The following is a 281,269-nucleotide window of genomic DNA, read 5'->3' as shown; positions in this document are numbered from 1 at the left end:
GAACTCCAAGATGAAGTCACGGGAGGGGAAGGAGGGTCCGTCCCAGGTACTGCCCAAGCGCGTGCGGAGCGCGGCAGCCCCGTACCCCGTGGGCGCGGCCGCGAGCAAGCAGGGGCCCAGAGCACGCTGCGACTTCTACCCTGGCCCTCGGGGACGCAGGCGGCTGCGCTGCCTGGGGAGGACAGCGGGGAGCGGCCTAGGGGCGACAAGCCTGGTGCCTCAGCAAGGCACTGAGTGATGCAGTGGGCGGGACACGGGACACATCAGCTGCCTCTCTCTCTCTCTCTCTCTCTCTCTCTCTCTCTTTTTTTTCCCATCAACTGCCTTTCGAAGCTTCGTTTTTGTCATCTCTAAGAAATGACCTTGACAACTTCTTGGAAATTATTAGAGAAACTCAGAATCTGTGATACTAACTTTTTTTTTTTTTTTTCCAGCCTGACTTTTCTGTAACCAGGATGTTTAAATTGACTGGAGTCACTCAACATAGACTACTTAGCCAACTCATCTCAACAGAGGCACCTCCACTCTGCTGAAAGAAAAGTCTTAGTTGTGGCTTGTCCACCATGAGCCTGTCACTGTGCTAGGTGCTTTCAGATGTATGACAGCATGGGAGTCTCAGAACAATCCCGCCGAGTGCGTAGATCTCCATTGCTAAGCCTGCAGACACGAATGTTCTGAATAAAGAGGCGTCCTGGTATAGTGGAAAGTGAGTAGGTTCTATCACCTCCCCTTATTATATCAGCAATTCCACTTTTTTTTCTTAGATTTTATTTATTTATTAATGAGAGAGAGAGAGAGGCAAAGACATCAGCAGAGGGAGAAGCAAGCTCCCTGCAGGGAGCCTGATGCAGGACTCCATCCCAGGACCCTGGGATCCTGCCCTGAGCGAAAGGCAGACACTCAAACACTGAGCCACCCAGGCGTCCCAGCAATCCCACTTATTAACTAGGTGGTTCTAGGAATGTTACTGTCTACTTGTCCGTAAAATGGGGAGATCAAAATATATATGTCTTGCAAGCTGCTCAATGTGTATAAAGCACCTAAAAAATGTTACTGCATATAGTAGATGCTCAACAAATGAAAGCTGTTAATGTTATTGTCAGATTCACACAACAGTTATGGGGATAAATAGGAAAAGTAATTCCAGTCTTATTCCCCTACGCTGAGCTGCCTCTCTGCTTGTCAAGACATAGCTATTGCTCAGTGATTTTAGACATGTTTAGATTCTACTCATATCGGGATCCCTGGGTGGCGCAGTGGTTTGGCGCCTGCCTTTGTTTGGCCCAGGGCGCGATCCTGGAGACCCGGGATCGAATCCCACATCGGGCTTCTGGTGCATGGAGCCTGCTTCTCCCTCTGCCTGTGTCTCTGCCTCTCTCTCTCTCTGTGACTATCATAAATAAATAAAAATTAAAAAAAAAGATTCTACTCATATGTATAACAGCATTTTTCTTTTATTTTCATTTTAACCCTGAAAAAGTGAAAAACAGGCTGTGAAAGTCCAGAGCAGCTAGACCATGGTGCTCCCAAGTAGAACATAAACAATTTCACAAAACATCAATATCAGCCAAGGTCACTGCAACCGCATTTGAACACAGAAAACAAACATGAACATGTACAAACCACAAAAAATGAAAAAAACAGTTCCCATCCTGGCTAATACAACTGTCACTTCTTTACCCATCTGCTTTAACCTCACCTCATTTTTCTTGTATTTCAACCAAGAATTAAGATGCCCTGTCATAGAATTATCACCACTTCCTGCCAGCATCCAATCCAGAGTAATGTTCTGCTTCTTTGAACCTTCTCCAAATCATGTAACACAAGCCCAAACCCTATGTCATTTCTAACACTTTCTTACTGAGGCACTTCACAGTTCCATATGTTGTTTATCCTTGTTCCAACAAATCGATAAACCCAAATTTATCCAACTATAGGTGAATTCCTGTGGTCTTCAGCTAGAAAGCACTGACATCCCTAAAAGATACAAAGAAAATAAATGGAATTCTGATTTTAGGGGAAGATACAACTCTAAGCCAGATTCTAAGCCACTTGTTATATGTATCCACACAAACAAAAGCAGTGAGATTCTAGCTTAATTAAAACACCAAAATCTGGGGGATCCCTGGGTGACTAAACCAGGCCCTGGTTTAGCACCTGCCTTTGGCCCAGGGTGTGATCCTGGAGTCCCAGGATGGAGTCCCGCATCGGGGTCCCTGCATGGAGGCTGCTTTTCCCTTTGCCTGTGTCTGTGCCTGTCTCTCTGTCTCTCTCTCTCTCTGTGTCTATCATGAATAAATAAATACAATTTTAAACAAACACCAAAATCTGGGCAGTCTCCTTCAAAAATTTCTCAGTGACCTTTTCTAAAATTGGCCTGTTGTGGATACTAATCTGGAATCAATCTCTACAGCTTGAAACTCAGTTAAATTGTCAGGATTCAGAAAGACAGTGGGGATAGAACGCAAAAAGTGAGGGTTTGTTTTATGCTTTTTACTTACTCTTTTTTAGATCAGCTCCGCCCAATGTGGGGCTTGAACTCACAACTCTGAGATGAAGAATGACACGCTCTACCAACTTTGCCAGCCAGGCACCCCATGAAATAAATTCAATGGAGAAATGTTGGCAAACTTCACTTTGTGACTTTCCCTTTTAAACTGACTGCTTTCTGAAACTTTTGAAGTATCCTAAGTAAGGCTTCTCAAAGAATTATCTGTAGACCACCACTACTACACTGGAAGAGTTTTTTCTAGATTCTAGGCTTTACCACAGCCCTACTGAATCACAGTCTCTAGGATCCTGGAATTCATATATATTTTTTAAAGATTTTATTTATTTATTCATGGAACACAGAGAGACAGAGACAGAGAGAGAGGCAGAGACACAGACAGAGGGAGAAGCAGGCTCCATGCAGGGTGCCTGATGTGGGACTCATGGAGTCCCGGGATCATGCCCTGGGTGGAAGGCAGGCGCTCAACCTCTGAGCCACCTAGGCATCACTCTGGAATCCATATTTTTAAGTTCCTTCACATAATGTTAATGCAACCTAATTGTAAAGAATCATCAACCTGGAACAGAGAAGAGTAAACTCTGCATGCCAGTCTGGAGCTATTGCTCAAACTGGCTCTTACAGGAGTAAAAACTCAAGTATTGTCATTTTTTTAAGTCATGCAAATTTTGTTATTCCTTTTTTAATATAATTTTTAAATTCCCAAATAAATTACCTTTCCCATCCCCACACTGTCTTCAATTAAAATTAAAGCTCTAGTAATTTATCATATTTATCTTGAAGTCTCAAGAACCTACAAAGCTTGGAGTTAGGAGTAATTCAACTGTTAACTTTGAAAGGACCATTTGTGTTTGCTTCTTCATATGCCTAGGGTCTAGTGGAGTCATTGCCACATAGTAGTCATATGTGTCTATTTATTAGATGAAGGATTATATATTACTTGCTGGGCTATTTTCTTATGGTGACAATGGTTTTATCCAGCCCAATTCCATTTGACTAATCTCAAATCCTATGATTCCTAGAACTCACAGATTCCTTAGGTAATACAGACTTGGATCATGGATTGTAACCAGTTTTCTAAGTCAAAAGAGGAGAGATGTAGAAGCAATGAGAACTAGGCAAAAGTACGAATGTCAAATCAACATATTTCAGAACTGGAAGGATACTTAATAGAACATCTAATCCTGCTTCATGGTGAAATAAGAGAATAAGAATTATATTGAGTCTTTTATGGAACCTAAATTTATTCAATTTAAGTAACTGATCTTTATTCTGAGACTAGGTCTTTCAGTACTAACTTGGATTTTTAAAAATTTCTTTTCTTTTATGAAGATTATGGTAGTAGAAAAAAATTTTAACAGCCTCACTTGTCAAGACTAAAAGCAAACCATTCTATCTTGCCCCGATCTACTTTTTTCCTTTAACCTATTGCTCCACAAAATCTCAAAGTTATACAATCATTGATAGAATATATAATACTATCTAACACTAAGCACTTCCTATGGGTTAAGTTCCTTACATCAATTATTCGATATACATTTTTTTAAATGTTAGAGATTCCCCCCAAAAATGTGTGAGAGCTATTATCTCCTCTTACAGATAAAGTGAAATTAGTGTGAGTGCTAGGGGATGGTTTAAAGCCCAGGCAATATAACTCTACAGACAACAGAAGTACTGCTCCCACTATCTTGCTGAAGCCAAACTCATTAGACCTGCCATTTAGCCTTTCAAAGTCAGATTCTCCATATATAAAATGGGTAATGTCCTAACCTTCATTGGGTTACTGGAGATATTTTGACCAAGTTCTATTCTCCCATTATATAAAGTGACTCAACCTATAAAGTATAGGTTCATAAAGTATTATTAAAAGTATTATTACTGTTCATTAGCCGTCATTAAGAGGCTTTGACCTTGTTTTCCTAGGTAAATTTGTTAGATGCCTCCTTTGTCTCATCAGGAACTGTGATTCTGTACTAAGTGGCACTGTATCACTGGCAATTGTGCATCCCTATAAACAAAAGCTAGACCTCCTGAGAATGCTCTTGCTCCTTAGGAATCCCCCTGGTATAAAATCCAACATGTACAGTAACTTATATGGTAATCCAACAGGAATCACATTTTGTTTCAAAATATTAATCCTCCTGGTATAAAACATTGGTAGCTACTAAAGAAATGTTTCTTCCTAGTCTGCATTTTCAACTCCCGTTATTGCTCCTTCTGGAAAATTACATACTATGTGCCCCACTCCTCTGCCCTTAGTCTCAGAGAAAAGCCAGCTCAATTAAATAATTCCACTGAATATGAACTACTAAAAATTTAATATTTTAAGGTATAAATTATAACACGTATTTATTGTACTATTTTATAGCCATTAAAAAGAATGTGACCTTTATTTACTGATAGGAAAAATTCTCAAGACAATTTACTGACCACACTCAATCCTGGTTTCTTGGGAAAAAACCTCTGGACGATACTAAAACTAAAAAGTAATGATTCACAAGTGAAATTACTAAAAGTGAGGTGGGAATTCAATTACCATGACCTACTGCACAGTAGGACCTAAAGAGGCAGCTCCATAGAAAGAATGGAATGGGAAACAGTTGGTTAGGATGAGACTCTCATACAAGCTGGGCTCCTCCTAGGTAAATGGGTCACAGGTTGCCTTTGGCTGTACATGGCCAAGGGCTTTGATTTTTCAATGACTGAACAGGATGATCTGTTGCAAGCGGAATAAATGGAAAATTACCCTCCTAGTCTAATAAGATTTGGTGCTAATTTAGGGCCTTGTTTCAGTAACTTCTGAGTACTTACTAGTACACCAGCCTCTTTTCTAGCCAATGGGTAGTATTACTGAAGATGAAAAACAGGCAAGGTAATTTCAGATAAGAACTATAAATAAAGGCAAAATAAGTGATGAGAAGGAATACAGGAGGACTTGAGACCCAAATCACAAGGGTTAGCCATCCAAATACCTAGGTAAGAGTGGACCAAGTAGGAGACATAGCAAGCCAAGTGAAAAGGCCTTGAGGTTGAAATGAAGCCACCATGACTACAGCAATGTAAGCAAGCAAAGGAAAAATGAAAAGGTCACAGAAGACAGAAGTCTGATCATAATAAGAAATTGCTAGAATAGGAAGCCACTATGGATTTAAATAAGGCAATCCCCTGGCCTCTTCAAATCCTAAAGCAATCAGCTTTCCTGCCATGTAGAGGATGGGATGGATGGATGGGGACAGGGTAGAGGGAACAGGCACAAGAAGAGTACTCAGCAAGGCATGGTAATAAGAGTAGTCAGAGAGGCATGGTAATGATGTCAAGTGACAAATAGAAAGCCTGGCCTGGGGGGGTAACAATGAAGGAAGAGGCAAGTTAGATTCAGAAGCACCCGCAGGACTTGTGTATAAACTAGAAATGGGGTAAGAATGGACTCAAGGACTTTTTTTTTTAATATTTTTTATTTATTTATTCATGAGAGACACAGAAAGATAGAGAGAGAGAGGCTGAGACACAGGCAGAGGAAGAAGCAGGTCCATGCAGGGAGCCGGATATGGGACTTGATCCCAGGTCTCCAGGATCATGCCCTGGGCCAGAGGTGGTGCTAAACCGCTGAGCCACCAAGGGATCCCCTCAGGGACTTAAAAAAAAAAAAAAACTATTTTAGAGAGAGGGAGAGAGTAAAAGCAGGAGAGTCAGAGAGAGAAAAATCTGAAGTCAACTCCACACTGAGCACAGAGCCCGACACAGGGCTCAATCCCAAGACCTTGAGATCATGAACTGAGCCAAGACAGAGTCGGCTGCTTAACAGACTGAGCCACCCGGGCAACCCAAGGACTTCTCTTTTAGTTTGTATTAAGTATTAGGAAGTGCTGGTTACTGGAATAAGTGATAAGATAAGAGAAATTGATTTGGTTGAAAAATTAAGATATTTTAAATAATTAAGTCTGAGATACTTATAAAGGTTAAGGTGCAACACACAACTATACCATTAAACTCTGGTGCTCAGAGAGACTGGATATACAAATTTAGAAGATATCAGAAAATACTGAGTGCCATAACAATGGATATTTTTTTCCCCTTTGGAGAGAAGGAACTAGGAAGTACGGCCCAGGCCTGAAGTCAAGCAGAAAAAGAAATGGCAAATATAGGAGGAGTTAGAAAAGTATAAGGAAAACCAGGCATGTGGTTTCACAGCAATGAAAATATATTTCAGAAACAAGTTAAGAGACAACTACTGAGTGCTGCTGAACTTTGAGTAAGACAAGAACATTGATTAGGTTAGAAACACAAAGAATGCTAGAGACTTTGACAAGTGCAACTATAGTAGATACTTGAACTTTTTATGAAAGTTAATTCTATTAGAAGATTCTCCCATTACATAATGTGGTAGGCAGACTAATGGCCTACAAAAGATGTCCATGTCTTAATTCCTGGAACCTGCAAATATGACCTTACACACCAAAAGAGTTTGTAGATATCATTAAGAAACTTGAACTGGGGAAATTATCCAGGTCCACTATAGTCACACATGTCCTTTTAAGTGAAGGAGGGTGGCAGGAGAGTCCAAGATTTGAAGATATTAGCGGGCACCGAAGACAGAGGAAAGGACCATGAGCCAAGGAAGGTCAGCGTCTTCTAGAAGATATAAGGAAACAGATGCTCTTCTAGAGTCCTTCAGAAGAAATGCAATCCTGTCAATAAAAACCTTTATTTTTAGTTTAGTGACACTTACTTTGGATTTTTGACCTCCTTAACTGTTAGACAAATTTGTGTTGTTTTAAGTCACAAATTTATGGTAATTTGTTACAACAGCAATAGAAAATCAATACACAAAGGATACCAAAACAGTTATTTCCATAACCTGCTAGTGGTCAAAATGCCCAGTATATACCACCACTACAAAGGGAAACTATTAGCCTTAAAAGCTTAATACTAGGGGTGCCTGATGTGGCTCAGTTGGTTAAGTATCCAACTCTTGGTTTTGGCTCAGGTCATGATCTCAGGGTTGTAGGATGGAGCCCCACAAGCTCCAAGCTCAGTTCAGCGTCTGCTTGAGACTTTTTCTCCCTCTCCCTCTGCCCCCACATGCTCTCTAAAATAAATCAATCTTCAAAAATAAAAAAAAAGTTAAATAGGTAAAATCTCTGAAAACATGCCCTCTGTTATTAAAAACAAAAGTAGCAGGGTACCTGGCTGACCCAGACTGTGGCACATGTGACTCTTTGGGGTTGTAGGTTTGAGCCCCACATTGGATGTATAGATTACTTACAAATTAAAAAAAAAAAAATCTTAAAAAAATAAGTAAGAACAAAAGTAGCTAACAATCAAAAACAACTCTATTAATCTGGCAAAAGCTAAAAATTGAGATGAAAGAACTTGAGTAACCAGAACCTAATAATGGGTTAAAAGCTTAAGAACCTGATAGTTCACATCAACACAGAGATGTGAACAACATGAACATTCTAGTCACAAAAGAAATACAAGGCCTAGTAGGACTTCATGGCCTGAAATTTTTCAGCCTACAAACTTAAAAAACTCAAACAACTTTTTACAGATTCCAAGCTATCTGCCACCCAGTGATGTGTAAACACGTATCTGTGCATAGTCTTTAGATTTTTATAAAAACCAAGTAGGAGAAATCCTCTTGAACCATAAATTTCATAAATATCCAGCAATTTCATTAGTCCAATCTGGTGCATATAAATCTCAACTTTAAGGTAAGTCAGACTCTGACTAGAGTCTAAGCAACCCATGGTATACTGACAATATTGCTACAGCAAAGTAGAGGACCAGGCATGGAGCAAGACGACACAAAACTACCATTCTATGAGACCTTGTGTGGATTTTCAGTGGCTCTCCCCATGACATAACCGCTCTTGGGCTTTAGAGACAGTCACACCCCACAGTGCTTTTCTTCGGATTACCACAAATCTCCAAAAACTTACTCTTTGCCTGTATTTTTTCTTTTTTTTTTTAAGGAGTTATCAAGGGCCATTCACAAGATGAATGAGGAGACAAGAAGCGATTTGACAGAGATGTTATTCATTGGTCTAAAATATTTCCAAATTACTAGTTTAATATACGTCTTGTATTTTAAAAAATAAGTACAGTCTAAACCCAGTTGACCCATTTTATTAGGAGACTGGTAAAAAGGTTTTTTGAATGCCATCTGAACTCAAAGGATAAAGTAAAATAAACATTGCAGATCTACAATTATCCCACGTTTATAAAATATTTTATAACTGTATACACACATACAGGTACACAAAATTAATGTTAATTTTTAACAGATTTTGGGGATGGTGGGATTTTAAGTGATTCTCCTGCTTTCTGCCAATTCTGATTTACCTCATTTTTTCCCCTTATAACAAGCACGTGTCATTTAAGTAAGACATTATTCTGATACTTTTTTAAAAAGCAAATCAAGTATTTCTAGCCAACCTAGGAGGAAGGTAAATGCAACTCCAGCAAAAAACATGGAAATTTTAAAAACCCAGTACAAGTAATTGCATTTCAAAATTAGGAACCAATGTTTACTAAAGATTCTTTAACGACATTGTCTTTTGATATAGTTGATGTAGAAAAACTTTCTGGCAATTTCCATCTATAAACTCAAATCAGTATTTTTCCCAGGAAACAAACATTGTTTTGTTTTAGAGGCATTTTATTTAGACAACTAAAACAATTAGATGTTCAGAAGCAGTGTACAATGAAAGAGAAATCAAACCAATTACTTTATCATGTATTCCCTCTTCTTTACAACTAAAGCAAAAAAAAAAAAAAAAAGGCTTTCTGCTTTAAGGGAAAAGTCAGAAAAATAGGCCAATATATTTTTCTTCTTCATAATAACATAAACAGCTACAAGAAATCTAATTGTAATAAGAGAAATTGGATGTTGGCTTGCACATATTCATTAAAAAGACAACAGGCCATCATACGACAAGAGCCTAATTCCACCTGCCTTCATCTGATATTCTTGCCTTTCACATACAGGTAACACCAAGTTAGTTCCAGGACTGGAGCTAATTCATATTCCCCATTATTTACTGCTCATGTTTGCCTTAAGCAGAGAGTCACTTTGGGAGGCTGATGCTTTTCTCTGCTTGCTTGTTTTAGTCCATAAGTTGTACATTATCTGTGGCATGTGCCCAGTGCTCAGGCCTTCACTTCAGGAGTTGAACTATAGATGGAATCTGAATTCTCTGAAGTAATTTCTTCTGTAATGAAAAAAAATAACAATTAAAAAAAAAACCCACATTAGTCAACTTAATAAAGAAAATTTCTATGTTGACCTCATTTCCTGTGAAATGAATGAATAAAGATTTTTTGAAAGTGTGCTGATGAGGAGAGGCAACAGAGAACAAGGGCACATGCTGTTATAATGACTAGACTCAGGCCACTGACAATGCAGTGAAAAGTAAGTTCATAGATTTCACCCACCAAACTTTTTTACACCATATCTTAACTTCCCAGGGGTTCTGCTTCTGGGCTAAACTTTCAGTGACTCCCAACTATCTAGTAAACAATGAATTACAAGTTGTATCTTGAAAGATTTGGTTCCCTCCTTTATTTATTCAAGTTTCAAACAAGATTATATGAATGGTGTATCTTACAATCTGTAATTCTAGATTTGGGAAATAGCACTTGGTAAGTAGTAAGTGCCTAATAAATAACTGCAACTATAACAATTTTTTTTAATTTTAGCAACTGCCTCCTTACGTTAGACTCCAAGTACTGTAAGAGTAACGACCTCAGATCCATACTACATCTCCATGCCTGCTACTATGCAGTAGGCACTTAACTATTTATATTATGAAATATATGCTCATATTAAATAAATTTCCTTTGTCAATGAGTAAAACTCACCTAACACTTCAATTTTAAATCCCCCAGGACCCCTCAAAAGTTAATTCATTAGTATTTACCTAGCTCCTCTTCTGTTGTCTCTGGAAAACTGATCTTTGGCTTTGCCAGCTCACCACTATCTTCTTCTATGAAAAAAAAAAAAAAAAAAAAAAGCAATCATGATTATGTGAACCACAATATTACCAATAACTTCCAGTATTTAATAAGTAAGAAGAGTACACTAAAACTATTCTAAGCAATGAGCTACAGAACATAATGGGAACCTCTTCTTTTTTAATAACTGTGATTCTAAAATAGTTTGTCATTCCTCAAAATTCATTTTTAAGTTCTTATTACAACTACTTTGGGATCAGTAAGTATTTTTATTAAAAACATGTCTACCTTCTAAGAATCAGTAAGTACTAACCATTCAGAGATTAAATACATTTACTTATAAATTCTTTATATTGCCCTCTAGCAAATTCTAAATTAGATTCATGTCATTCACCAAATGATCTAGTGTAAAAAATTCAGGAACAAAATAGAAAACACACACATACACACATAAAAGAAGACAAAACAAAAAACTTAACCAAACAAAATAACACAATAGCCAATTTATAGTTATGGGTCTCTGCTTAAACTATATTAAATAATTTAAAATCTACAGAAGACAGAAAAATAGAAACAAAGTTAAAGATGAAAAATGACACAAAATCATGAAGCTTAAGTTGACAACTTTGTCATTTTTAAGTGAACTCTACCAACGTGGGGCTTAAACACCTGACCCTGAGATCAAGAGTTACATGCTCCACTGACTGAGCTAGCCAGGTACCCCTTTAGCTTGATAACTTTAGATACAAATCCTTACCAGGAAGCACACATTTCCAAAGGCCGTATGTTTTTCCTACCACAGTTTGCCATAGTCTCAATGTTCCATCTTCAGAACCACTGGCATAGAGTTCTCCATCAGGACTAAATCTCACACAGTGAATAGGACCAAAGTGTCCCTTGTAGGATTCTGAAAAAGAAGAGAAGAGCTATTAGATAACTTAAGACTTAAATGTTGGTTAAGTGTTGACACACTAAGGAAAATACTATCTGTATTATTGGAAAGATATGAAATTCTTAAGTGCAAATTCAAAGAACTAAACCTCATTAAAAAATAAAGTGATTCTTACTGCAAAGTGGTACATAATGTCTACCATTTCTCTGTAAAATTACCCCCTTCTAATTCTAGCACACATTATGGTTTCATACTGTCCCTCTTTAAAAAAAAAAAAAAAAACATGGCTTCAATCCCAGTAAGGGTGAAGGAAGGAGTAAATTCTACAGAGAGCAAATCTAAAGTAAGTCAATTCAACCCCAATTTCCACATCATAAACTCACTGCCTGTTTACCAGGGAACCAATTCTTCTTATGACCACAGAGAGCCACCAGATGGAGCTCTTTTACACAATCTGCCTCTTAATTTCCTGCCAGACTATATCTAAGAGTCTACTAGTCATTCTGTCACACAGAACATGAAGATACAAGATCAATGGCAATCCTTAAATATTTTAGTCTGGGGAATTTAATGAGAAAATATACAGATCAGTAGTAGTGTTGCTCTGTTTAAGTCCTATACTTATTTACAAATTTTTGATGATAATGCCTCATCACCTTAGTAGTTTCAAAGTCTCTAGACCAATGCTTCTATTCTGTCTCTGCGTCAACTCAAGGACCCTCATCTTCCCCATCTCTGTACAACCAGAGAATACCAAGAGAGTTTTATCATGAGAGTAAAATTTTCATGAAAGTAGAAAGAATATGAGAGGTTTGTAATGAGAATAAGCTGGGTCCAAGGTCTGGTGTTCACTAACTGTGATCTCAGATCTCAGGCAAATAATTTACTTCTTTTTCAAAAAATAAAAAACATGGCCAAAACATTCTGAAACTTTGAAAACTGACATTAAATAAAAATAATAAAAAAGAGTCTCTCATTTAAAAGTCACCTATATTCAAACAATATAGGGTGAACTATAAACAATTATAATAGATTCTATGTTTCATTCACCAAACTTCCATTTATCCAACCCAAATCTATCAGTTTTCCTAAAGAAACAAAACATAAAGTTGTCTTTTGTTCTTTGTATATAATTCTAACAAGCTTAATTTCATTGGATGGTAAAGCAAGGCAGCTAGAAACAAGTAGCAGCTTACAGAAAAAGACTAAATATACTAGTTCAAAAAAAAATTCTGTGAAGGCTAAAAGTAGATACTGAGAACCATGATTATAAAATAGCTAGTCAATAAAATAAATGTAAAGTTAGGATGTAGATTAACTTCAAATTAATCTTACCTGCCCTTCCCCTTCCTTTATGAAGGACTACTATGAAAACGGAAGCAAAAGTCAGACTCCAAACAAAAAAAAAAAAACCCACCAAACAAAAATCCCCTCCAATTCAGATGCCTAAGGTATCCCTATAATACACCATAGCTGTTTTTTGTCTACACTATTCTCTAGAGAGCTTAGAGATTTTTACATTGGCAAAAAGGGGAGCCAGGTAGATGAGCTACATATTAGCACTATACTTCAGAAAGAACAAATACTCTTACATCTGTTTAACATGATTTTGACGTAAGACTGCCTGCCTCCTCCTACCCTCAAATAAACACACTGCACTACTGTATAGAATATCTGAATACGATGAACTTAAGTTAAAAGGAAAAGGTAAAATTGAGAGTTTAGCATGCTTTGTTTATAGCTCTATAAATACTTCTATCCAGAGTGGGAAAAAAACCTTTTTCACTTGAAAATAGAAAGTTTTAGTTAGCTGAAAAATTTGTTAACTGAGGTATTACTGAAATCCAGCATTGATAAATGTAACCACATCATTTTAAGGGAGGAAAAAGAGAACAACCCACCTAATTCTTCTCCACTATTATAATCATACTTATAAAGTTTAAAGTCTTCACCACCTGCAACAAGAAATTCTTTCTCAGGATGAAGAGATGCAGAATTGATGGTTGCAGGAGCTTCAAAAGATTTAATTGGGTCCAAACTGAAAAATGATTTAAATAATATTTATAAATTTTGAATATTGCGTAAACAATACCAGGAAAGAGTACTTTTAAACTGTTCCTAATTCCTGAAACCCAAGAAATAATTATATTTTCATTTAGTCAAACATAGTGATGTTAAAACAACAACAACAACAAAAACCTCTAAATAATATTAGCAAAAGTCCAGAAGGATACTCTGCCCAAGTGGAGTTCATTCCAGGAATACAAATACACTTTGTACAATGAACGCTTCCCTAGAAATGACTGTGGTGGCTAATTCACAACAGTATGGTTAATATATCTGGATTTTTGCCCTGAAAGAAATTTAATTCTGTATTGTTTGATTTTTCCATGACAACTACACATTATCTTTAAGAGAAAATGTTTTATAGTAATTAACATAAAGCACTATTTGTACATTATTCTCAACTGCTGAGAGTTTATAAGCTTCTGAAACAAAACCTTCAATATCACAAAAATGTAAAACTGCTAAAGATGGTTCCATCTTTGCTATCAAGCTTGAAAGAAAAACCAAATTTGAAACTATAGCTATATAATAAAAATCAATGCATACCAATAGTTTCACATGAATATCAGTGAGTTTTCACATCAGCTTTTTCAGAGAAACTGATACATAATTTAGCAAAACCTAAATATTTTCAAACAATTTTGAATAGCTAAGAACAGTTTAAAATAAAAAATCAAAATTACACTTATAGGGCCCTAGTAATTAAAAAAAAATACCCACACAAATACATGCATATATAATGTCACACATGTATAATCAAGAAAAAATGTGTAACCAAGAAAAAAAACTAATGGAAGATACAACTACCATTAACATTCTGGCATCTACGGTGAAGAACAGTGGGTAAATTTTTAAAAATTATATTTCCCAAATTTTCAACAAGGGCATTTACTATATTTACAGTCACAAAAAAATTACGTCTTTTTTTTTTTTTTAAAGATTTTATTTATTTATTCATGAGAGAGAGAGAAAGAGAGAGAGGCAGAGACACAGGCAGAGGGAGAAGTAGGCTCCATGCAGGGAGCCCGACATGGGACTTAATCCCAGGACTCCAGGATCATGCCCTGGGCCAAAGGCAGGCACTAAATCTCTGAGCCACCCAGGGATCCCCTACGTCTGTTTTTAAAAAACATTATTAGGTCTATACAAACTTTGGAATAGAAGAAAAAAATCACTATTTCTCTAAAATGTTAAAGGGAAAATTAATAAGAGAATCAAGATCACAGTAGCTTTATACAGTAATGAACATTAATTATAATACCAGTCTAGAGATCCTTTTAAGAAAAATATAATCAAAAAGAAAGAAAATTTAAAAGTTACTAAATTTTACCAATAAATCTCCCCTAAACACTGGAAATAATTAGGTTAATTCCCTAGTGTATCAAATTCTTAAAATACACATTATTAGTGGTATGGAAACATTTTCCCCACATAATATGGTATAGGTCAAGATTTGTCTTATTAAAGAGTTATATATCTTTCACTTCTGCCTTCCAATTTTTAAGTTACCAAAAAAAAAAGGGAAGGTATTTCTTGGACATACCTTACTGCACTATGAAAAGCAATAGATCGTCCATAAGTTATTACCAAGATCTCTCCCTCAGGAATATATTCCATACTGCTAACAGACATATTAAAATTTAGAGATTTCACTTCTGTCATGGTAGCATGATCCCAAAGGCTGCAAAAGAAGAGGAAAATAAGGTGACGATTAGCTTATTTAAGAAAAAAGCTTAATTCCCAATTACATCTACAGATTAACCAATGAAAGAATAATCACAATTGTAGTAAAACCTCCTCCATTCCAACTCATAAATTATAGATGATATGGAGAAATTTGGGGTTCCTATACAATGTTAAATTACTTGATATCTTGTTGGTAAAGTTAACTTATACTTAAAAATACCTCTCTTGGCAAAACTATGCTATTAAGACATGTAAGGTTTTAATCTTAGCAATTTTAGTGTCACTCTAAATAACAGTTCTTAAATTCTGTATTTATAAATCCTGATGGGGGGGGGTTTTTTCTCCACAGAAAAAAACATCAGGTGTCAGCACACAAAATTTCATAGAATTTTTAGAGTTTCATGGACCTCCTGTAGCCAGTGTGTCCACTACTTCAGGTCAAAAGCACATGCTTATAAAGATGTCAATAATTTTAATTCAGTGTCTTGTAGATTATGCTCTATGTTTATAACAGTAAATGGATAGCTCCAAGAAAATGTGACCTATGTACAACTTAACTTTCAATGTATAGAGATAATTCTTCCTACATACAGTTATGAGAAATATTTAAAATATAAGCACTAAGGTCAAATGTTTCAAACTTTAAATTACTAAAGAAAAATTACTTACCGGACAGTTTTATCATCAGCTGAAAGAATCTGTTTATCCTCACTGCACCATAGAGCTTTCTTAATACCAGAGGTGTGACCACTGATTTCCTTAGGTTCTTAAAATGAAACAATGTAGAATATATTTGTTAATATTTGGTTTTTTAAACTGAGCAATACTGGAACAATTAACTATGTGAAGAGAAAAGAAGTACATTTTAAATTAAGCTGCAACTTTTCAAAGCCCAACACAATGAAAACTTATGGTTTCCACAGAATACATTTAGTTTTTCTACACTGGATTAAAAATTTATCTGCATGACAAAGAACCCAAGAACAATGCTGCTATATGTATCTGGGAGTGAATGCATTGCTCCCTCCAGGCTGTTTCTGCTTTCAGTAGCATAACTGTACCACATTGAAATAAAAGAAGCTCATCCAACATTATCACTAACACTGGGACCCTCCTCCAAGCCTGTTGGTAGAAACAGGAAAAAAGAGGGAAGTAGAGGCTGACAGGAGAAAAGGAGAATAAAAAGCAATGCAGTAATTCCCAAAAATATTTCTACAGTGAGAACAAAGCATCAAAAAAAAAAAAAAAAAGAATCTGTCTCTGCTGGGGACTTCCCTGCAAAAGATTAACAAGAAAAAAAAAAAAAACCTACTCTTATCTTTGGGCAAAAGCAGATGCTGGAGGCAAAGCCATTCAACACAATTTTAAGCAAGTCATTTAACCTGTTGAAATAAACCTGTTGAAATAAAGGTTACTTAACCCTTTCATTTCTTCATCTGCAAAATGGGATAATGATAGTTACCATATACCTCATAGCTTGAGAATGAGGATCAAATGAGAATATACATCTAAGGTTTCTAACCTGGAGTCTGACATACAGTAAAAGCAGTTAACTGCTATTATTTCTATTGACAATAAAGAGGCACTTTCAAAAAACAGCTTTGAGAAAGGTAAAAGATGAAAAATGTCTGCCTAAGACCTGAACCACCTTGCTGAGTCTGAAAGATACATGATGAAATGAGGTCCAAATGCTGTATGTTTTGGCATAACGTTATTAAAGAAAATGAAGAGAAATACCACTGGGTCTATGAAGAATAATCTATAAATGTAGTCAGTTTGCTCGCCTTAGAAATGCTTTTAGAAAAGAGTATCTTGAGAATAACTGCTTAGTATCCAATGTAACTTTGACTTTCATACAAACTTCTGACGTTCATAGATTTATTACGAATAAATACCCATGATACAATATATAAGATACCAACTTATATAAAATAAATACAACCCTGTTTATCATAATCTGCTGATTTTTGAAATATATATACTATGTGGCTAGAAAAGCATTAAGAAACTACAAGAGACGAATATCTGGACCAGGGAGTTTTGAAAAAGCATCTTTTACAGCTTCTGTGCAATAAGAGAATTCATAAAGGTAATGATAAATTCCACCACCAGAGCCTTTACAATGCGTATACCATAAACTTTATTAACAAAATTTAAAAGCAAAAGACAAATTAGAAGAACCTTAAAACCACTAATAAAAAGATGAACATCCTAACAGATAAATTGGCAAAGGGCATGAACAGACTATTAGTTCACAAAAGAATACATTAACATGGTATTCGACAGTATTTTAATCTCATGAATAATTTTTTCAAGTTCACATTATGATCACAGAATCACTTTTCTTCTATTAATTGGGAAAGGCAAAATTAGTTATCGGTCCTTGTCAGAACAGGTCAGCTATATATTTTTAGATTTCATTGGAGCACACTTTGGTAATACCTACCAATGGCTTCCAAGTGTACCTCTTTTCTGTACCAACAATTCTATTTCTGTGTAGTTATTCTATAGAAATAACTGCGGAAATATTTGCAACTATAAGGATGTTCAGCATAACACTACTTATATTTAAGATTTCTAAATAGCCCAAATGGACCAGAATAAGAGACGGGTTAATCCACCTATTCATAGGATGAAAATGATATAGCCATTAAAAACAGTGGATAGAATAAAGACATGAAAAAATGTTAATTTTTTAATTTTAAAAATTCTTCTGAAAAAAAGAAAAAAGAAAAAAAAATTCTTCTGATTAGCTAATATATTCACATGGTTTAAAAATCTGAATATATACACACAAAAAAAATCTTACCCTTCTTACTTTCTATAGACAACCATTCTTTCCTCCCAAAAGGTAGTAACACTGCTCTGTACCTTTTTAAACTTAATATGATAAAAATTTAGCAAGATAAACTGGTAAGTGTTTAATTTGCAAGAAAACTACACAAGCACAATGTAGCAAATAAACAGACATTAAAAACTCATTTAAATTAAAAGAAAATATAATCCAAAGACATATAAATTATGCTCACCTGCTTCAGGTTTGTTCAAATCATATATGCGTAGCAGTTTATCCTGTCCTCCAGTTAACAAGTAATTACTATCCTGAAAACACACACAAGCAAAATGTTAACAGATTAGCCATTTTAATAGCTGTATCTCTTTAAAACTTTAACACCAACTAAAATCCAAATAAAGTTCAGACTTCATAAACAGATGCAATACATGCCAATTACTTCTAGAAAACATTTATCTTTCTCATAATTGCCAAAACCCTTTAAGCTCTCCAGTTCAAATGTATTATACCACCTACCACATTAATGTTCTCCCTCTGCCCTGATCCTGCACCTCTCCCTCCTAAGAAACACCTTTTTGATGACCTCAAATTTTTCCTCTCCCTTCTGAAAGTACTGAGGAAACATTATTTGCACATTTTAGATATCTGCTGCTACTGATGGAAGAACTGACCCAAGAGTTCCACAGTACCTTAGGATTAATCAAATAAATAAATCTGTATAGCTTAATCTGTAATTAAATCAAATATAAACAAATTGTATCCCCCCAAATATACAATAAATATACAAACCAAATACACAACCATTATTACAGCATATAATAACAGCAATCTAAACCTCCTAAAATAAATTCTATTTTCTGATACCTGTGTAAAATCCACAGTCTTGACAATGTGTTTATGAGCCAGGGTCATCAATTCATCTCCTGAGACAGCATCCCACACTTTGCTAAAAGTAAAAAAAAAAAAAAATTAAAAGATAAATATAATGGTAATTTTGGTGATTACCAAATATGTTAGATATGTGAAATGTTATATAAATGTATTAGAAGTCTCCCATTATCTCTAATATCCCTCACTGTTAAGATTTAAATATTTGATTAAATATTTAAACAATTCTAAAGGAAAAGAAATTTACCTGTAGTAGCCATATAATCAGTCTAATTTTGACAATGGAAAAGATCTACAAATTTAAGTAAATGAGATCCATGAACCAGCCCATCCTTACTTTTAGTCTATAGCCATAATATCCTTTTAGCAAGACTGCAAAACATTTTAACCAATTTTAAATTTCATTTCTCCAATTTGTTTCTCTATTCTTTATTATGTAACATGCAAAACATAAAAAAGAAAAACAAGAAATCCTGAAAAGAATTTACAGGAGAATGAAAGGCCCTGATACAGGTTACATAAAATTTTAAATTGAGACTACTGAGAAGAAAATATTCTCCCTATCTCTTCCTCAAAGTTGACTCTTAAAATTCTCCAATTCTTTTTTTTTTTTTTAAAGATTTTATTTATTTATTCATGAGAGACACACAGAGAGGCAGAGACATAGGCAGAGGGAGAGATAGGCTCCCTGTGAGGAGCCCGATGTGAGAATCGATCCCTGGACCCCAGGATCACAACCTGACCCAAAGGCAGACACTCAATCACTGAGCCACCCAGGTGCCCCATAATTCTCAAATTCTAATCAAATTAACTCTCCAACAAAGTATCAGTCTTGATTATACAATGCTCAACAGGATTTTTAACCTCTCAACTGTTACGCTGACCCCATCCAACCCAAAATATATGTGTGGTTCTACGTCTACACACACACACACACACACACAGACACCTGATGAATCACAGGATAATGGCTAAATAATACATTAGAAAAATACTGTACAGGGTTCTCCCAATAAAAAAGATTAAAGAAGAAAAAAAAGTTCATTTTTATATCAGAAGAGGTGACTGAAAAATAAACAAGAAAACTTTGCTTACTGGGAAAATAACTGTTAAGACTGAACAAGCTAAAAAAAAAATTTAAAAAAAAAGACTGAACAAGCTATGCTCTATAAAGATTTTCATTTACATATAATTGACATTTATTTTTAAAAACAAAGGAAACAATAAGCAGAGGTGGTGGTGGCGCTGACCAAAGTCGTATCATACAGGACAGGCCAACATATCTATAGTCTTTTCTCTTCTGTTTAGAAACTACTAAAATTGAAGATGACACTCTCTGACAGAAGCATGCTCTAATCACTTGTACTAACTTTGGCATATTTCATTATTCAGAGTAAGAGTCCTAAAAGTCCTAAAAAGGGCTTACAGCCCTAAAAATATTCTGGAATAACTTAAATGTTTTTTAATGTATTTTTCCATCTCCAGGCATGAAACTGATTATTACCAGGCTGGCTGCAGGGCTAACATTAAGGCACTGAAACATCATTAACAATATCTTTTTATCAGCTAACCCTCTAACATTTATTTCCTGCACAACTCATGAAGAACTTGTCACCTCCCTAAACTACTCTCCCTAAACTACTGACCTACCTTATATCCCCGTTTCATGCACATAATTAATGCTATCTGTTCAATGCTTTTCATATCCTGAGAACATACTTCCAAGTCTCAAAAAAGGGGCTGCTTAACTTCTTTAAAGCCTTAACAAAAAAATTAAGCTGTTCTGGGTGAAAAACATTGCCTAACATGACCAAGTCATCAAAAAGGAGGTAATACCACCTTCAATTTATCGACAACCTATTCAGAGAGAAATTGATCTATTTTCTTTTACAAGAGAGAAAAGTGATCATATACTTTGGTTACTTATAGAGTGCTGGGCCCAAATCCAGGTCTATTTAATCATCCTCTGGAACAGAGTACAATAATCTTCTCCATTTTTGGCACTCTCTCCAGATGATTTTAATGAGAGGAAAGTGGAGACGCTAAGAAGAGGATCATGGGAAGTAAAGCTTATATTTGCTTCATGAATTAAAAGATAATAAGAGGAAGGAATTTAAGGGAATAGTGTACTCCTCACCTGACTCAAATGCCCAAATTACCTCAAGGTAACATTCCCAACTGACCCACAGACCCATCTCTGCTGAATATATTTTCTCCACAAGAACAAAATTCACCTCCACATTAACATGACTTTAATGATTTTCTTTTTTTTTTAAGAAAAATGGGAGTTGGGGGAGAGACCTTCCTAAAAATGATCTATATCGACTATAATCAGGTAGGTTGCGGAAGCTATTCTTTAGCTGGATCAAGTTCCTTAACAGCAAGCTCCAGACAAATCATTAAAAGAGAATATATACAACATTCTCACACCTCAAAAACAGACACTGAACAAATAAGGGTTAAGACTCAATTACTATTTATTGAGAACCTACTATGCAATAGATATTATTGCTAGATTCCAAGAACGTAAGTGGAGAAAGATCTCTCAAATCCTCCTAATATCCATGTGGTCTTCCCATCTTACAGATATGAAAACCGAACTTTTAAAAAGCAACCCATGATCAAACTGGAAATATAAAGCATAGCTAGCACATGAACTCAGGCCTAAGCAAAGTGAATGCTTACATCTTTCTTGCCATGATATAATAGGAAACAGGGCGGGTGGAAGGGGGACCCAAAAGCATTTCTTCTTAATATTTAAATCTACTCAAGCCTGTCTTGCACAAAAGCAAAAAGTTTCATGGCCTCAGCCCAGAAAGTCCAAAATATCCTAATGCCTTTATCAGTTTAAAGGATTTTGGTCCAGTGGTAATGGTAGCTATCATTGTTAACTTACACATGTAACACTTATATACCCATTAGATTTTAGGCAATGTTCTGAATATTAGAAATATGTAATATTGATATTAAAATATTTTAAAATATTAAATATTTTAGTTCATTTAATATTCACAACCGTCATATGAGATAAGCACTATTACTATTCTCATGTTTATAGACAATGACAGGGAAGAGGTTAAATAAATTCCCAAGGCCATAGGATTCGAGTACAGGGTTCATGCTTTTAATGCCACTTGTAAACATAGACACCGAGACATGAAATGTTAAGCACAAAACAACGCTGAATACTTATCCAGGGACATGTCCTGGAATGTGGGGCATAGTTATTAATGGTCCATAAGTGACCTAAATAAAGATAACTGGCAGCAAGATACAATCCTGACTGCTCTTTCCAAGACTCTATTAAAGTGCCATATTTTTTCACGCTTGTTTCTCTCTCCATTTCAGAGGGGTTATCATGTCAATCAAATGCAGTAATTTCTATCTAGTTCTTTATCTTCCCAAGGACTGGTATTATATCATTTGATCAAATGCACAAACTGAGAATCTTCACAGATTTTAAAGAGACAGGCATCCTTCCCAACAAGCTTTTGTACAGGTCTCTTAAACATCAGGGCAAAACCATCAGGTAGGAGGTGACAGCATTTTCCTCACATAATAAACATTGATAGGGCCCAGAACTTAAGTTAATAAAAAGGTATCCCGTCAGAATTGCAATTCAAAAGCTTATCTTTCTTTAATGCTAATGTCTGTAGGGTCTATCATCTAACATCTAATGACATTTCTAAAATCCACTTACCAAACCTCTGAAGTCTAGAGTTGGGAATCCCAATTTCTACCTCTATTGTAAAATCAATGACATTCATTCCCAATGAGAATATTCCTACTAAAGTGAGCAAAAAACAAACTTTGGAGGAGTTAAAGTGGGGGGAAAAAAAAGCTAAACTCATGGCAATTAGACACAAGTGTTCCAGAAGCAAAACCAAGATCTATAATTCACCCATTCTTTACCCTCTACTTTAGAAAATTTCTTCTACTTATTTACTCAACATTAAGGTATTAAATAAGCCTAGCATATAAAAAATACAACCTGACCTCAAGAAGCAACAACACACAAACAATTTAGTATAAAAGTACCAGAAGTTTTAACACAGGTAACAATGTGAGAACAAGGAATGAACACCTTCACCTTACAGCACTCCATTAAGTCTTCCATCTGTCAATCACTTTTACCAAATTAACAAAAGAAAATGAGAGATTACAAGTATGCATGCTGACATCTAAAGCAACATTTGACCTGAAGCTGCTGACATTAAAGAATTTAAATAAAATCAAGCCGCTCATTTCAGCAGTAGAACATACAATCACAACAGGGCACAGTGCAAAGCCTTACAATGGTTATGCAGAAAGACATAATAGAAATCTATTCATTAAAGGCACAGAAAAAAGTTCAGGCTGACATTTATAACTTTTCTTGTTGATCTCTCATCATCTCAAATTTAATTCCAGGTAAGCACTGTATCGCCCTCTCCTTATTTAAAAAAAAAAAAATTGCAACTTATTTTTTAATCTTACCTATGGTAAAATCCATTCTGTGATATAGAAATCTACATGTTTCAACAAATGCGTAGTCATAAATCCATTACTACCATCAATCTACCTTCATTTTTTATAATACACTTTGTATATTTGATTTGCTTAGAACAAAGAAGCAACACATTAACAATTGCTCCCGTTTGGAATTCTGAGAGAAGAGAGGAAAACAAAGCTATTCTGACTTTCCAGACTGGAGTCTAACAAGGTTTACTATCTCACAATAGCTCTTGACATTGCCTTTATCAGTTTAAACCTCTCAGGGTTAAGTCATAAACACAATTAGGAACTAGAATACCAAGATTATATAAAATATGAAAGTGCCCTGAAGGGGAAAGTGGGTCATTGCAAGTCACTCTAACATATGCAAAAGCCAAAAACCAAAATGGTAAGGTGTATTCTGGCAAACAGTAAGTTTAATATAACCAGACTGTAGGGCATATGCTGTGCAGTGTCAGACGATGCTGATAAATTAGGATGAAGTCAAGTTTCAAACTGGCAACAACTGAAATTCAATCTTTAGGCCAGTGATTCTAAGGCCTGACATCAGAACCAACCAGAAGAACTTTAGGGAAGGAAAAAACTGATGTTGGGATTCCATCCCCAGATCAATTCAGAATTTCTCGGACACATGCATATGAATATTTTAAAGCTTCTCGGGTTATTTTTGGGTTCACTCAAGGTCACGAACCACTGAAACTGCACAGGAAAGACAGGAAGATCACTGGAGAAATGACATGATAAAATTTGTTTTTAGGAAGCTGGGAAGATGCAGAGACAGAAAGATAGTGGTAGAGGCATAAAAACCATCATACTAGACACTCCGTTGGTAAACAACATAGACATGGGGGGGGAATCAAGAATATTTAAATTTCAGCCTTAAAAAACTTAAAAATGAAGAGTATTTGAGTTTTAAATAGGTACAAAGCTGGTTAACAAAAATGGAGTGAGACAGGGCTAAAAATCTGGGCCATCAGCAGTAGGGCATCACAGAAATGGTATTACTCAGGAAGCACATGTTGAGCATTTTTAAGCACAACAACCAAGATTCGTTATCTAGAGTGCTTATCAACAATACAGACTCCTGGTTCCCAACTGAGACATACAGAATAAGTCATTTAAAGTCTCTGAAAATTGATGAGAACCACTGAAGAGAAAAAAGCAGGAAGAACCAGAGTGGAGTTTTTAGAAAAGATCAAACATCATGCGCTCTATATGGCAGGCACGGAGTCAAAATTTTATGAACTGAAGCTGAAGTTTTGAGTACTTCACAACACAATCCAGGGGGATCTCCAACACCCGCCAATTTGGCTATACTTACGCAGTGAAATCTGCAGCTGCTGTAGCTGCTTTGGTGGCATCCTTATTCAATGTCGCGCCCCAAACAGCACCCTTATGACCCAAAAATGTGCCAATCCAGTCTCCTGTATCTCCCTGGCGTAGCATAGGTTTCCCGTCTAAAACACATTTAAAAAGACATGTGACTTAGGAGTTCGGATTACTTAAAATCAAAGACCCAAACATAAAGTGACCGTGATAAACACCAAAGTGTGAAACGGCCTTTGTTGTGTAACTATCGTTATTCGCTGGGGTCACGAAGAAAAGTCCAGAAATAAACTGAAGCGCTGAGCCAGACATTCTCCCTGAAGCATTTATAATTCGGGGGGACTAATGCTGATCCGTATCAAAATAATCTAAATTTGGGCCTAATTGTGGACAAACTTAACCTAAACCTCGGTTTCCAATTGCAAAGTGGGGCTAATGCCATAAAGGGATGTCCAGTAAACTAACAGCAAGGACAAGTCTCTAAAATAAGGAAGGGTATTACTTAGCTTGGCATATTTTCTCCATCCCCCACATCCTTCAAAGACTTATTTAGAGAATATGATGGCCGGGGTGTCTAGGCAAGTGTACAGTCCCGCTTCTCCAGAAATACCAATTTCTGGAAAGTGATGAAAGGAGAGGCCTGAGTTGGGGGCAGTACTTATACAGTTTTCCCCATCAGACCACTGCTGGCCCCAGCCTCAAAGACTGAGATCCCCGCTTTGTCACTGGGGAGTACCGGCCACACTACCTTCTGGCCCAGTCCTAGCCGTGAGGGACCCGCACCCAGGGGCCCTGCTCACCTTTGCAAGCGCTGATTAAGAAATAGCCATAGGGCGTGATGCCACTGAAGGCCAGATCGACCACGGGCCTCGTGTGGCCCGAGCAGGTGAGCGGCGTCTGCCTCATTGCCATGGCGGCGGCGAACCGAGCGAGGCGGCGGAGGCGTCGAGGGTCGTCGTTTGGGCTCTTTCTTTCGTCTGCCGCAGAGCCTCCGGCTCAAGGCCCCCGCCCTGACACTGGGGGCTGGGGCTGGGCCGAGAAACAGGAAAAAGAGGCCAATCGGGTAGCACCGAGGTCAGGAAAGGGTTGGGGATGGGTCAGGGAGCCTGCGCCCGGCGACCGACAGCCGCCAAGGGAGGGAGAGGGAGGGAGGGAGGAGAGTAGGGGAGGGGGAGAACCGGAGAGCCGGCGGCCGCGACCCGCACCGTCCACACCGGTACTGGCAGGAAGTGATGACACCAGTGACGCCAGCGTCCGTCGGAAGTGACGATCTAGCAGGAGGGCTAGTTTGCCCGGCAGCAGAGCGAAGAGCACGGCAGCGCGCAGGCGCGAGGTCGGCGCACGCTGGGCACGTGACGCTGGCCCCACGCCGGAGACGTACGCGCGGAGGAGCTCTCGTCTGCGGCGGAGCCCGCGGGGCGCGGGGCGCGGGGCGCGGGGCGCGGGTCTGGCCCGCCGGCGCCGTCTGTCGGTCCCCGGGCGGGGTTTGGTGAGTGCGAGAGCTGTGGCTGCTCGTCTCCGCCGGCGGCCCCGGCGGCCCCTGGGGATTACGCGCCGAGCAGTCCCCCGGCCGGACTGGGTCTGTCGGAACATCTAGGCAGAGAAAGCGGAGCTGCTCCCAGCGGCCGCGCAAACCGGCAAACATCGTCTAAAAACGTTTTTTTTTTTTTTTTTTTCAGTTCTTATCAAACAACTACAAAGGAGGATCCTCTGGTGTTGTCTGCAAGTTAAGGGCCGTGAGAAAAGTGATGTCTCCAGGCACTCCTATGTAAAAATCCCCGTACCGTTAGCGTTTTCGTCCTGGGTGTTCCGTGACTTCAGATTCAGTTACATTCAAGTGACTTGTCCTGGGCACCCGGTGGCTCAGGGTGTGACCCCGGGGCCCTGGGATCGAGTCCCGCAAGGGGCTCTACACACGGAGCCCGTTTCTCCCGCTACCTGGGTCGCTGCCTCTCTCCCTGTATCCCTCATGAATAAATAAATAAAGTCTTAAAAAAAAATAAATGACTCAACCTTTTAAGGGCTTCAGAGGACTCTGGAGCAGTGGCCCCCAAACTTTTTTTTTTTTTAAGATTTTTATTTATTTGTTCATAAGAGACACACAAGAGTGAGAGAGGCAGAGACACAGGCAGAGGGAGAAGCAGGCTCCACGCAGGGAGCCCGACGTGGGACTCGATCCTGGGTCTCCAGGACCAGGCCCGAGGCTGAAGGCGGCGCTAAACCGCTGAGCCACTGGGGCTGTAAAACTTGAGTCTGCGCTCTCTTTGTGCGGATAATGATGTGGATGTTACATACCTGTACATTATAATTAGGCATAAACATACTAGAAGGATCTGAAAACTCAATAACTCTGGGGGCCTGGGGGCTCATGTTCGAGCATCTGCCTTTGCCTCAGGGTGTGATCCCGGGATACTGGGATCAAGTCTCCCATCAAGCTTGATGCAGGGAGGCTGCTTTTCCCTCTGCCTAAGTCTCTGCTTCTCTCTCTGTGCATGTCTCATGAATAAATAAATAAAATCTTTAAGAAAAAAAAAAAGAAACTCTGGTATATCTTCCTGCAGGGAGCCTGCGTAGGGTATGGGTATTGCTGTTTGGTGTAACAACTGGAATGTCGGTCGACTTCTCATACAAAACCTTTGTAGGAAAGAAACATCCTTTCTGGGGCAAGTTGTTTCCTTTGATGTTACAAGGTAAACCGAAGGCAGATTTTTGTGACATTCACTACTTTACCCCCAAGATTGTAATACCTAAGCATATACCAATAAAGGAGCACAAATGACTGAATGTTCCCTTCTCTGTCATGTTTTTTTAAATAAACATATGGTAGTTCAAAGTTCAAGTCTTGAATGGGGGCTGGAAGTACTCCCACAAATAACTTAGCATTTTGTTCATTCATTTATAGTACAGACTTGCTGTATGTGTTTTCTATTATCTTTGTTTCTACTTCCTCTGTTCCAACCTTATCCCATGGCTCAACACACGCACAGAGACTCCATTCACACACTTAAATTATGAGCTTCTTAATGGCAGTGGTTATTGCTCTAGCATCTTCGTACTCTAGCCCTGGAAGAGTGAATGCCATTTAGTGGGTGCTCAACAAATGATTGTTTACTGATTAAATAAATCACTGCATTACCGATAGATGTAAATAAAAGACAACTCAAGTGAGAACAAGTGTCAGTAAACTATTGATATAGATCCATTTGTTGCTCATTGTGTGTAGGTAAGCATATAACTGACAACTACCTTGTCTCTAAAGAATATATATAACTACATAGTGACAAGTCACTATTCCTGTGGTGGTGAGCATTGTGTAATGTATAAAATTGTCATATCACTGTTGTACACCTGAAGCTAATAGAACATTGCATGTCAACAATACTTCAATTATTTATTTATTTAAGATTTTATTTATTCATGAGAAACACATAGAGAGAGGCAGAGGGAGAAACAGCCTCTCCACGGGGAGCCTGATGCAAGATTCAATCCCAGGACCCCGGGATCACAACCCGAGCCAAAGGCAGATGCTCAACCACTGAGCCATCCAGACACCCCATACTTCAATTTTTTAAATAAAAGGAAACAGGGAAAAATTGGTGTTTTGAAAGTGTACTTCCTCCTCATTTGGATTTTAAGCTTTGAGAGTATTATGTATCCTGATCAATGGTGTGGATTTCAAGGGTAGTTTAATATTAGAAGACAGATTAATGCAATTAAAATAATACCATTCCAACACAGCATTCTATTAGATGTTTAGGTAACACAAAAAGGCGTAAGTGTTGCAAAGAAAGTTACAAGTCTGTAAGGACTTTAAAGAGTATTTATGGAGACTATATATAAAGAAAAATGTTTTAAAGATCTAATATAAATTATTGGAAGTAATGAAAGTTCACCAAGGTTGCTGGATTTTTTTAAAAAAGGTATTGCAAAACTAATTGCAATTCTATAACTAACAACAAACAAAATGTAATTTTAAATGTACTGTATAAAATAGCATCAAGACCTGAAAAGTACTTGAGATTAAATCTGACCAAGTATGTTCCCCAGCAGAAAAAATCTGGAACACTGAAATGTAGAAATTGAGGAGAGTTTAATGAATGGATCATTTATTAAGATGTAGTCAGAATCAAAAGTAACCAATAAGGGGGCACCTGGGTAACTCTGTCAGTTAAGCCCTTGACTCTATTTCAGCTCAAAACATGACCTCGGGGTCTTGGGATCAAGTCCAGTGTGGGGTTCCACACTGGGTGTGTGGAACTTACTATTCTCTATTCCTCCTCTTCTTCCTCCCTTATGCATTCACGCACTCTCTCTTTCTCTAAAAAAAAAAAAAAAAAAAAAAAAAAGGAAAGAAAAGGTAACCAATAAGGAATGGTGAAGAAACCCAGGGAGATGATGGGCTTCTAACCATAAATCTGAGTGGACAATTGAAAGGAAGCAGTTATCTAACCTGAATTCCCAGAGCTACAGCTACAAGAGAAGGCTAGAACAGCAAGACTCAGGAGAGGAACATATCTACAGCCAATCATCATGTGCCCAGTAGTGGACAAGCAGTGAGGAAATAAATACTGAGATCTCCTGCCCATGCTTCCCTCTAGCTAAACCTATTCAGAGGTCAGGAGGCAAGGAAGCCTTTCGATGGAGCTGATAAATGTCAACCCTCTAAGACATGAACCATAATGCAGAAGTGAGGATCTGATGAAGTACATTGAGAATATTCAACATAATTTTTAAGACCTCTATGGAGAATGATAAATTTTATTGAGAGGCATTGAATATAAAAATAAATAGATGGATATATTGTATTTATAGATTGGAAGATTCAATATTGGAAAAATGTTAGTGCTTCTCGAGTACAAGCTAAACTATACCTTTCCCACCAAATTCGTTCCTCCAAGTCTAACCACCAAATTGTGACTGTATTTAGAGATTTGGAGGTAGGGCCTTTAAAGGGGTAATGAAGGTAAAATGAGATCATATGAGTGGACTCTAATCCAATATAATGGGGGGCTATCAGAAGAGTATAGAGATGATGCGGACCAATGGATGACCACAGGCAGCTATCTGCAAGCCAAGGAGAGAGACCCAGAAGAAATCAAACTTGCAACATCTTGATCTTGGACTTCTAGCCTCCAGAACTGTGAAAAAAAATAAATTTCTGTTGTTTAAGCCACCCAGTCTGTCGTATTTGGTTATAGCAACCCTTGCAAACTAGTACATTTCGTAATTTATACACAGATTCAACACAATTCCAAGTAAGAGTCCCAATTGTTTAAAATAAGACTTTACAAACTAATGTTAATATACAGAATGGGAAAAGACCAAAACTCGCTGACACATTCTAAAAGAAGAAAAGCAGGCACCTGCGTGGCTCAGTTGGTTAAGCATCTGACTCTTAGTTTCAACTCAGGTCATGATCTCAGGCTCATGACATGGGGCCTGTTTGAGATTCTCTCCTTCCTCTGCCCCTCCTCCCTCTCTTGCACACTAACCTCCCCCCCCTCTAAAATAAGTAAGTAAAACCTTAAAAAAAAGAATAAAAACAAGAGAAGACTTCTTTAACTAGAAATCATGATTTGTTTTTCAATTTCAAGTGTGATAAACATTATGGCAATGTCAGAGGATTAAAATAGAAGAAAGGAACAAAATAATAGTCCATATACAAAAAAATCTAATTAATGACAGAGCTATACTGTGGATTATGGGAAAAATAATAATAATAAAGTTCTTAAGCGAGTTGGAAGCAGATATTTCCCCAGTTGAGCTTCCCAATAAGGGTTCAGTAGGTCCACACCTTGATTTCAGCCTTTAAAATAGTGAGAGCAGAAGTCCCAGTTAAAACACGCTGGACACCTAATACACAGAAACTGTAGGATAGCAAATTTGTGATATTTCAAGCTGTTAATTTTTAGTAATTGACATATAACAGTTTCAGGTGTACAACATAATGATTCAATATTTGTGTATATTGCAAAATGATCACAGCTTTCAAATATGCAATACAGTATTATCAACTATAGCTGCCCTGCTATGCATCACATTCCCATGGCTTATTTATTTTAGAACTGGAATTTTGTATCTTTTGACCTCCTTCACCCATTTTGCCCCTTCTCCTTTCCCCCCACTTCTCTGGACACCACTAATCTGTTCTCATTATCAATCAGCTTGTTTTGTTTTTTAAATTTAGATTCCACATATAAGTGAGATTATAGAGTATCTTTCTCTGCCTGACTTAATTCACTTAGCATAATATCCTCAAGGTCTATCCATGCTGTTACCAATTGCAAGATTTCATTTTTTACAGCTGAATAATATTCCATTGCATATATAATATATATAAAACACATTACATATATATCATATTTTGTTTACTCTTTGATCCATGGATGGACACTTTGGTTGTTTCCATATTTTGGCCATTGTAAATAATGCTGCCATGAATATGGGAGTACAGATATCTCTTCAAAATACTGATTTCATTTTCTTTGAATATATACTCAGAAGTGGGCTTACTGGATCATACTAGCTCAATTTGTTCTTTTTTCTTTTAGAGAACTCCATACTGTTTTCCATAATGGTTATACCAATTTTCATTTCCACTAACAAGGCACAAATGTTCCATTTTCTCCACATCCACTCCACACCAACACTTGTTATCTCTTTTTGAAGATAGTCATTCTAACAGATTTTATTCTGAGATTTTATTTATTTATTCAACAGAGAGAGAGAGAAATCACAAACAGGGGGAGCAGCAGAGAGAGAGGGAGAAGCAGGCTCTCTGCTGAGCAAGGAGCCTGATGTGAGGCTCGATTCCAGGACTGTGGGATCATAAACTGAACTGAAGGCAGACGCTTAACTGACTGAGCCACCCAAGTGCCCTGATTCTAATAGATTTGAAATGATATCTTATTGTGGTTTTGATTTTCATTTTCTTGATGATCAGTGATGTACCTGTTGGTGATTTTCATGTATGCCTTCTTTGAAAAAATGTTATTCAGTTCCTCTGCCCATTTGTATTTTATTTTTAAAGTCAATTAGCTAACATATAGTACATCACTAGTTTCAGATGTAGTGTTCAGTAATTTATCAGGTGGGTATAACAGCCCATGCTCATCACATCACATGCCCTCCTTAATGCCCATCACCCAAATAACTCATCTCCCCACCCACCTCCCCTTTAGCAGCCCTCAGTTTGTTTCCTATACTTAAGAGTCTCTCATAGTTTTTCTCTGTCATGATGACTTCCCATTCAGTTTTCCCTCCCTTTCCCTGTGATCCTCTGAACTGTTTCTTATATTCCATATGTGAGTGGAATCATATAATAATTGTCTTTCTCTGATTGACTTATTTTGCTCAGCATAACCTCCAGTTCCATCCATGGTGATATAAATGGTAAGCATTCATCCTTTCTGATGGTTGAATAATATTCCATTGTGTATATATACCATGTCTTCTTTATCCATTCATCTGTTGATGGACATCTGGCCTCTTTCCTCAGTTTAGCTATTGTGGACATTGCTGCTATGAACATTGAAGTGCAGGCGCCCCTTTTGATCACTATATTTGTATCTTTGGGATAAATACCTAGTAGTGCAATTGCTGGGTTGTAGGATAGCTCTAAATTCTAACTTCTTGAGGAAACTCCACACTGTTTTCCAGAGTGGCTGTACCAGATTGCATTCCCACTAACATTGTAAGAGGGTTCCCCTTTCTTTGCACCCTTTCCAACATTTGTTGTTTCCTGTCTTGTTAATTTTAGCCATTCTAACTTGTGTGAGATGGTATCTCATTGTGGTTTTTATTTGTATTTCTCTGATGCCAAGTGATGTGGAGCATTTTTTCATGTGTCTGTTGGCCACTTATATGTCTTCTTTGGAGAAATGTCTGTTCATGTCTTCTGCTCATTTCTTGACTGGATTGTTTGTTTTTTGGGTGTTGAGTTTGATAAGTTCTTTATAAATCTTGGATGCTAGCCCTTTATCTGATACAACATTTGCAAATATCTTCTCCCATTCTGTAGATTGCCTTTCAGTTTTGTTGGCTGTTTCCTTTGTTATGCAGAAGCTTTTTTATCTTGACGAAGTCCCAAAAGTTCACTTTTGCTTTTGTTTCCTTTGCCTTTGAAGACGTGTCCAGCAAGAAGTTGTTGTGACTGAGGTCACAGAAGTTACTGCCTGTGTTCTCCTCTAGGATATTGATGGATTGTCTCATCAACTCTATGGCCAACTAGTCTTCAACAAAGCAGGAAAGAATATCCAATGGAAAAAGGGCAGTCTATTCAATAAGCGGTGCTGGAAAAATTGTACATTCATGTACAGCTACATGAGGAAGAATGAAACTGGACCATTATCTTACACCATATATTTGTGTATGAGCAGATATCCTCTGCTCATTTTTAAACTGGATTGATATTTTTTTTTTTGCTTTTGAATTGTATGAGTTCTTTATATATTTAGAGTATTAACTCCTTATCTGATATACGGTTTGCAAATATTTCTTCCAGTCCATAGGTTCCTTTTTAATTTTGTTACTTCTTTTGCTGTACAGATGTATTTTATTTTGATGTAGTCTCATGTATTAATTTTTGCTTTTGTTGCGTATGCTGTTGGTGTCATATCCAAAAACTCATTGCCAAGACCAAAGTCAAGGAGTTTTGTCCTGTTGTTTTTTTTCCCCTGGTTTTATCACTTTAGTTCTTATGTTTAAACCTTTAAACCACCTCAAATTAATTTCATTATTCTGCATGTGATTATTCAGTTTTCCAACATCATTTATTGAATAGTCTGTCCTTTTCCAATTGTCTATTCTCAGCTTCCTCATCAATTATTAGTTGATTCTATATACAAAGGTTTATTTCTGGGCTCTTGATTTTGTTCCATTGATCTATATGCTTGTTTTTATGCTAGTGCCATACTGTTTTTATTGCTATAGCTTTGTAGTGTAGTTTGAAATCAGGAAGTTCAATGCCTCCAGCTTTGTTCTTATTTCTCAGGATTGTTACCTCTATTTGGGGTCTTTTGTGATTACATACAAATTTTAGGATTTTTTTCTATTTCTGTGAAAAAGGCTATTGGAAATTTGATAGAGAGTGCATTGAATCTGTAGATAGCTTTGGGTATGGACATTTTAACCATATTAATTTTTCCAATCTGTGCATTTTTCCAATGCAATATCTTTTCACTGGTTTGTGTTTTCTGCAACTTCTTTAATCAGAGTCTTTAGTATATATATCATTACCTTCTTAGTTAAATAAATACTTAATTCTGAAGTATTTTACTGTTTTTGATGCAGGTGTAAATGGGATTATTTCCTTTATTTCTTTTTCAGATTTTTTATTGTTCTTGTATAGAAATGCAACTGATTTCTTTTTTTTTAATGAGAGATTTTATTTTAAAAAGTCTTTAATTTGCTCTTAGATATGCTACAGGCATTGACGGTCATAAAGTTCATAAAGTGATCATACATATATATATTTTTTTCAGGCCTTAAATTTAACCCCACAAACACTGTGCTTGCAGCACTGCAAGTTTGAGCTCTATTTAATCAAATCACAGGTTCATAAATTAGGGAGGCAACACCATTTCTTATCTACTATCAGAAATGCGTATAAAAAGTTCCAAGTCAGCCCTACTTTTTTTTAGAGATTACTGGGAAAAATATTTAAAATTTCCCTCCAAAATAGAATGTCTTCATTTATGACAGTTCACATAAATACTGCTTGGTTGCTTCAATTATATCCAGCCAATGAAATTTTAACTATCACCAAGAAATAAAAAATTCCCAGAAATCACTTATCTGAATCATTTCTAAGATTTTCTAAGATACTCAGGAGGTCTTGCATTCAATAGCTACCATACCTTAAGATGACTAGAATTGAAATAGCCATGGCTTAAGATGAGCAAATTACTTAAACCCAACGTGTTTCATATACAATCTGCCTATAGACTAGTCACAGGCTGTTCAGAGGGCTATTTCTGTCATGCAACTGATTTCTGTATGTTGTTTTTGTATCTTACAACTCTACTGAATTTATTGATTAGTCTTATCAGTTTTTTGGTGGAATCTTTAGGGTTTTCTATATATGAAATCATATCATCTTCAACAAAGATGATTTTATTTTTTCCTTTCTGTTTTGAATGCCTTTTGTTTCTTCTTATCTGATTGCTCTGGCTGGGACTTCTAGTACTATGTTGAATAGGAATAGTAAGAATGCACACCATAGCTTTGTTCCTGATCTTAGAGGAAAAGCTTTCAACCTTTCATCATTGGGTATGATGTTAGCTGTGGGCTTGTTATTTGAAGACTTTGTTATGTTGAAGTACATTCCTTTTATACAAAAATTGAACATTTTTGTCACAAAAGAATATTGTATTTTGTTAAATGCTTTTCCTGCCTTTACTAAGATGATCACATGATTTTATCCTTCATTCTATTAATGTAATATTATCACAGTTATTGATTTGCATATGTTGAACTATCCGTGTATCCCAGGGATAATCCCACTTGATCATGATGTATAATCCTTTTAATATGCTATTGAATATGACTTGTTAATATTTTGTTAAGAATTTTACATATATATTCATCAGGGATATTTGTATGTAGTTTTCTTGTAGTGTCCTTATCTGCTTTCATCATCAAGGTAATGCTGGTCTTATAAAATGACTTTGCAAGTGTTTCCTTCTCTACAATTTTTGGATAATGTTGAAAGGGATTAGTGTTAATTCTTCCTTAAGTATTTGGTATAACCCACCAGTGAAGTCATCTGGCATGGCTTTTGTTGGGTGGTTTTTGATTACTGATTCAATTTCCTTACTCCTAATTGGTTCATCACAATTTTATATTTCTTCATGATTTAGTTTTGGTAGGTATATTTTAGAAATTTACCTATTTCTTCTAGGCTATCCAATTTGTTGGCATATAAATGTTCTTTTATGATCTTTATTTCTGTGGTATATTATAGTGTCTCCTCTTCTATTTCTGATTTTATTTATTTGAGACTTCTCTCTTTTAGTCTACTTAAGGTTTGACAATTTTGTTTATCTTTCAAAAAACCCAGTTCTTAATTTCATTGGTCTTTTCAGTTCTATTTCTGGTCTTCTTTTCCTTTCTTTTCTTCTTTCTCTTTTTTGTTATTTCTTTTCTTCTGCTAACTTTAGACTTACTTTGTCTTTTTTTTTAAGTTCCTTGAGGTACAAAGTTAGGTTTTTTTACTTAGTATTTTTTTCCTTTTTCTTTCAGAGATTTTATTTATTTATTTAGGGAGAGAGTATACAAGCAGTGGGGAGGAGCAGTAGGAGAGAGAGAGAAAATCTCATGTAGACTCTGCACTAAGTGTGGAACCCAATGTGGGGCATGATCTCACAGCCCTGAGATCATGACCTAAGCTAAAATCAAGAGTTGGAGGCCTGACTGAGCCACTCAGGTGCCCCAGAGAAACATTTTTTTTTAAGATTTTTAAAAAATTTTTAAGTAATCTCTGCACCAGTATAGGGCTTAAACTCACAACCCTGAGATTAAGAGTCATATTATACTGACTAAGCCAGCCAGGTACCCATATATATTTCTTTTTTCTTAATATTTCTGTAAACTTCCCTCATGGAACTGCTTTTGCTGCATACCATAAATTTTGGTATGTCTCATTTCCATTTTCATTTGTTTCAAGATATTTTTTAAATTTCCTTTTGATTTCTTCTTTGAACTATTGGTTACTCAGGAGTATGTTGTTTAATTTGCATTAATTTTCCAGCTTTTCTCCTATTATTTATTTCTAGTTTCATACAGTTGTGGTTGGAAAATATACCTGGCACAATTTTAATCTTCTTTAATTTGCTATGACTTGTTTTGTATGATTTATCATGTGATCACTCCTAGAGAATGTTCCATGTGCTTTCTGAGAAGATTGCATTTTGTTGCAGTTGGATAAAATGTCTGTATATATTTGTTAAGTCCATTTGCTTTAAAATATGGGCTGAGTCCAATGATTCTTTGTTGATTTTCTGTCTGGATGATCTATCATTTGTTGGTATTTGCTTAATGTATTTAGGTGCTTTAATGTGAGTGCATATATATTTATAGCTTTATATCCTCTTGATGAATTTACCCCTTTATTATTATATAAATGACCTTCTTTGTCTCTCATTATTATTCTTGGCTTAGAGTCTATTTGATGTAAGGTTAGCTACCCTTGCCTCTTTTGATTTTTTCTTGCATGGGGCATATTTTTTTTACACCTTCACTGAGCTGTTCTGTAAGTCCCTTGTTCTTTTCTACCTCTCTTGCTGCTTTCTTTTGTAAATTGATGATTTTCCATATGATAGTCTTTGACTTTTTTCTCTTTATATTTGGTGAATCTACTATATAGCTTTTTCCTTTGTCATTACCACGGGGCTTACATAAAATATCTTATAAATATAACAGTCTATTTGAAGCTAATAACAATTTAACTTCAATTGCATACAAAAACTCTTCCATTTTATGTTTTTAATGTCACAGTTTACCTCACCTTTGTAATATGTATCCATTAATAAATTATTATAGCTATACATATTTTTTAATACTCTGATACTTTAACCTTTATTCCATGGTTAAGTGGTAAACACTCCATCATATTCCTGACTAAGGTACTAACACATCTTTACCAGTGTCTTGTATGTATTTATGTGACTAATTAGCATATTTTCATTTCAGCTTGAAGAGCTCTTTTAAGCCTCCTTTGTAAGGCAGGTCTAGTGGACATAGGTATAGTCCTGAAGGAACAAAGAAAAAAACTTAGAAACTTAGAGAAGGGATCCTGGGGTGCTGAAACCTAGACATCTGAGGAGCAGATACCAGCCACTTAGTTCTGGTGTCTGTGGGGGGTGGCGATGAGGCTGTTTCTGCAAGTGTTGAAAAAAATTGTGAACTGGATTCAGCTGCTACTACAGAAAAGCATGACTGCTACAGGGGTGGACAAGTGCAGCCAGAGTGATTTTCAGTAGAATGAGTAGCAGATAGGAAACCACCAAGAATCAAACAGGAAAGCAAAAATCCCTTTTTCTCCTCCTATTGTAGATTTCCTTTCTTGCCCCTCCTGGAAGAGCCTAACATGTGATTTGCAGAGTCCAGGTATCCCCTAGTACATAGGAGATAATTAAAGGGTGGGTGAAGCTAAGAGAAATTATCTGGCCCAAGAATTTATAATAGGGTAAACAGAAAATATATATCTGTATGTTTGTGTCACTGGTGATGAATCTAAAGAAAGATGCTAGCTTCTTAACATGGTCCCCACTTCCCACATACATTCCTAATTGGCTGTATTTCCTGCCAACACCACCATTTACCAAGGCACCATCAGAGAATAATCTTTGATTCCTTCTGTGTAATTATCAGCTTTTGTCAATTAAATAACTTTCTCGTGTATGCTGTTACTCACCTCATTTGGCACACATCATTTTTCACATGATCTAGTATAACACTCTTCTAAGTGGTAATTCTATATCGAGTTCCATTTCTCTTTAGTCTAGAGAGTCTCACACCATGCTATCTAACAATATCATATGGTATTATTTTTTATATTTATAAAAAATCTTGTTCCCAAGCATCCTGTTTTAATTGGTTTGGACTGGAGTCTGCAGATCAATATTTTTATTTTTTATTTTTTTTACTTTATTTTATTTATTTTTTATTGGTGTTCGATTTGCCAACATATAGAATAACACCCAGTGCTCATCCCATCAAGTGCCCCCCTCAGTGCCTATCACGCAGTCACCCCCACCCCCTGCCCACCTCCCTTTCTACCACCCCTTATTCGTTTCCCAGAGTTAGGAGTCTCTCATGTTCTGTCTCCTTTCTGATATTTCCCACTCATTTTTTCTCCTTTCCCCTTTATTCCCTTTCACTATTTTTTATATTCCCCAAATGAATGAGACCATATAATGTTTGTCCTTCTCCGATTGACTTACTTCACTCAGCATAATACCCTCCAGTACCATCCACGTCGAAGCAAATGGTGGGTATTTGTCATTTCTGATGGCTGAGTAATATTCCATTGTATACATAGACCACATCTTCTTTCGATGGACACCGATGCTCCTTCCACAGTTTGGCTATTGTGGACATTGCTGCTAGAAACATCGGGGTGCAGGTGTCCCGGTGTTTCATTGCATCTGAATCTTTGGGGTAAATCCCCAACAGTGCAATTGTTGGGTCGTAGGGCAGGTTTATTTTTAACTCTTTGAGGACCCTCCACACAGTTTTCCAGAGTGGCTGCACCAGTTCACATTCTCACCAACAGTGCAGGAGGGTTCCCTTTCTCCGCATCCTCTCCAACATTTGTGGTTTCCTGCCTTGTTGATTTTCCCCATTCTCACTGGTGTGAGGTGGTATCTCATTGTGGTTTTGATTTGTATTTCCCTGATGGCAAGTGATGCGGAGCATTTTCTCATGTGCTTGTTGGCCATGTCTATGTCTTCCTCTGTGAGATTTTTGTTCATGTCTTTTGCCCATTTCATGATTGGATTGTTTGTTTCTTTGCTGGTGAGTTTAATAAGTTCTTCATAGATCTTGGACACTAGTCCTTTATCTGATATGTCATTTGCAAATATCTTCTCCCATTTTGTAGGTTGTCTTTTAGTTTTGTTGACTGTTTCTTTTGCTGTGCAAAAGCTTCTTATCTTGATGAAGTCCCAATAGTTCATTTTTGCTTTTGTTTCTCTTGCCTTAATGGATGTATCTTGCAAGAAGTTACTGTGGCCAAGTTCAAAAAAGGTGTTGCCTGTGTTCTCCTCTAGGATTTTGATGGAATCTTGTCTCACATTTAGATCTTTCATCCATTTTGAGTTTATCTTTGTGTATGGTGTAAGAGAATGGTCTAGTTTCATTCTTCTGCATATGGATGTCCAATTTTCCCAGCACCATTTATTGAAGAGACTGTCTTTCTTCCAGTGGATAGTCTTTCCTCCTTTGTCAAATATTAGTTGACCATAAAGTTGAGGGTCCACTTCTGGATTCTCTATTCTGTTCCATTGATGTATGTGTCTGTTTTTGTGCAAGTACGACACTGTCTTGATGACCACAGCTTTGTAGTACAACCTGAAATCTGGCATTGTGATGCCCCCAGCTATGGTTTTCTTTTTTAATATTCCCCTGGCTATTTGGGGTCTTTTCTGATTCCACACAAATCTTAAAATAATTTGTTCTAAGTCTCTGAAGAAAGCCCAAGGTATTTTGATAGGGATTGCATTAAACGTGTAAATTGCCCTGGGTAACATTGACATTTTAACAATATTAATTCTTCCATTCCATGAGCATGGAATATTTTTCCATCTCTTTGTGTCTTCCTCCATTTCTTTCAGAAGTGTTCTGTAATTTTTAGGGTATAGATCCTTTACCTCTTTGGTTAGGTTTATTACTAGGTATCTTATGCTTTTGGGTGCAATGGGATTGACGCCTTAATTTCTCTTTCTTCAGTCTCATTGTTAGTGTATAGAAATGCCACTGACTTCTGGGCATTGACTTTGTATCCTGCCATGCTGCCAAATTGCTGTATGAGTTCTAGCGATCTTGGGGTCTTATGGGTTTTCTATGTATAGTATCATGTCATGCAGATCAACACTTTTAAAGCTTCCTAGGTAGTTCTAAAGTGCAGCCAGTCTCAAGAACCATTATTTCAGTCTCCCCGCTCCCCCATGTTAGTATCAAGTTATTTTATTATTATTGTGTGGCCCGTGAATCCAATAATGTCAGTCCACTACCCAAAATTCCTCAGTGGTTATCCAAATTAACAGACAATGTATCTAACTGGCATGCCCATGGTACTTGGTCTGGTTTCTACACACCTCCCCAACTTCAGTTAGTTCTTCCTAACACTCTCACTGAACTGTAAACTTTATTCTCACTTTATTTTCCAACAGTGTTGAGCCATTTGCAATTTCTAACATAAGACATCCTCCCACTTATCCATGCATGTGCATATTTTATTCCCTCCAGGAAAAGAACCTCCCTCAAAACACAGCAAGTTTTAATCACATGGTTAAAAACACATAATGTGACTTTAATGTTTTAAAGTATCCCTCAAAACAGATTACTTTCTGTGATGTCGATTATATATATGTGTGATAAAAATTGTGAATGCGTAGAAAGAGTTGAACAAAATTGATTAAAATGTTAACTATGGTTGCATCTATGTGGCAGAGTTGTAGACTTTTCTTTCTTTTCTGTAATTTTCTGTAGTTTAGAAATTTTCTACAATAACATGTTGTAAAACGGAAAAAATAATATAATTTATCAGAAAAAATAATTTATATATCTAAAAACACAAGATGTGTCTATTTATCTGAACCTCTTTTATTATTCCTAAATAAAGATAAAATGTTTGATTAGTAAAACAGGATAATGGAGAATACTAATACTTGCTTAAAGTTTTTACCCCCATCCTACGCAAAATATATTTTTTCTTTAGCCACTAGATGGCAGTCCCTTCACATGTGTTGCCCCATTTATAACCTTGAAGCGCCTTTGTAGAAATTGGTGCATGGTTTACAAAAGATTTTTATTTTTCAACCAACAAATTATAATATATTTATATTTATAAGATATTTCAATACATGCTAAGAAAATTGTGGTTTTTGATTATCTAAAATGTAAGTCCATTTCCTTATGAACACCTCACATTTATTGTCATTATACCTTTTTTTAAATAATAAATTTATTTTATTGGTGTTCAATTTACCAACATACAGAACAACACCCAGTGCTCATCCCGTCAAGTGCCCCCCTCAGTGCCCGCCACCCAGTCACCCCCACCCCCCGCCCTCCTCCCCTTCCACCACACCTAGTTCATTTCCCAGAATTAGGAGTCTTCCATGTTCCGTCTCCCTTTCTGATATTTCCTAGCTATTTCTTCTCTCTTCCCCTCTATTCCCTTTCACTATTATTTATATTCCCCAAATGAATGAGACCATATAATGTTTGGCATTATTGGCATTATTCCTATCAATGGTATTCTAATAGCCCCATTTCACTATTTAAAAGGTGGCTGGAATTCCTTTCACGCTTAAATTTACTTTTGCTTTTATTCTTGATTTAGACCTTTAGGCTTAAAGATGATACTCCCAGGAATTAATCTAGCAAATGTTATTCAAGGCTAGGAGACTGCCACCCTTTTTCTATGTATACCAACTCCATGTTGGCAGAAAGCTAAGAATTGGATCAAGCTTCCCAAAGTCAGAGAGTAGTAGGAAAAAGGATACTTCTGTGAAGAATGTTATAATGGCATATATCTATGGCAGAATGATTTAAAGTCTTTCCTGAAATAATACATTCAGGGATATTGATAATATTAATTTCCATGATTTTAGAGGATACCAGATCTTTAGGTATGATTTTTTAAATTAATTATTGCCCATTTCTCACTGCTGTATGCATATAGGATATTCAGGAATCAAAGAAATCCCAAATCCTCTCCAGTTGTTTTATCTTACTCTACCCATTTCTTTGCAAGTCCAATTGCTTGTCACAAATGATTCCTCTCTGTTTCACTTTAGTTAGATGATGACTTATCTGCCTGGCATTACATTTTTTTATTTAAAATAAACAGTATTCGGTGAATAAGTCAAATTTGGAAGACTTGGAGCTCTTATTCAGATCAACTGGGCCTTTTGCTTTTCAACATGTGAAGTGCATTTTTATTTTTTAATTTTTTAAAATTTTTTTTTAAATTTATTTATGATAGTCACAGAGAGAGAGAGAGAGAGAGAGAGAGAGAGAGAGAGGCAGAGACACAGGCAGAGGGAGGAGCAGCTCCATGCAGGGAGCCTGATGTGGGACTCGATCCAGGGTCTCCAGGATCATACCCTGGACTGAAGGTGGTGCTAAACCGCCGAGCCACAAGGGCTGCCCTCTATAAAATTTTTGACTCTAAAAGCTCAAAGAAAAATTAAAATCATTCCTATTTTCCCCATCCAGGGAAAGTATCCCAAAATATATATCCAATTATAAGGGTTTGTATTTAGAGAAGTAAATCTGTATCTCTGCATTCTCATTTTCCCCAGTGAAATTTTCTTATTTGGATTTCTATTGCTGTTGTCAATGATTTTAAAGACTGTAGCAAAAAATATAGTGCATTTTGGTCTTAAGGTAGATGTCAACTTATATTTAAGGACAAATCAGTTTGTAAATTATTAATAGTTTATTTTCTTTGCATTATAAGGTTAAATATTTTTCTTAATTTATGTTAACACTTCGGGCTACTATAAACCCTGTGATGTGAACCATAGCTATTCGATGGAATTTTCCATAGGATAACAGAAACTCTGAATGCTTTTCTTGCTATTCCATGATTTTCTGTGGGGCCTCAGCAAGTTAATTATCTTCTTTGTGTGTTTAATCCTCTTACAGAGCAGCCCTCATCTCTTCTGCATGCTATGCCACTCTATGAGGATGAATGTTTCTCTTTATCCTCTGCATATAGAAATGGAAAAAAAAGGAGAATTAAAATAAAAGAACGGAGAGCCTAAGTTTTGCATCAACCTAAGAAATATGGCCTCAGTGTCTAGAGAATTAAAAGTGTCTGCTTCAGTCCTTCTGTGTATTACAGAGCATAATTTGAATTTTAAAATAAGAAGATTAGAAGTCAATATTCAAAATGAATATGGGTTGCTTTTCAATTATTTTTCTCATCTTTTCAAACAAACAAACTTAAAAATAACACCATCTGTGCCTATTAATTGCTATTTGGTGTGAATGTAAAGTGATATTTTGAAATAAGTGGCACTGTAGAGTTCTATTAAAAACCTTTTGTATTAATTCATCCAAAGAACACCATAGCTCACTGAGATAGATGAATAAGACATAGCCTTTACAAAGCCTAGTGAAGGAGTCAGAAAAATGAAGAATTATCATGTAAGAAAAATATTTATTTACAGTACTACTGTGTTCCAGGCAAGATCTTAAAGACTAGGCCAGAGCAGTGAGCAAAACACACAAACATCCTGCTTTCTTTTGTTTTCTTTACTTTTGTTTTGTTTTGTTTTGTTTTCTGTTAAAGTAATTTCTATGTCCAACGTGGGGCTTGAACTCATGACCCTGAGATCAAGAGTCACATGCTCTATGGACTGAACCTGCCAGGCACTCCCATTATGCTTTCATGGAGCTTATATTTTAATGGGGACAGAAAGAGTAGATAAATAATCAAATAATATACATGGTGTGGCATATAGTGATGAGAGCTGTGCAGAAAAAGAATGGGCTCTAGAGAATGTCACTGATAAAGTAGTCACATTTTATCAAAGTCCTGAAGGAAATAAAAAAACCATTTAGATACCTGCATGAAGAACATTTTAGGGAAGAGAGGAGCCAGGAGGCCACCAAGGTTTGAGTGTAGTCATCAAGTTGGAGGTTGGTAGGAGATGAAGTGAGAGAGATGGAGGCAGGCACAGGGGGAAGTCATGTGGGTCTTTGAGGACATTGTAAAGATTTTGGCTATTAGAGTGAAGTAGGAAGCTAACTGCAAAGTTTTGACAAAAAAAGTGAGATGATCTGAGGTTAACAAAAGTTGACAAAGGATATTACAATATTCTAACAAAATTAGGATATTGCAATAATCCCCTAGAGAGATGATGGAAACTTGTACAACTGTGGTACAGTGGAGGTGATACACAGTGGTCAGGTGCTAGAATGTTTTGAAGGAAAAGCTGACAAAATATGCTGATGGGCTGGGTGGAGGCTGTGAGAGAGAATCAAGGTTTGTTTGTTTTAGTGAAAACACTCACATTTATTAAATGCCTATATTATGTTGTATAAAATATGGCTTCTATTCTGGTTTGACTACTGTTTATTCCAGCAACTTCCTAAGATTGGTTTTTATTTTTATTTTATAGTTTTAAGTGGGTATTTCTTTTGTCACCTGTTTTATCACTTATTTGTCTAGCTGATGATTTGTCTTCATCCTACATCAAAACTTTGCAACCCCAATAGAATACAATTGATAATATGGAGATGTAACTTTTGTCAGAAAAGGCAATATAGTTCAAAATCCTTACTAAATTATTTCTGGAAAGCAATTAAACAAATTATATTCTCATCTTATATCCAGTATTACATTATAAATCCTAACAGGCCTTCTTTTCATCTTTCTTTTCTTTCTTTCTTTCTTTCTTTCTTTCTTTCTTTCTTTCTTTCTTTCTTCTTTCTTTCCTTTTCTTTCAATTGAACAAAGTTAAAACAGTTTTCTTTATGACAGATTATGACAGAGCCTGTGATATTCTAATTCACACATAATAAAAGACCAATACAATATGTGTGTTTTCCACCACATATGTTTGCTCATGGACTTTCCTTTCTTTTCACAACCTTCTTATAGAACTAATGTTTGCAAAACATACTTAGAAAAATTTTAATTTCTGGAAAGCCACCGTGATTTCCCAATTTCCAGTATCATTTTCAATGTACTAATTCTGAACCTGTAATTTAAACCTTAGCTACAGTGTTGGTTAAAAGTGCAAATGAAAGCAGAGACAAAATTAAAGATATTTTTTCTACTGTTATTAAAAATTCAAAGTAAATTACAGTTAAATAGTTCACATTTTTAATACCCTTTAAAAGTTTGTATTTAAATTTGAGTTAGTAAACATACTAACTTACAATCAATTACAATTACAGTGTAATATTGATTTCAGAAGTAGAATTTAGTGACTCACCATTTACATATAGCATCCAGTGCTCATTATAACAAGTGCCCTCCTTAACACCCATCTGGCCCATCTCCCCCCACCTCCCTCCAGCAACCCTCAGTTTGCTCTCTATAGTTAAGAGTCTCTTATGGTTGGCCTCCCTCTCTTTTTTTTCCCCTTCCACTACGTTCAACTGTTTTGGTCTTTTTTTAATTCCACATATGAGTAAAATCGTATGGTATTTGTCTTTCTCTGACTCACTTATTTTGCTTAGCATAATACACTCTGGCTCCATCCACGTCTTTGCAAATGGCAAAATTTCATGCTTATTTCTATAAGGTTCACAGAGAAGAACATGCTCCAATGCACCTTTCTTTAATCTTATTGCAGTAATTTATCACAACTGAAAATGCATTGAATTCTTCAATGAGACAACCGGGCCACTACAATAAATTCTCCAAGAATCAAACGACTTTTGTACTCTTTTCCTATGAAATGAATGCTGTGCTCAGAGGAAAATTTTGTTACCATGTGAGTGATTTATAAATGGGGGTGGCAGCACATAGAGGAACCAGCATTAGTTTCTTTGGGCTGCATAACAAAGTACCACAAACTAGGTGGCTTACAACAATAGAAATTACCCTTGCACAGTTCTGGATGCTGAAATATAAAAATCAAGGAGTTATCAGAGCTGTGCTCTTTCTGAAATTTCTAGGGAAGAATCTGTTTCATGCCTTTTTCTTAGCTCCTGGTGTTGCCAGCAATCCTTGGTGTGCCTCGGCTGTAAATGCATCGCTTCAATCTCTGCCTCTTTTAGTGTGGTGTTCTCTCTGTGTGTCTTGGGTTTTAAATTGCTGGTTGATTACCGAAGCAGGAACAGCCAGATGGAAGAGGTACTTAGGGCAAGGTGCGTGAGATGATGGAGCTTCCACACCCTCTCTGGGTGTGTTGCTCTCCCAGCACCTCCACATGTTCACCAACTTGGAGACTCCAGAGTCAAGATTTGTGGTCCAAGTAAGAACATTTTTAGTTAATGAGAAACTGCATCAAAAATTTTATACTATGATATAGCCCATGTAATTTCTTTAACACTAAGGTCATAATTTCTGCCAAAAAAATTATTTCTTTTCCATGCCCTGATATACACCATACTGTATATAATTGGTTAGGAGTCCAGTAATCTTCAATCAGAAAAAGAATAAGAAACGCTTGTTCCATAATGATCTATGAGGCTTCGACATTCTTTCTACCCAAATCCTGCCAGATCTTTTAGATCTGTTCTCAAGGCACCAGGTTATTGACCAGACCTTGGGAATGAGCCAAGTGGAAGGCCATCTCCATTCCCTACCTTTAATAATAGTGACTTGAAACTTGGCATCATTTAAATGGTGTGAAGTCCTTGCTCTTCTAGTGAACCAGAGTCTTTCATTACCTATGGTAAGAGGCAGTCCTTGCTGGGGAATATGATTTCATAGATCCTCCCAGATAAGCAAACTGTATCTAAGCCATTCAGGTATAACTCAGGCATTACGAACTCTGTTTCAACCATGGCCCAGCAGCTGCTTAGGGCTTTCCTTCTTCGTGCTGAGATTAGTTTGAGAATTCATTTGAATTTAAGCTTGTGAGCAGAAGTAGCTGGGGATGACAAAGGCAAAGGGAGTGAAGCAAGAAATCAACTAATTCACAGTTGTTCCTGAGTATCACCTTTTTAATAATCAAAAGTCATCACCAACTTTGCTAGTTATTTAAATAAGGGTCACTGGGACACATCACTTCTGCTGCCACTGTCATACCTGGGCCCTAGAATGTATAACGATTCATTTAAGAAATACTTCTTGAGGACTTCAATTCATGCTTATGTTCTGGTGCTAAGGATTCAGTGGTAATTAAGGTGTCCACTGCTATAGTGCTTATATCTTATCATGCGAGATAAGTATGTATGTTAATTAAATAATTTCCCAAAATGATAAAAATAAACAGGGTAATGTAATAGAGTGACTTTGGTAGGGGGTGGGTGGGATCATGAGGCTTCTTTAAAATAAGTGAACAGAGAAGTGATATTTGACATGAGACCTGAAGGATGAAAAGCAACCTGTTATCTTAATAAACATTCATTTAAAGCCTAAGATATAGGGGTGCCTGGGTGGCTCAGTCTGTTAAGCATCCAACTCTTGATTTTGGCTCAGGTCACAATCTCAGGGTTGAGGGATGGAGCCCTGTATCAGGCTCTGTGCTGAGTGGGGCGTCTGCTTGAGATTCTCTCTCTCCTTCCCCCTCTGCCCCTCCCTGCACCCCTCATGTATGTGCACCTGTGCACAGCATGCTCTTGCTAAAATAAATAAATGAATCTTTAAAAAAATCTTTAAAAAAATCTTTTTTAAAAAGTCTAAAGAGGGGAGATCCCTGGGTGGCTCAGCAGTTGAGCGCCTGCCTTCAGCCCAGGGTGTGATCCTGGAGTCCTGGGATCGAGTCCCACATCAGGCTCCCTGCATGGAGCCTGCTTCTCCCTCTGCCTGTGTCTCTGCCTCTCTCTCTTTCTCTTCTGTCTCTCGTGAATAAATAAATAAAATCTTAAAAAAAAAGAAAGTTATATATATACCTGGCATCAGGTATTGGAAAAGGTGCACTGAGAGAAAAATATAAAGATGAAGAAGACATGATCCTTGTCCTTTAGAATGTGATATCTAATGAGGAAGACAAACATATATATTAATAGATGCAGTAGAAGGAAGTATAAGAGAGATGTAAGCAAAATGCCAAAGGAATACAGAAGGAGAGGAATAGTTCGCATTAAAGTATTTGGGAAAATGTGAGAGATGAGCTTCACAGATGAAGTGACAGCTGAGCTTGGCAACAATCATAATGGTTTGAATCACCAAGTCCCATCTCTGTGTCAGCCGCTATGCTAATAGGATTTACAGGAAATTTCTCATTTAATCCTGCTAACCCTAAAAGGCAGAGACTATTAATCATTCTCATTTCACGATAAATATATGAACCTCGCTTTGAACCCGGTTAATCTAAATACAGAACTAATTCTTATACAGATACTATGCAACTAAATAAGAATCATTTGTTTTGCTATGTTTTTCTCTTTTTAGCTTATTCTTTTGGTGTTGTGTTGTTTCTAAACAACTCCTACCACATAATTCTGATTCATAGTATCATTCCTAAAATCTATTTACATAACAAAAACATTTAAAACTATAAGGAAGATGTTATAGCTCCCATACTTAAGAACACATACATTATTAAGATAAAGTGCATCCTATGTTGTCTTGGTTTGTTGTTTCTAAAAGAAATTTTACTTATTTCACATAAAATTGATAACATAAAATAATTCTTTCCCTTGACCATCAAGCTGAAAACAGCAAGTTCTTTAAACCCATAAAGCCAACAAAAGATCCATAATCTGCATAGGGTGTTAATGATCAGAATTGAGACTTTTCCTGGAAACCTAAGATGTGAGCTTTAGGCTCAGGCATGTGTTTTCTTTGAAAAACAAGATATTAGCTTGTATAATTTGAATTTGTAAGGAAATAAAGTAAAACTGGCAAATATTATCTCTCTCTCCTTTTTTTTTTGGTCTTTTATGAAAGAGTAATATTTTGGTGACCCTTAAATGTAAGAATGTCACATGTTGATTTGTTATTTTCCACCTGTGATAGATGATAGATGACCCTAAAAGTTACACTCAGCTATACTGTAGGTAGTGAAGCTGAGTTAAATATAAGACTATAGCAAATTTTAAAAATGAGACATTTAGCATTAAGTTTGAAGGTCTCTGGTTTAACTTCACGTATTTGCTGACTATAATTTTTTTCAACCATTTAAAAATTATGTTCCAGGACAAATAAATTGAGGAGCACAGTTAGTATTTTGGAAAATTAATGCTCCTTCTAAAAATTGGCCACCTCAACAGAAATGACATAAATTAAACAAGATTGTCTGTTTTACTATCTAATTTTTGTAAGACTTTCTTTGAAGACATGTTCAAAGGGGGAGTTTTTATTTGCTTGTTTTACTTTCTTCACTCTTCAAAACTGGGGGGAAGAAAAGATGACACATGACAGCAGTATGGATTTGATTATCAATCAACATTTAACCTAGATAATAATGTGGAATCTAATTTGATATTGTAATTCATGAAGATATTTACATGATATGCATTACTGTATTATGTAATCATTACATAATCCATGTATGTTATGCAGTACATATATAATATACAATACATATATAATGTATATTATATATTATATGGATAGAATATATCATTAATACATGATATAATGTATAATGATTTGACAACATAATGCATGAAAGAAATTTCCTACTATCTTTAAACACTTGGAGAGAGATGGACAAAAAGTTGCTTTGATTAGAATTGGAGAGGCATATGGGTTACCATTTGAATTATGTGTATAATCCAGAAGTAAACTACAGATAATGACTTGGCACTTTAGTCACTGTAGCAGACTATGATTTTATTTTTTTAATTTAAATTTTTTTATTTTTAAATTTTATTTTATTTAAATTAAATTAACATATGGTATATTATTAGTTTCAGAGGTAGAGTTCAGTGACTCATCAGTTGCATATAAATCCCAGTTACTACATCATTATATCATGTGCCCGCCTTAATGCCCATCACCTCAGACTGTGATTTTAAAAAACAGTTGCAATTGTGTCTCCTATTCATGTGCTCTTCAATACCCTTGCCACTACCCAAAAACTGAAGTCTAAGTCTCTTCCCTTTGAACCTGGGAAGGCCACTGTGACTGCTTTAAGTTAAAGTAAGATCATGTCATCCATATCTACTTGTTTTCTGGGGACACTCACCATCACAACAATAACTATGCTATGAAGAAACCCAAGAAGGCTATGGAAGGACCAATGTAAAGAGAAAATGAGGCCCCTGACCAAAGCTACAGCTGAGCTCCCAGCTGACAGCCTGCACCAACTTGCTAGGCATTTGAAATTGGATCCTCCAACCCCCCCAGGCAAGCCATTCCAGCAGGCTAAGCACTATGCAGAGCAGAGATGAGCCACCCAACTGAGCCCTTTGGATCTGTAAGCAAAAGAATTGACTTATTTTAAGCCACTATTTTTTGATGTACTTTGTTATGAGGCAATAGATAACATGTAGTGACCTGAAAGTTGCATTTGCAGCCATATTTTAAAGTCTTCACATTCATGGGGAACACAATGGAAACCACTGAAGAAGAGAAATCATCTAAAGTGATAGGAATTAATAAGAAAAGTAGACCTAGAAAAGTCACAATCAGCTTTGATATTCGAGGGCTGAGCAGAGGAGAAAGAGTTGGCAAAGTTGGCAGAAAAGAAGCTGTCTGGGGAGTGAGCAGATGAGCAGTGTTTGTGGTAACTAAGAAGCCAAAGGGAGAGTATTTTAAGGTGAAGCATCTGTCCATGTTTATCATGTTTTATTTTTAGAAGTGAGAATTAAAAAAATAGAGATGTTGCAAAGAAATATTATATACTACTAGGATCGAGATAAAATCAAATTTTATGTATGAGAGATATAAAAAAGCATATATATCTGTCTTATAAAAGTTTATAAGTATAGTTGAGAGATAAACTATACATATAATGGCACAGAAGTAAGAGGAGAATATAACTAGATTTGGGGATATATGATAGTTCCAAGACAATTAATAATTATCTTAGTAAGTTTGGTTGGAGATGGGACTTGAGATGTTTTAGTTAGAATGCCAGAGAGCAAGATAGGGATAGAAGGATGGATATAGGTATGAAATGCATGTAGACAAGTAGCAGTTGGAGCCCAGGGAGTTAATATCTCCACGGACAAAGACAATAGTACAAGGAATAAAGATTTGCAGTGGATTGAAGCTCCTGTAGGAGATCACCTAATGGAAAAATTGAGGACAATCCTGGGTGGCGCAGCGGTTTGGCGCCTGCCTTTGGCCCAGGGCGCGATCCTAGAGACCCGGGATCGAATCCCACGTCGGGCACCCGGTGCATGGAGCCTGCTTCTCCCTCTGCCTGTGTCTCTGCCTCTCTCTCTTTCTCTCTCTCTCTCTCTCTGTGTGTGTGTGACTATCATAAATAAATAAAAATTAAAAAAAAATTGAGGACAAGGTTGTCTGCTGGGTGGTAGTCTATTGAGTAACTAAAGGATTAAAAAAAAAAACCTAGAAAGAATCGAAACCTGAAATTTTACAAAGAAGTAACCAGCAATATCCAAAGGTAGTCTGCGCTAGTGATGCCTTATTTCTAGATACTGTTATTTTAAGCATTTCAATATTGAATATGTTTACTAATAATTCTATTGCTAATGAACCATCAAGATTGAGCTGTACAAGACCAAATGTTTGTTTTTTTTTAATCGTGGTTTTATTATATGTTCCAAATTTTCCGTGTAACCATTCAATCCTTTAATTGTGCATATATAAGTGTTTACAACTTTTCTAGCTAGCACCAATATTAACTTTCCATTTATTTTAACTGAGAAAAAAAATCAACAATATTAATTTTTCTAAGTCTAGCATTTTCCCATGTGTTCCATTCTTTTTTCTAGATGTCAGAACTGATCTTATTGTCCTTAAGTTTAGTTCAGTACTGGGCTGTGATCCCACGATTTGTCCGGCTAGGGAAACTCCAAATTCATTGGCTACTTTTCAAAAGATCAACAGATGTTCCTGCTAAGATTGTTTGTTAGTCTCCTGAGTCAAAAGGCATCCAATAGAGACAGAATTAACAACATACTAGATTTCTAAACCACAGCTTAATGCAAAAGAGAAAGTAAACAATTCCTAAGAATGTAAAGAAAACACAAGTCCTTTGAGTAAAGGCTTATCCATACAATGCTTTCCTTAGAGTTAAATTCTGGCATCTAGAGAGATACACTACCCTATCGGTAGCAACCAAAGTCACAACTCTCAATTTACATTGGCCTTTGGAATACTCATATCAATAATACTGAAAATCATAATAGTGTAAGTGATTCAGATGCAAGCCTAATTATTATATTGATTAAGCCGTCTTGATTTGATTGATTCTAACCATACCTTTTTAGGGAGCATGAATTTTCTTTTGAAATAATGGTGTAAGAGAAGCCTTAAGATTATTTACTGCTTGCAATAAAAAAGACCTCCAGTGTCTGCTAAACTTATTGCAATATGCTATAGTGAATGATTAGATAACTTTTAATGTATTTACTCATCTTATTCATGAAATAATATGTTACCAGAATTTATTTTTTAATATTGGAAGCAGTAATGTTGCTCAAACATTTTAAAAAGTAGCAGAAGGGTCCTGAAGAACAACATGAACAGATCTACATCTTTCTGAGTATCTGGAAAACAAAACAAAACAAAACAAACAAACAAACAATATATATATATTACTTACCTAAAGTCTTGCATTGCTCAAAGGTCATTCTTATCTATGATTTCAATTCAATAATTCATAACTTGGGAATATTTGTTGAGGGTTAATATATCCACCAACCAGAATTTTTGTAATGATTCCACCTTTCCATTTAAAATAATCTTTTATTATTTTTCTGCCTGTTTCTCTGCCTCTCTATCTCTCAGTACCTCTCATGAATAAATAAATTAAAAAATCTTTTAAAGAAATAAAATAATCTTTTAAAATATAAAGGCAGAACATCCTCACTTAAAGATAAAATCTACTAAATATAATTTTATAGCTTCTGAGTTAAATTTAATAATTTAACATTGCTTTAATGATTCAAGATTTTAGAAAATTTTAGCATCAGTATTTGGAACATTAATTCTAATTATGAAAAGCGACATATGGAATATTTATCATTTCTTGTCAAATAACTGTTGTGTTAATCTAGGTGCTCTGAGAAGCAAATGCCAAGAGAGCATTATTTTTTTCAAGATTATTTATTTACTTATTCATGAGAGACAGAGAGAGAGAGACAGAGACATAGGCAGAGGGAAAAGCAGGCTCCCAGTGAGGAGCCTGTTGTGGGATTTGATCCTAGGACCCAAGATTATAACATGAAAAAAAAAAGATTATGACATGAGCCAAAGGCAGACAGACACTCAACCACTGAGCCACCCAGGTGCCCCTCCGAGACAGCATTAAGTGGAGAGTTTATGTTGGTGTGAAATGGAAGAGTCTAGGGCAGCCTGGGTGGCTCAGTGGTTTAGTGCCATCTTCTGCCCAGGACATGATCCTGGAGACCGGTATCGAGTCCCACGTCGGGCTCCCTGTATGGAGCCTACTTCTCCCTCTGCCTGTGTCTCTGCCTCTCTCTCTCTGTATCTCTCATAAATAAATAAATAAATAAAATCTTTAAAAAAAATGGAAGAGTCTAGAAAGATTGAGAGACAGGTCAGACCCTAATGCAAATCTGATCCTAAGTAAAGGAGAGAGAAAGAGAAGATTGGGAAGAAGGAAATTTGGGTAGGAGCCCTATCGATTGTATCACAGTGGATAGAAGGCTCTGAAAAGCTGTTGGTGAATCCTTGAGCTCAAGGTGGTTGACAAATAAACACTTTGTCTTCTTAGGCTAATCTGCCTTAATATTATTCCCCCGCACCTGTTCATTGGCTGGAAGCCACCTGTAATATGCATGGCCTTGGCTCAAACTGGAGTCTAGGTGAATTTAAAATCCAATAGCTGGAGCCGTCAGTTAGCTACTTTGCCTAAGGTAGGAAGTTTGTCAGGTGCATTCACATGCACTACCACAACCACTGAATCAGCACCTCCAAATATGGCCTTCTGCATGATTTCTGCTTCTAACTTGTAAACTGCCTACTGGAAAGCTCAATTCAAATGATCTGGTGACATCTGACATTCAGTGATTCAGTGCTTTCCCAAATGAATACATCAGTTCTGTCCTAAGTCATACCACCATTCCCCTAAGGACCAAAGGCAATCTTTGTCTCTTCTCTCCTTTGCCTTCCAGATTCAAATAACTAATGAATCGAATTAATTGAATCTCTACCCCTGCCTTTTTTTTTTCTGTCCCTTCTGTAGGCTCCATGTTACTGCTAGAGTTTAGACTCTCATTACTTTTATGCTATATCATCTGCACTGTAGGCCTCTCTACAGGTGTCCTCCACTTCCCAGCTCTCCATCCTAGTACTCTCTTTTTTTTAAAAAAAGATTTTATTTATTTATTCATGAGAGATACACAGAGAAAGGCAGAGACCTAGGCAGAGGCAGAAGCAGGCTCCCTGCCGGGAGCCCGATGCAGGACTCTATCCTGGGACCCGGGATCATGACCTGATCCAAAGGCAGATGCTCAACATCTGAGCCATCCAGGCACCCCCATTGTAGTACTTTTAAAATGCTGCAACCTTCCCTGCATTATTACTATACTTAAAAAAAAAAAAAACAAAGAAAGAAACAAAGACCTTCAGTGGCGCCCAACTTCTTAAAACATGAACATTTATACCCATATCCTGTCATTCAGGGGCTGCCATGATCTGGCTCCAATCTAACTTTTCAATTTTACCTCTTAAATTCCTTTTATTACATCAGTTGTAGTCTTCTTGAGTTACAGCAATACCACACTTAGGCTCTGAACTTTCCTATCTTACTGAAATTTCCTCATAGACTTGCTTTCATTTTCTGTCAGTATTGTCTGTGTTGCTTCCAAATCATCTATCTCAGCTCTGCTTAAATGTTATTTCCTCCACAGATCCTTCCCCAAATCCCTTAACTGGAAATATTCTAACTGTTGACGTTTTCTGCTAGGTAAAACATACTACCAGTTTATAAAATTTGTGTTATGGGAGGTGGTGATGAGTGAACACTAGCAAACATATTTTGAAATTGGTTTTGTGAGGAAACATGTATTTTTTGGTTTATGTAAATACTAAATCCTGCAGGAAGGCATAAATTCTGGGTAGGCAGAACTTCTAAGCTTTAGTCCTGAAAAATGGAAATCATTGATTTCAAAAGAAATGTTTTGGTGTCATGGAATGCTGGCGTGTAGCAGGCAGGTACACAGTAAATGTACTGACCGTTGGAAATCACATAATACAGTAAAGCAAAGCTACTACAGTATTTCACTGAGCATTTTAACTAAATATGCATCCACAGTAAACATAATTTGGCTGAATTATTGTATAGATAGCTGAAGTATGTGCAGGAAAAAATATTTTATTAAGAACCAGAACAAAGGGACGCCTGGGTGGCTCAGCAGTTTAGCACCTGCCTTTGGCCCAGGGTATGATCCTGGGGTCCCAGGATTGAGTCCTACATCAAGCTCCCTGCATGGAGCCTGCTTCTCCCTCTGCCTGTGTCTCTGCCTCTCTCTCTCTCTCTGTCTCTCATGAATAAATGAATAAAATCTTAAAAAAAAAAAAAGAACCAGAACAAAATATAAAGCACAATAACAAACTTAAACAAATTTCTATGTCATGTCTGTAAATAAAGCAAATATTTGTTGGGGACCCTTGGTGACTCAGTCGTAGGAGTGTGGGACTCTTGATTTCAGCTCAGGCCATGATCTTGGGGTAGTGAGATCACCAGAGTTGGGAATCTGTGCTCAGCAGGGGGTCTGCTTTGTCCTTCTCCCTCTACTCCTCCCCTGGCTTATGCTGTTATTCTCACTCAAAGACATAAATAAATAAATAAATAAATAAATAAATAAATAAATAAATGATAGATAGATAGATAGATAAATAACACCTTAAATAAATAAATGAAATGAGTATTTGTTGAATATTAGCCCCTAATGAAAATCAGTAAAAAGAATTAGGTAAATATATCAGCTTATATGTAAGGGTACAGCAATGCCTTTTTTGAATTTAGTTATGATTCATGTTGACAGTATCTTTAAATATGAAATGTTTGAGGAATAAATGAAACACTACATTGGATCAACCTGTGGTCTGTAGGTTTGCCCCAGGGCAAAGCACTTTATGATTTTGAGATGAAGGACAGAGACCAGGACAAGACTGTCTGACCTTCACCAAGGACGAGATCCTGTTTTTTTTTTTCAGAAGCACTGAGCTTTATTTCTGGAAGCGACACTAGAACAGACTGCTTGCCTCCCAGGCTGGTGCCTCAGGGTCCCACCTGATCCAGGCTGCATTCGCTAAAGAGAGGCGGTGGCGGTGGTGACCATGACCGCTTCCAGCTGCTGCAAGAGCTCCTCTGGATGTGTAGTGAACATGCTAGTGTCCAGTCTCTGGAAGTCGGGGTGGGCCACCGCAGATGCCAGCACCTCTGCAATCCGGCTGACATCAAAAGCAGCCTGCTGGCGGCCCAGCCCAGGGTCCTGACTGTCCTCCACTTCACCATGGTCTGTTTGTATTTTTGCTATGAAAGATGCCAAAAGGATGCAAATGCAAAAACTGCAATTTTATTTCCATTCTCTGAACACTCACTGTCCCAAACATCTTGCTGCTTGTACACACATCACCCTAATATAGCTCCACTGAACTCCACTGGACAAGATTCTTGAAAGTGGGCTATAAGTTAATTCAACTTTGTAGCTTCATAATTATTTGCACATGGATGAATGAAGGAAATGAAATCAACTGAATAGACAACCAGACAAATAGAAGGAAAAGTAAAGGCTGATCATATGGACCAGGGAGAAAAGGGAATAGATTGTAGGCTGAGAGAAGAGCATTGAGAAAGGAATCATAGTGTAAGAAGCACATTCTGTGTTTGGAGAAACTGAGAAAAGAAGTTGAACTAGTCAAAGCCAAATCATGAAAAACCCACATGTCATGTTAAAGAGTTTGAACTTGATTCTTTAGGGAATGGGAAATCATTCAAGAAAGTGAAAAGACAAGACTTATATTTTTGAAAGATCATTCTGGCGCCATAGAAGTTGGCTCAGGGTGTGAGGGAGGGGTAGCTATGTGACAGCGAAAGCAGGAAGACCAATTATAAGGAGGCTGTTAACAATGTTGCAGACGAGACATGACCGGGGTTTGTCCTAATGCCAAAGCAATGGGAATGAAGCAGAGGGAGGGATCTGATATCTCGAAGTTTTAAGCAACAGGAGCTGGTAATTGTACACAGGCAATAAAAGAGAGAATGTCTAGGACAACTCTTAGATATTTCACTGGTAGTGCCATCCATGACAGTGGTGCTTTAGGAAAGATAATGAATTATGTTTGGGTACCTGCGAGGTGAGGAAAATAATGGGGCTCATAAAGCAAATAGAAAAATTTGATTCAAGAGATAGCTGGAGAACCAAGAGACTTGTATATAATAGTGTGCTTTATATTTTTATAGCTAGGGCCATCATTCTTCTAATCATTTGCTCAGGCTTTCAGAACCTGTTAATATTCATACAATATGTGGAAGAGCCCTAACAGGATCCCCTATTTTCCTTTGATCCAGTGTATGGATATTCCTTATGTATCACTGATCCTATAAAACCCTCCCCATCCTTACTACTCCAGGGGTAAAATTTAGGAAGAGCCTTAGTAGACCACTAGGTCATTCTAACAGGAAATTACTTTTCAGCATATAGTAGGAACATCTTGGACATTCCAGAACCCTCAAAGAATAACATTTCATATATATATATATATATATATATATATATATATATATATAGTATCAAATTGTGAATAAGACTTTTTGGTGAGCAGAAATATAAAACCTTGTAAGATTGAATCTATAAATTCTTAAACACTAATCAGAATCCCTGAAGATAATATTTTCATAGGCAAAACATGTCAGGCTCCTTAAAAAATGAATCTCTACTTTTCCACAGCAGTACATTGCCCTTTAAAACAGAATTATGTCTAACGGCAGGACTGCAAGTTTGAGTAGCAAAGGTAGCTGATGTTTAAAAGTTGAAAAAGGAGAGAGAGGAGAAAACATTCTTGTTTAGCTGAATATCAAATTGTTTCTCCATTCAAAAGCAAAAGTGCCTGCTTTAAAAAATAAAATAAATATGACAAACTCACAATCAACATAAACAGCGCATTGTCTCAAATAATTTACTTGAGCTTATTAAGGATAAATTGACATCCATGGGGGCCATAAGTAAATTTTTTACATAAGTAAAAATTTGGGGCCATCTCATCCCATACCTCCCCTTACCAGCACAAACTCGGAAAAGTAACTTTATTCATTGTTCAAATGTGTTTTTTAACAAAAAGAGCTCTATTCTTAATAAGGTACCTTCCTGTAATGCTCAAATGTCAATTGTAACCTTGCTGAGATCAACATGTTACATGCTGACTCTTCACTGTTAAAGAGTAACTCTTAAATGCACTCATTTCAATAATACTTGGGATCTTAAAATGGTCAGGATCACGTACAAATATCAAAACACAGTGGGTTAACAGACATATATGTGAGAATCATTTATTTTTACCAGTGAGATGAAACCACCTCTGGGGCCACCCAAAGCATCTCAAATTGTACCGACTTGATGCATAACATTTTTTAAAGCAGAAAGTGAAAAGCTTTAAACTGTTGGAGAATTGCTAAATTTCAGAAAACACATATTTACACTGGAATCTATCCCCAAACCCTGGAACTGATACTCAAATTATCTATGACACATAGGCCAGAATTTAAGCATTTGAATTCTCAGCACAGAGATCTTTTTACACAGATGACAAACAAATTCACAGCAGCCAAGTTTTATGATTCAGTCAAGAGACAACTTGATGAAATTTTTTCCATGATCTCAACATCCTCAGACTTTAGAAAGCGAATGGTTGCAAGTTGGAGAAATAATAAGTAACGGTATAACTAACATATGAAACACCAAAAGTATACCTTTTAAGAGCCAAGACAGTAACTTACATTATTTTTCCTCCAATTCTGAGATGTGCAGGTAAAGTCTACTGACTTTTATTTTCTTTGTTTCAGTTCCTGAGTAATTATAGATGTTCACAGGATAGTTTGGCTGTAATGCCTATAGTATTTTTCACTTATTCTTCACAGTGAACATTTTTCCTCGCAAATGTTACTTATCACTCCGACAAAAAAAGGAAAGAATTTTGTATTTCAGAGGCTCACTAGGAAAAATGTCACACAAATATTTAGCATCTTCTATATTCCAGGCACTGCATTGGGTAGTTTCACTTTTACTTACTTGAAATGACTCAATTTATGTCAATTCCAAATATGAGCAGTGTATTCGTTTTCTACTGGTATGTAACAAATTAAACAAATTACCACAAATTAGCAGTTTGAAACACCAGACATGTATTAGTTCACTGTTCTGTATGTCAGAAGTTTGGCCATGGTGTGACCGGATTTTTTTGTTCAGAGTCTTAATAAGCTAAAATGAAGGTGTACACCAGGCTACATTGTCATCTGGACCTCAAGGTCCTTTTCCAAGCGGAATTCTGTTCCTGTGACTATAGAAATGAGGCTTACATTTCCTTGCTGGCTGCCAGCAGGGAGCTACTCTCAATTCCTGGAGACCTCCTGCATTCTTTGCCGTATGGCCCCCTCCATCTTCAAAGCCAGCAATGGAGAATCAACCTTGGGTTGGACACTCCCCACACTTCAGATCTCTCAAGGAAGGTCCTAGTCCTTTCATAGACTCACCTGATTAGGTTAGGATATCTAGGATAATCTAGGATATCTAGGTCCCTGCTGAGCAGAAACCCTGATGTGAGTCTCCATCCCAAGACCCCAGGATGATGACTTCAGCTGAAGGCAGACATTTAACTCACTGAACAACTCAGATGCCCTGCAAGCTATCGTTTTTATCCAACACTCAAGGAAAGGAAATTATGCAGGGGTGTGACTTGCTGAGAGTCATCTTATGATGTGTCTTCCAGGAAGAGTACACTCAGAGTGACTGTGGAAGAAGTTCAAATCAAACTGGTTTTCAGGTTTTTAAAAATTCAGTGCACAGGGCCTGGGGGGAAGGAGCAAATTTAGCTATGTTGAGCGCAGTAGTTGCCACTAGAACGTCGATCCAAATGGATAAAAGTATGTCTTATCTTCAGACCCTAGACCTTATGTTAAATTGTGTGGTTTAGAATCCCAGCTCTGTCATGGATTAACTATGCAACATTACCTCTATGCCTCAGTTTTCTCCTCTGAAAAATTAAGATGATAGTGCCCCCAACTTCTGGGTCATTATGAGGATGAAGAAGACACCATTTAAATGGAGCCTGAGATTCAGTAAGTATTAGACATTACTTTATCTTCCTTCACATATTATGGTGCCGATTACAGTTTAACAAACATTTTTCATTTCCAAGCTATTAATAAGTCTCTTGAAGGAAGGAAATATTAATGTAAATTTTATGTAACATATTTTAATTATATGTTTTGCATTCTTTAGTTGAGGTTGAGTGGTAGACCACAGGTAAAAGCTGATAAGATCTGGTGAGTGTTGGTACTTAAAAAAAGAAAATATACATATTTTGTATACATAGTTTGTAGTGTAGGTAAAGATCTGTATGTGGGGATGCTCACACACAGAGCCAAACATCTTGGGAATTTATACAATCTGTATGTTGGGGGGAATCTGTCTAAAATTTACAGAATTAAACTGAGTAGCACCAATTCTGTGCTCAACTCTACACCAAACTCTGTACAGGAACAAAAATGAGATAAGCCTCATTTCTTATTCTGGGGCTTATAGTGTTGCTAAGGAACAAAGCTCATACATATTAGACAGACATAATATAGATTGCATGGGATTGCATTAAAATTAGATAAATGAGTATATGGGTTAAAGAGATATAGGATCTCAAGGAGAGAGGATGGATCGGGGGGGTTTCCTACAGAGGCTTGAGATAGGTTTGAATTGCAAGTAGAATTTGGATACTGAAATGAGAGGTTATGCTCTCGTTTTGTCAGAGTAGAGGGTTTAAAATATCCATTTGAAACATGGAAAACAAAATGCCACAATATGAAGTGACATGATCAATGTCATACTGTGAAGTGTTAACATAGGATCCTGTTGTCTAGTTTTTTTGTTTGTCTGAAATAGAAAACTCTATCATTAACTTTTCAATATTTCACAACTTAGAAAAATATGAGTAGCCTTACATGAAATTGCATATGAGTATCAGAGACAACAAAACAGGCTATTAATTTCTCATCTAATTGAAAGATCTCACAAAGTATGAAATGCCCTATCTTGTCTTACAGTTAGGTAAGTTGAAAAAGTACTTTCGGGTCCACTCTTTCTTTAGATTCCCACAACAAATCTTTGAATAGAAAGCATGATTTTTAGCGACCTACATTCTATGTAATAGAAGAGATTCTATGTAATATCTTCAATGTTATATTTCACTATGTGTAATGGGAGAATGTATTTTAAATGGCTATTTATAAATTGCATTAAATCATACAGGCAGTATTATTAGTTGAGGAAGCTAGTAATTGAATGTTATTATCCAATTGTTTATGACCTTATCATTTTTCAGAGTCTCTCAGAAACCAATTTTCTATGGTGAGCTATTGGAGTAAGTAGAAAGATAGCTAGAAATTCTTATGAGCTGAAGTCTACTTCTCCCAGCCATAAATTCTTTGTCTAGTAAATACAAGTTCATCTTGTGCTCGTAAAGCAGGGCACTACACTTCTTTTCAGCTGTTTTAGTACATCTTGGATGTGCTTCCTTTTTAACTAAATAAAGAATTGTGCTCATAAATTCTCCCTGAACTCCTGAAAGTCACAGTGAGCACTGCCTACAGAGAATCCCCTCCAGTAGAGAGCCCTGGGATCAATATCGTGACACTGAATTGAATAAATGGGTTGAATCTTCCCTTTTAAGCACTCAAGGCTACAAGTAATGCAACCTCAAGGAAACAGATGAGGAAAAATAGATGTTGGGGTGAGGAATCCAGGCTTATGTCTTACTGCACCAGAAAATAAATTAATTGTCATTTGAAACCTTGATCTATTTTCAAGTCAGACAGGAAAGAGAAATGGGGCCTCCCACATTCAATTTAAAATAGCTAGAACCTGAAGATTGCCTATTTCTTGTTTGTTTCTTTTACTTCAGGGTGTGTGCTACCCAAGGACATCTGGCTATAGGGACGAGTGGGATTAAATTCAGTTCTCACTTAGCTCGCCGATCTATGTGCCCATATGAGAATATATCTGCTTGGATGAAGTTGGCATCCTTCTAGTAGGTAGACCTACTGAAGGCCACCCACCCTATTGGTACCCAAGCACATGTACTAATTGTACCTGGAGAACTTGAACCACTGTGATAAGTGTCTTCACTCTGCTTTTTCTAGTTAAAAGTATGTACTTTCCATTCTCTGTGTGAAGACCATGTGAAGAGGAAGAAAACTTTCAACTCGTAAAGATTACTTTCAACTCTCCTCAGTCGAGAAGAGAAAGATATTTCAGCTTCATAAAAGGCTCTTGTGTGTTCATTCTACCTTTCTGTTGTGACATTTAAAGGAAAATATTTGGGTCCGAGATAAAATATAATGTCACTAGTCCTTCACACGAATTCTTGACACTTGCTGAACAGTTCTATGGTGTGACTCCCAATACACATTGTAATTCTATAGTTGACATTCTACTGCAGACTCACAAAACTCTCCTTTATCTTCTCTGCCATTCAAAATTCCCCTCCCCCCATGTTTCAAAGCTCGGGACAAGTTCTACCTTTTCCAAAAACTTTTTCACTTTTCTCTCTCTATGCTAGAGTATTCCTCTAACATATCTGTGCATTTCCATAACATATAATTGGTTTGACACAGCTCAGAGTTCAGGTTATAGCAAACGACCTTATGACTCCTGAGCAGAATGGCTTGGGTTTAGTGGGAGTGGAGTGGCAGCCTCAGTAGGAAGACAGATTTGTAGTGGAGGTGAAGTTGGTGGCAGTAATGACATTGGGCAAAGCCATCAAGGTGAGGAGAGGAGGGATCCATCATAAAGAACAGCACCACTTCAATCTTTAGACTCCCAGCAGAGACTACTGTCATTAGCATGCTCATGGGCCAACGTGGACAGCTCTCGATCCCTTGGATACTGACTGGGAAGAGAAAAGAAATCTGGGTAGTTAGGACAGCTTTCACCTAGTGGATACTCATCCAGAGACTCTGTAGAGTATCTACTACTTTAAAATTCTGTTATTCAAAACCTCTTGACTGTCTTGCTTTAGACTAGTGAATGGGGAAATCATAGTATGCACAACCACCAACATGCCCAAATTGCTTTTGTGCAACTCTGATACCCCATTGAGCTATTTCCCACTCTATTTTACTGTGTATTTACTTTCTTCCCCATCTTCATACTGCCTTTTTTCTAGCATCATTAGTTCTTTTCTCTAATATCAAGATTAGTCTTTGAGTTTGAGGATAACGTGGTCAAATAGTCCTTGTGAGTAGAGGAGTAAGTTAAGTAGCTGGGAACCTGAGAGACTGAAGCACACCAAATTAACCTATTCACTCTTTCTGAAATATGCCCTTGGGTTTTTTTCTGGTGTCTTTGCTCATAGTAGTCCCTCTACCTTGGTTAATTTTCTCACTCTCAACCTATTAAAATTAAACCTATCTTTTAATATTTAAGTCAAATGCTAATTCTTAAAGTATGTCCTGAAATACATTTTTTTCCCCACTTCTTCTTGACATACATCATACAGATTTAGAAGCATCCTGAGACAGGATGAGAGCATAGAAGGCCAAATGGATGAGAGTCAGGGTGCCAATATTCCTAGATAGCAAGTAGGGGTTTAGAGATTGGAGAGATAACATAAACCATTTCTAGCATGTTAAGGATAAGAATATGTAGTAAGTGGGAAAGCTGATCAAGATCCAAAAATTGTAGCCAAAACTTTGGATATAATTATAACATTGATGTCAATGTAAAGAATCAGTGAATGATCTGGGGGTAAACATGGAGCAAAGCATGTTGGATAATATTTGAAGTTCACATCTAGCTTTAGATGAATTTTTTAAATTCTATCTATCTATCTATCTAAGTGCAAGCAGAGGAGGGGCAGAGGAAGAGGGAGAGAATCTCAAAGAGACTCTGTGCTGAGTGCAGAGCCCATCCTAGGGCTCAATCTCATGACTCTGAGATGGTGACTTAAACCCAAATCGAGAGTTGACCACTTAACTGATGGGGCCATCCTGGTGCCCCCTAGATGAATCTTTCTTGCTTCCCAAAGAGTTAGTGGTTATGAGGTAGTTCCAGAATGTTCAGTCCTTAGTTTGTACTTCTCTTGTAATAGTTATGACGCTACACTTTGAAATGCTCATCCCCGTTACTAACCTGTGAGCTTCTAGAAGGTAGACATTGTGATTTACTCTTATTCATTTCACCTGCATTGTCTAGTGCAGTGACCTTTACACAAGGATGTCAGAAATAACTTTTGAATTGTAGTTTTGAAGATGAGTTGAATTAATGGAAACTATTAAGAATTTTACATATGTTGAGATTACAGACCTCCAGGGCATCTGGTGAGAAATACCCAGCAATCAGTTGGAGTTGAAAGAGCCAATGGTCAGAGGGAATGGATGGATGAACAGATATACTTGGATGATTTCCATATATGGGTGAAAGCCAAAGAAGTATCTATAGAGATATATAAACCTCTAAGTTAGGGACTAAATAAATATAAGAGGATACATATTCATTTATTCAGTCAACATTTATTAATTCTTTAGAATGTTCTAAACATGTAACTATGCATAACTATATAAATATACTTAAAGGAATAAGAAATAGTCTTTTCAATCAAAGATCTTCAGTCCTCCAGTGATGGTGACAGACCTAGTAAGGAGATGGTTGTAATATATATTAAATGGAGAAAGAATATTCAAGAAGGTAGATGTGACTTACCAATCTCTTCAAAAAAATGAAGACAAAGAGGAGTACCTGAGTGGTTCAGTTGTTTAAGCAGCTGCCTTTGGCTCAGGTCACAATCCCAGTGTCCTGGGATCTAGCCCAGCATCAGGCTTTCTGCTCATCAGGGAGCCTGCCTCTCCCTCTTCCTCTGCACCCCCCTACTCTTGTGGGAGGGGTGAGGGAGAGGTGCCTGTGTTCATGTTCTCTTTCTCTCTCTCTCAAATAAATAAAATCTTTTTTTAAAAAATGAAGACAAAGGGAAAACAATTTTATTTGCCTATAACAAGATCACTGATCATCTTTGAAAAATCTGTTTCTGGGCAGATGTGAGGCAAATCTGTTTAATGTTTGTCATATTGGTGATGTGATGACATAGAGAATACATATACATTTTACAAAGTCTTGCATTATTATTTGGTACAACACCTGCTAGAACAATTCACATATCTCCATGTTTCTTTTTCTTCCAGTTTTTTCTTTTTCAGCCAAATGTGATACTCTGAATAATCTAAATGGTTTTTTTGACATTTATTCATAAATACGGGATTTTAATGGTTGTGTTAGTCCAATTCTTAGGGTTCCAGAATCCTATATAAGTGAATTGTTTAGAGAAAGATCTGTGGCAAAAAAAAAAAAAAGTAATGAGGTTATCTACAAAGACCGATTTGATTCTTTATAATAAAGTACTTTTCATCTCCAATATAGCTTTAGACATCTAGAGAAGATTGTGCAGTAAGATTATTTCAAGGCAATCACCATATTTAAAGATTTGGATTAAATATTTATGATCCATTTTGCACTTTGAAATTGTGTTCTAATGTTACTTGTGCCACTGCTGGTGTCTTGCCAGGAAGTTCTTTTCAGCTAAAACAAATTCTACAACATCTCACCAGGAAAAAAAAAAAAAAGTTGCCTTTCCCATAAGTTACCAAGTATTGAGAAAGGTTTGGAGCCCACATGCAAAAGGATTGCAACATATTGAGGAAAATACAACAAACCTGTTTTAGAGACTTAATATTGGCTGTGTGTTGCAAAGAGATTATGCATCACCGTGGATATGAAAGGACATAACAAAGAGACCAGTACACAACACGAGCCCTGCAAATGTTAGTTCAAGTCTAAGCCATTTTATTCTCTAGTATGTAAGAGGATAAAGATTCCATTGAAAGGTATCATTAATCAATGGTTATTCATTTTATTGACAAATCAATTATAGACACAAGTGAGAGGATTATCCCTGAGGCCTTAACGGAAATAGCCTCAGAGAATCTGAGAACAAAGTCTTCCTGGAGTGAAGGGGAAAATTATGTTGTTTATTTTTCCAAAGCTTCCTATTCTGGATTCTGGTCTGGCTACAATGAAAAATTGATGGTGAGAGATTTTTTTTTTCATTCCTTTATTAACTGGCACTCACTATCTTAATAAAATGCAGTTTTATATTTAACACATGAATTTAAAATATGATAATTTAAGATTTTGATGCCTTTTCTCAAATATTTGTGGTAACTGATTAGCATGATTTGACAAATATTCGGAAATTATTGGCAGCATTTCTTTGTCTCTCTTTCCCTGTCTTTCTTTTTCTCTTTCTTTCTTTCATTCCAATGTAGTTAATATACGGGATTATATTAATTTCAGGTGTACAATATAGTGATTCAACAGTTCCATGTATTACTCAGTGCTCATCAAGATAAGTGTACTCTTAAACTCTTTCAACTATTTCACCCATTCCCCTACTTATCTCTCTCTGGTAACCATCTTTGTTCTCTATAGTTAAGAATCTGTTTTTTGGTTTGTTCCTTTTTTCCCCCCTTTTCTCACTTTTTTGTTCCTTAAATCCCACATATGAGTGAAATTATATGGTATTTGTCTTTCTCTGACAGGCTTATTTCACTTAGCATTATACTCTCTAGATCCATCTATATTTTTGCAAAAGGCAAGATTTCATTCTATTTTATGGCTGAATAATATTCCATTGTACATATATACCATATCTTCTTTATCCATTCATCTATCTATGGACACTTGGTCTGCTTCCAAAGTTTGGCTATTGTAAACAATGCCACAATAAACATAGCGGTGTATATATTCCTTCTAATTAGTGTTTTTGTGTTCTTTGGGTAAATATTCAGTAGTGCATTAACTGGACCTTAGAGTAATTCTGTTTTTACCTTTTTGAGAAATCTCCATACTGTTTTCCACAATGGCTGCACCAGTTTGCATTCCCCCTAACAGTGCACAAGGACTCATCTTTCTCCACAAACACTTGTTTCTATAAACACTTTTTAATCATTCTGACAGGTGTGAGGTGATATCTCATTGTGGTTTTGATTTGCATTTTCTTGATGATGAGTGATGGTGAGCTTCTTTTCATATGTCTGTTGGTCATTTGGATGTCTTCTTTGGAGAAATATCTGCTCAGGTCTTCTGCCTATTTTTAAATTGAATTATTTGTTTTTTGGGTATTGATAAGTTCTTTACATATTTCGGATACTGACCATTTATTGAATGTCATTTGCAAATGCCTTCTTTCATTCAGTAGGTTGTCTTTTAGCTTTGTTGGCTGTTTGCTTTGCAGAAGATTTTTATTTTTGATGTAGTCCCAATAATTTATTTTTGCCTTTATTTCCCATGCCTTAGGAGGTCTATCTAGAAAGATGCCGCCATGGCCAATGTCGGATAAATTACTACTTATGCTCTATTTTAGGATTTTTGTGGTTTCAGGTGTCCATTTAGGTCCTTAATCCATTTCAGTGTATTTTTGTGTATGGTGTAAGAAAATGGTCCAGTTTCATTCTTTTGCATGCAACTGTCCAGTGTTCCCAGAACCATTTGTCAAAGAGACTGTCTTTTCCCCATTGCATATTCTTGCTTCTTTTATTGAAGATTTACTATATAATTATGGGTTTATTTCTAGGCTTTCTATTCTGTTACATTCATCTATGCATCTTTTTTTTTAAAGATTTGTTTTATTTATTTATTCATTCAGAGAGAGCAAAGAGAGAGAGGCAGAGACACAGGCAGAGGGAGAAGCAGGCTCCATGCAGGAAGCCCGATGTGGGACTCGATCCTAGGTCTCCAGGATCACACCCCGGGCTGCAGGCGGCGCTAAACTGCTGCACCACCGGGGCTGCCCTATGCATCTTTTTTTTTGTGCCAATACTGTACTGTTTTGATTACTGCAGCTTTGTAATATAACTTGACGTCTAGAACTGTGATGCCTCCAGTTTTGTTTTTCTTTTTCAAGATTGCTTTGGCTGTTTGGGGTCTTTTGTGGTTCCACACAAATTTTAGGATTGTTTGTTCTAGTTCCGTGAGAAATACTGTTGGCATTTTGATAGGGATTGCATTTAATCTGTAAATTGCTTTGTGTAGTATTGACATTTTAACAGTATTTGTTCTTCCAATCCATGAACATGTAATGTCTTTCCATTTCTTTGTGTCATCTTCAATTTCTTTTATCAAAGTTTTATAGCTTTCAGACTACAGGTCTTTCACCTTCCTGGTTAAGTTTATTCAGGTAATATATTATTTTTGGTGCAATTGTAAATGGTATTATTTTCTTAATTTATCTTTCTGCTGCTTCATTACTAGTGTATAGGAATCATTAGCAGCATTTCTTAATAGAAGTTCCACTAATTTCATTTAGTTTGAATCTGAGCAGTGAACATCTAGCATGATCTTTTAACCAGGAATAAATTATACTGTCATGTGATTTCACAAGAATATATTGACTAATTTAGTGCTCATGAAGTTAATAGTGAAATAACAAAATTCAAATATTTATTAAGTAAACCACTCATTTAACAAATGGATTGACCCTTCTTTGCTGGATATTATTCCGGGTGCTGGGACTAGAGCTAAAAAGAACTGTGAAGGGTCTGGCACTTTACTGTCAAGGTAGTAAGTAGTCTGTTACTGTGTCATGATGCTGGCAAAAGATAGAGACTCTTGAGTTGGAGACACAGGATTTTATTGCTGATGGCACAGTAGGCAGAATAAGCTTCACATTTACTTGTGTTAGTTGCCACTGGCTGACACATGGGGAAATATGTGGGTGCCAACACACTCATTGGAATGCATCGCAGGGGAAGAACATTGTGCTTGAGAATCTATCAATTTTAGAATGAATGGTAACAAACCTGTTCTTTGGGAGATGTTACTTCTTCTCTTCAAAGTTTCTTGATACTACTGTAACCCTGAAAAATGGCCAAGTAAAGACCACTGAGGGTCTTGTATTCTTGTCATATCTAGTAAGACTGTATAGAGATTCTCAGGGCCCATGAGCAGATTGCCTCTTTCAACAAAAGACCTAGATCCTTGCCCTTACAGAGCTTATGTTCTGAGGTTAGGATTCTCACTGGTTTAAGGGATTTAATCTTCGGCTATTTTACTCCTGAATTACTGTAAATATTACCTTGAAGCTTTCACCAATTTCTTCCTTGTTTTTAGTTTTTATACTCCCTGTTGCTCCACCGTCTGTTATTATTTACATCTTAAGTCTCAGGCGTTTGTCAGATTTTGCCTGTACCTATGTCCCAAGAGCCAACTGCTGTCATCAAGACTGGATTGAAGTCCTTGAGATATTCCCAGGCAATTTCCTTGATGCCTCACTACCCATTCAAAGTATCTCTCTTGCCTAAAGTAATTGTCCCATTTAGCCCTGAGGACTCAGGTCAGTGAGAATTTTGATCAGGCCATTATTTAATCTGGGTCACCCTGAGCTTGGCCTCAAGATTGTGGGCCTCTGTACCTGGTATGTCCAGCTAGCTGTTACATATTTGTGGTTAGAGAGGGCTGCCTCTTCTTTGCACTTTCTTCTTATTCTCAGCTCCAGTTCAGTTTTTGTTTTTTAAATTTTAATTTATTTTCTATTTATTTTTAAATATTTATTTATTTATTCATGAGAGACACACACAGAGAGAGGTAGAGACACAGGCAGAAGGAGAAGCAGGCCCTATGCCAGGAGCCCAATGTGGGATTCGATCCTGAACCCAGGATCATGCACTGAGCCAAAGGCAGACACTCAACTACTGAACCACCCAGACATCCCTTGTTTGTTTGTTTGTTGTTGTTGTTGTTAAATTTTATTTATTTATTCATGAGAGATAGAGATAGAGAGAGAGAGAGAGAGAGAGAGAGGCAGAGGTAGAAGCAGGCTCCTATAGGAAGCCTGATGCAGGACTTGATCCCAGGACCCTGGGATTACGCCATGAGCCAAAGACAGATGCTCAACCACTGAGCTACCCAGGCGTTCCAGCTCCAGTTCTTCATAGCATAACTGTGCACCAAATTTTGTTTTAAATAATAACCAGCATTAGAAAGACAAGAGTTTGTGTTATCATTGCTCTGCTCTGTAGAATCTGGAGAATTTGAAATACCTAAGTCTTCTTCTTCTTCTTCTTCTTTTTTTTTTAGATTTTATTTATTGATTTATTCAGAAAGAGTCTGTGTGAGTTGGGGGAGGGACACACAGAGAGAGAATCAAAAGCAGACTCTGTGCTGAGTGCAGAGCCTGACACAGGGCTTGACCTCACGATTCTGAGGCCATGACCTGAGCTGAAATCAAGAGTCGGATGCTTGAACCAACTGAACCACCCAGGTGGTTCCTAATCTACTTTTCAAAAGGACTGTAAAGAGTCATAAATTCATCTTTGTTCTCCCAAGATAGAGACAGTTTTATGAGGAAGCAGGAATGATGGTAAGAAATAGAAAAGAAATGTAGTTTCATAGAAGAAAGGGTAACTTGACGATGCCCATAGGAAGTTTATTCTCAAATATCCTCAAATAAGATGATGTGATATAAAAATAAAGATATATTTTGCACTATCCTGTAAAATCCAGTTATGTTATTCTGGCAAAGTACTTCATCTGAATGCTCTTCTGAATAGTTTTGGGCACAATAGTCAAGTTACCTATCAGTACACCATGGTCCTGGTGGTTACAAATATGGTAAAGGAGAAAATAGAAGTACAAGAGATTATGGCTAAATGGATAGGCCTATGTTGTAAGTCTAAAACAGCAACAGTTAATATATATGTATGACTATGTATGTGAAATGAGTCTGTACGTGACATCATTTAAAGGTGATTAATGACGTCATTTAAAGGTGTGTATATATATACTTATATACATATGTTATGTATACATATATATATACATACACACATATGCATGACTGAACTAACTAGTTCATAGTATGTTAGGTACAAGATATTATGGTTTTAGAAAACTGAAGTAGTCATCTCTTTACTAGATTCATTATGTTGTATAGAAATACATGTTCTGTGTAGGAAAGAAAAAAACGTTGTATAGGTAAGAGAATTTGTATGAAAAAGATACAGAATGTTTAAGAGACTTAAAATCTGTGACTAATTGAGAGAAGGAAATGACGTTTTGAATAAATTCCCTGTCCTGATATACTAAAGAAAATTTATGTCATTGACAAGCCAAAGAGGCATTTGGATGCTACCAACCATTGGTATAATACGTATGCGGAAATGAAGTTAATTGTGGGGGAAAAAAAGGAATGAGAAAACTGAAAGAGAACATACTATAGAGAACACCAGTAAAAATAATAAAATGTTCAGCCATGTGTAATGACTTTAAATATCATCACGTTAGATTCTCAGTGATGGATCTGTGCTGACATGGCGTCTAGGATTTCCAAGCAAGTGCTCTATTCACTTTGGATTAAAATCATTACCCCAGACTTGAGCCAAGGGTTTTCCTCTGTCACCACAGCTCAGCTGTTAGTGCAGTGGAGTACAGGAGTGTAAGTTGATGAGGCAAAAGTCTTTCTGGTTTCAGAATAAAATGACAAAGTTGTGGCACCCCCATGGAGATGATGCTATATTCGGAATTGCAAATATTGGCTTAGGGTGGTTTCAACACAGACTTTCAAGCAAAGAACCTAAGTGCTATTATGAGTTAGCTAAGGAAATCTAAAAATGTTTCATAAAGTTGCAGGATAGGAATACGTTTATTATATGACCTTCCACAGATCCCCAGTTTCTTAAGAGATTGCCCTTCGTTTTGGAAAATGAGCCGCCTTTTGGATTCGTTCAAGCCACTGCCTTGCCCACTGGCTGCAGCTGAGTGTTTTGGGAATGCCTGTGACTCTATCTTGCCATGAAGTAGGCTTTGGACCACAAGTAGGAAGAACTCCCTTCCAGAAACCAGAGAAACTCGAGAGGGATCTGAGAATTATGAGTCATGTTTGGCACATACCAAAAAGTACTGTTAAAAGGGTGGGCTTTGGAGGCCAAGAAATGAAGGAGATTAAGTAAGAGTTTATATAGTCCAGCATTGGGGATTATTTGAATAACATACACTGAGCTCCAGTGAGCTTTTGATATATACATGATTAATGAACTCATTGATTAAATCTTCTCTAAGTATTTCCTCTCCCTCATGAATTGTGGAGGCTAAAACGGGATTTGGTGTGTTGGTGTCATTATCATATATGTATTCCAACATCGAGCAAACAAGGAAGTAACTTTTGTTGGTAAAACATAAAACTTTTCCTAGGTGGTGGGAATAAAAAGAAATATCAGAAATGACCCTGTTATTAAGGGCTTATACCTTGGGAGACAAGACATATCCATAAAAAGAGAACTAATAACACAAGATTGCACCCGATTATCTCTGAACATATGTGTTTCCTCACTCTCCAGAAACTTCAGAGGCAGAGCTTTACCCCTTTTGAAGTAGTTTCTCTTTTTTCCTTTATTCCTCTTCAATCATCCTTTCACCATCATTCTCAATCCTGAGGAGCTGGAAAATTTAGATCATATATAGATTCTTATCATAACTTAATTTGAGAAACACAGCGTAGGTAGTAATTGTGGAGGAGGAATAAATGTGGCAGTTAACTGTGAGGGGTGGTAGTTGCTGGGCCTCTTACAGAAGGAGCAGGGCCCAGAGAACTATGTATATGGGGAACAGATATTGCAGAAAGGTGAAGAACCCAGGCAGCCCATGTTTGAAGAATTAATGAGTAGATGTGTTTTGCTAAAGTAGGTAGGATAAGATACTCTGGGGGAAAAATAATGTTGGAGAGATATGGGGCAGTAGGCAAATTGTGAAAAATCTTTTTTTTAAATAAAGATTTTATTTATCTATCTATCTATTTATGAGAGAGAGAGAGCGTGAGTAGGGGGAGAGGAGAAAGGAAGGAGAGTGAGAGGCAGAATTTTTATTGAGCAGGGAGCTTGACGTGGGGCTTGATCCCAGGACCCTGAGATCATGACCCTAGCAGAAGGCAGACGCTTAACTGACTGAGCCCCCAGGGACCCTTGTGAAAGATCTTTAATAGGGACTTATTTAACCTATAAGCAATGAAAAGCCAATGCAAGTTGACATAAGTGTGCAATATATTCAAAGTGTGTAATATATTCAAAGCAGGTTTTAAGAATTCTGAATTGATATCTGAGACGGGTTAAAGATATGAGGAGCTAAGAGGTAGACTATACAGTGGCCCTAACAAGAGCTAGAAATGAATTAAATAATCATCTTATTCAACTTCCTCTTTTTCTGATAAGGTGAATGTGGGGTGTGTGTGTGTGTGTGTGTGTGTGTGTGCGCGCGTGCACGCGTTAGGGTGGAGGATGAGAAAGTTTGGAACAAAGGTTTTCTCAGGTCACAAGCTAATCAACAACAGAGACAAACTGGGACTTAAGTATCTTCACTCACAACTTAGGACTATTTCCCCTATATCATGGTTAGGAATCTACTGCTACATCCGGAGGTAACAAATGAAGGCCTGAACTAGATACTGCCATTTGAAATTGAGATGAAAAAGACATTTGAGAGGAAGGGAAGTGTAAGGTAAGAACCAATGGAGGTGTGATTGGTGACTGGATAGCATATTCATTTCTTATTACTGCTCTAGCAAATTACCACAAACTTGATGGTTGGTCTAGAACAACACAAATTTATTATCTTATCATTCTGAAAGGTCAGAGGTTCAAAAGGGGTTCCACCAAGATTTAATCAAGGTATTGGCAAAGCTGAAGGGAAGGTCTGTTTCCTTGTCTTTTTCCAGCTTCTAGAGGTTGCCCGCCTCTCTTGGCTTGCAGCTCCCTTCCACCTTCAAAGCCAGAAATGGCCTGTTGAATCTTCCTGAAACCAAGTCACTCTAACACTGACTCTTCCATCTCCCTCATCAACATTTAAAAGATTCTTGTGATTACATTTGGGCTCATCCATACAAGTAGGATGATTTCCTTATTTTAAGGTCAGCTTATTAGCAACATTAATTCCATTTGCAACCTTAATTCCCCCTTACTGTGTAACACAACATATTCAGATTCCAGGGATTCGTACATGAACTTCTTTTTAGAGGAGGGAAGTGTCATTATTCTGCCTACTATGTATAGATTATATGGAGGTGAAATAAATCAAGGATATTTCCATGGTTTTGGACCTGGAAAAATGTAAAGAAAATGATACCAATGTCAGAAATAAGGCAGTTGAGAAAGGAAACTGACATGTGGGCAAATCATCTTGAGAATTGTTGAGTTTAGAAAAAAAAAAAAGTGAAGCCTGGGTGGCTCAGCGGTTGAGCGTCTGCCTCTGGCTCAGGGTATGGTCCGAGAGTCATGGGATCAAGTCCCACATGGGGGTCCCCGCATGGAGCCTGCTTCTCCCCTGCCTGTGTCTCTGCCTCTCTCTCTCTCTCTCTCTCTCTCTCTCTCTCTGTGTCTCTCATGAATAAATTGATAAAATCTTAAAAAAAAAAGAAATGTTGAGTTTTAATTAGTATTATACTCAGATGAAATTTCCTAACAGACTTTATTGAGAATTTTTATCAGTATTAGAAAAGTTGCTATTTGACTACTGCCAATTACTACTATGGTAAGATCTTTTCCATGTTCTTAATTGTTCTATTTGTATATTTCAGTATATTCAATAATCCTTACATTAATACTTCAATATAAAGTATATATGGATGTTTGTAATACACCATAAAAATTTATATTATGATTAATACATCTTACTATTCCAGAATTTAGTTATTTTGCTTTTAAAATCATTTTCCCACGCACAGTTTTATATTATATATGAAAAACTGAAAACAAGGCTCTAATGTATTTCTCATAGGTCCAATGTTTTAATAGAGTTCTATGCAGCTTCAGGTGAAAATTGTTTGCCATAGTAGATACAATGTTCAAAATCCAGAGGCAGTTGGCCATGATTCAAAACATTTTCAGATAGTTGCTCATATCACTAACAGGCACCACTGTGAATTATTCCAAACAACATTCCAGAATCAATGCCAACATCTTATCATTTTGGGAAATTTATTTCCCCAAATATTTTGCTCTACAAGTTTGTAAGTTTATTATGTGATTGGTCAAAGCAATGCTTATAGGGTTCAAGAAAAGATAGCCAACCAGCAAGACTTATATGGTATAGTAATTAAAAAGGCATTGTAGGGGATCCCTGGGTGGCTCAGTGGTTTAGCACCTGCCATTGGCTCAGGGCCTTTTCCTGGAGTCCCAGGATCGGGTCCCACTTCGGGCTCCCTGCATGGAGCCTGTTTCTCCCACTGCCTGTGTCTCTGCCTCTTTCTCTCTCTGTGTGTGTCTCTCATGAATAAATAAAATCTAAAAAAAAAAAAAGCATTGTATTAACACAAGAAAAGAAAAATAGACCAAGTGGAAATAATCAATAATCAGAAATACATAAAAATCTATCTAGGGAACTTGGTGTATAACAGTTATTAATCAGCAAGAAAAGGGCTCTAGGATAAGTGGTCTTTAAAGAAAAGAAGAAAAGTATCTTTCTACTTAATGCAGTACAAAAAATAAATTTCAGGGGGATTAAGATTCATACATGACAAGTGAAATCCGAAAATATTTAGAAAAAATATAGCAGAGTACATTTATGTCACTAAAGGCATAGGCCATAATAAGGAAATGGCTTATTGCATTTAATGACGTAAAAATTTAAAAACTGTATTTGACAAAGACATTACTTAAAAACTTGAAATGCAAACCAAAATTGAGAAAATTGTTTAAAGTAGATCTAATAATTACAATCCAGAATACATGAAGAGTCACTGCAAGTCAGTAAGAATAACATAAATAACTCAATAAGAAAATAAGCAATGGTTAGGGAAAAAATATAGAAACAACATCCAAAAAGTAATAAAGACAGAAATGTTCAATCAAACCCAAATTCAAGAAAAAAAATACAATGATATATACATATATATGTATCTATGTATAGATACATATATATATTTAAAGATTTATTTGTTTATTTTAGAAAAAGAGAGAGAGTGCGTGCACATGTGCACACAAGCCAGCAGTGGGGAAAGACAAGGAGAAGGGCAGAGAGCATCTCCAGCAGACTCCCCACTGAGCTCAGGGCCTGACCCAGGGCTGGATCTCAAAACCACTAGATCATGACTTGAGCTGAAACCAACAGTAGGAAGCTCAACTGACTGAGCCACCTAGGCACCCTAAAATAGGATATATTATTTTACCACCATCACACTGGCAAAACTTTGAAATGATTGGTAATACCAAGTGATGGCGAGGGTGGGAGGAATTCATATTCTCAAATTCTGTCAGCAAGGATGAAAATTGGTACAAAACCTTTGGAAATTAACCTAGACTTTGTTTAAAGTGATCATAACCTCTATCCCAGAAACTTGTGAAATTAAATATATACTTTTAGATAAATATTTGTAAACACACCATAGAAATATGTTCAAGGAATGTTTGTTCTAATATTTTTTATAATAGTAAAAGTTTGGAAACAATTTAAATTTTTATCGCTGGAACAATGGATAAATTAATTGTGCTATTTTAACATACTGGAAAACTATATAGATTTTAAATAGATGAACTACATATGTATACATGGACACAGTTTTACATTTTATTTTATATTTTGTAAAGATTTTATTTATTTGTTCATGAGAGACACACAGAGAGAGGCAGAGATATAGGCAGAGGGAGAAGCAGGCTCCCCATGGGGAAGCTGATGCAGGACTCAATCCCGGGACCCCGGGATCACAACCTGAGCCGAAGGCAGATGCTCAATGATTGAGCCACCCAGATGCCCCCAGTTTTACATTTTAACACCATGCTAAATATTTTAAAAAGAGGCTTTGAAAGCTATTTTTATATCATGTATGTAAAATGTCCAAAACATTCAAAACAGATACATATTTTATTTATATGTATACACATAAGTAGAAAAGGATAGGCTATGTATAGGAACGATGCTTACCAACTTTATGACAGTGGTTATTTCTCTGCAAGCTGGCAAATGTGAAGGCCAGGGATTTCAACTTATTTTGTAGCCTTTCATTTCTTAAAAAAAAAATTTGGAGCAAAAATGGCCAAACAACATATTTTAAAATCTTGAAGATAGTTTATGGGTCTACTACATATTGTAATGTAATGTGTGTAATATGTGTGTAATATGCAGGGGTTTTTTCATTCTATGTATTTTCCAACAGCTTTACTGAAATATAATTTGGAAATCATATATATTCACCAATTCAAAGTATACAATTCAACGATTTTTTAGTGTATTCACAGAGTTGCACAACTATAACTATAATCAGTTCTAGAATATTTTCATCACTCCAAAATGAAACTGTGTACCCATTAGCAGTCACTTTTCACTTTTTCCAAACCCCCCATTACCCAAGGTAAATGCTAATCTCCGTCCTGCTCTGTAGATAATTTTCCTATTCTGTACATTGCACATAAATGAAATTATACAATATGTGTTCTTTTATGATTAGTTTGTTTCACTTAGCATACTGTTTTCAAGGTTTATCTATGTTGTAACATGTATCAGTACTTAATTTATTTTTATGGCCAAATATTCTATTATTTGGGCATATCATATTTTGTTTGTGGACATTTGCAATATTTCCATTTTCCAACCATTGTGAGTAATGCTGCTATGAACATTTGTGTACAAGTTCTTATGTTGACATATGTTCACATTATCTAGGAATGGAATGGCTGTGTCATTTGTTAACTCTGTATGCCACATTTTGAGGACCTGCGAAACTATTTTCCGGAAAGCTGCATCATATACATTCTCATGAGTAACGTGTGAGGATTCCAATTTCTTTACATCCTCAACAACATTTGCTATTGTCTTTAGTTTTGATTATAGCCATTTTATGGAGTGTGAAGTGGATCCTCACTGCATGTGTTTATCTTTTCCCTGCCGTTTTGAATGTATGAAATATTTTATAACTAAAAAGAGTTGATGATAAGCCTTGCAGATTAAATCTTGATAGGGAGGCTGAGGACATATGAAGCCTGTTAACATTGATTTGGATGAGTGTTGAAAAAGAATAATGCTTTAAATATTTTTTCAGATACATATTTGTGACAAAACCTCACAGAACATAAAGCAAGAGCGATATTCAATCAATGGTAGAGAGAAAAGCTGTTAGTCGAATATTAATGTAATTATATAAAAAGTATAAAACCTTCATTTCACAATTAAAAGAAAGGAGTGTAACAACATGTCAACAATATTGATAAGTCATTATCTGTATCCATTTTTATGCAATAAACTACTAACAAAATAGAATTGGAACACAGAGGGTGAGACAGAGAGGGTAGTGGGTGCTGTCCCTTGGTAATTTGAAATAGAGAGATCATAAGATCTGGGACAGAAACTTCTAGAGAAAAAAATCTGTTCAGTAAAAATATATTAAGTTAAAAAGCAATGAAATAGTTGACCTCTGTTATAGACTGTTGTAAATCAAATTTGTTTAAAAGTTTGGTGAAATTGTTGTTGTTGTTGTTTTTATTTTAAAAGATTTTATTTATTTATTCATGAGAGACAGAGAGGGAGAGGCGGAGACATAGGCAGAGGGAGAAGCAGGCTCCATGCAGGGAGCCTGATGTGGGACTAGATCCTGGGTCTGCAGGATCAGGCCCTGGACTAAAGGTGGCGCAAAAACGCTGAGCCACCCAGGCTGCCCTGAAATTTGATTATTAGGTCAAGGATCAGAGCAACACATTCTCCTACTCCATGAATAAGATGACAGTGCCTGAGAATGACAGGATAGTGAAAAACTTATTTACAAACAGCTGTGAAATCATGGTTCGTATGGATTGGGAAAATTAATCAAATCTTTGTTCACTGAAGTACTCTCATTCATTTCGAATACTGCACCTTGCTTAAGGGAAAAGTAATCATTATCATTATTATTATTATTATTATATGTATGAGAAAGGAGCATTAGATAGTGTTCATTGTGAGAAAATCTACTTAGTGAGCACATAAAAAGATAGACCACCTTCAGCAGCCATGTTGGAAACAGTAAGTATTATATCTATGTTTTAAACATTTGGTCATGTTCTAAGTATTTTCAATTTAATTCATGTAGTACATGAAAAAAATCAGTAATAACTTCAGGGACGATAACTAAGGAAGGAAAATAAAATGTGTCGACTTTTTCTTAACTCCTGCTTTCCTCACTAATTTCAATCTTGGTCAAATTTATTTGCAAATTAAAGGAAGAACCAGCCTCCAGCTTACATAACTTTCCAAGAGGAAAGGGCACATGCAAATCTCCCAGGACCAGAGCAGTGACTATACAGGACCAAGAGGATTATTGGCCATTCATTTGCTCAACAAATATTACTGCATCCTACTTACATAGGCCAGGCTCTCTGGGAGCATGTGGCGTAAAAAGGAAGCAGTTAAGTAAACATCATAATGATGCAGGGTGAAAAAGACTAATATAAGGCTCTCTAGGGCTTGAATGGGGAATAGAGTAAGCTAGGTACCTAAGCTGAATTCTAGTCATGAAAGACTTCTTAGAAAAGGCAATTCTTGTGCTGCACCCCAAAGAATGAGTTTCAGAGACGCAACCAGGTGAAGGGTTTGGGAAAGTGAATTACACGTGGAGACAGCATCATGTGTCCATGTAAAAGAGAACAGCATCCTTGGAGAAATGCTCATAATTCAGTATATTTGAGTTTGAGGGCCTGTTGTGTAGAGGCAGAAGGCTGGTAGGATAGGACTTAAGCGATAGGGCTATTCATGAATTGCCTTGTTGGTGCCATGCTAAGGAACCTGAGCTTCCTTTTGAAGAGGGCAGGAGGTAGTAATGGTCCTAAAGCGGCACTTTAATATGATTAATGTAATTTAGAGGTCTAGGCCTTCACAGCTTATGGCTAAAAATAAAATCATACTTACTTTCAGTGACCGAATTATGTTGATCATAATGACAAACGTTTATATACTGTTGTCTGTGTAGCAGCTGCTATTCTTGGTACACATCGCTGTTTATTTATTTGCTCAACCCAGTTTTCTCTATTTTGAATCCACAGGTCTGCTCCTGTTACCCCTGACCCTCAAGAAATATCCACCTTCTGGGCACAGCTGCCTTCTGTTCACTGCTTTTGCATCTCTTAAGAACTAAATGCAACTTCTGCACAAATCCCTCTTCTTGTCCCCCTCCTCTGATCATGCAGACACCTTGACTAAGTCTATGTGCCGGGGGCAGCTCATCGGTGTCCATCAAAACCATTTCACAGGGATCCCTGGGTGGCGCAGTGGTTTGGCCCTGCCTTTGGCCCAGGGCCGCGATCCTGGAGACCCGGGATCGAATCCCACGTCAGGCTCCCGGTGTATGGAGCCTGCTTCTCCCTCTGCCTGTGTCTCTGCCTCTCTCTCTCTCACTGTGTGCCTATCATAAATTTAAAAAAAAAAAACCATTTCACATTATTTCCTTTGTTGAGAGACAGAAGCATCTGCTTTCTAGTCTAAGGAATAGGAAACTTTTTTCCCATCTCAAACAATCACCTACTGTCTGATTTTCAGATATGCACACGGATTGACTTAGTGAGTAGGTGATTGATGTGGCAAATATATATCCCCTGTAGAGAAAACACCATTCTCAACTGTTGCTCTCATCATCCCAAGACCATGATCACAAAATGTAGTCTAATCCAGCTACTGCAATTCAAAGGAAGTTTTGATCTGATGTGATTCCTAATGTCTTCCCACTCTGGGACTAGAGAAACATGGTCAAAACATGGGTAAAGAATTCTCTCTATTTTAGTGTAGTAAATAAGAACTTGGCTTTCAAGTCAGATTTTAAGGACTGACTCTGTCACTACACTACGTGACTTTGATAATTTAAGTTTCTTAACCCTTGTAAGACGGAGGTTCTTTATCTGTAAGATGGCAAAAATAGTAATATCTATATCAAAGATGGTTGCGTGGATAAAATGAGATAATATATACAAAGTTCTAGCATAGTGCTTGGCAATATAAGTAGAGATTAGAGATAAGCAATAATTAGTAGAGATTATTATTATGATTTATAATTTTCCTTTATAATTCTTCTTTTCCTACTGATTGTGTTTCACATTGTTCTTCATTATTATTTTCCTAATATCAAAGTGTTTATACTACAGTAAATAATTTTCAGTCCTTTCTGCCTCTGCCATTGTTTTGGTATATCAATTTTTTTCATTTGCATTCTTTTTAATCATGTCTGCTTCTAAATTCTGACTTTGTTACATAGAAAAGCATCTGATACTACTTATTAAAACCTGACTGATTTTTTTGTTGTTGTTGTGACTGGATTTCAAAGTGTTAATTCTTCTGGATATTTGATCTTTTTCTTAAATAAGAATTTTATTTATTTATTCATGAGACACACACACACACACACACGCACGAGGCAGAGACACAGGCAGAGGGAGAAGCAGTCTCCATGCACCGGGAGCCCTACATGGGACTCGATCCTGCATCTCCAGGATCAAGCCCTGGGCTGAAGGATCACCCCCTGGGCTGAAGGCGGCGCTAAACCACTGACCCACCAGGGCTGCCCTGGATATTTGATTTTCATGCTGTTTATCTCTTACAGTAGAATGTGATTCTCACTCCCTCCACATAATTTCAGGAATTAGTAAGGATTTCACATTTAGTGCAGTTTATCTTTACATTTTTTTCATTCATACTTTGCAGTTTACTGGATAGATTTTGTGGAGGGTCCTGCAACCAGATGCTGTTGGTAAAAAGCCATGGTTCCTACTCTTTAAGAACTTATGCTTTTCTACAGAAGATGGACATGCAAAAGATAATGGAAATACAACATTGTAAGTGTAATAATAGAAGTTATGTTTCATTTAGGCAAAATTGGTAACACAATGCATTTAGTAATAAACCACCTGCAGCAGAGAAGGAGGGGTGAGGGAAAGCTTCAAAGAGAAGGCCATGTTTACACTGGATCTTGGCAAACAAAGATACTCTCTATATTTATGAAAAGAGGGAAGGCATTCTTAGGAGGTGTGTGTGTGTGTGTGTGTGTGTGTGTGTGTGCGTGCGCGCATACGCGCACGCACACACAAAGGCATGAAGGCATGAAAGAACATGATGGCTTTTTCAGGAAACTGGATCAGTCTGGGAAATCAGTAGAGGAAGAAGATAACAGAGAAGACAGGGCCGTATCATGGAGGCTTTATTGTATTTGATGTCAGAGACTGGACTGTACTCCATAAGCAATGAAGGAAGATATTTTAAGTCACATGTTATTTGTATTTTGGGGACAGTCAGTCTGGCAGCAGTTTGTAGGATGGCTTGGTGAAACTGGGGGTAGTTTGACCTACCCTTGTAATCACCTAGGAAAGAAATGAGGGCCTGAAATATGTTGGTAATATAACCTTTTCATCTGGCAAAGGTGAATGTGTTTTAAGAAGAAATTGACCTAAGATCCTATTGAGCTAATGGATGTGGGAGAAGGGGAGAAACTCTCAATTATTTAGGGAGAAGGATGGTGATTCTAATTTGGGACTGATGAGTTGAGATTCCTGTAAAATGTACAAATAGGAGTGTTGGCTTACAAGTGTGGAATTCAGTAGAGAAGCTTGGGCTGGAGATATAAATACTGGGATCTGTGAACAGGAAATGTAGAATCATAACAGAAGAGGACCAGGAGCAACACTCTGCAGATACCAACACTCTTCATTTAGAGAGAGGACACAAGACTGTCAGAGACTGAGAAGAAGCAATACGGCTATGAGTAGAGTGGGAGCACTATCATCAAAATGTTCAAGGAAGAAGTGATCATCTGACTGATGGTAGTAGAAACTCTGAATAGATGGTCCTTGGAAGGAAAGACATTACCAGTGCAAATACCTACTCTTCTTTTTAAGTCTCTCATTTTATTACTTTGACTGCTCATGCTTAACCTTGCACACTGTCGTTGAACAATAACTGACAAGCAATATTAATGATGCCTGTAAAACTAGAGAACATAGAGTTTTCTTTCAAATCCAAAAGAGGCGTTCTCTTCAGCAGCAAAATAATAAATAGAAGAAAAACCTGTAAGATTTGTCATTTGCTATATCATGAAATCTTTCAATTTCTATAAAATCCAATGATATCATCCTTATAAAAATAAAAAGTTAATAGAAAACTACCTCAGTGTGCCTTAGATGGAGTTAATACTATACTTTCATTATAAAATAATATTTTTCATTTATTTACTATCAAAAGTTATCTTCTTTGTTTCACATAACTCCATATAAACTTCCTACTCTAGTTCACTTTCTTATAACTATATATGAAAATACAATTTTAGAATATTTAATAGATTATATCATTAGAATATTGCTTTTTAAAAGAAAAAATACCTTACCCAATTGATTATTTAATTAAACAAAGAAGTATAAGCAAGGAACATTTTTAAAACTATGATTACCATATTAAATATTGCTTCATGGTTAAAATTTGGCCAATTTTCTAGTAGGGTAGAAAAGCATTGGTTATTTTATTATTATTTTTTTTGAAAAGCATTGGTTAGATACTAGAATTGAGTACTGATTCTGTTGTTAATATTTTTGATAATCTTGAAAAAATTAATTAACATAGGCAGGCTTTGATTTCGTTGTCTAAAAAGCGTGATAAACATAACTTTCCCAGTATATGTTGTAAGAGTAAAGATATCACAAAAAAAGACTTAGAAAAAAATCGAGGTGCCGTAATCAGAAATTGTTATTAATATCAGTTCTGAATGAGCAAATATTTCCAAATACTCAAAACCCAAGGTGGGGCACCTGGGTGGCTCAGTGGTTAAACGTCTGCCTTTGGCTCAGGGCATGATCCTGGGGTCATGGGACTGAATCCAGCATCAAGCTCCCCACAGGGAGCCTACCTCTCCCTCTGCCTATGTCTCTGCCTCTCTCTCTCTCTCTCTCTCTGTGTGTCTCTTATGAAAAAATAAATAAAAAATTTTAAAAACCAAGGTAATTATCTAAAATCATACATAGCATTGATTCCTACTGGGTGCTCATAATCTTTCTTCACTCTGAAATGTCAAATTATTTTGTCCCCCCCCCCTTTTTTTTTACTATGATCATATGTGCTTTAAATTTGAATCATTTGTGTACATGTTTTATATTGTCTACCGGATTGCAATCTCCTTTGTACCATCGATAGCCTTATATTGAGTAGATATTCAAAAACTATTTGTATTGAATGTGTTAGTAATTAAGTCAATGTATTTAAATTGCATACATACAAAAAAAAAAAGCAAGTATCTTAATTTCCAAGGAAAACTGTACCTTTGAGGTGTGTGTGTGTATGTAATTTAACGAAGTAACACAATAGTGACTGAACTTCCTGTTGGTTTATTTTTGTTTTCACTTTCGGACCTTATCATTGAATATAATTTTAATCTTGACTTTAAGATGGGAATTACATTAGAAAATTTAAAGCCATTTGTATATTTCAAGTAGGACTCTTCTCAGGGAATAAGAGGGTCGGTCAGCCTAATTTCCCAAAGTTTTGCTGGAGGTGGAAACCAGGTTCCCTGGTTGCCCTAAACTTTTATTCAGTCCAATTTAAGTTCATTTCTTTTAATAACAACGAATGCAGTGACATTTTGTTCATAAAATCATTACCAGGTAATTCTGGACACTTCTAGCTTTCAATGTTAGGGAGGAATAAGCTACCTAATGAGTAAGTTTTCAACCTCAAAATTTCAAGTATTATGAAGCAATGAGATACAAGATTTGATGAAGGGTAACCAGATGTTAGTACGGCTGAAGATAGCTAGGGAAACAGATCAAGGCACGTAGGCTCACAATGACTGAGGGAATGTCCACAGTAGAAGTTTTTTGGGATTGGCTGGGATGGATAAATCAAAAGATTTGGGCACCAAAACTTAGGTCTTGAGGGGCAAGAAAAGAATTGAATATTGATTCTGTTTCTGAACTTTTCCTTAGGATCAGCCACAGTAGAGAGAAATGGGAAAGAAAGGAATTTGTACGGGTCTTGTTTATCTTTTTTGTTATTAAAAGAGACTGTCTTTGGAACTTAATAATTTGCAACTTCCTACCTGCGTAAACTTGATAAATTACTTCCCTCCTTTCCTGAGTTTCTGTTTCTTTGATTGTAAAAAGAAGATAATAATGCCTCTTTTGCAGTGTTTTGAGAAAATTACATGAAATACATATGGGGTGTGTATTTTTATGTATATATTTAAAATTACTTAGCATAGTGCCTTAGACATAATACCTGCCCCAACTTCCCTCCAGAAATGTTGGACTTATTTAGCTGATGGTAATTTCCGTGCCTACCAGCTGTTCTGCTTTAGGCGCTGGTCATACAAAGGTGAACAAGATGAAGCTTACATCTAGGGGATGAATTTTAAAACTGTTAAATAGAAATGACTGATTATGTTTAGTGTTTGAAAGATACCCAAAGCAGATTCTTGATGTTTGGAAACTTACGCATAACATGAAATAAACACATAAAAGGTTGACAAATATTTATAAAGGAAAATGCATATTGAATTTTAATACACAATAGTTTGTACTGTTTTATTTATAATTTTCTTTTAAAATCTTTGCAGTTCAAGACTGTAATAAACATGAGGGTGTTATCTCCTGGAGGACTTTGTAAAGAAGGAAGGGGGCAAGTGGAGTAGAACACAGAAATGAAACTGAAACATAGAGGATTTGGATTCAAATAAGGCTAGGGAAAATAGCACAGAGTGAAGTCAATAGGTATAATAGGCAGAAAAAAGAAGTATTGTTTGACAGATGATCATAGAAGAATACGATAAAAATAGTCTAAATTATGCAAATATTAAACAAACAAATAACACTAAAACATTGTTGGAAGCTAACTAACTAGAAAGAAATGGCCACCGTGGAAGCTGAAGTAGGCTGAATAGTATATAATATAAAATACTTTTCACACATTTTAGGAGCCCTTAAAGAAAGGCACATCAAATATGTGCTGGGCATACTCCTATCTTATCAGGACATCATTTACTCAAAGTCAACAAAAAAGTTGGGGAAATGACAAAGAAGCACAGTCTAGCCGTAACAACTAGTTGCATTGAAAAAAATGGGAAGAATTTTCTACATACAACGTAATCCCTTCCAAAAGGTTATATGTATAAATGCCTGTATATATGTCTTAGGGGGAAAAAATCTACAGAATGCCATTAATCTAAGCCCATATCTAAAATATTTGGGTTTTATGGAGTGGTTAGGAGAAATATTTTTGTTTTCCTTTATGTCACAGACCCACACGTTTTCCTAGTAAATCAATTTTTGGACCAGAGCAGATCAAAAAGTCTGCAGTTGTTTAGAGTTTTTAAAACATCTGGAAAGTTATTCTGGCAAGCAGAGTCAAATCCATGAGCAAAACAGATGTTTTCCACTGTGGCGGGAAAACACAACTTTCTTATACGTATTGCATATGGTCCAAATCCATTTCAAAAATAAGATTCTATCTCTTAGAGAGTCTTGGTACCATAGTACTCTCCTAGACTCTGCCAATAAAAGCATGGCCAAGGCCATTTTGTTGTTTGAAAGTCACTATTTTATGATAATCTTTTAATCTCATGTTTTATAAAATAAGAGAAACAAGTTATAAAAATCGAAGTTGCCTTTCCAAGCCTGCAGTTAAAAAGTTGGAACTGGATTACAAACAATTGGCAGAACCCCTGGGAGCTAAGAGCCGGGAAGGACAGTAGGTCCCTAGAGAAGAGCAGAGGGGAATTGTGTTGGCCTTTTCTCCTAGAGAAAGTGAAGAGAAGCTTCTTCCCACTGACCATTAGGACAGAATATCAGAAGCTCTAGAACATGGGTCTTGTCAAAAAGTCAGAAACTGTTGTGTCCCAGGAATAGAGGAAATGGATCCACGCAGAAACTCATATGGGGGAAATTGTTCCTTTCACAGATGAATCTCACATACAGTTGAATTCTCAGTATTGGAGGGCATAAAGCACATATTACAGAGGATTTTTTTTAGCTTTTTAAATATAAATATAACATTTTAATAGACAGAAAGCATCTGCATGGGTTATTTGCCACTTAATTGTTTTAACCTAAGAAGTTCCATATTCCTAGCCAATGTAACATTTTCCTGGTTTAACAATCCATCTTTGGCTTTTTAAAATTATTTTTTATTATTTTTATTTGTTTGAAAGATTTTATTCATTTATTCATGAGACACACACACAGAGAGAGGCAGAGACACAGGCAGAGGGAGAAGCAGGCTCCACGCAGGAAGCCCGACATGGGACTCGATCCTAGGTCTCCAGGATCACACCCTGGGCTGAGGGTGGCGCTAAACCACTGAGCCACCAGGGCTGCCCAGCTTTTTTTTTTTTTTAATCAAGAAAAATTAGAAATAAGGAAAAATAGAATGAAAGCATTATTTTTTATTGTTTCAAATAATGTGAAAATAAATTTTACTAGGAGAAAAATGAAAGAACACTTGCCCTATTAAGCCGATTAAATTGATTTAGAATCATCAGGATTGTTAATATTTGATAATGTTGCTTATTGTTTAAATATACTTGGGTTGCTCCAGATCATTGCTGACTATTTGAAAATCTTTTATAGTTACAAAAGCACAGCCTGTAAAGATAAAGAGTGCAAATGATTATTTGGATTCAGAGCTAGGAAGATTTCTGCTATATCTAGGAAAGTGTTGCCTACTGTCACAGAATGCTTTAAGTCTCTTTATAATGAGGTGCTACCATGGGACAGGCTACAGTTCTGACAGAGATTCTTTATCTGCACTCCGTTCATCTTTGCTAGGTGCATAAGCCTGCCAAAATAACTACTACTATGAATGATGGGATTTGGATTCACAAGTGTCAGGGAAAATGCGAATAGAGTCAATCACTGATACTAGACAGACACTTTCTTATTTTCAACTTCTTATTAACATTATAACCTGATTCATTTATGATATCATTGCTGTCTCTGTTTACCCTCGGTCCTGTGTGAAGCTAGCTCGTCAGGAATTTTACAGAGAATGCCTTTGAACCTGAAACACTTTAATTATCACTTTGCTCCGGGGAATTGTGAGCTAGAAAGATACCATGTTTAAGGGAGGAAAAGGAAGATCGCTCTATGAAGATTATTTGCATTTGTCTGGGAGATAATGCTATTCATCCATTGTATGGAGGGGTGCCCAGAACAGAAATGAGGAAGGAGCAAAGATTTGCTAAGTGGACAGCTTTCTAATTCCTTTCGAGACATGTCTTCCAAGGATAGCTTTACTTTGTTTGAAGTGTTGTGATTTTTCCAAAAGTGGGTATATACCAATTTTGGTAAGTGTGAAAACACATCAGAGAGCCAGAAAAGAAATGAGCTCTCTATTTTTTACAGCCAATCTCTCCCCCATCTTACAGCTCTAATGGAAGATAATTGAAAAACTGACTTTGTGTGGATAGGAAAGCTGGAAAGGTTGGAGCTAGAAAGGTTGTGCACAGGTATGAAGAGGACAGGAATATGTGTAACTGAAGGATGTGGGCCAGGAAAGGGCTTTGTGCAAATGAGGGTAGAGACAAAATGAAGTGCTAGTATAATTTCTGGAATTGGCACGTGTCTACTGCTGTCACTTACAGGACGAGAAGGAGAGAAGTTTAGCATAAGAGAAAGATAGGAGGTTGGGAGAAGAGCTGAGGTGTTTCAAGGGATTTAGTGGAGAGAGAATGGCAGGAAATCACACTAATGATTACACGAGGACAGACTGTAAAAGAAACAATATGGCTTTCTTATAACTTCCTGGACTTTAATTTTTTCCTGTGGAAGGAAGGGCACATCACAAAAATGAAAGGCAATGGAGGAAAAGAATATGAATCCAGATGACCTTGACTCCTTTTTTCCTAAGCTTTGAAAAGAAAGCAAAAAATATATCAACAGGCCAAAGACAGCAAAAACTTCAGGGCTCTCTTGTGAGGACAAGAAGTGTCACACAGACCAGGATGAGGAAAAATATTAAAAGCTCATGACGTATAAGGAAACAAGAATAAATAGACACTTGGGTTTCTAGTTAGATCCCTCTTTAGAAGTGTATGAAATTATTTTTCCAACTAATTTTATTGAGTGAAATCTTCCATCTGGCTGCACTGAGGGAGAATTTCAAAGTTGTGGAATCGTAGAATCAGAGCTGGAAGTAACCTGCACGTCTTTTCATCCAACCCCCTCATTTTTCTTCTAGCAATTCTAGAGTGTGATGTAAACAGAATCTATCAAGTCCACATGCTCCAGACTTGCTCATTAAGCACGGAACAGCTTCTGCCACTCTTGTGCTCCCTTCCAGCTATTACTCCAACCCTCTTCCTAGCTAAGCGGCTTGCAAACAGCAGTCTGTCTACATTTGCACTCTCCACTGTCTCACCTTCCTTTCACCTCCCCAGGCCACAAAGCTGCCACTGTATCGAAACTGGCCTCATGGAGCCAGCCATAAAGTGCCCTCCTCCTCCATCTGTGCAAACGTGGGCTTTGGAGCAGGATGGCTGAACTTTAAATCTTGCCTCTGTTGCTTGTTTTCCTGTGTAACCCTGGGCAGCAAGTTCACCTCTCTCTGCTTAATTTTCTCATCTATAAAGTAGGAATACTAATAATAATCTCTACTTCACAAGGGTGTTGTGAGAATGGAATGCATCAAGCCGTGCCAGCTGCTAAAAATGGTCCCTGGCATGTTATAATCCCTTAATAAAATGAATCTGAGTTCTTAGCTATCATTATCTTTCTTGAACCTTTTGGAGTCTTCCTGCTAACCGAGTCTCTCTTTCCAAGCTTCCTGCCACCCCTCCCTCTTTCCTAACTTGCCATGCGCTCATCCCCTAATTGTCCTCTTCCACCCTATTACCTTGTTTCTCTATTTTCAGCAGAGACTCCTTTGCCTTTCTCTGCCTCTTGACCTCTTAAATTGTTCTTAAAATTTGTCTTCTTACTCTATACATCTTCCTGAAGATGAAGGCATCCATGCTATTCCAAACCTGTCTTCTGCTTTGCCTTCACTCATAGCTCTATACTTGCAACTGCAGATTAGCTGTCTCCACTTATTACCAAGATACTTCAATCCCAAGATGTCTAATGCAGAATGGACTATCTCCCTAGTGCAGTCTCCTTTCATCTAAACTGGTTTTACCTTGTAGTCAATGGTACCACCACCCATCTGGACACCCACATCAGCATCTTCTTCCTTCACTGGCCTCTTCTATATTCGATCATATGACAATTCTACTCGTGTCTCAAGTGCAGTCTCTCTCCTCTATTCCCACTTTTTAGTTTAGGCCTTCATTATTTTTCTCTCTTCAGAAGCTCGGCCTTCTAACTCGTCTCTACTTCCTACCTTCTATTCCACCAACAAATGCTCATATATTTTCCAAGATAAAAACCTGATCATTAATTCAATCATGTAGTTACTCGCTCACTCATTTACTTACTTACTTATTTACTTAATAACATGTAATGAAAATCTACTGTGTGCCAAGTCCAGATCATTGTACCCCACAACACATGCGTCAGTGTATGTAAATGCAGACACACACGCACACTGTTTCTCTCTTAATCTCCCTTACGATAGCCTCACACAGCCTTTTATTCATAGCATTTAACACAGTCTGAAATAATCTAGTTCAAATCTTTATTGTCTATTTCCCTTATGTAAATTCCGTGAAAGAAGGGATGTAAGTTGTATTTATTACTGCATCCCCAGTGCCTGAACAGAACTGAATGAATTAATGAGAAAAAATTGAGCAGAGTTATGAAGAACATGCAGCAGTTTGTCAAAAAAACTTGGAGTGGGGAACTCGGGGTTTGGACACAGAATGTACATGGGCACAAGGTTAATAGCAAGGAGTCAAGGCACTTTGAGGAAATAAAATTTATTTTATTTAGAGGGAAAATAAAATAATCTGTACTTGGCACACAGTATGTTTTCATTACATGTTATTGAGTAAGACTAAGTGAGTGAGTGAATGCATGATTGAATTAAGGACAGGTTTTCATCTTAGAGAATATGTGAGCATTGATTGGTGGAATAGAAGATAGGAAGAGGAGACAAGTTAGGAGGTCTTGAATAGGGTAATTGGTCAGAGAAATCTTTTTTGGTGAGGTAACTTTTGAGCTGAGAGCCCTGAATGAGGTGAAAGAGTGAGCCATGTAGATATCTGGAAGGAGAGCATTCCAGGGCATGGGAATAGCAAGCACTAAGATGCTGTGATGGAAGTGTGTCAGAGTGCTCGAGCAAGGAAGTTGGAAGGTGGTCAGTGAAATGCCTTAGAGCAAATCTCTATGATGCTAGCCTGATTTTTGCAGAGCAGAATCCATTTCTCTGTGTTCACACAATGCTTGGTATCACATTGTGCTGTCATGACATGGCATATGGTTGTCACTATTTGTTTCTAGTTGTTTAATTGCTAACACTGCAAGCCCTCAAGGGTGGAGACAATTTTGTACTCCTTGCTGTATCCCCAGGGCCTATCTAGGTGTTTGAACCTTTGCTGAAAAGATGAATCAGAGGCCTCTAAGATGCTTTCTCATGTTTGAGTCACCTGCCTGGGTTTCTGGTTCCCACTGTTTTCAACACTCTTCTTTTCATCACCTCATTCTCTTAGCATCTGGTATTAATCTTCTACCAGCTTTGGCTACTTCTGTCCTGGCACCTTGCGTCATGGACATTGCTGTATTGATTTCCAGTCACGACCCTCTACTCTTCACCAGGTTTCCAATGTATCGCAGTGATCAATGGGGCCTGTGTGGTTAAAGGGCTCTGATGATTGGAGCTGTTGGAAGGCTCACCAGGGCACTAATAAATGAGGATAAATGGGTAGGGTGGGGTCAGAAAATGGAAGAATTTGCAAGTTGAGCAAAGACAGGCAACTGACTATGATTATTTAGAAATGTCATCTTGCAATTATACTTTAAGGTTTTATGAATACTTTGATGTTGATTGCCATAACCCATTTTTTTTTGGTGCAAGAATGAATAAGCACTAGACCTTACCTTACTTTGATATGACCAAACAGACATGTTTGCATATATTAGAATAACATGGCTTCACAAGATATCAGTTCCTGTAAATAGGTGACATCTATAAAATGAAACTTTTTTTAGAGCAAGAAGTTGGAGTCAATTTTTAAAGGATAACAATCTAAAAGATTGTGAATACAATAATCATTAGCAAAAAAAAAAGCCTCTAAATCTTGATATAAGGTTTGTCAAGAAGGTGAGCAAAATTTGTTCATCTTATCATGAAGTAACTTTTGAGTTCCCGATGTCAAACCTACTTACTCTTTAATTTCATACACGACTATAATAATTTGGTTGCCTATGTTTGAAGCCACAGCAGATTGAAAGTAATAAATCATCAGGGAGGAAGATGGTAGAGAAAGTCATAGCAACAGAGTGGATGGAGGGATGCCCAACTGCATAGAAAGGACAGAAAGACTTTTTTTTATTTTTTTATTTTTATTTATTTATGACAGTCACACAGATAGAGAGAGAGAGGCAGAGACACAGGCAGAGGGAGAAGCAGGCTCCATGCACCGGGAGCCCGACGTGGGATTCGATCCCAGGTCTCCAGGATCGTGCCCTGGGCCAAAGGCAGGTGCCAAACCGCTGCACCACCCAGGGATCCCAACAGAAAGACTTAAAGAAGCAAACATCAAGTACTCAAAGTAATAACAATGAATAACAATGCAGTTACTCTTTGTGGCACCACCATTCAGGTACATTAGGACTTATTTTGCAATGTGGAGTTGAAAGACTCGAATTTTAAAAATAATTATTTATTTGTCTTACAGATTTCATGCGCTGACAAAGCCTTACTTGACTTGCATTTGTTTGGCAGCAAATCTGTTCTAAACTGGCATAAGGTTACTTACAAAGTTTATGAATATATGGCATGAGCACCACGCAAGATCCTGTAAAGCTTACTTGTATCTTTAGAGTATCTTCACAAGATTTAAACATCTTAGTTGCAAGAGCTTTGCGTAAGGGCGGTTATGCCTCTGTGTAGTAAAGTCATGAATGCACACAATGCTACCTATGGTTAATAAGATCAGAAATGCTCTGCTGAATATGGTAAAAATGTGTGGGAAATGCTTTGAAAGCTTTGTATTTGCAAGCGTTCATTAGAGGAAAGGAAAGTTGCAGTGTATTTGGAAAGTCAATAAGCCTTTAATCGTACACTTTAGAGGTTTTCCTCTGTGTGTGTGTCTGTTTCCAAGTCCTTTAAGATGGAATTAGACATGGAATCTGGGGGATATATTTGCTCTTGTCCTGCTAAAACTTGGATTTATACATTGATATCAGAAAAATTATCTCTAAGGTAGTTGGAGTTTTCTTGAGCACAGGGATATCTGAATGAATTTGCTTTTTAAAACCTTTCAAATTTGTAATAGGAGTTTTCTTTTATTTTGTTTTATCCCCTCCCTCACCCCCCCGGATTCTGCTGCCAATGAAGAACAAATTTTGGGTGCCAACTTAAGGAAACCGAGTCTGTGTTCGCAATGCCAATGAGTGTACCCAAAGGGAATTGTTAAATAGCTTGAGGGTTATCATAGCTCAGTAACCTAAAGACATAAAAATGTAATTTCAGACATTAGGGCTGAAAATTTAAAAAATCTAGCTGAGTTGTAGAAGGAGTAAAGAATTTAGAAACATCCCAAATTCACAATAAAGTATTACTGTGTTATTTTCTCTGCCCCCTAATAATATAGGTCCACGGTTAGAAATTCAAATATTATAGAAATATATTAACCGAAAGAATGTAAGTAACTCCTAACTATACTGTCATCTGTCTCCCCATAAAAATGCTGTTAAAATGTTGGCTTGTATTTTTCTTAGTCTTTTTTATATGCATTAATTCATACTGTATAGTGCATTATAACTTGCCTCCTCCCTTAATAAGTATATATATCTTTTTAAAAATATTTATTTATTTGAAAGAGAGAGAGAGCCCAAGCAAGGGGAGGGGCAGAAGGAGAGGGAGAGAGAATCTCGAGCTTATTCCATGTTGAGTGCGGAGCCAGAGGTGGGGGTTGATCCCAGGACTCTGGGATCATGACCTGAGCCAAAACCAAGAGATGGATGCTCAATAGACTGAACCACTGAGGCACCCCAACAACTATATATCTTGATGTACATTCAAATTAGTAGATAATTACCACTTCCTTCTTTTCAATTGTAAGATAGGATTCCATTTAATGCCTATACTGTAATTTAAAATCGGTGATTATTTACTTTTTCTCAGGGTTATTTATTTTTTCTCTTTTCAATCTCTTCTGCTTAGACACAGAAAAATAAAAAGCTTAGTTTTGCCAAAAAAAAAAAAAAGTTGCAAATACTGAAACAAGTGCAATTTTTGAATGGCAAATTTCCAGTTCTGTGGAATAAGCAGTACAATGTTCTCAAAAAGATAAAACAAATGATGTCTGTTTTGCATTTATATAATATTCAGAAAAAAATAAAAATAAATAAAAATAAAAAATATTCAGATGTTACTAGTAAATGGATCAATCAATATCCCTCCAGATTCAAAATTAAATTTCCCTCAATTGTAGAAGCAGAGGAATTTCTGAGGGAAATAAATTGTGCTGTAAAAATAAACTTTCACATTTAAAATTAGGAACAGAATATCTGTGGTCCTGCTCAGAAAGCAGTGTTTTTATCTACAGAGCTCATCAGTCATTGAAAGATCAGGGATAATAAACAATGAGGCATTCTTATGACTTGTGTCCAGGTAAATAAAAGAATAGTAACCGGATCACTTGCATCACAAATCAACAATTGCCTTGTCCTCCTTCTGTCATTTTGCCTCCTCTCTTTTAGACTCTCTGTAGCTAGAGCTATCTTCCTGCATTAATGTTCTCCTTGCTGTATGCAATTCAACAATCGTTTCCTCCTGCAGGAGCGGGGACAGTACGTAAGCTGAACACCTATGACTCACTATTACAATTTATCTATGTTAGCCTTGCTGTTCTGTTTCCCTTCTTGTCCCTCAGACGTAATCACTGTACTGAATTTCATGATTCACATTCTTTTGTTTACACACTTGTTTTAAACAAAGGTATATGTGTTCCTAGATAATAACATACCACTTAGTTTTGCGTGTGTCCAAGTTTTGTAAAAGGGCAACTTGTACATAATCTGCGAACTTCACTCAGTGTTATGTTTTTAAGAGTTATCTAGGCTGCTGAACATACCTGTAATTTCCTCATGTTCCTCACTATAGAATATTTCATGATCTGGATATATCAAAATTTATTTCTCTTTCATTCAATTTTAAGTACTTTTAAATTTTCATTCATCATTTCCTCTTTGACCCATGAGTTATTTGGAAGTCTATTTTAAAATCCCATTAATTTAAGTTAATCTTTAGAAATTAAAATGTACTGTTATTTAAATTTTAAATTAAATTTAAATCTTTAAAAAATTAGTCTATTAATTTCTAAATGTATCAGGAGATTTTAGTAGAGATTACCAGGTCTAAATCAGCGATCAACAACCCCAGCCTGCCACCTGTTTTTCTATACTCTATACTAGTGAACCAAGAATGGTTGGCACATTTTAATAGGTTGAAAAACACAAAAGGATAATACTTTGAGACATGTGAAAATGATATAAAATTCAAATTCAGGGGCACCGGGTGGCTCAGTTGGTTAAGCTGCCAACTTGATTTTGGCTCAGGATGATTTCCCTGTCATGGGACTGAGCCCCTATTCTGGTTCTGTGCTAGGCTCAGTCTGATCCCCCTTTGCTCCCCCAACCCAGCTCACGCATGTGCTCTCTTTCTCTCAAATAGATAAAGAAAAATCTTAAAAAAACTTCAAATTCAATGTACCTAAATAAAGTTTTATTGGAAAACAGTCATGGGCATTAACTTAATTACTGACCTTGCTCCTGCAGGAAAAGATAGTTGAACTGCATAAGCATATTTTCTATGTATGGTAGCTTTCGTGCTGCAATAGGAGAGTTGAGTAGTTGCAAGAAACCTGCAAAGCAAATGTACTTACTATCTGGCCCTTCACAGGAAAAGTTTTTCAACACCTGGTCTAGATAATAAACGTTCTTTGAAATGTATTGAGTATGCTAGTCAGTTTATGTAAATGTTTCTTTTTTTTTTAAGGTTTTTTTTTTTTTATTTGAGAGTGTGCATCTGCATGTGGGTAAGTGGGGGAGGAGCAGAAGAAGGAGAAAAAGAGAATCCCAAGTGGACTCCCTGCTGAGCAGAGCCCAAGAGGGGGTTCCATATCATGACCCTGAGACTACCCCTGCAGAAACCAAGTGTCAGAAGCTTAACCGACTGAACCACCCAGGTGCTCCAATTTATAAAAATATTTCTTATGGGTTTGATGAGAATGCACATTCTCTAAATGTTGTATATCTATAATTCTACATCTATATATCTATATCTATCTATGTACATGGAATTGTGAAAAATTTATCAATAGGTGAGAGGGTGTTGAAATATTCCCCCATAATGGTGGATTTATAAATTTCTCCTTACAGATTTATCATTAAGTAGTAACCCTGTCCATCTCTCATAATATTTTTTATCTTAAGTCTACTGTATGATTTTAATATAGCTACCTCAGTCGTCTCATTGCTTTATACTTGATATATCATATGTTTTTAGTTTGTGCAGCCTCAAAACAATAACAATAGTAACATCAAAGATCACTGATTACAGATTCCCATGCCAAATATAAGTTTTATAAAAAGTTTTACATCTTGCAAGAATTACCAAAATGACACACAGAGACATGAAGTAATCAAATGCTGTTGGAATAAAGGTGCTGTTAGACTTGGTGGATGCAGGGTTGCCACAAACCCTCAATTTGTAAAAAACAAAAACAAAAACAAAAACAAACCAAAAAAAAAAAAAAACCTACCTAGTCTCTTTGAAGGGCAAATAAAGTGAGGTGCAATAAAACAAGTATTGCCTGTATACCTTTTCTAATTTATCTACAGAGATGTTTTGCATTATTTGCTCTTAAGACTGCCTATAAAGCTATATACAGCAGTCCCTAAATGATATTCAAGCATTAGTTTGGCAGGATTGGAATGGGGAGGGGTATTTGAAGAGTATATTTAACTCCTCAGTAGTTTAGATAAAGCTCCTAGTTTTCAGATTACATATATTCCACCACTATAATTTTTCACATTTTCTGTATCTAACTTTTACACCCAGTGTAGATTTAATCTGTTCCCCAAATTTTGCAACTTTGCTCCACACCTGAAAGCCCCTATTCACTCCATATATCTTCATTCTGTCCTACATTATGTTCATCCCCATACCAACATTAACAAATACATTTTTAAAAAGAGGAAACTTGAATATGGTGGCACTATAAACAGGCAAGTTGGACCAATTCTCAGCAAAAGTATAAAAGAGACTATTAACATTGGTTCTAAGCACTTTGAGAAGGTAATGAGGATCATTGATACCAAAAGGTTAATTTGAAAATGGATCCTGTTTAACTAGCTTTTTTTTTTCTTTCTTTCTCCTTTAATAGATACTTGGACTGGTGTATTTAGGTACGCTAGAGGCAGTGAATTTTCATTTCAGTAACACATTTAGAAACCCATTCATGAAATCCTTGTTGGTTATAGTATGATTGCATAAACTCGAAAAGTGTTGGTTCATAAATTATTATCTTGGAGATTATTTTTGGTGGTGGGCTACAAGGCTCTATTCTAAGCCTGTTTTATTAACTTTATTCGACTTAAGTGGAAACAAAGAAGCACGTTCATTAACTTCACAGATACTATAAGTTAAAAGTAATCACTAATAAGTTCTTTTTTTTTTCTTTAAAGATTTATTTGTTCATGAGAGACAGAGAGAGGCGGAGGCACAGGAAGAGGGAGAAGCAGGCTCCCTGCAGGGAGCCTGATGTGGTACTGGATTCCAGGACCTTGGAATCACGCCTTGAGCCAAAGGCAGATGCTCAACCACTAAGCCACCCAGACATTCCACTAATAAGACTTCAAAACCTGAAATTATGTCTTAAAACACACAAAATGAAATTTAATATGGATTAAAGGCAAAAATTGGGTTTAAACATATAGAATTAAAGAAACAGACTATATAAGGTGGAAGCTATGGTTTAATTGCAGTCCGTGTAAAATAGACTTGGATGTTTTATTCAACTGTAGGTAATACCTTTGCTAAAAGTAAAGCCTAACACAAGTTTGGGATGCCTTATTGACAGGGCATGCTTGGATCAAAGGGGCTACTGATCACTTTTCTAGCAAAGTTCTTGGTCCACCATATTTGAATGTTCTGTTTTCTTTTGAGTGCACAATCTAAGAAGGAAAAGGAAAAGTCAAAGGACATTCAAAGCAGGGTATATAGTGTGGTTATGAGGGCTCACCATTCTTTTTGACAAATAATGAAAGGATCTAAAATCTTTGAAAAATAGAAAAATATTAGATATTCTGATAGCTACTTAGTACTTGCTTCAAATATTTCAAGGCTTGCTATGTTTATAAAGAGGGAGATTAATCAATTCCTAGGGGTCATATTCAGCACCAATGGTGTAAGTTAAGGGAAAGTGAGTTGATGTTCACAAATCAAATGATTATTGATCTTCTAAGCAGAACGGAATTTTAATTCTGGTACCAGCACTGGCTGTGGTAAAAAGGGATGATACTTCTGAGCTTTATTTCCCTATCGAATAGGTATAATAAGGCGTATCTCATGTTAAGGATTAGAAGCAATATTTAAAAATTGCTTAGTTCCTGGTACTGGTAAAAATTGAATAAACAACCACGATTAGACATAATACTAATAAGAATAGAGGTTTCCAACATTGTAAAAGTTTAAGTGGACGAAGGTACGACGGAAATACTGAAGAGGAGGTTTCTGCTGAAGATGGGGGACTGGACTTAAGATCTACGTGAACTTTCAGCCTAATGGATTTCACGTGCACCTTGGTGCGAAGCCTTCCTTTCTCCCGTCTGCGCTGTCCTTCCCCTTGTTTCACGAAGCAAGCAGGTCCCCTGGGCTTTAACCAAGATGATCTTGGTTGATTTCTGAGAGTCAATTGGCTTTAAAGAAGTTAGAGCAGGAAGGGGGCGTAGCTAGGGCAAAGGAGGGCTTTAAGAGCAAGAGAGTCCAGGGCGGGAGACTGGGGGCTTCCCATGGAGTGGCCCAGGGAGCTAGTGGCGGAGGAGTAACCTCCAGGACGACCAGGGTTGGTTAAGTTACGAGAGGGATTAGCGGACCAAGTCTCTACCACTTCAAACCACATCAGGCTCTTGGCAAGAGCTACGTGAAGAACGGGATCCAAGGCGGGCTCGCCAAGCGGGTCTGGGCTTGCCTGGCTGCAGCTAAGGACCCAACGGAGGCCCTTGGTTGTCACCGGATGATGGCATGCATCGAAACAAAAAAAACAAGAGAGTGACAAAAGGGGGGAAACTAGGTGGCAGGGCCGCGGGAAGGAAGACGCAGTGTGGCGGGTCGAGCTGTCGGCCCACGCGGTGTGCGGTCACGGGGCGCCCCCCCCGGCCCGGGGGCGTCCAGCCTCGCCCGGGGGCGCCCCCTGCACGCGCGCCGCTCGCCCTCCCGCGTCTCCCCGGGGCTCGTCGGTCCTGCTGGGGCACTTCTGCAGACCTGTCCGCAGCTAGGAACCTTGGCCCGACTTTGATGGCGTCGATAACTTAGCGCGGCACCCGGACCTCTTCCCTCCCGCCCCTCTCCCGCCCACCCGGGGCCCCACAGCCCAGCTCGCCCGCAGCGCTGGGGTCGACCAGCTACTCCGCGGCTCGGCCGCCCGCAAGACCCGGAGAGCGGAGCCCGCTCCGGCCGCGCCAGGCGCGCACACGCGCGCGCGCCCTGGCCCGCGCCTCGCCGGGGTACTGGGCATGCGCGGCGCGCGGCTGGCTTTGGCGGCGAGCGGGCGAGCGAGCGGGCGGGCGGGCGGCTCCAGACTTCGCAGGCGGCGGCGGGCGCGGCGGTCCTGCCCGGCGCGGGGTCCGCGCTGAGCTCGCCCGGAGGTCGCGGCTCCGCAGCGGGGCGCGCACGGCGGCTTCGCGGCTCGGGGAGGAGTGGAAGGGCGTGGCCCGGGTCGGGTCGGGTCGGGTCCGGGGCTTCCTCCCGCCGCCTCCTGCCGGGTCCCGGCTCCAGGCGCCGCCGCCGGGGGGTGGAAAGCCACGGCCCCCGAGGGCGGATCCGAGGTAAGAGCCGCGCGGGCGGACGGCGCGGGCCGGGGGTCCAGCTGCTTGAACTCAGCCTCGATCTTAAAAATCCGCCTTTGTGTGCCTGGATGGAGCGGTGCCAGGCGCCGCGTCCGCTCTCATTCACTTTGACTGCTTTCAACTGGTGTCGGGAGCCAGGTGTGCGGGGCGCTGCGGGCGGAGCGCGTCCGGGAGCCGGGGGAGCCGGGGGAGCCCGGGAGCGGGCGGGTGCAGACCCCCGGCCGCCGCGCCGCCCGCCCACGCGGGGCCCGGGAGCCGTGGGCCCCCGCGCGTGCCGGTGCCCTTGCCATATTTCCTGGTAACCCGAGCTTCCGCACAGACACCTGCGCCTGTGAGGTCCGTGGGGCGACTGCAGGGCAGGTCTCCTCACGGCCGGCCCTAGGCTGGGGGTGTCTCGGGAGCGACCCTCCCCGCGCTCCCGGGGACGGTGTCTCCTCGGACGCCTAGTGCCCTAGTGCGGGGCGAGGTCCCACCACCGCAGCTCCCGTCCAATTAGGATAGCGCCTTGCTCGGGAAGACTTGTCACTCCCGATCGCTGTCGTCGACTTTTCCGTCCGTAGTTCCACTTTACTCACCGTTTTACTTTGGGAGGATGGCCTTTCTGGTGTTGTCTGTGGAGCCACGCCTTTGGAGGGGGTCTCCCCACGCTGAAGACCAGGCTCGCTTCCCCGACGGTCACTCTGCCTACTTCCCTTTCAAGGACAATCTGTGTGCGGAAATCACTGCACGGATTGTCCTCCTCCTCTGCATGGTTTCTCAGACCCCCCCCCCCCTCCTAAGTGCCCCTCGAACTGCCGGAATTTCTTTGGGGGAGGACGCCTGTGGAATTAGGATTCGAACTCCGTAGACGTCTAGGGCGGTAGAGCTTTTAACGATTGGAATTCTCTCCTGCAAAATATATTTCAGTGGGATGCATGAATGCTTTTCTTTGGAAGGTTTCAGTTTTTGTCTCATAATAAGAGGAGTAGGTGATGTCTTAAGAGTTCGCATAAAACTTTGTTTAAGATGCATATGAACAGCTTAATTTTGGTTTTGTTATTCTTTTGGGAGATAGGAGAATTAGGATTCCCGGAAGACTTCATATTATATATATATGAAACTATATATGAAATGTATATAGATATGTTCATATATCTATATTCATATAGTCACATACACGTATGTATATGTACATGTATCTATATGTACCCATATACACACACCTGTATGGATCTACACAGGTAACAACAAAGTAGCTGTGTTGTGTGTTGCTTCCTATTTATTTCTCCTGAGAGGATACCATTCTAAAGGGACTAGGGTTTTGCAAAGTGGGTACTGAATGTAAATCCTGTCTGTGGTCATTGAAATTAAAGTCAGTGTCATTGCCTCGCACCTAGTATAGATTTTCTGTTTGGAATTGGAGTTTTTTGGACAGATTGTTATAGTTCTTAAGGTGCTAGTGTGAAAAATTTGGGGGCATGTGTTCACACTTTGGCTTACGAATAGAAAAATAATGAGCTTTATAGAATTGCCACTAAAGGGTGTCACAAATATAATAACATTTTATAGAGAGCCTTTAGTGCAGAATTCATAGATTAAGACTTTAAAATTCCACAGGTCATTCACTACACAGCAGGAAAAAAAAAAGATGAAAACTTTTAATTCCACTATTCTGAAATAACCACTGTTCACAATATTTGGTACATTCTCTTTGTAATCTGTTCTCTTTCCACTTTCCAGTGTCATTGAATATCAATCATTAGATAATGATTTTCAGTCTTTTATTAATGATGGGAGAATACTTGAAGTTGTATTGAGGGTGATTCTTCAGCATGGTTTATTCTGGTTTGTTCTCTGTCGGTAGTCCAATGTCTAATTTCCAACACTTTGCTTGTTTCTGATCGAATGAAAATACTTCATTTTGTTTTCATTTCTAATTTTTCCTATTTTCAATTTTTTTGGGACTTTTCAGTTATCAGTCCTTTTCTCTGCTATAACAGGCTTTTTATTTTTTACTTTGAGTTTTTATTTGATAGACTTTTAAGTTCTAGACCCTTTTCTTATGCTATACTCACTGCCCCCTTTTTTTTTCTGCTGACCTGTTTTCTTCATTTACCTATTTTAATTCTGCAACAGATCACTTAAACCATGGTTTTTATAAGAGAATATAATATCCACAGTACAAGATGATAGTTTTTCTCAAGATCTTTTTTTAGATCCTTGAAGTTTTGTTGGGTGAGTGTTTTAGCACTGATTTCATTCATATACAATTTAGGTTAGCTTTGGTGAGTTGTATTAAACAGATTCGTATCATCATGAAACAACATAAGTTAATGATAGGTTACAAACTTTCAGACATCTGCAATGGTATGTAAGGGGAAGAGTGGAATTTTAGTTAAAGTACTTTAGCTATAGTACAGCCCTGCTGGGAATTACTGCATGAAATTGTTTGCAGCTGTTAGTGATTGGAAATATTTTCTTAAGGAAAATTCTGTAACAACATAGTTGTCAACATTTAAACTTTAATGTATGCAGGGAAGGTGTTCAGTGCTTCACGACAGCCTCTTTAGCGTTTTCTAGATACATTCTTAGATGGTATTTTAAAAAAAATATGTTTTATTTTTCGATGAGTTTTAGGTTTACAGGAAAAGTGTGTAGATGGTACAGTACTTCTTATATACACTGTTACCCAATTTCCTCTCTTATTACATCGTACATTAGTATTTGTGCTGATTAATGAAGCAGTATTACCAACTGAAATCCATACTTTATTTAGCTTTCCTCAGTTTTTATTTGATGTCCTTTTTCTGTTTTAGAACCCTACCGTCTTAGATACCACTGAGTTGTCATGTCTCCTTATGGTCCTTTTGGCTGTGACAGTTTGTTAGACCTTGTGTTTGATGACCTTCACAGTTGTGAGGAGTATTTGTCAGGTATTGTGTAGAATACCCTTCCATTGGAGTGAGTGTGACTTTCATTCTCATGATCAGACTGGGCTTTTAGTTTTTTGTAAGAAAGATCACAGAAGTAAAATGCCATTTTTATTGCATTATGTAAAGGGTACATGCTGTCAGCAGGACTTATCGCTATTGATACCGATCTTCATCACCTGGCCGAGTTAGTGTTTGTTAGGTGTCTGCCCTGAAAAGTTCCTCCTCTTCTTTCCATGCGATACTCTTAGAAGAAAGTCACTGTGCACAGAACACATTCAAGGAGTGGATAATCTTACTTCTTTCTGAGGGTGGGGCATCTTAGATAAATTATTTAGAATTCTTCTGCATGGCAGATTTTTTTTGTCCCCATTATGTATTTACTCAATGATTTGCTTATATTGGTCTGTACTCATGGATATACATTATATACTTTGGGTTATAGTCCAGTACTACTTTATTTTTTTTGCTCAAATTGTTTCAGCTTTGGCCACGGGGAGCTCTTTCAGTCATCTCCTGTGCCCCTTTGACATGTCTCCATCAATGTGAGAGGTCTTTTTTTTTTAAGGTCATTTGTTACTTTCTGGCATTAAACGATGTTCCAGGTTCATCTTTTATATTTCCATTTCCTGTCCTAGAATCAGGGAGAAAGAACCTGTTTGATTTTCTTGGGAAATAGTATTAGAGGCCAAGATTTGGGTGCTGGGTTCTTCTTGCTACTGGGGTGTCATTGCCTCTTTACCTATCTAGAGAGCAGGAAATATATGCTTGTATACAAACCCATGTGTATACACCTGTCTATACATAGTTCTCCATGTAATCATATGTATCCATGTAAGCAGAATATGAATTCATATGGGTGTCTACAACCCTACCTATTATGTGACGACTTGTATCTTTTGGCCTTCTCTTCTTGCTTATATGTAAATTCATTCCAACCATGAGAAGAAACCTGGCTCCCACCATCTGTCATCCATTTACTTAATTGTTCAATCCTATTGTATACATACAGTACTATTGAAATTGTTAACTTATATTCTCTTTGCAGAGAGTGGTAAACAACTTTATCAACCAGAGTACAGTTCCTGTTTGGAGTTCCTTTTGCTTTTACTTTGTGGATTTCATTCCTTTTTCTCCTATCTCACGTAGTGAGGTAGTTGTATACATTAATAACAGTGTCAGATCCTGTTGTCACAATCTTCATTCTGTCCTGGAATCCTTTTGACCTCAATAATTTTTTAAAAGTTTGCATACATTAAAGTTCTCTTTGTCCTGTAAAGTTTGCTGGGTTTTGACAAATGCATAATTTCGTGTATCCATTATTATAGTGTCAAATAGTAAAAAAAAAACCCATTTATGTGCTTCATTTATTACTCCTCCTATAATCCCCACCCCCTGACAACCACTGATTCTTTTTTTTTATTGTCCTTATAGTTTTGCCTTTTCTAGGCATCATATAATTGGAAATATACAGCCTTGTCAGATTGGCTTCTGTCACTTACGAATATGTGTTTAAGGTTCATTTATATCTTCTTGTGATTTGATAGCTCATTTCTTTTTTTTCTCATTTCTTTTTATCACTTAATAATATTGCATTGTGTGAGTGTATCACAGTTTGTCTATCTATACATTTATTGATGGACATCTTGGTTGCTTCCAGTTTTTGGCAACTATGAATAAAGCTGTTACAAGTTCTTGTGGGCAAGGTTTTGTGTAGACACAAAATTTCACATCATTTGGCTAAATACCTGAGAACACGATTGCTGGATCATATAAGATTATTGTTAGCTTTGTAAGGTATTTCCACACTGTTTTTTAGTGTGGCTCTGTCATTTTGCATCCCCATCAGCAATTAATGCAAGCTCCTGTTGCTTCTCATCCTTGTCAATTTTTTGATATTGTCAGTTTTTTGAATTTTATGCATTGTAAGTAATATTTCATTGTTGCTATTTTGCCATTCCCTAATGACATTTAATGTTAAGTATCTTTTCATATGCTAATATCTTCTGTGTATTTTCTTTGAGGAGATATCTGTTCCAAACTTTTGCCCATTTTTAAATAGGGTTGTCTGTTTTTTAGTTAAGAATTCCTTATATCTTTTTCATACAGGGCACTTTATCATTTATGTATTTTGCAGATATTTTTTTCCAGTCTGGCTTTTCTTTTTATTCTCTTAACAGTGTTTTTTCAGAGCAAATGTTTTTATTTATTGTTTTTTAAAGATTTTATTTATTTATTCATGAGAGACACAGAGAAAGAGAGAGGCAGAAACATAGGCAGAGGGAGAAGCAGGCTCCCCATGGGAAGCCTGATGCAGGACTTGATTTCAGGACCCTGGGATCAGGACCTGAGCCAAAGGCAGATGCTTAGTCACTGAGCCACCCAGGTGCCCCAAATGTTTTTAATTGTAATGAAACCCAACTTGTCAGTTTCATGGATAGATTTTTGGTGTTGTATTTCAAAAACTCATTGCTAAACCCAAGGCCGCTTAGATTTTATACTTCTTTTTTATTTTCTAGAAGTTTTGTAATTTTACATTTAGATCTCTCATCCATTTTGAGTTTATTTTTATGAAAGGTGTAAAGTCTGTGTCTAGACTCACTTTTTTGCCCGTGGATTTTCTGTTGTACCAGTACCAAGTAAACGAAATTTTTAAGTCAAGTAGATTATAAATTGGGTTTAGGATAGAAAGGAAAGTGTTTCTGATTTTTAAAAACCTTATGTGAATTTGCTTAAAGGAAACAGTTGAGAAATGACTTGGAAATGAAAATGTAATAATACATAGACTCTATGTTGAGATTAGTTCCTGGACTTTTGTGGACAATGGGATTGTTAATACAGAGTAATATCTAACAATTCTTTCAGATCTAACCATAAGAAATAATAAAGTTTTCTTTTTCACAAAGAGGATCTGAAATAAGGGATTTGTAAAGTGTGTCCTGAGAAGAGGTAGATGGTGTATGTAATGTCTAGAGACTTGAGACTTAACACTAGGGTCTTGAATCTTATCCCATGCCACTCTTCTTACCAGAAAGAAGTAGTTTTTTTTTTAAGTACCTTTCTTTTGATAAACACTTTGTGTTATTGACCTTGGGGCCAGAATTTTTATATTGTTATGCTACATATAGAATCATAAACTTCCGAAAAGCATCTAGTGAGGTCTGATTTAGGAAAAGTAGCAGCTATGGTGTGGCAGGTGTTATATACATTGTCTTTTTAAACTCTTACAAAAGCTCTTTAGGGCAGTTCTCCATATATCCATTTTAAAGGAAAGAAATATGTTCAGAAAGGTAAAATGGCTTGTCTATGATCCATATGGGGAGAAAGGGACAGAGTTTGGATGGGAACTTTGATCGTTTTGACTCCAAAACTTTCCAGTTGGCTATGTGATCTGTCATAAGAGAAAAAGTGCAAGGATAGTTAGTATCAGGTGTCCTTTATTTTATTATTTTCTTTAAAATTGTACATTATTTAAATGAGTACTGAGCTAAATAAGAATAAACATTATTTAAGTGACTACTGAGCTAAATAAGAAAAATACAATTTTTGAGATACATGGAGATTCTTTTTTTCTTTTCCCCTTTTGACTGATCTGTATCTTACTGCCCGGAGGGGTGAGTTATGAGAACATGGTTATAAAAAATGAGGTTCCTTTAAAGAGAGGAACTTGTAGGGATTAGAAAAAATAAAACCTGTAGCAGTAGAATTAGCTAACTGTTTATACCTTTCCCCCACTGAATTGTAAGTTTCTTGAGGACAAGGAACTAAACTCAATTATCTTTAAGCACAGCATATCACATACTATACACACTCACAAAATGTTTGCTGAATGAAATAAGCACTTACTAGCATACTCTTTACAAAATAATATTTAGGAGGGGATAAATTTTCCTCCCAGAAGAAATTGAACATTGTTACATTTTATTTATTCGTTCATTCATCATTTATTGAGCATTTGTGGAATATCTGTTCTGTGCCAGACACTGGAAATACAAAGATGAATGAAACAGAATCTCTGCCTTCTGTCTTCAGAGAACACAGAGAATGGGACAACCATTTTAGTAGAGTATGGAACTAATGAAAGAGTATACACACACATATTAATATATATATGTTAAAGATTTTATTTATTTATTCATGAGAGACACAGAGAGAGAGAGGCAGAAACACAGGTAGAGGGAGAAGTAGGCTCCATGCAGGGAGCCTGATGTGGGACTGGACCCCGGTACTCTGGGATCACACCCTGAGCTGAAGGCAGACACTCAACCACTGAACCAGGCGTCCCTAATGAGAGTATATATTAAATTAGACAAGCAAACAAGCAATGGACTTTGAAATCAGAAAGACCTTACCAGCCTTAGTTTTCTTATCTAGGAAGTGGAAATTATTTGTCACAGTTGTTGGTAGGTTAAATGAAAAAAAAAAAGCTTATGTTTATATCTTATCATATAGAGAGGCTCACTGTGGCTAAGCAATCACAAAACTATTTATTGAAGATTATGACATTTGAATTTTATAGGATGAATTTGTGAGGTCAAGAATAAGAGTATGAGATGGGACTCTAGGGCATTCCAGATAGAAAGATGAATGTGTTTGACGTACAGAATGGGTGGACATGACAGGAGTAGTAGGAAATTCTGTACATTCTCACAGAGCCTATAGGGATATTAGAACTGAATAACCAGTTATTTTTCATTTTTTAAGTAACAATACAGTATTCATTGCATCATAGTAGGAGAGGATAAAGATCCCAAACCTGTTTTAAGAATTGCATGAATCTCCTCTTCTAATCCTATGACTTTCTAAATATAGTCCTTTATCTAGTGAATAAATTCTTGTGTTTTTTTTTTTTTTCCAGTCCTGTGATGCTCAAGTGATTTTATTAAGAAAGAGGACTTGTGTGTTTTGGGGTGAAATCAGAGGTTCTGTCTTTAACCATGCTTATATTTAGTAGCATAGCAACATTAGAACGTAACATCCTGTAAAGGCACTATCTAGTCCTGCTTGAGCCAATCCAGGATTCTAAGAGCCACGATTGGTTTCTGAATGGAACCTGAACATAATACTTACCAGTGTGCTAAAATAATTTGTTAAGTGTATGAATTATGTGCTTGTTGGGGTTAGAGTTCTGCAACTGAAAAACTGCTTTTAATATGAGGGGAGAACTAAAAAAAGGAAAGACAAAATAGAAAAAAATTAACATCACTTGAGGGAAGAGAAGTTTATATTTAAAAGAAGGACAAAAGTCCAGAACCAGACTAGTTCACAGTTGCATTTTACCAAACATTTAAAGTAGAGTTAATATCTATCCCGTCTCAAGCTGTTTCAAAAAATTGAAGAAGCGTTTCCAAATCCATTCTCTAAGTTCAGCATTAGTCTCATACCAGAACCTGATAAAGACACTACAAGAAAAAAAAAAAAAGGAAAGAAAGAAAAAGAAAATTACAGTCCAGTATCCCTGATGAACATAAATGCAGACATTCTCAACAAAATCTTAGCAAACTGAATTCAATAATACATTGGAAGGATCCTATACCAGGATAAAGTGGGATTTATTATAGGGATACAAAGATATTTCAATATCTGCAAATTATTCAGTGTGATACACCACATTAACTAAATGAAGAGTAAAAATTGTATTATCAACTCAGTAGATGTAGTAAAAGCATTTGACAGAATTTAACATTCATTTATGATAAATACTTTATTGGGGGGAACATACCCCAACCTAATAAAGGCTGTAAGTGACAGACCCACAGCTAGTCTATCTCCCTTACAAGTAAATAAATAAATTCTTAAAAAAAATACAGCTCAACACCAAAATCCCCAAACAATCCAATTAAATGGACAGACATTTTTCCAAAGAAGACATACAGATGGCCAATAGACACATGAGATAATGCTGTACATCACTACTAATTATCAGGGAAATGCAAATCAAACCCATAATGAGATATCCCCTCACACCTGTCAGAATGTCTATTCTCCAAATGACAAGAAATAATAAATGTTGGCGAGAATGTGGAGAAAAGGGAATCCTTGTGCACTATTGGATGGAATGTGGAATGTAAAATGGTTCAGCCAACTAGGAAAACAGTGTGGAGCTTCCTAAAATAATTAAAAATAGAAATACCATATGATCCAGCAATTCTACTTTTGGGTATTTATTTGAAGAAAATGAAAATATGAATTTGAAAATATATATGTACTCATATGTTCATTGCAGCATTGCTTACAGTGGCCAAGATATGGAAGCAAACTAAGTGTCCATCAATAGATAAATGAATAAAGGTATTGTGTGTGTGTGTAACACACACACATACACACACTCACAATGGAATTATTCAGCCATAAAAAGAATGAAATCTTGACATTTGTGACATTGTGGATAGACCTAAAGGGTACTTATTTTTATCACTAAGTGAAAAAATCAAAGTGAGAAAGACAAAGTATGGTTTCCATTAAATGTGGAATCTAAAAAACGAACAAACAAAACAATTCATAAATATGGAAAACAAACTGGTGGTTGCTAGAGGGGAGGGGGATGGGAGGATGGGCAAAATAGAGGAAGAGGATTGAGAGATACAAATTTCCAGCTATAAAATAAATAAGCCAGGAGAATATAAGATACAGCATAGGAAATATAATCAATAATATTGTAATAACTGTATATGGTAACAGGAGATAACTAGGCTTATTGTGGTAATTATTTCATAATATATGTAAATGTTGAATCACTGTATTGTATGCCTGAAACTAATAGGATATTGTATGTCAGCTATTCTTCAACAACAATAACAAAAAACTTAAAAAAAGAGGGAATACATATTTTTAAATTTCTATTAAAGGCTATTGATACGAATTTTATTTTATTTAGAAAGTCATTTATTAGCACCATAAAATATTTTAGAATATCACCATTAGAATATTATTCTTTATTTTAGAAATACATGTGTATTGTTGATATATTTATTTGCTTAGTGCAGTAATAGAATGTTTCCAGTGTCTAAAATAAAGTTTATGATCATTAAACAATCTGTAATTTTTTTTTGCTAATTCTAGTTTTTGTAATGTTTTGTAATATTGTAATTGTTTCTATTTTCACTAGAAAATAAAATATTTTAAAAAGCACAAGTAGCATAACAAGTCCCTAAAGAAAAATATGTGTGAAATCTGTCACTTTTGAAAATACATTGTATACAATTTGTTTAATCTTCTGTAATAATTTTGACATTTGAAGTTAATGGTATTTTTAGACATGAACATACATTAAGATGATTTTAAAAATGTTGACTCTTTTTTTTTCAAATTTATTTATTTATTTATTTACGATAGTCATACAGAGAGAGAGAGAGAGGCAGAGACACAGGCAGAGGGAGAAGCAGGCAGAGGGAGAAGCAGGCTCCATGCACCGGGAGCCTGACGTGGGATTCGATCCCGGGTCTCCAGGATCGTGCCCTGGGCCAAAGGCAGGCGCCAAACCGCTGCGCCACCCAGGGATCCCAAATATGTTGACTCTTAAATTTGAAGATATACTTGTGATGATAGAGAAGATGTATTTAACTTTGATAAATGGAAGAAAATAGAACATTACTACATCTTTGTATAAATTCTCCCACCCACCTAATAGCATGCTCAACTTGTTTGTATTTGTATGTAAGTGTGTAAGTAATTTCCAATTTCCCTTTCCAGTGTGTTTTCAAAACCTTAACTGTTTTATGTTAAACCATATATTAGAATTTTAAAATATTTTAATACAGAAAAAATATTGATTAGAAACCCTATCTTTAGGTTGAGTTGTCTTATTTTAGCATGTTTATCCTCATTATTAAAACTTGTGATGTATAATCTATTTTCAGTGCTATATACTACAGCTAGTGTTATTTATTTGATTTTTTTTTACATCTCAGGATCATTTTAGTCAAGGGTAAACATTAATTTTATTGGTAGTTCTTTTATTTAGTTCTTTTGTGGGGCCTTGTTAGGTTCTGAATGATTTAAAAGCAATGGAATTCTTTCTGTGATAAAAATCTTGTCATTGGGCCAAATCTTGTAGCATTATTCACATGATACTTATGCATGTCAAGATGTGGAATTAATATGTATATCTAAAGAATTTATATTAAAGACGGTGTTTTTAATTATGGAGGAAAGTAGCCCTCCAAAGATTTTAACTAGATTTACATTAATTCACAGATTTAATGTCTCCTTTTTTTCTATTTTTAATTTTACTTTTGAAGACTTTATTTATTTTACAGAGGGAGAGAGAGTACGAGGGCAAATGGGGGAAGGAAGAGGGACAAGCAGACACCACACTGAGCATGGACCCCCATATGGGGCTTGGTCCCATGACCCTGAGATCATGACCTGAGTGGAAGAGAAGGGTTGGATGTTTAAATGACCGAGCCACCCAGGTGCCCCTCATCTCTTCTATTTTTAAATCACTAATCCATGATAGCCAAGCTTGAATAACAATGTGTAAAGAATAATAAAACAAAATAATATAAAAAATTGTAACCTCATTTAAATTTAGGAATGTACAGTTCTTTATTTTTTATATACTCGTATACTTGCTGTCTTTGTAGAATACAATGTTGAAAACTTCATCTTTTATATTAATTTTTTTTATGTTTCTTATCCAAACAATTGGAACAAAAAGTTTCAGCACCATTCACTATAAGATCTATGCACTTGGCCCTATTGCACACTTTTCAAAACTGTCTTAAGACTTGCTACCTCTATTGTCTCATAAAGAAAATATTCATAAAAATCCTGAAACAGATAAATGATCTTGTGGATTTTCCCTTGAACACCTTCTCCGTTTTGCTTCCCTTATCCTTGTTTTACCCCATCCTCTAGCCCTGGTATCTGACTGCTTTTTTCAGTCCTCCAATGACTTAGTTGAAACATGTATCTTTCATTACTTTGCTATCTTTCCAGTTACTGTTCTAACTTTTTCTCACTGCCTGGTGAGATCTCAGTCATGGAGAGCAAAGTCTGAATAAAGGGGGCATTCATGGTGGTTATGACAGTGAAGGTTAAGTTTAGGCTGCTAGAGGGTTTGAAACAAAGGAGTGATTGAAGCCCTCATCACCTTCATCTTATTTGAGTAGTAAATAAATTATTTTAGAAGTACTAAGTCTCATTATGAAGATAATGAAATCCTGTTCAGACTGAATACATTAACAGTGATTAACTTGAGCTGGAATACCTTTTAACACCAGTTTTTATACTAATTAGGAAAGATCCACTATGGCTTTGTTTGTATATTAGAATCTATGCTACTGGCTTTCGCCTCCCCTCCCTCCCTCCCTCCCTCCCTCCCTCCCTCCCTCCTTCCCTCCCTTCCTCCCTTCCTTTCTCCCTCCCTTCCTCCCTCTCTCGCACTTTCCCTCTTTCCTTCCCTCCCTCCTTCCCTCCCTCTTTCCTTTCCTTTCCCTTCCTTCCTTCCTTCCTTCCTTCCTTCCTTCCTTCCTTCCTTCCTTCCTTCCTTTTTTTCCTTTTCTCTTTCCTTTTTACATTTTGTTTTACAGGAGCCCCTTAACACTCTAGGGAATTTTAGAATTTGAGTTCAAATACATCTCAAGTGAAGTCATATAAAAAATAATTTTACTTGGAGGAGTACTCCGTGGCCTTCTAACTGGTCTTCAAACCGGAATAAAAGTCTCTTTATCTTACCTCCAAGACTTTCTGCCCTCCATCTATATCTGTTACCAGTAGTTATTTTCATTTTCTCCCTCTGCCATGTAGGTAATGGAATATTTGAAGTGTGAATTTGTGAGCTATTACTTTATTACAGAATAGAAGACCTGAGAATAGGGGATAATTTAACCTAATGGCTACCAGTTATATTTTGTTTTATATTTGTGGTTTAAAAGGGATTCATATGATCACACTAAGAGATTCCAAACTAATGGATAAAGTAGTAAAATGATTGGGAAAACTAGTAGTATCTGACAGACCATAGAAATAGTTGGGAGTGACAAAAGTAGAAACACTAAAATTTCACAGAAACCAATAAGCCATTTTTACCATCACTGTGCTGTTCTTGGGCTACATCTGGAGAACTTGGATTATGCATACTGTAAAGAGCAATGTATTATGTGATAGAAATGTATATTAAATATTTTTTCAAATAAACACAAAAAAAGACTTTCAGTTCCGAACATGGATAGTCTTAATATTTAAGATTTAACAGCCAGATCTTTCTAGCTAACATTGATTCTATTAGGCTAATGTGGACATTAATTGGATTTTAGATATTAGGTGTAACAAATGCTTTCTATATATGGAGGCTGATATAGTTACATGTTCTTGAGATAGTAGACATGATTTTTTGGGGAAAACTTTTTAGATTAGGTAGCTGATCCAAGCCTGCTGAGTTTTCTTCTCTTCCAAAGGAAGACAAGGGATTTTTGCAAGGGATTGATTTTAGAACATAGCTTAATTTTTAAGGCCAAAGAAACTAATTCAGCTAAGAGTGTTTTTTTTTCCTGAAATCTTATAAAAACTTATAGCTATAATCTGTCAGCTTCCTATTCCTCCTTCTCTACTATTAGCAAGGTTTTGTTAGTGCTGTCAGCTCTGTGGGTCACTGGGAAGGAAAATACTTGGGCAAAATCTCTTTTAAAAGAAAATTGTACAAGAGGGACATGTACACAAATGCATACTGAATACAATAAAATGCACCTGGAACTGTCTTTCATATATGAGGGTGAATATTGTTTGTTGTAATGGTGATGGAGCTTGTTTGATCATTTCAACTTTCTTTAGTCATTGTTCTTATAATATGCATATATGAGATAGTTATGTAAGATTAGGGATTTGGCTGTACTATTAGTAAAGTCATTGGCTTAATTCAACCCAATATAATTTCTTGATATCATAGTCTTGGACATATATAGTTTTATTTAATAGAGATAGTTTTGTTTCAGTTAGTGGAATTTATGTCAATTAAGAAATACTAAAAAAACCCTAAATATTAAGTGCTAGACATATTACTAAATATTAAAGATACTGCAATTGAGACAGATAAGATTTCTATCCTTACTGAATTTGCAAATATCAGAAGCCTAAATTAAAAGAAGCATAAAAAAAAATAAAAGCATAAAAATGTAAGCATTAGATTCTAGGTAAATGGTCAAAAATGTGGAAAATAAAGAATAACCTTTCTACCCTTCTCTCCCTCCTCCCTTCTCTCTAGCTTCTAAGAGAGTGAAGATATTCACATTTTGTATTATAATTTTTACATCTACTCATACTGTACTTCAAAATTATGTGTGACTTTACAATAATTCCACTAAAGGTCGATTTATTTATGGAGAGTTTTGGGAAAAATTGTAATATGCCAGTACTCCCTTTGAAAGCTATCCAGCAGTTAAGGTTAATTTAAGATCAGCTCGGACAAGCATGGTTTGTGTTATTTTTATAGACCCTATTCAATATTCTTTTCTTGGAAACTTTTAGGAATGAAGACGCCATTATTCATAAAATGAAGTCATGCTGAAGACTTAAGACTGGTTGTAAAGTGTTAATCTTTAGAGATGGGGAAATAGTTCTTATCTTGAATTTGGAATGTGGGTAACTTTAAGACTGCTGTATGAAGCAACATTGCCTTTGCATTTTACTTACAAGAGAGAAAAATGTGGACTCCTTTAGTGGAGCAAAGCACTTACTGACACACCTCTCAAATTACACACCATTGAAGCGATCCCCGCAATGTGTTTGGCTCATGTGTTTCTAGTTAGCTACTAAGAATGAAAGATTCATAACTATCTATTTCAAAAAACATCTTTATTTGCATTGCAAAGACTTTAATTGTTTGGAAACCGGATCAAGAATTGCTTTCAAGCTGTAAGTCAGCAAGTACGGATTGGGCCATTATTGGCATTGAACTTTAAAAAACAAAATTTCTGTGCAAAGAAGGTTCTCAATAATATTTATCAAAGTACTGATTACTATGTTGACTGTAGAAGGATAAAAGTGCCTAAGTTTTCCCACATTGTTAGTGATGTGTACCAAATATTTTTGTAGCTATTATAGAAAATTCTGATAACCTTTCCCTTATCTTGCCTTTGGGGCAGTGTATAACAGGATCATAGGGAGGAGGAAGTCATACAAACTTACCAGACAGATGATTGGAGTCCCTGTGGCAAGCTTGTGACCTAATTTTCCAAGCACTGTCTACCCAACTGTAGAGTTGGAGCTATAAGCTATTAGCTTAAGTAACACTAGGCTTGTATAGAAATTTGGGGGTTGGGGAGAAAAAAAAGGAGGAATAGATATATGAATCTCTCTCTAATCTTGCCAGATCCATAACATTAAAGCACTTTGTTAAAAAAGAAAACTTAATACAATATTTCCTCATTTCTTCTCACCATTACTGGAGGATCTTATGTATTTTTTAAAGATGGATGGCAGACTCAGTTATTTTTGAAGTGTGTTTTGAAGACTTTTTTTTTTTTTGAAATAAAGAAAAAGGTAGTATGAGAATGTGTTGGTTAAAGATGGAATTGTTTCCATGCTTTTCTTGTGCAGTAGATTAGTCTGTGTATTTCTGGTAGCAGTTCCTTATGATCCCAGGATGATGAGACTGTTTTCCTCTCATTAAACAAATATTAATGAGTACATGTAGTTGATTATGTTTTGTAAAGTTACATAAGATTTCTAGCGTTTGTTATAAGTTTTAGAAATTGCTACTGCAAAAATGAGAATTTTAGGTACTGTTGTGAGGCAGTTTTGTTAGGTCATACACTGACTTCTACTTGCCATCTTGCCTCTAATGTTAGCTAGATGTGGATAAGAACTTACTTGTTCTTCTTATGGTATGTATATAGTTCATGTCATATGCTATATGTTGAACCAGCTGGGATTATAAAACTGATACAGACTTATATCCATTGGACTTACATAAATCACACTATTTTTTCTAGTAAGTACTTAGAATATTTACTTGCTTTCTAGTATGTCATTGTTTCTCTCCACCCCTAACACTTTCTGATTCCTCTCCAGCATCTCTTGAAAGGGCCAGAAAGCCCAATTCTAAAAGATTTCATGCATCTTCCTTTACCAGGTAGTTGGTCCCGTGCATATCTTTAATATTCAACTGCATTTAGGTATCTCATTCATTTTCCTTCTTCCTCTGGGAATGTGACTGAATTTCTTTGGCCTCAGGATCGCCTTCTAATTTTCAACTTGACTTAAGCCACATTGTAGTAAGAGAATCATTATGAATCAAAATTAATAACAGTAGAATGTAATTTTAATGTAGGCCTCTGTCTCTTATAGAATGTATTATGGAATCAATTTAAAATGTTATTCTTTGTCTTATTTGTATGGGTCTATGTCAGATTGTTTGTATTGTAAACTCCTAGAGTCCATGTGTCTCTTAATTCTCTTGATGTGGTGTTATGCGTATCTGGAAACTATTTTCTTAATGTTCTTTTTCTGCTGCCTTATTTCTGTCTTGTTCCCAGCTGAGATTCTGGAGGAGAACCTTATTACCAGTTGTTTCCTCTTCTCACTTTTCCTACAGTAGAGTCCACCCACTGTAGTCTAGTGTCTGAGCTCATGATGCCTCTAGGTCATTTGTCGTCTTGTAAAAGCCACGCCAAAAGGCAAATGTTTTGTTTTTGTCTTGGTTTTGCTGTGGCATTTACTGCAGGCTCTTAGAGGACACGGACTGTGTTTAGTTCACTATTGAATTTTTTATTGCTTAGAATTTGTAGTACTTTGTAGATTGTCCATTTACTGAAGGAATGCATGCTTGTAATGATCTTTTTTTTTTTTTCTTGTAAAGAATGTACCTAAAAGTTACCTTTTAGTTACTTTACCTCTAAGGATATCTCGGAGGAGAGCTAAAATATTTCTGACTCAAGGTTAGGGAAAATGAAGATTTGTTTTATATATATTTTTTGAGAATTATTTGAAAGAATCAAAAGGAAAATCAAGTAGAATAGACCTATGTAGAATTGAAATTTAAATGTTGATTAATTAACATACCGGAAAGCAAATATGTAGAGGGACCATTTAATGCACTAAAATGAGCCAAATTAAGTAGATAGGATGAAAAGTTAATGTGTCTCCTCTAACAAATGGGCTTTGTAAAGAAGAATGGGTTAGTTATAGATCTAATAGCGAAACTACTACTTCTCTGTATATCTGAGATAAATTTGTGATCCCCTCTGTATTATTGTTAATGAATATGTGCTCACTGTTGAAAAATCTGGAAAATAAAAATGGGCAAAAAGGAAAGACTGACAAACATCTGTAGTCCCACCACTTCCCCTTTTATCTTAATAAATATCTCTCCAGTCATGAAAATAAAAAGAATGTTCTCTTCCTTTGGCTTCCATGGTGTTTGTTATTCTTTCCTGGTTTACACCCTACCTATTTTCCTTATTTATTTGCACTTAGATGTTCATTCAGAAGCTCTGCTCCTAGGAGTTCAATATGTATCCAAAAGTTGTTCCAAAGTGGTAAATTGTAGCTCTATCTGTTGGTATCAGAGAAGCCAGTGGGTTTTTGTTTTTCTTTCTTTTCTTTCTTTTCTTTTCTTTTTTTCTTTTTTGGCTTAGTTCATGGTTTTGTTCATAATCTGAACACTCACAAGTTGAGAAGTTTCTGAGTTTTCCAGAATTCTTTTCTTAGCTCTCATCTCATTTCATGTTTTATTGTTTTCCAAGATGACTTCAGCACTTCACATTGTTTTCATTATAACAGTGACTTTCTTTTTCTTTTATAACAATTTTTTTCTCCTGCTGGTAGCATTCTCTGAAGCTCTATTCCTTTATCTCTGAGTATACCTAAAGGTTGCACAGGCCTCTTAGACTTTACGCTTACCAAAATATATTTTTTGCATTTTTCCTAAACCTGCACCCCTCTCTTCTTTTCCTATTCTTTGAATAGAGCCACTGTTATGAAATGGTAACATTAGTGATCTGTGAATCTTTCTGGACTCTTTGCCTTACCCACCACTCTGTCCCACTTTTAAGTAATCAGTCACCAAATCTTGATTCCAATTACAGAATGGCTGACAGAGCATTCCCCTCTTCTCTGTCCCCACTGATAATCATATTATTACCTTGCTTAAAATTCTACAGTGCCTTCCATATGCTCTCTGTAAAGTCCAGTTCCTCTTTGTAGTGGCACACAACGAAGGGCCCTCTGTGATACAGTCTCCCTCCTTTACTTTCAGGTCTCATTCTTTGACTCTTGTACTCCACAAATGCTATAATAATTGCAGTAATTGAATACACTTAGCTTCATGCTTCCATGACTTTGCACAAGCTGTTCCCTTTGCCTGGAGTTTGTTCTTTCTGTCAGCCTCATCATTTTGTCTATATTATTTTACATGTGGCTTAAAGGTTACTTTCCTGGAAAAAATTAGTTCCTTTTTTGTGTCCAAGTGGTGCCTTATACTTTAAAGTAGTAATTAAGTTGCATTGTATGGTTTATTTACTTTTTTTCCCCTTTAACAAGTATGAACTCTTGCCAGTAGAAAATGTGTCTGAGTAAACTTTGTCTTTCTTGGCCTTAGCACAATGCTAAGTGTACAGTATGTACTCAGTTTTTGTTGTAATACATATTGAAGGAATAAATGCTTAAAATGCTTTTTGATGTTAGTGAGATTCCAGTATATGTTCTACATGTAAACAAAGTATGATAGAAAAAGTGAACAGGGTTTATTTGTTCCGTTTGACTGTTTTACCTAATCTCTCATCCAGAGTATTCTGGAGGTGAAATTGTAAGGTAGACACAGTTTATCTGAAATATCATTCTATTTCTTTATCTGTCATTTTTCCATATTTTGCACCATGGATGTCACAAGGTTGTCCTCCAGCTGCCCAAGATATGTCACTGTTGCCATCCCTCTATTTTTATGTGTTTAGCATTCAAGTTATATCAAGTTATATCTAGCATTCAAGTTAATCACAGGAGAGCCTGTGATTTATAGGTAAAATGCTGAGATTGGGCCAGTATGGGAAACTTTGGAATTGAACCAGTTGCTTTCTGCCACCACTCTTCATAACTCTCCTTTCCATTAAAAATAGACCTACAGTATTTGCCAGTAGATCAGTATTCAATCAAAACACCTCTTTGGAGTAATTATCTTAATTACTTAAGAAAAAAAGATTATGAGTAATGAAAACATATGATAAATCTTAAAATATATGATATATGATATATGTAAAGACTGTGTAGTCTAGTTTTCATATTTTTATAATGAAGAAAGTAAAACCAAGACAGGTCAAATGATTTGTCCTGCGTCATACAACTAGTTCATCACAGAGTTAGTCTTAAAATCTAAGCATCCTGGGACTCCTGGATGACTCAGTAGTTTAGTGCCTGCCTTCGGCCCAGGGTATGATCCTGGGGTTCCAGGATCTAGTCCCGCGTCAGGCTGTCCATGGGGAGCCTGCTTCTCCCTCTGCCTATGTCTCTGCCTCTCATGAATAAATAAATAAAATCTTAAAAAAATATCTAAGCAGTAGAGATGGTAATAATGTAGCCTTCCCTGGCTGGGAGTAAATCTCGGTGTGAGGGAGGGGTAAATAAATTATTAAAATGATATAAATGGTAGTTCATCAACTCAAACCACAGGTATAATACTTAGGCTTTTGTTCAAAATCTCTTTATTAAAATTTTAGAACTAACTTGCTCAGCTTATTTCCAATCCCAGAAGAATAAAACAATAGAAGTTGATGATGTGGTTCTGAAGAGGTATATAAACAACAAGGGGAAGGGGCACCTGACAGGCTGGTAAGAGAGAGGGGGAAAAATGACTGCACACATTATATACTATATATTTTATATGCCATATATATTAAGTAAAAGAACCAAAATCATTATAGACTAAGTCCATTTAATGAAGGAGAAAAATTATGTTTTACACCTCAGTACACTGTGAGAATGTTGTAACATATTATGCTACTTGATAGTAAAAGTGTCCAACCATAAAATGACCATTAAGAAATGATTATAGGCCACAACCAGGGCAGAATGTTGGTGGGTGAATACCCCTTGTGCTACTGAAAACTGATGTTTTCATTATGGTGGAATAAGAAGTGTTTTTGCTTTGTTTTGTTTTGTTTTTCTTTACCATTTTTCCCTCTCCGTCCTGCAAAGAACACCAGTTTTGACACGTATGGACAGTAGTGCCCTTATGGAAGCCTAGGAATCCAGCAGATAAGTTCCAACACATTATTGGAGAAAAAAAAAAGGAAAATAAATCCAAGATTGGACACAGGAATGATTTCACTTTACCTGTGTTGCTCTTCCCCCAAGGCAGAACTCAGTGTCAAGAAAGACCTTCTTGGCCAGGATTTATCCTGTGGGGGAAAGTGAGCATCCGTGAGAGAATGTTCAGCTTCTCCAGTATGTGGAGTATCACCAAAGAGACCTATTTCTTTTCTGCCCCATCTGAAATATCAAGTAATGAATTGCATGACTGGGAAAACAGCATTTAGGGCTCAAGGTGGAATGTGTAAAAGGGCTGCAGATCCTACTAATAGCTTTGCAGACTATATCAGGAAGCCGATCCATGAGCTGCTGGAGATGCCTCCCCTGTGGATCTCTACAACTGATCCAACACTCCATGTACCTTACCTTGCTCCTCCCTCTTCCATAGTGGCGGCTCCTGGGTATACTCCTGAAGCAGTGAGGATGAACCTTTGCAGATAGTTAGCGAGCACTTGCAGAAAGCCAGCCTGACTGCAGAATTGGGAGAAACTACACAAACTTGAGCATTCAGTATTGCCCTAAGGAAAGCAAAGGGAGGTTATCAGCATTTGACCTGACTTGCAGGATCCACAGAAGGTATACAATCTTACGAATTCCCCCAGAACAGGGAATAAGAACTATGCAGCAGGAATATCCAGAGAAAAGATCTGAGAAAGCCCCAGAATCTTCAACAGGATTGAAGGAAGGTTTTCTCTCCTGAAACCAGTTAGTAAAGACTGGAGAAGATGACTGTTTCTCCAAATGCAAAGATAGCAATACAGAACTTGAGGAACCTAAAAAAAAAAAAAAAAAAAAAAAAAAAAAAAAAAAAAAAATCAAAGAAAAATGACACCACTAAGGAAGACAGTTTTCCAGTAGCTGACATCCTCTCCACTCTCATGGATATTTTCAATTTTCCTGATTAAAGAATTCAAAATAGTTATTTTAAGGAATCTTGGAGAACTGCAAACAACCAAATGACAAAACACTGAAAGGACAATTCAATGAAATCAGGAAAACAATACATAAACAAAATGAGAAGTTTAACAGAGATAGTAATTATAAAAAATAACTAAAAGAATTTTGAAGCTGAGGAATACAATGAATGAAATGAAAAATGCAGTAGAAGGCATTGGTATCAAACTGGATCAAGCAGAAGAAAGAATCTGTAAAGTAGATTACAGATTATTTCAAATTATCTGGTTTAGAGAACAATAACAGAAGGAGTGAAAATGAGTGAAGAAAGCCTACTTGAACCATAGAATACCATTAAAAGGAGCAATTGACAAATTTCCGAAATCCCAGAAGGAAAAGAGAGGGAGAAAGGGGCACTAAACTTATTTAAAAAAAAATAATGGAGCTGAGCATTTATCAAATATTGGGAAAGAATTAGACATCTAAATTCATGAAACTCAATCTCCCCAAGATTTCCACACAAAGTGATCTGTTCCAAGACACATACTAAAATGATCTAAAATCAAAGACAGAAAGCAAGACGGGTGCCTGGGTGGCTCAGTCAGTTAAGCATCTGACTCTTGAGTTTGGCTTAGGTCATAATCTCAGTTGGTGAGATTGAGTCCTGTGTCAGGCTTTACATTGAGTTTGGAGCCTGCTTAAGATACCCTCTCTCTCCATTCCCCACTGCACCCTGCTCACATGTGCTCCCCGCCAGAAAAAAGAAAAAGAGAAAAAGGCAACAAGAGAAAAATGTCTGACATACAAGGTAACCCCCATTAAACTATTAGTGGCATTCTCAGCAGAAACCTTGCAGGCCAGGAGAGAGTGGGATGGTATATTTAAAGTGCTGAAACAAACAAACAAACAAACAAACACCCAACTGCTAACCCAAGATTTTATCTAGCAAAGTTGTTCTTCAGAAATATTTTCCCAAACAGAAGTTAAAGGAATTCATCACCAGTATACTTGCTTTATAAGAAATATTGAAAGTAGTTCTTCAAACTGAAATGAAAGGATGCTAATTAGTAAGAGGAAAACATATGAGAATATAAAACTCACTGGTGAAGCTAAGTATTTACCCATATTCAGAATGCTCTAATACTAAAATGTAGTGGTACATTAATTTATTCACTCTAGTATAAGATTAAAGAACAAAAAATTCAAAATAACTATAGTCATAATTTGTTGATGGATATATATTACAAAAAGAGGTAAATTGTGATATTAGAAACCTAAAATGTGTGTATGGGGGTGGGGAAGTAAAAGTGTAGTTTTTGTCTATGATCAAAGTTACCACTTTAAAATACACTGTTCTATTTATAAGATATTTTGTAAGCCTTGTGGTAACCATAAACAAAAATTTACAGTAGGCACACAAAAGATAGAGAAGGGAATCAAAGAATAGCATTAACAAAAATAATCAATTCATAAAGGAAAACAGCGGAGGAAAGAAACAAGGTAACTACTAAGCAGCCAAACAGATGAGTAGCCTAACTCATTAGTAAGTCCTTACCTATCAGTAATTCTTTTAAATGTAAATGGATTAAATTCTCCAATCAAAAGACTTAGTTGGATGAATAGATTAAAACAAAACAAGGGCAGTCCCAGTGGTTTAGCAGTTTAGCAGTGCCTTCAGCCCGGGACATGATCCTGGAGACCTGGGATGGAATCCCATGTCAGGCTCCCTGCATGGAGCCTGCTTCTCCCTCTGCCTGTATCTCTGCCTCTCTCTTTCTGTGTCTCTTGTGAATAAATAAATAAAATCTTAAAAAACAAAAACAAAACAAGAGCTAACTATATGCTGCCTATGAGAGACTCACTTCAGCTTTAACAAGATACATAGGCTCAAACTGGAGAGTTGGAAAATATATTCTATATATTCTATATAAATGGAAACCAAAAGAGAGCAGAGGCAGCTATACTTATATCAGACAAAATAGACTTTAAGTAAAAAACTATAACAAGAAATAAAGAAGGTCATTATGTAATGATAATGAGTGAATTTATCAAGAGGATATAAAAATATATATTAAATATAAATAAATATTTATGTATAAATATATTTATATAATGTATTTATATATTATATTTAATATATATATATATATATATATATATATATATATATCAAATACTAACAAATCTGTAAGGAGAAATAGAAAACAATACAATATTAGTGGAGAACTTTAATACCCTACTTTCAATAAAAGATAGATAATCCATAACTGAAAATCAGTAAGGAACCATTGGGTTTAAACAATACTTTAGATCAAATGGACCTAACAGACCGTGTAGAACATTCCATCCAAAAACAGCAAAATAGTCTCCTCAAGAGAACATGGAATACTTTTAGGATAGATTGCATGATAGGTCACAAAACAAGTCTTAGTAAATTTAAGGTTAAAATTGTACCAAATATCTCTTTTGATGCAAAACACAAGCGATAACAAGTGTTGGTGAGGATGAAAAGGGAGAAGAGGGAACCCTTGTAAGCTGTTGTTGAGGATGTAAATTGGTACAGTCATTATGGAAGACAGTGTGGGGGTTCCTTAATAAATTAAAACCAGAACTACCATATGATACAGAAATCCCAACACTGATTAACTGAAGGATGGGAGGTTAGGATCTCAAAGAGTTATCTACAACCCCATGTTCACTGTAACATTATTCACATTAAGAAAGACTTGGAAACCACTTAAGAATCCCTCCACAGATGAATTGCTACAGAAAATGTGTGTTAATTAATTAATTAATTAATTATGGAATATTATTCAGCCAGTGGAAGAAAATCCTGCCATTTGTGATAATGTAAATAGACTGAGGGCATTATGCTAAGTGAAATAAGTTAGGGAAAGAAATACTCTTTGATCCTACTTATATGTGGAATCTAAAAATGTTGGACTTACAGAAACAGAATAGTGGTTGTTGCCTTGTCTGATTGTGTGGCAAATGGGGAGATGTTAGCCAAAGAGTACAAACTTCCAGTTATAAGGTGAATAAGTTGTAGGGATCTTATATAAGTACTTCATTGTGACTATAGGTAATAGTATGGTATTATATCCTTGAATGTGGCTAAGAGAGGTGATCTTAAATGTTCTCACCATACACACAAAAATGGTAATTACTTGAGATTATAGAGTTATTAACTAAAATTAATGTAATCATTTTGCAATATACAATATGCATATCAAATTATCACATTGCACATCTTAAGCTTACATAATGTTACATGTTAATTATATCTCTATAAAGCTGAAAGAGAAGTGGCTGTAATATTCAGAATTTTCTGTGGAAAGATTGACAAATAGAAGCATTAAGAAGATTGTTTAAATGATTAAGTAAGAAATATCTTATAAAATGCTATAAAATATAGAAATTGTTACAATAAACTATTTTAAATTTATATCAAATGGAAATAAAGGGAATTAAAATAATTTAAAAATTACTTTAAGAGGTACTTTATTATCTAGAAAAGTATGTGTGTGGAAAAGCTGCATGTTATAATTGAAATGAATTGAAGACTGATCTATTATATCATTCATGATACTGAGAGGCTATTATTTATTCATTTATATGTATACCTGAGGTATACATATAACTTTATGAAGGTAGTAACTTTAAAAAAATTTTTTTTTGTCCAGTGCCGAAGTTAAGGGTCTGGTTTATTGCAGAGATTATAAATGTGTTGGCTGAATACTGAAATAAAGCCTCATGCTTGAAATTATTCTCCCAAGACATTCTGAAAAAATATTATGTCCTCAGGTGAGTTAGCAAAAGTTTATTTAATCCACAGTAGAGCTGATTTATAGGGACTAAAGTTTTCTGTTTTCATAATAGGAACAAGAATCATAAAATCCATCTGGGAACCTGAGAAACATATCCTACCTTTATTGTTGCCAAAACCTCTTCAGTAATATTCTCTCTAGCCTTTCTCATGTGTTTAACCAGTCTGTTCCACTCTATACCCCTCAGTCACCCACCTATTCTCCCCATGAGAGAGGTTTTCACCTCTCCTTTCCCTTTGCTGATCCAGGGGTAGAAGAACTCCTTTTGTCAAATGAAGATACTATTTTCTGTATGATAAAGTAGTTAAGTTGGTTTATCTCATTTCAGCTCTCTTGATCTTAAATTATGTTTATACTATTTAAGTTCTTGTTTTGTAGATACTGTTGATTCTTGAACAACATGAATTTGAACTTCACTTTACTCATACGTGGACTTATTTTAATAAATACAGTAGAGTACTGTAAATGCATTTTTGCTTCCTTATGGTTTTCTTAATATTTTCTTTCTGTAGCATACTTTATTGTAAGAAAAAGGTATATATTTTATATTTATATAGCTTTGGGCCAACAGTAGGTTTTCAGTAGTTAAGTTTTGGGGGAGTCAAAATAAAACATGACTATGCATGTGTGGGTGCTTCTAACTCCCACATTGTTCAGGGTTCAACTGTATTTTGTTTAGCCTATAAACTATTCCCCAAAAGTCTCTAATATCCTGATAAATTGGCTTTTTTTTTAAACATCACAAATACATTTTTATTTGTCACCATTAAATGTCGGAATTTTAAACAGATTCTTGGACTGGTGGTTCATATCCATCAGCTTGTTCAACTTTAGCACCCGTCTCATCCCCCGTAGCTTTTCCAGAACTACTACCTTCACCATGAAGCTCCATGAGTTTTCCCAATTCAAACTTGGGCTTCTTCAGCATTTTTACTTTTCTAATGAAGACATCATGGAGTGGATAAATAGACTGACAAGCTTTTTCTGTATCTTTTCCGATGCTGTCTGGAATCAGTTTATTGACCACTTCTTTCAACTCATTTGTCTGCACCTCTCGGGTCATGATTTCCATCATCTTTTTCCGGATTTGGCAGACCTGTTGTTGCTAAGTGTAAGAGGTCTTCCAAATCTGATAATTGCATTTTTTAGTAAAACCAACACAAAATAGACAAAGCAAATAACTATCTGTAGTCTTTACATCAACATGAGCTTCAATCATGGTCTGCCATTTTTTGACCATGGAGCACATTTTGTCATGGGTAAGATCCATGCCATGGAAATTAGGTAGTTTTTGCCCTGCATATCCTCAGTAATTAACTTGAATTTCCTAAATGCAGCTTCATCATTCTGCAGATCAGCAAGGCTAACTTCAAAAATGCGACCGTTGAGACCATCAGATGTGATTTTGTTTCCTTGAGTTCTTGTGGCTAGTGTTTTTCCAATATTTCTTATATTGAACATAGCTGGCACTTTCACATCATACCAATCTTTCTTAGAAAATGGATCAACCACTTTCTTCTTGGCTCCCTTTTTGCCACCTTTCATAAGGCACTTGTTCTTGCCAACTGCCATGGAGCTGCTCTAAATTGACTTTTTTTTTTTTTAAAGATCTACTTGAGTGATATGGCTGAAATTAAACTGAGTTAGAGACTGGTGGTAAAATATTCCACAATTAACGCATGAAGGTAAAAAGCTTGAAGGACAAAAATTTACTGTTTCATGGGATAATTTTGCTCTGTCTGGTGACATTGTGTTATTTTGGGTTGCTTGGGCTAGGACTTGTCTTTTGGTTGATATCTAAAAGTTAAGCTCTCTTGTTTTGGTGGAGAGTGGATCGAACTCCACAACTTTCTAGAAAACAAAACTTTTCCACTCCAATGCTAATCTGTGTTGTTCCAGCCTCACCTGGTGGTTAGGCAAAGCTTATTTTTCTATTCAGTGGCTTATTGCCTGGAGTTTGAAAAGAAAGTTATAATTGAATAACACTTGAGTTTCGTGTTTTCTTTGTCACTCGAATGACTTGTATATGATGAGTATGCTTTCTCTAATTCATTTCCAAAGGTATAAAAATAAGAGTGAAGCAAATGTAGATAACAATGTTTTTACGATATCTCATCTGAATTCATGATGAAATTGTACAAAATAAGTTTTTCCCCCCTTTCTTTTGTATTTTGAAATTAGCTCTCAGTACTGGTACAAATAATCCTTACATGAGTAAACTCCAGAAATAGTTCAATTCTAGGGAGAATTTCTAGCCCACTTGAAGAACATATCTTTGACAACTTCTCCTTTTCTTGCCATATACACTTGGTTGCCAAGTACTGCTACTTTCAAACTGAAGTTTACCCTTGCTTTTGCCTTATCTGGCCTATTTTCACTATTTTAAGACCATATGACTGTTTTCTTAAACTATTACCTTCCAAGTGGTCTCTACATCTGCCTCCATCCTACTTCAGTTTATCCTTAATTACTACTTCTAGATCAGTTTTGCTAAAACCAACCTTAAATCTTATCAGTCTGTTACGTAAAACACTGCCAAGGGAAGCAAATTCAATTTAGGCCCTCCATAAGCTGGTGACTTCCCTTCATTTTAAGTTTAGCCCTGCTACTCTCTTTCCTATGTGCTGATTAGCCAAGGTGAAGTACTGCCCACTTCTCTCTGCCTACCTCTGTCTTTCTGGTTTCTCTGCCTTTAATGTCTCTACCTCTTTTTTACCTGGAATATGTTTGACTTCATCTTCATGTGCAAATTCTAATCTGTCATTTGGCAAATTTATTCTATGCCATCATGGAATAATCTATGTTCTCTGATAAATGTTCTCCCCATATGTTTTCTCAGGATCCTTTGGTACTGGAATTTATATAGATGTGTGTATATATATATATATATATATATATATATATATATATATATATATATATAAATGTCTTATGTTTCAACAGGTATTAAGTTTCCCCAAGGTAGGCTCTATATCTAGTTTCTACTTTTAGACAAGTTGCAAGGCCTAGAATGGTGGTTTTGTGTGTGATAGGAGCTCAATATACATGTATTAAATGATAAAATAAATGAACTTTTGTATGTTCCATTGTGAGTTTCGTACCAGTAACACCTTAACTCTCTGTCTGAAAAGGAAAAAAAATGTAACAGTGGCCACAACTTTTACTGAGTGTAAGTTGAAATCCTCTGAAAAAAGTTTAATCATGGAGACAATCAGGATGTACTCTGTTATTTAGAATAAAACCTCTGGCAAACATGCCTGTTTTTCAAGTTCTTAGTCTTTCAAATGTAGGCTATGATTATTCCCTTTAAACATTTCACAGATTTAATAAGTTGAACCATTGTCTTGAAGCAGTTTATAACTTACTCCATGAAGAAACTTGAACTCCTGAAATAAAAGGCCAAGAAAGGTGAGAGTATTTCAATTTTACACCTTCTTTTTCTACCCATTCCTGTCATTAGAGTACAGTTTTCAAGGTTTGTGTAAAATAGCAACCTATGAGTAAGACAATGAGATCTTTCTGATATTTTCACTTAAAAAAAAAACCACTCATGAAAAGGGCCTCAAAAGCCATGCATCAGCACATTGATTTTATCAAATTCCATGGTAATTATGAATATTTTTAATAGTATGAATAATGCTATCCATTCTTTTCCTGCTTATTTCTAATTCATTTTGCACAATTTTCTGTGGTAAAGTGAATTAGATTCACTGTTGCTTGTGAGGATATTATTGAGTCTTAATCCAGGTTTTTATAATGAATCAAATCCAATTAAAAATATGAAAATTATAAATAATTATGACTGGAACCATTTTGGATATTATTCAGCTGCTGAGAGTAAAACAAAACTGAAAAAACATTGGAAAAATAATGAAACATGGCTTTGGTCCGAATGCTCAGGAAATTTCTGTGCTGTGTTCAGTTCATTTTGCTGTGTACTCAGATTCTGGAGAATGCTAGCATTAGACAAAGGACTGAAAATATGGTTACTATTTAGAGATGTTCATTGTTTGAGGAGAAACTCAACAGAATCTTGAATATTCTCATGACATGTATGGAATAATTTTATAGAGACTATTTTAAATCAGAAGTGCATTTTATATGTCAATGTCTTAAAATGTGTTTTGCTTTCAAGATATGATATTTAAGGTATTTCTGTGGGAATGTTTTGTTCTAACAGTAATATACCATATTTGTTTGAACTTTTGAAAGTTGATTGATAACCATAATGTTAATTTATTTAACTGAAAAAAATTTTTCGTTTTTTTAGAGAGGGAGAGAGAGCACAAGTAGGGAGGTGGGGTCAGGGTGCAGAGGGAGAGAGAGAATCTTAAGCAGGCTTCATGCCCAGCACAGAGCCAGACAAAGGGCTTGGTCTCACCACCCTGAGATCATAACCTGAGCTGAAATCAGGAAGGTGCTTAACGGACAAAGCCACCCAAGTGCCACTTTTAGCTGAAATTTTGAATGATTCCTTAAATATTTCCATAGAAATACATTTTTCATTTATTTCTGCCTTGTTATATGTATTTTTTAAATGATTTTATTTATTTACTCATGAGAGACTAGAGAGAGGCAGAGACATAGGCATAGGTAGATGCAGACTCCATGCAGGGAGTCCGATGTGGGACTTGATCCCGGGACTCCAGGATCTTGCCTTGAACCGAAAGGTAGATGCTTAACGGCTGAGCCACCCAGATGTTCCTTGTTATATGTATTTTAATGAGAATCTCCTGATAAAAGTTGCATAAGTAGAATTGCTATTTTGTCTTAATACTGATTATATCTCTTATTTTGTGTGCCTTTTGATGAGTTGATGAGTACACACCAATTTATTTTACCAACATTATTCTATAGAAAGATAACTCCTCTTTTTGAGGTTATTTTATGCAGTCTTGGTTAATGGAACATAAAGTGGGACCTTATGAGGTGACAGAGAATGTTTGATTTAACTTGGGGTCATATGGGAAAGAAAATTGGCTATTTTTTTCACAAAGAATTTAAGAATCTTGCAGAGAACTGTTTGCCACTACAATTATGAAAACCGTAACTGTGCTTAATTTTTATTTTCTATTTTAAATGCTCAGGTGATTTTAATTTTATCTGTAAAATGTTAGAAGTATATTGTGATTAAAATAGCATGTGTCTAAGAAATAGTTTTGGTCCATCTCATTTCTTTTCCCTTTATCTTTTTCAAAAGATATGTAAACCTAGGAAACCTGCAGAGAGGGCCAGACCTTTCTCTTTCTGTCTTTTCTCCTATTGTTTCATATTTTACCTGGTATCATTCTTAAGATTACTTCAAGAGACAACTGTCAATATCGCTTAATGTTAACTCTCCACCTAAAGGGATAGGAAAAAAGTTTTTCAATATGGGTGTGTGTGGATAGACAAACCACTGCTATGATAGAAAGAGATTATATTTGCTTGATATTAACATTAAGATTTTTTTCTCCCCTTTAAAAAAATTGGCTTCTGAGAATTTTGTGTCTTAAAGTATCAAGGACCCAACTTTTAAAGTGGTATTTTTTTTAAAAGATTCTACTTATTTATTCTTGAGAAACACAGGGTGAGAGGCAGAGACATAGGTAGAGGGAGACGCAGGCTCCCGATGGGGAGCCCAATGGAGGACTTGATCCCAGGACTCTGGGATCATGCCCTCAGCCAAAGGCAGACAGGTGCTCAATCACTGAGCCACCCAGGTATCCCTAAAGTGGTATTCTTTAATTAATATTTGGTAAATGTTATACAACCGACCTTGTGTATTTTGCTGGGAAACTGCTATTGTCTATCTTAAAATTCACAGATCCCAATCTTCACCCATTCCTCCAGGATTATTCAATAATTAATTGTGTAACTCAGAACAATCTTAAAAAGTTAGATATCTCCAAGATTCCTTCCCAGCTCTAATATTCTAGAAGTCCTTGATTTTAATCTATATTACTTCTCAACTACAGTGGAAAAATAGCAACATTCTGATTTTTAGGATAATGTTGATTATTTCTTTACATTATTCTAAGTCAAATGGAAAACCTTGTTTATAAATAATAACCCCAAAATATCTAGCTTTTATTCTCTGAAGAAAGATAATCTATAATATATTTTTCTACTTGATATGTTTTTACTTTGGGAAACCCTATGGGGAAAATACATTTTCAGACAGCTTGAAACTGACAAATGGGCATTTTGACAGGTATTCCTGGAAGGAGAGCTGTAGACACCAATCATGTCAATTTCCTTATTACAACAACTATTTTTAGTAGAGACTAAGACAGTTCACAGTTTGAAACAAGTATTTAGTGTTGAGGGGGATGGGTGAATATTAAACTTTATTAATGTCTTGGAAAAATAGAACTAAATTTAGTTTGCTCTTCATAGGAAGAAACTCACAATATTGGCATAAAGTACTTTTTAGTGGATCAAGCCTGACTTGTTTTTGTGAATTTTCGTGTATCCCATTCAGTAGATGTTCCTAGAGGAGGGTTTCATTTGTACCACTCTTCTCTGTCATTTATTGGTTTTGTTCTGTGTATAACCCGTGGCATTAGAACAGGAAGCTTCCCAGAAAATTTTATAGCAGAAACAAATTTGTGGGTTTTTTTTTCTTCATAAAATACCACTGGTAAGCAGTATTCTCCAGACCTCCGTGGAATTTTTATAAAATTAATTTGGGCAAAAGGTGACCTGAACTCTTTGTTCTATTTATATCTCCTTCTCTTTCCATTTTGTAAACTCGTTAGCATGAATGTCTATTTCAAATAATATTCTTTAGATGCTCCTTAACTATCTATATAAACACACTGTTATTTTTTGAGTGGAATACAAGAAGTCATCATGCCATCTCTTGTTCACTTTACGTTGAACGTTAGCAGCTGCCATTGTATTTGTCCACTACTATCACTGTCCCCTTTGTCGAAAACCAGAGATTGCTGTTTGATTGATCTGTAGAATTTGTGAAAAGTATAAATTTGAGAATCTTAAAATGTGACCTGGTGTTTGAAGTTAGAGGAAATGTATGAATAGCTACAACTTAAGACAAATTCTTTTTGGTTATAATGATTGAATGATTTTGCCTATTTCAGAGGATCAAGTTTGATCCTGGATGAAAATCAATTTCATTTAGCTTTTAACTGGGACAGGGGTCTCATGGTATCTTCTTTAAACACTAAACAAATCACAGAAGAGTATTCATTTCTCTGTTAAAACTTTAGGTATAGACATGTATCTAAAACAAAAATGTTATTCCTTATATGAGACTTTTGTAATTCCTTTAACTCCCTGTAGACATTTTGAAAAGCATCTGTTTGTAATACTGATGATCACACTTCTTTTTTAAAAAATTAATTTATTTTCAGAGAGCGAAAGAGTGAGAGTGTGGAGGGCAGGCGGAGAGGGAGGGGGAGAGAGCGATTTCCCAAGACTCCGTGGAAAGTCTGATGCTGGGCTCGATATCATGACCCCGTGGTCAGGACCTGAGCTGAAATGAAGAGTTGGATGTTTAACCAACTGTGCCACCCAGGCACTTATTTCTTTTCTGAAGAAATTTGTATCTCCAGTTTTTGTTTTTGTTGGCCCCTTTTGCTCATTTCTCCCTCTCCCATTCCCAATAATCAATCTCTCGTACTTTTTTCCTAGTTTGTCTAGTTGGAGCTTTGCCAAGCCCAGAAAATACAACTTTTATGACTTACAGTGCATCACACACTTGAGAGAGAATAGATCTTCAAAGGCCTGTTCATTTTAGTTTTTTATAAAATCAATCCTTGGTCCTGATAGCTTTTGTTTGACATTTGTCCTCTCTCCTACTGATTCTGGAAGGCTTCTTAATTTGCTTTTCCTAGAAATATGTTGATTTGAATAGATTATCTCTTGACCTCTTATCTAGCTACTGCTCACTTTTATGATAAAATACCTTTTATACTCTGGCTTTGTACAAATACTGTGCTATATTATGTATAAAAAATGAGTAAGTCATGGTTTGTTTCACAGTAGCAGGGAAATTACTTGGAAGATAAATAATATATGCTTTAAGAAAAAAATTATGGAAACATAAATTAGTGGAGGAGGCATGGGACAAGTATGTCCTGAGTGTGAAATGTGACTGGAATTTGTGACTCTAAAGTCTAAACTAGAACAGTGGCAATATGGTATGGAAGAGCCACACTAAAATTTTATGCCAGGCTAAAATGGGACAGAGAAAGGAGGTTGCCTTGTAGCATATGCCTGTGTAGCTTTGTGAATTTATCTTTTTTTAGTTTTAGCATCTAGTGAAGAGGAACATAATTACCTTTACAAAGCCATTTAGAGTTTAGAATCTTTGAGTATTTTCCATTAAGGAACAGAGGCCCCTTGTTGTAAATCCAGCACAGTCACTGTGGTGCAAGATAGTAGGTTGCCTTGCATGTCAAGTCTGTTCCTGTCTCTTATTCTCATGCCCTAAGGATCCATTGTTGGAAGAGTAAGGCAACTGTCAGGCTATTTCTGTATTCTCTAATAGGCACAGGCTCTCCATTTAGTTTGGAACTGATCCAGATGTGCCATCCTTGAGGACTGTTAAATATTATATTCCACATTTATTGCCTTCCATGTTTTTGTAACCAACTTGGAAAGTTGGGTGTGTGAACCAGTCAGATGTCATTATCTGGTATCAGTAGCATACATACCTATTATTATTACCCAGCTATGCTTAAGACATTATGATTTCTTCCTAAAAAAAAATCTCTATTTTAAAATATGTCTATATCAGAAACATCTAATTATAATTTTATAATGAAAACACAACCTGAAATTTAAAAGAGCTTGAGATTTTTTTAGTATGTGGAGATTGAATTTGCTGATGCTTGTATCTTTATATATTTTTCATTTCAATATAATTCTATTTTTATATATTTAATTGATTCATAGTAAACACTTTAGGCCTTTGGTATTTTATTTATTATGTAAAATCATTTCTGTGTTGAATCAGATCATCATTCTGAAAGTACAGCTAAACTCCTAGATTAAAAGCATGATATTAGTAGGATTTTAAATAGACTTAATGTGACCATTTTGCAACATACACAAATACCTAATCATAAAGTCATACACCTGAAACTAATATAATATTATATGTCAACTATACCTCAATAAAAATATCTGGAAGTAGTAAAAAAAATTTTTTTAAACCATGATATAATTTTATTTGGCAAGGAGTAATTCTGCTTCCCAGTTGAATTAACAAATGTTCCTTTTTCATTTTTTTTTTAGTAGTCTCTGCACCCAATATGGGGCTCAGATTTACAACTCTGTGATCAAAGACTTGCATGCTTTACCTACTGAGCCAGCTAAGTTCCCCCCTACAGATGTTCTTTTTTAAACTTAATGAGTTAATCAAAACATAAATATTTTTAAAGAAAACATTTATTTATTTTAGTGAGAGAGAGCATGTGTGCACACATGAGCAAGCAGGGGCAGAGGTAGAGAGAGAATATCTTTTTTTTTTAATTTAATTATGATAGTCACAGAGAGAGAGAGAGAGAGAGAGAGAGAGAGAGGCAGAGACACAGGCAGAGGGAGAAGCAGGCTCCATGCACTGGGAGCCTGACGTGGGATTCGATTCCGGGTCTCCAGGATTGCGCCCTGGCCCAAAGGCAGGCGCCAAATCGCTGTGCCACCCAGGGATCCCAGAGAGAGAATATCTTAAGCAGACTTCTCACTGAGCATGGAGCCTGACATGAGGCTCGATCCCAGCTCCCTGAGAGCATAACCTGAGTTGAAACCAAGAGTTGGATGCTTTACTGACTGAGCCACCCAGGAACTCCTCAAAACATTCATTGGGACAATTTTGGTGTATCATAGCACTCTTTTGGTTACTATTGAAATCCATTGAAAATGTAGGAGTAGTTATACAGTACCAAGTCATAAAGCATAAAACCATACCTAATTTTGATAATATAGTTTATGTAAGAAGTATAATAGGTATTAGAGAAGAAAGAAAATTTAATTTCCCCACATCGTTCTATTAAAATTTTTTTAAACTTATGGAAAAGTTGAATGAATAGTACAGTAAGCACCCATATATTCTTCATCTGAATTTCCCAATTGTCAGCATTTTCGTACATTTGAATTCATTTTTCCTCCCCCAATATATATTTTGTGTCTTTCTGTATATAGAGATATATACACATGTGCTTCTTTTTTCCCCCCTAATCATTTCATTGTAAGTTGTCAACAATAAGGTGCTTTATCAGTGACTATATTACTTCCAAAGAGTAAGGATATTCTCCTGCATAACCACTATCTCACTTTTATAATAAAAAATTTTTAACACTTGGTTCAGGACTATCTTCAGTTGTATAGTCCGTTTTCCGATTTCTCTAGTTGTACTAAAATTGCCTTTCATAGATTTTCCTTTTTTGTTTGAGCTAGGATTTATCAAGACAGATTCATTATATTTTCTTATCCTGTCTCTTCAGGACAGGCCTCTTCTGATCTATACCTATGCCATCCAATAAGGTAGCTGCTTTGCAGTATGTGACTAAATTTAAATAGATTAAAATTTAATAAAATATAAAAAAATTAGTTTCTTAGTCACACTAGGTCCGTTTCAAGTGCTGAGTAGCCATATGTGGCTAGCGGCCACTCTATTCAACAGCAAAAATACAGAATATTTCCAAGATCACAGAAAGTTGTATTGGACAGATCTAGGACATGCCCCACCCCATTTGTCTTTCATGAAATGTACTTCTTGAAGCAATCAGACAGGTTGTCTTTTTTTTTTTATTTATGAGAGAGAGAGAGAGAGAGAGAGAGAGAGAGAGAGAGAGAGAGAGAGGCAGAGACACAGGCAGAGGGAGAAGTAGGCTCCATGCACCGGGAGCCCGACATGGGATTCGATCCTGGGTTTCCAGGATCGCACCCTGGGCCAAAGGCAGGCGCCAAACCGCTGCGCCACCCAGGGATCCCCAGACAGGTTGTCTTGTTGAATATTACACATTATGAATTTGTCTTGTCTTAGTGATTAGATTCTGGTTGTAGCAGATTATTTCTTTCAGAGGTAGCTGCATTAATATATTTAGCCCATCTCACATTCTCCTCCTCCTCCTCCTCCTCCTCTTCCTCCTCCTTCTTCAAGAAAGAGCGAGAGATAGAGAGAGTGCATACACATGGGGTGGGGTGGATGGGCAGAGGTAGAGAGAGAATCTTTTTTTTTTTTAAATTTTAAATTTTTATTTATTTATGATACTCACAGAGAAAGAGAGAGAGAGAGAGAGAGAGAGAGAGAGAGAGAGAGAGAGGCAGAGACACAGGCAGAGGGAGAAGCAGGCTCCATGCACCGGGAACCCGATGTGGGATTCGATCCTGGGTCTCCAGGATCGCGCCCTGGGCCAAAGGCAGGCGCCAAACCGCTGCGCCACCCAGGGATCCCTAGAGAGAGAATCTTAAGCAGACTCCACACCCAGTGCAGAGCCTGACAGGGGGTTCAGTCTCACGACCCTGAGATCATGACCTGAGCTGAAACCATGATTCAGACAGTTAATCATGTCTGAATGATTGAGCCACCAGGTGCTCCTCATGTCCTTTTCTTAAAATGTGACTGACACTTTTTCACCTGAGAGGTGGAGTCTTTGTTCCTTCTCCTTGGGTGGACAAGGATTTGTGAGAGCTGACCATTGCAGTGAGGCAGAAGTCATGCTATACGCCTTAGGACTCATTTACTCACTCTTGGGATGCTTATTACCTTTGGAACTCAGCACATTGTGAGGAAACCTAGGTCCTATGAAGATGTTACACAGTTACAGTTAAGGTCTCAGCTGACAAGCTGATATGTGAGTGAATGGGCCTTCAAATAATTTAATTCTTCTGGCTGAGGTCCTAGATGTAATAGAGTAGAAATATGCAGTCTCAGTTGGGGTCTGTATGAATAACTGATGCACAGAAAGAGAGAGAACTAATAAATTATTGTTATTTTTTCAAGTTGCTAAGTTTTGGGGGGGAATTTTCCCACAGCAGTAGATAACTTACACAGGCTAAACAATTTGGGAAGAGTACTGCATTAGTGATATTGTGAATTTCCTATTGCATCACATCAGGAGGTATGGGATGTCAGTGGGACTTATTGGTGATGTTTGATCATTTGGTTAAGGTGGTGGTCCATCATACCTCTTCATCATAAATACAGTTTTCCTTTTGTAAGTAGTGAGTAACCTGAGAAAAAGTTTAACCTTGCAAATAATAATAAGCATCCACAAATTCCTTGTCAAAATTTCACTCTACGCTGTTGTTTTGAGGGGATTTAAAAACGGAAACAATCTTAGAAGTTATTTTACTCTTGTCATTTTGCAGCCTAATAAACATTATTAGGTTTCCATTGGAGATACTGCCTTGAAACTAGGGATATAGAAATACAAGATTTGATTTAACTGCCTTGAAGCAAATGGATGAAAACTAACATGAGTGGAATTCAGAAGGGTTGACTGGGTGGTACACTTGGTGTTCCAAGATGATTCGACTAAGGCAATTTATTTTCCAAAAGAGTAAAATGACATTATGGTAACTGCATACTGTAGTTTAAGACTAGGGGTGCCTGTGTGACTCAGTTGGTTAAGCTTCCAACTCTTGAAACTTAATTTTGGCTCAGATCATGATCTCAGGGTGGTGAGATTCAGCCCCCTGTCAGGCTCTGCACTGGGTGTGGAGTCTGTTTAAGATTCTTTCTTTCCTTCTCCCTCTGCCCCTCCTGCTTATGTGCGCTCTCTCTCTCTCATTCAAATAAATAAATAAATACATAAATACATAAATAAATAAATAAATCTTAAAGAGACTGTTGAGTGGTGCTGTCTGAATTATACTTTTATTGGACACAATTGAAATTAAAAACAGGCTTTTTGGTTTGTGTTTTTTTGAGTGAGCATGTGGTGGTGGTGGTGGTGATGGTGGCAGGGGCAGAGAGAGGAAAGAGAGAGAATCTTAAGCAGCTGCATGCCCAGCATAGAGCCAGACAGGAAGCTCCATCTCATGACCCTGAGCTCATGACCTGAGCCAAGATCAAGAGTTGGGTGCTCAACTGATGGAGCCACCTAGGTGTTCCTAAAAGCTTTTTTTTAAGTGCACTTTTGTGTTAGATGGTCTGTGAGTCCTGTATTTTAAGGATTTGTGTGTATCTTTTTCTAAATATAGAAATGTATGTGTTTTAAGATATAAGTCTGTCATGACCAAATTTCATATTATTAAATACTTAGTAAATAATGTTTATTAAAGACTGTAAGGATACTATATATGATATTTAAAAATACGGGATATAATGGATTCAGGAGCCATGGTAGTAGCATCTAATATAGTGCCCCAAATAGTTGTAGAGTAAGTTCTATACAGATGAACCATGGTTTACAATCCCTTTTACTTGATTATGAATAGAGTACATATAAATTAACTCTATAGGGATTTGAAAGTTCTGCCAATAAGAACCCATCATTTTCTTATAGTTGTTTGTTTTGTTCTGGGACACAAGGATGATAGAAGCACTTTTTGTTTTGGTTTGATCATGGCAAATTTGCAGATTTCTGTGTTCTGAGTTCTATTTAAAGCTCTTGGTAGGACATATAATTTAATACAAATAAGAAGGAATAAATCCCACATCTTAAGATCCTGTAATCATAACTGGGTTTCTGATAGATAAATAATGTGAAAAAGTACCAAATGTGCCAAATAATGTATTGTGTATCAAACAGTTTCGCATGTGGTTATTTTTCGAAATGGTGTTAGCTTTTCCAAAAGAATGACTTCATCCCTATATATTTGAGAACAGAGTCAAAGTTTTAAAACCTTTTTAAGCAAAATCTCATTGTGGATTTGAGATGTTGAGATTTCCTTGGTCTAAAAACACTCTTTGAAGTCCTGCAATAAGTATTGATTTCTGCTATTAATTGCTTTAATCATCTTCATGTATCATTATAAGTGCACTTTAGAGTATTTCATTGTTGTCTTTTTCTGGTGAAACTTTGTTGGCCAAACTACATTGCTAATGTCATTAAGTTCACGATATTTATTTCCTCTTTGGGGTATATAGTTTCACTTGTTACTTGCTTTCAGACTGAATATTTAACAATATTTTTTCCATGTAACTTTGGTTACAGGAAAAATTCCGTGAGAGTGAGATGGTCAATCAACAATTTAGAGAAGGATGTCAGAGTACAGCTCTTGCTAAGTAAAAATGGTGTATCTTTATATAGAGGGGAAATGTGATTGGAGTTGTTTCAGAATCATATAAAATATATGAGTAATGGTATTTAGCTGGGGAAAGAGCAATCAAAAGCAATACTGCCTGACTGTATAAAATTCTGAGAGGCATGTGGTGATAGGAAGGCCTCTTCTGGGAGGATGAGATAAATGTCCAAGAGAATATGGGATTATTTAAGAAATGGAGCAAAACTTCAAAGTAAAGAATGGAGGGACAGGGAGAGATCATTGGGGTAGGTGTGATTCTTGGCAGACAGGAAAGGAGAGGGGAGAGTAAGCTTGTTAAATTTTGAAGTAGAGGTGTATGTTTGGGTGCTTAGGAAACAGACACTAATTTAATTATTTACTGAGCAGGAAACCTGCAGAATGAGACAGACACCACTGCTTCAGGTGGTAGCAGGATGAATACTTTTAAGTGTCTAGGAAGAAGGGCTGGTTTCCCAAAATCTTGAGACAGGCATTGGCTGATATACTTTGAAAGGCTTTGAAAGTGTGCCTGCATGTGAGTGATGTCCTCTGCATGGACCTTTGGTAGACGTCATCCGTATACAGTTATTCTTCTGACATCTTTAACCAGTAGGATCAAGCCAACTCGATGTCAGACACACCCTTTCTGGTATGTGCACATCAGGCCAGTGAGGTATTTTGGTAGAGAGGGTGGTAAAGTGAGGAAGTTTGGTCTCAAGAGCTTAGGCTTTAGAGAGGGAGCACTTTTCCCTTCAGGTAGAGAAGTAGAGAAGAGAGTGAGTGATAGGGAATGCCCAGGAAGCCTAATGATTGCCCTGGCCCTTCACATTGCAGCTTCACATTACATGCTGCTCAGCCAGCCTGCATCCTTGTCTCTAACACACAGGGAGAAAATAAAGCTAATAACTTGCTTATAGAGATTTTTTTGGGGGGTTGGTTCTTTCACATATTTCATATACATTTTTAGCTAAATCTTATGAACTAGAAATACCAAGGTTTCCATTAGTTTGCTTGGAATACATGGAGTTGTTGGGGACAGAAATCATTGTTTCCAGTTGTGGAAAAAGAGTTTGAGAGTTATTTGGAGATGTCTTTGTCTCTGTTAGCAGACATGACTATTACTCTGTTCACCCAGGACCTAAAGCTGAACACTTACGTATTCACTTATTCTTCATTTACTACTAAGCCAACCACCATATCGTCAGATGAGCTATTAAATAAAATAGGAATATATATATATATTTTAAAGATTTTATTTATTTATTCATGAGAGATACATAGAGGCAGAGACATAGGCAGAGGGAGAGGCAGAGAGAGAGAGAAGCAGGCTCTATGCAGGGAGCCTGACGTGGGACTTGATCCCGGGTCTCCAGGATCACGCCCTGGACCCAAGGCAGGCGCCAAACTGCTGACACCCGGGATGCCCAGGAATATATTATTATATGACTCATCCTTCTGTTTTTGCCCTGTATTTCAGATTTATGATGGTATGGTGTGAAGAGATTCAGGATTTCCATTCCTGTTTTTCCCTTTCCTGCCAAGCTCGTGACCCTTGCCAACTTCATCCTTTCTTTCATTTGCCTGCAACTTTGGTTTGGCTTTTGGATTCTTTGGGAGTTTATAGAACAAGAGCCATTTAAACTACTTTTTTTCCAAATGGGACAACTATCTTAATTGAGGTCAGGCCAACACTGACTCTGTCAGAATCTTCTCCTCATCCGCCTGGCACAGGGGGAGAATTCATATAGTAGAAGAATGGCATGTAACTGTGCCTCCTAACAGTGTCCATTGGGATAAACCTAATGCCCAGTTGGAGACACAACACAGTGACTTCTTTTGCCAGGCTGGATTGTTCTGCTTGGGCCCAAGCCAGGTGCAACCTGGTGGGTGAACCATTGGCTCTGGCCTTTCCCCAACCCCCCTCAATGTCTTAAGATAAAATGTTCAGCTGTCCCTTTGCAGGACTTACCTTGTGGAAACAGTAATTGCCCTCACTGTTACTTGATGTTTACATAATTTTGTTTAATTTTGTAACTATAGTACTACCAGTATGGCTTTATTAGTAGTATGAAAGCTTCAAATTGCTTGCCAGAATTCAAGAATGGAATCCATTTAACACCAGGCTGTTTAAGTATTAAAAGAGCTTCTGGAGTGAGCGTGGGAGAGGAAGTGTGAAGATTTGAATTACGGAACTAGTGCAGTTCATGTGCTATATATAGTTATTTGGTTCACTAGAACTACTTATACCAAGGTTTCCATTAGTTTTAGTACCTTTTATCTTTTTGTCACTCTCTGATATATGTAAGACAAATGAGCATCCGGAGTCTCCCTCAAGTGGATATATGTGTTCTGAATCTGATGGTACTTATGCTTTTGTGCCTGGATTATAGTATAATATTAAGTATGTATTATTTGAATAATGGCATTAGATGTGTATCTGTTATGATTTATTTTCAAGTCTCAAATAGAGTTAGAGTTATATGAAAAAATCAAGAGAGAATCCTGAAAAAGAAACAAAGACCTGGTCATTTCACAGAGCTTCATTTTTCTAAGTCTTCTATTTTAACACTAGCTTTGCATTCTCTGCTGATGATGCATTAATAATAGCATTCTTACAATTACATTTTATTTAAGCAGAAAAAAATCTTTTTGAAAGTGACAGAGAAAGCCCAAGAACTTTATTGAGATATATTTGAAACGTATAAATTTTCTAAATAAGGCTAAATTCCTGTTAGCTGACACTTGAGGTCTCTTGTTCGCCACTGGATTTGCTGCTCTAGGAAATATCCTGATTTCTTAAGGATCCAGTTATAGCCTGAAGAACATTTCTGTAAGACGTGCCATCAATAAATGATGCTTATCCTACAAATGCTTTCAGTGACGTTGTGATGCAACTAATATTGTTATGTCATTAGAAAAGTAATGATTGCCTTGCATTCCTCATAGAATCTTATGAAACAAGATAGTAGATTCAGATGTATTTTTTAGGATTTTAGGTGATCAATAAAAATATAAAGAAACATTTTTATTGTTACTACAATTTAACTTTTCTACTATTAACTTTTTTCACAACCAACATCACTGTTAATGTCTCCACCATTGGAGTGTAATTTCTCTGACCCATCTTCTCTATTCACTGACTAAATTTATGAGGAAAGAGAGGTTACATCATGCTTTTTAGTTATCTGTAATTTCTAGTTAGAGACTTTGTTACTGTTTTTCTTGGAGAATCTGAGGCCTCATTGTAATAAAAATTGTGATTCTGAACTCCTAAATTCCCCCCCCCCGTTTTTTTCAAAGATTTTATTTATCTATTCATGAGAGAGAGACAGAGACAGACAGAGAGAGAATGAGAGAGAGAGACAGACACAGGCAGAGGGAAAAGCAGGTTCTATGCAGGGAGCCTGATGTGGGACTTGATCTTGGGTCTCCAGGATCAGGCCCTGGGCTGAAGGTGGCGCTAAACTGCTGAGCCACCTGGGCTGCCTCTTCCCTGGGTTTTATTGAGGTATAATTGTAAATAAAAAATCATATGTATTTAACACATCCATCACCTCACATAGTTAACCTTTTGTTATGTTTGTTTCGGTGTGGCAAGAACAGGTCTATTCCCATAGCAAATTTCAAGTACACAAAACAGTATTACTAATTCTAGTCTCTATGCCATACATTGGATCCCCAGAACTTACTCATCTTCTAACTGGAAGTTTATATCCTTTGACCCAACATCTCCCCTTTACCCATCACTCTCCAAGCCTCTGGCAACCACCTTTCTACTTGCTGGTTCTATGAGTTTGCCTTTTTTTGATTTCACATATTAAGTGAGATCATACAATATGTGGCTTGCTCTGCCTGGCTTATTTCACTTGGTATAACATTCTCCAAGTTCATTCATGTTGTTGTAAATGGCGAGATTTCCTTCTTTCCATTGGCTGAATAATGTTGAATGGCTGAATATATGTAACACATTCTATATCCATTCATCCCTTGATGGACACTTAGGTTGTTTCCATATGTTGGCTATTGCTAATAATGCTACAATGAAGATGAGAGTGTATCTCTTTGAGATACCGGTTTTATTTCCTTTGTATATATATACCCAGGAGAGAGTGCTTCTGGAATAAGATTGCTAGATTATGTGGTGTTTCCATTTTTAATTTTTTGAGGAACCTCCATACTGTTTTCCATAATGGCTGTAACAATTTACATTCCCACCAACAGTGAATAAGGGCTCTCTTTTTTCTATCCACTTGCCAGCACTTGTTATCTCTTGTTGATGATAGCTGTCCTAACAGGTGTGAGGTGATATCGCATTGTGGTTTTGATTTACAGTTCCCTGATGATTAGTGATGTTAAGTATCTTTTATGCATTTGTTTGCCATTTGTATGTCTTATTGAGCAAAATGCTTATTCAGGTCCTTTGCTCATTTAAAAAAATCAGATTAGGGATCCCTGGGTGGCGCAGCAGTTTGGTGCCTGCCTTTGGCCCAGGGCGCGATCCTGGAGACCCAGGATCGAGTCCCACGTCGGGCTCCCGGTGCATGGAGCCTGCTTCTCCCTCTGCCTGTGTCTCTGCCTCTCTCTCTCTTTCTGTGACTATCATAAAAAAAAAAAATCAGATTATTTTTTGCTCTTAAGTTGTATGTGTTCCTTATATATTTTGGACATTAACCTCTTATCACATATATGGTTTGCAAAGATACATTCCTTTTAATTTAATTGCTGAGAGTATTTGATTTCTGCTTAAACGTTCAGCCCAGTCCTGAAGGGCCAGTTCTGTCCTTTGGAGAATTTTAAGGACCCTGACTCATTAGCTTCTTACTTGATATCAAATACTGTTGCTGTTGATTCTGTGTTAACTTTGTGCCTCAGTCTGGTAATTGGGTTTCTGTTTTGCTTGTATGGTAATTATCCCAGGCCTAGTCACAGATTTCTTGTATTGACTGTTTGTCTTGGCTTTAAAATCCTGCCCACAATCCTTTAACACACTCTCTTTTTAAACATTTTATTTATTCATTTGAGAGGGAGCGAGCAAGTGAGCATGAGGGGGAGAAGTGCAGATTATCTGCTGAGCAGGGAGCCCTACCCTATGCTTAATCCCAGGACCCAGAGATCATGACCTAAGCTGAAGGCAGATGCTTAACCCTCTGAGCCACCCAGGCACCCCCCTCTCCAATTCTCTTTAATTTCCTAAATTTAGCTGGCTACTGCCCCATACCATCCAGGTTTAAGTCTTGCTTTAGTCTCTGTTTATTCACCAGCAATCCAGTTAACATGTTATCTGAACTGTGGTATAAATGGAGTAGGACTGGTACTAAGGAGAAAGGAAGATGTCCAGAGATACAGAGGAGGAGGGGGAATTGACATGAACATAGCAGAAAAGTACCTGAAAAGACAGGTACATTTCCTCATTCGCAAGGTTGTGAACTTTGTGAAGGAAAGAAATCTTACCGCATTGTTTACTGCTGTCTCTTTATAGGAGTGTCTTAAACTGTGCCCAGCATTTAACCTATCCAGTCAATATTTGCTGAATGAGTGTTTTCGACACACTGATTGACTAGTTTGCCTGGAGGGCACTTTAGTGGGAACTTTTAGGGATTGGGATCATTTTAGCCTTGTTTATTGCTAGAGCTTCATATATTTTTGTTGATTGAATGAATAATGGGATTACTGGAGTAGAGGCTAGAATGCTGAAATTTATAATGCAGAATCTTGAATGTCATGCCAAGGATCTGGTCCTCATGACAAGAAAAGCAGCGGAGTTCAGGATCTTATTATCAACATCTACTGTCTAATATAACAAGAGTTTTATTCTCTAATTATACTCTTATTTGAGCTGAAGGATTCAGAAAGAGAATCCTTTTGATGCTGAAGAAAGGAGGACTATTGTTATATAAGATACTCCTTTTTGAGTTAAGCCTAATATCTAAATAGGTAGATATGTTTCTAAAACATGCTTTTAAAAATTGCTTATACAAATAGTCAACACTTCAATGTGCATCAACTCCAGAAATCTGTTTTTTTTAATGTCGTGAATAAAGCTGTGCTTTCAGGTACTCAACAAAGCAATGAAAGGGATCCCTATTTTTCATTCTTGCTGGTCTATTTTGGCATCCTGTCGTGTTAAGCAAGTAGTCACTGGTTCAGGCTTCTTGAATCTGGGTGCTAGAGTGAGTATCTCTAGGTGTTGAATACACCTTTTCATCTGCTCTTATATCTGGACTCTGGCATGGGCCATTTTAGGCCATGATGATGTATACTTTCCAAATACTGTTTCTCTGGGGAAGTGAAACCTATCCAGAGCACAAACCAAATGATTCTATTGAAGAGGAAAGCTTATCTTGATAGATGCACTTAAAGGAATTTCTTCTCAATGTATTATCTTCATTGAGTACTTAGATTGCTTAGGGGATCAAATCATTCCTGATTGTGATAAACTTTAGTTTCATGTATAAATAGGAATATTCTCTCTCTCTCTCTCTCTCTCTTTCTCTCTCTCTCTCTTTCTTTTTGTGCATTGGGTGTCTGGCATAGGGTACTGTGTAAAGCTAGGCTTGCTAATCAAGAATAATTGTTTCTGCCAGGTAAAACCTAAAACTGGAGTTGGAATTAGGGCAGGGCCATGGCAAATGCACACTGAGCACCAGAATGGCAGGTGTGTCCTCTCCAGGAGGAGATCACTGTCATTCTTGGCTCCCTGCTTTCTCTTTATCTTCATCCAAGCACCCAGCAGGTTCAGAAAGATAGAGTCCAATTCTTCAAGCAGTCATCCTCAGCAGGAGGAAACCAAGGAAAGTTATCCTCTGAAATCATGGACATAGGGGGCAAAAGGCAGAAGCTTGAGGTTTTTGTAATGTAGATATTCTATGGCGGTGATTAATTTTTCTTAGATGAATTACTATAGCCAGTTTAGATTCTTGAGGAACTGAATTTTTTTAGGCTTACTGGTGTAGGAGAGCATAAGTAAAATCTCCTAACCAATGTTGGAGAACTTAGAAAAAAGGAAAATAATGGATCTGTAATTTTAATATACAAAGATGATTGCTTACTATTTTTGTATTTGATTTTAATGAATAACAAAGTGCTTGTTCTCTGTTGTTTGGATGAGGATAATTTGTTTTTCCACCACCACTACTGACATCATTGTTGTCATGGTCATCTTCATCATCAGGTATTTATTAATTCCTCTATTAGTTCTAAGAAGAATGGAGAAGATAAATGAAGATATGGCTTCTTTTTTTTTTTAAAGGAGATTATTTTGTATTTAGGACTGAACATATGTACTAAGAAAATAAAATTGAAGTATATGATTAATCATTATATAAATGATCATTAAGCTCCCTTATGTGTTAGGCACTGCCCTCAGTATTTGAGAAATAGTATTGAATAAGATATAGTTTCTGCCCTTACATTTAATGTCGAGGGGAGATGATAGACAAGCAAATACGAATTTCAATAAATTGTAACTTGTGAATTGTCAGTGAAGTGCCACAGACAGAGAGTGCTTGCTATAGGAAGATATCTTACTAAAAGATGTATGAAATAACATATTGGACAGTTTGGAAGCCAGAATAAAAACATTCTTTTAAGAATCTCTTATGTTGTCCCTCAGTGAGAGCCTAAGGCATAACCATAAATAGTTAAGTAATAAAAACATCCTGGTAACAATGAAAGTACTATATTTCGGGAATGTTACACTCAGCTCTTCCAAGAGAATTCAGGGATGGATCTTGTGAAATTTGGCTAAATGAACTTTAATTTTATTTTTTAGTATCAATTGTCTTAATATTTGGTTTTGTGAGGAGTTTAATGTTAACATTTGACAAGTGTATGGAGTTCTGATGTTGTGTGATATGGATTGAAAAGAAGACCTTGTTTTATATTCTAGGTTGGTAGGTGTCATGCTTAGTGTTCCATTATGAAATTTAAGAAAACTTGATCTGCATCGTATCTTTTGTTTAGGCAACGTATGTTTCCACTTCTGCAAGTAGAAATTTGATGAAAGAGAAAAAGCTTAGGTCCATTATACCTTGGATATTTTGTCTCTGCCATAAAACTTGTTGTATAATAGATTTTTTATAGCCAGTTATTCTGTTTTATACCAACTTGGTGTATTTTATTTTCTTTATATCAGATGAAAAAAATTGGAACTTTTTTATACTTGATTTGAGTTGTTCAGTTCCAGAGGGAAAAATACCAAGAGAGCTGTGGAATTTCTCTCCCTAGAGATCTTTCAGAAAAGGTGTTCAGACACTTAACTGCCTAAAATTGTTTGCGTAGAGTTTTGTGTGTCCTACTTTAAAGAGCAAGATGTATAAAAACCCAGACTTAGAAAATTGGTATCATTAAGGATGATTCTTCTCTAGTCATTTTACTTTTCCTACTAGGTAAATTTATTTGATAATAAATACTTAAAATTGGTGAGTGAGGGAATTATGAATATTGTTTACATAATAATTTGTATTGTGAAGCATTTTTGCACTTACCAGAACACTTTTACATAATTAAGTTATTTGAGCCTCAGAGGTCTTATGTAGTAAGCAGGGCTGGTATTATGATGATCCCCCATTTTGCTGATGAGAAATCTGAGAAATTGAGTTTATGAGACTTTGCTGTGGCTATGAGTTAATAAGTGGTAGAGTTTGGCACAAACCTTCTGATAGCACATTCTTTGCTCTTTTTAGTATGTTATGGGGCACTGATTTTTTTCTGTAAATGAGTATTTGTTCTGTTGTATGTAAAAATCAGGTCTGTATGATATCTCTGGGTCATTGATTTCTCCGTTCTGCAAGCGGAATGACCACTGGGGGAATGGAGAATGGGTTGCACTTTCCTCCCTGGTTATTATTTCATCAACTGACACTTTCTTATCAGTGCAGTATTGAAGATGGTAATTGGGGAAGTTATCAGATCAGCTCACAAAAATAATTTAACTTATAAAACTGAATTGATATTATTGGAACAAACTTGCTCATAAAATAATTTGGTTTGATTTTTAAAAATTGGTTGAGTTTCTAGGAAACAGGGAGTGAATTTACTGATATACTAAGATTAGGTACTTTCACTAACTACATTAGCTAGATATGATATCCACTTCAGCTGAGCACTGATAAATTAGACTGTGCACTTAAGAGAACCAAAATAAAATCAGTTCATTAACTATTGAGTCCTTTCATTGGAGCCATAGCTTACATAGGTTAAATTTTAGTGTTAACAGGGCCAGGTGTGTACAATGAATAAAATCTCTAGGAAAAAAAAGTATGTATTATTGATGATTACTAGGTTAGGCTTTGTATGTCGAGTTAATTTAACCTTCTAGCTCTGGTTTAGGGTTTTTTTTTTTTTTTCACTGAGCATTTAGTACATACATAACACAGAGTGACTGTAAAGAATTTGCAAATGTCAGAAAAGGACAAAAAAAAGAATATAATTCCTCGTTTAAAACCTTGTATAAAAAATTCCTTGTGGGGGCACCTGGGTGGCTCAGTGGTTGAGCATCTGCCTTTGGCTCAGGTTGTGATCCTGGGGTTCTGGGATTGAGTACTGCATCAGGCTCCCCAGAGGGAGCCTGCTTCTCCCTCTGCCTGTGTCTCTGCTTCTCTCTGTCTCTCTCTTGAATAAATAAATAAAATCTTTAAAAAAAATCCTTGTATAATTCCTGTTTGTTTTTGATAAGAGAAGGGTGAAGTCATTTTAGAGAAGGAATTAGTACAATATAAGCATAACTGACATACTTGGGAGCATGCAGAGAGTAGCTGGATCAGAGAATACTTGCTGGGGGATAGTTGTAGATCAGATTGATTAGCTCAGGTATTCCTGGAATTAGATCATGGATTCCAAAACGAGATTTGTTGCTCTCAAGGTAAGAGATTGCAGAGCTCTTAGAGCCTAGGACTCATGTTTTCTAGATAAGGAAACCAAAATGAATCATTCAGATTAATTAATGGAGAAATTGGGGCTGGAGCCCAGGCTTCTTTATTATTATTATTATTATTTTTAAAAAATATTTTATTTATTTATGAGAGACAGAGAGAGAGAGAGAGAGAGAGAGAGAGAGAGGCAGAGACACAGAGGGAGAAGCAGGCTCCATTCAGGGAGCTCGATGTGGGACTCGATCCCGGGTCTCCAGGATCAGGTCCCAGGCTGAAGGTGGCGCTAAACCGCTGAGCCACCCAGGCTACCCCGGCTTCTTGATTATTAAACCTAATTTTGCTTCTATTATATGATCTTCTGTGTTGCCATTGTTGGTTCTGGGACAGAGGAAAGCAAAGTAAAAGTGTTGCTTTTTAAGAGTAAATTTTCACAGTCTTAGAAAAAGGGTAAGTTAGTTGAAATAGGAAGACCAGTTAAACTTATTTTGATAATCCTGGTATGAGGAGATCCAGAGTGAAAGAGATGGGGAAGTCAGTAACAACTAGAGTTTCAAGCTGAGTGATGTGCAGAAAGGAAGTTACATTAAAATAAATGAGTAAATTTGGAGAGTAAACTTGTTTTGTGGGGAAGATCAAGTTCAGTTTTGAATAAATTAGGAAACCAAGGAGAAGGTTTTATTAGGTAGACAAGAATATGGGACTGATGTAAATATTAAATTATGCTTCCAGATAATGAGGATTGACTAGTAGGATAGCATGTATTATAGGACTAATCTCTTTACATGGTAGAACTGAGGGCAGTTTAATTCCAGAAAGTCTCCTTAAGACTGTTGCTTCAAGAAAAAAAAACGTATCTATTAAATGTGTCACTGAATGAAACATCTGGTTAATTAACTGGTGTGGGCAGGCTCACCTCAAAAAGACCTTTACTGGCCTGATTGTGTGATGCTGCTTCTTCTCTAATAAAAGTATTAGTTAGATGTGTAACCTCATGGAAAACCTGTGTGTTACAGGAAATGGCCTTACCTTTCAGCCATTCATTCATTCCTGGAGTGGCTTCGTGATATTTTATGATGTGATCACAGTTTTTGTTATGATTGTAATTTAGTTTAATAATGCTAACTGGTTTCATTTGGGCAGTGTATTGCCCTAATCACTCACTATGTACTGTTTTTAAACTTCTTTGAATGAGCGAAACCAAATGTAACAACTGTTGACGTTTCTGCAAGAGAGAGTGAACCTGAGCTGTTACCTGTATGGTCCATGAAAATTTTAAAGATGAGGCCTGTCTTTGTTTACTTTCTTTTTGTGTATTTCTAAGGATTTCTAAGACTTTAAAACATATTTATTTGTTCATTTTAAAGATTTTATTTGTTTATTCATGAGAGGCAGAGAGGCAGAGACAGAGGCAGAGGGAGAAGCAGGCTCCATGCAGGGAGCCGGATGTGGACTCGATCCCGGGTCTCCAGGATCACGCTCTGGGCTGAAGGCGGCGCTAAACCGCTGAGACCACCCCGGGCTGCCCTTTTCATTTTAAAGATTTTTATTTATTTGAGAGAGAGAGAGAGAGAGAGAGCGCGAGCAAGTGGGGGAGGAACAGAGGGAGAGGGCAGAGTCTGCCGTGGGGCTCCATCTCATGACCCTAAGATCTTGACCTGACCCAGAATCAGAAGTTAGATGCTTAACCCACTGAGCCGCCCAGATGCTGCTAAAACGTATTTATTAACTTCATCCAGTTTACTTAAATTCTGAGGCCAGGATGTTCCCATAACTGGCGTTCCAGCATTTATCACACTAGTTATCTGCCTGGATTTGAGTCCAACTTCACTGCTTTAGTGGCTGAATAGATTTGCAAGTTATTACAGTTCTCCATGTTTCTGTTTTTTTTTCCAACATACAGAATAACACCCAGTGCTCATCCCTTCAAGTGCCCCCCTCAGTGCCCGTCACCCATTCACCCCCACCCCCTGCCCTCCTCCCCTTCCACCACCCCTAGTTTGTTTCCCAGAGTTAGGAGTCTTCATGTTCTGTCTCCCTTTCTGATATTTCCTACCCATTTCTTCTCCCTTCCCTTCTATTCCCTTTCACTATTATTTATATTCCCCAAATGAATGTTTTTGTTTTCTTTAGTCCCTACCTTGTGGACTTGCTGTGAGAACTAAGTTATTAAAAATGGGAAGGACTTGAAGAGCCTGGCATGAAGCAAACAGATTCTAGTTATTGTTACTGTTACTGATCTCTTGCCTTCACTCTTCTGTCCATGGTGCATCCTTGTATGCCTCGGGCCTTGAGCGGTGTTTGCATTTAATAACAGTTTTTAAAGGATTAATTGACTAAGGAAGGAGGCAGAAGGAGGTGTCACAGGGTATCTCGTAGGATGAAACAGGAAGAGGCCAGCTCTTTTTGTTACAAGTACTATTTCCATTCTGGCTCACCTTTGCTCTAGGTGAAAACTTTTCCTTAGTCTTTAAGAATGACAGTCACTGATCACTGATCCCAACATGGTGTTGTCAGGAAAGCAATTTGGTTAATCTAAGTTGGGAGTGGTTAATAGTTTTCCAGTAGCTTTTACACTTTAGAAAGGATGTGCTAACCAGGGTGCCTGGCTGGCTCAATAAGTACAGCATGTGACTCTTGATCTTGGGGTCATGAGTTCAGGTGCCATGGTAGACACAGAGCTTTAAAAAAAAAAAAAAAAAGTATGTGCTAACCAGCCTCGTTGCTTGCTCTTAAAGCCTGCCCTGGTGAAGAACAGTTTTTCAGATAGACCTTTCTGGGTAGGGACCCCCGTATAGGTAGTCCAGTTCTGCCTGGGAATCTAATGAGAATAGCTTGCTAATTGCTTTTAGTTCTTTGCTTTTGCTACTTTTGAATATCCAGGTCTTTAAAAATACCTTTTTTTTTTTTTTTTTGTGGTTGCCTTAAAGGATGTTACCTTTGTCCTGTCATTACTAGTCCACAAAGATATTGTTAGGTTAATGGCTTTGGACAGCATGATATATTAACTGTTATAATTTTGCTACAAAGGAGGTATTCTTTCTATTTTACATGCCTGGAAACAAGGTTCAGAGTGGTTGAGAAGTGCTTTTCCTAAAACTATGCAGTAATTGTCAAAGCTGAGATTTAAACTTGGAAAAAAGTGTCTTACTCATTAGCCTGTGTACTATTTCTGCTGGCTCTAATGAACGTGTCCATGTCAAATCTACATGACATCTATGTTCTGGTGCAGCTTTGCACCTTAGGAAATCCCTGTTTAGTGAATTAGTGTGTGTATTCGTATGTGCTTTGTAGCTTTAAGTTCTGTAGAGATTTTAGTCATCAGTAGTGATTTAGCCCTTTATACAATTAGATTCTGCGTCTCTCCTTTTTATTATTTTTCTGTTCTTATTCACTAGATTTCTAGACTGCTCAGATCTTTTTTTCTGTAATCACTACTTTAATCCTCAACTCTGCTGCCATCTTAGAGTAGTTTTTGTTGGTTAATATGCTCTGAATGGAAGGGCCCTTGTATATCACAAAATTAAGAGAAAAATGAAGGACTCCCCAAAGGAAACTAATGTCGCTTTTAAAAGCTTATTTAAAAACATTTTAAATCATCTCAAGGGACTTTAAGAGTCTTTTTCTTTTTTTGAAAAATTTTGTTTACTAGTAGTCTTCTGTTCAGGAGTCAGTGATTAAGAATGTGGACCACAGGGCAGCCCCGGTAGCTCAGTGGTTTAGCGCCGCCTACGGCCTAGGGCGTGATCCTGGAGACCCGGGATCGAGTCCCGCGTCAGGCTCCCTGCATGGAGCCTGCTTCTCCCTCTGCCTGTGTCTCTGCCTCTCTCTCTGTGTGTGTCTCTCATGAGTAAATAAATAAATAAAATCTGTAATAAAAAAGAAAAAAAAGAATATGGACCACATTCAGACAGACCTCGCTCAAATCCTAACTGTGCTCTATGACGTTGGGACTGTGGACATGTTTCATAACCTTGTTAAGCCTTCACCTTAAACTATAAAATGAGAATAATGCTAATACTTACTCCCAGGTCATTATAAGGAACGCATGAACTAAGGTATATGCTGTGTTTACTGTAGGACCTTACACATAGAGTGCTGTCAGTAAGTGTTAGCTGGTCTTACAGATTGTAGGCTACGCCTGGAAGAGGAACCTGGGGATACAGTCTGCTGAATTTGAGTGATCTGAAGTAGATATGCCCTCTGTGGAATTAGGAGTGAGGTTAAGACCACAATGGAATCTCTTAGGGTCTGGTCTTAGGTGGTGTGCTAGGCTCAGTCCCATCATGGAGTATTTGATATGGTAAAGGGGTACTTAATGATTTGATCTAGAATTCCTTAGAGAATGAAGGTATGTATACTTGTATGTTACAGCAAACGCATATTAAGCACCTGCTGCTGCCAGGCACTCCCTATGCAGATGCCGATGATGCAAAAAGAAAATAAGTCTTTTTGCAGATGCCGATGATGCAAAAAGAAAATAAGCCCTTTGTCTTTTTGAAGCTCCTATTCCAACTATACGGCCCCACAGTTGGAATAGTTTATCCCATAGTTGGAATGTAAAGAAATGACTGATAAAACATGATAAGTTGTAACAAGATAAGTGCTCTAAGGTACATGCAAAATGCCCTAGGGCATCAGATGATTTGGAAGGAAGCCCATTCTTGTTGATACTTTGTCTTCAAGGGTAAGAATTTTCTTTCAGAAGCATTAGTTCAGTGACTTACTTTGATATTTTTTAGTATAGATTTACCCTTCAAACACCAATATATTTCAGATGTAACTTAAATTTGGCTCTGTGACTGAAAGCAATGTGTCTTTAAACATTTGTAACAATATTGTATATCCAAAATCTTTACAACTTAGATAAACGAAAGTTACAGGCAAATTCTTGTCCTGTTGATTACATAAAGGACACTCATGGCTGCAATGTATAAAGGGGTTTCTTAGTTCATCAGATATATGTGTTTTCCAAATTATTATTTATGCCAATGGGAAATACTGTTGGCATTTGGAGAGAAGTGAGTCTAATATTAGGTAGCATAACAATACTATTAAGTAGCAGAATAATAATTGGATGTAGTCAATTAGAATATTAACTACTGTGAAACACTAACAGAACAATTTTAGGAAATGTGTTTGTATGGACCCACTTCTGTAGTTTATATAAAAGATAAAAATATATTGAATCTATTATAACCAAATCCATATATCACAACATTATATGGAAGAAATTATTTTTCTCATTTTGCAGATGAAGGAACTAGAACTTGCTTGAGGTGATATGAAACTCATAAGCAGTGGATCAAAAATTGAGTTTCAAAGCCTTTGTTCTTCTCACCTTCTGTGTTGAATACAACTGTTTCTCACTTAACAGGATTCATCATACAATAATTTAAATTACACACTTATTATCCAAACTGGAAGGATTTGAGCCAAACTGTGCACTCCTCTAGCTCAACATGAGCCTTCCTAGTGCCAGATGAAGTGAATGAAAAACTGAATGTAAACAATCTGAAGTCTGGCAGTTTGCTTATATTTTTAAAGTCACTAGTTTTCCATTTTCAGAGAAATTGCTGTTTTCAGTGTACTAGCTGTACTTAATAATGAGGTGGATCATTGCTTACATACAGAACATAATATTTTAGCTAAACAATTGAGACAAATACCTACTAGTTGGGACATTAGTTAGCATTATTATTTTGTTAAAACATTTTTTTCTGTCATGGGAACATGTAGTGAAGTTTTAAATTTTTTTTAAAGATTTTGTTTATTCATGAGACAGAGAGAGAAAGGGGGGGGGGAGCAGAGACACAGGCAGAGGGAGAAGCAGGCTCCAAATAGGGAGCCCAATGTGGGACTCAATCCTGGGACTCCAGGATCATGCCCTGGGCCAAAGGCAGGCGCTAAACCGCTGAGCCACCCAGGGATCCCCAATTTTTAAATTCTTAAAAGTACTTCTGTTACAATACTTGAAGTACCATTTATTTTGATGTGCTGTATACCTCATATATATATTTTAAACTGTTATTTCAGAGACCTTCAAATATACAAGGTAGACAGAATAATAGAATGAACTCCTATGTAGCCACTATCAAACATCAAGCTTTAGCAGTTATTAAGTCTGGCTAATCTTAGTTCATCCATCTGCCCACTTCTTCCCTCCTGTGTGAATCAAAGCAGGTAGGTTTACCAATGTATTTATAAATATTTTAGTCTGTTATTCTAACAGATAAAAACACTCTTAAAATGTTGTGACCATATTTATCGTAGCTGAAACGAAGTTAATTCTGAGTATTGTTAAATATTAATATTCAATTTGCCAACAATTTTATAAGTCTTCTTTTTTATGATTCAGTGTCAAAATAATGTCTTTTATAATTATTAATATGTGTTTTTCTAGGTATTGTGGATGATATCTCTATGGTATAGTTTAACATGTCCTTCTCTCCTATATGTTTTTTAAAAAGTGGTAGAAGGATCAGAGGCTTAAATTCAGATACCCTCCCTCGCTCCCTTTCTACCTTCCTTCTTTCCTCTCCCTCCTTCCTCCCTCCCTTCTCTTATTTCTTTTTCTCCCTTTGTTCTCTCTCTCTTTCTTACTTCCTAATATATGAATGATATTTCTTTTTTTCTCAGGAGACATAATATGTGGTGGTTTTTCTTCTTTTTTTTTTTTTCTTATTTTGATACTAGTAGCTGTTATGGGTAGATACTTTTAATTCATTAGGAGTTGCAGAATATGTTATTTTAATTGCTACTTTACATTGATTTATTATCTATAAAGAAAAACTTCCCTGCAACTATTATTTGTTTAGCTAATTGAACAGTTTATATTAAAAAGTTGGAGTAAATGCTTGATTCGTTATCACTTTCTGAGTTTTTAATAGGAGTCATTGGGGAGTATAATTCTTTAAATATTAGAATTTTATTTATTTTTAAACTCTTACGGTGGTAATTTTTCTTTCACATATCAAGTACTTTCTTCTTAAACAGAAGATAATGTATCGTTGTGCATACTACTTGGATTGTAATATGGTGTAATATAGTGCACAGTCCTGTGGTTCTGTATCAAATATTTTTAGGATGCCTTACGAATTTTTCTTCCCATTGTATGTCTTATTTCTCTTGTTATAGAGAAATTGGTAGTATAATCTACCAATTTCTTTCTGCTGACATTCCTTTCTGTTACCTCTAGCAAACCTAGATTTAATGCAATTAAATAATTTATAATAAATTAAGTAAATTTAAATTCAGATTGAATGCATCTGACCAGTGCTTCTAACCTGCTGTGGATTGATTTGATTACTAAATTCATTTGAACTTTTTCTAAAATAAGATTTTGAAAGATTTAAACTGAACTTGAGGGCATCTTCTGAGTGAAATGGAGAAGTTTAGCACATAGACTATGTGGCATCTATTTAACTAGCCATGTAACTTTTTAATTTACTCTGTGACATTGCTGATGTCATTTATGTGTGGTCTCTAGGCAAGTGAGATTATATTATATGAGGATCTGAACAGAAGAATGAAGTGCTGATATAGAGTTGGGATTTGAGTTTGAACTCCTGTACTCCAAAGACCCTTTTCATTGCTGTTAGAGTCACATGACAAAGAAGACCATACTGAAATTATTAGTTCTTAAGCATTATATGGTATTAGTGATCATTTTTTAAATTTAGTTTCTTTAGAGATCTTTTTTTTTAAATTTTTTTATTTATTTATGATAGTCACAGAGAGAGAGAGAGAGGCAGAGACACAGGCAGAGGGAGAAGCAGGCTCCATGCACCGGGAGCCCGATGTGGGATTCGATCCCGGGTCTTCAGGATCGCGCCCTGGGCCAAAGGCAGGCGCCAAACCGCTGCGCCACCCAGGGATCCCTAGAGATCATTTTTTAAAATTTAAAGTACAACTTCTTTGTCTTGTTATTTAACTTTAAAAAAATTTTCACCATATGGATTATTTAATGCTCTAATGGATAGATGCCTGTTCACAATGTATATATTATAATATTGTCAGTTACACAGATATGCTATTTAATAACACACACTCATAGCAGTGGTCTGTATTTTAAATATGCAGATTACTATGTGTTTTTAGACTTTGAGCTGAATATACACATCCAACTACAAGTAGGAAAAAATTGAAAATGCCTATTTCATATATAGTTTGTGATATGCGAGGTAAATGTAAAAAAATCAAAATAAAGTAACTCTGAGGCATTGGTATGTTCAAATCTTAATATAAGTCTTAGAATTTTAGTTTGTTTAAAAGTTAAATGCTTCTCATAGTTACTGCAAAGATTAAATCAGCTGGCATGTTAGTGTGCCCATCATAATATTTGATCTTTGATGATTTTTTTCTCTTTATCTTTTCCATTCATATAATTTTTAAGCTACATAAAAAGAGAACAAAAAATTTAAGTAAAAGTGAACAAATATATGTATTAAGCAAAAGCAACTACTGCTTTCATGCTGTGCTTCAAAATGGAATTTAATTTTCATTCACAGATCATCTTTAACATAGCTGTCATTGGACTGAAGTAGAAGCCTAAGAATTAGAGCATATTTCCATTTTTGAGGTGAGTCCATTTGTAGAAAAATTAATATACTTAAAGCCATCTGCTCTTCCTTAGGCAGTTTTGACATTTTTACGTGTTCTGAGAGATACTACAGTTATCTGTGAAATGCAGTTATTCCTGGCTGAATCTGGAGCTCCCTCCACCTTCATGCCCATTATTGGTTACCTGACTTCTTTGTGTCAGGTGACCTGTTTTTAAAATAAGAACAATGGGGCTGTTGACTCTGCTTACCTTCCAGATTACATGTTGTGAGAAAAAATTGAGATCATGGATGGGTCTTATTATGAAAATGTAAGGTGTGGGTATTAATACTGTGAACTGTCAGTTAAATGGCAATTAACAGTTATGTGCAGAGAATCTGTGTAAGTATGAAATTTTTGGATGTAACTGTAGCCTAACCAGCAGAACAGTAGGAATATAGTGTTTCTGAGAGAACCGGCAAGCACAGAAGAAGAGGAGAAAGTGGAAGAAGTGGCAGAGGAAAGAAAGCAAAACCAATAAGATGGCTCTCAAAGTATTGGCATTTTTAGAACTAAAAATTTCTTATGAGGAAACTTTAATTTGTATTTGGAGGAATTATTAATCTGTGGATTACTAAACATGTATTTTTTATTGGAAACCTGTTACACATTTCCAGTGCTTTTATATTCAGTATTTTACTTTCTTGCTGTGGGGAAAAAAAAAAATCTAGTTCTGATTTTTTTCCTCTTCCCTGGAGTTTTAGCCTTTCTTCTGGATGCCTTGCTGTATGAGGCTTGAGTAAAACTGAATGGGCGTTTGTTCTAACTCTATCAGTTTTTCTTTGTTTTGTTTGTCTTCTTAACTTCCTTTATTTCTCTCTCTCTCTCTCTCTCTCTCTCTTTTTTTTTTTCTTCAACTCACCTGGCACATGTCATGACTTACCTCTTTTTGGGCTTAGGTTTTTGCACATAACCTTTTATTCTGAGTTTCCCAAATTGTACCCTGAGGCTTTTTAAAGGTGCCTGGATACTATTTAGCAAATGTGATTATTATACTTCTTTCTAGTAACTATGTTGAGAGTATTACATCTTGGGAGAGAAAGATAGTAGTAAATCGGTAAAATGATAGTAAAATTATTATCTTTCTACACTCTGTCTTCAGGTATTATGGATTCTAGTGTGGCGGTCATTGCTCTGTAGCTAGATGATTTGGTCCTCTTTTGTCAAATGTTGCTGCTGCTATATCTGTGTCTTAGTCTAGAAGAAAATGTGATTTTTTTTTCACACAATGTACTTATTTCTTTGTGGAGTGACTGAGGGGGTGGTGTTCAAGGTCCTTCACAGCTATCAGGGACCCGTTTTTTAATCTTCAGTGCCAGCTCAACAGTTTTAATTCTGCTGCCACTTTCACCTAGAATTTATTGCTTGGCTGAGTCATTCAGCAACTATCCTTGTGTTCTCTAAATACAATCACAAGGTATATTCTTTTGTAATTTTAAGAAATGTTTCTTACTTAGTAAACAAGTGGCTTACTTAGTTCCACTTATAAGTCATTTTTTTGGTTTCCCAAAAAAGGTAATTGACCAGTCTAAAGAAACAATTGTAGAGGGCTTTTATCAGTTGCTTTTTTACTTGGACAATGATTGTAGGCTATAGGAAAAAGCCTGATCACCATCTTTGCCATCAAACATTTATAAAATTTTGGGCATGTATCCTCATGAGCCTTAAACTTCATGATTGTAAAATGGGTATAACTATTACTGACATCACAGAATTGTTAGGATTAAAGGAGATAGCATACAGAAAATGTCCAGTATGGGGTCACCTGGGTGGCTCAGTCCGTTAAGCCTCCAACTCTTGATTTTAGCTCTGGCCTTGATCTCAGGGTTGTGAGTTTGAGCCCTGCATCTGGCTATATACTCATCAGGGAGACTGCTTGAAATTCATTCTCTCTCTCTCTCCCTCTACCCCCTCCCACTCCCTCCCTCTCTCTCTCTCTCAAATAAATAAATAAATCTTAAAAAAAGAAAGAAAGTGCTCAGGATGGATGATATGGAGCATAAATATGTGCTTAGATAATTATTGTCATTGCTGATTTATCCTCCTCCCGCAATTTGTTATCATCATTGTCATGATCATGAGATCAAGCCCAAAGGGAGTTATGTATAGGTAAGCCTGTAACAAAATACCATGTTGATAAATCAGGTCTCTTGTTGAAATTGTATGTAGTTGTGGATTCTTTGATACACTGGCCATCTTTGTTAACACGAGAAAGTCTAAACGTAGAGATAGGTCAACATGTCTGACTGAAGTTACTACAGACTTATGGAGATGGATTAATTGGTCACTATTGAGGTGTTTCTGAGAATAAGGTTAGAATGTTATGAAATGCACAGTTTAACTTTGGATTTAATTACTCTCAGAAGTAGGCAGTTATTTAAACTGTTTATCTTTGCAAAAACAACACACAAAAAAGTATTAAGCACATAAAACATTTACCTTTTCAGTGTATGTTTCTGTTTTATGGATATGATGAAAACATTCTGCTACAAAATCAGATTTTCAAGAACAGAAATATATAGTGATTAATCATTCAGCTTCCTTTTGCCTACACACTGGCACACTTTATTTTCTTTCTTTCATTTTAGAGTGTGAGCATACAAGCTGTAGGGGTTAGATAACAGCACATCAAGTGGCTTCTTGCTGTCCGTTTGGGTATGATTGAAATCACTGATGCTTACATAAAATGCAATGAAATCTTTTTATGCAGGAATACTAGAAAAAAGATGCTTCTATTTGGAAAATACTCTAGCTCTTTGAATCTTTAGGGTGAAATTTGCATGAGGTGAAGAAACCCTAGTGAGTGAAACATTTAAAATGGTGAAAAGCTTATTTTAAAGTTTTATATTTGGAACTTAACCCTTAAAAATGTTTTGAAAAGAGGATAAATATTTCTAAGAGGACAAAGATTCTGTTTAGGGGATTTGATTAAATCAGTGAAAAACTTGGATAACAGTTGCCCAGAACATTTTGATTATTCTATCCAAAAAGGATTTATTTCCAGATGATATAAAGACATGCCTTTAAGATACTATAAGATATATTGTTGACTGAACCTTCTACCTGAGGTGCATTTCTGAAATGAATAAATGGAATATTGAAATGTTGTATGGAAGCTTGTCATTTGTGAATCTGTTTTTTAAAACAATACTTAACATCTAATAGATCTTTTGTGCTATTAAAGATTTTCTTAAAAAAAGATTTTTTTATTTACATGTAGATAAGGGAGGTCATGCAGTCTGTCTCTATTGTTTTCATTATATGGGTAGTATAATTATTTTCTGAGGAAGGGTGAAGGAAAAGAGGAGCGTGCTATATTATAACTTAAGAATGTGGTTACTATGGGGAATATGTTGTGGAATCAAAAAGAGATAAAGTGTTGATGACCAACAGTCAGAGACTGTTAGAGATCACTAGTTGTCAAGTTTGTAATTCTCCTTAGTAACCCAGGAAGCAAATGTAAAGGTTGAGTAGCAGTAGGAGGCCACAATAAAGTCCCTGCCCTCAAAAACTTCATGGTTTCATTCACAAAACAGAATGTTCTAACTTAAAGCCCTTGAATTCTAAGCTTCCTGTAGACATGAACAGCCTCGTTCGTTTATCTTACTGAATCTGTATTTTTCAGATTATTTCTAAGTCCCTAGCTCAGTGTTTGGAGTATGTATCGGTTAAACTGGTATATGGAATCAAGTGCTATAGGGAAAGGCTGTGCTTTTATTCTTAACAGTGGCTAACATCACACCAAGTATCTCAACTATGGAGGAATGCGATGGTCTTCTCTTCAAAAACCTTTTAGGCATGAGGAGACTATAAAGTGAAATATTGAAGTTATGGGAAAACCAAACCTCCAGTCACCAACGTGGAATTCTGTATCCCTAAAATCATCCTTCAAAAATGAAGGAGACATAAAGACTTTCTGAGCTAAAACCAGGACAATACTGCATTGGGAATTTGTCACCAGTATACTTGCCTTGAAAGAAATGTTAAAAGAAAGAGGATTTGTAAATATTCCCGTCCATGACTTGTCTTTTAATTTTTTTAATTGTGTTTTTTTTAGCATATTTTTATTGGTTTAAATATTTTACTTCCAAAGCTTGATATCAAAATACGTTGTGCTCTGTTTCTGGAATTAGTATCTTTGAAATGACTATTTTTAGTAGACCTTATTTAATTTTTTTTTTATTATTTATGATAGTCACAGAGAGATAGAGAGAGAGAGGCAGAGACATAGGCAGAGGGAGAAGCAGGTTCCATGCACCGGGAGCCTGACGTGGGATTTGATCCCGGGTCTCCAGGATCGCGCCCTGGGCCAAAGGCAAGCGCCAAACCGCTGCGCCACCCAGGGATCCCCAGTAGACCTTATTTAGAATCTTAGATATGGCATGATTAGGCAGAGGGAAAAATCAGGTCATATTGTACGACCAATGACACAGATTGTTGATACATACACCATGAGTTTTGGAGCAAAAGTGGCCTGTAAAAGTTGTCCTGCATTGGAGTGAAATGGCCAGGTATCTCTACCTGCACCTTGATCACTCTTTGGTGGTAGGCCTCCCTGGAAAGGGCATCACCTTTGGGATGGTAGCTTGCTGAGGCAGTCCCTCCAAAGGCTGACTGCTCAAGGCTGTCTGCTGACTGTACTGCCAGCAGCTAGGGAAATAAATCATTCCTTGAAGGGCTATCTCCAGGCTCACCTCAAATCTATAAGCCTGGGACCCACTTTATGTGCAGTAAGAAGCCCTATAAATATGAGGCAGAAGATTCTAACAAATCTGAGTATGTGGACAAACCAGAGTTTCCTTAGAAGAGCCACCTGCAAAGCAAAGGGCTCAAAAGCAAAGTTTAGGGGAACAATTAAAGGAACTAGGTACAAAAAAATCCCACAAAAGTATGAAGTCTTAGATCTGTAAGGTTCTTTTGTATTCAAGTCACAAAGCATAAATATCAGACTTGTATTTTCATGCAAAAGGTATATACTCTCCTCAAGTAGATATGGTGCTGTTAGGAGAAAGCTTGACCTTTCAAATTCAGTTAATGACTCAGCACCGGGAGAATGTTTCTGATTATTTTTGTGTTTTTGTAACATCCTCTGTGGTTCTTTGCCTGAGGAACAGATTACCTTTCCATGCATTAGCAGTCAATATTATTAAAAGGGCCACTGCTGTAGTTTCTTTAAGCTTCATCTCTTGGACTGTTATTAATTTGGCACAGTTTACTGTATAAATGATATATGTATATACACTCTCTGGTTTGAAAATGGAGTCTATAGATTGACTTCTCTGTCACTTTTAAGAAGTATTACCATAGGGATGAATAGTCTGCTTAGTTTTATGGTTGGCATGATTCTTCCAGGTTAGGTCACCTGTGTTTTTTTACTACCAGTTGCCCACACTTTAGGCAACAGTTAAATTTCTATCACTAAAAAGCAAGTAGTTAGAATGCAAAACTAGTGATTTAGTAGAATTAGCTACATCAGTGCTTTTAATCTGTGGATTATTTCCTTTCATGCTAACTAGCAGGAGTTTACTGATTTCACAGGGTTTTGTTTTGTTTTGTTAAGATTTTACCTATTTATTTATGAGAGACACAGAGAGAGGCAGAGACACAGGCAGAGGGAAAAGCAGGCTCCCCACAGGGAGCTGGATGAGGCACTTGATCCCAGGACCCCAGGATCATGACCTGAGCCAAAGGCACATGCTCAACCACTGAGCCACCCAGGCGCCCCACTCATTTCACAGTTTTAAGCTTTTCCAACATAATCAGAATTGGTGGGGAGTTAGTGTCCTGTACTGCAGTTGTAAACTTTTCATCATTTGTTGAAGCAGTATAGAGGAGAGAGAAGAAAACCTATAGAAACACCATGATAAGGAAACTGTGTTTATCTGTTCTTAATTTTACTGAGTCAACATTTCATATACTTTGTGTAATTTACATAAGCCGCGACAGTGGATCAGCTGTTGTAAAGTTAAACCCGTAGGTTTCTACAAACATTAAAAGAAATGTTAAGGTGTTTCAGTTATGTTTAAAATATAATACAGAAATGAGGAGGGATGAATACAAGCAGAATGATGAAGTGGGGGTAGTGATTTGTTTATTTGTAGATAGATATATGTGTACACATGCATGCACACACACACACTAACACACACAGTGTTTTGCTAGTTGGCCAAATTGGGTATAATGAGAATTTCCTACTTGGGATCACTGTTCCTATAGCAAACCCAGCTCTGTACAGCCCTAGGTGTTTAGGAGTTAAATCCGCCAAGAAAACAGAACCCCAGATGCCACAGACCTTGTGAGATTTAAACAGTAAAACTGTAGTTACTTGTGTATAATTCAAATTTGACTATATAAATTAATAAGATTTCCTGAGTGGAATGGTGACTTAAGAGAGCTAGTAAATTTCAAACTCTGAAAAAAATATCACTTACTGAATTGCAGTCTTTCTTATCTATTTAATAATTTAATTCTGAGGAGTCATATATGCAACAAACTTTAAAATAGTTTCGGGTATGATAAGTCCTCTCTAACCCATTAACTCTCAGGAATCAAAAATGGTTTTCCATTTACTTAGTTTGAATTGAAGAGATTTTTTCTCTTTTATTTCTCCATCATTAATAAAATTATCATTTCTGCTTCTAGAACTATATGATTTCATAACAGGCACTTAGTAAATCTTTATTCATTCTTTTAGGAGGCAAAGAGAGGCAGGAAAATTAATCACCAACTTATAGTAAATAAATTGAAATATAAAGCTTTACATTGTCACTTCAAAACCTGCCTCTTACTGCCATTTCACTGTTTAGAGGAATGCCTACTGTATCACTTTGTCCAGCAAGAAAATATCCTGTATGTATGTGTATACATAGATATACATTTCTCTTCATTCATTGCTGTCATTCGACAAACAAATAGGCTTTTGACAAAACCTGGCACTTCCCTCTTGACTGTTTTTCATAAATCCACCTGGCACATATCACTGTAGAACTTTTGTTCTAGTTCTTTTACTGGACTTTGGCACATACTTGAATTCTACTGAGCCGGTGCTGCCTTCTCCAGGTGATTTGTTTTTAGGATGTTTTTTTCCTACTAACCACAGGGACTGAATTTTCTATCCTATAGGTGAATATGAAACTCTCAGTTCCTTTCCCAAATCCCATCACTCTATCATCCTTGACAATAATCCCTCTTGTTTCTTGCTGTTTTTCTGCTTGTATTCTTTCTCAACTTGTCTTTCATGTGAAAGAAACAATCCTTCTTGTTTTATCAGGCTATTTAATTTTTGTTGTGGAATTATCTTCAGATATTAAAATCCTTTCTAACCTTACTGGAAATGAAGTGGCATTTTACTTCCTGAAACCTTTCTGTTTATTCAGTTTTTATGACTGACTGACTTCTCATTGGCCATCATATTAAAGTCTTCTGATCTTTTGTTTATACACGAGTCTATTAGATTTATGCTGTGTTTTGTGTTTATTCATATATCTGTGTTACTTGTATGCTTTTAGTATATGTAGATCTGTAATACAGGTTAACCCAAAGGGCAAACTCTATTTAGTATGTGTATCTATATCTCAAATACAACCTAAAGGGAGAATTCCACATTTTTTATAAACCAGTCAGCATACTGATGGGTTCAGGGTAGGCTGCCCCAAAATATACTACTTTGGCATATTGATGATTGTGAATTAAAGTTACTTGAGAAATAGCCCATGCATGAAGGACACTGACTCTCTTTTTGCCCTCTGAAAGCAGGAAATAAATTCCCCATGGAAGGGTACCCTCTCTGCACCTGGAGGGTAAAAAGCATCCTTATTGCAAAAAAGAAGGAATTCAAGCCTGAGAAGGCTGCATAAATAAACCTTGTTACTACTTCTTTACTGATTTCCTACCCCAACCCCAAACCCCTTTATCTTATCAGTTCCTCACAAATGTATTCTTTGTCTAAAAGATATAAAAGCTGCCTGTTTGTGGTTATATCTTTGAAACTCTTAATTTCTGTGAATTTCCATATGTGTGGATTAATTTTGTTATTTTCCTATTAATCTGTTTTATGTAAATTTAATTATTCGATCAGCCAAAGAACCTGGAAGGGGACAAAGGAGTTTTCCTTTCCCCTTAAGTACTCACATGAGACAGACTTCCAACAAACGTTTGACATGTTCACTGACAGAACTTATGAATTTTTAAAATTCATATTTTCCCCTCATTTGTATTTTTTTTCCTCATCCATCTCTCTGTTCTTTGGTGGTGAATCAGGGCTATTGTAATGAGATTTCTACTGGTTTGATGTTCAAGGTCAGTACCGAGAAGTGGTTGAGGCACTGTGTGACTACTGTAACCCTATTGTATAATTTTTGATAAGGTAACAAAAGTACAAGAATTAAGAAGAATAATGCATGTGAAAGTGCTATGTAAACTGTGGAATGTGTGCATACAAACTCTCTGAAATGATTTAAGTCAGTGCAAAGTTAGTGGTAGAGATGAAGTATGTTGTGCCATAATTACTGACAGTCCCCATAAATGAGAATACAATTTGGTTTAGAGATCTAGCAGGTAAGTAGAAGATCTGCTGGCTTATTTTAATTTATTAGCATGGATACCTGGGCTAGTGGTATCTTAATTGAATACGAAATACTGTTTGCTTTGAAGTAAACAAAGTAGATATTGTTCATGTTCCCTAACTGGATACCTACGTGATCTTTTGTTTCAATGTTGAAATTTATTTCATTCTCAAATGAATCAGAATGATATAAACTGAAGATTAATTATTAATTCATTTTATGCTATTTTAATTTTGTGGGGGGAACCTTGAAGATTGATAGGTTTTAACAATAAAGCAATATCTATTACTCACAGATACTGAGTTGTCTGTAAACAAGCGCCCTTTGTAAAATAGAGCAATGCCAGTAGAATTCAGGTGGGAGTTATACATATGTATGTGTCTTTCTAAAAGAACCATGTAAAAATCTACTGAAAATCCTTGTGACTGTTTAGTATGTACTTACTATACCATAGCAGCCAAATTTTAAAATAGAATTATAGCTGATTTGAAATAATTTCTATATTTAAAGATATAGAAAACTTTTGACATAATTTATAACAATCAGAAAAGCTGTCTTGTTCTTTCTGCATCTTAGTCTTCCCTACTGTTGAGGTCAATTAATGGAGACTTTTTTGTAGTATTCAAAATATACCTACACATAAAGTGCACAATTTATCCTGGGAGTCTGAAATGTGGATTAGATTTTGACATCAAGTTCTGAAAGTTCGTAGGGACTGACTGACTCATGCAATATTTTGATTTCTTATTAAGAAACCATAGAACTTTTTTGATATGTGAATGAATACTGTGATACTCAAAGTCAACAGGAAATACAGAAAGAATGACAACAGGCATCCTTACATAAATGAAGTGATGCTTTAGTACTAGCATAGTCAGTGTATTGGTTATCTTAAAACTGAATTTTGTGTTTGCAGTAAAAATTAAAGCGCGCCTCTTTGAGATGGTAAAGGTAGCATTAGGTTAATATGTAAAATGATCTTAACTTGGGAATTGGCCAACAAGCACTACAATAGGGGTGCCTTGGTGGTACAGTCCGTTAAATGTCTGACGTGGTTTTGGCCCAGATCCTGATCTCAGGGTCCTGAGATTGAGCCCCTCATTGGACTCTGCGCTCATTCCAGAGTCTGCTTGAAATGATCTCTCTCCTTCTCCCTCTGCCCTTCTCCCCCTCTCATGCATTCTCTCTCTCTCAAATAAATAAATATTTTTTAAAAAAAGATTTTATTTATTTATTCATGAGAGAGAGAGAGAGAGAGAGAGAGAGAGAGAGGCAGAGACACAGGCAGAGGGAGAAGCAGGCTCCATGCAGGGAGCCTGATGTGGGACTCAGTCCCGGGTCTCCAGGATCAGGCCCTGGGCCAAAGGCAGGTGCTAAACCGCTGAGCATCCAGGGATCCCCTCATATAAATAAAACTTTAAAAAGATATGCAATTAAAATAATCTAGGCAGGTATATAGAAAGTATTACTACATGTATCAGATTTATAAAAAGAAACACAAATGTAGTTGTTAATTTAGGGAATAATGTCTGATATTATTGATAATACCAAATGACCTAGCCTATTACTTTTTTTTTTTTAAATATATAGAGTAGATCTACATTATGGTTTCTAAGTTAGAACTTGACACTGACAACATAAATGCAAGGTGTATGTTTATTTTGGTCTAGAGGAAAAATATGCCATATACATATACAATAAAAAATCCATTCTGACAACTAACAGAATGAATCCTGTTGATCTTAAAAGAAAAAGGTAAAAAATGAGCAAGAAAAAATTGAAGTTATGGGCAAAGGGTTTTAATGAGAGATCACTGCTAAACTAAGAATTGCGTACGAGCAGCCCAGGTGGCTCAGCGGTTTGGCACCACCTTCAGCCCAGAGTGTGATCCTGGAGATCCGGAATCGAGTCTCGGGTCGGGTTCCCTGCATGGAGCCTGCTTCTCCCTCGGCCTGTGTCTCTGTCTCTGTCTCTCTCTTTCTCTGTGTGTGTCTCTCATGAATAAATAAGTAAAATCTTTAAAAAAAAAAAGAATTGTGTAAAAAAAATGTTCCCTATCAAATCGGGATAAATTTTTACACATGATATACATCATGCAGTTTTGGTGAGAGCATAGTGTCTGTGGAGTGTAGGGGCAGAAAATGTTTGCTTCAACCTTCTTAGCATCTCTGGCTGGTCTGCAAATTAAAGTGACAAAGATTAATAGGAGAAAATCAGATTTATTTAATAAAAGTTTTTAATGAAGTAGAAGCCTTCATTAAGAAATGAAGGAGACCTTATTTTTATCTAGGTTTGATGAAGAGTGTCCAGTTATGGAGGAATATGCTAGAACAAAGAGTATGGGATAAGTATAATAAACGGGGAAACTTCACAAGGCCTATTTGTTCCAATTCCTCTCAGTGTCCCTTTGTCTTCAGAGATAAGGACACTCCTTTCTTCCTGGTGAAGGGAGGGTATCTCTCACATGAGGATTTTGTGACCTGTTTTAGGAGAGAAGGGCTGGGAAGGTCAGAATGACCTACTTCAGCCATTTTCTCAAACCCCTTTACCTTAAGATATTCAAAATGCCAAACTGCCATATTTAAGGGGGTGGGTGAGAATATTTCCTAAACCATGTCATTTTTTCCCCTGTCTGAAACTTCCTGAAGAACTTTCACGGTCTAGAAGATGGTTTAGTGGATTTTCCCATAACCCATTGAATCAATTTCTCAGTCTTGGATATTACTATGGAGACAAAAGGAAAAAAAAGGTTAATGTTTAATAGTTAGAACAAACCATAAACATGGTTTTTGAGTCCAGAGTGCAGTCATCAGGAATGTTTATAGATATTTGACTCAAAGCATCTTTAGATAGGGTGAGAGCAGATGGTTGTAATCTGGCAGGTTTTCCTCATTTATAGTTTGAATGTCTCTGGTGATCTCATCAGGTGCTCTGGTGAACTTTCTGAGTGGCCCACAAAGCAAAAGGCAGAAAGGTGGTCCACCATGAGCTGTTGTGGTAATGTCTCTAAAGTTGATATCATGTTGTCCAGCTTCAACTTGCAGGGCTTTGGGAAAGAGGCATTTTTCATTTTTAGTCATTCCAAGTCAGAAGGGTGGGAGAAAAATTGGAAACATTAGTTTGGAGAATTATAGCTAGATATTGGAAGAGACTAGAAGAAATCAAGATCTGGCACTTTATAAGTAAATAACAAAATCTTAAAGACAATGAAGAGGACTAGAATTTAATGCCAATGAGCGTGTGCTATAGTTTCCCATTGAGACTTAATTTTTGTGTTTAGTCACTCCCATTTCTATCAAAGATAACCTACGTAAAACCAATTTGTTTGCAAAATAAGTCTCATTTCATTAATTTGGGCTGATTATTTATATCAGTGAAGCAAAAAGAATGGCCATATGTGCTTTTTAAAAGCCATCTTTGCTGGAATTTCTAATGAGGAATCTCAGATTGGACTTTTAAAAGCCTTTTGAGCCGAGAAGACCAAACCAGTGACTCATTGTCAGATTTGTGCCTGCAACACTTACAGATGTGTGAATTCCTCTCTTCTTGAGGTCCTCCAAATACCCTGAGGTTCCTAGATTCTGCTAGGAAGTGACCTTCCTTACGTATCTATTAGGCAGAAATCCTATAAGCAAGCTGCTAGGCAGTTTTTAGGAGGGGAGCTTTATAAGCATTGGCTTCCTAAAGTCGCCTTAGTTCTTTAAAGCAGTCCACTCATAATGGATTCTGGGCGTATCACTCTCAAATATGGCATTCCAGTTAAAGTCTTTCTAGTATAACCAATGTTTCCAACAGTGTCTTGTTACAAGGACAGACTCTTATTAAACTTATGCAAATAACTATATTGCCATGAAAATAAGAATACTCACTATGAGTTCTCAAATTCCGGAGGGATGAGGTAGGGAGAAAAGGTCGATGCTTCAATTCTGTTTACAAAAATATAATTTACCAAATTGCTGTGTGTTATAGGCAGCTCATGAGAAAAGAGGAAAAGGTTTCCTTAAATCTGAAAAATACAACATTAAAGAACAAAAGTACTGCTTCAAACAAGAGTTATAACCATCCACATCATTCAGTCTTTTATAATTGCTTGATCTTTGGTTACAGGTTTACAGGTTCATCACCTTCTTCATTACTTCAGGAAATTCTTACCCATCCCAGTGACATAGACTCAGAATTTTTCAAGTGATGCCATCATGGAGCATTCTCCTAGTAGATGATTGTAAACACTTTCAGGAAAGAATCGGAGCAGAACAGTAACTCTGTGAATGACAAAACACTTATCATGGTTAAAATTCTGATGAGAGTTCATTTGATAGGAAAATTTAGTTATTTCTGTGGTATACAACAATTTAAGATAATAACTGGACAGAGTGTATTGACAAGTTTCTGTGAACTTTGTACAACTTCTGGAATATCTTTATCAATAAAATGTATCCGTAAACATATAACTGGTGTTTGTTTATCGCACAGTCTTTCCTATGTAACTAACCATACCAAATAAACTTCATAATATTAACTTCTCTCTTTTATAAGATGAGAGACAAATCCTTTGAGATTTTCAGAGGGCCTTCTGGGAAACAACCATCAATTTGATGTTGAAAAGCCTTCGGGGATTTTGTCAAAAATACCAAAAGGTTTGGATAGTTGACTAAATAGGATCAGAAATAATTATTTATTCAAAGTAAAAAAAAAGATTTCATTTATTTATTATTTTTAAATCTTTATTCATTCATTCATTCATTTATTTATTTATTTATTTATTTATTTATTTATTTATTTATTTATTTATTTATTTATGATAGACATAGAGAGAGAGAGAGGCAGAGACACAGGAGGAGGGAGAAGCAGGCTCCATGCCGGGAGTCCGATGCGGGACTCAATCCCGGGACTCCAGGATCGCGCCCTGGGCCAAAGGCAGGTGCTAAACTGCTGAGCCACCCAGGGATCCCCTAAAAAAAGATTTTAAAGGCAAATAGAAAAGGTTACCTAGTTGTGAACAAAATTCTTTTAAAATGGAGAAAACTCAGTTTTCTTAAGTGATCAGTGACCTGACAAAGACAACATGCAACAGAGGAAATTATTCTAAGGTAACATATGAGGTAGATTACTTTCAAGGTAAAGAAAACTCAGAGAAATAGTGCGTTTTTTAAGCTGTTTATTAACCACTTTTTTACATTATGCTATACTCTTTGACGTGCATCATTTTCTTCAATCTCTCTGAAGAAGATACTATTATTTTTATTTTGCAGACAAGCAAACAGACTTGGAGTAACTTGGCCCAAGTCACACAGCTGTAAATAAGAGCACTGGTATGTGTGCCTGTTCTGCATAAGAACCTGAGTTGATTGTAATATATTCTATTGCCTACATTAATGATTTGCTTAAGGTCATGTGACTAAATTATAGAGCTGGGGGGGGAATTGTTAAGCTTTTAGGTTTCAAATCCATGGCTCTTTTGACCATCACATTCCACTTCTTGACTTAAGTTTATTATTTAATCTGTTTTCCATAGCCTCATGTCCCGAATACAAAGGAATTAGATACTAGTGTTAGAATTGTCACTGAGAGGTCTTGAAACTACAAACTAAATAAAGATTAAGAATTGGTTTGGAAGACCAATATTTTATTCACTGAAAATAAACTTGAAAGTAATCTTTAATATTTTGCCCAACCAGGGCCAACTTTCATTATATTAACACTTCAGCCAAAGGCCATATAGTTATATATTTTTCTGCCTGTGCAAACTCTAGTCCAGTGATATTCAAATAAGTTAGATCACTTTTAAAATGGATATAGCCTCTGGCAATTTAATATCAGTGTATCACTGTGACATTCTGCTTCAGATCATGTTGAAGCTTTGCTGTAATGGCTTCTCTTTATATGACTATAGTTCTATGCACAGCTTGTCTGATTTAAGTGCCCTCTGCTGCCCCTATTTATTGGTAACATATGAGCTTCAAGGATCATTTGATGTGTAAATTTAATTGCAGGTTTTATTTCTGAAGGATGACATAAGCTATGTCATTCTAACAGCTATTTATACAGCTTTTTCTAAACTGCTGCTATGAAAACACGCATTTCAGTCTGTCTATTGTAATACTTCTCGATTTAATTTTTCAAGGCAGCTTGCTCGGTTAACTTGTTCAAGTGTATATATGACGATTCTTTGCAGTACTTCAGTACGTATATGCTTTGAAATTAAACTTGGGCATTTCTCCCAGTTTTTTTGATAAGATAGTATCTTTTGAGTATTTGCAATTCGTTTTCTGTATTTGCTGATTTGCACACACACACCCGTTTCTTCCCAGTGCCATACCACATGATTATAGTTTTTAGGAGAGGTTAAGTCTCATCATCTAGCTAATGTGATAATTTCTTGACTGTATTATAGAGTTATGGTAAAAATACTCTAGAAAGGATTAGTAGTCCTATATGAAATGCCTCTTTCTTTCCAAATGGTACTTAAGAATCCAGAAGCACCCCATGATTTTAACAAACCAAAGTAGTCCTATCCTTTTTTTTTTTTTTGAGTTTAACTTTTTGTGGAAAGCAAGGTTTGGGGGATGATGTGTTTTTAGAAATGGTGTTTTACAAGGAACATCCTGTCAGTTCTTTTGATATGCATTCACCGAGCCAATTATATAGAATGCTAGCACCTTCTGAATCAGGTGAAATAAGGAGGCTTGGAATGAAATCTTAATAATAATGATAGGAAATACTGGTATTATATGCCAAAAGCTTCCATTTTTCTGGCCTCCCAGAAATTCTTTACACATACTGCGTTTCAGCAGAATCTATTTAAATTGGAATTTTCAGCATAAACTGAAGATTCATGAAAAGTGTTGTTTCATAATTTGTGAGATGAATTGACAGATGTCCTCATAAGCAACTAATAACTTTTCCTCATTTATTGTTAGATTTCCTATTTGGTAATTTCATCTTTCTGAAAATTCACCATTTTAAAATGTAAAACTGCCATTTACTATCTTTTAGCCAAAATCTAATTGAGTAGATTTTCTGTTTTTAACTTTGAACTATGTGAATGTTCTAAAATAGATCTGAATGAGAGCTTACAAATTCATCTCATTGATCTCATTTTACAGGTAAGGAAATGGATGGAGGCTGAGAGAGGTTAAGTTACTTGCCCAACGTTACAGAGCTATTAAGTGGCAGACTTGATGCATAAACACACGCCTTCAGTTTCTTAGTACTGAGGTCTTTACACTTTACTACTTGTCTTTGGTTACAGGACATGAATAGGAATGAGAAATCACTTTTTTGTTTTCACCATTAATTTTTTTTTCTTTTTGATTTTAATTGCCAAATAAGAGTGTGACTGGAACTGTATGGTGATTCCTAGGTTGGAAATGACATTTAAAATCCATAACCAAATGAATTTGTGCAGTGTTCCATGAGAGTAAACTTTGCCAGTTTAAGGTGAAACTACCATTTTGTTCCCTTATATACCCTGTTACATAATTTTGCAGTTCATTTTTCTCAAATCAGTGTTTCCCTAACTTATAAGAGACTCAAGCCATCTGTAGACTTGAAAATTTAATTATGATACCACTCATTTACATAACTTATGTAAAGAATGAATATTGTTGGTACTGCTGTTTATTAATTCTAAGAAGTATCAGTTATATTTTTTCCCACCTTAACTCTGGATTCTGTGTCCAATAGTAGCTCCAAAATGATAGTGACTCATTCATTGTTTCTTCATATGACAAGTTGATTCTTTGTCTCCTTCACATGCCATTCATATTTGCTCTTTTGTATGCCTGTATTAATAATTTTACATGATTCTCCTCAAATATGAATTATATTGCACTGCTGCTTCCTCTCTAGGTAAGTTGTTAAAGCATTTAGTTGATCGTTCTGCCCTTTGAATTTAGCTAGCTTGACTTGTATGTAATTGAGGTTTGGCAATATGCAATTTAGAGTGTAGAAACTTCTGTATTTTCTCATATTAGTGACACTTAGTTTCTTCCATTAAAAAAGGGTTTTAAAGTCAGAAGGAGCAGAAAGATTGGTTTACAGCAGACAAAGCAGATTGCGATTCTTGGGAGAGGAAGTAATGAAAGACAGATGAGGAACTGCGATTGAACTGTACAGGAACTGAGACTGAAGTTCTACTGTGTTTCCAAGGTGGAAGGATCGTGGCAGCCGGATCCATTCTGCTTGCTTGCCCTACTAACGTCATGTTAATGACTTCCCGTCATTGTGGGTCCAGTGGCCTTACTTGATATGTTTTGTTACAGCTTACAAAGTATGGAATGTATGGCAAGGTTACCAGTAGCGAGATGCGCATGTGCAATTTCCAGCTTCCTTCAGTAGTTACAGGAAAACCTGCGGCAACCAAATCTGGGTTCCAGATATATTTCTTGGGGCAGCTTCTGGTAAACTGCCCTGTCGCAGAAGGGTGAGGCAATCGACAAATACCCGTGAGCCTTGCTTGGATTGGTCCCGTGTCACTGGCATCCTGAGTGTGCATATGAATGAACATGGTGTTAGTCCGTGCATTTTTATTAGTGTTCTTAATAATGATTAGTTATATATCAGCCTGAACCAGATTAACCTTTTATAAAGCTATCATTAACATCTTCACTGATGGTTCAGAACAAAAAGGTATATCAAAATCCTGTGACTTGGAACATGGGACAAATATAAACAAGGCTCATGGGTATTTGTTGATTCTCTCAACCTTCCAAGATAGGGCATTTACCAGAAGTAGCCATAAGACATATTATATATTTGGAACGTGATAGATTTGGTTGCTGCACGTTTTTCCATGACTATTGAAGGAAGCTGGAAATTGCACATGCACATCTCTTTACTAGTAACTTTGCTCTCCAGCTAGGAATTAAATGTACCAGGTAACTTATTATTAGGAAAATGACCGTCTTAGAAGTCTAAGTAGCAACATTTTTGGCATTTAACAGACCCATGGAACTAAGCGATAATATCTTCAAAAAGATGGGTTGGAATTGGGATCCTCCATAAGATCCCTTTTGGCTTTCAAGTTTGGTGAGACAATTGAAATGTTGTATTGGAATTTTGTGATTATACTGTTTATTTTGAAAAAGGCTTTCCCTTGTGCTACCCATCTCCTTGCCAAAGAGATATTAACACTTTCTGGTGTTCTGCTCATTTGCTCATTGGTTTCAAAGCTTTATTACTTTTCTCACTCCTTTGATAGTGCTGCCTCATATCCTGTCCTTTTTGTTTATGATGCTCTTCTTTTGCAGTGTGGGTTCCCCAGGATATAGATCTGAGATGGAAATTAGTGTGCCATAAGTTTCTTAGAAAGTGCTCTTTGGATCTGCCCCTGTGGAAGGGAAGGGAATGGAGAAACCAGTATTAAGCCGAAGGGGAGTTAGGCTATTGTACATGGGTCTGTAATGGAGATCTGACTCAGCGGGGAGTTCTGAGGCCTGATGGCTCTTCATCATGGTCTCCAGTTGGGGAGAGAGGGTCAAGTCTTTATATTCCCCATGTCATCCAGTCTTTGGATGTGGGCTACCCTGGGAAGGAAGCAAGACCTTGTGGGAGGAGAATCTTCAGCCAAGGCTGTTCTCAAGAGAGCTGATAGCTGAGGGCTGTCTGCTGGCAGCAGTACAACAGGGGAATAAATCATTCAGTCCTGAAAGAGGATCTGGGTGGCACATCACAGTTTCCACTCCATCTTTTTTGCAAGGATGCTCGGGATGGTTCACAATGGCCTGGGGGATGGTCAGAATTTCCAGCAATGAAGAATTGCAAGGACAGAGTGGTCAAAATAGTAGAGAGGGAACATTGGTATGGATAGATCCTACCATATAATTGAGTTCCTGCATTGATTATAGTTTTTCTAAGTAAGTTTTTAAAATCCTATGTATGTCTACTTACACTATTCTCTTTTTAAGTTACAGAAACTTGGTATGAAAACTCTGGGTGCTGTATGCAGAGAATATGCATATCTTTGCAATCTGTATGATTGTTGTAAAACCTTTTTTTCACTTTCCTTTTCTTTATAGGCTTTTTTTCTTCCTCCATCTTTTAATAATTAAACTTTTTTTTTATCTTCATATTACAAAATTAGTTGAGTACTAAACTTTCTGTTTGATACATTTGTTAATGCTCAATAGCAGTAAATCATTTTCTTACGTATTTTGTAATTTTTAAATTATAGGCTCATCTTCAGCAAGGATTGTTTTTTATTTTGGTTTGGTTTGGTTTTTCCAGCTTATAGAGATCCCATGTGGGCCTGTTTATGGAGGGTTTCTCTAAAGTGGTTTCGTGTTTGTTTCTTCCAGATATTCCAGGGAGATCATAACCGCAGGATCCCTCAATTTCTTAGCTTGAAGATTCTCATACAAATTCAGACTTCAGAACTGTTGTGACACAAGCATAGGGTTTTTAATTTCTGGTTGTAGCATTTCCCTTGTACTTTTATCCCGATTGTCAGAGACAAGTTCTCTTGAAGTCTTATTAAGACAGTGGTGGGTGGATTTGTTGTATTCCCCTCATCATTTTTTAATGTGGTTAGAGCCTTTTGAAAATAGCTCTGGTTTTAAGGAAGGACCTTAGCACCAACTGTATACCTTGTGTTCCTGAGATTCCTCCTTCTGTCCTTACATGACCATTAGAGGACAGTTGGGTAGGTTGTATCCTGTGTTGTAGAAAAGCAGGGCCAGAAATCTAGTCTAACTTCTCTTGAGAGTGTACTTTCTTTTGATCTCCTTACTTGAGAGGCTATTTTCTTACCAATTTCAACTAGACTTAAGTGCAAAAGAGACTCCCGTGATCATTCCTGGAGGCCATAACTGGCAGTATTTGCTTTTGTGCATACCACTTTAGTTTAGTACCAGTGGATTTTCTTTATTGTAAGTAAAGCTATGTATCTAGTTTGTATCTCATTTTTTCTATGCATCTGTAGTGAAGGTCTTCATTCGCTCATTTTACCATATTGCTGTACCTGGAATTCTTACAAGTTACTTATTAACCTCTATTCCTCAGACTTCACCTCTTTCCAGTGGGAATAATGATAGTGTCCATCTGTATATTATTAATTTGGAATACAAACACATAGTAAGTTCTCAATTAATATTAGCCATTATTATTTGCACCATTTAAGGCTTTATCACTTTAGGGGAGAGTTGGAATGTAGTAGTGGTTGTGTTTACGTACTTAACAAGAAGAGGAAGTCTTAGTTAACGCCCTAGAGAAACCAAAGGAGAAACTTTGTTCACTATAGTACAATGCTGAAACTGAAGCTTAGCGTCCCGCCCTTTCTGTTGATGTGCCGAAGGTCACTTGGCACTAAGAGGAAACTGAGAGGACTGTCCTCTCAATATTGCCTGGAGGATTGCTTAGAGGAGTCTTGCCTGGACTGTGGGTAGGTGAGTTTGAGCTTGTGAATATTTATTTTGCTAAGCAGGGCTCTCAAAGGCATAATTATTATAGAGGATATTTGAGGACCTTGAAACATGCAGTAATACTTTTAGTCCCAGTTAGCCTTTTGACAATATTTTAAATTCCCATTTGGTATCCAAGTGGATTCTGAACTTGTTGAAATTGGTACCTCAGGTTACTCAGAGTCCTACCTCCTGCCGCCTGCCTCTTGGGGATTTAAAGGATTTCCTTCTCTTAGGTCATGTGTTTAAGAGAATAATTTTCCTCCTAAATTGAGGTAAAAAGAAATCTGTTGACTAATAGTCATAGTTGGGGAAGCACAGACATAATATATCTAGTTTTCTTAAAGTTACTTTTATATTACTCCGATATGAAAAATACTGTGATTATCGTATAAACATTAACTGTTTTAGATTGTTTATACAGTGTTAGTTGTACTATGAAAATTTGTGTATTAACCAAGTTCAGTTTTCTTCGGTTGTTATTGGCCTTGAGTCCACAGACTTAACACTGCCAAATTTCTGTGTAAACATTTTGCTTGGGACCTAAGATGTAGTGAATATGTGTATTTAAAGTTTTTCCTTTTCTTCCCCTACACCCATGTGTATTAATGGAACTTGTAAACATTTAAATAGTCAATTAATGGAAATTTTTAAGGAACAACTCTTTCAAAAAATTCAATTATGTAATTATGTTGTTTTTAATATAAAATATGAGCTTATGGAGAAATATTATTATATAGAGTTCTATTTTTGTAGCTCTTATAGATTTGTTACATATAATTTTATTCAGGAGGAGTCTTTTCCTTGTTCTCTTACTAGTAATTCAATGCAAGGTTAAGATTTATGCTTTAAAAACAAGAGTTTTAATATTGTATCGTAATAGACTGGATGGAGAACAAAAGTAAATAACTGGTTACATCTCTGTTTTGGTGCTGGGAAATGTAATGCATTCTTGATTCAGGTGCCATGGTTATGCTTGTATTGATCCTTTTTGAAGTACATTCTTGGATATGTTGATTTTCCTCTAATGTGTCTATTATTATATTAAGACTTCACCATAAGGAACATTATCAATTTACACCAAAATCCTTAACTACCCATACAAGCATCATGTGTAGCTGTTTGGCCATACAGAGGTGAGATTGCTTAGAAGCCTTGTTGCAAGGCTTTGGTCAGCCTTATAGGCCAAATTCTATAAGCAAGTGTCAGTGTCATGTTTAATATAAATTTCATATATCCTCTGGGAATGGTATGTAAAATATTTTGTCCTTTGTCCTAAGCTTGCCTTTGACCTTACAGGAACATTTATCCAAGAAGGCTTTGTTTTGGGGAACTTGTTCTCACTTTAAGGGGGATATCCCTGTACCTACTGTACCTGGGTATTTTAAAGGAGGTTTCTATTTTTCTACAGATAAACTTGGAAACAGTTTCTTCCATTTAAGTAAATTATATATAAGAAAAAATGACTTAGGAGAGGATAAGATGTTTATATTCATTTTCTATGAAATTCTGAAATAAATTAGAGAAGTTTCCTTTTCAGTTATTTTTCAGAGAAATCATGTTTCATTAATTCATCAGAGTAGGTGTAACCTTCACTTAGAGGTACTGCCTCTCAGTTTTAAGCAGACAAAATAGCTCATTATATTTTAGATTTTTTAAGTAGTTTACTTGAATTATATACAAATTTTGTGCAAAAAAAATTTTGTGCGGATGATATAACTAAGTAGATTTTCATATAGTCTTTTGATCACTGACCCTGCAGGATAGTTCTAATTTAATTAAACAATTACTCTTTAAAAATTCTTTTTTATTTTAGGAGTGTATGGGTGGCTCAGTCAGTTAAGTGTCTGACTCTTGATTTCAACTCAGATCCTGATCTCAGGGTCATGAGATCCAACCCCTCCTTGGGCTCAGTGTTGGCTGTAAAGACAGCTTAAGATATTTTCTAATAAAAAAAAAAGATATTTTCTCTCCCTTTGCCCATTCTCACCCCTTTGTCTCTCTCAATCTCTCCCTATCTAAACAGCAACAACAACAACAATAATATAAAACAACAACAACAAAAAAACAAATCCAAACTCTTTTTTTTTTTTTAATTTTAGAGTTTAGGTTTGTGTATGTATTTTAATTTTTTTTTTATTTTTTCATGAAATGCTTTTTGGATTTTTCAGCTATATGAAACTATATTTCTTATTTTAGTTAAAATTTGTAGCATTTCTTATGTATAGAATATGTTAACTAGATTCAGGAAAATGACTAGAAGATCCTTGTGGTAGTATTAAATCTTAATATATTTTCTAAAATTTTAAAACAATATGTGAAATACTGTCGTTTTGTATTTAGCTATGTAAAATCTGATCTGAAATGGAATGTGTGTGTTTTTAAGATTTTATTTATTCATTCATGAGAGACACACACACACAGAGGCAGAGACATAGGCAGAGGGATTAGCGAGCTCCTTGCAGGAACCTGATGAGGGACCTGATGAGGGACTCGATCTCAGGACCCTAAGACCATTACCTGAGTGAGCTAAAGGCAGCCAGTCAACTATTGAGCCACCCAGGCCTCCCTAGAATGTGTGCTTCTTAAGCTTGCCTTTGACCTTACAGGAACATTTATCCAAGAAGGCTTTGTTTTGGGGAACTTGGATATACAGTTTCTTGAGGATTAAAAATACATTGTGTCAGGTATTTAGATGTAATTCAGAACCATATTATTTAACTTCCCCAATTATATGATCCTAATGATCAGATTTAAATATCTTATAATATTATTGTTACTATTAGGTTGCTTTGTATTCTTTTTTTTTCCTTCATTGTTTCTAAAAATGTATTTCCCTCTGATTTTGCAGGTAATTTTTTTTATTCTGCTATTTTGTATAATTTGCCAGACCAAATGACACAGTTAGAATCCATTAAGTAGAGCTGTGAATATCAATCTTGGATACAAAGCTGGGGATTGTTGTTGGGGAAAGCCCTCCTGCTGCTCTTGCTTGGCATTCCAGAGACTCTGAATGAAGTCTCTTAACTTATTCAAAGCCTGGATTTGTGAAGGCCAGTTGGGCTCCCTTTTGCCCATTCATAACGGATATTGTACTCTTCTGGCTAAAAATGGTCAGTGACTTTCCCATTTCCCATCAGATAAAATTCAAAAGTTGTTATATAATTTATTATCTTTAGTCATATGTCTTAATTTATGCCCCCAAGCTTCCAGAACTTTGTGCTTTATATATATCTCACATTTCCTGCCTTTTTCTTTACTCATGCAGCAATTAGGAAGTCTTTCCCTCTTAATCAAAATTCACCTCATCCTTAAGGTCTACTAATCATCCCCATTAAATTTCTCCTGGTCCCTTCCAACATTGAAAGTCACCTGGTTTTTCCCGCATTTTCTTAACGTGCTTCATGTTCTATCTTGTGTTACAGTTATTTTTATATATGCTATATTTTTTAAAGATCTTATTTATTTGAGAAAGAGAGCACGAGTGGGAGTGAGGGGAGAGGCAGAGGGAGAAGGAGAGAGAATCCTAAGCAGACTCTCAGCTGAGCACAGAGCCGACTCATGGGGCTCCATCTCAGGACCCTAAGATCATGACCTGAGCTGAAACCAAGATGAGTCTTGATTCTTGACTGAGCCACCCAGGCACTCCAACATGTGTTATAATATTTTATAACTGCTGTATAACATTGACTGACTTTAAATGATCCACTAAGTCTCTTATTTCTTACTGGTTTGGGTGGAGTTGGTTTCGTCACATTTCTCCTATTTTTCCTTGTATTCAGTAGATGCTCATAAATTTTTGGTGACTGAATAAATGGAATGACATGACAGTGAGTTATTGTCTACTAGACATTTTATTGCTCTGCTGGAATGGACATGTGAGGACAAGGGATCAGTGAGAGAACTAAACAGTTGTGGCATAGCTTTCTGAATCTAAGCTGTCCCCAGAAGGGAGAGCTGAAGAAACAAAGATACAGTTAAGAAACATTTTAGATCATGTTTAATGGCTCAATACTGACAAGGAAAGAACAACTTTTTCTAGATAAAGACTTTGGGCTGATAGAAAGTTGAAGAGTAACATAGGTTTTGTAGAGTGTGACTATGGTTCTGAGTCAGAGAACATTTGTCACATGCCCATAGTTTGGGAATGAATAGTCAGTTCTGCTGTAATGCTTGTTTTGAAAATGGGAATTTATTCCTATGTTACTGGTACTAGGGAGCAATTTGAGGATAATGTAAATTTCACATTTGTTATATGTGATTTTATCTGAGAAATCGTAGGTGAACACAGAAAGTACCACCTGGTTGAAGTGAGCCACACAGGAATACACGAAATGCACAGGCTCAGACTTCACACATCTTCCAGCTACCTTACTCCATTACACACTGTGAGCCACAAATACCTATATCCTGTTTTATAATATTCCCTCAATTTCAGATAACCCTTTCCCTACCATTTTACAGTAACTCATAAGCTATAACCCTTTGGACACCCAATGCCACAAGCAAACTTTAGGTCTTTTTCAAGGTCAGGTGCCATGTTTATTGTAGTTTTTATTTATATTTCTAGCCATTTAACTGTGTTAAATTGATGAAACCATGTTTCAATCTTAATTAGGTTTTTTCTTTTTTATGAAGTGTCACTGATGAGAGTTTTTTAGTATTGTGCTTCTAACTCCATTTTCTTCATAAGCCCTGTGTTTTTAATGATGTGATTTTGCATAGCATCATCATTTTTAGGAATATAAATGTTGCATTTTAACAAAATTGACTGTACTAATTATTAACATGCCGAGTGTGAACTGATAGCACTCTTTCTCTCTTTCCTTCGCTTCTGCTCTTCCTCTTCCCTGTCTTTTGATGGTGAAAGACACTAAACGGTCCCTGTAAGGAACATGGAACAACGGAGCAAAACGCCAAAGATCTTTAAAAAAAGGTGGGGGGCAGAAATGTACTGGTGGAAATAAATGGACAGCTTCAAAAACAGGTAGAGACTAAGAAGTAAACATATAAGGCCTGTGGGCTCTAGAGTGAAAATATATCTTACCTCTAAATAATTATAATTATGTTTAACATTTTTTGAGCCTTTACTGTGTGCTGGGCACTATGATAAGTGCTTGACATGGATTATGCCATGTAATCCTCATAAAACTGTATAAAAAGTATGTTATTTCTGTCTTTATTTTACAGATGAGGAAAATGAGGCTTAGAAGGGTTAATTAACTTGCCCAAGGTAGATAACTTATAAATATAAATGGCAGAGCCAGTTCTAGAAGCAAGTCTGATTTCTGAGGCCTAGATTTTAGTGATCTGTCAGAGTACTTTCTAGATTATAAGTTAATAACTTCTACATATGTTATTTCCTCAACCTTTAACTGTGTCTGATTGGCATCACAGGCTGTTTCGACCCGTGTAATAAATGAAGGAACAAAGGCGCCCAGGTTAAGAAAGGCACAGATTGTCAGAGGCAGAACAATAACAGAAATTAATTCTCATATCTAATTCAGGGTTTTTTTTCCTGGAGCTTATGTATAAGATGAGCCGAGCTGAATGGAAGAAGACATGATTTTGTTGGGAATTGGAATAAAAGGGGTTGAATTTGTAACAATATGTCAGAATTGAAATGAGAGAGCCTAATGGAAAATGGGCAGTGGGGGACCTCTAACTCTGTGGTACAGGAAGCCCAGAAGCCCAATCGGTATGTCATAAAGAAAATACAACTAGCACCAATTTCAGTACAGGGTTATATGAGAAATCTGAGGTCATAAGCATAAATTGGTTATACTGTAAATCCTGATTAGTAGTATACTCAAAAACAAAAACAAAAACAAAAAAACAAAAACAGAAGAAAGAGAGAGGTGACCCTAGAGGAAGACTTCCAAAGGCTTTATTGGGTGGGGTGGGGGTGGGGGTGTGGGGGGGGAGTTGAGAACGGGAAGGCTTTATTTGTACTTTTATTGCATGTCCTGAATCACTTTTTCTTTTGGTGGCCAGTAGGGCCTTACATAAAAACAAGTAAACAAGTGTTTAATTGGTATTTGTTAAACAGAGAGTTGATAGATAGTAGAGAGAGTTTTCAGTTGAATGTTATTGAAAGCTAAATCTTATGTAGATACTACTATAAATAAGGGTAGAATTGATGAGTATTTATGTGTTTAGAGCAGGGGATTAGCAGACTCTGACCAGTAGGCTGTTCCTTTCTACAAGCCAAGAATGATTTTTACATTTTTAGTAGTTTATTAAAAATAAAAATGAAGACTATCAACAGAGACCATATGAGGTCCACAAACCCCAAATATTTACCACTTGACCCATTGCAGAAAGTTTGTCAACACCTGACCTGAAATACTGTCCAAAAAAAGTTAGACTTGTTTTCTTAGGAGATCAGATTAGGTCATAGAAACTGATACTATATTTAATAGAGAGCTCCATTTTTGAGTATGTGCCTTTTTTTCCCCTTTCACTTGTGGGAAGGATTTGATATTTACTTAGTATATTTTGCTAGGGGCTTTCTATACTTTATTTTTCATACCCTTGAAAGATATAACTACTTTAAAATGAGAAAACAAGGCTCATAGAAGCTAAGTAAGCCAAAAGTTTCTCATTAAATAAGTGGTGGTATTCATATATATTTGTTTGGTTCTCCCAGATAAGAAAATGGTAAAAGTTGAGTGTATACTATTCAGAATTCTGGCTTGAAACTATCCAAATAAATATCATCATATATGGACATTCATAGTAACGTTAGCTAGTATCTAAAAATAAACATTTAAATTTTACATACAAAAAGTAAGATTGTTTGGAGAATTGTAATTTTATTATAAAATTTACATATGAGGGAAGATCTTTGGATAAACTGTGGAAAGGAAACTTACAAGGAAAATATAAAGAAAAATTTGAAGTCTCATATTAAAAACTCAAAATAATATTCACCTAAAAGAAAGATCAGACTTAAAATGTTTTCAATATAAAGTACAAAATAGAAAAGTTTATTCTGCTTCAATAGAAAGTGCACCAGGCAGCAATTTATCTTTGAAAAGCCCGTGTTAAACAAATATTGGCCCATATGTTAATTATAAGGTCTTATGAAGAAGATTTCAGGGTGCTGTGAAAACATGTAATGAGGGATTTAATCGTATAGATTGGAAGGTCAGGACTAGACTTCCCAAGCTGGGTCATTTAAGCTGAAATGCAGGAGTTAGGCAAAGACAAAGAGGATAATTATTCCAGGCCGATAATGATAGGCCTTGAGGATGGTAAGAGCTTGGCATATTCAAAGGAATATCAAAGAAGGTCATTGTATCCCCTAACAACTCTGAGGACAAGAATTATATCTGTTTTGTTCATCCTTGTATATCCACCTTCATACATATAGTATCTGTTGGCATATAGAAAGCCCTTAGCAAGATTTCTTGAATGGACAAAGAATGAAAGGACATTTTACTGGGAAATTCATGGTATAATTGTAAGTAGAGGAGTTACCTGGATGAAGGCTACTACCCTCTCTCCGAAGCCTACATAATTACAAAACTACTCAGATTGTTGATAATCCCAGATTACCCTAGGTCAGTTGCAGCCCAGGTGTCTCAAACCTTAGTAACCACTGTTAAAGTATCTGAATGGACCTTTGACCTATAAACAGTCTGCACAGAAAAAAGAAATATAGACCATTTTAACTAGATCTAAAATCACTTTCCTGAGAAGGAAAGTGAATTTGCATTATTACAATGTCAGGAATAAATCTGAGACAGAATGAATATAGCTACTTTTCTAAAAATAACCACCTGAAGGGAAGGGTGTTCTGTACTAGAGCATACATAACAATCCCTGGTTCTCTGGGTGATCACTGGTGACCAAATAGCAAATGATTATTAGGCTTAGAGGTTTAATTAAGAAGGTAAATACTCAAATACTTATTATTTGTGGAGCCTATTTCTTCAAAATCATCTCTGGACTTTTAAATTTAGATAATTTCACTTCTTGATTTGAGTGCATTGAGGGATTTATAAAGTAGAAAGAATGAGGAGAGGATTGCATATTTCCCAAGTCTATGAAATAAAGTTGTAGCAGCCATGGAAGGACTAATTTCACAAAATTTTGACCATACAATGGAAGCAAAATAGAGATTTATAATAATCAAGGAAAGAGAGAAGATAACTTTAGGTGGGAAGGTAAATGAGAATTAGACAGGAAGGAATTATTCATGAATAATGGGTTATTCATGAATGAATATCTAATCTGCCTCCAGAATGCCCCTGTAATTATTTTATTAAAAATTAGTAATGTGATTGTTAATCCCGCTGTTGGTTTACTGTTTCCATAAAGATTAAATCCAAATTTTTGTACATGTTCTATAAGGCCTCTCACAATCTGTCATGAAGCTTTTCTCAACCACATTATCTTTTTATACACACTATATTGCAGCCACACTGAGTATGTCACTATGCCCTGAAACTCATGTCCTCCCATGTACCATGCTTTGCATATTCCTGGAATACTCTCTTACTGCCCTTACACCTACCACTTACACACTCCTCTGTGTCTTTCAACATCTGGTTCTACTGTCTCCTCTTATATGAAGCCTACCAACAAACTGCCCTAAGTGGATGCTTCCATGGTATGTTGTTCACACTGTGACAATAGCATTTACTAACTTGCACTGTAATTTTATCTTTGCTAAACTGAGTACTTTAGAAGAGAGAAACCATATTGTTTATTATATGCCTTTCTTGTGAAGCACACCTGATAGGTGTAGACAAAAAATACTAGATGAGTTTCTTGGATGGTTTTGCTTACTCTATAGTATGTTTGCCTTTAATAAATAATCATGCCATGTATAAGCTGGAATTTGTCTTAGAATTTCAGTAATTATTAATAACTGGTGATATCACAGGCCAAAGTATTAAGCAAGCACATTTTTTTTTTCTCAGTAGCTTACTAGTGCGCCATTTCTGTGCAGAATTTTTAATTAATGTGGCACACTGACTTCATAGGTATTTTCACATTACTTTAAATTCCTCCTGTCCTAGCAGAAAGTATCTCATAATTCATACTTATGCATCAATAATATAATATATTTTTAACTTCCTGAGGTGTATGAAGTTTAAAAGTGATTGCCAGGGGTGAAAACACTTAATTAAAAAAAATAAATTAATTTCCAGTGGTAGAATTTCATTCACTGTGTCACTTGGGTAAATGATATACTTTTAAAAAGCAGGATGACTCTCTGTTGGGCCTAAAATCACAGTGGGCAGTCAGGCTTCCAACAGCACCTCTCCATCTTCAGCACCTCCAGAGTAGTGTTGACTCTGGGATATTATATTTCCATAGGCTGCTGCTTTACTCTCTGGGATAAATTTGCCCTTCTAATACTGCTCCTTAATAATTTGAAGAGCGGAATAGTGTGGCTTATTTCAAAGTGCTTATTCAGCCTTATTAACTAACTAGCAGTTTCTTTTTCAAATGTTTAGAAATAGAAATATGCAGTCATTTAATATTTAAACTCGTGTCTATGAACCTGGTACAGAAATGAGTGAACAGTTATTAGCTGAATTGGCATATTAAAGGATGGTCTTTCTACTGAAGGCAAAATACTGCGAGAGTCAGATATTTGAACTCCTTCCAGTATAGATTACTCAAGAGGAAACAAACGGCAAGATTCAGTTTAATTGCTTGTTATTTTGAAATAGGAAATGTTATGTGTATTTTTCTTCCCCAAGGGCTATGTCCAGCACAGTATCATTTTGGTGTTTTTATAGTTCTGTGAGATGTTTCCAGTGTTTTAGAAATAAAAAACAAGTGAGACGGACATAAATGTATCTGGACAGTAGAATGTTTCAAAGCTTATCTAAGTAATTGTTCTTCTAAGTAAAAGACTTGGTAGTATTTGTTGGAATAGTCATGTTAGGATTTAAAAACTAATGGAAGAGGGCATAGTACATTTTGGCACAGATTATGTAAATAAAATGTTTGCACATGTATATGTTTACATGTGTGTCTTATGTGCATATGCTTAAGTGTGTTTAAACTTTAGCAAGCTTTCTGATAAGAGGTGTGTGGTCACATGCACAGACAGCGTAGACAGAGTTTGGGCTCTTGGGTTGGTCTGCCTGGGTTTGAGGCTTTACTTATGTACTAGGTGTGATGAGGCAAAGTACTTCCTTGCTCTGTGTCTCAGTTTCCTCATCTATAAAGTTGAGATAATAATTGTACCTACCTCCTAGAGGAGTTGTACTTATCAACTGAATTAATGTGTGCTAAGAATCTATAACAGTGTTTGGCACATATAAGCATTTAATAAGTGTTACTTATTGTTTTTGTAAATTATTATTAAATATTGGCCACTGAGTTGATTCAGAGAAGGGAAAAGAACTACCTTGAAAAAAAAATGACTGTTTTGAAGCCAAAGACATTAGTTAATTTTGTGGATTAAAATCATAAGGTTGTTTCTTTATCATTAAGAGATTATGGTATAAAGAGGGATATGTGTAGGTAGTCAGTGGTTTATTCATTATAATATATCTGGGATTATCCAATTTTGACTGTATTTAAAGTCTTCTTTTTTATGACCAGGTAATATGTGTTTATGAAATGGTTTACTTTGAAACTTAGTTGGGTTTGGAAAATAGATGTCTTTTTGTCCATTTTGTGTTAGACTTCAATTTTGTCTAATCAGTGTTTGAATGAAATGGCACTTGTATAGACTTCCTTCCAAGAAAAACATTGGGTGTTTCGGGAAGTGGTCTTGATGAGTCAGAGGGTAATACTTTTTCCTCTGAGTCAGTTCTGAGCCTCCTTGATATAAATAGGCTTACTTTTACCAAAAGTTCTGCTTTTTAGATCATATGTTAAAATCATTGATAAGTGACCACACCAACAATAGTACTTTTATTGGTATTTCCATTGAATTAACACTGAGGACCTCATCTAATTGTGATTGCAGAAATTCTGTTAAATATTTTTTTAAAAAAAAATTTCAATTCCGTTTCTGTACTTGTAAATTAGTTTCTATTTTGCATCAGTTTTGCCTCAGTCAGAACTCATTTGTATTGGGCAGTCATTTGTGTAAATCTTAGAGGAACTTATATTGATAATAATAACTCCTTTGATCACTAAAATTCTGCGACTCTTCTTTTAGTACCCCATGTATATAGAACTCCTATAGTGCAACTTTAGTATAATAGTTATTTTGCAGAAAATTATACTAGTTTGCCACACCCCAGAACTGTGTCAGAGATACAAAGGAATAAACCAGAGTTCTCCTTAACTATATTGAAAAATACTAAACATGATAATAGTTGCCAAAGGACTAGATACTAGAGTTGGTCTGGGAAGACTAAAATAGGGATGATACAAATAGTGGAATTGAGCAGTTGCTAGATGGGAGGTATGAAGTAGCAGGAAGAGTATTTAGGGTAAGAGCAGAGGCCTGAAGGTAAGCCAATGCACTGTATATTCCAAAGAGAGTGTGATGTAGTTAAAGTTTATAGGTGGGAGTGCTAGAGAGAATATGGGGGACTGGAGAAATTATTTAGGATAAAATTGTGGTGGGCCTGGAATGGTGAGCAAAGGAAATTTCTTTTTATGTGTGTGAGTATGTAATTGGTAACATTCTTTGCTCTGGTTATCATGTATTTCTTTTGAGTCGTATTTGGTTGATTGCAATTGGCTTTTCCTTCAGTGAATCTCATTTTTACAATCAGTTTTTAAAGGAAACTTCTCCATTGCTATTTCTCTCCAATACAGTATTTATTTAGGAAGATAAAGAACTGGTAGATATAGATAATAAATCTTAAGTGACCCACATGTGCTTTTGCATGTAGTCTTCATAACAGTCTTATTTCACAGGGGAGTAAACAGAGGCACACAGAGGATAATATGTGTTCAAAGTCACAGAAACATGGTAGAGCCAAGATTTACATTCAGGACTGACTGTCTCCACAGTATGCTCTTTTTATTATCCCACAGTACCTTGGTACAAGCATTGGAATATACTCAGAATGTTTTGATTGTTTCCAGTAGTTCTGAAATAGCATCCCAAAAAGCATTTTTCTTCTTGGCAGATATACTATTATTATTTTTTAGGATCAGGAAAGTGGTCTTTAGATGCTGGGAAATTGCCTTATGGGCAAGCTTGCTCACCCCCTCTCAGGAAGCAGTAGTAGGGCTTTGTTTCCTAAGAGTAGATTATTGTCATTTGAGGCTTTGTAAGGTTGGCAAGAGCAGTCAAATATGTTTAGGCACAGTTGTGGGTAGCAGTGACCCATGCTGTGGATCACCTATCCTGTGCCCACTTACATTAGTAGATTATTAGTTGGCTATTTTGCACTTCTTCTATCTTAAGGTTGATTCTTTGATTTTTCTGTCACAGCACATACAGTCACTTGTGGAGTAGGCCACTTTGCTTCATCCTAGTTCTTTCATGGTAGGGGGGCAGCCACGTGGCTCTTGACAAAACTAGCCTTCCCTGAGGCGACAAAAGTGGCAGTTAAGAGTAAGTACTATTCTTGTAAACATTTCATATCTCATACAATTCAAACACTTGTTTCCTAGAAAAATTTCCTTTTCAGCATCCCAGAATAGAGCAACTTCAGTTCTTGGGAGAGCGGGGACATTCATCTTGTTCTTCCTAGCTATCTAAACCTGGAGGAGTATACTACTGTGTGCTGCCGTGTGCTGTTCCCAGGACTTCTTACCAACTAAAATTATAGAAATAAATAAATAAGATAAAATCATGTCACATGCTTTCTTTGTAGGTAGGCTTAGAGGTTGTGAGGGTAACGTATAGCCAGTCCTCAAAGTTACCTGTATTAATTCCCCCTGGCTCCTCCCCAACACCATGAGAAAATAGGATACTTTCTCCTGTGTTCTGTTTTGTCAAGTGATCTTTAGAAGTAAGTTTAGTTGAAGCAGGTCACTGAGCCAGTGTGATAATAGCCTCTGTGACTGATGTCACTGAACTAACGCACTGGACTTTGGAACTGCAAAGAACTCTTGGAAATACCCTAGTTTCTAGCTTAATCAGTACTAATGAGGACCCTATGAATTTAACATGTCCAAGGGCCTAGAGTTAGGAATGGTATCCATAAAGCAAGGAATAGTATTAGCTTTGGTGTTCAGTTTTCTAATCTCACAACGAAGCTAAATCAAATTGACATCTAGGATGTTCCAATGGCAAGCTTAGGAACAAAATTTCCTCACACTCCCAGAAAGTGGCTGAGTTCTGATAGGACTGATGCTCACCATCAGAGAAGGGACAGGATTAGAAAGGTAAAAGGGGATGCCTGGGTGGCTCAGCAGTTGAGTGTCTGCCTTTGACTCATGGCCTGATCTGGGGGTCTGGGATCAAGTCCCACATTGGGCTCCTGCAGGGAGCCTGCTTTTCCCTCTGCCTCTCTCTGTCCCTCATGAATAAATAAATAAAATCTTAAAAAAAAAAAAGGAAAGGTAAGAGGATATGGTTAGATGAGGTTTTTTTGTTTTTATTTTTCCATTCATTTGGGGAAAATAAAGAAGGTGGCTGGCAATAAGAGAAGTCAAGATGGAGAGGGAGATGTGTATATTACAGTTTGGATGGGGTCACTTAGAGGGACTTGGGCATAATAGTGGACCATGCTTGCTGTTTTTCTTGAGTGGTTCTTGTTAGAAGCTAGAGATGCAAAATATTTTGTTTGTAACTCTTCAACTAGCTAAAATATTTCCTGCTCAGTTTTTCTTGCTTTTAGAGCATGATTTAAATAAGATTTGAAATAAACACCTTAATTTGGTCAAGCAAAAAAATAATTGTGGGCATAATGTTTTTCATTCATTAAATAGGTTTTTACTGAGAACTTACTAGGTATTAGGGACTGTACTTCACATTTTGTGTTTAGTAATTATTTAGTCCCTACCTTCAAGAAACTTACAATCCTGTGTATAAAAAAGAAAGTAGGAAGTTACTGTAATATGATAAGTGCATCTTAGTGTTAGACTGAAACATAATGGGAACACATGAAAGGGGTGCCTATCTGTCCTACTTTGGAGAAATTAAGGAGGGCCTCCCTATATTGAGATCTAAAGCTTGAGTAAGAGCTGACTAGATGAAGTGGCAGGGAGGTTATTGGGTGAGAGAATATTTCAGATAAAAGGTGTTACTTGATAGCAGGAATCTTCAAAATAGTGTATATATAGTACATACATAGCCTATGCAAGTATAGGGAGGATTCATGGTGGAGGAGTGGGTTGGGGACAGAATAGGGGAGGTGGCAGGAAGGCAGAAATGGTGAAAAAGGAAGCTTTACAGGTATAAAAGTCCAGATCACAAAAGAGTACTGTGCTATTTAATTGAATTGGATGTTTTCTGGAGGGCAGTGGGGAACCATTGATTGGATTTAAGTATAAGAATGATAAATATAAATATAAGTTTTAGAAGGCAATAGTATTAGATTGATTCAGATTTTATCTATGGAAGTTTCTGAAATGATTCCAATTTAGATCATCAAAAGATCACTTAAGGGGTACCCGGGTGTCTCAGTCAGTTAAGTGTCCAGCTCTTGATTTTAGCTCATGTCTTGATCTCAGCGTTGTGAGTTCAAGCCCTGCATTTGTCTCCATGCAGGGCATGGAGCCTACTTTAAAAAGCTGGGGTGGGGGTGAGGTGGTGCAGCTGTGTGGCTTAGTCTGCTAAGCGTCCAACTCTTGATTTCTGCTCAGGTCATAATATCAGGGTTGTGAGATCAAGCCCCGAGTTGGACTTTGCCCTGGGTTTGGAGCCTCCTTTAGATTCTATCTCTCTCCCTCTCCCTCTTCTTCTGCCCCTACCCCTCAAAAAAATCACTTAAAATTCTGGTAATCCTCTCAGTGATAGATTTTTACTGCTTACATGACATAAATATAAGGAGTTTGAAAACCACTTTAAGAATTTGTACCAAATATATATATTAAAAAAAAAACATGTTTTATCAGAAACAATCCTGTATCTCTCTTAGAGTGTAATGTATTGAAACTATTAAAAGAGTGTGCTGAGTTTAAGTTATGTGGACCTTTAGTTTAGCAGTTTGAGGAAACTTCTAAACCTGGCTCCATACCCAGTGTGGAGCCCAATACAGCCCATTACTAGGACTTGTGACCCTGAGATCAAGACCTGAGCTGAGATCAAGAGTCAGGTGCTTAACCAACTGAGTGACCCAGGCAAAACTGACTTAAATTTAATGAAATTAAAATTACAGTTCTTCAGTGGTACTAGCCATGCTTTGGGTGTTCAACACTTGTGCTTAGCTACTGTATCAGACATCGCATGTTTTCATCATCACAGGAAGTTTTATATAATAGTGCTCATCTAGATTAGTGATGGTCCCGTAATGGTTACATAGTAAATGTTTTTGAGTGAATGAATGAATAAATCAGTACTACTATTGGTTGGTAACAATTATTATTGGATGAATCTTATTTGAATAATTATTTACAAAGGTCATTTTGCCTTTTAATTAATCAGTGTTGACATATCCTTGACCAATTTCAAAATACTGGATTTATCAGTAGTTAAAGTAGGAAGTATACAATAGTTAAAAGCATGACTTGTTAAATCTTAGCCATGATATGTAGATGTCATGGCCAACTTACCTTTACTTACAACTTTTATAAGTCCCAGATTCCTCCTTAACATAGGGATAGTGATAAGGCAGGAGGGAAGTGAGACTAAAGAGACAAGATGACCAAAGTAAAACCATTTTTGTTTTAGGCTGACTCTTAACCTAAAAGTAAGTAGATCATAAACAGAGTCACAAGATCCAACTCATGGAAAACAAGACTCCACTCCCTCCAGGAGTAAAAGCCACATAAGCTGGACATTCTTAAAAATGTTCCCTATAATTCCATAGCTCTAAGACAATGGAAAAACTACCTAATGTACATGATAAATCCAAAGTTAGAGTAAGCCCCTCCCAGTGTTAGCTAATTAAAAAACAAAACAAAAAAAACCTAACAACTAATAAAACCCTTCATTAGAGACAAAGTGGGGGTCCTCTTTCTTTTTTTTCTTTTTTAAAGATTTTATTTATTTATTCATGAGAGACACAGAGAGAGAGAGAGCGAGAGAGGCAGAGACACAGGCAGAGGGAGAAGCAGGCTCCATGCAGGGAGCCCGATGTGGGACTTGATCCTGGGACTCGATCCTGGGACTCGATCCTGGGACTCTATCCTGGGACTCCAGGATCACACTCCAGGCCGAAGGCAGGCGCTAAACCCCCTGAGCCACTTGGGGATCCCCTGGGGGTCCTCTTTCTTACTGGGAGGAGAGACCACTTCTTTATGAGGTAGCTCCATTCTTTTATACTTAATAAATCTTTGCTCTAAAATGTTTGCTCTTGAATTCCTTCTTACGCAAAGTCAAAAACCCTCTTGGCAAGGGCCTCAGCCTGTCCAGGATCAATAAGCTCTTACAACCTCATAAAGTAGGTAAGAATTAAGTAAGATAATATATATAAAGTACTTGCATAGTACCTCACACAGTAAAGTGCTTAATATAAAAGCATTATTTTTTTTTACAATAGCAAACCGATGTGTTTAAATTTACCCCCGTTCATGGATAATTTGAGGCTTGTGAAGAATTTTACTTCTATTTTTTGCCACTTCTGTTGTTATAATATGGTAGATATTTTTCTAGTGTAGTATTATCCATAACCAAAGATTATATTTCCTGCCTTTATTTTATTTTTTTTATTTTTTTTTTAATTTTTATTTATTTATGATAGTCACAGAGAGAGAGAGAGAGGCAGAGACACAGGCAGAGGGAGAAGCAGGCTCCATGCACCGGAAGCCCGATGTGGGATTCGATCCCGGGTCTCCAGGATCGTGCCCTGGGCCAAAGGCAGGCGCCAAACCGCTGCGCCACCCAGGGATCCCTATTTCCTGCCTTTAAATATGAGATTTAGTAGCCTCAATTAAAAAAAAAATTATTTGGGCAACCCAGGTGGCTCAGCAGTTTAGCGCCGCCTTCAGCCCAGGGTGTGATCCTGGAGACCTGGTATCGAGTCCCGCATCGGGCTCCCTGCATGGACCCTGCTTCTCTCTCTGCCTGTCTCTCTCTCTCTCTCTCTCTCTCTCTCTCTCTCTCTCTCTCTCTGTATGTCTCATGAATAAATTAATAAAATATTTTTAAAAAATTTACCCATTGGACTTAATATTTTTCTTCTTAATTTTTATGACTGTGTAAGTATCTAACCTCCCAAGAACAGAGTTCCATACTACTTTTATAAGGAACTTGACTTTTAAAACTAATACACAGATATCTCTGACTTCTGTTTTGGGGAGCTGACAGAGAATTTATTCCCACTTATATTCACTTAAATAGGGCTTCTTGGAGTGCCTGGGTGGCTCAGTCATTAGGCATCTGGCTCTTGATTTTGGCTCAGGTCATGATCTAAAGGTTCAGTCATGATCTCAAGGTCGTGGGATTGAGCCCCATGTCGGGCTCCATGGTCAGCAAGGAGTCTCTCCCTCTGCTCCTTCTCTTGTGCCTGTGCACTCTCTCTCTGATAAATAAATAAATCCTTAAAAGTAAATAAATAAGTAGGGCTTCTCTTTGGAAAAAAAATTAAAATATCAGAAAGGGAGACAGAACGTGAAAGACTCCTAACTCTGGAAATGAACTAGGGGTGGTGGAAGGGGAGGTGGGTGCGGGGCGGGGGTGACTGGGTGACAGGCACTAAGGTGGGCACTTGACGGGATGAGCACTGGGTGTTATTCTATATGTTGACAAATTGAACACCAATAAAAAAATAAATTTATAAAAAAATAAAATCTGAATAATTAAAATGAATAAATTTCTGATTCTTTAAGGGCGATTTCAAGTTTTATTTAGTCACCTAACTCTATTGTGCATTTAAAGCTATGATTTAGGGACGCCTGGGTGGCTCAGCGGTTGAGCATCTGCCTTCTGCTCAGGGTGTGATCCCGGAATCCAGGATCAAGTCCCATATCGGGCTCCCTGCATGCAGCCTGCTTCTCCCTCTGCCTATGTCTCTAACTCTCTCTCTCTGTATCTCATGAATAAATAAATAAAATCTTAAAAAAATAAAGCTATGATTTAATGTCTAGAACAACAATAAAGGCATTTTTTAAATTAACAATAATGCCTGATCAGTTGGAGATTGCCTCACTTTTACACACTATAATTGTTTCTTTCCTGGATTTTGTAAATAGCATTTGTTGTTATGTATAACAACAGGTAGTTAAACATATACTACCAAAATATCAGCTGACTTTATGTGAGGTAAATTTCCTTCATTTTTGTGTTGCTTTTACTCTGGCTGTTCTGGTCATTTTGTTTTTAGTATAAACTTGTGCTCATATTTCATAGTCTGCCTTAACCTCTCAAGTTCATATTGGAGGTGACTTGAATTTTTCTCTTGAGTTTTTCATTAACAAATATTTGTCAGTGCTTTGGCAATAAAAATACGTTACAGGAAAAGGCAGATCAAGCACATACATTTATTCTGTTCCTTCTGAAACTGTGACAGCAAAGGGATTCAAAAAATGCAGAAACTCAGTGAAATGAAGTGATTCTGGAAAGGGCATGCATGATGTTAACTAATCTACGAGTACTAAGAAGCTGGAACCTGAACTGGTAGGGAGAGGTATTTCAGAATCTCAGAAGGGCTTGACAGTGAGAAAGTGAGGCAAAAACAGGAGAATTAAGTGGCAAATGTCTAAAATGAAATTAGACCCTAGATGCCTTTACACACTCCAGCAAGAGTGGAAGTTAATTCTGTGGAGAATGTGAGCTAGAGAACTCTAGAGTGGGAAATACCAAGGCACAGAAGGAGGGTGGAAAATTAAAGAAATACTAAATAGTGAGACACCCCCAGGGCACTTCCTCTGCTCATCTCCAAAAATTTGGCACTCAGATATATATTCTCCAGGTACTCATTTGGAAGATGCTCCTTTGAAGAATATGATCTTTCTGTGGATACTTATGGTTTGGGGTCTCCCAATGGACAAGCCCAGCCAGATTGTTCCCCAATGAAGCCTACCTATTGCAAGCCCCCCTGACCTACACAGACTTTCTTTTTTATTTTTTTTTCTTTTAGATTTTTAAAAATTTATTAATGAGAGAGAGACAGAGAGGGAGAGAGGCAGAGAGAGAAGCAGGCTCCATGCAGGGAGCCTGACATGGGACTCGATCCCTGGTCTCCAGGATCACACCCTGGGCTGAAGGCAGCACTAAATCACTGAGCCACCCAGGCTTCCCTACTACACAGACTTTCTAATCAGCATTTTAGTGCTCCATCTTCTGTGTGAGAAGTAATTAGTGATTGTCAGACATTTGAAGAAATTTGGAGACCAAAACAAGTCTGGAAAAAACAAGGAAATTGAAAGCTATAGAATAAAGAAAGAAGATGAAAACTTTAAAATATCATCATTAATATTCTCAGGAAAATCAAAGAATATACTGCAATCTGGAACTAACAAACATTATAAGAGAAGGGCATAAAAATGTTCCTAGAAATTGAAAATTGATAGAAGATTTGAAAAATTTTAAATGATTTTTGGAGATGATGTTAAGAAAGCCACCCAGAAAGTAGAACAAAAATACCAGGAAATGAAAAACAAAAGTGAAAAGGCAATAACATTAGAGATTCAGTCCTCAGAATAGAACAATATAATTTTTTAGAAAAGTAAAGTTTTAGAAAATGTCATGAAGAAACAACCGAAGAAACAAATCAATAAAATTTCCTAGAATTTTCATATTTGAAAAGACCTACAGAGTTTCTAATATATCACATCTTTAGAAAACACCTATACCAGTGTATTCATGAAATTTCACATGGTGGGGGTGGAGGCAGCGGGGTGGGGGGGGAGACGTGGGAAAGAAGATTCCCAAACTCCAGAACTGCAGAAAGAAAAAAAAATGGCCCACTGAGAAACCGAATGGCACCTAATGTCTCAGCAGTGACATTGAAGACAGAACAATGGCTTCCAAATTCTGGGGCAAAAATAATTTACAAATATAGAACCAGAAACCAAGACGAACTATGGGTCGGTCATTTATGAAGGTAGAAAAAGCACACTTTCAGTCATTTGAAGTTTCAGAAATTAGCTTTCTTACACTCTGAAGTCTCTGCTCTTCCAAGATAAAAAAGTAAAAGTAAAGAAGAGAGAGTTGGGGGATGCAGGAAATAGGATCTAAGAGGGGAGGAGATGAAAGTAATGAATAGAATAATGTTGATTTGGATACCACAGTAAATGCTGTGTAGGAGACCTAGAGATTAATCAGTTCAGATTGTAACAGGAATGTGTAGAGATCAGGGAGAAAGATAGAGAGATAACCAGAAAGATAAAGATAACCATGGAAATAGATTGTGTTTAAATGCATTGCAAGGAAACTTTACTTCTGGTGGAGAGTAAAGGGATGGAATCAATGAAAATGAAGGAAAACTAAGGATTGAAGGTAAGATGATTATTCTAAAGACAAGATTATACAAAGAAAGAAATGTAATCTTAGTATTTACTGTGTATAGCAATTACACGGACATAGTTAGGAAACTGCATTTTGATCTAACAAAATTTGATAAAAATGTAAGTTTGCTGCTGCTTCCTCTGCCTGTGTCTCTGCCTCTCTCTCTCTGCGTGTGTGTCTTTCATGAATAAATAAAATCTTAAAAAAATAAAAATAAAAAAGGGAATCCCTGGGTGACTTAGAGGTTTAGCGCCTGCCTTCGGCCCAGGGTGTGACCCTGGAGTGCCAGGATCAAGTCCCACATCAGGCTCCCTGCATGGAGCCTGCTTCTCCCTCTGCCTGTGTTTCTGCCTCTCTCTCTCTCTCTCTCTCTCTCTTTCATGAATAAATCTTCAAAAAAAAAATCTAAGTTTGCCCTCTGTGCTAGGCAGTCTTGTATTACCAGCTTCATGCTTCATTGTGTTCTACCTCTTACTCTCCAGTGACTCTGAACTGCTGGTGGTTTACTAAGTGTACCACACTGTCTCTTGTCTTTGCTCTTCTCTCTTCTGGCTTACTCAAGTCATGCTCACAGCCTGGAGGAAGGCTTTTATGAACTGAATACCCTCCTACCCTGTCCCAAACATAGGGTGCCTACTTTGCATTCTGTCTTCTACTTGCCACATCGGACCATAAATGCTCCTGTTGATGTTTCCCTGCCCTCCTGTACTATACATTTCTAAAAGTCTTTATGTTGCCTTCTTTGGCTCAACCTTTCTGTGAAGGTGATTTTGTTTTCTAGACCCACTCCTAATCTGACTTTCCTTAAACATAATACTGTGCTGTCCTAACAGTGCCTGCAATGTGTTCTTTTCCTAAATATACTGTTTCTTCCCCCTTCCCCAAGATTTCTGTGTAAGATAGGAAAGTTTTCAAGGAAGATTTTTTAAGATTATTTTCTTAGTAGGAGCACTGACTGTTAATCGGTTATATTTATATTCAGCCAAATATAGATGATTACTGGAATTGATTTTTCTGTTTTGTTTTGACTATTCTTTGTTGAATCACTTTCTAACAGCATATTGGGACTGCCTCTGCTTTTGAAGATAAGGAAAAAATAGTATCTTGAAAGGATTGTATTTTTATCTTTGTCAAAAAATTGTTAAACAATGTGGAATAATAGGAATAAGGATTAGTTAAGAATGATTAGAGAATTTTACCTTATTAATCCAGTCATGAACTTTCTGTTAGCTTATAAAGCTATAGATGTTAAACTTGATACACCTGCCCCCATATAACCATTATGCTAACATTTGGATCTCTAAAAATGTATCTTGAGAAAATAGAACAAATTGAAATAGTAGTTTTTAATATGATATCTCTATGTTTTTTTATCAGAATAATCAAGTTTGATAGTATGGCAGACAGAAAGAAATGAGGTTGAGATGAAAAGTAACATCTTTTTATAAAATATCTGGGAAGCAATTTGTGGGTGATGTATATTATAGTAGAAGGCTTTTTTTAACTTTCATATAAACAAAATTACATTGCTTAAGGTCCAGCATAGTTTAGAAATTAAGCATTGTTTACTTATAATAACCTTGGGGAGATGTAGTTATGATTTAGAAAAGTAGGATGGATTGAGGATAATAGTTGCTTTAAGGTGACATTTGCCACTTTGTAGGTTGTAACCATTTACTACAAAAATATGTTGTACAGTTTGTAAACCATTGATCCTCTTAAGGAGCTGTACTAAAAATGCAGAGTGAAGCACCAGCAGTGTTTTGTTTACTGCTTCATGTCCTTTGCTCTAGGTAATGCAGAGAAAGGTAATCATGTGGCAACAGGGTAGTTAAATATTAAAGTGTTATATCTCATCCGTGGGTTAAAACTCTTCTCATTGTACCTATAAGGTTTTATGATTTACTATTTTTAGAGGCCATTTAATACAACATAATGAAACTTGAATTCAAGAGTTTCAGTTTCATTCAAGATGATTTTAGAACATATTTTCTTGTCTACCCAGCTGGGTTATGTCTGGCCCAGATGGCTCTTTATCTATTTGCCTTTGTAAAATATGTTGAACTATACTAATTTGGCTAATGGCAAGACTATGGAAAAAGAATAGCTCACAATAAAAATAATCATCTGAGATCCTAAGTTCCTCAGTAGTTTTTGTTTTGCGTTAGTCCGTGACACAAAGTTTCATTTTGGAACCTTTCCAAAACATTCATAGAATGTCAGTGAATACTAACCCTTAAGGCTGATTTTCAACAAGTAGATATTTGAAAAAAAATTACTGGAGAGTAGGGATGAGGTGAGGTAGGCAGGATGGTTTTCTTTACTTCTTCTTCCCAAATGTTGTTCCATGATAGGTGTTCAGTTGAAAACTGAACTGGCAGAAAAAGTCGTACATATTTTTATTCTGGGAGAAAATACCCATAGTGAATATTCTTCTACCTCTTCTAAAAATCCACACTTAACTTTTTGCTTCTGGGAAGCTTTGAACTTCCCTTTTTTAAAAAAGATTTTTATTTATTTATTCATGAGACACGAGAGAGAGAGAAGAGAAGAGAAGAGAAGAGAAGAGAAGAGAGAGAAGAGAAGAGAAGAGAGGAGAGGAGAGGAGAGGAGAGGAGAAGAGAAGAGAAGAGAAGAGAAGAGAAGAGAAGAGAAGAGAAGAGAAGAGAAGAGAAGTAGAAGTAGAAGTAGAAGTAGAGGTAGAGGTAGAGGTAGAGGTAGAGGTAGAGGTAGAGGTAGAGGTAGAGGTAGAGGTAGAGGTAGAGGCAGAGGCAGAGGCAGAAGCAGACTCCATGCATGAAGCCCGATGTGGGACTCGATCCCAGGACTTCGAAGGCAGGTGCTCAACCACTGAGCCACCCAGATGTCGCAGTTTTGAACTTCTTAGATAATGTTTACTTTTTAAAATTCCAATCATCTTTTGGTGATGTTAGCCAAGGTTTTGTGTTAAGGGCTATGATCTCTCTTATTGCCTCAATCTCTCTCTCTCCCTGTCTAAAGCATTATATTAACCTAGCACAGAATGGGAGCTTGACTCAGATCTTGTATGAACCATCTGAAATAGGAGTTTTATAGGGGATGGATAATCAAGAGTTTCTATTTGACTGAATCAGATCCCCTCTTGTTTGTTTTTCCATCTTCTCTGTTAGTTAAAAAAATCTCCCATACAGAAGAATTCCAAAAATTCATGCAGATACTCCCTCCTCTAGGAGGTGCAACATAACTCTCTACCCCATAAGGAAGAGCTACATATAGTGACTTCTTCCAAACAGGCCTGTAGAGTGGTGATGAGGGAGGTCACTTTATTAATGGAGAAACAGGATGAGAATCCTACTTCAGTCAGTGAGGAATGTTAGCATAAACAAATTGTCATAGCTAATAGCATGGGCTTTTAATATGATGTGGTAAGAGTATCACATATCTCTGTAGTCTTTCTCCCCAAAACCTGTAATTCCAGCTTAATCAATAGAAAAACATCAGACAGATCCTAATTGAGAGACATCCTATAGAATATCAAAATACAGTACTCTTCAAAAAGCTATCAAGGGGGGGCGCCTGGGTGGTTCAGTGGTTTAGCGTCGCTTTCAGCCCAGGGCCTGATCCTGGAGACCTGGGATCCAGTCCCACATCAGGCTCCCTGCATGGAGCCTGCTTCTCCCTTTGCCTGTTCTCTGCCTCTCTCCCTCCCTCTCTTTCTCTCTCTCTCTCTCTCATTAAGAAATAAATAAAATATTTTTTAAAAAAAAAGCTATCAAGTTCATTCTTGCAGGTTGAATTGTGTCCCCCAAAAAGATGCTCAAGTCCTACCACCCTGTACCTAAGAATGTGACTTCCTTTGAACAGGGTCTTTGCCAGTGAATCACAATGCAGTCATACTGGATTGAGGTAGACCCAATCCACTGACTGGTGTCCTTATGAGAAGAAGGAAATTTGGATATAGATAGATACCTGGGGGAGGCCATATGAAGACAGAGCAGAGGTTTGAGTGATGCTCAAGTCCTACCACCCTGTACCTAAGAATGTGACTTCCTTTGAACAGGGTCTTTGCCAGTGAATCACAATGCAGTCATACTGGATTGAGGTAGACCCAATCCACTGACTGGTGTCCTTATGAGAAGAAGGAAATTTGGATATAGATAGATACCTGGGGGAGGCCATATGAAGACAGAGCAGAGGTTTGAGTGATGCATCTATAAGCCAAGGATTACCAGCAACTATGGGAAGTTAGAAAACAAAGGATTCCTCCTTGTAGCCTTCAGGGAGAGCTTAGCTCTGTTGACATCTCATTTTGGACTTCTAGGCTCCAGAACTGTGAGAGCTTAAGTTTCTGTTGCTTAAGCCACCCAGTTCATGATACTTTGTTATGGAAGCGCTAAAAAACTTAATATAGTTATCAAAAGCAAGGGGAACATGAGAAATGGTCACAGTATAGAGGAGCAGCCTAATGAGACATGAGAACTAAATGCAATGTGGTATTGTGGATAGGATCCTGGAACAGAAAAAAAAAATTAGGTAAAAAAGTGAGGGAAGTCTGAATAAAGTATTGATTTTAGTTGATAAAATATTTATATTGGTTCATTAATTGTCACAAATTCATCATGCTAAGCGAGATGTTAACAATAAGGAAATGGGGTGCAGGTTATGCAAGAACTCTGTGTACTATTTTCACAACTTTTCTTTATAAAGTGACACAAAAATTAAAAAGTTGATTACAAAAAAATCAAAAACAAATTTAACTGCAGTTTTAATGAGACCTCGATAGTCATGTAATGGAGTAAATGACAGGGTGTGGCACTTTAAGGGTGTGACAGTAGTGACCAGGCACCAAGGCTTGCATTTGCTGATTAATTATGTCATAGGATGATTAAATCAGGAACTTCCACTGATAAAGCATATGCTCCTTTAAAAGTCAGTTTATTGCAACAGTCAGTATATAAGGCTGACTGGAAGGCCATTGTGAATTGTGGAAATAATGTAATCAGGGAGATGAACACTTTGATAAAAGGTTTTTTCTAGCCTATATAGGCAAGGTATATGTAAAAAATATACCTTGTATAACTAAATATACCATGAGTAAATAAGTGGAGATTTGTTAAAATTCCTCATGTCACTTATGAAGTTTAGTGGACACTTTGCTGAAAAAATAGTTCAAGATCTGATCCTACTACTATTACTCCCAATACCCAACCCCATGGTACGCTTCACTGGGATAGGGGGCCTGGTAATAAAGAAGAGTTAAGACAGTTTCTTCTCTGAATTTAGTTCCCTTTCCTATCGTATTTTTATTTTTATTGGAAGATTCCAGCTAAATTGGAGGCTATGATTCCACCCCCCCTTAAATAGGTACTTAATTTTAATGAAAGAAATGCAAATGATCCAGGTAAATTTATGGGTATCACATACGACTTACATGTGAGTGAATTACTCAGAAGACTCACTTTGATACATTTGACCTGCGAACAACATGGAAGTTAGGGACACCAACCCCCAGCAATTGGAAAATTTCTTTTTTTGATAGAAAATTATCATATAACTGTTGACTTCATCTAAACTTACCTATTAGTAGCTGTTGACTGCAAGCATTACTGATAACATAAATAGTTGATAAACACATATTTTAAGTTTTATGTATTACTCTATTCAATACAGTAAAGTAAGCTAGAAAAAAGAAAATGTTATTAAAATAATCATAAGGAAGAGAAAATCCATTTACAGGACTGTACTGGAGTCATTGAAATAAATCTGCATCTAAGTAGACCCCTACATTTCAAATTCTAGCTTCTTGTGTTACCACTTAGGCAGATGTTTTAACTTACTTGAGACTGTCATCTCATCTACAAAATAGAGCTAATAACTACATCAAAAGGTTGTTTTAAGGATGCAATGAGATGAGATTTCTAAACTATCAAATGAAGTAGAGGCTCATGGAATGTCATTTTCTTTCCCCCATTTTAGTTCTCTGTTTATGATTATCTGATAAACAGAATGTTCCTTGTGGTCATTCATGGAACTAGATGATTTTTTAAAGTTTTAGCATCTCATGCAAGTGGCACCTAGTCTCTTTATCTCAATTTCTTCATCTATGAGATTGGAAAATAATATTTCATCAGAAATTAATGTGAATGTTAGATAAGGGATAGAAAACATTTAGCACATTACTTGATACAAGATACACTGTCAATAATAGGAGTTCTTTTTAAAATTCGCATATTTTCCCAAGTCAGTACAATATTGACAATGTTTTGACCTAAGACCTTAGTCATTTCCCATGGATAATATCAAACAATACATGTACACTGATGATGCCATCATAGCAACCAGAATTAGAGGGAAATACTCAAGTAGCAGTAATAGGGTATATATTGCTCTTCTCTATATTAGGCCTTTTTATGAAATCTATCACAATATTGAACATACAATTAGTACTAAAGTGCTTTTTAGTCGCTTATTAAATTTCTACAACAGGTATTTTTCTTTAATTAATTAAGCCAACTACATTCTGGATTGAATATAGATTTGCCCCCAAATTGTCCTAACTTATACATAAGCCTAAGAATTTTCTCAGCATTATTAAAAAAAAAGAGGAATCTAAATAATTATTTAGGTGATTACTATGTGTTGATTTAAGGGTACAGATTTACTCTTGATTGATATTGAGAAAATACTGTGCTTCCATATGGCCTAGAAATTGTGATACTTACACAGATCATGGCCACCAGCAGCAGGCACAGCATCATTATTATTTCTATTCCTGTAACAGTTTAATGTACTTATTAGTTTCCCAAGTTTATTCACATACACAAATTCTTTATTACTAAATATTAGACCAAGTGACAGAGAAATAGACAACGACTCCTGTACTGACAGTGCTGGTAACATATATTGAAAAGTGGCTGCTTGAGGAACCTGAGTGGCTCAGTCGGTTGAGTGGTTGAGCATCTGCATTCAGCTTGAGCAGTTGAGCTTCTTGCCTTTAGCTTGGGTCATGATCCTGGAGTCCTGGGACGGAGCCTGGCATCAGGCTTTTTGGCCAGGGGAGTCTGCTTCTCCTGCTTGCTCCTTCTACCCCTCCCCCATTCATGCTGTCTCACACGTGTGCACGCCCTCTCTGTCTCTCTCTCAAATAAAATCTTAAAGTGACTGCTCTAGAAGACACTACAGGAGACAGAACATGTGATGCTTCAGAAGGTTTAAAATAAATTCTTTGTGTTTTTATGTTTTAAGTACAATCCCTGGTAAATGTCACAGAGCACTGCTAAAAATTAAATTTCAGTGATTTTTTTAGTTAAAACCCTAAATGATAATGACAATATACATTTCCCCTGCCATCCTCTACTGCCATTGGTTATAATTTAGACAAAGATTATGGATTTAGTTAAATTGAAAATCAAAGTAGAGATACTTCAAGACACTCTGACAAACTTAAATAAGCAAACAAAAACTTTTAAAAAGTCTGACATTTTTAAAAAAGATTTTATTTATTTATTTATTAGGATGAGAAAGAGAGAGAAAAGGAGCACAGCAGGGGTTGGGGGAAAGAAGCCAACAGAGAAGCAGACTCCCCGCTGAGTAGGGAGCCAGATACTGGGCTGGATCTCAGGACCCTGGGACCTGAGCTGAAGGCAGACACTTAACTGAACCACTCAGGCACCCCATAAAAAGTCTGACATTTTCTGAGAGAACAAGTTATTTTGAGGGCAGCTCAGTATACAGGGAGCTACTCCTTATTTGGTAGGCAGAATGAGAGGGTGAGTAATGACTATATACTCATTCATCAGGTGGAAAATTGATACTATATGCCAGCAGGGTCAGGAAAAGGAAAGGGAATCTAAATATTTATTTATATTTCAGATCTTAACACTTTCTAATACAAATTTAACTTTCTGGTTTTGCCCTATTATAGATAGCTTCACTTATTTCTGCTTATAGTGATTGTCAAAAGTTCTAAATACAATGTAAATACACTGAAAATTTTAGTGCTTACCATTTTTGGTGTGCTTAGCTTAGATCTTAAATATACCATTTTAATCCTTCTACTGGCTGAAGAATGTTATTTTCTGTAGAAAATAAGAAAATTATAATCGTTATGGTAAAAGTGTTTTTATAAGGTAAAAGTGTTTTTATAATGCATAGTGTGTTTTTATAAGGAAAGAAATTGTAATTTCAAATCTGTGGAAGCTATTATGACAGTTTTAGTGTACACTTTTAGGATTAAGTAGTTAATTTAGTAGAGTTAACTGAATTTGTGATACTGTAAAGTGATAAAGAAAATGTTTGTCTCCTTAGTTTTAAGTTGTTTTGCTTAACAGTTAATAAAAATGAAAACACTTAATGTTTTTAGTAAGACGTGATGGTTCCTCTATGCTATATATATATGGTCTATGTGGCTATAATGGGGATATGTCTTTTAAAAGCGTGAAGGAAAACCAAGCATTTGTAATTGTTTCCTTTGCAAGGTGTGCACCCTAATTGCTATATTTAAATATTTGAAAACTCCATACTACAAACGTGAGTATCTGTTACAAGTGACAATGTGATTCCCAAATAGGAAAAGTTTCTATATTTAAAATTCAATTTAGCAAATTGACATTTTCTATTCCCTTTTCTAATATTCTCTTATTCTGACAGATCACTGTTTAAAAACAAAACACAAACCACACATTCATTTGACTGTCATGAAGAATTAAACATGAAAAGGATGAGATGCTGTGGCTCTCACTTACCATTAAAACCAGCCACTTTTTAAAAATGCAAACCAGATCAAAATCAGTACAAACCCTGGGGGTCTAATTTATATACTGAATGAACCAGCTTGTTTTGAAAGAGTACTTAAAAAAAAAAAACTTTAGAAGAAACTTACACATTCATCATTTGATTTTTCACTAGCTGTGTGACTTAGAAAGATCCAAGAATTATCTCTATTATACTGATGAGAAAATTAAGACAGAAGCTTAATTGACTTGTGTAGGCTAGTTAGTGCCAAAATAGAGATCCAAGCTTCTGTGAATGACTGTGTCTAGCCATGGGCTCCAGATCCAGAATGTTATTCCAGGCCTCTGTCCTGGCCCAAATTTTAGAATGTAACAATGATGTGCTCTGTTTGGATCCTAAGGCGTATGAGAACCAATTCTGAGATATTTAGGAATTTTGTAAGCTGCTGTAAAAGTATTGATAGCTTGAGATGAACCATAGTGGAAATATTTATACCATGGAAGTCAATAAGCACTACAAATTAGGATTTAATTTTTCCCCAGAGGACTGGTTTACCTGTATACTACTAATCATATCCAAGTATAAATGGAAGGAGATCAAACAACAACAACAAAAACAGAATACAACAATGTAATATAAATGGAATGTAATTTTATAAATGTGATAATAGGGGATCCCTGGGTGGCTCAGCGGTTTAGCACCTGCCTTTGGCCCAGGGTGTGATCCTGGAGTCACGGGATCGAGTCCCACATCAGGCTTTTTGCAAGGAGCCTGCTTCTCCTTCTGCCTGTGTCTCTGCTTCCCCACCCCCTCTGTGTGTCTCTCATGAATAAATAAATAAAATCTTAAAAAAAATTATAGATGTGATAATATTGTAAATTAATGTAATTTTGTAAATCAGGGAGAGGTCAATATTTCTTTGTTCCTTAATTTAGAAATTTGCTTCTAAGGTGTGGGTAAATATAGGCAGGGCTGTTGGGAAAGCTTGAATTAAACTTAAGTGTTTTGAGGACCTTTATAAATCCTTAACTATTCTTTAAGAACTAGGTCAAGTCTCAGCCCCTCCAAAAATTATGGCAGTCAGCCTGACTTTTCCCTTTGAATCTCTTTAGTAAATTTAAAATAGAGCCTCATAGGCTGGGGCTTATTTATTATGTGTTTCATATGAATAATTTTGTATCCTTAAGAATCCAATAAAGTCGGGCAGCCCTGGTAGCTCAGCAGTTTAGCACCGCCTTCAGCCCAGGGCGTGATCCTGGAGACCTGGGATCGAGTCTCACATCAGGCTCCCTGCATGGAGCCTGCTTCTCCCTCTGCCTGTCTCTCTCTCTCTCCCTCTCTCTCTCTCTCTCTCTCTCTCTCTCTCTTTCTCTCTCTCTCTCTCTCTCTCTCTCTCTGTGTGTGTGTGTGTGTCTCTCATGAATAAATAAATAAAATCTTAGAAAAGAATGCAATAAAGTCCATGGACTTTCCTTCTTTTTTTCTTTCTTTGAATAAATATTTAATTAACACCTATTCTATGCCTAGTACAGTTCTTACTGCTTGAGAAACAGCATCATTAAACCAAAGTTTCTGCCCTTATGGAACTTCTAGTCTAGGGAAGAATTAATTTAAACAAATTAAGAATTATAACTGTGATAAATACTTTGACAAATTGTTATAGTCTGAGAAAGTACTTTGAAAAACTGTTTAGAGTCTGAGAATGTCTGATAGTGGGCTTTTTATCTATTCAGGGAGGTCTGTTAAAGTTTCCCTGAGGACTTTGTGATTGAACTGAGATCTGAAGAATGAGAAAGAATTAATTTGAAGTTACTGGTCTTGAATATAATTTCTTTATGTAGGCTTTCTGTGGCCACCTAATCTGAATGAAGTTCCCTATCATAATGGACCCCCAAATCACCCTTTGTAATAGAAACAACTTTTAATTTCATATTTATTCACTAAGTGACTGTTTTTCCCCTAGACTATTGGCCCAAAGCTGGGACTGTGTTTTGTTCACCTTGGAAGTATCAGTCATATTATTTGATACGTAATAGTCAATCAGTAGTTGTTAATTCTACTGCTCCCTTTGCCTTTGTCTTATAATAAAGCTATGATGTGCCCTACCTACCTCTCAGCTTTGAGAAGGCATAATAATATAATATATACAAAAGTCAGAAAAGTAAGATAAGATCCAATATTGTTTAGTGTCACAGAACCCAAGAAGGCCTAAGTATCCAGGAGTAAATAGAAACAAATTAGGTGTAAGCAGTAGTATCTTGGAGAACAAAGAAAGAAAGGGTCATTGGATTTAGAAGAGGAGGTTTTACTCATCTGATTTGAAGAAACTTGTTCAATTTGTGTAACATATTAAAAATGTTTTCTGAAGTTACATATCTGGTGTTAACTTTAAAAATTGCTTTCTCATGACAAGCAGAAGGAATGTGTAAATGGACACCTTCTTGGAAAAAAGGTGCATCCAAAAGTATATATAGGATGTTATCAAATGTACTTTGAAGGAAGGGAGAAAGAAAAAAAGTTGATGCAAGAAAAAGACTGGAGGAAATGACAGGATTGTTAAATGATAGGGCTCTGGGTGGTATTTTTTCCCCTTTGCATTTTTCTGTATTTTGCACTTTACTGTTGTCAAGTTTTTATTATTTTTTTTATTCCAATTTTATTTATTTATTTATTTATTTATTTTTTTGTTGTCAAGTTTTTAAAGTTAACGAACCTATATTAACTTTGATAGTGAAACAATAAATAAAGGAACCATTTATAAAATTGAGAATTGATTATGAGTTTGAGAAGAATATACAGTTATGCCTTATATATGGAGAGGATTCAGAACTATATTTTAGATTTTTCTTTTACTTGCCTAATTTTCTTATACTTCTAGTGCACTAATGTTAAATGCCTGTTGAATCTTTAGTTTCTGTGCCCATCTATACTTCTGGCAGCAGAGCTCTTTGAGAGTAGAGATCTTTATCTTTGTATTTCTGTCATCCTGGCAGTGATATGCATTTGTTGAATGAATAACTTAGAACTGAAATGTCTTGACCTTTTTATTACCTTTAATCTTTCTTTCTTTTTATAGAACACAGGAGTGAAAACTGCAATGAATGGTCATATTTCTAACCATCCCAGTGGTTTTGGAATGTATCCATCTCAAATGAAGTAAGTTGGGAGGTTTATATTTAATTTGTTGGGATTCTTTTTGTTTTTAAAGATTTATTTATTTTAGAGAGATGGAGAGCACATGAGTAGGGGGAGGGGTAGCAGGAGAGGGAGAGAACCTTAATCAGACTCTGCTCTGAGTGCAGAGCTCCATATGGGGCTTGATCCTATAACTCCAAGATCACGACCTTAGCCCGGAGTCAGAATCCTAATCAACTGAGCCACCCAGGTGCCCCTGTTGGGGTTCTTTTTGGATTTGACTTGGGGTTTTGTTTTATTTTATTTTATTTTTTAATATTTTTAATGAAAAGATTAACTCCAGTTCTTTATGTAGTTTATTCATAAATATATAATTTTTTTTCTATTTCTAAGCTATGGTAATATTAAAAATTTACTATGTCTGGTAAGAAAAAGATGGATCAGTATTATCAACCTCAGTGACAGTGATCTAATAGAAGACAGTTTGTTCTGGTATTTTTGTATTATTGCTTTCCATAGTTGAATATATACTTCTGAGATTTCCGTTTCTCTGGAGCATTATGTTTTGTTTATAAAAAACTGGCAATTGAGGAAAGTTAAATGTCTTTTAGTCTAATCTGTCAAGATACTTACCACTGTGTAAAACAAAAAAGACCATGCAAGCAAATGAAACAATCCTTGAAGTTCCAGGTATAACTTGAAATCACAACCCTTTTATATTCTGCTGAAGTGCCAATTTGGCAGTGAAATCTTTTTGGACATCCTGATAAAAATTTAATCCTTCTTTGATCTTATATGTTATATCTATTTGTTTTATCCAGATATCACATTCTATTGTAACTATTTTACTTACTTGTCTTATTAACAGAACCATGTCCCTTGCCATAATCCTTATCCTAATAGATTTTTGGGGTGAATGTTTACTGAATAAATTTTAAAAATTCAAGTAATACTTGAAGTATTACTTCACCTATCATATTACAAGAGGCCAGAAATTGGATAAAGCTGGTCAATTTTAATGATAAAGTACTATTTTGCATTTTGAGTTTTTGTGAAAATAATGTCTATTCCATTGTAGCTTAAGTCATTGAATTCTTTTTATGACTGGAGATCACTGCCCACAATTCAATTTAGTATGGCAAACTTAAACTCTTCTAAGATAGTTTCAACCTTATTGAATCTTCTTGCCTGGAGTTCTGACTTGGAGTTTGAGAGGAGGCTGTGATTTGTACCTACCTCAATTCACATTGGGATGGTGTGGCTTACATTCTGTTTCTTGACCAGAGCAGAGTCTGGCTCATTTTGACAAACCTAGTTAGCATTAACTCAATATGTTTTTAAAAAGCACACAGACATTGTGGTACGTGGGACTTTTATTTGTAGTTTTGAATTTTTATTGCTTACTTTGGACTTTAACCCAGCACAATGACCTTTTTTTATTATTACAGCGGCTATGGATCATCACCCACTTTTTCCCAAATGGACAGAGAACACAGTTCAAAAACAAGTGCAAAAGCCCTCTATGGTATGTTTGTTTATTTGATGAGGTATTATTCTACTTCTAACCACATTTTATGAATTGTGTATTTGATTTGTTTATATTATTTGGAGTGACATAGTGAGAGATAAAGATTGTTTAAAAAAGAGTTTTTATAAAAGCTACTAAGACATGACTTCTGCTTATTGTCATCTAATTTAGAACCATAAATGAAACATATTGCAAAAAATTTAAAAAAATAAGTAAAATAAACGTATTGCAGTGTTTTCTAAGGAGTCTTTTGGATGACATCAATGCCTTAGGTGGATTTTCCCAGCTAATTATTTGTGATATGGTTTTTGATCTTCATGAATGATCCATTTGATTGTGGGCTGACAGTTGACAGGACTTCTTCCTTATAGCTCTTGAACTTTTGAATAGTGTTATATATCCTTTCTTTCTGCACTGAAAAACCAGCAAGCTTTCTCCCTGATTCTTCTATAACTTCTCTTGTCCTCTATAGATTATCTCATGTGTAAATAATACATTTTTAAAATTTAGGATAAAATAGAAGTTACTACTAAAAATAAATTGAGAACTCCTGAAATATACCTCATATGTTTGGAAATGCTTTTGTTCGCAAGGTCTGCATGAGCTTTCATTATTGTACAATTATAAAGAATAAAAATAGTATTATGTTTAAAAGACTAAGAGTAGTATTGTGGCTAAGAGCAAAGACTCTGGAACCAGACTTCCTGGGCTCAAAATGAGGTCTGTCATTTATTAGCTGAATGATCTTGGACAAGATTTTTATACCTCATTTTGCTACGGTATTTCATAGAGTTGATACGAGAATTAAATGAATTAGTACATGTAATATGTTTCTAGCACTTCCTTACAAGCAGAAAGTAGTGTATATATTTGCTATTATTGTTGAGAATATCATTATTACAATCTACCATAGGAACTAACACCCTTTATAAATTTAGAATGCTCTCCTTTTTTTTTTTTTTTTTTTAACCTTATCTGGATCTACAGTGTCTTGGCTGTGGTAAGAATGAAAAATTCTAAGATTTTGTGACTCTTTTTCTGCCTGTGTATTGAGTGAATAGGTCTCAAGACTCAAACTATACATTCATAAAATGAATTTTGTACATCCATGGATATATTTTCTTATGGCCATAACACTCTAATTAGTGTTGGTTTCAGTTTTGTCTAGTGCTATATTATGACATCCTTACCATGTCCTAGTAGTTGTGAATTGTAGATCCAGAGAATATATTCAACAAAGGCTTATTTTGTGATTAATATGTACACAGAACAGAGCTAGTAATATATGGTTCTTTTTAAAAAATATTTTATTTAAATTCAATTAGTAATATATGGTTCTTGACTTTAAGGGACTCACAGTCTAGAAAATGACTTAAAGGAACTGAAAAAGGACAAGGGATTTTTTGGTTTGTATTTTTTTTTCCAAAAATAAAATAATTTCTTCAGTCTTTCATTTCTAGGCAGATATTCATTAAGTACTTCCATGTGCCAGGCCAAGGTCTTCATAGTCACTGTTTCTACGATAGTTTGTTCAGTCATAGAGATGAATAAGACATGGTCATTGCTTATGCACTCTTTTGGTGAGGTAAACTAGTAAATCATTGTTATAATAATGAGCTAAATAAGTTTAGACAACAGTGTGTGAAGTGCAGTAGGCGTGGGCAGTTCTTCTGCATGGGTGAGGGTGGTCTAGTCAGAAGGGATTTCTTAGAGGAGTTAAGCCTTGAGCTGAACTCAGAAATGTAAGTGGTGTGCTCCAGACATTTGGGAGGCTCATGAGTGCTGTAAACAGCAGTATGAACCCTTTGTAAACTTAGACTGTAAGCTCTGTGAAGTTGAGCCTTATCTGCCTTGTTTACTTCAGCATTCCCCAAGCATAGCACAGTGGCTAATGTATAATTTACACTCAGTAAGTAGTTGCAGAATGAATATAAGTGAATGAACCACCAACAGTTTGGTCTTAACTGGAGGGTGGAAGGTGGTGCATTGGGAAATAAGATTAGAAATATAAACATGGACCACAGTGGGAAGAATCGTACTAAGGAATTTGGACATTGTTTATAGGGAATGCCTAGCCACTGAAGTTTTGTAATCGAGGGAGTAAAAGGTCTGTTGTCTTGGGCCACTCATAGAAGTATTGAGGATGGATATGAGTATGGGTGGAAATAGGTAAGTCACTCATCTAAATAATGGCCCTAAGACTTTTGTTAAGGAGAAGAGTATTGATCGTCTCACAAATACCATATATCCAAAAATCTATACTCAGCTGAGAAAGGGGAAAGGGATAAAAAGTAGAATTCATCTGCAAATTTTAATGTTTATTTTGTGTTAGGAGCACATTCATAAAATCATAGACCTGAGGATTGAAAATCTTCAGCCTAGGGCAGCGCAGGTGGCTCAGCGGTTTGGTGCCTGCCTTTGGCCCAGGGTGTGATCCTGGAGACCCGGGATCGAGTCCCACATCAGGCTCCCTGCATGGAGCCTGCTTCTCCCTCTGCATGTGTCTCTGCTGATCTCTCTCTCTCTCTTTTGTGTCTCTCCCATGAATAAATAAATAAAATCTTAAAAAACAAAAAAGAAACTCTTCAGCCTATAAGCAGTAAATTTCTGTTATCCCCTTTTGAGCTATAGAACAAGCTGAGGCTCCTTTCTAAGATGAGGTGGTCTATCTGAGTCACATAACTTTAAAAAAAAAATCTTGATTGTAAGAAAATGTGAGTTTTGTGTAATGTGACAAAGATGAACCAGTGTTTAGGTAAAACTGAGGATATAAAGACAGGGAAAGAAAGGGGACAAATCCAAGAGATATTTATAAGAAAGAAAGAAGCCGTAGCAAATGTATTTGGCTTAGAAGTAAGCAGGTTTTAAGTTCCGTGAAGTTGCAGATCATGTTTCATTCCTCTTTGTATCTAATCCTCTCCCCTCCCTCCCAAAAGGGGAGCTCTCAGTCAATGTCCATGGAATGAGTGGTATAAATGACAGGGAAAAATATGTTGAGATTTTGAGCAAACTTTTGCAATAGCAAGTTGTAGTTAAAGTTCCAACTGTAGTTAGTTAACATTGAGTATTTAGCTGCCCAGTCTCAAGTTGTAACTTTTTTTTTTCACTAGGGAGTTGATAAAGGAGAGATTTTTAATGTAATTTATCACAATGTATGCATTTTCTTTAAAATTTCTCTTTTCACAATGATTAAACACATTGAATAAATCTTTTAAGAATTAATTTCTTTCCTGGATGGTACATGAACTTCTTTGGGATGTGAAGATACTATTTGGTGCACTAGAACATGAGTTTTACAGTAATGACCATTGTTCTTTATACATGGCCACGGGTTAGATACTGCATCTAGAGCTGCACACAGCTTGTCTTTTTCAAGAGAACATTTTTCAGGTCTAACACCATAATGTGCCCTCCAGATTGCTTCAGTAACTCAGTAATTTTAGTCTCAGAGAGGTAGCATGGGTTTTGAGGGCCAACTAATTAGGGCCTGAATCATGGCACTTCTACCAAAGGGGCTGCCATTTTGAGCAAATGATTTTAACCGATTGGCTCCAGTTTCCTCATCTACCAAATAAACATGGTAATAATATTGTGGTAAGTATATATGAGAAAATAGAAATAATGAGCCTGTCATGGCATTGAGGAGAAGTATGGGAGAGTCACTTTATGTCTGGGCCCTCAAATTTAATATTTTGATGTTACTTCCAAATGTTATATGTGTAATTGCAGTGGTACTTGGACAAGAACAAAGGGTAATCTTCATCATATTTTTTAAGCTTATATTCCAGATATTACCAGAAATATCTTTTTTGGTAAACCCAGTAAATGCATTGTGAACAATACAATTATTCCAATACGTTTGTTTCTTTTAGATGTGTTTATTCAAGGAAAGCAGTTAAAATATACTGCAGATTAATAACCCTATTTTGTCATTTCTTCATTTTGATATAAGAAATTTCAAAGCCAGCATATGAGAAGCTCTACATCACACAAATCCCTGACAATGTAAATAAATAGAAAATAAATATTAATTTCATTTCCTTCACATATCTCATGACAGTAACATTTCATTTTGCTACTGTTATGAGGGAGTTGAAAAATTTATTTTTTCTAGCTTAGCCTGCTTGTTAAAGTCTTTAAGCACTAAAATTTAGCATTATTTTTAAGGAAGCACTTGTAAAATATATTAAACATTCCCTTCCATCAGGGTGTGGTGTCTGTAATACCTTGTTGATGACTCAGGATCATCAGTGCACACTAGCTTGTGTGCTGTGGTGTGCTCATAGGGTGTATTCTTTACCTTTACACCAAATCATTCAAAGTCTTTTCCCTTTTGAATATTTGTGGTTGCTTTTTCCATGTTGCTGTGTCCCATTCCTGTTACTTTTTCTATTGTTAACATGCCTTCTTCCAACATTGCTTCTGATACGTATGGGCTGAAAAACTACATAGAAAATCCTAAGTAGAGTCTATAGGTTCTGAGTGGGGAATTGAGAGTCTCATTAAGGTCTATATATTAAAATGTGCAAGTTTCAATGTATAGACCTTATGACATCTGTCTATTCCTCAGAGAACTTATTTAAGTGTGGGCTTTGCTGTGTTCTGAATAGCTGAACTTCCTAGAAAAATAGCTTCTCTTTTAATTAGATATTGCCGAATTTGTAATATACCCATTTAAATAATCAGCTGTTTAAAGTCATCCCTTATCCAGAAAAACTCAAGTTTCACAGAATGACCATTTGGCAATATTTTGTTGTCATTACTGACATTTATAGTAACTTTTAGATTTGTTTTGTTGTACTGGATAAATATGATAGGCACTCTCTCCAGGCTCACCCTTAAGTTCGAACTTTTTTATGAAGTCAGCAAGGAGAAAAATATCGTTGTGTTCCTTCTATTTTATTTTTCTTCTCAAGGAGGTAAGAATTGAGTATAATAATTGAGTATTTTAATCTGTAAACCATACAATTATTTTCTGAATAATTGACTTTACTGTATATTTTACACAGTGCTTGATTTATCTCTCATAGTAATATTCCTGAATGTAGAATTTTTGTTAATAGCTATATACCCCATATATTTTCCTTTTTGTACCTATCTTCTCTTCCTGTCCTTTTCTATTTTCTGATCTTGGTTGGGAGTTAATCTCTTTGTGTAACTGTCATAATTGAAGCCCAGGCAATCTCTTATACATTAAAGTGGCATTCAGGAATTAAAGCCCATTTCTCGTTTCTCTATCCTCATCATTTACAAGGTGTCTTTCACTTGGGGAAAACATTTAATCCTTCTTTTTTAAGAACAGTTTTTTTTTTTAACTCTTAAGAAGTAAATGGCCATAATTATTATCAGCAAGTTAGGCAATGTTAGAGTCACAATTCAACTTCATAGAATGTGTTAGTTCTTTGTGACTGAAAAAGATAGTTTGGCAGTTTTCCCACTTTACCTGAAAATTTTAAAGTTTCTTTTCTCCTCATGGTATAAGTTATCAAGAGTTTGTTGAACAGGCCTGTAAAACTAATCAATAAAATCCTTAAAAAAACATTAAAAATTTTTAAAAATTTTAAAAGGACACTTAACTGACAGCTACCTAGGCACCCCTGAATATTAGCTTTTACAAGTCTTGCCATCTTGCCATGTATGCATAAACAGCAATATAGACAAAAGGGAATTATGTTTTTTTGTTGTTGGGGAATTATGTTTAAATACTGAGACTTGTGTATTATAATTGCTATTGTACTAAGTGAGGCAAATGACAGCGACATTTTTTTTTTAAGATTTTATATTTTTATTCATGAGAGACACAGAGAGAGGCAGAGACATAAGCAGAGGGAGGAGCAGGCCCTCCTGTAGGGAGCCTGATGTGGGACTCAATCCCAGGACCCCATGATCATATCCTGAGCCAAAGGCAGATGCTCAACCACTGAGCCACCCAGGTGTCCCTTTTTCAAAAGATTTATTTATTTATTTTTGAAAGAGACAGGGGGAGGGGAGGGGTAGAGGGAGAGAGAGAAATTCAAGCAGACTCCATACTGAATGCACAGCCTAATTTGGGGGTTGATCTTACCACTCCAATATGAAGACCTGAGCAGAAATCAAAAGTCGGATACTTAACCAACTGAGCCACCCAGGCACCCCAAAACCTACATTTAAAAAATTAAGACTTACAGTTTTAGGTTCATAGTAAATTTGAAGGGAAGCTATGGAGATTTCCCATATACCACCTTGCATATGTATAGCCCTCCACCATCAGCAGCCCCCACCAGAGTAGTACATGTGTTATAACTGATGAACCTACATTGATGTATCATAGTTACCCAAAGTCTTAAACCTGAATTTAATGTTCCCAATGTGGAAGTTGATTCTCATGTTTTGCAGCAGCATATCAATTCAATAATGCTAAAATAATGTCTAAAGAATTTTCATCATTGGTTACTGAATTCACCTAATTTCATTTAAAGAAATAGGTTTGTATATTCTGGTCTGTAGTATAAAAACTAGTAGGAAAAACAGGGGTCCCTGGGTGGCGCAGCAGTTTGGCACCTGCCTTTGGCCCAGGGCGCGATCCTGGAGACCCGGGATCGAATCTCACGTCGGGCTCCCGGTGCATGGAGCCTGCTTCTCCCTCTGTCTCTGCCTCTCTCTCTCTCTCTCTCTCTCTCTCTCTCTCTCTCTCTCTGTGTGTGTGTGTGTGTGACTATCATAAAAAAAAAACTAGTAGGAAAAACAGTAAAACCACAACCAGTGGTACTGCAACCAAATAAAGTTTATTACTGGCTCTAATCAATTCAGATTGAGAGAGATAAGGAGATAGAAACTGAGGATTTTGTATTGAGAGTTGAGCCGCCTATAATACAAGAAACCCAAAGAACTGCTGTCAGATTGATTGTTATTACTTAATACACTATTAGACCATGATTTACACTCTTAATCTGGAAAGAAAAATTTTCAACTTAAAGAGGTAGTGGGTAATAGATGAGTTGGCATTTATACAGATTTGGGGCCAGTGGTTTTCAATCTTGGCTGTACAATAGAATTGCCATTTATAAATCTCAATGCCAAAACTACATCCCAAGCCAATTACTCTAGAATCTCTAGCAGGTGAGACCTAGGCACGGTTTCTCAAAGTCCATTCTAGCGTGTGGCCAAGGTTGAAAACCATTGTTAAAGTGGGGAACGTCATTAGAGGCTTCGTCTTGACTATCATTAAGACTTCATTTATATTTCTCATACTTTTTTAAGGCTTTTGGTGAGATTTTCAGCTTAAGGAGCATAATTACTATTTACAACTGTACTTGAGAGTACATATGATTCTCATAAAAAAGAAATGTACCATAATTGCCTCTTAGGAGCCTTCTTTCAAAATGTCCTATTAAAATGTTAATATTAACTTTATTTATTCATTGACTTAAATCTCTAGAACTACTAGTTTATTTATAAATCCATTTTATGGCATTTATTTATTGTCAGGATCTTTAAAAGGTAATTTCTTGTTACACATGCATTGTATTTATTGTGTAGCATTGGAGAGAAAGCAGTTTAAGAATTTCTAAAGTGGATTCTTCATTTGGTATATGAAAAATAGCACCTATCTTCTAGGTAATCTGAGTGATCAGTTAATGTCATGGCTTTTTACAAATACTATCAAATAGGCAGTGTTTTTCTTTAATACTTATAAAGTACATTTCTATAAGATTAAGGAACTATATTAGAAAATTTGGGAGAACAAATTCTTACTACTTCATAATAGAATCTTTAATTACAAGACATACAGTTGAGCTTCAGTTGTGTTTGCCAATCACTTATCTGAAAGACTGTGAAGCATTTGAATGTCCTGGGGTTGCCATATCACAACTAGATACCATGGCAACCACTGCCATTTCTTTTGCTGTCTCCATCAGACCATAGGAAACAGAACCACCTTCATGTTCTGAGTCTGCCATAGAGAGTTGTGCTAGGAAGTGATACCAGTAATTCTGAAATAGTGATTATTTCTAAAATGCTTTTGTCAGATGTGTTCCTTAGTTATGTATTTCACATTTCAGTGGTTCTCCTGAGAATAATTACCTTTTTTTTTTACTATCTCACGTTAATTCTCAGCTAATAATAAAAATATCATAGTTGTTTATTTTTTAATATGTAGATTACAGTCATGTAAGTGAAAGTTACATTTTGTTACATTGGAATAGAAAATTTAAGGTGAAACCAGATCTTTCTTTTTGATCACATTATTTTGGTAGGAACAGATGGATCATACTTCTTCAGGTCATCATCCAAACAAAAAAAGAAAGGTAGAAGATACTGAATTTTGTAGTGTGTCTATTTCTCTTAAGTAACTTAATGCTGCAAAAGCAAAAATAGAATATACTGGAATAATATCAAACTGATGTAATATAAGGAGTATGGGTATTTTTCATCTAAGTTTTAAGGTTAATATAAGAGAAGATAATTACTTTCGTATGTATTGGGAAACAATTTATCCGAGTTTTAAATTCTTTAAACATTCTAAATCTGTATATGTACTTTATATTTTTGTACGTGCTTTGCTATCATGTTCAGCAGAGCTTTTCAACTTCTGAAGTTGTAGGAAAATTTTTAAAGTTTCTGTATTAACTGAAAGAAACATGTTTATATTTGAAAAACAGATACCAGGCAAAACAGATATTCGAAAAACAGATATCAGGAAAGCTGAGAAGTGCATTTGTGTGTGCATGTACGCATGTGTGTTTGTGTCTGTGTGTGTCTGAATATTAGTACTGTAGGAGTCTTGAGGTTTGATCTTGTTTAACCCTTTTATTTTATAATAAGAGTGCTGAGGTCCATAGCTAAGCATCTTGCCCAAATTTAGTGTCCTACTTAGTGACAGAGCCAAAGCTAGAATCAATAATCTTCTAGTTCTTACTTAGAATTCTTTTTCATCATAGCATTCTGCTTTAGAAAGAATAAGGTATCTCTGAATTTACAAATAAGCAAGTTACTTGATTAGAAAGCAACAGATACAAAATATTGGGTCCACGTATTTTATATTTTATTTTGGTTTTGCAGCATTTTACAAAAGAAAATAAAGGTTCATTTTTGCTTTTTATGTAGTGTGGTGCAGTAACTTTCTACCTAATGCTCTAACAACTGATATCTACAATTCTGAGTATCACATTTGTTTGTTCTGTACTTAGTTGTGTGAAAACTGTTAAAGTTTAATGGCAATCAGTATGATTAAATCATATTTTGAATCTCCTATGACACTCTCCATAGTTCAGATGTTGTGAAAGATGTTCCTTGTAGTGGCCATTATTTTGATAATGTAGTCTAACTCATATAATACAGTACCTATGACAGTATTTGCAGTTCTGTTTTTTCCTCAGTATATTAAGAGATGAGAGTTACAAGCCAGTTTTTATCTTTGTATGAAACAGTAGATAATTTGATAAATAAAACCCTTAGGGATATTAATAATATCCCTTATGGCATTTATGTATTGTTACGATCTTTAAAAGGATTAATAAAACTCTCAGATTGAATAACTTTTTCTTACAACATTAATAATCTAGATTTTACCTTTGGGATTCTGAAAATTTGTATTGGGTCAAATTGTTCTTGCATATCATTTGAACTTTCTGTTGGTTTTTTCATTTAATGTGAATAATGAGTGTTTTCAGATACACTGCACAATGGTGACTTGTCAGCTACTGTATTTATATGTGAGATAGACTAGTTTTAGAGATGGCCACAAGGCACTGATACATGAACTTTAGCCTGTTAGTGGGTAAATAATGGCTATTTCAACTTCTCTTTCAGAACAAAGGAAGAATTATGCTCGAGACAGTGTCAGCAGTGTGTCTGATATATCCCAATACCGTGTTGAAGTAAGATGTTTTGATGTTTACTAAAATTTAGAGTGAACCTTAAGAGACATAAAAATTTGCTAGTAAAATCAGGATTATGTTTTATTTTTTTCCTATGATGTACTGTGAATTGTGTTGGCCTTTTCTTTCAGATTTTTGTGAAGCTGAAATTTAAAATAAGGTATCTTGTTAGTCTGGGGTCTATTTTCATAGAGAATAAATTAAAATTAAGCATTCATTTGTCATTGTTAAAAACAGGACAAAGGCTTCTATTTCATATTATAGAATCTTATTGAAATTACACCTTTGATAGTTTCATTGAGAGGTTTAGTTTTGCCTAAAGTCATGACTAGTCCTATTTAAACAACAGTTTTGTTTAGTTTTTCCTCTTTTCTTTTTTAACATACATTTGCTTTTGATTGGAATCTATTTAGATGACTTTCGCTTATAATAGAAAACACTGAAGTAGGGAGTAATTTTTAAATTGCTCTTATTATCAGTTTTCTACCCATAGCAAGCATGCCTCATTCAATGTAAAGTTTTGTTTCAGGACAGTGCAAAGTTTGACAGTTACTACAGTAGTAGCAGACTACTGCTCTCATTTATCAGTGCCTCAGTTTCAAGCCACAGTGGAGTAGCTGCTGTGGCTTAAGTTGCACTTAAGTAACCAACATGGAATGAGATGGGAGGGATTGGTTTTAAGAGATGTTATTTAAGCTGTTCAGAATTTATGTTCTGTTTACGTAGCTCAACATGGCTCAGTATTAAACAGCTTTGGGTATTTTATGACTCAAGGCACCATTTCCTCAATTCAACAAAAACCTGCTTGACTTTATGATCTCAGTAAGAGAGCCATGAAGTTGTAGGATGCTCTGTGTTGGTTCCTCACTGCTTTACTCGCTGGCTTCAGTTAGGTCACCGTTGCTTTCTGTTGGAAAACGTGTGCTAAGAGAATGTTTGTGTTATGAATATTTTTCATTTTTGTCAATCATAAGCACTTGACTACCTTTGTTCTGGATCGGAAAGATGCTATGATAACTGTTGATGATGGAATAAGGAAGTTGAAATTACTCGATGCTAAGGGCAAAGTGTGGACGCAGGATATGATACTTCAAGTGGATGACAGAGCTGTGAGCCTGATTGATTTAGAATCAAAGGTAAGTTTGTAAAATTTAGACTATTTTACTTCCACGAAAGTTCCACAGATATTTCTGTTTACAAGCAGGTCACATTGTTTAAAAGGGGATGAAAGTTTGACAAAATAAAATATTTTGTCAGTGATTTTAAAGAAGAGATATAATACTGTATATACATCATGTCTGCAAAATCAGTTCCTAAACTAGAGATAAAGGGATATGTGTTTTGGGGTTTTTTTTTTTAACCACAAATTATGAGATAGAGGAAGTAAAAAAAAGAAATTCATAGCACCCCAGGGGGCCTTATTCTTTATGGCATATATTAATTATATACTAGGCAAACCATATCCCAGTAAATGAGTAACCTGGGGTGAAAGGGTGTGTGCATGTGCATGTATGTGTGTGTGTGTGTATTCACTTTCACCAGCCCTATACCAGGGAGCTTTATTTTTATTTTATTTTTTTATTTTTATTTTATTTTTTTTTTACCAGGGAACTTTATTTTGCACAACCACTGGTAGGTAAGATGCTGGAGCTCTCAGTATAGGACTTTACTGAGCCCCATTATCCAATAAGCATTTGAGTTGCTAAGATAAAGAAAACAACTATCGTAATCATTTTAGAGTATTCTGATAGGACTCCAAGTAAGATCTGTCCTCTCTTTTATCATATCTATCGTACACTGTGAGAGAACAGCAACTGAGTGCTTCTCTGATCCTCACAGTTTTAAGTAATTATAGAGAAGAGCTATTATTTAATTTACTTTGCAGAGAAAGAACATTTGTTATTTCTCCGGTACTCTGAGAAATTACATTTTATTTTCATGGAATGAGCACTTTTTGTTTAGCCTTTGCTGCATCTCAGGGAATCAAAAGTTTCAGAATAAATCAGTAAATTTATGGTGTGATGTATGTATGTATGTATGGGCTGTCTGTAATAAAAGTTGCTGCTTTTTACTTTTATTTGTTACTTAATTTATTTTTATTTGGGATATTATATTTTCTTAAAAAATCACCATTTCTTCCATTAATTACATTATGCCCCACTCACTATTTGTATAAAGGCATTAGTATATCAATAAGCATCATTTTAAATATATCTCATTAAATACAGAATTCTAATTGTGAACAGAAAGTTCACTTGTTTAAGAATCTGTCAGTATTTCATTTGGATGGCTATTTATAGGTTAGAGAGTATTCGCTTTTATTTTATTTTTTAAAAGATTTTATTTATTATTGGAGAGAGAGAGAGCACACAAGTAGGGGGAGAGGCAGAGAGAGAGGGACAAGCAGACTCCCCTAAGCAGGGAACTTTATGTGGGGCTCAGTCCTAGGACCCTGGTATCATGACCTGAGCCAAAGGCAAACACTTAACTGATTGAGCCACCCAGGAACCAAGAGAGTATTTGCTTCTATACTACCAAACATTTTAATCACTTTGAAGAATGTATTTTATAGTGATATCCTTCTGGTTTACCTGTTGATATCTTTGGCTAGTATGAATATATGTATATATATATATTTTTTTTTCATCTGAGAGATTCATTGAAATAAAAAAATGTGCAAATGATTTATTATTTTGGCCTAATATTTTTGATCATTGAAGGTAGAAATTTAAGAGTATGACGATTCAGTGTTCAAGTAAAAAAAAAAAAATTCTGACACTATATGGCCAGAGGGGAAAAATACTATGTAAGATGGTGAATAATTTTGGAAAGAGGCCTCACTTTACTTCACTTTCTCTTAAAAGCATCATCTCTATAACCTGAGGAAGTCAGTAATGCTAAGTTCAGTATTCTGTTTGTTAAGAACTTAACTACATTCCTCTGCTAAATATTTCTTTTTGTCTCTTTTTCTCCCACTCACCATCTAGCCCTGCCTTTTCTGCTGCCACTTTGTATCTACTCATCCTCCACCATCTGTGGGATTTATTAGTATTCACTGTCAGTGTGATCTGCACACTTTATTTTTTATTTTTTTAATAATAAATTTATTTTTATTGGTGTTCAGTTTGCCAACATACAGAATAACACCCATTGATCATCCCGTCAAGTGCCCCCCTCAGTGCCCGCCACCCAGTCACCCCCACCCCCTGCCCTCCTTCCCTTCCACCACCTCTAGTTCGTTTCCCAGAGTTAGGAGTCTCTCATGTTCTGTCTCCTTTTCTGATATTTCCTACCCATTTCTTCTCCCTTCCCCTCTATTCCCTTTCACTACTTTTTATATTCCCCAAATGAATGAGACCATATGTTTGTCCTTCTCCTATTGACTTACTTCACTCAGCATAATACCCTCCAGTTCCATCCACATCGAAGCAAATGGTGGGTATTTGTCGTTTCTAATGGCTGAGTAATATTCCATTGTATACATAAACCACATCTTCTTTATCCATTCATCTTTCGATGGACACCGAGGCTCCTTCCACAGTTTGGCTATTGTGGACATTGCTGCTATAAACATCGGGGTGCAGCTGTCCCAGTGTTTCACTGCATCTGTATCTTTGGGGTAAATCCCCAGCAGTGCAATTGCTGGGTCCTAGGGCAGATCTATTTTTAACTCTTTGAGGAACCTCCACACAGTTTTCCAGAGTGGCTGCACCAGTTCACATTCCCACCAACAGTGCAAGAGGGTTCCCCTTTCTCCACATCCTCTCCAACATTTGTGGTTTCCTGCCTTGTTAATTTTCCCCATTCTCACTGGTGTGAGGTGGTATCTCATTGTGGTTTTGATTTGTATTTCCCTGATGGCAAGTGATGCAGAGCATTTTCTCATGTGTGTGTTGGCCATGTCTATGTCTTCCTCTGTGAGATTTCTGTTCATGTCTTTTGCCCATTTCCTGATTGGATTGTTTGATCTGCACACTTTAAAAGTTATTTGTGCAATGCTCTGGAGCTCTTTGTTCAATTGGTTTTATATATGCAATAAAAATTAAGGCAAGTTATATTTTTGTTTTGTTTATAGAATGAACTAGAGAATTTTCCTTTAAGCACAATCCAGCACTGCCAAGCTGTGATGCATTCCTGTAACTATGACTCAGTTCTTGCCCTGGTGTGCAAAGAGCCAACTCAGAACAAGCCAGATCTTCATCTTTTCCAGTGTGATGAGATTAAGGTAAAAGAATGTGAATTTTCTCCCTTTAAGTAAATGTTCTGACAGCCATTGGATTATACACTTCAATCATATGACCAGTGGATTTTTAGTATCTTAGGATTTTTTAAGGAAAACAAATACCTTAGTATTTTCCTGATGGGTTCCAGTAAATAAAGAGGAGCTAGAGTGGTATTAAAAAAAAAGGGAGGGGGCATCCTATTTTGTTAAGAAAAAAATGGCATAGATAATATATTAAATTCTTCATTGAGTTACTTGGATTATAATTAAAAATTGATTCTTCAAAAATCATGCTTCGTGGACAATAATCACACCCTCCTGTTTTATTCTGCAGTAATCACATGACATGGATTATTGCATTGAAACACTATAGACATTTTCCATGATATAAAGCTCACCATTTTAATTATGTGACTTGAATAATTGCTCAAGATAAATAATCCCCAGGTGATAATATGAAAGTAGTTATGCATAGTTACTAGTAAAAACATGCTATCCTGAAGATTGGTATTCAGGGTACCCTGTAGTTTTCAAATGCTTATAACTTGCGATGCTTTGTTGGACATTAGAAATTATGTCAGCCTTGAATATTTTTATGTCATGAACTGATTTCTTTAAAAGTGAAATCATTTTGGGTTGAGTTGATTGGTGCTTTGCCAAAGCAGTGACTTATTACTGTGATTGTATATTATAAAATATACAGGTAATTTTATCTTATAAAGAAATGCTGAGAGATAAGTGTCATGTGGTCTTTTCTGTATTTCTTTGACATTAAGATATGATAGATAAATTAAGATTGTCAACAGTGTATTTCATAGTTTTTCTTTATGTGTAGATGACTTTCTAAAAATCTTACTTGAAAAGAACATTTAGATTGTTTACATATGTGATGTTCATCAAAATTTTATGTAGTACCTTTTGAAAGTCATAAAGGTTATTAAGAATTTTGCAAGGTTAGATTTGGTAAGTATTAAGTATTAAAGTGAATATTTTTCTCTGAAAAATATACTGAAATTTAATTAAGATACTTTTAAGACAGAGGACTAAATTAGCTAAAAGACATTTTAAATCTGGTGTTTGCCTCAGTGCTCTAAAACTTACTCTGAAACTAAGTGTTATTGTGCTGAGTAAAGTTTCTGGATTTCAGTGTTGAGAATAAAAAGGCTTGTTCTGTCTGATTAGGGGATGGTGATATTGATGGTTTTGAAACAGATTTACTGAATTACTGTTTTGTCTAAAACCTCAAATAATACTATGCACCTCTATGTTTTTACTCATTAGTGCCATATTCCACATGAGACCCCCCATCTTGGCACATTGAAACTGTAAACATAATGAAATATGATGTAGTTTCTGTTATATGGGTCATGTTGCAACATCACTTTTGTGTTTTAAAGTTTTCTTTTTTATGGGATTTTACACAGCTCTCCAGCCCACCTATGTAGTAAAATTGTTCTTAGAAATATGATAGCCCCCCCTCATAGGAAGTTCAGGGTTCCTAAGCATCTTCAGTTTTATTTAATATCCCACATAACAGAGAGTCTTTGACACAATGTTTATGTCTTCCTAAAACTAAGATAGTCTTATGAAAGTAACATTGAACGAGGATGCGTTAACCCTCACATTTAATTAGGAATGTGACCTTGTGACCTTGGCCAAGCCATTCTATGAGTACTCTCCAGTTTCATTAATTATAAAACAAGGACAGATTAGATAGTCTCTAAATTTCCTTTCAGCTCTAAAATTTTATGATTGTCTATGCTTATGATAAAAGAATATACAGCATACATATTTGAGGAAAACATACATAATGACAGAGAACAACCAGGAACAAAAAAAAAACAGAAAATGTGAGTACATCCCAGCAAGAATCTAATATGCAACAATTATCACTGGCCATAAATAAACTTCATAGCAAACAAAATAAACTTAAGAAGATAATGACTTTACATTGTTTCCCAAGAAACCAAATCAAATATTCTTGCTGGGAAAGGGTACAACCTAGTGTTAGGGTTCCTCCCTTAATTATAGTGTTTTTGTCCCAAACTGGGGGTATCTGGTGGGATGTAATGGTTTGTTCCAGTAGGTGAATGGAGGCCCACTGGAGCCTGAGAAGAGAAAGGGCAAGTAGCTTTGCTCTACATGTGTGCATTTCTAATTCCTTCATTTCTTTTTAAGACAGAGATTTTCACCCTGTTACGTTTTCCGCATATACTTAGACTTCCAGCATGTGCAAATCCCTTTTTTCTGTATCTTTGTGCAAGGATAGATAGCTTTTGTCTAAACAAACAGAACCCGGATTAAATAATCTTTAATAATTTCTTCAGTTTTTAAATTTTTGTCATTATAAGATTCATCAAAACACTACAAGAGTCATGTTTTGAAAGCACATTTAAAAAAAAGAAAATGCTTTTTTTTTTTTTGCATCAAAACACTTATTGATTCAAAGAACATAATCACTTTTGTAGCTGTTGTTTGAACCTACATACCAAGACAAGAAAAATCTATGACCTCCCAGGTAACTTATCTTTCATTGCAGGCAAACCTCATTAGTGAAGACATTGAGAGTGCAATCAGTGACAGTAAAGGAGGGAAACAGAAGAGGCGGCCGGAAGCCCTGAGGTAAAAACATTAAAAGAAATTAAGGGGTAGAATTGTTTTGTTTTTAAATTTTTATGTTTGAGTCTGTCTTCCTTCCTTCCTTCCTTCTCTTTCTTCCTTCTTCTTTCTTTCTTTCTTTCTTTCTTTCTTTCTTTCTTTCTTTCTTTCTTTCTTTCTTTCTTGTTCTTGCTCTAAAGATTTAGAAAAAGTATCTTCAGTGAAGGTCTGTTTTACAGATTACAACCTATGATTTGAATTCATTTGTCTATCTGAGTTTGTCAGTATAGATGTGCACCTCTTCCCTCCGTGTTTCTAGTTTTTCTCTGAGAAGGTTTCTCCCATGAGTGTTGTCAGATGAGTGGCATTTTAAGGGAAAGTAGCCTAGGGGAATACAAATATATATGAGGAATATAGTTAGTTCATAAGCCTTTCCAAGTCACAGGGGACCCAGAAAAAATTAAACCTCGTGTTCAGTTGAATTAAAATTTTTGTTTTTATATTTCATATACATTTGTAAGTATATGTAATATGAAAAGGTTAGAAAATCTTGTTATTCTCCCCCTTGACATAGTTCTTAATGTTGCATAACTAATGCCATAAACTGAGAGAATTGATGGAAACCTATATGGTAAAAATTACATTTTTTTCATCTTTTTTAGGATGATTTCCAAAGCAGACCCTGGTATACCACCTCCACCAAGAGCTCCTGCCCCTGTGCCCCCTGGGACTGTTACCCAGGTGGATGTTAGAAGTCGGGTGGCAGCCTGGTCTGCATGGGCAGCCGACCAAGGGGACTGTGAGTGTTTCTAGGAATTGCTACTTATTGAACATTTACTTTGGGTTATGATGTGATTCTTGCTTTTAAATTCTGATGCTGACTTCTGAGTTGAAACTTGAGGTTAGCTTTTTTAATTAAAAAGAAATCTTAAAGAAAATTTAAGCCTTGGACACTATAAGGCTATTGTATATGAGAGTTCAGACCAGTCATTTAAATAAATATGGTGTTAGGATTATGGTATTTTTTTAATGCAATCATAGGTGGGACGTTTGACTCAGCTGTAACAAAAAGATGGTAATAGAATAATAGAGACCAAAGAAAAGACTATGAGATTTTTTTGGTAAAGACTATACTTCAAAATTCTTTCCATTATTAATGATCTTTCCACTGTCCTATTTGGGAGAATTGTTGTGCTTCCATGAGAAGGTTGTCAGGGCAGTATTAGGACAAGAATAAAGGCATTCTCCATTTCAGTATACTTGTCAAAGGGGCCCTTTGTGGGCATCATCATTTTACCTTGACATTCTTTTTTAAAGACAAATAATCATAATATAAAACTTTGCATAACTTATTATATGTCATATTTTTTTTAACCAAATCTTAAATTTTTATGACTGAAAATGCCTTAAAATCTGTTTGGTCCAATCTCTTCATTATAAGGGTGAAAAATTGTGATCCAACAAGTTTGCATATGATGAAGACTGGAGCCTCACTCTTTTGCCTCATTGTTTAATGGACTTCTTAAGTCACTTACCTTTTTTTTTTTTAAGATTTTATTTATTTATTCATGAGAGACACACAGAGAGAGGCAGAGACACAGGCAGAGGGAGAAGCAGGCTCCTTGCAGGGAACCTGATGTGGGACTCGATCCTGGGATCACACCCTGAGCCGAAGGTAGATACTCAACCACTGAGCCACCCAGACATCCCAAATCTCTTATCTTTCATCTAATAAAGCATTATTTATGAAGATATCTAACAATGTAGTTAAGCAATAGAACTTGGCTACCATAAGTGATTGATACGGCTTTATTTTGAGTCTGATGAATCAAAAGTTGGACTCTGGAGTAGGACTAGGATCTGCTGTGTGACCTTGGACAGTATCTCTTTGTGTTTCAACCTCACTTATAAAGTGGGGATAATAATTCACGGGTTGTGAATTTGAAAGAAAATAATGTCTATAACAGCCCCTGTATATTACACATAATGCTGTGTAATACACATAATGGGTGGTTCATCTCATTTTTGCCAAATTGAGTTCATTTTATTTCTGAATTGCTTTTCATTTTATTTAGGGTTTTTTTTTTTGTATCTTTGTAGTTATTTTTAGAGATTTACACATACGCCCAGCTACCAAACAGATGAAAGAAATTTTTGAAACATCCGTTTATCAAAAGTGAGGTAGCAGAATTATTTATTTTAGCTTTAAAACACATTCTGTTTTTAGAATTTATATAAATTTTTATTGGTCCATTTTTTTTTGTAAAATTTTGTATTTAAAAAATAAGAGGAGTTTGTTTTCTACTTTTTGTGTTCTTATGGTATTTTTGTTGTTGCTCCTGGGTTTGGTGGAAGAGATGTGGGAGAGAGCAAAATAATCTTCCTTGAAGTTGAGGAAGGCTAAGACATCTTAAGTTTATAAATATTCTTTTTTTTTAAATATTCTGAATAAACTTGTGAAAACATCTGTAAAACCTAACATAATTTACAACAAAGAGAAAGTTTTGTTTCTGGGATGTTTCTGGGCTCTCATTAGATTTTGTCTGAAATATGCTGTGCAATCTCATCTATTTAAATTAGAGTAAAAAGGGGTTTTCAGAACTTCTAATTTTCTGTTAGGCCAAATAGAATGTAACGCTTACCATGTGAGGTTCTGTCTGGATGCAGGCCAGTTTTTGGAAATCCCTCCCAAAAGGAGTATCACTTTGTTTCCTCCAAAGACCCTGACTAACTCAGGCTAAACATCTCCTTTGAATCCTTGACATAGCCTTACCCTTGACTTCCAAAAGTGATCTCTGTAGGATAGTGGCAGTATGATTTGTAGTGGTGCCACAGATTGTAAAAATGTCTGAAAGATACTGGATGTCCTCTTTATCTTACCCACTAAGTGATATTTTGGGGCTTATCTGGAGTTGCAGTTAGTTATATTTCAAGTTCAATGTGCTGCTTTCTGTAGTACGCTAGACTCAAGAAAGCCACTAATCCCATATAAAACAGCATGTAACTGGCAAGATTTCATGAACATAAATTCTTTTTTTGTTAAGATTTTATTTATTTATTCATGTGAGACGCAGAGAGAGTGAGAGGCAGAGACATAGGCAGAGAGAGAAGCAGGCTCCCTGCAAGGAAGCTGATGTGGGACTCAATCCCAGATCCTGGGATTACAACCTGAGCTGAGCCAGACACTCAACTGCTGAGCCACCCAGGCATCCCTCATGAACAGAAATTCTAATTATCTTAAAGTCCTTAATAGCCACTAATTAAGTTTCATAAGACTTCATGATTTATTCTTTTGGGGAGGGGGCACATATCCCATTTATGGAAAAAGGCACAGAAGCATCAAAGCAATACAGAGTTCTCAGTATTTTTTGTAGTTCTCTATATTGAACATCAGTCATGATGACATATTATGAGTTGTATTTCCATTATTGTTAATACATTTTCCTGTTTCATCTGTATAGGGTTTTTAAAAATTTTATCTACTTTAAAAATATTTGTACAAGTATCTGTGTTTAGTAGTATTGTTAACCAAAAAATGCTTAAGTGACCTTATGATTGACATCAAGTTTTAGCTAACTGAGCTAACTTAACATCTTGAATGCTCTTAAGATATTTATTACTTCATTCGCAAATCCTGTAGGTATTTATAAAGTATAAACCAGTGAGCCCAACACTGGAGCTTACGCTGCTTTAAGCTTAATGGCAACTAGAATTTTAAAAAGCTCTTTACTGTCAGATCCCCTGAAGCTCTGAAGCTTTATTATAATCACAGTAGTGGAATGTATAAAATTGGGAGGTTGCATTAGAAGTTAGTTGACCACTTTTTGAAGAGCAGGTCCTTAAATGTAAGTTTATTTTATGTAAGTTTATTAAATGTAAGGGTTGGTTCCACGGCCAGCAGCTGTCTCTGGGAAGAGGGAGAATTGCGGGGGGGGGGGGGGGGGGCGGTGGCGGGGGGGCGGGCTTTGGGGTGGTGGTGGTTACTGTTACAGGGTAAAATAAACATCATAAAGATTGAGGGCAGGGAAAAAAAAAAAGATTGAGGGCAGGTAGTCAGCCCTGGCCAAGTGCTTCTTAGTGGGGGCAAGGATGCATGTCATTCATAAATGATGAGCAGTTTTGGTTTTGTATCCAGTGAAGGCATTTACTTTTACAAGCAGCACTCTTTTCTAGCCACTTTTTGTGTTTCATTATCTATATTGATCTTGCTTAGGCAACAGGGTGAAAGACTTGTGATTCTCCTTTCTTTAGTTGAGAAACCAAGGCAGTATCACGAGCAGGAAGAAACCCCTGAGATGATGGCGGCACGAATTGACAGAGATGTGGTAGGTCCCACATCCCTCCGTAGATCACTGGCTTCTCTTTAAAGGGGAAATAAATATCAGCAGGGAAAATGAAGTTGATCTAAATAAAGATGTTTCATGGAAACTGTATTTTCTCTTTCCATTGGTGGTTATGCCCTTTGAATTGTTTTTTTTTTTCTTAACCAGTTTTGCTTTTATGACAATATTTAGTAGAATAGGGCTCTGAGGGAAGAACTAGCATATCAACTAGTTTACAAAGGAGTTTAAACTGAATTATCAGATTTGAGGGATTTTAACGTTTTTCACAGTTTGTCTTTCATAATCAAAATGTCTTAAATATCTCTTCATAACATTTATTTAAAACATTTATAATGCTTGAAAGATAAAAGTGAATGGAATTTTTTCTTTTTTAAAAAAAGATTTTATTTATTTATTCATAGAGACACACACACACACAGAGAGAGAGAGAGAGAGAGAGAGAGAGGCAGGCTCCATGCAAAGAGCCCGACGTGGGACTCGATTCCGGGTCCCCAGGATCACACCCTGGACCAAACGTGGCACTAAACCGCTGAGCCACCCAGGCTGCCCAAAGTGGAATTTTTTTAAGGGAGATAATACTCTTTATAAAGGATAAGGCTGTATTTATTTTTATTAGCCCATAGTAATTTACTTACAGAGTGACAATGCCCTGTGATACAATGATAAAATATGATCTCAATATAATTACTCTTTGTATTATACACACATTCCTAGTTTATTCAGAAACAAATACTCAGAGGAATTTGAAGTTTGGAATTCAACTTTTATATTATACCATTATTTATTATACTTATAAGTTTATCTAATGCCAGTTTCTAGTCTTTGAAATTAGAAGAAAGTTAAGTTTCCCATGTACTAGAGAAAGTCAGCTATGACTGTAGTATATGATATAATTGAAATTGATCCAATAATCCCTGAAAGCATAATTCATCATTAATTCTATTTTGACTTGTAAAGGCTATCATTAATGATGATTATTCTAGATTATCTGTTTATTAGGTTACCACAACATTCTATATGCCTTTAATTCCATTAAATAATATTGTTGGTACTTTATTGGAACATTTATGAGAAAAACAAAAATGTTCATTGCTCTTCTAACAAGGTATTTCTTAGAATTTTTTCCCCTAACTTTATGTGAGAGAACACTAGAAGAAAATTAGAGTAGTTGAAAATAATTAATAATCTGAATAGATATTGTGAATGCTTTCTTTATGGTATTGAAGATAGAACAGAATTAAGCTAAAGAAAAATGTAAATGTCAGACTTTAGCCACAGCATAGGTATATTTAGTTCAATTCTTTTTCTTAGAATTAGTAATAAACTTGAAATTTGCATGTAGGAGGTATTTCTTTTTGTTTTTATTTTCTGATTTTTCTTTACTTAATAATAGTATACATACAGTCAAAGCAAAAGTGGTTTTATTTTGTCTTATATTTTATTCTGTAATTTCTAATTCCAGCAAATATTAAACCACATTTTGGATGACATTGAATTTTTTATCACAAAACTCCAAAAAGCAGCTGAAGCATTTTCTGAGCTTTCTAAAAGGAAGAAAAGTAAGAAAGGTAAAAAGAAAGGCCCAGGAGGTAAGTTGGATTTTCTTAATCTTCTAAAGACTATTCAGAACTCCAGTGCTAGGCAGAGTTTCTGCCCTTGTGAACTGCTCAGCAAAACCCCATTGACAGTGGGCCAAAGTCCCTTTTCTAGTTTAGGGATAGCACTTAGGAGTTAGGCAGAAACTAAGAGGCCAGGAAATAGTCCATTTTGGTTCCAAGTTGGCTAAAGTAAGAAAAGACTCTAGGATATTTTATCTAAATCACAGAGACTCTGAGATTCAGCTAGTGACCATCTCTTCATAGCTTGAAATTAGTGGCTGTAAAATTAACGTCTGTTAAAGAAAGTCATAGCTCTATTCTTCCCATATTTTGATTTATTTTATTGTGAATATAGAGTCTCATTATTTTGTTAAAAGGATTTGTTTTTCTCATTAAAATAGTTACAAATATCAATGGATTTGAATTTCTTGATCACAGAACTCCCAAACAATATATTCATGTCATGTATATGCATTTTTTGAGTATGCTATAGTTAGCTATTTAAAATGGCATCAAAAAACTTATAATTGTGGAACAAATGAAGTACATAAAGAATAGTAAGTAAATATCCCTTTCATGACACGCAACATCCCAGTCTGTCTCTAGCGCATGTCTACAAAAACACGTGACCTATAGAATTATCTTCCAGATGTGTACATCTGGATATCCCTCACCTCCCTATATTCTGAAATTAAATATTATTACATCCTATGTCTCAAACCACTTATCCTTGCTGTAATCTTTATGAAGGGTGTACTGTCCTCTTGGTCATCCAGATTGGAGACCACAGATTCTTGGATGACTTCATTCTCTAGCTTGCAGCCATAATTGATTTTATTTTTTTCACTGTGCTGTATATCCAATTGTTTCCCTTTTCATTTTCATGGCTAGTGCGTGTTTCAAGCTGTCATCATTATTTACTCAGCTCTCTGGGTAGTCTTCAAGCCTCCAGTCTTTTATTCTGGAAGGATAGTTGTCTTCAAGCTCTAAAGCAGTCACTTCATTCTTCTGAATAGCGTGTTAATTCCATGTTCTGTTGAGTTAAGTCTGCTCCTCCCCCTGGCAGTCAAGGTCACCCTCAATTCAACTTTGCTCTACTTTTCCATTCTTATGTTTCTCTGCTTTAGTTTGTTGTTTTTTTTTTTTTTTGTACATGCTGTTTCCTTGGTCATGTTTTGTTTTGTTTTGTTTTACTTAGGCTGCTATTTCCAACTATGACATTTTCCTACCAAATTGCCATGAGACAGACCTTTCAAATCCCATCTTAAAAATGAAACATCTTTTAGGTGCCCATTTTCCCATTTCCCAACCAGGTGTAGTCTCTTTCTACGGCACTTCGTTGGTGTATGTTTGTTACTTACCAATTCGAATCTTCTAAAGATTTTGAGGCCCTTCAGGACAGGGATTATAAATTACACATTTTTATAGTCTCTGCAGTGATAAGTGCAGTAATTGGGACATAAAAGGGCTACAGCATAAATCTATGGAATTGAGGAGGCACCCTCATCATCACTACCCTTAGTAGTGCCTAAGGGTAGAAGGATCCATTTTAAATGTTGGATCATCTTAGTTTATGACAGTGAATCTATGAGATGTAATAGAGGAGCTAAGTAGCATAGTATCTGGTATGATCAAATTTTACAGACACAAATGTGGCTTCTTTGTTTTTTCATTTAATATATTTTCTTAAAACTTTGCTTTCATCTCTCCCCCTTTCCACTTATTTCCTTTAGAGGGTGTTTTAACTCTGAGGGCAAAACCTCCACCTCCTGATGAGTTTGTTGACTGTTTACAAAAGTTTAAACATGGGTTTAACCTTCTGGTAAGTGAAATTTATTTGTATACAATTAAAAGAAACAAATGAAAGAGATCAAATTCTAGCCAGGATGTTCTTGATTAAATGAAGAGGTAATATTATTCTTGTAGATTTTTTGGTATGTATGTGGTGATTTGCTTTTAATTAGGACAACAGATAATAAAACCTATGTATCCAAGTGAATTATCATAAAAGATCAACTCCTAACCTTTTTAAAATTAAATTATCTTAATCTGACTTTTCTAGGCTGATGAATATATTAAAAATGAAACTAGTAGTGAAGGACTCTTCCTCAGAGTCTTTCTAAAGTCTATGTCAGAACTTTATGTGTGTCTGTTTTTTTGCTTAATTACATCATAGTAATCTGTTCATCTGTTTTCTTAATTCTGCAGGCCAAACTGAAGTCCCACATCCAGAATCCGAGTGCTACAGATTTGGTTCATTTTTTATTCACTCCATTAAATATGGTAAGACTGTTAATTTAAGAAAGTAATCACTCTTGGTATGTTTTTCAGCCCCAAGTGTCTGTCTGGAGTATCTTGACAGACACTTTCTTTCTTTACTTTGCATGGATACTATTTCTCTAGGCATCTACATTAACATTGAGAATGTGCAGTTGGAGAGTTTGAAAGAACCTTAGAAGTCATCCTGTTCAAACACCTTATTTTATAGCTGAGGAAACTGTTGTCTCTGACTGAGCTAGAGAAATAAAATAAAGATTTATCAGCTGTTAGTGTTTTAACTAGTCTATAATAGAAATAAATGGCTATAGTAATATAAAAGTGTTTTTCTTTCTCCCCAAAGAAGCTAGACATGAGGTGGTACTGGTACTGACTGGATGGAGGGCTTTGCTCATTTATTTATTCAGAAATTTTAATTGAGAGCCTATTATGTGCTTAGCATTATCAGTAGCTTATCAGGAATGAAACAGACATAAATTTTTACCCTCTTGGAACTTACATCATAGTATGGAGGGGCAATCAGTGAGCTAAACACTTGCATAAATAACACATTTTGCTAACAGTAAATGTTATTTGAAAAAATACAACAGGGACAGAGAACAGGGAATATTTCAGGTACATGCTCATGTAAGTGCACACACACACGTGTGTGTGTGTGTGTGTGTGTGTGTGAGGTAGTGTATTCTCCTTTTTGAATAGGGTTGGTTAAGGTGAGAAGGTGTCATTTGAGCAAATGAAGTGAGGAATGAGTCATGTGGATTTCTGAAAGAAGAAAATTCCAGACAGAAAACAGCTATTATAAATGCTCTTGAATAGTAATTGTAAATTATGTTCTTGGAATAAATAAGTATTGTGACTTGAACAGAATGAGAGAGATCTTAATTAGAAGAGGTTAGCAAAGCAACAGGTCATATTTTGTTGGTCCTTATAAGTGGCTATGAAATCTTTTATACTTTTGGAGTGTTTTCAGCACAGAAGGATTGCTCTGGCTATAATACTTAGAAATCTGGAAGAAGAAGGGCCTGAGATGGTTATTAAAATGATCCAGATCGGAAATTATAGGGTTTGGACCCGGTGGCATTAAAAGTCACAAGAAGAAGTCTTATTTTGATTATAAACCATTGAAGCAACAACATTGCTGGCTGATTGGATGTGCTATGCAAGAGCTAAGGATATCTCCAAAGGTTTTAGCCTAAGAGTGGAGGTCAATTAGTAATTGAGATAGAGAAGACAATAGGAAAAAACAATCTTTTTGGAGGAAAATAAGGAATTCAGTTTTAGACATGTCAAAATTTTGTTACATCTAGATGGAAAATTTTGATTTAGTAGTTAAATATATGAATTTGGAGTTCAGTGGAGAAATAAAGTTTAGAGATATATATTTGGGGATCATCTGCATATAAAAGGCATTTAAAACTATGAAATTATCACAAAGGTAGTAATTAAAATTAAGAAGAGGGACAGGACTGGTTGAGTCCTGGGCAGTTTCAGTGTTAGTAGAATAGAAAGAACCAACAATGAAAATTGAGAAGAAGTCATCAAGTCAAGGAGAAGAAAGATAAGAGGAGAAGAAAGATAAGAATATTATAGTATTCTGGAAGCCAAATGAAGAAAATGTGTCCAATAGAAGAATTGAGCAACTGTGTCAGATATCTCTTTGGTGGAAGCTGACTTAACCTCCATGTTCTTGTTATAGCTGTACAAAAACGAAGAAAGATGACTTATCTTTAAGGAGGTGACTCTGAACTTAAGCAGATAATTTCTGCCTTTGTCCATTTGGCCTGAATGTTTTCATATGGCCATACTGAACACCAAAGGAATATAGTCTCCATCATTGTGGCTATAGGTACATCTAAAATGTAGAGGCTTCTCTTTCTAGGAGGAAGAAGAAGAGAGTGGACTCTAGGGAACAATTAGTAGTCTTTAGCATCCTCGCTATGTGCCAGGTAGAGTGATAAGCTCTTGGTACAATTATTCCTGAGAAAACTTCCTTCTCATATGTGTGTATTTTCACATAAGGCATAATTTTTGGAGCTAACAAACGGGTGTGCTGGGCACAATTCCCATTGTGAAGGAGTTGGATATTCCTATGAGTTTATCCAGCAAAAGTTATACCACTTGTGTCACAGGCCAGAATCCAAGATACATATCTTAATTTCCTGTATTTTCAATATGCAGCTATGCTCTTTCCTTGTATGGTAATATATTTCCCTTCTCATTATATATTTCTTCTATCTACAAATGATGTAATAGCCACTTTTTGAAGCTGGTATTATGTACAACGATCTTGTCCTACAGAACAGCTGGGAGAATTCACTAGAATAATATTTAAGAGTACACACCAAAAAGTGCAGGATTTGGGGGAAAGCATGCAACAAAAAGCAGATGGAACAATGGTTGGCCTCACATACAGACAGATGTGAAAAGAAAATAGGCTACAAATTACCCTTTTCTACAGTTCCACCAATTAGTTCAGTCCCATTTTTGTGGGAAGACAAGTGAGTGAGGAGTAGAAAGAAGGTGAAATACCTTTTAAATACTCCGGGGAAGACAGAGTTTCCTGCTTTCTGGGATAAGGCAGGTATGGGTGGAGTGGTTGTGAATGGCTCTCCCTGTCAGAAGAGCAAATGATCACTTTGTAGAATGACAATAGCGATAATGATAATTGTTAGTAATGTGTGATTATCCTGTGTATTATTCCTGTGATTGTTTTCTTAAAGAATAAGAACTATATGAAGCAGATAAATTTCATTAATTTTGGTTTAGGGCATATGAACACTATGTTTGGATTACTCTAATATTTATCATAGATGGAGCAAACTCAAATGCATTTATTATAGGTTTTACTTGATTATCAGAAAAAAAAATGTGAAAAGAAAGGTCCAAGTAACAAAAAGGGATAATATATCCTCTTCTCCTCAAGGGCAACGAGATAAGACCTGAAGTAGAATATGCAATGAATATTGCCTTACAAACATGAGGAAGTAATGTTACCTGCATTAATGTCAGAACTGGGCAATAAGAGATTAGAAGATGAAAGTCCAAGACTACCTCAATAATTTATGAATGCTTCCATATATTGCTATTATATATATAGAACATCAGTTTTCTACTTGTCTAGTTATTGTTGAATAATTCTTGCTTTGTAAGCTCTTGTAAAAATTAGATCAAGGCCATTCATATGCAAAAAAGCCCATAGTAGCTCATTAACAAAATTTGTATTCCTTATTTAGCACATTTGATACTGTCTTAGTTTCAATATTAGGAAGTTTTGACTATAAAGCAGTTTTTGCCACCTCATCCTTTGCATACTTTCTCACATATCATAAGTAGATGTGTAGTCATTACATAGAGGAGAACTATAAAATAATGGGAGTGGTTTCCCGAACATGTAGAAATTAGCCTTTGTGATCAAGCTCTGTATCTGAAAATGGATTTATTTTGTCTTTTTTATTTTTTCATCAAAAATTACTCCTTGTAAGTGGTTTCTCCAGTCAGAATATGTCTGTTGTTCCTTTTAATGTTTTCCCTACAGAGTCCCAGACTCTGTAGTGTCCACACTATATATATAAGTGCTTATATATAAGTGCTTATAGGGCTTGGAAGTAAGAGAATTACTGTGCCAGGTATTTTTGTTCTCAAGTAAAAGTCAGCTTCCCTCCTTATTTCTCATCTTTTCTTTCACTGATTCTCAGTCATCCCTCTAACACTATGTCTTTTGCAATTGACTTGGTCTAAGTCCTCACAAAAAGGAAAACTGAAAAATAAGCAATAAGTTAAAATGTAATGTGTTACTAATCTGCCTAAATTGTTTTGGGGGACACCGAGGTGCCTCAGAGCTATGCTGTGGGGCTAAGAAGGGCTTCCTGGAAGAGGTGATATCAGAGTAGAGTTCTGAGTGAAATGAAGGGCCTTTTGGGGACCTGGGAAGCAGCACTGCAGATGCAAGAGACATACAGGAGCCTAGCATGCTCAGAACACTTGGACAACTGCAGAAAAACTGACTCTTGGTCTGGAACCATTAAAAAAATTTTTTTCCTTTTTTCTTGTGCCATATCTCTGGGAAGGTGAAATTTTTATAAAAGGGCTCTGGTTTCTGCTCTAGGAGATAACTACCATTCTTTAGCCAGGAAATAGCCTCAGAGAAGTCCATTTGGAACAGTTTCCAGACATACACTTATCATTTTGTTTATCAGAGAGTTGCACCTGTTTGTTTCTGCTAGTCATTAAAATATCAACTTTAAATCAGGACAATTTCCTAGAATTAAATTCTGGGGAAAAATACCATAAACTCAGAGTACCAGTTCTCATTCTCTCACTTTTCTCTCTGGGTCCTTTTATTTTTGTATGTCTCCATAGGCACAGCCATAGACTGTTAACTTGAGCCTCATTTCTCTCTGTAGTATTCATTTATAGAACCATATTTTTCAACTTTGGAATAATAGATTTGCCAGGAAAGTTACATGTATTTTTTAAAGCAAAAAAACAGATAGTTAAACCACCTGATTTAGAATTCTCTGGATAACCATTAGTATTTTCCAGGGAAAATACAGTCATATGCAACCAATAGACAGATCCTGTGAAAGTTGTTAAACTACTGACTTTTCATTGTAGATTATTGGTAGCATTGGGGTGGGCAGGTTGACTTAATAAACTGTTTATCATTCAATAGTACACACTGTACAACATCAAAATTTTGAGTATATAAAAACAGTGCTTGTTTTTGGCATGGATTTTACGTATTTTGAGAATATACAAGTATCACTATCTTGCTAAAAAATGATTTATTGTCATTTTAGGTGGTGCAGGCAACAGGGGGTCCTGAACTAGCCAGTTCAGTACTTAGCCCCCTATTGACTAAGGACACAATTGATTTCTTAAATTATACTGTCAACAATGATGAAAGACAGCTGTGGATGTCACTGGGAGAAACTTGGATGAAAGCCAGGTAAACATGTATGAGTTTAAAACCTATAATACTTCAGGTCTTGTTGTGATTACATGAATCTAACAAGACATTTATTTAGCCTTCTATGTATGAAGGACTAGGCATTACAGGCGAAAAAGGCTAGACCCTTAAAAAGCTAGTCTAATGGAGAAGATACAAAGTGTATACAATATAAGGCACGTAAGTACCAGAAGTGACTTATAAACTGCTGTTGTTTGGCAAGGGAGAGCCATCAGGAATAGGATTTGAAGAGGGGGGGTAATTAGCTTTCAAAGAAGAGCTGGCATTTCAAATCAATAGATAATAGTGCTAGTATATTAGGTAATATATATGTACACGCTATACAGATAGTATTTGCTAGGCAGTCTTCCATGAACTTTACATAAGTAATGTTGGTATCCCCATTTTACAGATAACAAAACTGAGGCATAGTGTGGTTAAGTAATTTGCTCACAGCCATATAACTCCTAAGTGGCAGATCTGCAATTTGAACCTAGGCGGTCTGGCTCTGGAGTTGATGTTGATAATTATTTTGCTATGCTGCCTTTCAGCAGGATGAGTAGGATCTCCACAAATCCATGGTTGGGAAGGAAGGATCTCCACAAATCCATGGTTCCCTCCTCATAGAGAGGGAAGCACAATGAGGGCATAAAGCAGGAAGTCAAGAGAATGGAGAATGAATAAGGGCTTAGCTGGCATATATAGTCTTTGGGTAGCAGGCACTTCGTGGGGAAGGGGATGAAAAGGGATGGTGTTAAATGAGGCACATGGAAATGAGCAGATGGGCTATGAAGGTTCCCACTGCCATGCTAAGGAATTGGAGAAGATTCTGTAGGCTATGGAGAACCAATAGCTTTGTGAATAGGAGTGTGGTATAATCACGTCTGCGTTTTAGAAAGATTGTCCTGCTAGTTGAGTCTAGCTAGGACAAGGATAAAATTAACTAAAGACAGGAAGTCCCCCCTTGGGATGATTATGCTGTGGTAGAGATTCGTTAGTAATCAACATTCTCTGAGTCTAGAACAGTAGGAATGGGAATGGAAAGGAAGAGGGGATCATTTTAAAAATTGTGTTTTGCCAGTAAAGTAATTGTGAAAGACAGATCATTAACATTGCATCATTTAACATCACAGTGCTAAAGTTTCCTAAGCAAGGCAAGTTATAAAAATATTTCTCATTTAATGATATGTGAAAAAAATAATGATATGTGAATAAATAATATTTGCCTTCCTTACATACCCAAATCATTTTATTTCCCTCACTACTTAGAGTAAGTCATTCAGTGTGTTCACTTAGAAGCTTTTCTTCCTAATGCTTTTGAATGGACTAGACTAAAAGTAATGGATCAGTTCATATTTTTTTTCCTCTTTTACTTCTTTTGAAACACATATAAACTGTTCCCACTTATATTTTGGACTTTGGCAACAACTTGTGTTGGAATATGGTTTACATATTGAATGGTTCATCAAGCACAACATTTTTTAAAAGCAATGTAGTTGTTGCTTTTATATTGAAAACAATATTTAAATTCATTTCTAGGGATCCCTAGGTGGCGCAGCGGTTTAGCGCCTGCCTTTGGCCCAGGGCGCGATCCTAGAGACCCAGGATCGAATCCCACGTCGGGCTCCCGGTGCATGGAGCCTGCTTCTCCCTCTGCCTGTGTCTCTGCCTCTCTCTCTCTCTCTCTCTCTCTCTCTCTCTCTGTGTGTGTGTGACTATCATAAATAAATAAAAATTAAAATATATATATATAAAAATAAAAATAAAAAATAAATTCATTTCTATTTATCTATTAACATACTGTAGCATGCTGTTTATATATTGTACTAAAAACTTGGTTAAATAGATTTCTTAAATCTATTGGATTTTCATAGTTTTCAGTCTTATGATAAGGCTAGGTGGGATTTTTAGTATTTTCCTATGAAACTTACTAAGTTAATCAGATCTCATAGTACAAAAATAGCTCAGGCTTTTTAATTTGTTGGTTTTGGGTCCTACCTCAAAATGAGAAAATGAATGACCATTAGAAAAACTACATCAAAAGGAAATCTATTGTTAGTTCTTGACATGAGAAATGGTCATTTTTAGATCCTAATTGGTAAGAGTATTAGGAAATTAATATACTGATTTAAAAATTCATAAAGATGAAAAGATCATGAAGGTACATAATAATTTGAATAAAATGTCTCATTTCATCATAGTAGAAATATAACCTGAAGAATTAATCTTTCACTTGTGAAAGATAAAACAACACAGTGTAGCAGGGATGAAGCCATAATTTCTGTCCCACTTATTTTTGTGGTTCATGAGTGATTAGAAGCTTGTAGAAATAAGCCTCTCTTAGAGTCATTAAATAATGAATGAGTAATGATTAAGATTCCAGATTAGTCCTAACTTGATTTTACTGATTAAAGCCTTGCTGATAAATTTACTTTATAAAATCAGTAATGTTTCATTTAGGGGACTTTATGACTTAAAAAAGTCATAAACATTAAGAACATTCTCTGTTGTTTCTCTTTTGGAAGATTTATCATACCAGGGGGTTTCACACCAATGGGAGGAGAGGGAAGGGAAAGATCAGAATCTGAAACTACTTTAGATACAAGAGAAGTTTATGTTCTAAATACTTTTGACACTTCTAGCCTTATGCTCCCTTTCCAAATTTTCACAACCTGTATCCATGTTACAAAATTGAATTAATGGAGAGTTGAGGCAACATAATGAAAACAGATCACTGAAGCAGAATTCAATCTCTTTCATTTTATTGGCATTACAGACTAGTGTAAGCATGTTCACGTTCTCGTTTTGAGTGGAGAGAGGTCAGATTAGGTATGTTTGTTTGTTGTTACTTGTTTTTGTTTTTTGTGACTAATCTTACTGAAAGTAATTTTGAACCGGATACATTTAATTTTGTGCCTTAATGTTCCTCTACAGAGCAGAGTGGCCAAAAGAACAGTTTATCGCACCATATGTCCCACGATTCCGCAACGGTTGGGAGCCCCCCATGCTGAACTTCATGGGAGCACCAATGGAACAAGATTTTTATCAGTTGGCCGAGTCTGTGGCCAATGTAGCTGAACATCAGCGCAAACAGGAGACTAAAAGATTATCCACAGAGGTAAGGTTCTTTAAAATTACTTTTTGTGGAAAGTGCAATCACCTGTGCATTGCTTTGTAATTGTGATTGTGAGTTCTCTTTTTATCAATCAATCCAAAGATTGTTCTAGAACCAGTGACTGTATGTCCTGCTGCCCTTAGTTACCTCTCACCTCTTTGTCGTTGCTGTGACAGTTGCTCTGTTTCCCTGTGAAGCTGAACTGCAGCCCACATCACTCCTTAGAGTCTTGCCAGCCCTTACCCCTACCACCTGCTAGTGCTCCCTGAGCCCAGTTTTGAGTGCCTACTTTCCCTCCTTGTCAGAGGATTGCCTTACTGCTGCTTGGCTTGTTTTTGTTTTTCTCTCCACGTGAGACCCTTGAGACAGATCCCTGAACCTAGGTCCCTGAAGCCTGTCCCAAGCAGTTCTTTGTCAAATGTCCCATTTCTTCCCTCCTTCCTTCTTTCCATCCTTCCTTTCCTCGTTCCTTCCTTCCACCTAGTTCTAAACCCTGAAACCCTCTCAACCTGGCTTGAAGGCCAGAGTTTCTTCTGGACTCAATCCCCAGGCTCAAATGATCATTTATAACACTATTATACCCTGAAGAGATTACAAAATTTGTTGTACCTTTTAAGTATTTAGTAAGCTTTAGTGTGTAACCTATTTGGGGAGCAAATTGAGGGATTGAAACTGGGTAAATTATCTCTGCACATTTCTTAAAAATAATTTTCCTTTGCTTGTCAGAAAAGAGAAGCAAGCATTCCTTAAAGCTGAACCAAACCCAATAGGAGGATCAGAACCCAAGGAATTAGATGAATGAGGTCTAGTTTGGAGAAGAAACAATAAATGATGACTAGACCCTCATTGAAGTACTGTTCACGTCCTTTATTTAATTCTTTAGATTAATTTTCTCAAATTACTGTGACAAACATGATATGAAAGAATGATTAGCTACCAGAGTAAATACTCACTTTAAAGGAGAAACACATCAAATTTTGAAAAATCAGTCCCTTGGATAATAACCATAATATTATAGAAGGCTGGTTAAATGTCAAACCTTGAGAAATAAAGCTTTGAAGATATATATACATATTTTTTTACTAATGTAATTGTTTTTCCCTCTGGTGCATCTAAGGATACAGCCTATAACTGCCCATCTTTCTAAATGAGTGATTAAGAAGATGACCTCACAGCCTTTGCATTGGTTGGCAGTCCCTCTCCAGACCTTGGCACTGTGGATTTTCTAGTTCAGATCTCATCACTGTGGATTTCCTTTCCTCATAGAGGGCAACCTTTCTAGAGGAAAATAGATGTAATCAAACATGAAATTATGACACACTTGTTGCTATAGTTACAGCTATTTTCAAATCACAGAAATTTCTGGCTTACATAAGTCTTTATATCTTAAATAAGAAAATACATCCACTTAATAATGCATGTCCTCCGAAATTCACTTTCGTGAGTTCTTTTTTTTTTTTTAATTATGTATTTAAAGAGAGAGTAATGTGTTTCTGGGCTTCCAGTGTAAAAGTTGTCTACTCTCACTGAATAAGTAGTTTTAAAGGAAGAATTATTGAGAATCTTCCCTTGTAATGAGTTATCACTTTCCTGTTGTAAACTGTTTTCCATTTTATAGCTAAAGTAGTTATTCAGAGCTTTAAAAAATGAAATGAAAAGTTCCTGCTAGCTGTTTTAGGGGATTTTATGCCTTATGAATTTGTTGGAAAAGAGGCCAACTAATGGTGATTTAAACTAATGGTGATTTCAGGGTATAAGAAGAGAAACTATTATACTTTATTGCTACTAAAATAAATACACTCAGGACAAGACTTGGATGATTCAGGATCTGATGGTTTTGTATAGAATCAAAATGCATAGGTGACATAGAGTGTCAAATATGGATAGTGGTACTCAACTTCTTTATTTCCTCTGAACTAGCAGCAGCCCTAAACAAGCTTGTGTAGTTATCACAGTTATTCATCATCATTTCTCTCCTCCCTTGCAATATTTCCAGTCAGTCTCGGGACCCAGTGATCTCATGCTGGCTGACCTCACTCTGTTCTGTTCAGAGTTAGCCAAAGGTGAAGGTGACTCAAAGGGGAAGGTGGCTCTAGTTCTTGCACTACTCCAACTATAACATCCTTTAATAAAAAAAGAATTGCCTGATCACCTAGTGCCTCTTCTCTCAAGTAGGGAAATGATAAACTGAATTAATTAAGCTACTTATTTGTTATTTTTAATTTCAGCCTTATTGAGCTATAGTTGACAAAACCAAGATATTTAAGGTGTTCATCTGGTGAAGGATCCCCCCCCCCCCAGTTAATTGACACATCTGTCACTTCACATATTTATCTTTTTTTCTTTTGGTGAGGACATTTAAGTTCTATTAGCAAATTTCAGTTACACAATATAGTGTTATCAGCTACACTCACCATGTTTTACATTAGATCCTCCACCATATTCATTTATAGCTGAAAGTTTGTACCCTTTTACCAACTTCTCTCATTTCCCCCAGCCTTTGGCAACCACTTTTCTATTGTTTATAAGTTCAATTTTTTTTTTTTTGGATTTTACCTATAAACAATACCATGCAGTATTTTTCTTTTCCTGTTTGGCTTATTTCTGCTTTTCAAAGCAGAATGCTTTTAGAGTCCATCTATGTTGTTGTAAATAACAAGATTTGCTTTTCTGTCATAGCTGAATAAAATTTTATTGTGTATATATAACACATCTTTACCCATTTATCTGTTTATGGACACTTCGGTTGTTTCCATATTGTGAAAAATGCTGCTGTGAACATGGAGATGCAGATATCTCTTCAAGATCCTAATTTCAGGGGCATCCCCGGTGGCTCAGTGGTTTAGTGCCTTCAGCCCAGGGCATGATCCTGGAGACCTGGGATCGAGTCCCACATCAGGCTCCCTGCATGGAGCCTGCTTCTCCCTCTGCCTGCGTCTCTGCCTGTGTGTGTGTGTGTGTCTCATGAATAAATAAATAAAATCTTTAAAAAAATTCTAATTTCATTTCCTTTAGTATTATACCCAGTAGTGGAGCTGCTGAATAGTATGGTAGTTCAACTTCTAATTTTTTTAAAGATTTTATTTATTTATTGGAGAGAGAGGGGGGTAACGAGCTGTGAGGGAGGGGCAGAGGGAGAGGGAGAGAGAGAGAGCAAGAGAAACAGACTCCATGCTGAGCAGAGAGCCCCACATGCGGCTTGATCCCAGGACACGGAGATCATAACCTGAGTTGAAGGCAGACGCTTAACTGAACCACCCAGGCACCCTATTTCTAATTTTTTGAGAAACCTCCATACTGTTTTGTTTTAAGATTTGTTAATTTATTTGAGAGAGAAAGAGCACATATGAGCAGAGAGAGAGCAGATTGGGTTGGCTGTGGAACAGAAGCAGAGAGAGATAGAATCCCAAGCAGACTTCCTGCTAAGCACAGAGCCAGACACCTGCTCAATCTCATGACAGGGAGATCATGACCTGAGCTGAAATCAAGAGTTGGACACTTAACCGACTAAGCCTGCCAAGTGCCCCCCTTCATACTGTTTTCCATAACAGCGGCACCAATTTAAATTCCTACCAACAGTATAGAAGGGTTTCCTTTTTTTTCCCCCCACATCCTTACTGACCACTTGTTATCTCTTATCTTTTTAATGATAGCCATTCTGACAGCTGTAAGGTGAGGTCTCACTGTGATTTTGATTCACATTTCCTTGATGATTAGTGATATTGAGCACACTTCATGTATGTTTGCCATTTGTATGTCTTCTCTGGAAAGATGTCTATTTAGTAGCTCTGCCCATTTTTTAACTAAATTGGGATTTTTGTTTGGTTAGTTGGGTTTTTTTTTTTTTCCTCTTGAGCTATATGAGTTCTTTATATATTTTGGGTTTTTAGTCCTTATCAGATATATGATTTGTAAATATCTTCTCTGATTCTGTAGTTGCCTTTTCATTTTGTTGATGATTTAAGCTAAGATATTTAAATGGTGAAAATTGATTTTTTTAATTTGTGTGTTTCAGTATATTCTAGGGAGATAAATTCTAAAGGAGCAATATAGTGTGGGTATTTTGACATTCACACTAGTCCATCGGAGAAACTTCACGTACTCTGTCTGTGTTTAAACACATCCCTACTCCTGCCAACTCTGTCATTAGGATGAACTATAGTAAAAATGTATCTAAGACTTTTCTAAAACATTTCTAGCTTCAAATATTTTGCCCCAGTGAGTTCATAAAGTTTAAATAGCCAAGGACCTCCATGCTTCCTGTTCTATTGTGCCTCTGCCATACTTCAGTTCACAAAATGAGTATAATATCTCAACATGAATTTTTTTCAGATCTTTTTTGGTCTTGTTTCTTTGTTTTTTTTCCCCATAGCTTTGAAATCATGGTGCTTATTGGGTTGCAGAGACCTCAGTTACCCTTCCTGGTAGCACCCAGTAGGCTCATGTTGAAATTGTGTTAACTGCAAAAAGAAATTACTCCAGTATTGTCTTATCCTGGAGTATTAACTGTCAAGATCAATGAGTTTTTGTCTTTTGTATTTCCCTCAACAGTAAATTTGATAATAATGGCCAGATTTTTAAATGCCATTTTTTTAAAAAATGAAAAAAAATAGGGTCTGTGTACATTTAAAGAATGAGAACATAGTATAAATTTAATGCACAGAGTTTAGATGATTTTTATGTGATATATTTAGTATGCTAGAATGGTAAAAGTCTGTTTCTTAAACATAGAGCTCAAGGGCAAAGAGTTCTATTGTTGTTTTCAAACCACTTTTATTTTATGTAAGCTGTTAAAGTCTATCTAATACCAAAATGAACTATTACTGAAATTCCCGAGGAAAGAATTTATTGCTTGTATACCCATTTATTTTCAAAATTATGATTTAGCTATTGTACTAATGACTTTTCTTCTTATAAATAAGTCTTTGACAAAAATTTATTCACCCCCATTTTACAATTTGTTAATAATGGTAAAGCACTTGAAAATGAAACTGATCTCAATATGGTGGAGGGTTTTGTTGCTTGATGTTAGTAGTCATTCAAGTAGTCTTAGAGACTGACTCTTTTAATCTTCTTCTTTCAGCAGTCCAGTGTATCAGAGTATCCTCCAGCTGATGGGTATGCATTCAACAACATGTACACAAGAGGGCCCCAGCTGGACCAAGGGGAAGCCGCTGTGGCTTTTAAGCCAACTCCTAATCGCCACATGGATAGGTAACATTTCATGGGCACCATTTGGAGACCTGTGGATAACTGGCTTTGATTTAGTGCAAATAGAGGTCCTGGCATCTGGATTGTTCACTACTTCTTTAAACTTTCCATCTGTTAATTGTTTGATAAAGTTTCAGTTGTTCCTTTATAGAATTGGTTTTGATAAACAAAGCCTCTAGTCTATAAATCTTACTGGAAAACCTCCAGCCTATAACTCTAATTTAGTGCAAATGCCTTTGGATGACTTTTCTTCTTTAAAAAGATGCTCTGACAAAATCTGTGAATTAAAAACAAAGAAGAATTGTTTTGAAACTCTCCATTAGTTTATACCAGATGGTCTCTAAGGATCTTTCTAGCTCTGTAACTTTCAAAGGAAACAATTTTCATCTTTCTCTCCCCACAACAAAAACAAACCTTCCTTTAAATAAAACTATTTCTAAATATAAACTAAGTATTTAGAAGGAGTCAGTGCCTTGTCATTCTTGTCAGTTCATCTTATTATGTTGTATTTTCACTTTCCAGTTTTATATTTCATTTATTTTCCCATAGTTTCACTCTTGAAAAAAAATCAGTGTGGGCAAAGATGGGAGAATTGAGAGGAGGAGAAATACAGGCCCTGGAGTAGGTTCACTTTTCCAGTCTTGTCTTCCAGCCTCTGCAAATGAGGTTGACATTGTGGCCAACCCAATACAAAAGAGAAAGAAAATAAAGTGAAAAAGATATGGGAGAATGGTCATTCAGATGAAATGGGGTAGAGAAGTTGCCCTGGTACCTTCCTACCTCAAAGCCTCACTCACCATGAGTTTTGCATCCCCTTTCACTTCTTCTCACTTTTCTTAATAGAATCTAAAGAAGGTGGGATTTAAAATGTTTTATTTTTGTTAGAAATGAAAACAAGTAATAGCTTACTGGTATGGAAATTTTACAGGTATTACTCTGAAGATGCCAGTAACATATTATATTGAGTGTAAAGTCAGCAATGAATAATACATTTTGAAAATGCCAACATATGAAATAAGTTTTAATTATAGATTCAGTTTTTAGTAGATAATATATGAAAATTATTTTCGAAGTTTAAAAATTATATGATTGAAATTCTTCTTGATTAACTTATTACTCATCCTAATATTTTATTTTTTCTTCTTTTTTAACATGTCAATATTCTGGAAATTATTTCAAATTAGTAATTCTTATCTTTGTTGCATCTCTGTACTAAACCAAGATGGTTTTTCACAGTTAAGTAGCTGGAAAATCACTTGAGTACATTCCTCATGCGTGTCCAGAGTTCTAGTACATATTGATACAAGGAAATTTTGATCATGTTCCATCTTAAGACCACATCTAGCACATTGTGGCCACTCAGCAACTGTTTGTAGATTCATTTGATTGATTTATTAAATGATTGATTAGGCACATGATAGTGTATCCAACATTTCAGAGACACCACCTACCTCTTCATCGTTTACCTATAAATCCATTATGTATAATATTGCTGATGGAAAAACCTCTGCCATATATTTTGGGATTCAAACAGCTCACTTAAATTATGTGCAGTTAAAAAAATATATGCAGTTAAAGTAATGTAAATATTAAAAATAAACTCATGAAATAAAAAATACAAAATTAAGTAATCAAGAGTGGAGATAAGAATTAAAACTTTTGAAGTGTAGATTGACACCATGATTGAATTTCAGATTTGTCCGTGAAGTTCCTAGCTGTCAGCAAAAAGAAACCATTTTCTGTCGTTAGGAAAAAGGAAGAAGTATATATCAATTTATTGGGATAAATAATGTTAGGGTATTTTTTTTTACAATTAAATCCTCAAAAATATTTGTCTCATAGAACTTTATATAGGATGTGAGGGATGATATAAGGGACATTATTTATTTTTTTTAAGTAGGCTCCATGTCCGGTGTGGTGCTCAATGCATGGCTCAAGAGTCTGATGCTTAACCAGTTGAGCCACCCACCACCCGGTACCCCGATGGGACATTATTTTTAAAGATTTTCCCCCCTTATTCAGAGAATACTGTGGTGAATATCAAAAGGTTTATTTTAGTAACCTTTGAGAAATAAGAAATATAAATGGAATTTAGTGAAGACAGTTAAATTTAGCCAGAGGAAGAATTAAAAAAAATAAATTGAATGGTGGATAGATTGTATATCTTAGTTATCCATGTGGATCTCACCTCTCAGCTGGCTATCATAATAGTGGCAGAATAGTTGACAGGCACCAGGATCACTGATGTTTTGTGTTGCTAAGAAAATGTGTCATCATTATTGCAAAAGCTATCTGAAAGTTCTGGTCTGATATGAAATGCACAGAGGTTTGGAATTTGCTTTTGTAATTATTTTTATTACCCTAAACTTTATTACATGCCTGGAATGCAGTAAATACCATGAGAAATATAGTCACTCTGCAGTGAAACTTACTATGCCATTAGGTAAACCACCTGTTGAGTTTAGGGCCCTCATCTTGAGGGATTACCGTTTATTGCTACCCAAAAGCAGTTCAGGTTTTAGAGACGTCTCCAATCATTACTGACTCCATGTCTGCTCTCTATCAAGTGCATATTTCTTACTTCAAATCAGAAACAGAGGCCATACACTTTGATACATTATAGATCTTTAAGAAACTTCCATATATCTGAAAAATCACAAAGTGTGATTTTCCAATTGATTACTGTGGTCAATATCTTAGCTAAATTTAATCTGTAGATGATAAGACATTGTAAACCATAAAGATTTGTACATTTGAAAGCACTTTGTAAGTGCATGCTTGGCAGTCACCTCTGAGACACTCAAGATAACAAAGACTTCAAGGAGAACTACAGCAAACTTTTCTTTTTAACTTGTGGTTCAGATAGGCAATGGCAGAGAGTTACTCTGCCCTTTGTTATAGTACACTCAACTCTCTATATTTAATAGTGATTGTTTTCTAGATCATGTAAGAAGGGAACATGAGGGGAGAGAAAAAGATAGAAAACTGAAATTACTCCTTTTCTGACTTTTGGAGTGGTGAATTTTTGTATCCCTCCCAAATGAAATCTAAGTAGAATGAAACATATAAACTAAGGAATAGGGGTGGGGAGCCCATGGAATAGTTTTTAAATTGTTATTATTGTGGTCCTTAATAATAATATACAATAATTATTTGGCTACACTGTTACTCTCTCACTTTTTTTATTTTTTAATGTTTTAAAAATAACCAATTGGTAACATCGCTTACAGGCCATCTTTTTTTTTTCATTGTCCCTTAACTCTTCTGGAGTTGCTAAGAGGTTGTACATTACCTGTGATGACAGGATACATTGCATCCACAATTGTCCTGCTGGCCCTGCTATGACTCAGTATTCCAGAGGACCTTGGTGGACCACTTGACAGAAACAATGAACAAACATCTTTAATTCCTTTCTGCTTTTTCTCTTGTAGAAATGAGTAGGAAATTGGAAAGGTAATTTAAGGAAAAGATGAGAGAGTAAAATTAATTTTTAAAAAAAGTTAAGGTTATTTTATTTTGAAATGAAGAAAATATTAGTACATTGTTGATATATCAAGTTTTATTGTATTATATATAGAAGTATTTTTAAAATTATGTTAAATATATTAATGGCCATTTAATGATTAAAGGAAATGTTTGGTTTTTAAAGAAAGCTTTCTTTTAAAAAAATAGGACTCTTGGACCTGTTCTTACTATTAAAATAAATTTTTAGGGAATTAATTAACTAATTAATTAAGAAGTGTTATTAAGTCTTATACTTAATCTATACCTTCCCTTGCAGTTTAGGAACCGGACAAAGCTTTCCTAAAAATTGACACAGTCATAATTTTTTAAGATGAATTGAAAATATTTCTTGAATTAGTAAAACCAACATATGATTTAAATTGCCACTATGGAAATTATCTTCAGTTTCCTTTAATTTTACAGAAAATGCTGACATTGATCTTTGTCCTAGTTCTTTCTTGGTAGAGATGCTAATTAACAGAGCATTATCCTAGTACATTTAGTGGACAAAGAATTCATAGATTTGCAGTCTACATTTGCCTTAATTAGTACCCACTAACCCTGTGACTTTCCTACTATTTATTTTTGCCCTACCCATAGTTTGCTCATTTTAATAGTAAAAATTCTGGTTATTTTTAGTTCTCACATTCTATGAAATATGATAAACTAAACTACTATTGAAATCATTTGTCAGAATATTTTCTGGTAGTAACTGACTTGCCTTAATGTTTTATTTCTCTTTTCAGCCTTTAGGAAGAGCTAGCTGAATGATAATTTCTTTCTTTTTATAGAAATTATGATCCACTCAAAGCACAACCCAAAAAATATGCCAAATCCAAGTATGACTTTGTGGCAAGGAACAACAGTGAGCTCTCAGTTCTAAAGGATGATATTTTAGAGGTAATAGAATTTTACTTTTTTTTAATACCCTTAATAAAATGGATTTATTTTATTCCTCTTTTGGTATAGATATCTAAACATATCTCAAAGAAAAGTTGAGGTCAAGAAATTATTCTTCAGTATTATTTTATTTTATCAAGGATAAAAGTATATTATAGATGCCTTTATCTATTTAGGAGAGGGAGTCGCTTCATCTTATTTTTTGTTTGTTGGGTTTTTCTAGGATATGAGGTGGGGGAAAGAAGTTGGATTTCTTGGCTTTCTTTGTCCTCTTTCTTTTTATGTCCTTTATTTATTTTGGAATCAAGGCTAGTTATGTAAATGCATCAAAATATTTTAATAAGAGAAGGCATTTATTTCTTCCTGTGCTAGTACCCTGCACAAATGTATCCATCAGTAAGTAAGCTAATGATTTTGGGAATAATCTACTATGATTCTCAAATCTCTTTCTTAGATCATAACTGGAAGTTAATCTTCTTTGATATATAATGTGGGATAGTCACAGTAGTATTTGTGAAAATAGTGGTTTTCATACTTTTCCTTCCTGTTTGAAGGATGTATACAAAGCCCTGTCCAAACAAGTCCTCCTAGTCACCTATAAGAACTTCAGATAATACAAATAGTAAAACACTCTTGGCAGGTAATGAGGTCTTCAAGTATATTTTCAATAGTGATTCCATGTCTGTTCTATACTAGTAATTATAATTATTAGTGTAACTCCTGGGAATCACCTTCAACCCATAATATATTGATATTAAGTCAGTTTATTAGAAGTGAAAAAAGTTCCTTGGTCTAAGAATAAAAAGCGAATTTCCTTCATAGATTGTCTTTGGTATGGAATGATGCCTTTATTTTTTTGCATGATCACAGATCCTTGATGATAGGAAGCAGTGGTGGAAAGTTCGAAATGCAAGTGGAGACTCTGGATTTGTGCCAAATAACATTTTGGATATTGTGAGACCTCCAGAATCAGGATTAGGGCGTGCTGATCCACCTTATACACATACCATACAGGTATTTATGATTATTTTTTAGCAAAATTTAACTTTTATAAACTTCCAGATTCATCACTTGTCAATGGGACTTAAATACCTTTTGTGTATTAATCATTTTGAGACTTAATTTGTTGTACAATTTGTACAATTTATTTCCTAGGGTAATTGAAGGGCAATGGTGAAAGATATAGGGAAGAATTATATATATGTTTTTTCTGATTTATTTCTTCAGGAAATTGCTCAAAATGTTTACCAGTAAGTGACTGTTTCTCTGAATGATATTTTTACCCATCCTACAATGCTTCTGACATTTGGAGAGGTAGTATTTCTGCCTCTTCACTTTTCTACCCATAGCCTTCCTATCTGGTGACTTCCTCTTGATGGAGGGTGACACTGAGACAGTGGTGTAGTGTCAAGCCGCTCATCTTCACCATCTTTTGCCCTCATTCTCTTAAATATTCCACCATGGACTAACAGTGAACTTGCGTTCTTCTCAGCTTACACCAACACATGAGTATTCAGTTGGACTGTAATATTTTTCCTATTTTGTGATTAAAATACACTTAAAATAAATACACTTATGATATAGGGTACATAAGTATCATAAATAAAGTATCATAAATACACTTATGATATAGGGTACATAAGTCAGGTTCTTCTTCAGTTTTGAGTGACATATTTTCAGGACTTTGCTGACTGACCCTGTGTATCTCATTCACCCTAACATCTGAACTCACTATTAAACCCTTGGGATTTTCGACCTATGACAGGATCTCTAATGTCTGATCTGCCCAGCAGAGGCAGAATGGATGGAACATCTTGTGTATAGCCTGTAAACCTCTGGTGGCTTCCGTATCATACTCCCAGGAAGAATTATTTTAATTTCAGAATCTTGAGCAAAAGATCACAACTGGCCCCATAATAATGTCATAAATTTGAGTAGAACCTGCATAGAATATGCAGTGAGATAATTAATTTTCATGCCAGATCTAGGCTTAGTAAGATACATGTTATCCAAACCTAGAATAGTGATCATACTCCTGATGCCATGACCTTTCATTTAGTTACTTTTGACTCCTCATGGCATTTAAGTGAGTACAGGTCCCCTACTTATCCAGAGTGACTTTTGGCTTTTTTTTAGAATCCAAAAGCTAAGCAGACTTTTAAAATAAAGAATTAGTGTACAATTTATATATCTTGATAACATAAAGTGATGACAGTAGAGATTGTTTGCTGTGCTTGTTTTGACTGGTCTGATGTGCATATGATTATATACTTAATTTATGTTCATGATTTGTCATTAGCTGTTGATGCCAAAGAAGGAGTTTGAGTTATTCAAGGTATGGTCTGCTCTATTTCCTGTGGATTTTTGAAGTGATTTTTCCAACTTAGTCTGAATACCTTTTTCTTTCCTAAGTTCTTTCTTTTCTGATTTTGAGATGTGGTTACCTAACAAAGGCTCCTGCCTGGTTTATAAATGCCAGTTCTTTACATTCTTTTCTGTAGAGATTTAGACCAAATGCCTCAAACAGTGTTAAAGAGCATATGCTTGAAATATATGTCTAAAATATATAATAGAGTGTATACCCTTTGAACTTAATGGAATGTTTTTAACAATTAACTTGTGATAAGCTATAGGAAACAGTGTTCACAAAGGCTATCCCTTGCATATGAACAAGATCTAAGAGTTTATATTTTAGAGTTAAAAACAATTATTCAAGTTTTGTGTGTGTGTACAGGGTTGCTAGGAATGAGCAAATCCAGTACAATGCCTAAAACTTGCAAACAGTATCAATTCTAAGTATTTTCTCCCACCTGAGATTTCCTAAGGAATTTAAACCTCTTTTACCTTTGCCTATATACTGTGCAGTCTTGTCTTCCTCAATTCTGATTCTTGGCCTGAGCCATCAATTGACATTTCTGTTTAATGATTGCTTCTGTTTAAAACTGAAGCAAAACTATTAATACATGTAATAGGTATGGAGAGTACTTTTTGAGAACATAAAATCTATTCCTCTTTTCCTGAACAGAGCCTCATCTTATATTTTTGTCAACTTTGGCACAACCAAGAAATTTTTTAAGTGCTCACAAGTTTTAGGAGTTTGTTTTGCTTCTTTATGTAAATAGAAATGTGTGGGTACTGCTTATTTGGGCTGTTTCCTTTTAAGCTTTTCAACACTATCTGACTGTCTTCTAAAAATTTCTGGATGCAACTCTGAATGGAAACATGTGGAAACATTATAGAAGCTGTGTGTGTGTGTGTGTGTGTATGTGTATGTGTATGTTTAGGTTAAGAGCCCTACTTTTAAAAGGTATTAAAAACAGTTTATTTTTTAACAGCTCCTGAAAACTTTGGGCTGAGCCCAACGAAACCACCAAAATCTTGTAAAATTTTAATACGTAGGCTTGACAATCTGCTATCTGGCATAAATCATACTCTGAAAGAATTCCTATTCTCTGAGCATTTGTAACAAACACACACACAACGACTAGATAAAGTAAGCTGGAAAATAAGAGCAATTTTGGAAATATATGCCAATCATTTTATATCTGTAAGAATAGCATTATTAGTTACCTTTATCTAAAATATCTAAAGAAATACTCTGTGTCTTATTTCAAAATTATAATAAAGGTACCACTATATTTATGTAGACTCCAGGGCTCCTAAACCCCTTGCACTATAAGACTCCACTGGATTACAAATAAAAGCAATTCTGTGTCTTATTCGTCTCTTCATTCATTCACCTCCCAAATATTTTTTGAGTGCTAGGATCTTGCATTTGATGAAAAGAAAGACAGAAAGCCTAGTACTGAGCAGATCCTCCATAAAAGCCTGCTGTCTGGAGTCAGAATCTCTAACCCATCTGCCAGGGCTTGGCTCCTTTGTGCTTGGAGTATTACAAGCTATGGCCCTCTCTCTCCTTTGAAATGGATGGCATACTTTCCCCCTGGTATCTTCTATTCATTGAGATCAAAATTTTGAAGGAATTTAAAGTAACTTCTTGCAAAACCATTTTAGATCCCTGTTATATACTGCAGAAGGATACGTAGTGATTAATTGTTTAAGCTCTCTTCACATGCACAGATAGCAATGGTATTACCCTCCAGAGTAGATAGGGCCAGCGGTCAATGCTCAAGCTGTGGGCCAGGCATGATTTAAGGACTTCACAAATACTGATTCATTTAATCCAACAGCAATCTTATGAAATTAGGCACATTTTTTATATGAAAAAACTAAGGTATGGAAAAATAAGTTATACCCACAGTTACACAGCTGCGTAAAGCCAGGATTGGGACCCAGAACTCTGGACTCAGAGCCAGTGGTGAATCAGGCTTGGAAAAGATTGTTTTCTCATATGTGTGTACATATGGTTTTCACTATATGAATCGCTTCAGGGACATTTTCTCAGAATAGCTTTACCATGCATTATATTGTGATAAAGTTATTCTGATAGTTGCTATCTTTAGACTGGGATTTTTGCCTTATCCATCCATTCCTTGGATTTCATCACTTCTTTCCTTTTTTTTTTTCATCATTTAGGAAAATAACCCAAGTTACATAATTTACTTAGAAAAGTAGACGTTTTGTGAATGGTGGGAATAAGGGAATTAGATGTAAACTGTTCCATGTGGCATCTACAAGTCACCAATTGTTTTAAAATGCATACAGTTGTGACTCTTAGTTTTCATACCCATTGGGTTTCCTACAAAGACTAATGGTGGTTCCTGGGTGAGGGGCACAAGAGCGCACTTGCGTTGTTCACACACTTGTGAAGATTCTCTTCTGATAGCAGGGATGCTAGTACTGGTAACAGAAGTAAATAGGTGTTGAATTGCCACCTGATGTCCCTGAGAGTCTGGGTTATTTAATATCCTCACATTTGGAGTGATTTTTCACAGCTCTATAAAGACTGCCATTCCCACCTAATGTGTTTCCCCCATGGGTTCCACAAAGTTTTAAAAATAAAAAGGAAGGACGTAATGAAGAACCTAAGAAAGACATGGAACATTGAAAAAAGATTTAATGAAATCACAGGGAAAAGGAAGTAGGTGCTTATGAGAGATTATGGAAAAATAAAGATAAATAACATACCTGTTAATAAAAATTTTGTTGTAGAGCATTCTAAGACTTTTTGTATGTTAGCTGGGCAAAAGATCAATATCCAGGGTGCTTTCTCCCCATCTGGAACCTACTCACCGCATAGTTTCCTGATATTTCTTTTGACTTGATTCCCAGACCTCTGGCACTGTGAGTGTTCATCTACTAGAATTACCTTTTGCCCATATAGATTCTCATGCTATACGAGAGCAGAAACTAACCCCTCCCTGTTGTTGTTGTTTTTTTTTTTTTAAGATTTACTTATTTATTCATGAGAGACACAGAGAGAGGCAAAGACATAGGCAGAGGGAGAAGCAGGCTCCCCACAGAGAGCCTGATGCGGGACTCACTCCTGGATCCCAGGATCACATCCTGAGCTGAAGGCAGTTGCCCAACCACTGAGCCACCCAGGCATCCCGAACCCCTCCCTGCTGTTATTTCTGGTGTACTCAAAGGCTTGACTAAAGAAGCCTTTCATTTATTAATAATTATTAAGTCTATGTGCTTATTACTATCATAGATAGTCTTACTCTACCAAGATGCAAATAATTATGATTATCTGGTCATTATGGTCCTGTGAATGAAACAGAAGGTTTCCTATCTTCTCTCTTTCCTAGCAAGAGATACTGTGAGAGTATGGAAAAAGCCCCAATTTAGATATTGATTTGCAAGGATTCTAGTCCTGATTCCATCACTAACTAGCTGTGTGACCTTAAAGAAAGTGTTTTGTTTTTCTGTGTTCCAGTTTGCTCAGCTGTGAAATGGAGAGGGTCAATGACTTTCATGATCTCCACAGTCCAGTCTAGATAGAAACTCCTCTATCTCTATCTCTCTCTCTCTGACTATCATAAATAAATAAATAAAAAATTAAAAAAAAAAAGGGATCCCTGGGTGGCGCAGCGGTTTGGCGCCTGCCTTTGGCCCAGGGCGCGATCCTGGAGACCTGGGATCGAATCCCACGTCAGGCTCCCGGTGCATGGAGCCTGCTTCTCCCTCTGCCTGTGTCCCTGCCTCTCTCTCTCTCTCTCTATCATAAATAAATAAAAAATTAAAAAAAATAGATAGAAACTCCTGGTATTTTTCTCCATGTATGTTTAAATAGCCCTAAATTAGAAATGGAAATATTTCCTGTGGGTGACTTTTAAGCCACTAGCAGTGCCAGTTTCACCCCATGTTATGAATGCTCTTTTTTTCAAGCTCAATCCAGATATTCAGATACTGCTAGACAGACAGTAACCATTTTACTAGAGATGTTTTCATATTCACTTCCAGCAGACCAACTTCCTGATAATGTTCACTTATTTAAAATGTGTTTTTTAAAATTAATCTCATGGGACGCCTGGGTGGCTCAGTGGTTACACGTCTGCCTTCAGCTCAGGTCATGATCCCAGAGTCCCAGGATCAAGTCCCACATTAGGCTCTTCGTGTGGAGCCTGCTTCTCCCTCTGCCTGTGTCTCTACCTCTCTCTCTCTCTCCTTCTCTCTCTCTATCATGAATAAATAAATAAAATCTAAAAAAAAAACTCAGAACAGTCTATTCATCTATTAATTAGAGGCATGGTTTTTAGATAAGGATGCTTACTTTTTACTCTTGCCTCATGTGTTGACATTTTCCCAAATATTTCTTGCAATGATTTGAATAGTCCTCTCCCTCTCCCTCTGTTGCTTTCTTTCTTTTCTTTCTTTCTTTCTTTCTTTCTTTCTTTCTTTCTTTCTTTCTTTCTTTCTATCATCTATAGATATAGATGACTATATATGGTTACTATTTATATATAGTAATGATTGCCCAACATGCACATGTACAGAATTATAAAATTCTGCTTATAGTTTAAACCTAAAGTTCACTAAAACACACCATGATATATATTTCCTTCTTTATGTAAAGTCAACTTTTAAATAGGAATCAGCCTTTTATTTAATGTGTTCCAATTGTATTCTTTATAAGCTATAAGATGAACCTATCTTAATATTTCAAAATCACAGTACTCTAATATACATATTGTTACTGAAATACTCTATACTGTTTACACTGTAGCATGATTCTATATAATTAGTTTTCCATGGCTAGATAAGAGTAATGGGAATTAATTATGTATTTACAAGCACCTTCATTGGTTGATTTGTGGACAGGTAATTTTACTGTCAAAAACTAATTTGCTCATGTGTTCTGATATTTGATGTGAATTGTAATTGATATTATTTTAGTTCCATCTCCTGTGTTAATTTTCTCATTTGATGTGATTTGCTCCATTTTCCTAATAGCAATTACTTGGCGAGCTGTCAGAGGTAACCCACATTTGTTCCCTCATGGCACTTCTTTTTAATATCATTTTTTTGGATTCAATTTCTGGACTTAACACCCTCCAAATGTTCCAGCTGTGCCTTTTTTTTTCCACTGCAAAGTTCCAAAGAGACCAAATTTAGAGGAAAAATGTGCAGGTTAAAAATTTAAGAACAGTTCAATTTCAATGGCTTTGTTGGGCTTGCTTGCATAACTCCCTCTCTGAAGCAGTATCTTGAATGAATCAGGAGCTTATCTCTAAATAACTTTCTTTAACCCTGGAGAATTTCAGCTTTTGTGGCTAAAGAAAAGTGACTCATTCTGACTTAATTATCAATAAGAAAGTAGATTTGCCACGGAGTCTAGTAATTCGGACTCCTTTCAGAGAAACAAAAGACAAAGAAAGATTTTGTTTTAAACAAAACTTTAAACGTATCTGTGGGAGATGAAAGGCAATAGGTAAGAGGGCGACAATCCCTGTACAGAAGTTGGTCCACATCAAGGTGACCATTCATGCTGGTTTGCTCACAACTGAGGTTTTTTAGGGGCATGGGACTATTCCGTACTAATCTGGGAAAGTCCTGGGCAAACCAAGAAGTTTGGTCAAGATTTTGTGGGGGGGGGGGGGGCAGGATTTAGAGCTTCAGCCCTTGGTTCAGGAGAAGAAAGTTCAGGTTTAGTTCTTTAGTTCTGCTCTCCAAGACTTCCCATTTATTGAGGAGCCATCAACTTGGATCTGCCTCCAACCAAAAATAACCAAGAGACAAATAATGAAGGGAGGAACAGTCGCTGGGTGGGGGGTAGAGGAAAGTGAAGAAGATTGAGAGGGACACAGAGAAGTGATTTCAAGAGGCAATACTGATCTTCTGTTTCCTCTGCAACAAGAATGACGAATCAGTTTCCAAAGGAAAGCTGCCTTGGTTGCTGTTTCTGAGCAGGTTCTAATGATTTGAGGAAACGCTTTTCCCCTTTTCATTCCATGCGTTGGAAACATGAGGCAGGAAGAAAGGACTGAGAAAAGGGGAAAATATGCAAGTAAATTCACGAAAAGTTTTCATATGGTTTCTCTTTAATCCAATATTTATGTTTAAAGCCTTTTTCTGGTAGGTTATATGGATAAAGTTGCGTGATACAGCAACGCCAGATGAATGAGATGAGACACAATTCAGGCTTGATTTTAACAGTCACACACAGCATATCCCGTTTTTCACAGTATCATTTGATGGACAGCAAAACGCTAGCCGCTCTTGTTTTTATGAAAGCAGGAAATATGAATCATATCATGGAATGCAGGGCTGATAGCATTTGTTTGTTTATGCTTTAAAAACAATAATTTAAACTGACACTTGAGATCCTACTGTGAGAATCACTAACCCTTTATGAAATTATGTGCAAAGGATATTCTTGTCAAGGGCACATTGCATATACATTAATCAGATGACTTTGGTGTGTGCTAAGTATAATATTTTGGTGATATTTGCTGTATTTTGGTTGCTTTCAAATATTTTATTGGCCCAAATATAGGAATATTGTTTTATGGGAGATCACAATAATAAAATAGATGCTATTATTGAATATAATAGGAATGTTTTTAGCCTCCACTGATGAGGGCCAGCAGTCTCTGTTTCTGTCCCATCTAACTCCATGGCGAGCTCTTATAAATCTTATTCCCTATTTCTTCCCTCCCTCTTCCCTTCCCCCTTCTGTCCTGTCTCCAAGATCTATCTAGTGGCATTACAAGCTCTTCTTTCACTTCTGCTTTCACGTCTGCTTTATACCCTTCCCACCTGCCTCACCCCACTGGCTGGTGAGTGGTAGCAGTCAAACAGCAGAGAAGAAGAACCAAGGTTTCTTCCCACACTGGTTTCCACAGGTGTTAACTCATTTGCTGTGAAGGCGACTATGATGGTGTGGTTTTGGGTTTTGTTGTTGTTGTTGTTGTTGTTGTTATTTTCTTTCTGAGTAATGACTTAATTTTAAAATGTTGTGTGTGTTGTGTAGTTTTATGTTTTTCATCTCTGTGGAAATTGGGGAAGCTTCTTCTAAAATCAATATCACCTTATATTTGGGCCAATTTAGGAATTAAAAGTAAATCCTGTTCTGCCCAAAGGACCAGATTACCAAAAGGCCTACCTTTGCATTTTTTTTCTGCTAATCTTGAATTTTAGCATAATTAAAATTGTGTCAGTGCAGATCTAAGCTTTACCTAAATTATAAGTCATTGTTCTGTATCTTTGATTCTACCAAAAAACACCAAAAACAAAAAACAACCAAAAACTGCCTTTTGAGAATTTGGAACTTGTTATAATGCAGTTATCTATTAGTTAAAATTATTTTGCTTAAAGTTGTAACTCTTCTGCGTAGTTTAATTAGGGAATATACAAAAATACAGTTTTTAATAGCCTAACAATGATTATTTAAAAATTACTGAAAATGGGCACTGAGGGGGGCACTTGATGGGATGAGCACTGTGTGTTATACTATACACACACTGTGTGTGTTGGCAAATCGAACTCCAGTAAAAAAATATATAAAAAAATAAAAATTACTGAAAGTTATTGTGGATTTTAACACATTAGCCTTTTAAATGCAAATCCCCACATGGACTTTTTAAAATACATGTTTTCAAGTTGCAGTAATAAATATTTAAAGACCATACCATTATCCTTACCACCACCTACCCCACAGCATTCCTGTTTAACAAGGAAAGTTTCTGATTTTTATAAGTTGACATTAAGATAATGGCAGAAAGTGTTATGACTTGGAAAACATTAACAACATTTAAAAATTACTTATTTATTTTAAAACATAGTCCTTTTACCTACTGAGATACTACTTTTTCTTAACAAACTGCATGTAAATAGCATAATTAAACATTATTTAATCTAGCAATATTTTTAAACTAAGGAGTAATTAATGCTTTATGTTACTGATATTTAAATTTCCAGGGCAGTTAGAGGTTAATATTGATGGAAATTATAATCAGAAATCTTTTGACCTACCCTGATCTTGTGTGATTCCAAGTTCTAATCTTATTTTTTTAATGTTTATGACTATTATCAATACTACTATTTACTATTGGTAAACCTTTTTGACTCCTTAATTTACATTTTGAATTTGAACAAATATGTAGACTGCTTAAATGATTTCTAATGATCATTGTATCATATACGATTGGAGATGTGTGTATGTACACACATTTACTATGGATTTGTAGGTAAGTTAACAAATAAATAGCCAACAATGTCATGTCAAAGTATATACTATTTTCCTAGCCTAGGTTTCATATTTTTGCAATTTCAAATTAATTATTTGTCTTTTTATAGAAACAAAGGATGGAGTATGGTCCAAGACCAACTGATACTCCCTCTGCTCCATCACCTCCTCCAACGCCGGCTCCTGTTCCTGTCCCCCTTCCTCCTTCTACTCCAGCACCTGTTTCTGTGCCAAAGGTCCCAGCAAATGTAACCCGTCAGAACAGCAGCTCCAGTGACAGTGGTGGCAGCATTGTGCGAGATAACCAGAGACACAAACAACTTCCAGTGGACCGTAAGTTTCCCAGGGAAGCAAAAATGTACAGTTTCTTCTGTGAATTAAAAGGACTGCTAAGTAGAATATTGTTTATTATTAGTTCTCTTGGTATTAAACATTGTTAAATATAAATAGTGGTCCTTCATACGTGCATGGTACTTCAAAGATTGCAAAGACTTTCTTTCATCTAGTTTCTTGTCTTTCAAATCATTCTAAGAAACAAATTTTCTCTACTCTCTATCTTTTGTGTATAGTTTTACACATATTCCAATATATTGTGGTGGTTGAATGCAGACTCTGGAGCCAGACATATTTGGATTTGTATAGTAAAACACCACTTATGGCCATTGACCTTCAACCATTTAATAATTCTCTGTATACTTCAGTATCTGAAAAGTGGGGGAAAAGAATGGCATCTTCTAGGAAAATCTTGAGGGTTTAATGAAGTATAATTCATGTAAATCATTCGCACCCAGAGATGGTTATGCCTCTTTCCTCCAAGGAATATTTGGTATTATCTGGAGATGTGTTTTGATCACAGTTTGGGTGGATGCTACTGGCATCTAACAGGTAGAAGTCAGGTATGTTTAGCAACATCCTACAATGAACAGATCCATCCCTGAACAATAGAATTATCTAGTCCAAGACATCAGTGATGCTGACATTGAAAAACTGATTTTGACCAGTATGACACACAATAAGTAGTCCAAATATTTCTTTCTGTCATCTTCAGCATCATAATCATCTTTGTCCTGCTCCTCTTCCTCTATTTGTGACATACACATGCTCACTTAACACAGTCAGCCTACCAATACCAGGTCAAATTCACCTTCTAAAGTCAGGGCTTTTTAAAATTTAGACTTCAGCTTTGTATTTTCATAAAATTAAGTTTGATTTTTTATATGAATGATTTCTGTGAAAATCAGAATTAATTAATTGATTAATGTATTATTTATTTATTGAAAATCGGATTTTAAAAAGCTGAAAGAAAAGACACTCTGGCAAACTTTGGATTATCCTTGTTTGTCATGTTGAACAGCAGTGTAGATAATTTGAAAATTGAAGATAATTCTGAGATAATTTTTATTATTTAATCTTCAAATTATGTTTGTATAAGTATTATTAAATTATTTTGCTTTAACTATACTGGACATGTAAAAATTCTTGAAAAACTAGAGCACCAGGAAGATACTTCTTCAGTGTGTGTGTGTGTGTGTGTGTGTGTGCACATGTATATATGTATAAACAGTGTCTTTTGTTCTCTCAGTGTGCCTTCTTCTAGGGCTCAGTTCTGGGTTCTTCCCTCCACATAAACATACTTTTACTCTAAGTAAACAATCTATTTCTATTTCTTTTAGTATTGTTGGAGAAGGAATGACTCTCAAATTTGTCTTCATATCAGATCTCATCTCTGCCATTCACATACAAGTATTGAACTATTAACTGTATTTTTAAAAAAAGATTTATTATTTATTTTAGAGAGGGAGAGGGGCCAAAGGAGAGAGCGAATCTCAAGCAGATTCCCTACTGAGTGCAGAGCCTGATATGGGGCTCAGTCTCATGACCCTGAGATAATGACGTGAGCTGAAATCAAGAGTCAGACACTTAACACACTGAGCCATTCAGGCACCCCTGAACTATTAACTTTAAAACTAAGATTGGATGATTAGATTCAGAACCAATTTACTGAATCTTTCACTCCCATTTTCATTCATCTGACATTTTTCTTACCTCAATAAATCATAGCCACATCTATTCAGTTGTAGTCATTCTTGATAAATTTTAAAAGAAGGTAATATATCTATATCTATCTCTCTATCTATATATATACATACACACACGTACACCATTTTTATTTTTTGGGCCATTACCCCACACCCCTTATTGCTGCCAAAACCACATGGGCTGGGGGCTGGGGCTGGATGGACAGACACCTCCCCCTACCCAAACCCCTCCTGTGTGTGGTTGGAAAACTTTTTTGTTTTTTGGGTTTTTTGTTTTTTTTTTTTTCTGAATAAAAAAGATTCTACTAAAAAAAAATAAAACCCAAAAAATAAAAAAGTTTTCCAGTATAAATATATATATTTATATATATATAAATATAAAGTAGATAGATAGATAGATAGATAGATAGATAGATAGATATCTTCCTGTTCTAGAAATTCTGGCTAAATACAATAAGCATTAACCTATTTCTATAGGCTATTTTATACTTCCCCAAAGTAGAGCAGATTTACCACCTTCATATCCATATCCTGACCTTACCAAAAAGTAGTGGAAAAGTGAAGTTTTAGAGAAATGATTGTGCAGCTAAAAGAACTGTGTGTGGGTAAGAGAGAATATGTGTGTAGAAGTTTAATACGCTACTAATTTTTTTAAATGTTGTGTATTTTTTAAAAGATGCTTTTATTTTTCTCAAAGACACTTAAAGACATAGTTTTGAGATGAGATGTTCTATAAATATTTTTATTGATTTCCCTAAGGAAACTTTCCTCTTGGAAATGACTGTTCTTTTTTTCATTTTTACCACAAGTCTGTAACATTTCCTTTCTTTGATACGTCAGCGCAGTAATCTTTGACACGGTGGCACTCTTTCCAGGCCTAGATCAGAGTTCATAGGCATCTAGTCCCCATTTGGAACAGTCTGTGGATCAGGACAGTTTGTTCTTTGTCCTAGTCTAAGAAACTAAGAATAACCTAATGGGAAAGAGGCATAGTTTGAATACTTTAAAGATAGAGAATTCTCCTGGTAATTGTGACTCATCACTTTTGAATCTGTTTTTCATAAGTAAAAGGGTGACATTGGTATATAAAATGTATACATCTCTCCCCATATTTAACATCTGTACTTGTTGCTTTATAATAATAAAAGTTTGCATTTAAATAAATGTATTTCTTTTTATAAAACAATTATTTTCATGACAACTTTTTCCTGAGCACACTTTTGGAGAACAGTTTTTCTGAATGAATGTGGGGGCTTCTCAACAGTCTTTTAGAAACAGACAGACATACTTAAATATATATTTCTTAATAGCCAGGTTTCTCTCAAGCCTTTTATGCTTCCTACATTGTCTACTTACTGCCTAGACTTCTGATAAAAATAAAATGGAAGAAATTGGAAAGTGAATACTCAAAGTTACTAAATAGCCATAAACAAGGAAAAAGTCAGCATGCCTGTTTTTAAAAATGTAGCAGGTAGTAAGAGTGAGACAGGGACAGTTCTTTTGCTGAGGTAACTATGGTTGCCTATTCAAACTGGCTGCTTGTTTTCTAAGCTACTCAAATTGGTTAATTTCAAGATTCAAAAAGGCTTTCCTCATCACTTTTGAAGATACCAATGCTTTAGGTATTTTGCATTTCTTCCACTTCCTCTGAAAGGTTAGGCCTTTTATTTGGATTTAATCTTTTGTAGTCAGAAATGTTATTTCAGCAAGAGGTGTAAAGTTAGTCTGGTTTGTTACTTTGTGCTAGAACATTTCAAATGGAAACCAAAAGCCAGGAGCACAGCAGGAGAGGTTTTTCTACTCCTCTGTTATACTGTGGACTAGAGGTGATCATACAGTGGCTAAGTTAATAGATAAGAAAATAATTCTCTTAGTGTGGCAATACTCTTTCTCTTTTACTCCTTTGAGATGTGCTAATATTGTGTGTGGCAGTTGGATGCAGTGAGTTAAAAGAGCTAATTAGTAAAGTGCATATAGTGTATTACTTAAATGAACCAATCAGTGATATTCCTGTTCACCCTCTCTAAACCCCTGGTTCTTTCTCCCTCTCACCCTTCATTTTTCCTGTTTCTGTCTTTTGACTTATCAGAAGGTTTCCTGAATACCTAAGGCATTAAAAAATTAGACTGAAGTAACTATTTGGTTATTACACATTTTCATTTACTTCCCAAGGACATCAAATGCTTTCTGAGACATTCTCCCTTGAGGAAAAAGAGAAAAGAAGGAAGGAAGGTAAGCAGGTAGGAAGGATGGATGGAAGGATCATAAAACAATGGTCACAATAAAAGAAAATATCATAAAACAATGGTCACAAAAAGAAGCTGTTTTAGTAGCTAGATATTGCCACTTGCCAAGTTAATTAGTTAACTGGATTACTATATCAGTTCTCAACTTAATCCTTGAAGGTTGTATACAATTAATATCTATGTGTATGTGTGTGTGCATATATACATAATACATATATACGTAATCATATATAATGTAATATGTGTATATATGCATATAATGTTTTAAAATACACAAATACATTATTCTCTTTCCCATACATTAATTTTTCCCCATTTTTCTCATAAAGACATATGCATATACACATCTTTCCCATAAGCATAAAATGGGTCGGGGAAAGGGATAATTTGTAAGTTAATCAAAGGTGGTTTCAATGACTTTGAACCCATAAAGCAGCCATGACCTGAATGTCAGGAAATCCAGTTCTAACTAAATTCTGCTAATTAATAATGTGATTTTGATAGATCATTTCCCCTCTTTTGGCCTCCATTCTCTTCACTGTTTCTTTTAGGGGTCTATATACAATTCTTTTCAAAATCTCTCTCACTGAAAAAGTCAGCAGAATGCCTCAGTCACTTGTTTATTCAGTGAGTATTTATTGCATCCCCACCCTGTTCCAGGTATTTCAGGTAAAGCAAACAAAGCAGGCAAAAATCCATTTTCTCTTCAAGTATATATTTTGATGGAAGAAGGTAGATAAATGATTGAGTTGATAGGGAACATTTTAAGTGGTTTTGGAGAATAATAAAGCCATTTGGATAGGAAGGGCTGTTTGGGAGTGCATTTTTTAAATAGGGAAATTTTAAAGGAAGGGAAGAATGAGCCAAGTGGATTTGTGGGGGCGTAGCGTTCCAAGCAAAGTGCCTTAAATTTAAAGAGCACCAAGGAATCCATTATGAGCTAGACTGGAGGGTTCCAGGAGAGCAGTAGAGATACCTCAGAAAGTAGTCATCTAAGGCCTTTTACTGGGAGTAGTTTGTGTTACTTGGAAAGGTTTGGAGCAGAAGAGTTTCACTATCTGACATATATTTTAAAAGATCATTTTAGCTGTTGTATTGAAAACAAAGAGCGAAGGCTGCAGTATTTGAGAGTGGAAGGAAGGCAACCTGTGAAGAGGCCAGTGGCTCAGATGGAGCTAGTCACAGAAAAAAATGGACTGAAGTGATTGGGTTTTGGGTATATTTTGATGATAGGACTAATGGAATTTGCCAATGGATTGGATGTAAAAAGGACAAAGGGAAGTCTAGCAGAACTCCATGGCATTTTTGCCAGAGGAACTGAAAAAAAAAAAATAGGATTACCATTAAACAAGTGGGGACATATAGCATAAAAGCAAGCTTCAGGAAGAAGATAAGAAGTTCAGATTTGGACATTTGAGCTACCTAATAGACATCTAAATGGATATATTAAGTAGACGGTTGGTGTATATGTGTCCAGAGTTCTAAGGAACAAGTCTGGACTGGAGAAATAATTTTGGCAGTCATCAGCTTTTAAATGGTATAGTGATCATTAATGGAGTGAGTATAGGCAGAGGAGAGGTCCCAGGATCATGCCCTGGGGTACTTCAATGTTACTTACTGGGGAGATGAGAAGAACCAGAAAAGGAGAAGGAGAGGCCAATGAGGCAGGAGGAAAATCAGGTGAGTGTGGTGTCTTGGGGAGGCCAAAGGGGAAGAACACATTTTTTTTTTTTTTGAAGAAGGCATTTTAAGGAACAATCACCTTCTTTCTATGTTGCTGGTGAGTTAAATGAAACAATGATTGGGAACTGACTGTAGCAGTTAAGCAAAATGTTGTGGAGGGTTGGGGCCCAAAGCCTAATTTTTTAGCAATAAATTAAAGAGAAAATTGGAGAACACTAGGGAGTCAACTAGGATAGACAGCTTTTCACGGAATTTTACTAAAACAGGAACAGAGAGATGGGCAGTAGGTGGGAGGGACATAGGGTCAAGAAAGGGCTTAAAGGGAAAAGGAATAATAACAAAATAAAAATGTGTTTGTATGCTGATGAAGCGATTCAGTTAAAGAGGAAAGTGGATAACCTAGATAAGTAAAGGAGAAATTACTGTTGAAGTATTTAAGTAGGCAGAGGACATGGGATCTAGTGCACATATAAAGGGGCAGGCCTTAGAAGCATGGACACAGTTGATCCATAATGTATTAGGGAGGGAGGGGAGAATGGAAAGGAAGGGAAGGATGCAGGGAAAGAAGAAAGGGAAGGCAGAGGGCAAGAGGAAAGTGCTGGTAGGTGAGGAAAACTGCTAGGAACTTAAAGAGGTTTTCTTCTAACTTATTATTTTATTCGGCATTAGGAAAGTGAGGTCATTAGTTCTGGGTAAGAATTTGGGGATGAGTGTTGGAGGTTTTACAGAGAAAGAGAGTAAATACTTGTCTAACAGTCGCCAGTTATTTGGTCTAGGGCAGATTCTCAACCTGAGCCTTGTTGACATGGTGTTGGATAATTCTCTGTTGTAGGAGACTGACAGGTACATTGTAGGATATTTTGTGCAGTCCAGACCTCTACCCATGACATGATAGTCGCGTCCTTCCTCCTCCTCCCCCCCTAATTGTGCTGTTCAAAAGTGTCTCCAGCCATTGGCAGATATCCCTAGCTAGGGTCAAAATTTCCCCTACTTGAGACCATGACCTAAAGAAATGCAGTATGATTGTCAGGAAACAACAGCCTGGTTGAGGTTCATATTCATGAATTTAACATGAGATCATTCAGCATTGTTGTGTTGCACTCAGGGTACAGGTGCAGACACAGAATAAGCAGAAAGTTAGATTTAACAAGGGGTGGGGTTTTGCCAAGGGAGTACAATGAAGAGAAGAGAAGAGCCAAGGAGTGGTTTTAATAATTGATCATGGAATTTGTCCTGTGTGAGGATGAACGTGAGGAAAGATGGTAGACACACTAGGTTATAAGTCCTACTGGGGACAAAGGGTTTGGGCATTGGGATTCTAGAGAGAGCAACATATGTTAGAAGTTTTCAAAAATACCCTATTCCATGTTGGTGTCTAGGAAGGAAATCTCAGATGGAGGAAGTGCAGGATGAGCTCATCCACAGACTGACCATTGGTCGGAGTGCCGCCCAGAAGAAATTCCATGTGCCACGGCAGAATGTACCAGTTGTCAATATCACTTATGACTCCACGCCAGAAGATGTGAAAACATGGTTACAGTCGAAGGGGTTCAGCCCCGTGTAAGTCTCTCTGGGAAGACTTTGCATTTCTATGTGTGATTTTCAGTTTGGTTGCTAAGATGTCACAAATGACTCTAAAATGTTGGGGAGGCCAGACCGCATTTGTTCGATGCTCAGGAAATAACTATAGATATTTATAGCTTAAAAAGAATTGGAAGAAGGAGAAATAACTATAATCTGGTGGTACTCTGTTTCTTAGATGACGATGTCTGCTTATCATTGGCCCCTTAAGCAAACTGCCAGTAGCTTTGAGGTGGTAGCTGTCTTTCCCCCCTCATCTGGTTACACAGGGTAGGACTGAGGCCTTAGCTGGACTCCCCAGACCTTAGACGGCATATAGCAGAATATGCTGCTGCTGCAGGATATAGATTCTCAGCCAAATGAAAAATAAATTACCAATCATAGAATATAACCTAATATAACTTTTCCCTTGGTAAACCTATCTACATTTTAAGCACTTGAAAATATTTATGTGTATGTGATACAATGGCCTATTTCAATAATACATACTTAAGAGAACTTTATAAACTTACATACCCAACATGACTGAAAAATGATATACATTGGTTAGTCAGTTGCTTGGTTACTAGAAAGTTATCTGTTCCGCCTATGAAACACCATATTTAAAGGAATTGGTACTCAACAATAATGATACTAAATACAATTGGTTACTTTTTGATACTTCATGATCATGTAGCCTCAGGATCATCATCATGAAAGCCCTTGTCGCTGCCCTGAAGAAGCACTGTAGTAACATTTTATAAGAGTTTCATTATATGGAACACTTAGAAAACAGAGGTAATAGCAGGACCAGAAATTTTCTTCTCTTGTTTTATCTAGATAATATTTTTTTTGAGAGAGCAAGAGAGCGCACGAGCTAGGGGGTGGGGGTGGGCAGAGGCAGAAGGAGAGAGAAAGAGAATCCCAAACAGGCTCAGTGTCCAGCATGGAGCCCAACACAGGGCTCAATTCCATGACCCCAAGATCATGACCCAAGCCGAAATCAAGAGTCAGACACTTAAGCAACTGAGCCACTCAGGTGCCCCAATCTAGATAATATTTTTAATGCTGTATTTCTTTTTCTTTCTTCTGTGTTTTTCAGGACTGTCAATAGTCTTGGAGTATTGAACGGTGCACAACTTTTCTCTCTCAACAAAGATGAACTGAAGACAGTCTGCCCTGAAGGGTCCAGAGTCTTTAGCCAAATCACTGTACAAAAAGCTGCATTAGAGGTATGACCTGTCAACCTAAGTTGATATTGTCTACATTAATCAAGAGTGTGGGGCGAAAATTGAAAGCTCTGAAATCAGCTGTTTGTGTCCACACTGGTCAATTTCCCTTTCATACAGAGCTAAGTTTGACTCAGCTTTTTATAATTTATCACTAGAGACTATCAATGACCATTTGAGGGGAGATTCATTTATCATAAATGCTCCTGTAATATGAAGCTTGGAGCATATGGTTTTGGACATTTAATGAAAGGCCTAATGTTCTCATTTTATATACATTAACTACTTCTGTAGGAATTTAAATTTTGACACAGTAATGGACATTCACTTCTGAGTGAGTAAATGCCTTAAGAGGCCAGAACTCTTTTGCCTGTTCTTAATATTTAGTTTGGAGATTCTAGTAGGTCAGTAGTTAAAATCCTGGCTGTGGGTCTTAGATCTTGGTATATATCTAAATAATCAGAGGGAAAATATTAGGAATCATTGGAAAGAGAGAGTGCTGAAGAGTAATTACTTAGCCATAGTTGTCAGTAGGAAAGAAGAGGAAATGTTTTCTAGACTGACTATCCTTAAGCTTCGCATATCCTACTCTTCTTAAAATGGGCTGTGTAAGGGTAGTCATTTCAAGCCATATCTCACAGCTCTTGATATCTTTCATGAAATTATACTTGAACTCAAATGAAAGTATATTGGCTTTGGCGTAAAATTGATACATAATTTTCTCTAGTAGGTATATCCTCTAAATTCAACAGTGAAGTAACTCCAAGTGAAGTAACTTCACATATGCAACCCTACAACCACTCTCAGGAGAAATTTTACTTCCCTGGAAATTTTTCCTACAACATTGATCTTGGGAGTTCCTTATTAGGTGGATCCTGGGCATCTTCTATATTAGGGTTTCTGTATATTTAATATGAATAAGGATTGAATCTTCTCTGAGGCAGTTTTTATTTTACTGTTATACATTTTAATTTTATTGAGAGTATATATTTCCTTCTCAAGGGTATGATAGGAAGTGCCAAAATTTCTGAATTCCTTTGTATCAGACTGTCTATGATTTTCCTCCACCACCCAATTCCTCTTCGGTCTTACTTCCTTTCCTCTGGATATAAATGGAGGCAGAGACTGAATACCTGAGTTGCTTCATGTTCCTCAGTCACCTTCTGACTACACCCTTCTCTTGCATTTAGTCCATCTTTTAGATTACTCACCTGGGTTGCCAGAAACTTCTATTGATGAGAGCAGAATAAGGAAGGTGCACAGGGATGGTAGGTAGAGAGTGGCAAGGAGGAAAGCTGACTTGAGGTCAGAGGGTCAGAACCTTCATGTATTCTGAAGGGAATGTGGTGTACCCTGAGCCTAGTCTTTGAGCCTAATTTAGAATCCCCTAATGGCAGATGGGTATCTTGCTTGACTTAAGAGGGTTCTTTAATACTTTGCCATCTCATTATGCTTATTGTACACATATCTTATTTCTCCCAGGGAATCTGGAGCATTCCACATACATTATTGATTTATCTTTATCATGTCCAAGTGAAAGGCATGGTGAATGAATTGCCTTAAGACATCTCATAAATGAAAAAAATGATTAATGCGATGTATTACTGAATTCCAGAAGCATCACTTATATGAAGGGCAGCCTTCAGTTTTCCCCAAGAGATAGTAGGAGAAAACCAAAGGACTCTTACCCTGAACCATTTCATTACATGACCTGCAGCCCACACAAACCTGTAACCATCTTGTCTGAACCATGTTTGTTTTTCAGGATAACAGTGGCAGCTCCGAGTTGCAAGAAATCATGCGAAGACGACAGGAAAAAATCAGTGCTGCTGCTAGTGATTCAGGGGTGGAATCTTTTGATGAGGGAAGCAGTCACTAATTTGTTTTTAAACCCCATTTAAATTTGTGGCATTATTCCAACGTGCTTTGTTTTAAGAAGCCATGAAGGGAATGTCAGATTCTTATTTCTTGGAATACTTAAGTTATCGCCATAAAGAAACAATGCAAACATAAGTAAGCAGAGGACTTTTTTCCTGGGCCATTTTTTTTTTATTAAAACTGAATAATTGTAAAATGATGCTTTGCCCTTGGGAAATATTTTGCCTGCTTTCACAAGGTTGAGGTTTCCTTTATTGGATTAATTATTTCATCCCCACTTCAGTGTATAAGCAGGTATTTTTTGATAGAGGTAAATTTATTTATTGCAGCAAAACAAAGATATTGCCCGTGATTTAAAAATCTAAATAATTTCACTTTTGCCCATGATTCTGGTGTCTGTCATTCAGAGTGTAGCTTACTTTCGGCTAGGCTCTGCTTACTTAGTTCTCTTCCTTGACATACTCAATGATAGAATGTTTAGATTTATTTAAAGTTCTTCATGCCAACAGTTTTTTTTTTTTAATCAAAACATTTAATGAACTGTAAAATACAACAAGGCCTTGGACATGCAAATACAAACCTATGGAGCATTCCCAAGACATTTTATGTGTCATGGCTCTGTTGATCACAATTCCTTGTATAGCCTGTATTTTGATTTAGTTTATATTCTGCTTATTATCTATATTGTGTTCTTATATATGAGAAAGCACAAGTGGACAAGAGGTCATATGCAGTCAAAATGTGTCCCAGGAAGTAGCCCGCATTGGTGTGCATTACAGTATTTTGCTTAATGAAGGCCTCAGTTCTAAATATTGACATAAGTAGTTAAATGGATATTGGGGCCATTTTATGTGTTTATCTGTGTCAAGTTCTTCTGGTAATAAGAAACACTTAATTTACACATATTTTAATCCTGTGAAAGATTCTAGATAGAGAAAAGAAAGATACTTAACCTTCAACAAATGTTATTTTTGGAAACACAATTTTTGTCATTAAATGTTATATTATTTCACATATATAAAACAGATGTTATGTAAGAATGTTGTATATTTTAACATAAATCCATTTAGAGAGATTATCTAGATTCATTAATTTTCATAGTGCCTTTTTCACATGAGTCAGCTGGAAAGTCTGCAATAAACAGTATTTGCTGTATGTTAATAAATGGCTTCTGTGTCATTGGCAAAAGGGATCTTTGGTATGTAGGCTCCGGATCAGGTTGGGTGGAATGGGAAAAACAGAGGCCCGTTCTTTTTTTATTTTTTATTTTTTAAACTGATTTCCAGTACAGTTCAGCATCTAGTGAGACCTGGTTACAGTGATAAGAACAAATATATATAGCACTTATGAGTACTAAGTGGTTCCACAGAAATGCCTCCTTAAGCATCTGTAGTAACTCTCTTGAGTTGTATTTTTTGACAAGGAAACAGCTTCCTAGGGTCTGATCCCCTCCCCACCCCCCCAATTATGAGAGATACGGGAGTTGTTAATCTTCCCTATAACTATGCCCCTCAGACAAAGTGAAACAAACATGAGAATGATGAAGGTTACTCTAGATCTTTTCCATGACATAAGCAATGACACACATTTATAACTTAGCCCGTATTGAAAGTCTCTGAAAATGTAAGGATAAGACAAGAGGAAATAGAAAAGTTAAAATAGCCTGAATATAATGTGATATATAAGGTATTAAAAGAATTGGAGTAATGCATAGAGATGTCTTTATGGTATGAAATCCCAAAGGACAATATTACAGTGGTGGCAGTTGCAGGAGTGGTTGCCTCCTTCTGGGCTATGGGAACAAAGGGAAGAGTTGGGATTAATAGAATTTTAGAATCTTGAGGGAGAGGTACCACAGAGTTTGGTCCTGGTACCTGAGAAGTTTCAGGGAAAGACCTCAGAGCTGGTAAACAAACCTCTGAGAAGGGGGTGCAGTCTGTCTGGTGCTGTCCCACCTCAGGAAATTCAGAGAAGAATTCAGTTGAGAAAACCCCACAGACATGGGATTCAGCCCTCAGAAGACCACACCAGCCAGCTGGTACTCAGATTTCTGGGAGGGCATAATGAGGCTGCTCTGCGAGTGTAGGAAAAGACAAACTGGTAACTAGAACCTACTGGGGCTCAATTGCTACTTATGGAATGAAGAACCATGATCAGTGTGGTGGTAATAAAAACAGAGGAGAGCAGATGCCTTTTCCCCCTCTAGCTTCCTGTCTCCCCCTAGCACCCTCTTTGGACAGAATCTGTTGGGAACACACCTGTCACAAAGTTGAGGAAAGAGGGATAGATTTGAAAAAGCTCAGTAACCAACCCAATCCAATTCTGGCTACTTAGCTTAACTTTTCTATGCCTACTTGAGATACCATACAAAAAAAAATTTTAAAGCTCATATTTTTACCTAACAAGATGTAATCTTGGGTGATCCCTGGGTGGCGCAGCGGTTTAGCACCTGCCTTTGGCCCAGGGCACGATCCTGTCGACTCCGGATCGAATCCCACGTCGGGCTCCCTGCATGGAGCCTGCTTCTCCCTCTGCCTGTGTCTCTGCCTCTCTCTCTGTGTGTGACTATCATGAATAAATAAATAAAATATTTAAAAAAAGATGTAATCCTCCTTCTCTGTTATTTAAATGGAATTTAATAAACATAATTTGTAAACAGGCAAAAAAAAAACAAAACATTGAGCTACCACAGAGGTAGTAATAATAGGACACAGCTTCCATCTCTTGGGAGAGGGGAGCAAAGGGAGGGTTTGGGTTTATCAGCGTTTACAAGCCTGGAGGAAGGGCCCTAGAAAGTTTGGTCCCAAAGCCCTAGGGGGAGTGCTGTCTGGTGTTGGTGCTGGTACCTCAGGAGCACAAAGGAGAGATGCCCTGAGGAACGGGGACAAAAAGCTTTGAGGAGAGGAATCTGGACAGTTGAAGCTGGTATCTTGGAACTGGTATGTAGTGATGTTGGTTCTGAAAGGTAGGGGGTGACTAGAAACTAGAATCACCTACTGCTACGGGATTAATAGCTGCTGCCAAAGTGAAGATCTCTTCCCTGGTGGGAAGCGATTTGGTGATGGTGTGACCTCTGTGTAGTTTTCTTGGTTTTGGTGTTCATTGAGCTTCCTGGGATTACAGGATCAGTTTTTACTGAATTTGGCAAAATTTTTACCAGTTATTACTTTTGTTTGTTTGCCCAGTCGCTCCTGCTTTTCTAGCATTGAAGGGCTCCAGTTGCATGGGTATTAGGCCATTTGAAGTTTTCCCAGGTTTATTAATACTCTGTCAATTTTTTCCCCAGTCGTTTTTCTCCGTGTTTCATTTTAGTCCATTTCTGTTGCTGTCTTCAAGTTTGCTAGTCTTGTCTTTTAGAGTTTCTAGTCTGCTTTTAGTCTCTTTCATTGTATTTTTCATTTTAGACATTAGAGTTTTCATCTATAAAAGTTTGTTTCAATATTTTAAAGTTCTTTTCCATGTCTCGATGTGTTCAATACTTGACTTTATCAATCATAAAATACAGTTAAAATATGTGTCCTAATGTTCTTGTTTATGAGCTCTGTCATCTTTCTAAAGGTGAGCAGTAAATTCTCTCTTTCCCTCCTCCACTTAAGAGGCACTGAGTCATAGGAAACAAATGTGAGAGATACTCTAGTTGCTTAAAACTCTTCCTTTCAGTATTTTTCACTAAGAAAATGTATGGGAAATTGAGATTAATTTGTTTTTTAAAAGTAAATTTAGGGGTGCCTTGGTGGCTCAGCATCTGCCTGTAGCCCAGGGCATTATCTTGGAATCCAGGATCGAGTCCCGCATCGGGCTCTTTTTGGGGAGCCTGCTTCTCCCTCTGCCTATGTCTCTGCCTCTCTCTCTGCCTCTCATGAATAAATACATAAAATCTTTTTTTTAAAAAAAGCCTTTAAAAAATAAATAAAAGTAAATTTATGGAGGCTGCACTAGGGGTTACATAGAGGTCTCACTAGAGCTGGGCCTGCTCACCTTCTTCTCAATGCTTATACACAAGGAGACTAGAAGAGTATTAGAAAGTATGGATTCAGTAAAGGGGTTTATATAAACACCAATTGTTTCTGAGTAGAAGACAATGTTCATTCAATAAACACTTAGTTAACTGTCTACTTAAGAACTAGATATAAGGGATGCCTGGGTGACTCAGTGGTTGAGTGTCTGTGGCTCAGATCGTGATCCTGGGGTCCTGGGATTGAGTCCCTCATTGGGCTCCCCACAGGGAGCCTGCTTCTCCCTCTATCTATGTCTCTGCCTCTCTCTGTGTGTCTCTCATGAATGAATAAATAAAATCTTAAAAAAAAAAAGAACTAGATATGAAGGGGAATCCTAGATACAGACTCTGGCCTCAGGAAACATACAATCTAGAGAACTGTACAGCTTGCAGTATTTATCCTGGAGCTAGTCTTATTGATCTCCTGGGGCTAAAGTATACCCTAAAACCAGGTGTAGGGGGGAGGTTTTCTAAAGGCTGTGATTTTATACTGTGACATTTAGTTTTTCTCAGAGGATGTGCCTCCAAGTTAGGCTGGTCAGAGATCTTTGTAGAGTTATTCAAAGGGCCCCTAGGAATGAAGTGGGTGGCATAGGAAGGTACCATTTATTCTACCACCCATCTCTGGGATCTTCTTTTCTTTATTTAAAACAAAACAAAACTTAGAAAACAAAAAGCTACAGTTGCTGCTGGCAACTCCCAGAGAAAGGCTGTATTTCTAGCAGTCCCGGGTCCCAGACAGAAAGAAATGTCAGTACTCACATCTTTCCCTTACCCACACCTCTCTCCACCACCTCGATTCCTCAGTGTCCTCTGCTCTGCAGGCCTCTCCAAGACCTGTTCCCACATCACCTCGCGACCTCCTTTCCTGGCTTCTTTGTTCCTTTCTGCCCTCAGAGGACAGGACAGGAAAGAGGCTGAAGAAGCTGATGCTCTGAGCTCAGTGTTATGGAAAGCACTCTGTTTTAGTGGAAGGAGCGGGGGGCATAGTTACCAGGCACAGAACTATCTTCCAATATCCAAATGTTTGGGTTTATCTAGTAAATCTATAAAAGAAAGGCTATAAAATAAAATGGTAAAATTCTGATAAGCTAAAAGAAATTGCTAAGAACTAAACTTATTGGATTCTAATCTGAATTGGGGAAAGATACAGATATCAATTGCTCTCAGAGGATTAAAGCTGGATTTCTGGGGATATTTTAACAGCTGAGATGCTTCCTGAGGAGCCTTAAGCACACCGCCTTTGCTTTGGTGTGGGAACAGGGTGGGCAATGAATCAGGGCTCCTGCCAGGCCCAGATGGTCCTGGTCCAGGCTGGTCCCATGGGCTCTTTCCTTCCTGAGTGTTGTTCCAGGTACTTGGCCCAATTCCTGCTTCTTTTCTTATCCCTTGAGCCTGGCCATGGAGTGAAACAATTTCTCCCACTTTAGTTATTCCTATCATCCCCCCAAATGAATACACAGTCTCTTTCAGATAATGGAAAAACAAGAAATAATATACTCACACAGTGAGAAATTAATATCTATTGCTGGTCCTGTTTTAACATTTCTTACTTTAAAGCTGGCGTGCTAAGGCCTTCTGCCTTCCATCTATTCTAAGAGAAGGGAAAGAAGAAGAACTGATCTCAGTATTCTAATATCTTTCACAAAGACCCCCATTTTACACGTGGGGAAATTTAAACTCAAATAAGGGTCAAGT

At 36.4% G+C, this 281,269-nt stretch overlaps 2 protein-coding genes and 1 pseudogene across 9 annotated transcripts; 1 reads left to right on the top strand and 2 right to left on the bottom strand.

The window, feature by feature from the left end:
* Positions 1-8,622: 8,622 nt before the first annotated feature.
* Positions 8,623-25,844, bottom strand: STRAP (serine/threonine kinase receptor associated protein). Its single transcript, XM_055318931.1, has 10 exons — positions 25,413-25,844; positions 24,608-24,743; positions 18,769-18,850; positions 18,140-18,212; positions 15,780-15,876; positions 14,968-15,105; positions 13,259-13,395; positions 11,223-11,372; positions 10,432-10,497; positions 8,623-9,723 (listed from the first exon to the last, which is right to left on the bottom strand). The coding sequence occupies exons 1-10, from the start codon at positions 25,522-25,524 to the stop codon at positions 9,662-9,664; spliced, it is 1,053 nt and encodes a 350-aa protein (XP_055174906.1). The 5' UTR covers positions 25,525-25,844; the 3' UTR covers positions 8,623-9,661.
* Positions 25,845-100,193: 74,349 nt separating this feature from the next.
* EPS8 (epidermal growth factor receptor pathway substrate 8) lies at positions 100,194-276,739 on the top strand. Of its 8 annotated transcripts, none has more exons than XM_055318548.1 (22): positions 100,194-100,454; positions 157,907-157,977; positions 210,186-210,265; positions 211,693-211,769; positions 221,565-221,632; positions 222,607-222,768; positions 225,708-225,857; positions 228,394-228,476; positions 229,115-229,251; positions 232,704-232,777; positions 234,258-234,384; positions 236,127-236,215; positions 236,602-236,676; positions 241,470-241,618; positions 244,553-244,736; positions 249,820-249,947; positions 254,240-254,348; positions 255,219-255,362; positions 265,050-265,272; positions 272,287-272,467; positions 273,570-273,699; positions 275,462-276,739. In XM_055318548.1, the coding sequence occupies exons 3-22, from the start codon at positions 210,207-210,209 to the stop codon at positions 275,573-275,575; spliced, it is 2,463 nt and encodes an 820-aa protein (XP_055174523.1). In that variant the 5' UTR covers positions 100,194-100,454; positions 157,907-157,977; positions 210,186-210,206; the 3' UTR covers positions 275,576-276,739. The 8 variants fall into 8 exon arrangements, with proteins under 8 accessions (XP_055174523.1, XP_055174515.1, XP_055174518.1 ...); XM_055318540.1 differs by having other exon boundaries at positions 100,195-100,454; positions 249,817-249,947; XM_055318541.1 differs by lacking the exon at positions 100,194-100,454 and adding an exon at positions 128,737-128,754 and having other exon boundaries at positions 249,817-249,947.
* Positions 126,128-126,958, bottom strand: LOC129505532 (40S ribosomal protein S3a-like; annotated as a pseudogene).
* Positions 276,740-281,269: the final 4,530 nt, after the last annotated feature.

This window comes from Nyctereutes procyonoides, unplaced genomic scaffold (assembly GCF_905146905.1).
Source record: "Nyctereutes procyonoides isolate TBG_1078 unplaced genomic scaffold, NYPRO_anot_genome, whole genome shotgun sequence".
Classification (NCBI taxonomy): domain Eukaryota; kingdom Metazoa; phylum Chordata; class Mammalia; order Carnivora; family Canidae; genus Nyctereutes; species Nyctereutes procyonoides.
Note: the sequence above shows the minus strand (reverse complement) of the source record. Positions and strands in the feature narration are given on the sequence as shown.

Coding starts and splice junctions, on each gene's coding strand:
- STRAP (XM_055318931.1), bottom strand. CDS start 25,524: ATGGCAATGAGGCAGACGCCGCTCACCTGCTCGGGCCACACGAGGCCC. Junction 15,106..15,779: donor GCTGATGATAAAACTGTCCG/GTAAGTAATTTT, acceptor CTTCTTTTGCAG/CCTTTGGGATCATGCTACCA. Junction 9,724..10,431: donor GACAACAGAAGAGGAGCTAG/GTAAATACTAAT, acceptor TTTTCATTACAG/AAGAAATTACTTCAGAGAAT.
- EPS8 (XM_055318543.1), top strand. CDS start 210,207: ATGAATGGTCATATTTCTAACCATCCCAGTGGTTTTGGAATGTATCCA. Junction 221,633..222,606: donor TATCCCAATACCGTGTTGAA/GTAAGATGTTTT, acceptor GTCAATCATAAG/CACTTGACTACCTTTGTTCT. Junction 228,477..229,114: donor AGGCGGCCGGAAGCCCTGAG/GTAAAAACATTA, acceptor CATCTTTTTTAG/GATGATTTCCAAAGCAGACC.